Here is a 283,932-nt window from a genome sequence, read left to right as displayed (position 1 = left end):
TTCCCAACAACTTTCACGTTGTTCCCTTGGCTTGGGCCTCCCTCCTTCCCCACAAGAGACGGCACCCCAGTTCTCCCCACATTCAAATCCCTCTTCAAATCCCACATCCTCCCACAAGCCTTCCCAGAGCAACTTCCAGCGTGGCTCAGTGGAAAGCCCGGGTTTGGGAGTCAGAGGTCATGGGTTCGAATTCCAGCTCCCCTGCTTGCCAGCTGTGTGACTTTGTGCAAGTCACTTCACTTCTCTGGGCCTCAGTTCCCTCATCTGGAAAAAGGGGATTAAAATCTGTGAGCCCCATGTGGGACAACCTGATCACCTTGTATCCTCCCCAGTGCTTAGAACAGTGCTTTGCCCATAGTAAGCACTTAATAATAATAATTATAATGTTGGGGTTAAGCGCTTACTATGGGCAGAGCACTGTTCTAAAGCACTGGGGGAGATACAGGGTAATCAAGTTGCCCCACGTGAGGCTCACAGTCTTCATCCCCATTTTATAGATGAGGTGACTGAGGCACAGAGAAGTGAAATGACTTGCCCACAGTCATCCAGCTGACAAGTGGCGGAGCTGGGAATAGAACCCACGACCTCTGACTCCCAAGCCTGGGCTCTTTCCACTGAGCCACCCTGCTTCCCAACAAATACCACCATTATTATTATTATTATTAACTTCCCAATTACCGGAGAAGCAGGATGGCCTAGTGGAAAGAGCTCTGGCCTGGAAGTCGGAGGACCCATTTGTCTGCTGTGGGACTTTGGGTAAGTCGCTTCATTTCTCTGGGCCTCTGGTCCCTCATCTGTAAAATGGGGTTGAAGAATGTGACCCCTTTGTGGGATAGGGACCGTGTCCAACCCAATTAACTTGTACGGATCCGAAAGCTGGACGGTGAAAAAACAGGATAGACAGAACATCGAATCTTTGGAAATGTGGTGTTGGAGAAGGCTTTCGAGGATGCCATGGACTGCCTCAAAGACCAACAAATGGAAGCAGCGTGGCTCAGTGGAAAGAGCCCGGGCTTGGGAGTCAGAGGCCATGGGTTCGAATTTTGGCTCCGCCACTTGTCAGCTGTGTGACTGTGGGCAAATCACTTCACTTCTCTGTGCCTCAGTTCCCTCATCTGGAAAATGGGGTTGAAGACTGTGAGCCTCACGTGGGACAACCTGATGACCCTATATCTCCCCCAGCACTTAGAACAGTGCTCTGCACATAGTAAGAGCTTAACAAATACCAACATTATTATTATTATTATTTTAGAGCAAATGAAGCCAAAGTGGTCATTGGAAGGCCAGATGACTTGAATTAAATGAGCAGATTTTGGACACATCATCAAGAGGACTGCTTCTCTGGAGAAGACACTAATGCTAGGAAAAGGCCAGGGAAAAGACTGTAAGCCCGTCAAAGGGCAGGGACTGTCTCTGTTACCAATTTGTACATTCCAAGCGCTTAGTACAGTGCTCTGCACATAGTAAGCGCTCAATAAATACTATTGAATGAATGAATGAATGAAAATGTGGAAGAGGCAGACCACCAGCTAAATGGATGGAGACCATAACAACGATCACGGAAGAACCGTTAGAAAGTTTGCGGGTTATGGCAGAGGACGGGACGTTCTGGAGAAAGTCTATCCGTGGAGCCGCTGTGAATCGGAAACGACTTGACGGCACTTAATAGTAACCTACCCCTAGTGCTCAGTCCAGTGCCTGGAACATAAGTGCTTAACAAATACTATTATTAGTAGTATTATCATGATTACTATCTTCCCAGCACCTGAGCTGAATATTCCTCTCTGGCAATCCTAACATTTGAAAATGCATGTATATCCATCATTCGATAAATGCTAATTTTTTTATTTTTATGACATTCATTAAGTGCTTTCTGTGTGCCAGGCACCGTACTAAGCGCTGGGGTAGATACGAGTTAATCAGGCTGGACACGATCCATGTTCCAAATGGGACTCAGAGTCTGAATCCCCATTTTTCAGTTATGGAAACTGAAGCCCAGAGAAGTGAAGTGACTAGCCCAAGGTCACATGGCATAAAAGCGACAGAATTAGGATTGGAACCCAGGTTCTCTGACTCCCAGGCCTGGACTTTTTCTACTAGACCAACCTGCTTATTGACTGAGCGCTTACTGTGTGCAGAGAACGGTACTAAGCACTTGGGGGCACTCAGCACTCCTGGATATAGACTTATTCAATTATTTTGATCATTGTAGTTGAAAATATTTTTACATTTGCCCTTCCCCCACCCCCCACTAAAGTAGACAGGATCCAGCGTCTAATACAATGCAGTATTAGACCGTACCTCTGGACTATAAGCACATCCTTTAGACTATAAGCTCGCTGTGGGCAGAAAATGTGCCTGTTATATTGTAATAATAATAATAATGATGGTGTTTGTGAAGCTCTTACTATGAGCCAAGCACTGTTCTACGCGCCAGGGGAGGTACAAGAGGATCAGGTTGTCCCCGTGGGGCTCACAGTCTTAATCTCCATTTTACAGATGAGGGAATTGAGGCACAGAGAAGTTCAGTGACTGGCCCAAAGTCACACGGCTGATGTGGCGGAGCCGGGATTAGAACTCATGATCTTTTGACTCCCAAGCCCGGGCTCTTTCCACTAAGCCACGCTGCTACTCTCCCAAGCGTCCAGTACAGTGCTCTGCACGTGGTAAGCACTCAATAAATACAATTGATTGATTGATTGATAGAACTAAGTGTTCATTCTCAATCTCCTTCACAGGCCCCTCCTCTTCCTCCCACCCCCTAACTGTGGGGGTCCCTCAAGGCTCAGTTCTGGATCCCCTTCTCTTCTCCGTCTCCACCCACTCCCTTGGAGAACTCATACGTTCCCACGGCTTCAACTCCCACCTCTATGTGGATCATTCCCAGATGTCCATCTCCCAACCCTGACCTCTCTCCCTCTCTGCCTTCTCATATTTCCTCCTGCCTTTAAGACATCTCTCCCTGGATGTCCTCCCGTCACTTCAATCTTAACATGTCCAAAACCACGCTCCTCATCTTCCCACCCAAACCCTGTCCTCTCCCGGACTTTCCCGTCACTGTAGGCGGCTCCACCGTCCTTCCCGTCTCACAAGCCCGTCACCTTGGCGTCATCCTTGACTCGTCTCTCTCACTCAACCTACATATTCAACGCGTCACCAAATCATTCCGGTCCCACCTTCACAACATGGCTAAAATCCGCCCTTTCCTCTCCATCCAAACCACTACTACATTAATCCAAGCATTCATCCTCTCCCGCCTGGATTACTTCAGCATCAGCTTCCTTACTGACCTCCCAGCCTCCTGCCTCTCCGTACTCCAGCCTAAAATTATTTATTTATATTAAAGTCTGTCCCCCCCTCCTCTAGACTGTAAGCTCGTTGTGGGCAGGGAGTGTGTCCGCTTATTGTGGTACTGTCCTCTCCCAAGAACTTAGTACAGTGCTCTGCACACAATAAGTGCTCATTCAGTGCTTAGAACAGTGCTTGGCACATAGGAAGCGTGATTATGTTGTCTTATTTTTGTCCCTCCATCTGTCTCCCCCGATAAGACTGTGAGCCCGTCAATGGGCAGGGATTGTCTCCATCTTTCATTCACTCAATAGTATTTATTGAGCGCTTACTATGTGCAGAGCACTATACTAAGTGCTTGGAATGGACAAATCGGTAACAGATAGAGACAGTCGCTGCCCTTTGACGGGCTTACGGTCTAATCGCGGGAGACGGACAGCCAAGAACAATGGCAATAAATAGAATCAAGGGGAAGAACATCTCATTAAAACAATAGCAAATAAATAGAATCAGGGTGCTGTACATCTCATTAACAAAATAAATAGGGTAATGGTCTATCTGTTGCTGAATTGTACATTGCAAGTGCTTAGTACAGTGCTCTGCACCTAGTAAGTGCTCAATATATACTACTACTAATAATAATGTTGGTATTTGTTAAGCGCTTACTAGGTGCAGAGCACTGTTCTAAGCGCTGGGGTAGATACAGGGTAATCAGGTCATCCCACGTGAGGCTCACAGTTAATCCCCATTTTACAGATGAGGTAACTGAGGCACAGAGAAGTGAAGTGACTCGCCCACAGTCACACAGCTGACAAGTGGCAAAGCCGGGAGTCGGACTCATGACCTCTGACTCCGAAGCCCAGGCTCTTTCCACTGAGCCACGCTGCTTCCCTATTGAATGAATGAATGAAAGGAAGAGCTTAACAAATGCCATCATTATTATTATGATCGAATAAATAAGTGGACACTCAATAAGTGCTGTTACTATGCCCATAGCCACTGGGCAAATGAAACCAAATTTCCGGTGGTGTTAAACCAGACCCCTTATCTGGCTGTTTCTATTCTAAGGTTTCCACGAGCAGCAGGAAGGATGAGGGGTAGATTCCAGGAAGAACTTCCTGACAGGGAGGTCGGGGGTGGGGAGGGCAAAGAGGCTGCGGAGACTCTCCGCACCTGTCTGGGCTGTTGAGGGGTGAGTGTTGGCTAATCTGCCCGGAGGCAGTGGGCAAGGCAGTGGAGAAGCCAGGGGTGGGGTCCGAGGGGGAAAACCGAGCAGTGTGGCCTTATGGCTAGAGCCCGGGCCCGGGAGTGAGAAAAGACCTGGGTTCTAATCCCGGCTCCGCCGCTCGTCTGCCGCGTGACCCTGGGCGATCGCTTCACTTCTCTGGGCCTCAGTTCCCTCTTCTGTAAAATGGAGATTAAGACTGTGTGCACAGTAAGTGCTCAATAAATACGACCGAATGATGGAATGAGTGAATAACAGGGACTGTGTCTACCCCGATGATCGTGAATCTAACCCAGTGCTTAGTAGAGTGCCTGGCAGAGAGTAAGCGCCTGACAAATACCACAATTATTATTATTATTTTTAGCACAGTCGGGGTGTCTTCTCAGGCCTGCGAGGGGATCTCAGTCCCTCAGCGGTGTTATAGGAATGACACGACCAGGTTCCTTCTGGGGTCCAGTTTTTATTTCCCCAATTGTGAGGGATTAAGCCCAGGGGCTTCCGCCCTCCTCTTCGGCCCCCCACCTGGGGGGGGGAGATGGGAGAAATGAGGGGAGATGGAGAAGTGAAGCAGTTCCAGAGGGCGGGAAATGAGGCCGGTAGGTGGACCCCAAAAATGTGCACCCCCTAACTCAGACTCCACACGTTTTTCCAAGGAGAGGGTCCGGTCCGGATAGCCCCCTTTCCCTGCATTCCCCAGCCCCTCAGCCTCTAACCCTTCGCTTCTCGCCCCCAAGGCGGGTGAGGGGAAACTGAGGGAGCGGGAGGGGAGAACCAGGCCTCCGTCCCAGAGGCCGTGGAGGGTTTCGGGGGTCGGGAAAGGGAGGAGTGGTGGTCCCGGCTCTCCCCGCTCCCGTGGCACCGGAAGGTCACTTGCTCTTGAATTGATCCTTGAGTCGTCGCAGTTCCCGCAGCAGGTGGGCCCGGGGGTCTTCGCCCGCCGGCCCGGGGCCGAGGGTCTCCCGCAGCGCCGGGCAGTGGGTCCGCAGGAAAGGGTTATAAGCCTGCTCCTCCCCGAGGGTCGACGGACACTGGAGGAACAGGATGCGAGGGTGTCGGAGGGGAGGGGAAGGGGCACTGAGCCCCTTCCTCATCTACCGCTCCCTTCTGCGTCGCCCTGACACACTGCCATTCTTTTCATCTGTTTAGTCAGCATGGCCAAGGCTTGGGAGTCAGAGGTCATGGGTTCTAATCCTCCCTCCGCCACTTGTCAGCTGTGTGACTTTGGGCAAGTCACTTAACTTCTCGGTGCCTCAGTTACCTCATCTGTGAAATGGGGATGAAGACTGTGAGCCTCACATGGGACAACCCGATTGCCCTGTATCTACCCCAGCACTTAGAACAGTGCTCGGCACATAGTAAGCGCTTAACAATTACCAACATTATTATTATTGAGAGTTTACTGGGTGCGGAGCACTGTACTAAGCACTGGGGAGAGGACAATAGAACAATAAATAGACACATTCCCTGCCCACAACGAGCTTACGGTCTAGAGGGGGAGACGGACATTGATAGAAATAAAGTCAGTCAGTCAATCATATTTATTGAGTGCTGACGGGGTATGGAGCACTGTACTAAGCGCTGGGGAGAGGTCAATAGAACAGTAATAATGCTGGCATTTGTTAAGCACTTACTATGTGCAAAGCACCGTTCTAAGCACTGGGGAGGGTACAAGGTGATCAGGTTGTCCCATGTGAGGGTCACAGTCTTAATCCCCATTTTACAGATGAGGTAACTGAGGCACGGAGAAGTGAAGTGACATGCCCAAAGTCACACAGCTGATGAGTGGTGGAGCGGGGATTAGAACCCACAACCTCTGACTCCCAAGCCCGGGCTCTTTCCACTGAGCCACGCTGCTTCTCTGGGTTTCTTATGGCGCTTTTAATCCCAAAGCGCTCTGACATTAATCAGTTCATTTCAAACCCTCACAGACCCCTGTGAGGTAGGGGAAACAAGGCAGGGATTATTATCCCCGTTTTACAGATGGAGGAACTGAGGTACAGGGAAGTGAAGTGACTCGCCCACAGTCCCACGGCAGACTAGCGGGACGGGCAGGACTCGAACCTGGGTCCTCCGATCTGGAAACCGGCCTACCGCTTCTCCACGCCGTTCCCCCTAATAGACACAGTCCCTGCCCACAACAAGTTTACGGTCTAGAGGGGGAGACGGACACTAATAGAAATAAAGTCAGTCAGTCAATCGTATTTATTGAGCCCTTAGTGGATGCGGAGCACTGTACTAAGCGCTGGGCAGAGGACAACAGAACAATTAATAGACACATTCCCTGGCTACAACGAGCTTACAATCTCCCTTTATTCATCCCCACAGCACTTATGTCCAGATCTGTCATTTATTTATTTCTACTAATGTCTCTCTCCCCTTCTAAACTGTCAGCTCGTTGTAAGCAGGGAATGTGTCGGTTGTTATACTGTCCTCTCCCAAGCGCTTAGTACAGTGCTCTGCGTACAGTGAGTGCTCAATAAATACAAGTGACTGACTAATTTACTTATTTGTATTAATGTCTCTCTGTCCCCTCTAGACTGTAAGCTCAGTGAAGGCAGGGAATGTGCCTGTTTATTGTTATATTGGACTCTCCCAAGCGCTTAGTACAGTGCTCTGCACACAGTAAGTGCTCAATAATAATAATGATGATAATAATGATGGTATTTGTTAAGCGCTTACTATGTGCAAAACAGTCTTCTAAGCGCTGGGGGGGGATATAAGGTGATCAGGTTGTCCCACGTGGGGCTCACAGTCTTCATCCCCATTTTCCAGATGAGGGAACTGAGGCCCAGAGAAGTGAAATGACTTGCCCAAAGTCACACAGCTGACAAGCGGCAGAGCCGGGATTAGAACCCACGACCTCTGACTCCCAATAAATACCACTGACTGACTGACTCCTTCCCCGGGGCTGTCCGATCCTCTGCAGTTCTGGTATTATTTTGTTTTGGTATTTGTTAAGGGATCACTCTGTGCCAAGCACTGTACTAAGCACTGGGGTAGATACAAGCTCCACAAGGGGGAGGAGGGAGTAGGATTTGATTTCCCTTTTACAGATGAGGAAACTGAGGCCCAGAGAGTTCTAGGGCCATGTCCAACATCACCCAGGAGGCGGAGGGGGATTGGAACCCAGGCCCCCTGCCTCCCTCACCGTGCTCCTCCGCTCCAGCCGCTGCTGCCGCACCCACTGCAGCTTCCTCTCCCGCTCCGAGTTCTCCGGATCCACCTCCGTGGCAAAATCCAGGTTCTCCTCTGCGTACTCGTGGCCTGGCAATCACGGGAAGTCACAGGAAGACACACGAAATAAGTCACAGGCGGTCACGAGCAGTCATGGGAAGTCACAGGAGGTCCCGGGTGGTCACAAGGGGTCACGGGAAGTCACAGGAAACCACGAGCGGTCATGGGCGGTCCCAGGAAGTCATGGGCTGTCACGGACACACAGGCACGGTCACAGGTGGTCACGGACAGTCACGGGCAGTCATGGGAAGGCACAGGAAGTCATGAGCAGTCATGGGTGGGTTCTGGTCAGGGGCAGTCACAGACACACATGGCAGTCACAGGTGGTCACGGGTGGTCATGGGCAGTCATGGGAAGGCACGGGAAGTCGTGGATGGTCACAGACGGTCACGGGTAAACACGGGCTCTCATGGGCGGTCATAGGAAGTCACAGGAGGTCATGGATGGTCATAGGTGGACATGGGCAGTCGCAGACACACACGGCAGTCACAGGTAGTCATGGGTGGTCATGGGCAGTCATGGGAAGTCACAGAAAGTCAGGGGCAGTCACAAGTGGTCATGGGCAAACACAGGCAGTCATGGGTGGTCACGGTCAGGGTGAGGCACAGACACACATGCGCAGTCACAGGTGGTCATGGGCAGTCACGGGAAGTCACAGGTGGTCATGGGCAGTCACAGGCTGTCACAGTGGTCCCAGGCGGTCACAGGCAAGGGAAAGTGTCCGTTTATTGTCGTATCGGACTCTCCCAAGTGCTTAGAACAGTGGTCTGCACACAGAAAGCACTCAGTAAATACAATCGAATGAATGAATGGTCGTGGGCGGTCACAGACACGCGTGGGCAGTCAGAGGCAGTGATGGGAGGTCATGGATAGTCACGAGTAGTCATGTAGAGTCATAGGAAGTCATGGGCGGACACGGGCAGTCACAGGCAGCCACAGGCTGTTGCAGTCAGTCACGGGCGGTGACGGGGAGGGCATCCGTCCCCCCTCGCCACAGGCCTCACAGACTGGGGGCCGGCTCGGATCCAGGCCCCCACCCGCCCCTCTCGGCTCCGTCGGAAGTTGGGGCTCAGCTCAGGTCTGTCCCCGGGGCTGTCCGGTTACCGAATTCTTCCAGAGCCGGGGCTCTGGGTGGACCGACTCCAACGGGATAACGGTGGGACATCCCCCCGCCTCAGGATGGTGACCCAGCTCGTACCCTCCCTGATGGTGGTGGTGGTGGGGAAGGGGCCGGGCGGGGGGAGGGGGAGGGAGGCCAGTGGGCCCCTCACCCGGCCATAGCAGCGTGTCACCGCCCAGGGCCAGCACGGTGTCCAAGGAGCTCAGCATGGTCTCCGCCGACCCTTCGAACATCCGGCCTGGGGGAGGAGAGCGACGGGACGGAGTCAGAGGTGTTTCCCACCCTCGCTTTCTCCTGGGGTCCGGACGTCACGACTGCTGGGCCCTAGTCCTCCCTCCCTCCGGCTCCGGGGCCCTGGGCCTCCGTACCACGGGCGAGATGGGTCCTCTCCACCCCCGTGTTACATTCTGGGACCCGGGGTCACCTGGGCCTTAGCGTCTCTTGCTCCCCCAGTGCATTCTGGGCTTTGTGACCCCCTGGCCCGGATTCTCTGGGGCTCCCTCCCTCCATCCCAGCCGCCCCTCCCTGTGGGGCACAGGGCTCACCGCAGCCTGAGAGGAAGAGCAGGTCCCCCGAGAAGAGGCAGGGGGGCCCTCCGTACGGCGCTCCGTCCAGCACGTACACCAGGTGGCCCCGGGTGTGGCCCGGGGTGGCCAGAGCCCGGATCTGCAGCCGCCCCACACTCACCACGTCCTGGTGGCACAGGGGGCTGCGGGGAGGGGCGGTGAGGGCAGGCCGGGCTACCGGACCCCAGGCAGGGAGAGCCCACTGGCGTGGACGTGGGCCGGGCCGGGAGGGACCCGGCTGCGCCAACCTGACATGGGACAAGCTGGGCTCTCTTCTACCGGCCCCTCCTTCTCCCCCCTTCCTGCTCCTCCCCCTCAGTCTCCCCACTTACTGTTCCTCTTCCTCCCAGTCCTCATTCTCCCCACTTCCTGCCCTTCTTCCTCCCCTTCAGTCCTCACTATTCTCACTTCCTGCCCTTCTTCCTCCCCCTCAGTCCTCATTCTCCCCAATTCCTGTCCTTCCTGCCTTTCTTCCTCCCCCTCAGGCCTCACTCTTCCCACTTCCTGTCCTTCTTCCTTCCCCTCAGTCCTCACTCTTCCCACTTCCTTCCCTTCTTCCTCCCCCTCAGTCCTCATTCTTCCCATTTCCTGCCATTCCCCCTCCCCTTCTTTCTCCTCACTTCCTTTCTCTCTTCCTCCCCCTCAGTCCTCATTCTCCCCAATTCCTGTCCTTCTTCCTCCCCCTCAGTCCTCATTCTCCCCACTTCCTTCCCCTCAGTCCTCATTCTTCCCACTTCCTCCTCCTCCTCCTCCTCCTCCCTCTTAGTCCTCATTCTCCCCACTTCCTTCCCCTTCTTCTCCCGCTCCCAGTCCTCATTCTCCCTACTTCCCACCCCACTCGGGCCTTACTCTCCCTACTTCCTGAACCATCCTTGGATGAGATGGGGGGGGGGGGGGGGAGATTGGGAGCCCTCCAAGGAATGCCCACTGTGGGGGTGGGGAGGGGGAGATGTGGGGGTCTGAGGGGCTCTTACTGGGTGAGGTGGGGGATGTCGTCCAGAGGACTCCCGTACACCCGACAGGCTCCGAATCTCTGCCTCAGTTCCTTGTTCCCCCCGCTGTGGTCCCTGGGGAGAGAGGTGGAGGAGGACGATGAGGAAGTCCATAGCATGGGGCAGTCTGTGACTGGGTGTGTGTCTGTGATGGTGGGGTGGGGGGCACCAGAGGCCTGGGACTGACTACCCTTCCTCCCCCCAACCCATCCACGCTACTGCAGCTTCTGGAGTCTCGGATATGGATCCTGGGGTAGACAGGGAAAGGGGCAGGAAGACAGGGATGTCCACGGGTTGCGATTTAAGGGTAGAACTTTGGCTCTTGTCTTGCCCACCCCAGCTTGGTTAATGGCTTTCCGGTGTCCCTTCTCCTCCCCAGGTCCCTATCAGCCAGTCTGTCAACCAGCCAGCCAGCCAGCCAACCAGTCGGCCAGACCGCCAGGCTGTTCAACAATCAGGCAGCCAGTTAGTCAACCAGTCAACCAGTCACTGAGTCAGTCTGCCAGTCGACCAGCCTGTCAAACAATCAGCCTGTCAACCGGTCAGGCGGACAGCCAGCCAGCCAAACAGATAGCAAGGTCAGGGGGTGGGCCGAACAGCCATCCAGTCGGCCAGCCTGTCAACCAGTCAGGTAGACAGTCGGCAGGTCAGCGGGCCAGCAGACCAGTCAGTCAGTGAGTCAGACAACCAGCCAGAGAGTCAATAAAACAGTTAGCCAACAAGCCAGTCAGGTAGCCGGCCAGTCAGAAAGCCTGTCAACCGGTCAAGCAGGCAGTCAGTCAGCCAGTCATGGGGTCAGCCAAACAGTCAGCCTATCAGGCAGTCAGTTGTATTTATTGAGCACTTACTGGGTGCAGACCACTGTACTAAGTGCTAGGGAGAGTATAATATAACATTAAATAAGCAGATTCCCTGCCCACAACGAGCTTACAGTCTAGAGGAGGAGAGAGACAGCTGTCAAGAAGCAGAGCCGGGATTCGAACCCATGACCTCTGACTCCCAAGCCCGTACTCTTTTGGGAGAAGGTTGGCATTAGAGGAGCGAAGCGTGAGGACTGGGTTCTAGTAGGAGTGTAGTGAGGTGAGGTAGGAGGGAGCAAGATGATTGTGGGATATAAAGCCCACGGGGAGGGGTTAGTTTGATGCGGAGGTGGATGGGCAACCACTGGAGTTTCTTGAGGAGTGGGGAAGCACAACCTGAACGTTTCTGTAGAAAAATAATCCAGAATGACAGCAGAATGAAGGACTGGAGTGGGGAGAGACAAAAGACAGGGAGGAGGCTGATACAGTAATCAAGGCAGGATAGGATGAGTGATGGGATTAACGTGATAGCAGTTTGGATGGAGAGGAAAAGGCAGATTTTAACAGTGTTTAGGCCGGATTTTAGCCAGACAGTCGGTGTGTCAGCCGGTCAGATGATCAGCCATTCAGTCAGTCAGGCTGTCAACGAATCGGGCAGCTGGTCAGCCAGCTTGTCAACCAGTCAGCCAGACAGTTAGTCAGCCCGTCAACCAGCTAATCAATCAACCAGCAAGTCAGCCAACCCGCCAGCCAGTCAGTCAGCCAGCCATCTTGTCCATCAGGCAGGCAGTAAAGTCAGCCAGTCAGCCAGCTAATAATAATAATAATAATGCTATTTGTTAGGCATTTACTATGTGCCGAGCACTGTTCTAAGCGCTGGGGTAATAATAATAACAATGTTGGTATTTGTTATATTTTGTTAATGAGGTGTCCATCCCCTTGATTCGATTTATCGTGATTATGTTGTCTTGTTTTTGCCCGTCTGTCTGCCCCGATTAGACTGCGAGCCCGTCATTGGGCAGGGATTTTCTCTATCTGTTGCCGAATTGTACATTCCAAGCGCTTAGTACATTGCTCTGCACATAGTAAGCACTCAGTAAATACTACTGAATGAATGAATGAAGCACTTATTATGTGCCGAGCACTGTTCAAAGCGCTGGGGTAGATACAGGATAATCAGATTGTCCGAAGTGAGGCTCACAGTCTTAATCCCTATTTTACAGATAAGGTCACTGAGGCACCGAGAAGTTAAGTGATTTGCCCAAAGTCACACAGCTGGCAGGTGGCGGAGCCGGGATCTGAACCCATGACCTCTGACTCCTAAACCCATGCTCTTTCCACTGAGACACGCTGCTCCTCGTGGGGTAGATACAGGGTAATGAGGCTGTCCCACGTGGGGCTCACAGTCTTCAATCCTAATTGGCAGATGAGGGAACTGAGGCCCGGAGAAGCGAAGTGACTTGCCCAAGGTCACACAGCGGACAAGCGGCGGAGGCGGGATTAGAACCCACGTCCTCTGACTCCCAAGACCGTGCTCTTCCCACTAGGCCCTGAGCTAATCGGTCAGGCAATCAGCCAGCCGGTCAGCCACCAGGCTGGCCAGCCGGAAGAAGGGCGAGCAGAGGCATGTGGTTGCTTTTTTAATTTTGGTTGGTTTGTTGTTTTTGTAATGGTACTTGGTAAGCGCTTACTATATGCCAGGCACTGTTCTAAGCGTTGGGGTAGATACAAACTAATCAGGTTGGACACAGTCCCTGTCCAGCATGGGGTTCACAGTCTAGACCCCCTTTTACAGATGAGGGAACCGAGGCCCGGAGAAACGAGGTGACTTGGCCGGGCTCTCCCAGCGGAGCCAGGATTAGAACCCAGATACTCCTGACTCCCAGGCCCGGTGTCTATCCACTAGGCCGCATTGCTTCCCCACCCACCCCGTCCCATCTTTCCCAACCCCGCCGCAGGGGAACGGAGGTGTATCAGGAAGACCTCGCCGGGGGTGGTCACCCCGACTCTGCCACGGGGTCCCCACACAGGGAGGCAGCTGGGAACCGACAGATCGCCCTCTTCCCTCCCGGCTGTTGGGCAACCTGGGCACATACCAGTGTTTGTGGGTGCAGAGGATGGCCACCAGGGAGACCCCCTCCTGTTCTATGGCGGCCTGAAGGGGACGGGGAGAAAATAATAATAATTATGGCATTTGTTAAGGGCTTACTATGTGCCAAGCACTCTTCTAAGCACTGGGGTTCAAGGTAATCAGGTTGGACACAGTCCCTGGTCCCCCTGGGGCTCACACTCTTAAACCCCATTTTATAGAGGCCCAGAGAAGTGAAGTGACTTGCCCAAGGTCACCCAGCAGACGAATGGCAGATCAGGATTAGAACCCATGACCTTCTGAATCCCAGGCCCGGGTTCTAGCCACTAGGCCGTGCTGCTTCCCAGAAAGAGTAAGATGGACAGATGCAGACAGAGAGATGGAGGAATGCCCAGGGTGGCAGTCGGGCCCCTCCTGTTCCCTATTTCCTCCTGTCTTCCCTTTCATTTATTCATTCAGTTGCATTTATTGAGCGCTTACTGGGTGCAGAACACTGTACTAAGCGCTTGGGAGAGGACAATACAACAATAAACAGACACATTCCCTGCCCACTTTCCTTAATAATAATTATGGTATTTGTTAAGCACTTACTATGTGCCAGGCACTGTACTAAGCGCTGGGGTGGATACGAGATAATCGGGTTGGACAGTCCTTGTCCAACCTGGAGCTCACAGTCTTAACCCCATTTTACAGATGAGGGAACCGTGGCCTAGGGAAGTGAAGTGACTTGCCCAAGGTCACATAGTGGACAAGCAGCGGAGTCCAGCTTCCTGCCCTCCCCTTTTCAGTCCCACAGCAGACACCTGATTAAACCGGGAGAGGGGAAGGCCAGAATTTTTTTTTTTACTGCATTTGTTAAGTGCTTACTATGTTCCAGGCGCTGTTCTAAGCACTGGGGTAGGCACAAAGTAATTAGGATGAAGTGACAGCATGGATGAAGCCCAGGCCTGGAGGTCAGGAGGATCTGAGTTCTAATCCCGGCCCCGCCACTTATCTGCTGCGTGGCCTTGGGTAAGTCCCTTAACTTCTCTGTGCCTCAGTTACCTCATCAGTTAAATGGGGATTAAGACCGTGACCCCCAGGTGGTACAGGGACTGTGTATAACCTGATTATCTTGTATTTACCTCAGCGCTTAGAACAGTGCTTGATATATAGTAAGCGCTTAACAAACACCATTATTATTATTATGTTGGACACAGACTGTAAACTGGTTGTGGGCAGGGAATGGGCCTGTTATCTTGTCCTCTCCCAAGCTCTTACTACAGTGCTCTGCACACAGTAAGAGCTCAATAAATATGATGGACTTACACATTCCTTGTCCCGGGGCTCCCAATCTTAATCCCCATTTTTCAGATGAGGGAGCTGAGGCCCAGAGAAGTGAAGCAACTTGCCTAAGGTCACCCAGCAGACAAGTGGCGGAGCCAGGATGAGAACCCAGGTCCTTCTGACGTCCAGGCCCGGGCTCTACCCACTAGGCCACGCTGTTTCTCCAGGAACCCAGGCACTCTGGCATCCAGTGCCCTCCCCAGGAGGCTGGGGAGGAGGAAACTGGTCGCCCACGGCCCCCCGCCCCCTGTCCCGCAGACCCCCACCCGGCTCACCTGCACGGCTCGGGGGTCTGCGGGGTCCACGGCCACGGCCAGCCGCGCCTCGGTGTCCACGATGAGGTAGCTGTAGTTGTCAGACAGGATGGGGACGGGCAGCACCTTCACCCCTGAGAGGGCACAGGGGGTGGGAGTGGGGCAGGGGAGACGGGGTCAGGAGGAGGAGGAGGAGAAAGAGGAGGAGAAAGAGGAGGAGAAAGAGGAGGAGGAGAAAGAGGAGGAGAAGGAGGAGGAGGTCTTCCCCAACTAAGCCCCCCCCCCGCCCCTTCTCCCTCTCCCTTCTGCCTCCCCCTAACTGGCTCCCTTCATCCCTTGGAGAAGCAGCCTGGCGTAGTGGCTAGAGCCGGGCCTGAGAGTCAAAAGGTCACGGATTCTAATCCCGGCTCCGCCGCTTGTCTGCTGTGCGATCTTGGAAGAGTCACTTCACTTCTCTGGGCCTCAGTTCCCTCATCTGGAAAATGGGGATGTAGACTGGGAGCCTCACGTGGGACAGGGACTGTGTCCAACGTGATTTTTAAGTATCCACTCCAGCGCTTAGTATAGTGCCCAGCACATAGTAAGTGCTTAACAAATACCATAATACCATTATTATTATTATTATTATTATTATTCATCCCCCGCTCAGCCCCACACCACTTATGTCCATCTCTGTCATTTATTGATTTCTATCCCCATTTAACTGATGAGGTAACCGAGGCTCAGAGAAGTTAAGTGACTTACCCAAGGTCGCACAGTAGATACGTGGCGGGCCTGGGATTAGAACTCTGGTCCTACCCTACCCCCAGGATGCCCCTTCAATCATTCATTTATTCAACTGTCTTTATTAATAATAATAATAATAATGGTGGTATTTGTTAAGCGCTTACTATGTGCAAAGCACTGCTCTAAGTGCTGTGGGGATACAAGGTGATGAGGTTGTCCCCCTTGGGGCTCCCAGTCTTCATCCCCATTTGACAAAGGAGGGAACTGAGGCCCAGAGAAGTGAAGTCCAATGTCACCCAGCTGATAAGCGGCAGAGGCGGGATTAGAACGCAGGACCTCTGTCTCCCAAGCCCAGGCTCTCTCCACTGAGCCACGCTGCTTCTCTTACTGAGCGCTTCCTGTGTGCAGAGCACTGTATTGAGCACTTGAGAGAGTCCAAAAGAACAATAAAGAGACACAGTCCCTGCCCACAGTGAGCTTCCAGTCCCGAAGGAGGGGGGAGACGGACACAGGGAATGTGTCTGTTTATTGTTCTATTGGACTCTCCCAAGTGCTCAGTACAGTGCTCTGCACACAGGAAGCGTTCAATAAAGACGGTTGAATAAATGAATGAGTGACGGGGGCTCCTGGGGGTAGGGTGGGAAGGAGGATCCCCGGAGGAAAGGGCTAGGGGTGGGGAGGAGGAGGAGGAATGGGATGGCGGCTAGGACCAGGGTCATGGCGGCGTTGGGGCTAAGGTCAGGGTGAGCGGGGCTTACCCTTGAAGAGGTGGGGCTGGGCAGTGGAGTGGCCATTGGGGAAACGCCTCCGTGCCCGATGCAGCTGCTGCCGGTAGAAGACGTAGCCCAGCCACGTGCGGGTATACAGGTGGTACCTGCCGGGGAGGGGAGACCGGAAGACCTTATTAATGATAATGATAACAATGATAATGATGATGAACTTTGTTAAGCGCTTACTACGTGCCAGGCCCTGGGGTGAATCCAAGCAAATCAGGTTGGACACGGTCCCTGTCTCACAGGGGGCTCACAATCTCAATCCCCATTTTACAGATGAGGCCCAGAGAAGTGAAGTGACCAAGGTCGTACAGCAGGGAAGTGGTGGAGTCAGAAATAGAACCCATGACCTTCTGACTCCCAAGCCTGGGCTCTAGCCACTAGGCCATACTGCTTCTCATGAGACCGTGAGACAGGGTTGGGGGACAGGTGTTTCTCTATCTTGCTCCTGGCCCCGGGGAACACCTTCATTCATTCATTCAATAGTATTTATTGAGCGCTTACGATGTGCAGAACACTGGACTAAGCTCTTGGAATGGACAATCGCACAACAGATAGAGACCATCCCTGCCCAATGACGGGCTCACAGTCTAATCTCCTCCTCCCCCTCTCCCGCCCCACCCCCTCAGCACCGTACTCGTCCGCTCAACTGTATATATCTTCATCACCCTATTTATTTTGTTTAATGAGATGTACATCACCCTGATTCTGTTTATTTGCCACTGTTTTTATGAGATGCTCTTCCCCTCCACTCTATTTATTGCCATTGTTCTCGTCTGCCCGTCTCCCCCGATTAGACCGTAAGCCCGTCAAAGGGCAGGGACTGTTTCTATCTGTTGTCGATTTGTCCATTCCAAGCGCTTAGTCCAGTGCTCTGCACATAGTAAGCACTCAATAAATACTATTAAATGAATGAATGAATAATCGGGGGAGATGGAAGGACAAAAACAAGACAACATAATCACCATAAATAGAATCAAGGAGATGGACACTTCATTAACCAAATAAACAGGGTAATAAAAATCAATCCAAATGAGCAGAGTGCTGAGGGGAGGGGAAGGGAAGGAGGAGGAGCAGAGGGAAAGGGGGCTTAGCTGAGGGGAGGAGAAGGGGGGCAGAGAGGCAGCAGAGGGAGCAGAGGGAAAAGGGGAAGCTCAGTCTGGGCAGGCCTCTTGGAGGAGGGGAGCTCTCAGTAGGGCTTTGAAGAGGGGAATTAGTTTGGCGGAGGTGAGGAGGGAGGGCGTTCCAGGCCAGAGGGAGGACGTGGCCCAGGGGTCGACAGCGGGATGGGCGAGAACGGGGGACGGTGAGGAGGTGGGCGGCAGAGGAGCGGAGCGTGCGGGGTGGGCGGTGGAAAGAGAGAAGGGAGGGGAGGTAGGAGGGGGCATCTTCATCTCGAGGGGCACGAGGCCGGGGTTGGGTCAGGCCTGGGGCTCTCTGGAAGCTGCTGAGGGTCAGTCGGTCAGTCAGTCAGATTTATTGAGCGCTTACTGTGTGCAGAGCATTGGACTAAGCGCTTGGGAGAGCACAAGACAATAAACAGACACATTCCCTGACCGCAATGCGCTGACAGACTAGACGGGGAGACAGACATGAATAGAAAGAAATAAATGAGGGAGATGGACAGAAGTGGTGTAAGCACTTACTACAGTGCTCTGCAACCTAGTAAGCACTCAATAAATACTACTGAATGAAGTGGTGTGGGGCTGGGAGGGGGCGATGAATGAAGGGAGCCGGTCAGGGTGACGCAGAAGGGAGTGGGAGAAGAGGAAAGAAGGGCTTGGAGGAGATGGGCTTTCAATATGGCCTTGAAGAGGGGGAGAGTCATTGTCAGAGTGGGACAAAGGTGGGATTCTAGGCTTAGTGGAAACAGCCCGGGCCTGGGAGTCAGAGGTCGTGGGTTCTAATCCCGACTCCACCACTTGTCTGCTGTGTGACCTTGGGCAAGTCACTTCACTTCTCTGGGCCTCAATTCCCTCATCTGTAAAATGGGGATGAAGACTGTGAGTCCCACGTGGGACAACCTGATGACCTTGTATCCCCCCCAGCGCTTAAAACAGTGCTTGGCCCATAGAAAGCACTTAACAAAAACCATCATCATTATTATTATTATTACCCTGGGCGCCCCCACCCCGATCCAAACCACCTGCCTGGCTGGACCAGGATACCTGGGTCCCATCCCTGCCAGATTAATCATAACAATAATATTTAAGCAATCACTATGTATCAAACACTGTTCTAAGCACTGGAAAAGGATAATCATGGTGGTCAGAGTCCCTGTCCCACACAGGGCTCACAATTGAAGTAGGGGGGAATCTCCACTTTACAAATCAGGTAACTAAGGCACAGAGAAGTTAAGTGACTTGCCTGTGGTCACACAGAGTAAGAACATAGCAGAGGTGGGATTAATAATAATACTACTACTAATAATAGTAATAATAACGGTATTTGTTAAGCACTTACTATGTGCCAGGTGCTGTAATAATAATAATAATGGTATCTGTTAAATGCTTACTATGTGCTGAGCACTGTTCTAAGCAATGGGGTAGATACAGGATCATCAGGTTGTCCCCCATGGGGCTCACAGTCTTCATCCCCATTTTACAGATGAGGTCACTGAGGCACAGAGACATTAAGTGACTTGCCCAAGGCCACCCAGCAAACAAGTGGTGGAATCGGGATTAGAACTCACATCCTCTGACCCCCAAGACCAGGCTCTTCCCATTAAGCCACGCTGTTTCTCAGCACGGGGGTGAATCCAAGCAAATCGAGTTGGACCCAGTCCCCATCCCATGTGGGGCTCAGTCTCCAACCCCATTTTAAAGATGAGGGAGCTGAGGCCCAGAGAAGTGAAGTGGCTTGCCCAAGGTCGGACAAACGGCGGAGCAGGGATTAGAACCCACGACCTCTGACTCCCAAGCCCAGGCTCTTTCCACTAAGCCACGCTGCTTCTCTACCGGCTCCTCCTGGGATTCACCTGGCAGACAGAGGGTGACTTCCTCCCTTTATTGGCAAGCAGTGTGGCTCAGTGGAAAAAGCCCAGGCTTGGGAGTCAGAGGTCATGGGTTCTAATCTGACTCCGCCACTTGTCAGCTAGGTGACTTGGGCAAGTCACAACTTCTGTGGGCCTCAGTTACCTCATTTGTAAAATGGGGATGAAGACTGTGAGCCCCACATGGGACAACCTGATCACCTTGTATCCCCCCAGCACTTAGAACAGTGCTTGGCACATAGTAAGCGCTTAATAAATGCCATTATTATTATTTATTCATCCCCCTGCTCCCAGCCCGCCATTATTATTATTTATTCATCCCCCTGCTCCCAGCCCCACAGCACTTATGTCCAGATCTGTGATTTATTTCTTTCTATTTATGTGTGTCTCCCCATCTAGACTGTAAGTTCGTTGTGGTCAGAGAATGGTTCTGTTCTCCCAAGTGCTCAGCAGCGTGGCTCAGTGGTAAGAGCCCGGGCTTGGGAGTCAGAGGTCGTGGGTTCTAATCCTGGCTCCACCACTGGTCAGCTGTGTGACTTTGGGCAAGTCACTTCACTTCTCTTGGCCTCAGGTCCCTCATCTGTAAAATGGGGATAAAGACTGTGAGCCCCATGTGGGACAACCTGATGACCTTGTATCTACCCCAGGGCTTAGAACAATGGTTGGCACATAGTAAGCGCTTAACCGATACCATAATTATGGTATAATAAGTTTGAATCCCAGCTCTGCCACTTGTCAGCTGTGTGACTGTGGGCAAGTCACTTCACTTCTCTGTTCCTCAGTTCCCTCATCTGTAAAATGGGGATTAAGACTGTGAGCCTCATGTGGGACAGCCTGATGACCCTGTATCTACCCCAGCGCTTAGAACAGTGCTCTGCACATAGTAAGCGCTTAACAAATACCGACATTATTATTATTATTATTACAGTGCTCTGCCCCCTCCTACCTCACCTTGCCCCTCTCCTTCTACAATCCAGTCGGCACACTTCGTTACTCCGGTGCCACTAACCTTCTCCCTGGGCCTCCAGCTTGTCTGTCTTGCCTCTGACCCCTGGCCCACATCCTGCCTCTGGCCCGGAAGTCCCTCCCTCCTTTAATCCCGCAGACAATGACTCTCCCCACCTTCAAAGCCTTACTGAAGGCCCACCTCCTCCAAGAAGCCTTCCCAGACTAAGCCCCCCTTTCCTCATCTCCCACTCCCTTCTACGTCGCCCTGACCTGCTCCCTTTGCTCTTCCCCCCAACCCCAGCCCTCCCAGCACTGATGTCCAGATCTGTCATTGTATTTATTTGTATTGATGTCTGTCTCCCGGCCACCCTTTATTCATTCATTCATTCATTCAGTGGTATTTTTGGAGAGCTTACTGTGTGCACAGCCCTGCACTAAGCGCTTGGAATGGACAATTAGGGAACAGATAGAGACCATCCCTGTCCAACAAGGGGCTCACAGTCTATAAGGGGGAGACAGACAACAAAACAAAACAAGTAGTCAGGCATCAATAACCATCAAGAGAAATAGAATCAGAGCTATATACATATCATTAATAAAATAAATCGAGTAAAAAATAATATATATAAATATGCACAAGAGCTTGGGGAGGGGGATGGGGAGGGGCAGAGGGAGGGAGTAGGGGGAATGGTGAGGGGAGGAGGAGCAGAGGGAAAGGGAGGGCTCAGTCTGGGGAGGCCTCCTGGAGGAGGTGAGCTCTCAGGAGGGCTTTGAAGAGGGGAAGAGAACGAGTTTGGCAGAGGTGAGGAGGGAGGGCGTTCCAGGACAGCGGGAGGATGTGGACCAGGGGTCGACGGCGGGACGGGCAAAAGGAGGCCCAGTGAGGAGGTGAGCGCGGCAGAGGAGCGGAGTGTGCGGACTGCGATGGAGAAGGAGAGAAGGGAGGTGAGGGAGGAGCGGGCAAGCGGATGGACCAGCTTTGAGGCCAGGAGTGAGTTTTTGTTTAGACTGTGAGCTCGTCGTGGGCAGGGAACGTCACTGTTTATTGTTGCATTGTCCTCTCCCAGGAGCTCAGTCCAGTGCTGTGCACGTAGTAAGTGCTTAATAAATACCATTGTATAAATACTATTGACTGCGTGACCGATCTCTGGCCCTTTAAGGACCAAGCCTCCAGGCTCAGACCTCGCCTTCTGCCCTGGAGAAAACTGCAAAGAGGCTTAATGAGAGAGAGAAGACCTGAGGGAGCAAAGATGAGGGCCTTGGGGGGCTTCGGCTGCCCCAGCTCAGGGACACCCCCGGACTGGGGGAACAGGCGTCCACACCCCCGGGGGACTGGGGGAAGCTGGGGATTTCACTCCTCTGGGCCTCAGTTCCCTCATCTGTAGAACGGGGATTAAGCCCCAAGTGGGACAGGGACTGTGTCCAACCTGATAAGCTTGGATCTACTCCAGCGCTTAATAGTACTAATAATGTTGGTATTTGTTAAGCGCTTACTATTCATTCAATAGTATTTATAGAGCGCTTACTATGTGCAGAGCACTGTACTCAGCGCCTGGAATGGACAATTCGACAACAGATAGAGACAATCCCTGCCCAATGACGGCTCACAGTATAATCGGGGGTGACAGGCGGGCAAAAACAAGACAACATAATCACGATAAATAGAATCAAGGGGATGGACACCTCATTAACAAAATAAATAGGGGAATAAAAATATATACAAATGAGCACAGTGCTGAGGGGAGGGGAAGGGAGAAGGGAACAGTGCTCTGCATACTATGTGCACAGCACTGTTCTAAGCACTGGGGTAGACACAGGGTAATCAGGTTGTCCCACGTGAGGCTCAGAGTCTTCATCCCCATTTGACAGATGAAGGAACTAAGGCACAGAGAAGTTAATAATAATAATAATAATAATAATAATGGTGGTATTTGTTAAGTGCTTACTAAGTGCAGAGCACTGTTCTGAGCGCTGGGGTAGGTACAGGGTCATCAGGTTGTCCCATGTGAGGCTCACAGTCTTCATCCCCATTTTACAGATGAGGGAACTGAGGCACAGAGAAGTGAAGTGACTTGCCCACAGTCACACAGCTGACAAATGGCAGAGCTGGGATTTGAACCCATGACCTCTGATTCCCAAACCCGGGCTCTTTCCACTGAGCCACGCTGCTTCTACACACCCTGTTTATTAAGTATTTACTCGGCCTTTACTATGTGCCAGGCCCTGTCCCGAGCACTGGGGTAGATACAAGCTAATCATGATGATAATGATGGCAATTATTAAGCGCTTACTATGTGCAATGCACTGTTCTAAGCGCTGGGGGGATACAAGGCTATCAGGTTGATCCACATGGGGCTCACAGTTTTAATCCCCATTTTACAGAGGAGGTCACTGAGGCCCAGAGAAGTGAAGTGACTTGCCCGAAGTCACACAGCAGACCAGCGGTGGGGCTGGGATTCAAACCCACGACCTCTGACTCCGAAGCCCGGGCTCTTTCCACTGAGCCACGCTGCTTAGAACAGTGCGTAGCACACAGTAAGCACCTAACAAATTTTATTATTATCACTAAGTGCCGTGGAGTCGTTTCCGATTCATAGTGACTCCACGGATAGACTTTCTCCAGAACGTGCTGTCCTCTGCCCTACCCCGCAACCTTTCTAACGGTTCTTCCGTGAACGTCGTTAGGGTCTCTGTCCATCTAGCTGCCGGTCTGCCTCTTCCACGTCTTCCCTGGCCTTTTCCTAACATTAGTGTCTGCTTCAGAGGCTCAGTCCTCCTGATGATGTGTCCAAAATATGTTCATCTTTTTGCCTACCACCACCTAAAAAAAAAAAAGGGAGGTAGGGCAGAGGGGACGGGGACGGGGGTAGGGCCTGTTCGCTTTTGGCTGACTGCCCTCCTTTTATCAGCCCTATCTCGGCTCCTACCCTTTTACCTAGTGTATGTCAACATCTGCAGAAAGGCTCCATTCTCTTCCTCTCCAAATATTAAATAATCATTCATTCCTTCATTCCATCGTATTTACCGAGCGCTTACTGTGTGCGGACTAAGTGCTGGGAAAGTACAATTTGGCAACAGATAGAGACAATCCCTACCCGACAACGGGCTCAGTCTAGAAGGGGGGAGACAGGCAACAAAACAAAACAAGGAAACAGGCCTCAATAGCATCAATATAAATAAATAGAATTCTAGATTTAAACTTCATTAATAAAATAAATAGAATAATTAATATGTCCATAGATACCCAAGTGCTGTGGGGCGGGGAGGGAGGTAGAGCAGAGGGAGGGAGTCGGGGCGATGGGGAGGGGAGGAGGAGCAGAAGGAAAGGGGGGCTCAGCGTGGGAAGGCCTCCTGGAGGAGGTGAGCTCTCAGGAGGGCTTTGAAGAGGGGAAGAGAGCTAGTTTGGTGGATGTGAATCAGTCAATCGATCATATTTATTGCTCACATCCTAGACCACCAGCCGAAGCACTTGGGAGTCAGAGGTCATGGGTTCAAATCCCAGCTCCACCACTTGACAACTGTGTGACTGTGGGCAAGTCACTTCACTTCTCTGTGCCTCAGTTACCTCATCTGTAAAATGGGGATTAAGACTGTGAGCCTCATGTGGGACAACCTGATGGCCCTGTATCTCCCCCAGCACTTAGAACAGTGCTCTGCACATAGTAAGCACTTAACAAATACCAACGTTATTATTATTATTACTGGGGGAGTCCAATACAACAGAGTTGGTAGACAAGTCCCCTGCCCTCGTGGAACTGACACGTTGCATTTGCTGAGTGCTGATTATGTGCCCAGCGGGGTAATAACTAATTAATTAATAATAATAATAATTTAAGTGCTGGCTGTGTGCCGGGCACTGTACTGAGCCCAGGGAGGGATGCATGCAAATTGAGTTGAACACAGTCCCTGTCCCACATGGGGCTCACAGTCTCCATCCCCATTTTCCAGCTGAGGGAACTGAGGCCCAGAGAAGTGAAGTGACTTGCCCAAAGTCACACAGGTACAACTACTACTACTACTACTAATAAAGGCATTTGTTAAGCACTTACTATGTGCAAAGCACTGTTCTAAGCGCTCGGAAGGATACAAGATGATCAAGCTGTCCCACATGAGGCTCACAGTCTTAAGTGACTTGCCCAAAATCACACAGCTGACAAGCGGCGGAGACGAGACTTGAACCCATGACCTCTGACTCCCAGGCCCGGGCTCTTTCCACTGAGCCACGCTGCTTTACTAGGCCATGGGGGAGGTAAGAGATCATCAGATGGCAGGTAGGAGACTGGGGAGGGATTGCATAAGAGACACTTAGTTGTTTTCTCTTTTTTAACAATAATAATAATAATATAATTATGGTACTTCACCCATTCAATCTTATTTACTGAGCACTTTTGTGGGCAAAGCACTGTTCTAAGCACTTGGAAGAGTACAATAGGATGATAAACAGACACATTCCCTGCCCACCAGAGAGCTTAGAGTCTAGAGTGGGGGGAGACAGACATTAACAGAAATAAATAAATTACAGATTTGTACATAAATGCCTTGTTAAACGCTTACTATGTGTCAACAACTGTTCTAAGCGCTGGGGTAGATACAAGTTGATCAGGTTGGACACTGTCTCTGTCCCACGTGGGGCTTACAGTCTTCATCCCCATTTTGCAGATTAGGAAACTGAGGCACAGAGAAGTGAAGTGACTTGTCCAAGGTCACACAGCAGACAAGTGGCAGAGGCAGTATTAGAACCCAGGTCCTTCTGACTTCGGGCCCGGGTTCTACCCACTAAGCCATGCTGCTTCTCTTGATATTTTATAGTATTTATTAGGCGCTTACTCTTTGTCAAGCATTGTTCTGAGCGCTGGGGTAATAATAATTATAATAATTAATAATTGTGGTATTTGTTAAGCGCTTACTATGTGCCATGCACTGTTCTAAGCACTGATTATGGTATTTGTTAAGCATTTACTCTGTGCCAAGCACTGTTCTAAGTGCTGGGGGAGATTCAAGGTCATCAGGTTGTCCCATGTGGGGGTCCCAATCCTCATCTCCATTTGACAGATGAGGAAACTGAGGCCCAGAGAAGTGAAATGAGTTGCCCAAGATCACACAGCAGATAAGCGGCGGGTAGAAACGCGCCAATCAGATGGGACACAGTCCCAATCTCACATGGGGATCACAGTCCAATTAGTAAGGAGAACAGGGATGCAATCTCCATCTTGCAGTTGAGGAAACCGAGGCACAGAGAAGTAAGCTTTGGACATCTGATATTCTCCCCACTCCCAACCCCACAGCACTTATGTACATCTCTTTAAATTACATTAATCCGTACGAATGTCTGTCTCCCCTTCCGGACTGTAAGCTTCTTGTGGGCAGGGAACCCGTCTGCTAATTCTGTTGTCTTGTGCTCTCCCGAGCCCTTAGTCAGTGCTCTGCACATAGTAAATGCTCAATAAATGTGACTGATTGATTGATTGAAGTGAGTTGCCCAACGTCACACAGCAGGCAGTGTAGCCTAGTGGAAAAAAGCCCAGGCCTGGGATTCAGAAGTCCTGGGTTTTCATCCCGGCTCCACCACATACCTTCTGTGTGACCTTAGCTGAGTCACTTCACTTCTCGGTGCCTCAGTTCCCTCAATTGCAAAATGGGGATTCCATCCCTGTGTTTTTCTTTTTTTTAATGGTATTTGCTGAGCACTTACTGAGTGCCAGGCACTGTTCCTAAGTTTAGTCCCACGTGGGGCTCACGGTCTTAAACCCCATTTTACAGATGAGATAACTGAAGCCCACAAGTGAAGTGACTTGTCTAAGGTCTCACAGCAGCCGGGATCCGGGATTAGAACCCAGGTCCTTCTGACTTCCGGGCCCGAACTCTACCCACTAAGCCACCGTGCTTCTCTCTTCTCCCTCCTACTTAGACTGTGAGCCCTGAAAGGAACATGATTATGAGAAGCAACGTGGCTCGGTGGAAAAAGCCTGGGCTTGGGAGTCAGAGGTCATGGGTTGTTCTAATGCCAGCTCTGCCGCTTGTTAGATGTGTGACTTTGGGCAAGTCACTTCACTTCTCTGGGCCTCAGTTACCTCATCTGGGAAATGGGGATGAAGACCGTGAGCCCCACGTGGGACAACCTGATCCCCTTGTATACCCCCCAGTGCTTAGAAAAGTGTTTGGCACATAGTAAGCACTTAATAAATGCCATCATTATCATCATGATTAGTTTGTATCTACCCCAGTGCTCAGGACAGGGCCTGGCACATAGTAAAGGCTGAGTAAATACTTAATTAACAGGGTGTGTAGAAGCAGCGTGGCTCAGTGGAAAGAGCCCGGGCTTGGGAGTCAGAGGTCATGGGTTCAAATCGCAGCTCTGCCACGTGTCAGCTGTGTGACTGTGGGCAAGTCACGTCACTTCTCTGGGCCTCAGTTCCCTCATCTGTAAAATGGGGATGAAGACTGTGAGCCTCACATGGGACAACCTGATGACCCTGTATCTACCCCAGCGTTTAGAACAGTGCTCTGCCCTTAGTAAGCACTTAACAAATACCAACATTATTATTATCCGTGCAGAATATCCAAGTGTCTAATTGGTGCAGAAGTGTTAAGATGGTAGTTGGGGATATAATCTAGGAAGGAGAGAAATTAATTAGGGAAAGCCTTCTGGAGGAGATGTGATTTTCTAATCCCGGCTCCTCCACTTGTCTGCTGTGTGACCTTGGGCAGGCCATTTCACTTCTCTGGGCCTCAGTGACCTCATCTGTACAATGGGGATTAAGACGGTGAGCCCCACGTGGGACAACCTCATCACCTTGCATCTACGCTCAGAACAGTGCTCGGCATCTAGTAAGCGCTTTACAAATACCATCATTATTATTATTAACAGATAACACAGTTATCATCATTATAATTATCACTATATTCTAATGCTATATAAATATGAATTATATAAACATTATAAATATAATAATACTATAATTATTACTACGCCATGCCACTTCTCAACTGTCCTCTCCCAAACGCTTAGTACAGTGTTCTGCACACTGTAAACGCGCCATAAATATGAGTGAGTGAGTGAGTGGGAGAACCCGGACGAAGGGGAACTCAGGTTTTTCTTTCTTGTCCGATCCTGCTTCCCCGCCTCCTCTCCGGGATGCCTTCCTCCCCAAGGCCCCCTCCCTCCCAGGGCCTCAGTTTCCCCCCATCCTCCTTCTTCCCCTACTGGGACCTCACTCACGGCTCTCCTTCCTTCCTTTCTGCCCCTTCCTGCCGGATCCCAATCCCCTTGGGGTCTTTTGTATTCCCTTCCCAGCCTTCCGGCCCCTGGGGCCCTCTTCCCCTTCCCGGCACCTGCCCTGACTCCATATAATAATAATAATAATGATAATGATGATGGTATTTGTTAAGTGCTTACTATGTGCCAGGCACTGTACTAAGCACTGGGGTGGATACAAGCAAATCGGGTTGGACACGGTCCCTGTCTCGCATGGAGCTCACAGTCTTCATCCCCCTTTTACAGAGGAGGGAACCGAAGCCCAGAGAAGTGAAGTGACTTGCCCAAGGTCACCCGGCAGACAAGTGGCAGAGCTGGGATTAGAACCTGTGACCTTCTGACTCCCAGGCCCCGGCTCTTGCCACTGAGCCACGCTGCTTCTCTAGAATAAATGCCGCTTCATTAACTTAACAAGAAACCATCATCATTATTATTATTATTATCATCATTAGTTGGTGGCAGTCAAAAGGACCTGGGTTCTCATCCCAGCTCCACCACCTGTCTGCTGTGTGACCTTGGGCCAGTCACTTCACTTCTCCGCACCTCGGTTCCCTCCTCTGTAAATTGGGGATTAAGGGTGAGAGCCCCAGTGGGGGACAGGGGCTGTGTCCATCCAGCCTGATTAATTTGTATTTACCCCAGCATTTAGAACAGTGCTTGGCACATTCATTCATTCAACATATTTATTAAGCGCTTACTGCACGTAAGCATTACCTATGTAAGCACTGTACTAAGCGCTTGGGAAAGTACAATATAACAGTAAACATTGACAATCCCTGCCCACAGTGAACTCACAGTCTAAAGGGAAGTGCTTTGTGGGCAGGGATTGTCCCTATTTGTTGCTGAATTGTATTTTCCAAGTGCTTAACTCAGTGCTCTGCACACAGTAAGCACTCAATAAATACGATTGAATGAATGAATGAAAACATTCCACTGCTTTCTTTTTTTTTCCAATTGTATTTGTTAAGCGCTTGCGATGTGCCGGCCCTGTAATGATAACGATTGTGGTATTTGTTAAGCGCTTACTGTGTGCCAGGCACAGTACTAGGCGCTGGGGTGGATATAAGCAAATTGGGGTGGAATCAGTCCTTGTCCCACTTGGGGCTCACGGTCTCTATCCCCATTTTACAGATGAGGTAACTGAGGCCCAGAGAAGTGAAGTGACTTGCCCAAGGTCACGCAGCAGAAAATAATAATAATAATGTTGGTATTTGTTAAGCGCTTACTGTGTGCCGAGCACTGTTCTAAGCGCTGGGATAGATACGGGGTAATCAGGTTGTCCCACGTGAGGCTCACAGTCTGTATCCCCATTTTACAGATGAGGTAACTGAGGCCCAGAGAAGTGAAGTGACTTGCCCACAGTCACACAGCTGAGAAGTGGCAGAGCCGGGATTAGAACCCACGACCTTCTGACTCCCAGGCCCGGGTCCTGTCCATTCTCCCTACTAAGCGCTGGGGTAGATCAATCGATCAATAGTATTTATTTAGCACTTCCTGAGTGCAGAGCCATGTATTAAATGCTGGGGAGAGTTGTCAAGCTAATCAGATTGGACCCAGTCCCTGTCCCACATGGGGCTCACAGTCCTAATCCCCATTTTACAGATGAGGGAACTGAGGCCCAGAGAAGTGAAGTGACTCACCCAAGGTCACAAAGCAGACAAGCGGCAGAACCGGGATGAGAACCCAGGTCCTTCTAGGCCGTGAGCCCATTATTGGGCAGGGATGGTCTCTCTCTGTTGCCGAATTGTACTTTCCAAGCGCTTAGTCCAGTGCTCTGCACACAGTAAGCACTCAATAAATACGATTGAATGAATGACTCCCAGGCCTGGGCTCTAATAATGTTGGTATTTGTTAAGCGCTTACTATGTGCAGTGCACTGTTCTAAGCGCTGGGGTAGACACAGGGGAATCAGGTTGTCCCACGTGGGGCTCACAGTCTTAATCCCCATTTTACAGATGAGGTCACTGAGGCACAGAGAAGTTAAGTGACTTGCCCACAGTCTCACAGCTGACAAGTGGCAGAGCTGGGATTCGAACTTGTGACCTCTGACTCCAAAGCCTGTGCTCTTTCCACTGAGCCACGCTGCTTCTCTGCCATACTGCTTCTCAAGCTGCTTTTAACTATAAATTACTTAATTATTCGTATTAATAGACTGTAATCTCGTTTCGGGCAGGGAATATGTCCACTAATTTGTTATATTGTGCTCTCCCAAGTGCTTAGTACAGTGCTCTGCACATAGTAAGCAATCAAGAAACATGACTGATTGATTGATTGATTCTCAAGACTAAAAAATAAATAAACAAATGGTGGTATTTGTTAAGTGCTTAGTCTGTGCAAAGCACCATTCTAAGCGCTGGGGGATACAAAGTGATCAGGTTGCCCCACGTGGGACTCACAGTTTTAATCTCCATTTCACAGATGAGGGAACTGAGGCACAGAGAAGTAAAGTGACTTGCCCAAAGTCACACAGCTGGCAAGCGGCGGAGTCGGGATTAGAACCCATGACCTCTAACTCCCAAGCCCGGGCTCTTTCCACTGAGCCACACTACTTGTCTGCTCTGTGACTGTGGGCAAGTCCCTTATTTACCTGAGCCTCACTGACCTCATCTGTCAAATGGGGATGGAGACGTTGAGCCCCACGTGGGAAAGGAGCTGCGTCCGACTGGATTAGCTTGGATCCACCCCAGTGCTTACCACAGTGCCTGGCACATAGTAAGCGCTTAAAAATACCACAGTTATTATTCTCTGTGCCTCAGTTCCCTCATCTGTAAAACAGGGATTAAAACTGTGAGCCCCACGTGGGACACGGACTGCATCCAACCAGAACAGCTTGAATCCACCCCAGTGCTTAGAACAGTGCCTGGCACAAAGTAAGCGCTTAACAAATACCACCATTATTATTATTATTCTCTATGCCTTAGTTTCCTCATCCATGAAACAGGGATTATAATCGTGAGCTCCACATGGGACATGGACTGTGTCCAACCAGAATAGCTTGAATCCACCCCAGTGCTTAGTACAGTGCCTGGCACATAGTAAGCGCTTAACAAATGCCACAATTATTATTATTATTCCCTGTGCCTCAGTTCCCTCATCCGTAAAACACGGATTAAAACCGTGAGCTCCACACGAGACATGCACTGCGTCCAACCAGAATAGTTCGAATCCACCCCAGTGCTTAGTGCAGTGCCTGGCACATAGTAAGCACTTAAAAATACCACAGTTATTATTATTCTCTATGCCTCAGTTCCCTCATCTGTAAATCGGGGATTAGGACTGTGAGCCCCATGTGGGCCAGGAACTGCAGCTGATCACAGATTAGCTTGAATAATGTTGGTATTTGTTGGTATTTGTTAAGCGCTTACTATGTGCAGAGCACTGTTCTAAGCGCTGGGGTAGACACGGGAATCAGGTTGTCCCACGTGGGGCTCACAGTCTTCATCCCCATTTTTTACAGATGAGGGAACTGAGGCACAGAGAAGTAAAGTGACTTGCCCACAGTCCCACAGCTGACAAGTGGCAGAGCTGGGATTCGAACTCATGAGCCCTGACTCCAAAGCCCGTGCTCTTTCCACCGCGCCACGCTTGAATCCATCCCAGCGCTTAGTACAGTGCCTGGCACATAGAAAGTGCTTAACAAATACCCTAATTATTATTATTATTCCCTGTGCCTCAGTTCCCTCATCTGTAAAATGGGGATTAGGACTGTGAGCCCCATGTGGGACAGCGACTGCAGCTGATCACAGATTAGCTTGAATCCATCCCGGCGCTTAGTACAGTGCCTGGCACATACTAAGTGCTTAACAAATACCCTAATTATTATTCTTCTTCTGGACCTCAGTTCCCTCATCCGTCAAACGGGGATTAGGACTGTGAGCCCCACGTGGGCCAGGGACTGCAGCCGATCAGATTAGCTTGAATCCTCCCCGGCGCTTAGAGGAGCGCCTGGCATGTAGTAAGCGCTGAACAGAGGACTAGAAATAAAAGGAGCACGGAGAGGAGCGCCTGGCATGTAGTAAGCGCTGAACAGAGGACTAGAAATAAAAGAAGCAGCACGGAGACTCTGGAAAGCCCCGGGGCCGGAGGCGAATGTGGGGGACGGAAGTAGCCCCAGGAGAGCGGGACCGAGGCCATCCTGTTTTGCAACTCCTCAGAGTCTGGGCCTGGAGGAGCTGGGTCAACTCGGGACGGTCAGAGCGGAGGGGGACACTGCCCTCTCGCAACCCAAGGAGCCCCCGACAAGAGGGTGGAATGATCACAATAATCATGATAATCATAATAACTGGAGAAGCAGCGTGGCTCAGTGGAAAGAGCACGGGCTTTGGAGTCAGGGCTCATGAGTTCGAATCCCAGATCTGCCACTTGTCGGCTGTGTGACTGTGGGCAAGTCACTTAACTTCTCTGCTCCTCAGTTCCCTCATCTGTCAAATGGGGATGAAAACTGTGAGCCCCATGTGGGACAACCTGATTCCCCTATGTCTACCCCAGCGCTTAGAACAGTGCTCGGCACATAGTAAGCGCTTAACAAATACCAATTAATCACGGCGGGAGCATTTGGGAAGACTTATGACGTGCCACCAGGCACCGCACGGGGTAATAATAATAATCATTATTATGGTACTCCTCGTCATGGGTTCTCAACCCGGCCCTGCCACTTTTCTGCCGGGTGACCTCGGGCAAATAATGTTGGTATTTGTTAAGCGCCTACTATGTGCGGAGCACTGTTCTAAGCGCTGGGGGAGAGACAGGGTCATCAGGCTGTCCACGTGAGGCTCGCAGTCTTCACCCCCATTTTACAGATGAGGGAACTGAGGCCCAGAGAAGTGAAGTGACTTGCCCACGGTCACACAGCTGACAAGTGGCAGAGCCAGGATCACTTTACTTCTCGGGGCCACAGTTCCCTCATCTGTAAATAATGAGAATGATGGTATTTGTTAAGCGCTTACTATGTGCCGGGCACCGTTCTAAGCGTTGGGGTAGATACAGGGTCATCAGGTTGTCCCACGTGGGGCTCACAGTCTTCATCCCCATTTGACAGATGAGGGAACTGAGGCACCGAGAAGTGAAGTGATTTGCCCAAAGTCACACAGCTGACAGGTGGCGGAGCCACGACCCAGGGAGCCCGGGCTTGGGAGTCAGAGGTCATGGGTTCGAATCCCGGCTCTGCCACTTGGCAGCTGGGTGACTGTGGGCAAGTCACTTCACTTCTCTGGGCCTCAGTTCCCTCATCTGTAAAATGGGGATTAACCGTGAGCCTCACGTGGGACAACCTGATGACCCTGTATCTACCCCAGCGCTTAGAACAGTGCTCCGCACATAGTCAGCGCTTAACAAAGACCAACATCATTATTATTATTATTAGAAAAAAGAGACATTCCCTGCCCACAGCGAGCTGACAGTCTAGAGGGGGAGACGGAGAGGAATAGAAATCGATAAATGAGGGATGTGGACCTAAGTGGTGCGGGGGCTGGGACGGGGGGATGAAGAAAGGGAGCGAGTCAGGGCGACGCAGAAGGGAGGGGGAGATGAGGAAAAGCGGGGCTTAGTCTGGGAAGGCCTCCGGGAGGAGGCAGGCCTTCCTCACCTGCAAAATAGGGATTCGATACCTGGTGGGTTTTTTGTCTGTTTTGTTTTTAATGGTATTTGTTAAGCACTTATTAAGGGCCAGGCACCGTTCATTCACTCTTTCCATCGTATTTATTGAGCACTTACTGTGTGCAGAGCACTGGACTCGGCGCTTGGAAAGTAGACTACAGCAATAAAGAGAGAGAATCCCTGCCCACAACGGGCTCCCGGTCTAGAGGAGGGGAGACGGACAGCAAAACAAGCAAACGGGCATCGGGGTAAATAAATAGAATGATAATTATGTACGTATATACATAAGCATAGAGAAGCAGCGTGGCTCAGTGGAAAGAGCCCGGGCTGGGGAGTCAGAGGCCCTGGGTTCCAATCCCGGCACCGCTGCTTGTCAGCTGGGTGACCATGGGCAAGCCACTTCTCTGGGCCTCAGTGACCTCATCTGCAAAACGGGGATGAAGACCGTGAGCCTCACGTGGGACAAGCTGATGACCTTGTATCCCCCCCAGTGCTTAGAACAGTGCTTGGCACTCATTCGTTCAATAGTATTTATTGAGCGCTTACTATGTGCAGAGCACTGGACTAAGTGCTTGGAATGGACAATTCAGCAACAGACAGAGACCATCCCTGCCCAGCGTCGGGCTCACGGTATAGAAGGGGGAGACAGACGGACAACGTAGTAAGCGCTTAACAAATACCAACATTATTATTATACATGAGTGCTGTGGGGTGGGGATGGGGGGGAAGAGCAAAGGGAGCGAGTCGAAGTGACGCGGAAGGGAGGAGGAGCAGAGGGAAAGGGGGAGCTCAGTGTGGGAAGGCCTCTCGGAGGAGGTGAGCTTTAAGTAGGGTTTTGAAGAGGGGAAGAGAATCGGTTTGGCGGAGGTGAGGAGGGAGGGCATTCCGGGACCGCGGGAGGACGTGGGCCGGGGGTCGACGGCGGGATAGGGGAGACCGGGGGACGGCGAGGAGGTGGGCGGCGGAGGAGCGGAGCGTGCGGGGTGGGCGGTGGAAAGAGAGAAGGGAGGACAGGTAGGAGGGGGCGAGGGGATGGACGGCCTCGAAGCCCAGAGTGAGAAGTTTTTGTTTCGTGCGGAGGTTGATAGGCAACCACTGTTTTAAACACTGTGGGGTAGATTAAAAAGTAATGAGGTTGACCTTCCCTAATTAAGTCCTCCCTCCCCCCGCTCACTTTCCCTTCTGCGTCATCTCTGCGCTCGGATCTGTGACCTTCGGACATTTGATATTTCTCTACCCCAACCCTACGGCACTTGCGTACAAATCTTTAAATTCTTCATTATAAATTACTTATTCATCCGGAGTAACGTCTGGCTCCACCTCTAATCTGTAAAGTCATTATAGGCAGGGAACGTTCCTGCTAAATCTGTTGGATTGTCCTCTCCCAGGCGCTTAGATCAGTGCTCTGCGCTGGCTAAATACCACGGCTTGATTTATTGACACCGTCCCTGTCCCCCATGAGGCTCACAGTCTCGATCCCCATTTTACAGACCAGGTAACTGAGGCACAGAGAAGTTAAGTGACTCGCCCACTTGGATTGTGAGGTCCAGGGGAGATGGGGACTGTGTCTTATTCATTCAATAGTATTTATTGAGCGCTTACTTTGCGCAGAGCACTGTATTAAGCGCTTGGAATGTACAAATCGGTAACAGATAGAGACAGTCCCTGCCCTTTGACGGGCTTACAGTATCTACCACAGTGCTTGGCACATAGTAGAGCCCGGGCCTGGGCGTCGGCAGGACCCGGGTTCTAATCCCAGCTCCGTCACGTGCCTGCTGTGTGACCATGGGCCAGGCACTTCGAGAAGCAGCGTGGCTCGGTGGAAAGAGCCCGGGCTTGGGAGTCAGAGGTCGTGGGTTCTAATCCTGACTCCGCCACTTGTCCGCTGGGTGACCTTGGGCAAGTCACTTAGCTTCTCTAGGCCTCAGTTACCTCATCTGTAAAATGGGGATGGAGCCTGCGAGCCCCATATGGGACAATCTGATGACCTTGTATCTACCCCAGCGCTTAGAACAGTGTCATTATTATTAGTATTACTTCATTTCTCTGGGCCTCAGTTCCCTTTTCTGTAAAATGGGAATTAAGAGCACGAGTCCTCCGTAGGACAGGGACTGGGTCCAATCTGATTAACTGGTATCTACCCCAGTGCTTAGAACAGTGCTTGGCTCATAATAAAAGCTTAACAAGTACCATAATTATTATTATTATTATAGTAAGTGCTTAACACATACCACCATTATTATTCTTTTTATTAATTCTGATGGCTAGAAGGGAGACTTCTTACTTCGGATAAGGGGGAGACGCAAGAGTGGGGAGGGCCTGCTGGATGGAACACGGGGCTGGGAGTCAGCGGGCCCTGGGTTCTAATCCCGGCTCCACCGTTTGCTGCGGGAGCTTGGGCACGTCGCTTCGCTTCCCTGCGCCTCAGTTCCCTCATCTGTAAATGGGGATGAAGACTGTGAGTTCCCACAGGAGCTACCCCAGCACTTAGAACGGTGCTTGACACATAGTAAGCGCTTAATAAACACCATCATTATTAGTAGCATTATTGATAAACGACTGGTAGGTGGAAGAGGGGCTGAGACCAGGAAGGAGATGAGGAGCCCAGAAGCTCCAGCGGGCCTCTCCGGGCCCTCCCCGGCCCCCGCTCACTGCAGATGTTGTCGGTCAGTCAGTCGATCGTATTTATTGAGCGCTTACTGTGCGCGGAGCACTGGACTAAGCGCTTGGGAGAGGACAGTACAGCAATAAACGGACACATCCCCTGCCCACGACCAGCTTGGCATCGGAAGGCCTGGACTGAGGAGAGCAGGAGGATGCGGGGAAGGAGGGGTTAACCACAGAGGTCAGAGAGGAAGGGGAAGCGGGTTGGGGGGCTGACTGGGGGTGGGGGGAAGGGGACAGGGAGGGGATCCCCAGGACACTTTCCTTTCTCCACCCGGGGGCCTGGGCACCGATCTGCGAGAGCGGGTGCGGGGGATGCCCCGCCAGGGAAGGGCACCGGGGGCTCAGAGCGGGTAGGGCCGGGAAGGGAAGGGGGCAAACCCTCGTCCGAGCGGCATCGGCTTCCCCATACCGGCCGCCCCCCGCCACGCCATCTGCGGATGCCCATCTCCCCTTCCCCATCTCCCCATCCCCCCCATGATAATAATAACTGTGGTATTTGTCGAGCGTTTACCCTGTGCCAGACACTGCAGATGTCCACTTCCCCACCCCCCCATCCCATCTCCAGATGGCCACCTCCCCACCCCCCAACCCTTCTCCAGATGTCCATTTCCCCATCCCTCATCCCAGCTGCAGACGCCCTCCCCTCACTCCCCCATCCCCCCCATTTCCCCAGCCCCAGATATCCATCTCCCCGAGCCATCTGCGGATGCCCACTCCCCCCATTTCCTCATCCCCCCCCATCTCCCCCTCCCCAGATGTCCATCTCCCCGTGTGTCCTCTGCAGATGCCCCACCCCCCCCCATTTCCCCCTCCCCAGATAGCCATCTCCCCGTGCCATCTGCGGATGCCCACTCCCCCCATTTCTCCCTCCCCAGATGTCCATCTCCCCGTGCCCCCTGCAGATGCCCCTCGCCCCCCCCCGGCCGTCCATCCCCCCCGCGCCCTCTGCAGATGCCCCCTCCCCCGCCCCGTCCCGGGGAAGCCCGAGCGCCGGCGGCACCGACCCGATCCGAAAGAGCAGGCTGTGGGGTGGCGCCATGGGCGGGGTGGTGCCCGGGGGCTCCGGGCGGCGGCGGTGGGCGGCGGCGACGGCGGCGGCCGGGGGCAGGACGGGCAGCAGCAGGAGGAGGAGGAAGAGGAGGAGGAGGCCCAAGAGGAAGAGGAGCAGCAGGAGCGGCGGCAGCAGCGGGGCCATGCCGCCCACCGGAGCCCAGAAGCCGGGGGGCGGGGCGGACGGGGGCGGGGCCTCGGGGGAGGGGGCGGGGATGCCATGGGCGGGGATGCCGTGGGCATGGTGACGGTGGGCATGGTGACCGTAGGCATGGTGACGGTGGGCATGGTGACCGGGGAGCCAATGAGAGGTGGGACCCGGATCCAAGACCTCCCCCTCCCCACCTCCCCGCCCCCGGGACCAGAGGGGCGGGGCCACGGGGCGGAGGGCGGGGCTCCGGGGAACCAATCAGGGACAGGGGGCTGGGGGCGGGGCCACGGGCCGGAGGGCGGGGCTCCGGGGAACCAATGAGGGGCGGGGCTCGGACCCAAGGGGACCACGTGATCTGAGGGGGGGGCCAGGAACTAAAGGGGCGGGGTCAAGGTGTGAGGGGCGGGGCCAGGAGCCGGAGGGCGGGGCTCTGGGGAACCAATGAGAGGCAGGGACAGGGTGCGAGGGGCGGGGCCACGGGCCGGAGGGCGGGGCTCCGGGGAACCAATGAGGGGCGGGGCTCGGACCCAAGGGGACCACGTGATCTGAGGGGGGGCCCAGGAACTAAAGGGGCGGGGTCAAGGTGTGAGGGGCGGGGCCAGGAGCCGGAGGGCGGGGCTCTGGGGAACCAATGAGAGGCAGGGACAGGGTGCGAGGGGCGGGGCCACGGACCGGAGGGCGGGGCTCCGGGGAACCAATGAGGGGCGGGGCTCGGATCCAAGGGCACCACGTGGCCTGAGGGGGCGGGGGACGGGAACTAAAGGGGCGTGGTCAGTGTGTGAGGGGCGGGGCCCGGAGCCGGAGGGCGGGGCTCCGGGGAATAATAATAATCACGTTAGTATTTGTTAAGCGCCTACTCAGTGCCAAGCACTGTTCTAAGCGCTGGGGAGATACCAGGTGATGAGGTGGTCCCCCTTGGGGCTCCCAGACTTCATCCCCATTTGACAGATGAGGGAACTGAGGCCCAGAGAAGTGAAATGACTTGCCCAAAGTCACTCAGCTGTCAGGTGGAGGAGGCGGGATTCGAACCCACCACCTCTGACTCCCAGGCCCGGCCTCTTGCCACTCAACCACGCCGCTTCTCTACTACTAGGGGGGCGGGACCAGGATCTGAGGGGGCGGGGCCTGGACCTGAGAATGATGGCATTTGTTAAGCACTTACTATGTGCCGAGCACTGTTCTAAGCGCTGGGGTAGATACAGGGACATCAGGTTGTCCCACTTGAGGCTCACAGTCTTCATCCCCATTTTACAGACGAGGGAAGTGAGGCCCAGAGAAGTGAAGCGACTTGTCCAAAGTCACACAGCTGACAGGTGTCGGGGCCGGGATTAGAACCCATGACCTCTGATTCCCGAGGCCGGGCTCTTGCCACTGAGCCATCCTGGTTCACTAAGGAGACCTTGGATTCTAATCCCGGCTCTGCCAAGTGCCTGCAGTGTGACCTTGGGCAAGCCACTTAACTGTTCTGTGCCTCAGTCGCCTCATCTGTAGAATGGGGACTCAATATCCATTCTCCCTCCCCCTTAGGCTGTGAGCCCCGCATTTGACAGGGACTAGATTAGACTGGAAACCCGTCGATGGGCAGGGACTGTCTCTATCTGTTCCTGAATTGTCCATTCCATGTGCTTAGTCCAGTGCTCTGCACATAGTAAGCGCTCAATAAATACTAATGAATGAACTATGACAGCATCATCATCTTCATCATCCCCCCCTCTCAGCCCTACAGCACTAATTCATTCATTCATTCATTCATTCATTCATTCATTCATTATATTTATTGGGCTCCCACTGCATGCAGAGCACTGTATTGAGAGCTTGGGAGAGGACCATATGACAATAAACATATTCCCTGCTCACAGTGAGCTTACAGTCTAGAGGTGGGGGAGACAGAAATGAATAGAAATAAAAAATGACAGCTAGGCACATAAGTGGTGGGGGGGGGGGGTGGATAGCACAGGGAGCAAAGTCAGGGTGATGCAGGAAGGAGTGGAAGACGAGGGAAAGTGGGGCTTAGTCTGGGAAGGCTTCTTGGAGGAGGTGGGCCTTCGAAAAGGTTTTCATTCATTCAATAGTATTTTTGAGCGCTTACTATTTGCAGAGCACTGTACTAAGCGCTTGGAATGGACAAATAGGTAACAGATACAGTCCCTGCCCTTTGACGGGCTTACGGTCTAATCAGGGGAGACGGGCAGACGAGAACAATGGCAATAAATAGAGTCAAGGGGAAGAACATCTCATAAAAACAATGACAGATAAATAGAATCAGGGTGATGTACATCTCATTAAACAAAATAAATAGGGTGATGAAGATACATACAGTCGAGCGGACGAGTACGGTGCTGAGGGGGTGGGACGGGAGAGGGGGAGGAGCGGAGGGAAAGGGGGGAGAAGAGGGTTTAGCTGCGGAGAGGTGAAGGGGGGGTAGAGGGAGCAGAGGGAAAAAGGGGGGAGCTCAGTCTGGGCAGGCCTCTCGGAGGAGGTGAGCTTTAAGTAGGGTTTTGAAGAGGGGAAGAGAATTAGATTGTCGGAGGTGAGGAGGGAGGGCGTTCCGGGACCGCGGGAGAACGTGGGCCAGGAGTCGACGGCGGGACAGGCGAGACCGGGGGACGGCGAGGAGGTGGGCGGCAGAGGAGCGGAGCGTGCCGGATAGGCAGGAGAATGAGAGAAGGGAGGTGAGGTAGGAGAAGGCAAGGGGATGGACAGCCTCGAAGCCCAGAGTGAGGAGTTTTGAAGGGGGGACGAGTCATCGTCTGTGGGATTAGAGGAGGGAGGGCGATCCAGGCCAGAGGCAAGACGTGGGTCAGGGGTCGGTGGCGAGACAGGTGAGATGGAGGCCCAGGGAGGAGGTGGGAGGCACCAGAGGAGCGGAGTGTGCGGGCTGGGACGGAGAAGCGAGGTGAGGGAGGAGGGGGTCATGTGATGGACGACTTTAAAGCCGACGGCGACGAGTTTTTGTTTGATATGGAGGTGGATGGGCAGCCACTGAAGGGTTTTGAGGAAGAGCGGGTGATGTGCCCAGAACGTTTTTGTAGACAAATGATCCGGGCAGCGGTGTGAAGTATGGGGACTGGTGGAGGGAGAGACAGGAGGCCGGGCGGTCAGCGAGGAGGCTGATGCAGTCATCCAGGCGGGAGAGGATGACTGACTGGATTGACGTGGTAGCACTTTGGATGGAGCCGGGCGGGAGGATTGTAGCCACGTCGTGAAGGTGGCACCGACAGGATTTAGTGAGGGATTGAAAATGTGGATTGCATGAGAGAGAGCACTCAGGGAAAACACTCAATAAATAAGATTGACTGACTGACTGACTTACTATTGATTGAGCCTGACAGTGTGCAGAGCACTGTACTAGGCCCTTGGGAGAGGACAAACCAATCCCGCCCCCAAGGAGTTCACAGTCTAGAGAAACTAATTATCTTGTCCCTACCCCAGTGCTTGGACGTTGACCCCGGTCCACATCCTACCGCTGTCCTGGAAAGCCCTCCCTCCTCACATCCGCCAAACTAACTCTCTTCCCCTCTTCCAAGCCCTACTGAGAGCTCGCCTCCTCCAGGAGGCCTTCCCACACTGAGCCCTCCCTTTCCCTCCGCCCCTCCTCCCCTCCCCATTCCCCCCTCCCTCCCTCTGCTCTCCCCCTTCCCTTCCCCACAGCCCTTGTGCATATTTGTATATATGATTTATTACTCCATTTTATTAATGATGTCTATATCTATGATTCTATTGATCTTGATGGAATTGACACTTGACTACTTGCTTTGTTTTGCTGTCCGCCTCCCCCGTTTAGACCCTGAGCCCGTCGTTGGGCAGGGATGGTCTCTATCTGTTGCCGAATTGTGCTTTCCAAGAGCTTAGTACAGTGCTCCGCACACAGTAAGCGCTCAATAAATACCACTGAATGAATGAAAGTAAGGGCTTTACAGATGCCAATATTATTATTATTAATTACTGGCTAGGATGGTGACAAGAGCAGAGAAACTGTGGTCCCAGGGAAAAGGAGCACTTAGTACAGTGCTCTGCACATAGTATGCGTTCAATAATAATAATGTTGGTATTTGTTAAGCGCTTACCATGTGCAGAGCACTGTTCTAAACGCTGGGGTAGATACAGGGTAATCAGGTCATCCCACATAAGGCTCACAGTTAATCCCCATTTTACAGATGAGGTCACTGAGGCACAGAGAAGTGAAGTGACTTGCCCACAGTCACACGGCCGACAAGTGGCAGAGCTGGGAGTCGAACTCATGACCTCTGACTCCGAAGCCCAGGCTCTTTTCCACTGAGCCACGCTGCTTCCCTGATAAATACCACTGAATGAATGAAAGTAAGGACTTTACGGATACCGATATTATTATTATTAATTACTGGTTAGGATGGTGACAAGAGCAGAGAAACTGTGGCCCCAGGGAAAAGGAGTACTTAGTACAGTGCTCCGCACACAGTAAGGCTCAATAAATACCACTGAATGAATGAAAGTGAAAATTCCAATATTATTAGTATTATTAATTACTGGCTAGGATGGTGACAAGAGCGGAGAAACTGTGGTCCTAGGGAAAAGGAAGAGGAGAAGGAGGAGGGAAAGAGGTGGCGGAAAGGGTTGTCCTCCCCCTTTTTGGCCGAAGCAGCAGTGGCTGCTGACATTCAATAGCAGTGAGACAGTGACAGTGACACCGAGGTCACAGCAGAGCTGGTCCTCCTCCCCCACCCTGTTTCCGGCCCTTTGGAGGGCAGAGACCTCATCATAACTCCTAGCTCCTAGACCTCATCCCCTTTTAAGGTAAAAAACCTGGGGTCAGCGAGGGGACGGGACTCTCGTTTTATTATTAATAATAATAATAACGGCATTTGTTAAGTGCTTCCTATGTGCCAAGCACTGTTCTACTGTGAGCCCGTCAGTGGGCAGGGATTGTCTCTATCTGTTGCCAAATTGTCCATTCCAAGCGCTTAGTCCAGTGCTTTGCACAGAGGAAGTGCTCAATAAATACTACTGAATGAATGGGGTAGATACGAGGTCATCAGGTTGTCCCCCGTTCATTCATTCATTCAGTAGTATTTATTGAGCGCCTACTGGGTGCAGAGCACTGGACTAAGCACTTGGAATGGGCAATTCGACCCCAGATAGAGACAATCCCTGTCCAGTGACGGGCTCACGGTCTAGAAGGGGGCGACAGAAAGCAGAGCAAAGCAGAACAAAACAAAACAAGACAACATCATCAAGATAAATAATAATGTTGGTATTTGTTAAGCGCTTGCTATGTGCCGAGCACTGTTCTAAGCGCTGGGTTAGATACAGGGTAATCAGGTTGTCCCACGTGAGGCTCACAGTTAATCCCCATTTTACAGACGAGGTAACTGAGGCACAGAGAAGTGAAGTGACTTGCCCACAGTCACACAGCTGACAAGGGGCAGAGCCGGGATTCGAACTCATGACCCCTAACTCCCAAGCCCATGCTCTTTCCACTGAGCCACGCTGCTTCTCTACATAAATGGAATCAAAGGGATGTACACCTCATTAACAAAATAAACCAGGTAATAAATAATGTATGCAAATGAGCACAGGGCTGAGGAGAAGGGGGAAGAGCAGAGAGGGGGAGGGGAGGGAGAGCAGAGGGAAAGGGGGGGCTCAGTCTGGGAAGGCCTCCTGGAGGAGGTGAGCTCTCAGTAGGGCAATAATAATGATGCTTACTATGTGCCAAGCACTGTTCTAAGCACTGGGGGAGATACAAGGTTTTCAGGTTGTCCCACCAGGGGTTCACAGTCTTCATCCTCATTTTCCAGATGAGGTAACTGAGGCCCAGAGAAGTGAAGTGACTCGCCCAAAGTCACACAGCCGTCAAGTGGCGGAGCCGGGATTAGAACTCAAACCCCTCTGACTTGCAGGCCTGAGTTCTTTCCACTAGGCCTCCCCGCTTCTCCTGTGCCCGGAAGCCCCCGGGAGGAGACGGGAGGCTAGCAGCATGGCATAGTAGAGGAGCAGCTTTGCCTAGTGGGTAGACTCCGGGCCTGGAAGTCAGAAGGTCATGAGTTCTAATCCCGGCGCTGCCACTTGTCGGCTATGTGGCCTTGTTTAGGTCACTTCACTTCGTGGCTCAATGGAGAGTCCGGGCTTGGGAGTCAGAGTTCATGGGTTCAAATCCCGACTCTGCCACTTGTCAGCTGTGTGACTGTGGGCAAGTCACTTCACTTCTCTGTGCCTCAGTTCCCTCATCTGTAAAATGGGGATTAACTGTGAGTCTCATGTGGGATGACCTGATGACCCTGTATCTACCGCAGCGCTTAGAACAGTGCTCTGCACATAGTAAGCGCTTAACAAATACCAACATTATTATTATTATTCTCTGCGCCTCGATTCCCTCATCTGTAAAATGAGGATGAAGACTGTGCGCCCCATGTGGGACAGGGACTGTGTCCTATCCCGCTTGCTTGTATCGACCCCATCGCTTAGTACAGTGCCTGGCACACAGAGTAAATGCTTTGCAAATACCAGAATTGTTATTATTATTATCATTATTATTTCTTCACACTCACCCCCACCGCTGCCGGGGGGCTTGGAGAAACTCAGGGATGAAGTGGCCTGTCGCAGGCTTGGTCCCCCGTGATCGTCCTTGGTGGCCCTGACTGTCCCGCCTCTGTTCCGCCTCCCCTCCGGACTCCAACGCGAGGAGGGCACCCGCACAGATGCCAACCCTGCCCCCTCACCCCCATCCCAGCCACCCCTGGGCACAGTCTAGAGACAGAATTGCTCAGTAGAAAGAGCCCGGGCTTGGGAGTCAAGAGGTCATGGGTTCTAATCCTGACTCCGCCGCTTGTCAGCTGTGTGACTTTGGGCAAGTTGCTTTACTTCTCTGGGCCTCAGTGACCTCATCTGTAAAATGGGGATGGAGGCTGTGAGTCCCACGTGGGACAGGGACAATGTCCAACCGATTTGCTTGGATCGACCCCAGCGCTTAGTACAGTCCCTGGCACATAGTAAGCACTTAACAAATACTCCAATTATTATTATTATGAGACTGTGAGCCCCATTTGGGACAGGGAGTGCGTCCAACGGGATTAACTTGATTCGACCCTAAGACAAGTCTCTTCACTTCTCTGGGCCTCAGTTTCCTCATCTGTAAAATGAGGATAGAGACTGTGAGCCCCACGTGGGACAACCTGATCACCTTGTATCCCCCCCCCCAGTGCTTAGAACAGTGCTTGGCACACAGTAAGCACTTAACAGATACCATTATTGGAGAAGCAGCATAGTTCATTGGAAAGAGCCCAGGCTTGGGAGTCAGGGGTCATGGGTTCGAATCCCAGCTCCGCTACTTGTCAGCTGTGTGACTTTGAGCAAGTCACTTCACTTCTCGGTGCCTCAGCGACCTCATCTGGAAAATGGGGTTGAAGACTGTGAGCCCCACATGGGACAACCTGATCACCTTGTATCTCCCCCAGCGCTTAGAACAGTGCTTTGCACATAGTAACCGCTTAACAAATGCCATCATCATCATCATCATCAGAAGTGGAGGCAGGAGAATGCTATCCTTGGACAACTCCACCCCCCCTCCAGCCCCGATACCTTAGATCCCCTCCGCACATGGGAATCCCTGCCAGAGGAAGCAACGTGGCCTAATGGCTAGAGGGCAGACCGGGAGTCAGAGGACCTGGGTTCTAATCCCGACTCTGCCGCATGTCCGCTCTGTGACCTTGGGCCTTTTAAAGCACTTCACTGTGCTTGGCACATAGTAAGTGCTTAACAAGTAATAATAATGTTGGTATTTGTTAAGCGCTTACTATGTGCAGAGCACTGTTCTAAGCGCTGGGGTAGATACAGGGTGATCAAGTTGTCCCACGTGGGGTTCACAGTTTTAATCCCTAGAGAAGTTAGAGAAGTTAAGTGACTTGCCCACAGTCACACAGCTGACAAGGGGCAGAGCCGGGATTCGAACCCATGACCTCTGACTCCCAAGCCCGGGCTCTTTCCACTGAGCCACGCTGCTTCTCTAAGTACCATCATTATTATTATTCTCTGGGCCTCAGTTCCCTCATCTCTATAATGGGGATGGAGACCGGGAGCCCCACGTGGGACAGGGACTGTGTCCAACCCGATTTGCTTGGATCCACCTCAGCGCTTAGTACAGTCCCTGGCACATAGTAAGCACTTAACAAATACCCCAATTATTATTATTATTATAAGACTGCGAGCCCCATTTGGGACAGGGAGTACGTCCAACGGGATTAACTTGATTCGATCTCAGATTTTAGAACAGTGCTTGGCCTATTATAAGCTTTTAAGAAGTATGATAATAATTATTTTATTGTTTTGAAGTTCCCTAGAGTCGACTGAATGAATGCACAGTCTAGGAGAGAGAGAAGAGTTAATCCCTCCTGCTCTGCCTGACTCTGAGGCCTTGTTTATCTCACCCACCCCCCACATCAGCACTTTCACACCGCCTAAGCATTTAAACATTCACAGACTCTCCCCATCCCCCTCCACCCCAGCCCAGCGCTTATGTAATAAGTCATAATTTTAATAAAATAATAATTTGCTAGGTGGGTTTTGGGTTGGGGGGGCTTTTTTTGGGGGGTGCTATTCATTGAGTACTTCCTATGTGCCAGGCACTGTGCTAAACATTGGGGTAGATACAAGCAAATCGGGTTGGACACGGTCCATGTCCCACATGGGGCTCACAGGCTGTAAGATCCCTGTGGGCAGGGAATGGGTCTGTTTATTGTTTTATTGTCCTCTCTCAAGCGCTTAGTACAGTGCTCTGCATACAGTAAGCACTCAATAAATATGATTGATGAATCCCCATTTTACAGATGAGGTAACTGAGGCACAGAGAATAATAATAATGATAATAATAATAATAATGTTGGTATTTGTTAAGCACTTACTATGTGCTGAGTACTCTTCTAAGTGCTGGGCTAGATACAGGGTAATCAGATTGTCCCACATGGGGCTCACGTTTTTTAATCCCCATTTTACAGATGAGGTCACTGAGGCACAGTGAAGTAAAATGACTTGCCCAAAGTCACACAACTGACAGGTGGTGGAGCAGGAATTAGAACCCATGACCTCTGACTCCTAAGCACGGGCTCTTTCCACTGAGAAAGGAGGAAGGGGGAAAAAGTGGGGAGAAGCAAGGAGGGAGGGGAAGAGAGGGATCAGAGAGTGGAAGAGGAAAGAGAAGGAGGAAAGAGGAGGAAGAGAGGGAAGAAAGAGGAGGGAGGAAAGAGGAGGGAGAGGGAGGGAGAGAGGAGGGAGAGTAAAAAGAGGAGGGAGAGAGGGAGGGAGAGAGGGAGGCAAGAAGAGAGAAAGGGAGGGAAAGAGGGAGGAAAGAGGAAGGAAAGAGGAGGGAGAGAGGGAGGAAAGAAGAGAAAGAGGGAGGAAAGAGGAAGGAAAGAGAAGGGAGAGAGGGAGGAAAGCGGGAGGAAAGAGGAGGGAGAGAGGGAAGAAAGAAGAGAAAGAGGGAGGAAAGAGGAAGGAAAGAGAAGGGAGAGAGGAAGGAATGAGGGAGGAAAGAGGAGGGAGAGAGGGAGGAAAGAAGAGAAAGAGGGAGGAAAGAGGAAGGAAAGAGAAGGGAGAGAGGGAGGAAAGAGGGAGGAACAAGGAGGGAGAGAGGGAGGAAAGAGGGAGGAAAGAGGAGGGAGAGAGGGAGGAAAGAGGAAGGAAAGAGGAGGGAGAGAGGGAGGAAAGAAGAGAAAGAGGGAGGAAAGGAGGAAAGAGGAAGGAAAGAGAAGGGAAAGAGTATCTCCCCTAGCGCTTAGAACAGTGCTTGGCACATAGTAAACACTTAACAAATACCATTATTATTATTATTAGCGGGTGGGAGTCAGAAGGACCTGGGTTCTAATTCCAGCTCCACTGCTTGCCTGCTGTGTGACCTTAGGCAAGTCACTTCACTTCTCTGGGCCTCAGTTCTCTCATCTGTAAAATGTGGATTAAGACTGTGAGTCCTACGTGGGACAGGGATTGTGTCCAATCTGATTAGCTTGTATCTCCCCCAGCGCTTAGAACAGTGCCTGGCATATAGTAAGCAGCGTGGCTCAGTGGAAAGAACACGGGCTTGGGAATCAAGAGATCATGGGTTCGAATCCCAGCTCTGCCCTTGTCAGCTGTGTGACTGTGGGCAAGTCACTTCACTTCTCTGGGCCTCAGTTCCCTCATCTATCAAATGGGGATAATAATAATAATGTTGGTATTTGTTAAGCGCTTACTATGTGCCAAGCGCTGTTCTAAGCGCTGGGGTAGATCCAGGGTAATCAGGTTGTCCCACATGAGGCTCACAGTCTTCATCCCCATTTTACAGATGAGGTAACTGAGGCACTGAGAAGTCAAGTGACTTACCCAAAGTCACATAGCTGACAGGTGGCGGAGCTGGGATTAGAACCCATGACCTCTGACTCCTAAGCCCGGGCTCTTTCCACTGAGCCAAGACTGTGAGCCTCACGTGGAACAACCTGATTACCCTGTATCTTCCCCAGCGCTTAGAACAGTGCTCTGCGCATAGTAAGCGCTTAACAAATAATAATGTTGGTATTTGTTAAGCGCTTACTATGTGCAGAACACTGTTCTAAGCGCTGGGGTAGATACAGGGTAATACCAACATTATTATTAGGAGAAGCAGCATGGACCAGTGGAAAGAGCCTGGGCTTGGGAGTCAGAGGTCATGGGTTCAAATCTCGGCTCTGCCACTTCTCAGCTATTGTGACTGTGGGCAAGTCACTTCACTTCTCTGGGCCTCAGTTACCTCATCTATTAAATGGGGATTAACTGTGAGCCTCGTGGGACAACCTGATTACCCTGTACCTACCCCAGAGCTTAGAACAGTGCTCTGCACATATAAGTGCTTAACAAATACGAACATTATTATTATTGTTATTGTTATTATTAAGTGCTTTTTTAAAATAAGCCGGAAAAGAAACTTGAGACAATGTCGGTCCTCTGGTGGTCGTAACCATGAATTGCCGACCCTCGGGGCCCTAATAATAATTCTCGTATTTGATAAGCTCCTCATCTTCCCTCCCAAACCCGGTCCTCTCCCAGACTTCTCTATCACCGTGGATGGCACGACCGTCCTTCCCGTCTCTCGGGCCCGCGATCTCGGTGTCATCCTTGACTCGTCTCTCTCGTTCACCCCACGCATCCTATCCGTTACCGAGACCTGCCGGTTTCACCTCTACGATATCGCCAAGATCCGCCCTTTCCTCTCCACCCGAACGGCTACCTTACTGTTACGGGCTCTCATTATATCCCGGCTAGACTACCGTGTCGGCCTTCTCTCCGACCTCCCTTCCTCCTCTCTCGCCCCGCTCCGGTCTATTCTTCACTCCGCCGCCCGGCTCATCTTCCCGCAGAAACGATCTGGGCCTGTCACTCCCCTTCTTAAACAACTCCGGCGGTTGCCTATCGACCTCCGCTCCGAACAAAAACTCCTCACTCTAGGCTTCGAGGCTGTCCATCACCTTGCCGCCCCTTCCTACCTCTCCTCCCTTCTCTCTTTCTACCGCCCACCCCGCACGCTCCGCTCCTCCGCCGCCCACCTCCTCACCGTCCCTCGGTCTCGCCCGTCCCGCCGTCGACCCCCGGGTCGCGTCCTCCCGCGGTCCCGGAACGCCCTCCCTCCTCACCTCCGCCAAACTGATTCTCTTTCCCTCTTCAAAACCCTACTTAAAAATCACCTCCTCCGAGAGGTGTTCCCAGACTGAGCTCCTCTTCCCCCTCTACTCCCTCTGCCATCCCCACTTCACCTCTCCGCAGCTAAAGCCTCATTTTCCCCTTTTCCCTCTGCTCCTCCACCTCTCCCTTCCCATCCCCACAGCACCGTACTCGTCCGCTCGACTGTATATATTTTCGTTACCCTATTTATTTTGTTGTTGAATTGTACATCGCCTTGATTCTATTCAGTCGCCATCAGTTTTTACGAGATGTTCTTCCCCTCGACGCTGTTTATCGCCATCGTTCTCGTCTGTCCGTCTCCCCCGATCAGACCGTAAGCCCGTCAAACGGCAGGGACTGTCTCTATCTGTTGCCGACTTGTTCATCCCAAGCGCTTAGTACAGTGCTCTGCACATAGTAAGCGCTCAATAAATACTATTGAATGAATAAGCGCTTACTATGTGCCAAGCACTGTTCTAAGTGCTAGGAGAGATACAGGGTCATCAGGTTGTCCCACGTCGGGCTCACGGTCTTCATCTCCATTTGACAGATGAGGTCACTGAGGCACAGAGAAGTGAAGTGACGTCTAAAGTCACACAGCCGATGTGGCGGAACTGGGATTAGAACCGACAACCTCTGATTCCCAAGGCCGGGCTCTTGCCACTGAGCCACGCTGCTTCCCACTCAGCCCCACTGCTTCAGAAATGTCTTTCCTCTTTAGTCACTAGATCCAGAAATTTCTACCCATCACTGTTATCTGCTACACTGTCCACCCCTGAGCATTCATTCAATCTTATTGATTGAGCGTTTACTGTGGGCAGAGCACTGTACTAAGTGCTTGGAAGGTACAATTTGGCAACAAATAGAGACAATCCCTACCCAACAACGGGCTCACAATCTAGAAGGGGGAAGGCAGACAACAAAACAAAACAAGTAGACGGGCATCAGAACAAAACAAAACAAGTAGACTCCCGCCCAGGGGAATCGATCCCACAAGCAGCTTGACCTAGTGGATAGAGCTCATTGTAGGCAGGAAACGTGTCTGATGTTATATTGTGCTCTCCCAAGCACTTAGTATAGTGCTTTGCACACAGTAATCACTCGATAAGCACAATTGAATAAATAGAGCACGGACCTGGGAGTCGGAAGGACCTGGATTCTAATCTTGGCTCTGCCACTTGATTCATTCATTCATTCTACCGTTTTTATTGAGCCATAATCCCCATTTTACAGGTGAGGTATCTGAGGCACAGAGAAGTTAAGTGACTTGCCCAAGGTGACACAGCAGACAATGGTGGAGCCAGGTCCTCCTGACAGGCTCATGCTGTATCCCTCCTTCCCCTTCTTCACCTCTTCCATCTTTGGGCAGGGATTGTCTCTATCTGTTGCCGAACTGTACATTCCAAGAGCTTAGTACGGTGCTCTGCACATAGTAAGCACTCAATAAATACTATTGAATGAATGAATGAATGAGCCCTTACTGTGTGCAGAGCACTGTACTAAGCACTTGAGAGAGGACAATAAAACATTAAACAGACACAGTCCCTGCCCACCACAAGTTAACAGTCTTGAAGAATGGACACAGACATCAATACAAATAAGTAATATGACAGATGTGGACATTAGAGCTCTGGGGCTGGGGTTTGGGGGGGAGAGAAAAGGGAGCAAGTCAGGGTGATGCGGAAGGGAGTGGGATCTGAGGAATGGTGGGGGTTAATCTGGGAAGGCCTCTGGGAGGAGGTGAGCTCTCAGTAGGGCTTTGAAGGGGGAAAGAGTGATTATTTGGCGGTTTGAGGAGGGAGGGCATTCCAGATCAGACGTAGGACTTGGGTCAAGGGTTATCAGTGAGACAGGTGAGCTGGAGGTCCAGGTGGAGGGTGAGCGGCAGCAGAGGAGCGGAGTGCGTGGGCTGCAATGGAGAAGGAGAGAAGGGAGGTGAGGGAGGAGGGGTTGAAGGGATGGACAGCTTTAATAATAATAATGTCGGTATTTGTTAAGCGCTTACTATGTGCAGAGCTCTGTTCTAAGCGCTGGGATAGATACAGGGTCATCAGGTTGTCCCTTGTGAGGCTCACAGTCTTAATCCCCATTTTACGGATGAGGTAATGGAGGCACAGAGTAGTTAAGTGACTTGCCCACAGTCACACAGCCAATGGTGAGTTCTCCCCAGTCTTGATGTCCCTCAGTCCTCAGCCCCAGTCTTGCTACCCCTAGGCCTTCAGCCCTGGTCTCACTAGCCCTCAATTCCAGTCTCCCCAGTTTCCATAGCCCTCGGGCTCAATCTCCCTGGTCTCTATAGACCTTGGACCCCATCTCCCTGGTCTCGCTAACCCTTGGCCCCGGTCTCCCCATCTTGCTAGCCCTCTGCCCTTGGCCCCAGGCTTGCTAGCCCTTGGGCCTCCACCTAGGTCTCCCCAGTTTTGATGGCCCTCAGCCCTTGGCCCTGGTCTCGCTAGCCCTTGACCCTGATCTACCTGGTCTCGCTAGCCCTCAGCCCTCTGCCCTGGTCTCCACAGTTTCTCTCTCTGTGGTATTTTCTCCAAGCGTTACTATGTGCCAAGCACAGCTCTAAGCACTGCGGTAGAAACAAGGTAATCAGGTTGGACACAGTCCCTGTCCCACATGGGACTCTCACTCTTAATCCCCATTTTCCAAATGAGGGAACTGAGGCCCAGAGAAGTTAAGTGACTTGCCCAGAGTCACACAATAACAAAAGGTGGAGCCGACATTAAAACCCAGAACCTTCCCTCAGCCATGGTCTCGATAACCCTCAGCCCTAGCCTCCCTGGACTTAATAGTCGCTTGCCCCGGGCTCGCTCGCCATCTGCCCTCTGCCCGGTCTCACTAGCCCTCGGCCCCGATCTTGCCAGCTCAGTTTATTTCGGCCGGGGCTGAGCTGGCCTTTGGACAGTGGTGTCCCTGCAGTGCTGTCTAAGGGACAGTAACTGTCTGGCTCTCACTGGGTCCACTCCGTTGGACAAACCCAGCCGTGGTTTGGGGGGCTCGGGGTGGAGGTGAGAGGGGGACGGCCAGAGCCAAGCCCCGGCACCTCAGGCCTCCTCCCCTTCCCTTGAGGAAAATCCCAGGGTCTTCCCAATAATCCACCCTCCCCCTTGGCCCTGGCCAGGGCCCAGCCCCCACCAAACCTGCAGGGAGAAACCTCCCAGCACCTGGCCAGCACCCAACCCCCAAGTAGGCAGAGTGTAATGCAGTTGGAGAATTAAGGAATTGAAGGAGTGTGGTGACCCAACCCGTGCCCTGGGGAGAAGGCGGAGGGAAGCAGGGCAAGAGGAGCAGAATGGCATTGTGGCTAGAGCCGGGGCCTGGGAGCCAGAAGGTCATGGATTCTAATCCCGGCTCTGCCGCTTGTCTGCCGTGTGACCTTGGGCGAGTGACTTCACTTCTCTGGGCCTCCGTTACCTCATCTGGAAAATGGGCATTGAGACGGTGAGCCTCACGTGGGACAGGGACTGTGTCCAACCTGATTAACTTGTATCTACCCCAGTGCTTAGAACAGTGCTTGGCACATAATAAGCACATAACAAGTACCATTATTATTATAATTATGAGCCCCCATCCAAGCCTGTCCAAGAGGCTTTCGCAGACTAGGCTCCCTTTTCTCAGCTCCCCCTCCCTTCTGCGTTCCCTCGACTCGCTCCCTTTGCTCTTCTCCCCCATCCCCACAGCACTTATATATATATAAGTACCAGTAAGATAGCCACCCAAACGGCTATCTTACTGGTACAGGCTCTCATAATCTCCCGGCTGGATTACTGTGTCAGCCTTCTCTCTGATCTCCCTTCCTCCTGTCTCTCCCCGCTCCAGGCTATTCTTCATTCCGCTGCCCGGCTCATCTTCCCGCAGAAACGTTCGGGGCCGGTCACTCCCCTCCTTAAAAACCTCCAGTGGTTGCCCATCGACCTCCGCACGAAACAAAAACTTCTCACTCTGGGCTTCGAGGCTCCCCATCCCCTTGCCCCCTCCTACCTCTCCTCCCTTCTCTCTTTCCACCGCCCACCCCGCAGGCTCCGCTCCTCTGCCGCCCACCTCCTCACCGTCCCCGTTCTCGCCTATCCCGCCGTCAACCCCTGGGCTACGTCCTCCCGCGGTCCTGGAACGCCCTCCCTCCTCACCTCCGTCAAACTCATTCTCTTCCCCTCTTCAAAGCCCTACTTAGAGCTCACCTCCTCCGAGAGGCCTTCCCGGATTGTTTCCCCTTTTCCCTCTGCTCCCTCTGCTTCCCCTCTACCCCTCCTTCACCTCCCCTCAGCTAAGCCCTCTTTTCCCCGCTTTTCCTCTGCTCCTCCCCTTCTCCCTTCCCCTCCCCTCAGCACTGTGTTTGTCTGCTCAACTGTATATATTTTTATTACCCTATTAATTTTATTAATGAGATGTATATCACCTTGATTCTATTTATTGTTATTGTTTTAATGTGATATACATCCCCTTGATTCTATTTATAGCTATTGTTTTTGTCTGCCAGTCTCCCCCGATTAGACCGTAAGCCCGTCAATGGGCAGGGACTGTCTCTATCTGTTGCCGATTTGTACATTCCAAGCACTTAGTCCAGTGCTCTGCACCTAGTAAGCGCTCAACAAATACTATTGAATGAATGAATATGTCTATAATTCTATTTATTTATATTTTTGCCTGTTTACTTGTATTGATGTCTGTCTCCCCCCCTCAGACTGTAAGCCCGCTGTGGGCAGGGATCAACTCTCTTCATTGCAGACTTTCCAGGCTCTTAGTCCAGTGCTTTGCATACTGTCAGTGCTCATTAAATACGATAGAATGAATGAATGGGAGTCTTCCACCCCCCCCCCAAACCAACACCTGGCCAGCCTCCACCCCCAACCCTACATCCTCGGAGGTCCCTGGCCCCCAGGCCTTGGCAACAGAGGCATCCTCGATGATGCAGAACAGAGAGAGGTGAGAGGTCGGCTCCCAGCAGTCTGGAGCCCCCGCTGACTTAGAGGTCATCCCCACCGCCCACGCAGCCCGGCCGGAGGCATCCGTGGCCTTCGCAGTCCGTGGCCTTCGCGAGCCATTACTTGAAAGGATCCGTCTAACGCTTCCCGAGCCATTCTGAAAGCTTTCGGGATTCTCTCCAACTGCAGTCAAATCCCTTCCTGCCTCCCCAGGAGCTCCGGGGACCTTGGAACCAGCGGAGCCAATGTTCCAGTTCCTAATGTAAAGCGTTCAACAAGCCGACAATCCAGTTCCTAATGTAAAGTGCTCAGTGAACCCCGCCCGCCCCAAAGCACTTGTGGGTAATAATAATGTTGGTATTTGTTAAGCGCTTACTATGTGCAGAGCACTGTTCTAAGCACTGGGGTAGACATAGGGGAATCAGGTTGTCCCACGTGGGGCTCACAGTTAATCCCCATTTTACAGATGAGGTAACTGAGGCACAGAGAAGTGAAATGACTTGCCCACAGTCACACAGCTGACAAGTGGCAGAGCCGGGAGTCGAACTCATGACCTCTGACTCCGAAGCCCAGGCTCTTTTCCACTGAGCTATATGTATATATCTATAATTCTATTTATTTATATTAATGCCTGTTTCCTTGTTTCGATGTGTATATATGATGATGATGATGGTATTTGTTAAGGGCTTACTATGTACCAATCACTGTTCTAAGCACTGAGGTGGATACCAGGCAATCAGGTTGTCCCATGTGGGGCTCACAGACTTCATCCCCATTTTACAGATGAGGGAACTGAGACACACAGAAGTTGTGACTTGCCCAAAGTCACACAACTGATAAATGGCGCAGCCAGGATTAGAACCCTTGACCTCTGATTCCCAAGCCCAGGCTCTTTCCACTAAGCCACATTGCTTCTCTAATTCTATTTATTTCTATTGATGCTATTGATGCCTGTCAACTTGTTTTGCTGTCTGTCTCCCCCTTTCTAGACTGTAAGCCCGCTGCGGGCAAGGATTGTCTCTATTGCTGAATTGGACTCTCCCAATTGCAGAGCACCCAGTCAGTGCTCAATAAATACGATTGAATGAATGAATGCACCATCAATCCAGTGCCTGTACGATCAATCCAGTGCCTGATGCGAAGTGCTCCATGAGCCATTGCTCCAGTTCCTAATGTAAAGTGCTCAATGGGGCAATAATCCACTTCATCCATTCATTCATTCGATCATATTTACTGGGTGCTTACTATGTGCAGAGCAATGGACAAAGCGCTTGGAAAGTACAGGTCAGCAATAAAGAGAGAAGATCCCTGCCCATGACGGGCTCACTGTCTAGAAGCGGGGAGACAGGCATTGAGACAAGGAAACAGGCATCAGTAGCATCGTTATAAATAAATAGAATTTCATATATTTATATTTATATATATGAAATTCTATTTATTTATAACGATGCTACTGATATATGCGCATATATGCTACTGATATATGCGCATCGAAACAAGTGTTAGGGAAATTTGGGGGGAAGTTTCATCTTGCATCTCTGGACCACCTGTCTCAAGACAGGGTTCTTGGCCCCCGTGGGAGGTAGTCTTACTTGGCACAATGGACAAAGAAAAGTTACACAGGCACAGAATAGATAGGCATGGCCAGTTTCTAGGTTTACCCAAAAAGGGCTCACCAGGAGAAAAGCCCAAATATGACCAGTCTCGAGTCTAATTGGCACAACAGACAAAGAAAAGTTACACAGACACAGAATACACCGGCATGGCCATTTTCTAGGTTCACCCTAAAGGGGTCTCGAGGAGAAAGGCCCTCTTTATTGTTAGCGTTTACTTTTTAAAGGATTAGAGCTTTTGGGTGATACTCGGTCATTCTCTGGGATTAGTGACTGGCAGGTTGCCTTGGAGCCAATGGAGATTTCAGGAAGTCCCAGCTGCAGGTTCTCACTGTCCTAAAAGAAGGTGGAATTTCTCACTTACATCTAATTATCGACGCCCCCTCGACTGCAAAGTTCGAGTTTCGTTCAAGGTAACTTGTTCTACGCATGAGCTGGGAGATAAACTGAGGCTCACTCAGATACTTCTGGGTTGAGCTAATCTTTACCGAATCCCAGTTCAGCATCTCATCGTGCTGCATGCAAGTTTTAAATTTCTAACACAAGTAAAGAGACATTATTATAAACAGAATAATAAATATGTACATATATACTTGAGTGCTGAGGAGAGGGGAAGGGGGAAGAGCAGAGGGAGGGAGTAGGGGGAATGGAGAGGGGAGGAAGAGTGGAGGGAAAAGGAGGGCTCAGTCTGGGAAGGCCTCCTGGAGGAGGTGAGCTTTCAGGAGGGCTTTGAAGAAGGGAAGAGAGTGAGTTTGACAGATGTGAGGAGGGAGGACATTCCAGCTCAGAGTTAGGACGTGGGCCAGGGGTCGACGGTGGGACAGGCAAGAAGGAGGCCCAGTAAGAAGGTGAGCGGCGGTAGAGGAGTGGAATGTGTGGGCTGGGAGGGAGAAGGAGAGAAGGGAGGTGAAGTAGGAGGGGGCGAGGGGATGGGGGGCTTTAGAAAGCCAACCGTGAGGAGTTTTTGCTTGATATGGATGTGGACGGGCAACCACTGGAGATTTTTGAGGAGAGGGGGTAACATACCCTGAACGTTTCTGTAGAAAGATGATCCGGGCAGCGGAGTGAAATTTAGACTGAAGCGGGGAGAGATAGGAGGATGGGAGATCAGAGAGGAGGCTAATGATGATGATGATGATGGTATTTGTTCAGCACTTACTATGTGCCAAGCACTGTTCTAAGTGCAGGGGTAGATACAAGGTAATCAGGTTGTCCCAGATGGGGCTCACAGTCTTCATCCCCATTTTCCAGATGAGGTAACTGAGGAACAGAGAAATGAAGTGGCTTGCCCAAGGTCACACAGCTGATAAGTGGAGGAGCCGAGATTAGAACCCATGACCTCTGACTCCCAAGCCCGGGCTCTTTCCACTAAACCACACTGCTTTTCAGCATGATGCAGTAATCTAGGTGGGAGCTTGTAACAGCACGATAGCCGTTTGGATGTAGAGGAAAGGGCGGATCTTGGCGATATTGTAAGGGTGAGACAGGCAGGTGTTGGTGACGGATTGGATGTGTGGGATGAAAGAGACAGTTGAGTCAAGGACGACACCGAGGTTGCGGGCCTGTGAGACGGGAAGGACGGTGGTGCCGTCCACAGTGACGGGGAAGTCAGGCAGAGGACAGGGTTTGGGAGGGAAGATAAGGAGGTCTGTCTTGGACATGTTGAGTTTTAGGTGGCGGGCTGACATCCAGGTGGAGACGTCCTGGAGGCAGGAGGAGAGACGAGCCTGGAGGGATGGGGAGAGGACGGGGAGGAGATGGAGATTTGGGTGTCATCGGCATAGAGATGATAGTTGAAGCCGTGGGAGCGAATGAGTTCACCAAGGGAGTGAGTCTAGATGGAGAACAGAAGACGGCCAAGAACTGACCTTAGGGGAACCCTACAGTTAGCGGATGGGAGGAGGAGGAGGAGGAGACCGCAACGGCCAGAAAGAGAAGAGGAGAACCGGGAGAGGACGGAGTCCGTGAAGCCAAGGTGAGATAAGGTGTGGAGGAGAAGCGGATGGTCGACAGTGTCAAAGGCAGCTGAGAGGTCGAGGAGGATCAGGATAGAGTAGGAGGTCATTGGATTTGTCAAGAAGGAGGTCACGGGTGACCTTCGAGAGGGCGGTTTCGGTGGAGTGGAGGGGACGGAAGCTAGATTGGAGGGGGTCCAGGAGAGAGTTGGAGGAGAGGAATTCAAGGCAGCGAGTGTAGACGACTCGTTCTAGGAATTTGGAAAGGAAGGGCAGGAGGGAGATGGGGCGATAACTGGAAGGGGAAGTGGGTTCACGAGAGGACCGTGAGCCCGCCGTGGGCAGGGAATGTGTCTCTTTATTGCTGAATCGGACTCTCCCAAGCGCTTAGTCCAGTGCTCTGCACACAGTCAGCGCTCAATAAATACGATTGAACCGAATTGAATTGAATAGGATGAATGAATGAATGAAGCAGGCTGTGGCTTTGCCCCCCCGCCTCCCCCGAGTGTGGCTCCTCCCCGAGCGGATCTGCGGGGCCGCTGTCTAATGATAATAATTAATTATAATTATGGTATTTCCTGAGCGCTTACTACGTGCCAGGCACCGTACTAAGGACTGGGTTGGACACAGCAGTCCCCGTCCCACGTGGAGCTCCCAGTCTCAGTCCCCATTTTGCAGAAGAGGGAACTGAGGCCCAGGGAAGTGTGGGGTTTGCCCAAGGTTCCGCGGTAGACCAGGGTCGGGAGGCCGGGTCGTGCCTCTTCCCCCACTCCGTGACTTTCGGAGGCTCCGCCCGTGGGTTCTCATCCCGGCTCTGTCACTTGTCAGCTGGGTGTCCTTGGGCAAGCCACTTCACTTCGTTGTGCCTCAGTGACCTCATCTGGAAAATGGGGATTGACAATAACAACAACAACAATGTTGGTATTCGTTAGGCGATTACTATGTGCAGACTCCTGTTCTAAACGCTGGGGGAGATCCAGGGTCATCAAGTTGGCCCACGTGAGGCTCACAGTCTTCATCCCCATTTTAGAGAAACAGCGTGGCTCAGTGGAAAGAGGCCGGGCTTGGGAGTCGGAGGTCATGGGTTCGAATGCAGGCGCTTCCACTTGTCAGCAGTGGGACTGTGGGCAAGTCACTTCACTTCTCTGGGCCTCAGTTCCCTCATCTGTAAAATGTATCTGTATCACCAAGATCCGCCTTTTCCTCTCCACCCAAACGGCTACTTTACTGGCTCTCGTGATATCCCGCCTGGATTATCGTGTCAACCTTCTCTCCGATCTCCCTTCCTCCTCTCTGGCCCCGCTCCAGTCTATTCTTCACTCCGCTGCCCGGCTCATCTTCCCGCAGAAACGCTCTGGGCCTGTCACTCCCCTTCTTAAAAACCTCCGGCGGTTGCCTATCGACCTCCGCACAAAACAAAAACTCCTCACTCTAGGCTTCAAGGCTCTCCATCCCCTCGCCCCCTCCTACCTCACCTCCCTTCTCTCTTTCTCCCGCCCATCCCGCACGCTCCGCTCCTCCGCCGCCCACCTCCTCGCCGTCCCCCGGTCTCTCCCGTCCCGCCGTCGACCCCCGGGTCGCGTCCTCCCGCGGTCCCGGGACGCCCTCCCTCCTCACCTCCGCCAAACTGATTCTCTTTCCCTCTTCAAAACCCTACTTAAAAATCACCTCCTCCGAGAGGCCTTCCCAGACCGAGCTCCTCTTCTCCCTCTACTCCCTCTGCCATCCCCCCTTTACCTCTCCGCAGCTAAAGCCTCATTTTCCCCTTTTCCCTCCGCTCCTCCACCTCTCCCTTCCCATCCCCACAGCACCGTACTCGTCCGCTCGACTGTATATATTTCCGTTACCCTATTTATTTTGTTAATGAATTGTACATCGCCTCGATTCTATTTAGTTGCCATTGTTTTTACGAGACGTTCTTCCCCTCGACTCTATTTATTGCCATCGTTCTCGTCCGTCCGTCTCCCCCGATTAGACCGTAAGCCCGTCAAACGGCAGGGACCGTCTCTATCTGTTGCCGATTTGTCCATTCCAAGCGCTTAGTGCAGTGCTCTGCACATAGTGAGCGCTCAATAAATACTAATGAATGAATGAATGAATGAGAATGAATGGCTCCGCTCTCGGTCGTTACCTCCGCCCCCTAGCGGTGGCTCCTCCTCCTCCTCCCCGTTGTGTGAGCCCGCCCCCTGGCGGGGGCGGCGGCGGCTCCTCCCCGGTCAGCGCTTGGTCTCCCGATGCGGTGCTCCGCCCCCTGGCGGTGGCTCCTCTTTCCCGGTCGGTGGCTCCGCCCCCTTTGGGGGATTCCGCCCCCTAGCGGTGGCTCCCGCTCTCGGCCTGTAGCTCCGCCCCCTAGCGATGGCTCCTCCCCCTCCTCCCCGTGTGTGAGCCCGCCCCCTGGCGGGGGCGGCGGTGACTGCTCCACTGTCAGCGCTTGGTCTCCCGGTGCGGTGCTCCGCCCCCTGGCGGTGGCTCCTCTTTCCCGGTCGGTGGCTCCGCCCCCTTTGGGGGATTCCGCCCCCTAGCGGTGGCTCCCGCTCTCGGCCTGTAGCTCCGCCCCCTAGCGGTGGCTCCTCCTCCGCCACCGCCCCCCGGTGTGTGAGCTCGCCCCCTGGCGGTGGCTGCGGCTCCTCCTCCCGCTGCTCCTCCGGGCCCGGGCGTCTCCGCGGACGGGAAAGCGACAGCGCAGAACGCAGAGCGCAGAGTGCAGAGCCCAGCCCCACCCCACCCCACCGGACCGGACCGGACCGTCGGTAGCCCGGAGCAGCCAGGCCAGGTACCAGCCGGGGGACGTCGGGGAATCCTCCCACCCGCCCCCCAAGCCTTCCCTTTGCTCACCTCGCTCTCTTGATAAGGCAACTACTTGCTAAGCGCTCACTAAGGACCGAGCGCCGGACTGAGCGCTGGGGGAGATGCAGAATAAGAGTAACAGTAGTCATAATCATCATCGTTCTGCTACTCGTTAAGCGCCCACTTCGGGCCGAGCGTCGTTCTAAACGCCGGGGGAGATAATAATAATTCTGCTACTTGATAAGCGCTTACTAGGGGTCAAGGACCGGTCTGAGCGCGGGGGGAGATAATAAGAATAATAATGATAATTCCGGGACTTCTTAAGCGCTTACTACAGGCCGAGCCCTGGTCCGAACGCGGGGGGAGATGAGAATAACAGTAATTCTGGGGCTTCTTTGAGCGCTTACTACGTGCCAAGAGCTGGTCCGAACGCTGGGGGAGAGAATAACAATAATAATTCCGGGACTTCTTAAGCGCTTACTACGGGCCGGGCGCTGCGCTAAGCGCTGGGGTGGTTAATTAGTAGTAATAATTGTAATTCTGGTACTTGTTGAGCTCTTACCGTCATCATGATTCCGGTGCTCGTTTAGCGCTGACTACGGGCCGAATGCTGTTCTAAACGCTGGGGGAGATGATGATAATGCTGGTACTTTTCATTCATTCAATAGTATTTATTGAGCGCTTACTATGTGCAGAGCACTGTACTAAGCGCTTGGGATGAACAAGTCGGCAACAGATAGAGACGGTCCCTGCCGTTTGACGGGTTTACGGTCTAATCGGGGGAGACGGACAGACAAGAACACTTAAGTGTTCTTAAGTACTTAAGTACTTCTTGGTACTTCTTAAGTGCTGACTTTGTGCCAGACACTGTTCTAAGCGCCGGGGGTAGAGTATTATGATTAATAATAATAATAATAATAATTCTTGTTAAGCGCTAGCTACGTTCCAAGCGCTGTTCTAAGCACTGGGATCGATAATGATTCTGGTATTTGTTTAGCGCTTACAACGTGCCAGGCGCTGTTCTAAGCGCTGGAGTGGATAATAATAACGAGGGTATTTGTTTAGCGTCTGCAACGTGTCAGGCACTGTTCTAAACGCCCAGGGTAGATGCCGGATAATCGGGTCAGACCCGGTCCCTTGTCCCCCGTGGGGCTCCCGGTCTCCATCGCCATCTGACAGAGGAGGGAACTGAGGCCCAGAGAAGTGAAGTGACTTGCCCAAGGTGCCACAGCAGAACGGTGGCGGAGTCGGGATTAGAACCCAGGCCCTTCTGAGTCAGAGGCCCGGGCTGGAGCCACTGAGCCCCGCTGCTTATCTTTGCGTAACTCACGGCCACCGCCCGCACCAGCTCCCGCCCCTTCTCCCTTTTTAAGGGTGTTGGGTGTTTTTGTGGTATTTGGTCATTCATTCATTCGTTGAGTCGTATTTATCGAGCGCTTACTGTGTGCGGGGCACTGGACTAAGCGCTTCGAAAGTACAGTTCAGCAAGAAAGAGAATCTGCGCAAATCGGGGAGGAAAAGGGGGGCTGAGTGTGGGCAGGCCTCCCGGAGGAGGTGAGCTCTTTGAAAGGGGGAAGAGAGGGAGTTGGGCGGAGGTGAGGAGGGAGGGCGTTCCGGGCCAGAGGGAGGACGTGGGCCGGGCACCTGGAGCGCTTACTCTGTGCCAGGCACTGTACTAAGCGCTGGGGTTGACACCAGCTAATCAAGTTGGACATCATCCCTGTTCCCCCACGAGGCTCACAGCCTTCATCCCCATTTTCCAGATGAGGGAACCGCGGTTCAGAGAAGTGAAGTGACTTGGCCAAGGTCACCCAGCAGACAAGTGGCAGAAGAGGGACTAGAACCCAGGTCCTCCTGAGTCCCAGGCCCGGGCTCTACCTACTAAGCCCCACTGCCTCTTTTAGACCGTGAGCCCGTTGTTGGGCAGGGATGGTCTCTATCTGTTGCCGAACTGTACCTTCCGAGTGCTTGGTACAGTGCTCTGCACGCAGTAAGCGCTCAATGCATACGATTGAATGAATGAAATGCTTCTCCCTGGAACTTCTCCCTATCTCTGGGCCTCTCTCTGTATCTAATAACAATAATAATAATAATAATGTTGGTATTTGTTAAGCGCTTACCATGTGCAGAGCACTGTTCTAAGCGCTGGGGGAGATACAGGGTGTCCCACGTGAGGCTCACAGTTAATCCCCATTTTCCAGATGAGGGAACTGAGGCCCAGAGAAGTGAAGTGACTTGCCCACAGTCACACAGCTGACAATGGCAGCGCGGGATTTGAACGCGTGACCTCTGACTCCCAATCCCGGGCTCTTTCCACTGAGCCACGCTGTATCTCTAGGTCTCTGACTCTCAGAGTATCTCTGACTCTATTGGTCCCATCGCTGTGTCTCTCTTGGTTTCTGCTCACTTAATAATAGCAGTGTCGGTATCTGTTAAGTGCTTACTATGTGCCAAGCACTGTTTCAAGCACTGGGATAGATACCACCTAATCAGGTTGTCCCATGTAGGGCTCACAGTCTTCATCCCCCATTTTACAGATGAGGAAACTGAGGCACAGAGAAGTTGAAGTGACATGCCCAAGGTCACACAGCTGACAAGCGGCGGAGCCGGGACTTCACTCCTCCCCTCTCTCCTGGCCCCCAGGGCCAGGCCCCAAACTTGAAACTTTGCTTGGGAGAAAGGCGGGGTTGGGAAGGCCTGGAGAAGTGAGAGTTCAATCAATCGATTGTGTTTATTGAGCGCTGACCCTGTGCAAAGCACTGTGCTGAGCACTTGGGAGAGTCCAGTAGAACAATAAACAGACACGTTCCCCATCCATAACAAGCCGACAGTCTAGAGGAAGTTGGAAAGGAGGGACTCGCCCAAGAAAGGTTGTGGGACTGCCAGTGGGCGGGAGTGGGAAGGTCAGAGAACTGGGTTCAATTCCCAGCCCTTTAATACTAATAACAATGATAATAATAATTAATAGTAATAATTATAGTATTTGTTAAGCACTTACTATGTGATAAGCACTGGGGTAGATAGAAGATGATCAGGCGACTCGTGCCTCAGTTACCTCATCTGTCAAATGGGGATGAAGACTGGGAGCCTCACATGGGACAACCTGATGACCCTGTATCTACCCCGGTGCTTAGAACAGTGCTCGGCACATAGTAAGCGCTTAACCGATACTGACATTATTATTATTAGCCACTGGCCAAGCTAGGAATGGACTGGACAGGCCTCGGCTTGACCCTCCCTCCCATAGCCGGCACTGGTAGAGGACTGGAAACTCTCTAGTTGTGACCCTGAGAGGGGAGCTTTTCCTCTAGGGACTAATAGGAAGCAGCATGGCTCAGTGGAAAGAGCCCGGGCTTGGGAGTCAGAGGTCATGGGTTCGAATCCCGCCTCTGCCACTTGTCAGCTGTGGGACTGTGGGCAAGTCACTTCACTTCTCTTTGCCTCAGTGACCTCATCTGTAAAATGGGGTTGAAGACTGTGAGCCTCACGTGGGACAACCTGATGACCCTGTATCTACCCCAGCACTTAGAACAATGCTCTGCACATAGTAAGCGCTTAACAAATATCAACATTAAGAATAATAATAATATTAATAATCTGTGTGCCAAGAACTGGATTAGGTATGTGAAATAATGAGGTCGGACACAGTGCCCGTCCCCCAGTGGGGCTCGCTGCCTGCTCTGTGACCTCGGGCAAATCACTTCACTTCCCTGTGCCTCAGTGACCTCATCTGTCAAAATGGGGATTAAGACTATGAGTCCCATGTGGGACGGGGACTGCGTCCAACCTGATGAGCTGGTATCTACCCCAAGCAGCGTGGCTCAGTGGCGAGAGGCTGGGCTGGGGAGTCAGAGGTCGTGGGTGCTAATCCCGACTCCGCCACATGTCTGCTGTGTCATCTTGGGCTAGTCACTTCACTTCTCTGGGCCTCGGTGACCTCATCTGTAAAATGGGGATTCAGACTGTGAGCCCCATGTGGACGACTGATTACCCTGTATCTGCTCCAGCACTTAGAACAGTGTTCTGCACATAGTAAGCGCTTAACAAATACCAACATCATTATTATTATTATTAAGTGCTTAACAAATACCATTATTATATTATTATGAAGCAGGAGAGAGAGTTCCCGTCTCAGAGCTCAAAGGTCTAAGCAGGAGGGAGGACAGGGACTGAATCCCCATTTTTGCAGTGAGGAAACTGAGGCCTAGAGAACAGCAGACGAGTTGCAGCACGGCCTAGTGGATAAAGCCCGGGCCTGGGCATCAGAAGGTCATGGGTTCTAATCCCACCTGGGCCACTTCTGTGCTGTGTGACCTTGGGCAAGGCACTTCACGGCTCTGGGCCTCCGTAGCTTCATCTTCAAAATGGGGATGAAGACTGCGAGCCCCACGTGGGACATCCTGATGTCCCTGTATCTCCCCCCAGCTCAGAACAGTGGTCGGCACATAGTAAGCGCTTAACAGATGCCATCATTATTATGAAGTGGCAGAGCTGGGACCCCAGGTCCTGTGACTCCCAGGCCCGGGCTGTTTTCCACAAGGTCCGGTGGCATTTGAGAGAGGGGCAGGGGCCGGGCGGTGGGTGGAAAGAGGCACCCTTGCAATGCGATTCTTGAGGACACTGAAATATTTATCCGGGCCGCGGCAAGCTTCGGTTTCGGGATTGGGGAGGGAGGGGAGCTCCTGCAGCCTCTAGCCGGGCCAGCCGGGGAGGGGACCCATCCCCGGAGGCTTCTCATTCATCTAGTAGCATTTATTGAGCTTTTACTGCGTGCTGAGCACTGTACTAAGCGCTTGGGAGAGTACGAGAAGCAGCGTGGCTCAGTGGAAAGAGCCCGGGTTTGGGGGTCAGAAGTTCTAATCCTCGCCACTTGTCGGCTGTGTGACTTTGGGCAAGTCACTTGGGCCTCACTTCTCTCGGCCTCAGTTCTCTCGTCGGGAAAATGGGGATGAAGAACTGTGAGCCCCATGTGGGACAACCTGATGGCCCTGTATTCACCCCAACACTTAGAACAGTGCTTCACACATAGTAAGCGCTTAACAAAATGCCATCATTATGGGCAAGAATGTATCTGTCTGTTGTTTTATGTTACTCTCCGTAGCGTCCCGTTGGGAAGCAGCTTGGTTTAGTGGCAAGAGCCCAGGCTGGGGAGTCAGAGGTCATGGGTTCGAATCCCAGTTCTGCCCCTTGTCAGCCGTGTGACCCTGGGCAAGTCATTTCACTTCTCTGGGCCTCAGTATCCTCATCTCTAAAATGGGGATACATTCATTCAGTAGTATTTATTGAGTGCTTACTCTGTGCAGAGCACTGTACTGAGCACTTGGCGTGTCTGTGAGCCCCACGTGGGACAACCTGATGACCTTGGATCTACCCCAGCGCTTAGAACAGCGCTTGGCTCACAGTAAGCACTAAACAAATTCCAACGTGACAACTTGCAGAAATGACAACTTGTGGGCAGGAATGTGTCTGTTGTTCTCTGGTGCTCTCCCTAACGCTTAGTACAGTGCTGTGCATGCGGAGTAAACGCTCACTAAATACGATCGAATGACTAACAGACACATCCCCTGCCCACTACGAGCTTACCGTCTAGAGAACCGTCCCCACAGGAGGCTGCAGCCCCCCCCCCCCCGCCATAGACCTGGAATTGGGGGGCCGTCAGGGCCGGAGGTGGGGACGAGTTGGGGCGCGTCCTCAGAGTCTCACGGAGAGGCCCCGGGGCATCCGCGGATAATGATGGGGTTTGGTGCTTGGAGATCCTCAGATGTGGGGGCCCGGGACTCCCTCCTTCATCATTTCCACGCCAGGTGGGGCATCCCCCGTGGCCCCAGGGGTCACAAGAGTCGGGGGTCACAAGATTGGGTCACAAGGGTTGGGGCCCGGGAAGGGCAGACTCTCATTCATTAATTGATAATGATGGTATTTGTTAAGCGCTTGCTATGTGCCAAGCAGTCGTATTTATTGAACGCTCGCTGTGTGCAGAGCACTGTGCTAAACTCTGGGGAGAGGACGCTACAACAGAGTCGGTAGACCCGAGCCCTACCCACGAGTAGCTTAGTCGACGAGGAGACGCAGACGTTACTGTAAATGCATAAATTACGGATATGGACATAAGTGCCGTGCGGCTCAGGGAGTGGGGGATAAAGAGAGCAAATCCCGGTGCAAGAGGGACACGGAAGGGAGTGGGAGAAGAGAAAAGGAGACTTAATTATAGTAATGATAATAATGATGGTGTTCGTGAAGCGCTTACTCTGTGCCGAGCGCCGTTCTGAGCTCTGGGGTAGGTACTAGGTCATCAGCTTGTCCCACGGGGGGCTCACAGTCTTCATCCCCATTTTCCAGATGAGGTCACTGAGGCCCAGAGAAGTGAAGTGACTTGCCCAAGGTCGCCCAGCTGATAAGTGGCGGAGCCGGGATTAGAACCCACGACCTATGACGCTCGGGCCTCGGGCGCTTTCCACTAAGCCACGGTGTTTCTCCCTGGTCAGGGAAGGTCTCCCGGAGGAGATGGGGCTTCAGTAAGGCTTTGAGGCGGGGGAGAGTCATTTTCTGGCGGATGTGACCGACTCCCCCTGCACCCCTTCCCTCTCCCCAATCCCTTGTCAACCCAAAGTCTTGGGGTCCATTTACAATGTTTGGGGGGCTTCGAGCCTGAAGCTCACCGTGGGCAGGGGATAGGTCTGTTTATTGTCGTATCGCGCTTTCCCAAGTGCTTAGTCCGGGGCTGTGCACTCAGTAAGCGCTCAATAAATAGCACTGACTACAGTGACGGGAAAACCCCTCAGGGAGGGGTCTGCGCTGGCAGGGAAGCCCCATGGAGGGTGGAGGAGGCCCAGTGTGGCGGCAGTGAAGGCCTGGCCCAACCGTCCAGGAGGGTGTCTGGGTGTGTCGGGGTCTGGGTGTGGGTCTGGGAACCGCTGACCTTTCCTGTTGAGACGCTCCCTTGGTCTATGAAGCCGGAAAGGGGATTCTCAGATGCCCTGTCATCTGTGTCCAGGAACACGAGCTCCTTTCCCTGCCCGGACTGGGGAGTGACTCTCTGGCTCTCCTTTCTCCTTCTCTCTCTCTTCCCCGTTTTTCCTCACTTCCTCTTTCTTCCTCTTTCTCCTTTCTCCCCTTATTTTTCTTCCCCTCTTTCTCTCCCTTTCTTTCTCTTCCCCTATTCCTTTCTCCCTCTTTCTCTCCCTCTTTTTCTCCCCCTAATTTTCCCCTCCTCTTTCTTGCTCCATCTTTTTCTTCCCCTTCACCCCCCTTTCTTCCTCTTTTTCTCCCCCCTCCCCCTTTTTCTCCCCCTCTTTCCCGCTCCCTCTTTTTCTCCCCCTCTTTGTCTCCTCCATTTCTCCCCCTCTTTTTCTCTGCCCCTTTTTCTCCCCCTTTCCCCCTCCCTCCTTTTCTCCCCCTTTTTCTCCCCCTCTTTTTCCTCCTTTTTCTCCCCCTCTTTTTCTCTGCCCCTTTTCTCCCCCTCTTTCCTGCTTCCTCTTTCTCTCTCCATCTTTTTTCTCGCCCTCTTTTTTCTCCTCTTTTCCTCCCCCCCTTTTTCTCTCCTTCTTCCTCTTCCTCTCTCTTTCTCCTCTTTTGCTTTCTTTCTCTCCCTCCCACTTTTTCTCACCGCCCTACCCCGTCACTCCTTTCGTATTTCAGAGGCCCGGCCGCCCCCCGCTCCCCTGCCCGGAGCTAATAACTGAATTAATTATGGTATTTGTTAAGCGCTTACTATGTGCTGAGCACTGTTCTAAGCGCTGGGGTCTATACAGGGTAATCAGATTGTCCCGCGTGGGGCTCACATTTTTTAATCCCCATTTGTACAGATGAGGTTACTGAGGCACAGAGAAGTAAAGTGACTTGCCTATGGTCACACAGCAGACAAGTGGTGGAGCCGGGATTAGAACCCATGACCTCTGACTCCCAAGCCCAGGATCTTTCCACTAGGCCACACTGCTTCTGGGTCTCTGGGCTGCAGGCACATTCTCTGGGGGATATTTGTTAGCGACCGAGCTGTGGGGGGAAGGGGACTTGGGTTTCCACCAGTGGTGCTTGACCCTGCAGGGTAGGGTAGCTCAAGCCTGGCTCTGTCCAGGGGATGCCTCATTTTAGCTTCCCCATGAGTCCAGCCAAAGGTCTTCGGTCAGTCTTTCCGCCCCTCAGTCCACCTGTCCGCCCTCGGTCTGCCTGCCCTCCTCTCGGTCCGCTGGCAACCCCTCGGTCCGTCCGTCCGCCCCTCTGTCTGTCCTTCCCTCGGTCTGTCCTCCCTCTGTCCGTCTTTCCACCATGTGGTCTGCCCCTCCACCCCTCGTTCCGTCCGTCCACCCCTCGGTCCGTCTGTCCTCCCCTCGGTCCATCCGTCTGCCCCGGGTCTGTCCATCCGCCCCTTGGCCTGTCTGTCCGCCCCTCATTCCGACCGTCCATCCGCCCGCCCTGAAGGAAGGGGAGAGGCTGAAGTCGAGGGACGGAGCGGTCAGGGCCGGAGTAGTCGCTCTCGACCCGGCTTCCTCCTTTGCCACTCGCTTTATCACAGCCTCCCAGCCACAGGCCCGCCCTGCCCCTGGCCCGTCCTGCCCCTCGCCCGCCCTGCCACATCCTGGGGCCTAGGCCCCGAGCGGGCCCTGCGTTCATTTGGACTGTGGACCTGGGGGCTGGGAGGCCCCTTGGCCCTCGGCACCGGCTTCCGCCCCGGACGCTCTTATCGGCAGGACTTTCTGTCCTCTGAGCTCACCCCGGCCCTCATCTCTCCGAACCCGCCCCTTCCTGTCCCCCTTCTCCCCCCACCCCGCTTCCCAGGATGAGGCTGGGAGCCGGGAAGGGACTGGAGATCCTGTCCCACCCAATTATTATCATTGTTGTTATTGTTGTGGCATTTCTCAAGTGCTTAGTAGGTTCCAGGCGCTGTACTAAGCGCTGGGGTGGATCCAAGCAAATAGGGTTGGACACAGTCCCTGTCCCACGTGGGGCTCCCAGGTTCAATCCCCATTTTACAGCCGAGGGAACTGAGGCCCAGCGAAGTGAAGCGACTTGCCCAAGGTCACGCAGTGGACAAGTGGCGGAGGCAGGATTAGAACCCATGACCTTCAGATTCCCAGCACCTCCCTCCACACTCCCCAGGCCCCCGGGACCCCTTAGGTCTTCCTTGACCCCTCTCCCTTCCCCCCTCCCTTCTTGTCTCTCACACACAGGGTAGAGAATTTGTCTGTTTATTGTTATATTGGACTCTCCCAAGCACTTAGTACAGGACTCTGCGTACAGTGAGTGCTCAATAAATACGATTGAATAAATAAATATGATTGAATGAACAAACACCCACACCCACCACCACCAGCATTGTGGTCTTCCCCGAGTCCTCCCCACTTGCCCCTTCCCTTTCTGTGGGTCCCACAAACACACACACCACAAACAGCCCCCCCCACACACACACATACGCTCCATGCACTTGTCCAAGGACAGCTGCCGTTGGGATTCAGGTGTCCTGAGCTCTGCTCCCCAATACGGCCAGGGTCCTCAGTTTCCCCTGAGAATCAGAGAAGATGGGGCTGGCTACAGCAGGAGGGATGGAGGTTAGACCACAGCAGAAGGAAAAGCAGCGTGACCTAGTGGATAGAGCACGGGCCTGGGAGTCAAAAAGCTCTGGGTTCTATTCCTGACTCTGTGAGTAGCCTGGGTGACCTTGGACAAGTCACATCACTTCTCAGGGCCTCAGTTCCCTTATCTGTAAATTGGGACTGGGAGTCCCATAAAGGACATGGACTCTGTCCAACCAGAGTAACTTGTATCTACCCGGGCGCTTCGTACAGGGTCTGGCACATAGTAAGCACCTAACAAATGCCATTTAAAACAAAAAGAGGACTTCCTCTCAGTGATATTTTTCATGGTGTTTGTTAAGCATTTACTACATCTCAAACACTGTTGTAAATGCTGGGGTAAGTACTAGTTAATCAGGTTAGACGACCTCCGACCTGCATAGGGCTCACAGGCAGTATTTATTGAGTGCTTACTGTGTGTAGAGCACTAAGCGGTGGGTGGGAGACCCCTGGCAGAGAGATCTCTCAGATGGGAGAGACCTTCTTCAGCTTGGGAGGGGACCATCGTGCTGTGATGGCTGGAATCACCTCGGGAATCCTACTCAGATATGTTCCAGGCACTGTACTAAGCCCTGGGATTAGAGAAGCAGCGTGATTTAGTGGAAAGAGCCCGGGCTTGGGAGTCAGAGGTCATGGGTTCTAATCCCGGCTCTGCCACCTGTCAGCTGTGTGACCTTGGGCAAGTCACGTAACTTCTCTGTGCCTCAGTGACCTCATCTCTAAAATGGGGAGGAAGACTATGAGCCCTACGTGGGACAATCCCTGATTACCTTTTATCTGCCCCAGCGCTTAGAACAGTGCTTGGCACATAGTAAGCGCTTAACAAATACCAACATTATTATTATTATTACGAGATAATTAGGTTGGATGAAGTCTCTTTCCCACATGGAGCTCACAGACTTAATCCTCGTTTTCTGAGTGAGGGAATTTAGGCCCAGTGAAGTGACTTGCCCAAGATCACACAGCAGACAGGGGGCGGAGCGGGAATTAGAACCCATGACCTTCTGACGCCCGGGCTCTAGCCATTAGGCCACGCTGCTTCTCTAAGGGTGCTTGTGTGTGAGCTTGGGGTGGCAGTAAGTTTGGGAGCGTGATGATGTGTGTGATCTTGGGGCGTGTGGGGAAGGACCCATTATTCTGATTCTTATTAAAATTATTATTATTATTATTGTATTTGCTAAGCCTTTACTCTGTCATGCCCTGTTCTACGCACTGGGGTAGACCTAAGTTAATCAGGTCAGACACCGTCTCTGTCCAACATGAGCCTCAAAGTCTAAGGAGGAGGGAGAACAGGTATTTAATCCCCATTTTACAGATGAGGAAACTGAGGCACGGAGACCTGAATAATAATAATAATTGTGGTATTTGTTAAGCGCTTACTGTGTGCCGAAGATTGTTCTAAGCGCTGGGTTGGATACAAGATAATGAGTCAGACACAGTCCCTGTCTCCCGTGGGGCTCAGTCTCACAGTCTTACTTCTCTGGGCCTCAATTCCCATACCTGTAAAATGGGAATGAAAACTGTGAGCCTCACGGGGGACAGGGATTGGGTCCAACCTGATTAGCTTGTATCTACCCCAGCGCTTAGAGCAGCGTTTGACACCTAGGCAACACTGAACAAGCACCATCATCATCATTTTCCAGATGAGATCACTGAGGCCCAGAGAAGGGAAGTGATGTATACAAGATGACACAGCAGATGAGCAGCAGAGCCGGGATTCGATCCCATGACCTTCTGACTCCCAGGCCCGGGCCCTACCCACTAGGCCACCCTGCTTCTCAGAAGCAGAGAGAGAGCAGCCTCGTAGCCAGAGCCCGGGCCTGGGAGGCAGAAGGACCTGGGTTCTAGTCCGGGCTCTGCCACTCGTCTGCTTTGTGAACCTTGGGCAAGTCGTTTCACTTCTCTGGGCCTCAGTCACCTCATCTGTCAAATGGGAATCGAGACTGTGAGCCCCACCGGGGACAGGGACTCTGTCCAACTTGGTTTGCTTGTATCCACCCCAGCGCCTGGCACATAGTAAACACTTAACAAATATCATTACTGTTATTATTCTGACTGTTCTGTCCCCACCCATCCGGGCCTCTCCCCCCTCTCTCTCTCTCCCTCTCTCCCCCCCGACTCTGGGATGCGCCCAGACCTGAACTCAGGGCCTGCCCTGGGCAGGGCCTGGCAGAGGAGGGTGAGGCCTTACCCTCCCTGCCCGCCGGGCTTCTCTGGCTTCACCGCCCGGGCCCTGGGGTGGGGAGGGATGGGGGGTGGCAGGGTCGTGGCCGTTCTGGGGTCCCCGGCCCGGAGGGAAGGAAAGACCAGAGAGGTGGTTGTGGAATGAGCCACTCTTTCCATATCCCTTTAGGTCCCCCGCCCTGCCGTGCCCCCCCCCCCCCCCCCCGCCCAAGGGCATCATTTCCTGCCAATGGGTGGGGGGCGGGGAGAGGCAGACTCTTCTGCTTCCTCTCCCTTATTCTTTCTGTTTTTCTTCTCTCTCCCTTCCTCCTTCCCTCCCTTCATCATCCTTTCCCCTCCTTTCCCTTCCTCCTTCTTCCCTCTCTCCATCTCTCTCCTTTAGAACAGTGCCTGGCACATAGTACATGCTTAATAAATACCATCATCATTATTATTACCTTTCTCTCCCTTTTGCCTCCCCTCCCTCTCCTGTCCCCACCCTCACCCATCTGGACATCTTTTCTTTTTCCTTTCTTTTCCTTTCTTTTCTTTCTTTCTCTCCCTCTTCTCTGCTCCCTGTTTTGTGGCCTCTGGCCCTCTCTGCTTCTGAGTCTCTCTCCCTGCCTTCCTCTCCCGATCTTCCCCTCCTCCCCCCAATCTGGACATCTCTCTGTCTCTCTCTGTCTCTCTCTTTCTCCCTCTTTCCTTTCTTTTTCTCTCCCTGCTCCCTGTTCTCTGGCCCCTGGCCCTCTCGACCTCAGAGTCTCTCTCTCTCTCTCCCTTCCCTCCCTCTCCTTCTCCCCAACCCCCCACCATCTGAATATCTCCCTCCCTTTCCTTCCTTCTTCCTTTCTTTCCTTTCCTCCTTCCTTTCTTTCTTCCTCTCCCTTTCTCTGTTTCTTTCTCTCTCTTTCTCCCTCTTTCCTTTCTTTTTCTCTCCCTCTTCCCTGCTCTCTGTTCTCTGGCTCCTGGCCCTCTCTGCCTCTGCATCTCTCTCTCCCTTCCTTCCCTCCCCTCCCTCTCCTCTCCTCTCCCCCCACACCCATTTGGACATCATCTCTCTCCCCCCCCCCTTTCCTTCTTTCTCTTTCTCTCCCTGCTCCCTGTTCTCTGGCTCCTGGCCCTCTCTGCCTCTGCATCTCTCTCTCTCTCCCTTCCCTCCCCTCCCTCTCCTCTCCCCCCACACCCATTTGGACATCTCTCTCTCTCCCTCTTCCCTCCCTTTCCTTCTTTCTCTTTCTCTCCCTGCTCCGTGTTCCCTGGCCCCTGGCCCTCTCGGCCTCTGAGTCTCTCTCTGTTTCCCTTCCCTCCCCTCCCACTCCTCTCCCCCCGACACCCATCTGGACATCTCTCTCTCTCTCTCTCTCTTTCTGTCCCTGCTCCCTGTTCTCTGGCCCTCTCGGCCTCTCTCTGTCTCTCTCTCCCTTTTCTCTGCCCCCACACCCATCTGGACATCTGTCTGTCTGTGTGTCTCTCTCTGCCCTCCCGCTGTGCCTGTGAACACCAGGGCCTCTGTGCCTGCTCAGCTGATGCCAGAACTTCCATCACCACCCAGGCCCTCCCTCTCCCTCCATCCCTCCCTTCCTCCTCCCATCCCCTTGCCCCAGACCGGACCCAGGATTCCGAAACTCCCCAGCCTCGGCTTCCTTTTTTCCACGTCGCGGTCTCTCGGGGTCCTCTGAGGAAGTGCTTTTTCGGTGTCTAGCCGGCCAGGTTGCTCCGTTAACACCGGAGTGGCTCCCCCAGCCTCCCACACTTCCACCTCTCCCTCTTCCTGGGTCTCCCCCTCCCTGCAAAACCTTCCACTCCTCCTCCTCCTCCTGGGTCTCTTGAAGCAACATGGTTTAGTAGAAAGAACCCGGGCCTGGGAGTCCGAGGACTTGAGTTCTCATCCCAGCTCTGGAGCTTGCCTGCTGTGTGACCCTGGGCAAGTCATTTCCCTGTTTTGTTGAGTCCCAGTTTCCTCCTCTGTAAAATGGGGTTTCAGTCCTGAGAATGTGAATCCTGGTTGGGACAGGGACTTGTGTCTGACCTGCGTATCTCGCCTCCACCCCGGCGGTCGGTACAGTGCTCGGCACACAGTGAGAGCTTAACAAATAGCACAGTTATTCTCTCTCCCCGTCTCTTTCCCTCCCCCACATACTACGTCTCTGGCCCCTTCGGATTTTATTCTTGGCAGCGACACCCGGAACCCTGCCCAGGAAGTCTGAATTGGGTTCAGATTTTACTACTGAGTTGATGAGTAACTGGCCTTTGCAAACAGGCGGGTTTATCACTGTAGGGGCTCTTTCAGTCAGTCGGTCGTATTTATTGAGCGGCCTCCTGTGGGCTGAGCACTGTACTAAGCGCTTGGGCGAGTAAAACGTTAAATAGACACATTCCCTTTGAGTGAGATGGTCTGTTACTGTAGGGTCTTTGAGAGGGAGGATTTGTTATCGGAGGGTCTCCGGGGAGAGGGAAGGTTTGTTATGGTGGGGTCTCCGGGAAGGGTGGGGGGGTTGTTATTATGGGGTCTCTGGGTTGGGGGAGGATTTATTATTATGAAGTCTGTGGTCAGTGAGAGGGTTGGTGGTTTTTGGGGTGTTACTGGTCAGCGGAGGGGTTTGCTATTATGGGGCCTCGGGGCTGGAGGAGGGTTTATTTGGGGGGTCTTTGGGTTGCGGGGGGTTGTTATTTTAGGGTCTCTGGGTCGGGAGAGGGTTTGTTTTGGGGTCTCTGGGGAGGGGGAGGGTTTGTTAGTATAGGGTCTCTGGGTTGGGGGAGGGTTTGTTATTGTAGGGTTTCTGGATTGGGGGAGGGTTTGTTTTGGGGGTCTCTGGGGAGGGGGAGGGTTTTTTTGTAGGGTCTCTGTGAGGGGGAGGGTTTGTTATTGTGGGTCTCTGGGGTAAGGAGGGACGTTATGACTGTAGGGTCTCTGGGGAGGGGGGAAGGTTTGTTTTTATGGGGTCTCTGGATTGTGGGAATGTTTGTTTTGGGGGTCTCTGGGTTGGGGGAAGGTTTGTTTTGGGGGGGTGGTCTCCGGGTGAGGGGGTTGTTAACTGTAGGGTCTCTGGGTTGGGGACGGTTTGTTTTTGTGGATCTCTGGGTTTAGAGTTTCTTATCCGAGAGTCTCTGTGTTGGGGGAGGATTTGATAGTAATAATAATAATGATATTTGTTAAGCACTTGCCATGTGCCAGGCACTGTTCTAAGCGCTGGGGAGGGATACAGAGCCAATTGGGTTGGACACGGTCCGAGGCTTGCAGTCTTCATTTTCCAGATGAGAAAACCGAGGCCCAGAGACGTGAAGTGACTCGCCCAAAGTCACCCAGCAGGACAGGTGGCGGAGCCGGGATGAGAACCGCCGCCTCGGACTCCCAGGCCCGGGGCCTGTCCACTAGGACTCCGGGAAGGAGGGGTGGTTGGGCAACTCAGCGCGTGGGCGAGAGTGACTGTTGTGTCGGTGCGGCCTCGTGACCGCCCCGGCCCAGGCTATCCGGGCCGAACGAGAGCCGGTCACTTTCCCAAACCGGAAAAGTGAGAGGGAGGGGCCGGGCCGGGCCCCGTCACCCGGGAGTCACTCACACAGCGACGGCCGCCACGCCGCCCGGCGGGACCGGACCCGGGAGTCCTGACGCTGGGCCCGGCCCAACCCAACCCTCCTCCCTGCCCCACCCCGCCCCACAGCGCTTGGGTGTAATAATGTTGGTATTTTGTTAAGCGCTTACTAGATGCAGAGCACTGTTCAAAGCGCTGGGGAGATACAGGGTCATCAGCTTGTCCCACGTGAGGCTCATAGTCTTCATCCCCACTGTACAGATGAGTTCACTGAGGCCCAGAGAAGTGAAGTGATTTGCCCACAGTCACCCAGCTGACAAGTGGCGGAGCCGGGATTCGAACCCATGACCTCTGACTCCCAAGCCCGGGCTCTTTCCACTGTATGCAGCATTCTATTTATTTATATTAATGGTGTGTATTTAGAGCTATAATTCTCTTTATTTCTACTGATGCTATTGATGCCTGTTGTCTGGCTCCCCCCTTCTAGACCGTGAGCCCGTTGTTGGGCAGGGATTGTCTCTATCTGGTTGCCGAATTGCACTTTCCAAGCGCTATAGGACAGTGCTGTGCACACAGTGAGCGCTCAATAAATACGATTTGAATTGAAATTGAGTTGCTGCTGACCTCTGGGTCCCGCCTCTGGGCTGGAACGCCCTCCCTCCTCAAATCCACCAGACCATCACTTTTCCCCCACTTCAAAGCCTTATTGAAGGCACATTCATTCACTCGTTCAATCATATTTTTTGAGCGCTTAGTGTGTGCAGAGCACTGTACGCTTGGGAAACATAATACAAGAATAAACAGACACATTCCCTTCCCACAATGAGCTTGTAGTAATAATGTTGGTATTTGTTAAGCGCTTACTATGTGCCAAGCACTGTTCTAAGCGCTGGGATAGACACAGGGGAATCAGGTTGTCCCAAGTGGGGCTCACAGTCTTAATCCCCATTTTACAAATGAGGTAACTGAGGCACCGAGAAGTTAAGTGACTTGCCCAAAGTCACACAGCTGACGATTCGAACCCATGACCTCTGACTCCAAAGCCCCTGCTCTTCCACTGAGCCACGCTGCTTCTCTGTAGTCTAGAGCCAGGGAGGACAGATATCAGGTGGAAGCAGCAAGGCCTCGTGGAAAGATCCCGGGCCTGGGAGTCGAAGGTCATGGGTTCTAATCCCGCCTCTGCCACTTGTCTGCTGTGTTGACCTTGGGCTAGCCACTTGACTTCTCTGGGCCTCAGTTTCCTCATCTGTAAATGGGGATGGGAGACTGTGAGCCCCACATGGGACAGGACAGTGTGTCCAACCTGATTTGCTTGTATCACCCCAGTGCTTAGTACAGTGCCTGGCATGCAAGTAAGCGCTTAACAAATACCATTATCTATTATTATTATTGTTAACAATCAAATAAATAAAACGACAGGTATGCATCTACTCCAAGAGGCCTTCCTGACTAAGCAACGTGGTCTAGTGGCTAGAATCTGAGCCTGGGAGTCAGAAAGGTCTGAGTTCTAATTCTGGCCTTGCCACTTGTTTGCTGTGGGAACTTGGGCAAGTCACTTCACTTCTCTGGGCCTCAGTGTCCTCATCTGGAAAATGGGGATTCATTCATTCATTCAATGGTATTTATTGAGCGCTTACTATGTGCAGAGCACTGTACTAAGCGCTTGGAATGTACAATTCGGCAACAGAAAGCGACAATCCCTGCCCATTGACGGGCTCACGGTCTAATCGGGGGAGACAGACAGACAAAAACAAGAGCAATAAATAGAATCAAGGGGATGGACATCTCATTAACAAAATAAATAGCGGTAATTGAAAATATATACAAATGAGCAGATGAGCACAGTGCTGAGGGGACTGTGAGCCCCATGTGGGACACCCTGATGACCTTGTATCTACCCCCAGCGCTTAGAACAGTGTTTGGCACATAGTAAGTGCTTAACAAATACCATAATTACCCGCTCAGTACAGCGCAAGTGCTTAGTTCAGCGCTCTGCACACAGTAAGCACTCAATAAGTATGATTGAATTTATTGAACACTGTACTAAGCTCTTGGGATCCATCAATCATTCATATTTGCTGAGCGCTGTACTAAGCGCTTGGGAGAGTCCAATATAACAATAAACACACACGTTCCCCGCCCGCAACGAGCTTCCAGTCTAACGGGGGAGATGGAGATTAATAGAAATCAATAAGTGAGGGATTGGGACATCAGATTCCTACATTTCCTTCTTTCTATATCCGTCAGGAGGAATCTCTTTTCCGGGAAAATTTCCTCTTTTGATGATGTACTCAGTTTCTGATTCCTCCGCCTTTTGTTGAGGATGTGTGGAACATTTTCCTTGAGAATCTTTGTTTGATACTTAGTCAGAAGGAAACTGCTTCAATCCGTCAATCAATTGGTATTTAATGAAGACTTACCCGCATGCCGAGCCCTGACTAAGCCTTGGGGAGAGTTCAGTACAGCAGATTTGATTAGACACGTTCCCTGCCCACAACGAGCTTCCAGTTAGAGGGGGAGTTGAGAGACATACTAGAAATCAGTAAGCCTTCCCTTCTGGCCATTCACTCAGTCAGTCGTATTTATTGAGCGCTTACCGGTGCCGGAACACTGTAGTGAGCGCTTGGGAGGGTCCGACAGAAACAGTATAAACAGACCCCCCACAACGAGCTTCCAGTCTAGAGGGGAGATGGACATTAATAGAAATAAATGACAGATTCATCATTACAGATTAATTCTCTGTAAACAGCATGGCCTAGTGGACAGAACCCGGACTAGGTTGGTCATGGGTTCTAATCCCGTTTCCGCTCTTGTCTTCCGTGTGACCTTGGGGCAAATCATTCACTTCTCTGGGCCTCTGTTTCCCTCATCCGGGAAAATGGGGAGGAAGACGATGAGCCCCACGTGGGGACAGGGGACGGCGTCCAACCGGATTACCTTAAGTCTACCTCAGTGTTTTGAATAGTGCCTGGGCGCAGAGTAAGCGCCTAACAAATACAATTATTATTATGAATTAATATCATTTATTATTTATGTATTATTACAAGATTATTATTACATAAGCGCTATGGGCTGAGGACGGGAGAAAGGGCAGCTGGTGTAGCAGAGCGAAGCCGGGCCGAGTGTCATTAGGTTCATACATTCTTCGATTGTATTTATTGATCGCTTACACTGTACAGAACACTGTGTAAGCCGCTTGGGAGAGGGCAATAGAACAATAAACGATCCTGGCTCTGCCACTTGCCTGCTGTGTGACCGTGGCCCAGTGAGTAGAGCCCAGGCCCGGGAGTCAGAAAGAGCTGGGTTCTAATCCCGGCTCCCCCACTTGACTGCTGGGGTGACCTTGGGGCAAGCCCCTTCACTCCTCTGCGGCTCAGTTCCCTCATCTGTCAAATGGGAATTAAGACTGTGAGCCCCCTTGCGGGACAGGGACTGCGTCCAACCTGATTTAGCTTTTTAAAAAAATTTTTTATGGTATTTGCTAAGGGTTTACTACTGGCCAAGCACTGTCCTAAGCGCCGGGGTAGCTACAGAGTCATCGGGTTGGACACGGTCCCCGTCCCCCCTGGGGCTCCCAGTCTTCATCCCCATTTTCCAGATGAGGGAACTGAGGCCCAGAGAAGTGAAATGACTTGCCCGAGTTCACACAGCGGACAAGTGGCGAGCTGGAATTAGAACCAGGGGCCTTTCCGACAAGCCGGGCCCGGGCTCTACCCATTGGGCCTGCACTGCTTCCTGATGGGAGGAGAAAGAGGCCAGAAAAAGGAGGCTAAAGAGCTCAGTAGCAAAACCTGCCATTCCATGTGGATGAATCAATCAGGTGATCAATGTGGTTTTTGTTTTTTTCACAAATGGTATCTATTAAGCACTTACTGTGTGCCGGGTACTGTACTAAGCATTGGGGATACATACAAGCTGATCAGATTGGACACATTCCCTGTCCCCACGTGGAGCTCACAGTCTCCATCCCCATTTTACACATGAGGGAACCGAGGCCCAGAGAGCAAAAGGACTTGCCTAAGGTCACAAAGCAAACAAGTGGCGGAGCCGGGATTAGAACCCAGCCACTACCGAGTTGCTTCTTGTGTTCCGGAACCTGTACTGAGCCTCTGGCCGAAAGGGGGACTCAACCCTGGAGTGGGGTCCTGAGGGAGGAGTGGGGTGAGTCTCAAATTGTAGAGAAGAAGACACCTCGCCTCTCCGGGGGTTTGGGGTGAAAGCCTGCCGGGAGGCAGCAGGGGATTGGAGTAGATGAATTCTGGAAAGACCTTCCAGCCTAGGAATCTGTGTGTGGGAACTCTCTGTCTCTCTCTGTGTCTCTCTGTCTTTCTCTGTTCTCTCTGTGTCTCTCTGTCTTTCTCTGTCTTTCTCTGTCTCTCTGTGGTCTTTCTGTGTCTCGGTCTCGGTCTCTCTGTGAGTCTCTCTGTCTGCCCCTCCGTGTCTTTCTGGTCTCGGTCTCGGTCCTCTCTGTGAGTCTCTCTGTCTGTCCCTCCGTGTCTTTCTGTGTCTCCGTCTCGGTCTCTCTCTGTCTGTCTCGGTCTCTCTCTGTGTGTCTCTCTGTCTCTCTGTGTTCTTTCTGTGTGTCTCTCTCTGTCTCGGTCTCTCTGTGTCTCTCTGTCCTCTCTCCACACAACCATACTAAAGTCTTCTTTCTGTGTCTCTCTTTCTCTGTCTCTGTCGCACACCCACACTAAATCTCTTTCTGTCTCTCTGTCTCTGTGTCTCTGCCTTTGTCACACAGCCATACTAAAGTCTCTTTCTCTCAGTGTCTCTGTCTCTGTGTCTCTGTCACACACCCACACTAAAGTCTCTGCGTCTCTGTCTCATTCTGTCTCTGTCTCCATTTCTCTGTCTCTGCCTCTGTCGCACAGCTACACTAAAGTGGCTCAATGGAAAGAGCCCGGGCCTGGGAGTCAGAGGTCATGGGTTCGACTCCCGGCTCTGCCACTTGGTAGCCGTGTGACTGTGGGCGAGTCACTTCCCTTCTCCGTGCCTCAGTTCCCTCATCTGTAAAATGGGGATGAAGACTGTGAGCCTCACGTGGGACAGCCTGATGACCCTGAATCACCCCCAGCGCTTAGAACAGTGCTCGGCACATAGTAAGCGCTTAACAAATACCAACGTTATTAAAGTCTCTTTCTCTCTGCGTTTCTGTCTCTGTGTCTCTCTTTCTGTCTCTGTCACACACCCACATTAAAGTCTCTGTGTCTCTGTCTCTCTCGGTGTCTCTTTTTCTCTGTCTCTGCCACCCCCCCACACTAAAGTCTCTTTCTCTCCATGTGTCTCTCCGTTTGTCTCCGTGTGCGTCTCTCTTTCTGTCCCCTGTCATTCCCCACACTAAGGCCTCTTTCTCTGATTGTGTCTCTGTCCTTCCTGCGTCTCCGTCTCTGCCCGTCCTGTCACCTACACCCACACTAAGAGCTTTCTTACGTCCAGGCCGGCACAGGCCTTGGCCTGGTCATCGTTGTTATTAAAAGGAACAAGCAAATCCAAGCCGCGCCCTGACCTCCTTTACTGCCCTGAAAAGTCGACCCCCCTCCTCGCCCCTCCATGCCCCTGCCCACCCCCGGCGGGCTTCTCCTGGCAGGGGCCCGGACCCCCGCCTCGCCGCCCCGGCCCCCTGCCCCCCTGGTCCCCAGCTGTCCCCCCCTTCCCCCGCCTGACATTTGGCACGTCTCAGCCTCACTGCCGTTGGCGGCTGCCTCAGCCCGGAGCCTGGGCCCATCTTGCCCGCTGTGCCCGTCTGCCCACCTGCCCGTCCCCTGCTCCTTCGGCTCTTTCTCGCCCCCCGGGCCTTGCCCCCTGAGCCCGGTTTCCTCTTGCCCCATCCTGCCCATCCCTGCTCCTTCGGCTCCTGCTTGCCCTCCGGGCCTTGCCCACCCTGCCCATCCCTGCTCCTTCGGCTCTTGCTTGCCCCCGGGCCTTGCCCACCTGAGCCCCGGTTTCCTCTTGCCCATCCCCGCTCCTCGGCTCCTTCTTGCCCACCTGAGCCCCGGTTTCCTCTTGCCCATCCTGCCCATCGCTGCTCCTTCGGCTCCTGCTTGCCCCCCGGGCCTTGCCACCTGAGCCCCGGTTTCCTCTTGCCATCCCCGCTCCTTCGCTCCTTCTTGCCCCCTGAGCCCCGGTTTCCTCTTGCCCATCCTGCCCATCGCTGCCTCCTTCGGCTCCTGCTTGCCCCCCGGGCCTTGCCCACCTGAGCCCCGGTTTCTCTTGCCCATCCCCGCTCCTTCTTGCCCCCCGACCTTGCCCACCTGAGCCCCGGGTTTCCTTCTTGCCCATCCTGCCCATCTGCTCCCTCGGCTCCTGCTTGCCCCCCAGCCTTGCCCACCTGAGCCCCGGTTTCCGACCAGCTGCTGTGGAACCCCGGCAGGTCCTCCCCCGCCCCCTCCCCTGCCCTTCCGGGTCATAAGAGGGTCATCTCCTCAACCCCCCGCCTCTGGGCGGTTGTTCGGAAAGGCCACCCACCTGTTCCTAGAAGTCTGGCGGGCGGCGGGCGGCGGGCGGCGTGCCAGGCTCCGCCGTCTGCCCTTCTCAGCAGCTCACAAATGGTCCCCTGGGCCTGCCGGGCCGCCGCCGGACAAGGGAGACCCCAGAACGGGGAGGTGCCCCAGGGGTAGGGCACCAGGGGAGCACTGTGGGGAGAAGCGTGGGCCGGGGAGCATTGTGGAGGGAGAGATGCGATGGGAGCACCGTGGGAGAAGGAGGGGGTGGGGAGCACTGTGGAGAGAAGTGTGGGACTGGGAGCACTGTGGGGGGGAGGAGTAAGGGCTGGGAGTACTGTGGGGAGAGGGGGCTGGGAGCACTGAGGAGAGGGGTGGGGCAGGGAGCACTGTGGGGAGCACGTGAGGAGGAGTGGGGCTGGAGCATTGGTGGGGGGAGGAGTGGGGCCAGGAGCACTGTGGGGGAGACAGGGGGCCGAGAGCACTGTGGGGAGAAGTGTGGGTCTGGGAGCATTGTGGGGGGAGAGGTGGGGCTGGGAGCACTGGGGAGGAGGGTGGGGCAGGGAGCACTGTGGGGAGAGGGGTGGGATGGAGAACACTGTGGGGAGAGGAGCTGGGAGCCTTCATTCATTCATTCAATCAGTCATATTTATTGGGCGCTTACCATGTGCAGAGCCCTGGACTGAGCGCTTGGAAAGTACAGTTCATTTATTCATCTCATTCATTCATCATTCATTCATTCATTTCGTATTTATTGAGCGTTTACTATGTGCAGAGCCCTGTACTAAGCGCTCGGAATGGACAATTGGGCAACAGATAGACACCGTCCCTGCCCATTGACAGACTCACAGTCTAATCGGCACACACACACACTCACAGACACACACACACTCACAGACACACATTCATTCGTTCAATAGTATTTATTGAGTGCTTACTATGTGCAGGAGCACTGTACCAAGTGCTTGGAATGGACAATTCAGCCCCAGATAGAGACCGTCCCTGCCCTTTGACGGGCTCACGGTCTAATCGGGGGATTCAGCAGCAGAGACGAGCCCTACCCCACAATGAGCTTGCAGTCTAGAAGAGGGGAGCACTGTGGGAGAGGGATAAGGGGGAGAACAGCGTGGGGAGAAGATGGGGCGGGGAGCACCGTGGGATAGAGGATGGGGCGGGGAGCACCGTGGGAGAGGATGGGCCGGGAGCACCGTGGGGGAGAGGATGGGACCGGGAGGACCGTGGGGAGAGATGGGCCGGGAGCACCAGTGGGAGAGGATGGGGCAGGGAGCACCGTGGGATAGATGATGGGGTCGGGAGCCACCGTGGGGAGGAGGGTGGGTCGGGGAGGCACCGGGTGGGGGGAGGGATGGGGCGGGGAGCACCGTGGGGTAGGAGGGATGGGGGCGGGGGAGGCACCGTGGGATAGAGGATGGGGCGGGGAGCACCGAAGGGTGGGGGTCGGGGAGCAGCGGGCGGTGCCGACCCGTGGGGCGGGCCGAGGGGAGCCACCTCCACCCCCTTGACCATCTTGTCTCCCTCTTTCAGGCCGGGGCCGCCATGTCCCACCCCAGCGCCCCTCCTCCCTACGACGACCGCAACCCCCTGTACCCGCCCGGGGGCTACCCCCAGCCCGGGGGCTACCCCCAGCCCGGGGGCTACCCCCAGCCCGGGGGCTACGGGCCCCCGGCCGGATACCCGCAGCCCATGCCCTCCATGCCCAGGATGCCCATGGATTTTGGTGAGTCCTAAGGGTCGGGCCGCAATTGGGGGGCAGGGTGGGGGGAGAGGCTGGGACGCCCCTCCGGCCTGGTGGCTCGAGCCCGCGCCCGTCGGGCAGGGATCCTCTCTACCTGTTGCCCAACTGGGCAGTCCAAGCGCCCGGCACGGCGCCGTGCCCACGGCGAGCGCTCCATAAATACCACCGAATGAATGAATGGGAGTCAGAGGGACCTGGGTTCCGATCCCGGCCCCGCCGCTCGTCTGCGCGGGCGAGGCGCTTCGCTTCTCTGGGCCTCAGTGACCTCATCTGTAAAATGGGGGGATGGAGACCGGGAGCCCCACGTGGGACGGGGATCGCGTCCAACCCCGTCTGCTCGCATCCATCCCCGGTGGTTGGGACGGTCCCCGGCGCATAGTAAGCGCTTAGCGGATGACCTCGGGCGAGTCGCTTCACTTCTCTGGGCCTCAGTTCCCTCATCTGTAAAATGGGGGTGAAGACGGTGAGCCCCAGAGACTGCGTCCAACTCAGTTTGCTTGTATCCACCCGGATTGTACTTCCCAAGCGCTTAGTACAGTGCTCTGCACACGGTAGGCGCTCAATAAGTACGATCGAGTGAACGAAGGAATCCACCCCAGCGCTTAGAACAGCGCCAGGCACATAGTAAGCGCTTAACAATTACCACAGTTAATATCATTATTGAAGCGACTCGCCCTCAGTCGCCCGGCAGACAAGTGGCGGACCGGGGATTCATTCAATAGTATTTAATGGAGCGCTTCCTGCGTGCAGAGCACTGTACTAAGCGCTTGGAAAGTACAGTTCGGCAACGGAGAGAGACAATCCCTGCCCGACGACGGGCTCGCGGTCTAAAAGAGGGAGAGACAGACGACAAAAGAAGGAAACGGGCATCAATAGCGTGATTCTGACTCCCAGGCCCAGGCGCTATCGTTCACTCAATGGTATCTATTGAGCGCTTACTGTGTGCAGAGCACTGGACTAAGCGCCAGGGAAAGTACAATACAGCAATAAAGAGAGACGACCCCCGGCCCACTAGGCCACGCGGCTCCGAGCCTCAGTTCCCTCATCTGTCGGATGGGGATTTCCCGCCCGGTGGTACTGGTGAAGCTCTTCCTTCGTGCCGAGATGGATGGTATTTATTGAGCGCTTACTCTGTGTACTGAGCGCTGGGAACGTACAACCGGGCAACGGACGGGGCGGTCCCGGGCTGGCGGGGAGGGAGCGGGCCGGCCCGGCCGCTGAGGCCGCCCCGTGCCCGGCAGGCCGCGGCGAGAGCTACGGGGGCGAGGGCGCCAGCAGGAGCGACAACTTTGCCGCCGGAGAATGGGACGACCGCACGGTCCGCCACGCCTTCATCCGCAAGGTCAGTTCCGGCCCCTCCCCGTCCTGTCCGTCCGCCGCACCCCAACGCCCCGCCAAGCGGCGCGGCCTGGGAGCCGGAGGTCGCGGGTTCCAGTCCCGCCTCCGCCGCTTGTCGGCTGCGTGGCCCGGGGACGGTCACTTCGCTTCTCTGGGCCTCGTCGACCTCGTCTGGGAAATGGGGATGGAGACTGGGAGCCCCACGGGGGACAACCTCATCACCTTGGATCCACTCCAGCGCTTAGAACAGTGTTCGGCACGTAGTAAGCACTTAACAAATACCAACGTCATTATTGTTATCTCCCCAGTGCTTAGAACGGTGCTCGGCACACAGTAAGCGCTTAACGAATACCGACCTCATTATTACTATTACCCCAGCGCTAAGGACGGTGCTCGGCACATAGTGAGCGCTTAACGGCTACCGACCTCCTCATTATTACCCCAGTGCTTAGAACGGTGCTCGGCACATAGTAAGCGCTTAACAGATACCATCATTAGTATTATTATTACCTCTGAATAACTTTGCCTCTCCTTTGCCTGTTGTTAGTTTGTATGATGGTGATTGCTATTATGGCATCTGTTAATGCTTACTATGTGCCGAGCACCGTTCTAAGCGCTGGGGTGGATACAAGGTGATCAGGTTGTCCCCCGTGGGGCTCACGGTCTTCATCCCCGTTTTAGAAGTGAGGGAACTGAGGCAGAGAGAAGTGAAGTGGCCTGCCCAAAGTCACTCAGCAGACGAGCGACGGAGCCGGGATTAGAACCCACGACCTCTGACTCCCAAGCCCGGCCCGAGGCCTCGCCCCCTGCCCCTCTTCTCAGTTTCCCTGACCTGGGCTCCCAGGCTCTGTCCACTCAGTCAGTTGGTTAGTAGTATTTAGTGAGCGCTTACTATGTGCAGAGCACTGTACTAAGCGCTTGGGAGAAAACAATAATCAGACATTGGTATTTACTGAGCACCGACTGGGTGCAGAGTACTGTACTAAGCGCCTGGAAGAAAACGATAGTCGGTCATTGGTATTTATCGCGTGCTGACCGTGTGCAGAGCACTGTACTAAGCATTTGGGAGAGGACGGTAGTCAGTCGATGGTATTTATCGAGTGCTGACCGTGTGCAGAGCACTGTACTAAGCATTTGGGAGAGGACGGTAGTCAGTCAATGTCATTTATCGAGTGCTGACTGTGCTGAGCGCTTGTACTAAGCGCTTGGGAGAAAACAATAATCAGACATTGGTATTTATTGCGTGCTGACCGTGTGCAGAGCACTGTACAAGCATTTGGGAGAGGACGGTAGTCAGTCAATGGTATTTATTGAGTGCCGACTGTGTGCAGAGCACTGTACTAAGCGCTTGGGAGAAAACAATGATCAGACATTGGTATTTATTGAGCGCTGACGGTGGGCAGAACACCGTACCAAACGCTCGGCAGAGGACAATAGTCAGTCATTGGTATTTATTGAGCGCTGACGGTGTGCAGAGCACTGTACTAAGCGCTTGGCAGAGGACAGTAGTCAGTCATTGGTATTTATTGAGCGCTGACTGTGTGCAGAGCACCGAACTAAACGCTTGGCAGAGGACAACGGGGCAATAAACGGGCACATTCCCCGCCCACGGCGAGCTGACAGTCTAGAGGGGGGAGACGGACGTGAATAGAAAGAAAGAAATGAGGGATGCGGGCGTAAGCGGGTGCGGGGCTGGGAGGGGGGATGGAGACAGGGCAGACCCCGCTGGCATTTCGGACGAGGCTCCCGTTCCCGGCCAGGCCAGGGAACACACTGGGACGGGAGCGGGCGGGGTGCCCCCGGCCTGGCTCCAGGTTGGTGCCATCGTCTCGGGCTGCCCGGCGGGTCGGACCGCCCGGGCACGTTGGGGTGCAGGGGACGGTGCCCTGGGGACGCCGTGGCCCTGGCCTCCCGGGCCGGCGCCAGGTTCAGGGCCACCGCCTCGGGCTGCCCCGCGGCGGGGCATCTCCGCCCCCCCGGAGGGACACCCTGGGGATGGACCGGGCGGGAGCGACCCGTGCCCCTGGCTCCGTGTTCCAGGTTTATGCCATCATCTCGGCCCAGCTGTTTGTCACCGTGGGCATCATCGCCATCTTCACCTTTGTGTGAGTGCCTGGGCACCTGTGGGGGCGACGGGGGCGAGGGTGGGCCGGGGCTGGAGGCGGCGTCCAGGGGGCACCAGGAAGCGGGGTCTGGGAGCGCAGGGGTGGGTGGTTTGGGGGAGGAACGGGGGCAGAGCCTGGGGTAGGGGGGTTTGGGGGGGAAAAGGGGAGGCTCTGGGGCAGGACGGGGGCAGAATCGGAGGGGAAGAGGGCTTCTGGGCAGGGATCGGGGAGAGGGGCAGGACTCGGACGCCGTCTTCTCCTTCCACCCGCTCTCCGCAGGGAACCCGTCAACACCTTTGTGAAGAAGAATCGGGCCGTCTACTACGCGTCCTAGTGAGTGTCCGCCCCGTCCTCCCTCCCGCGCGCGGGGTGCCGGTTTGCGTCGTGTCTTCCGGCCTCAAATCCCTGCATCCCTCTAATAAAAATAATTCATAATAATAATGTTGGTATTCGTTAAGCGCTTACTATGTGCAGAGCACTGTTCTAAGCGCTTGGGGTAGATAGAGGGTCATCAGGTTGCCCCACATGAGGGTCGCAGTCTTAATCCCCATTTTACAGATGAGGGAACTGAGGCACAGAGAAGTGAAGTGACTTGCCCACAGTCACACGGCTGACAAGTGGCAGAGCCGGGAATCGAACCCATGACCTCTGACTCCTAAGCCCGGGCTCTTTCCACTGAGCCACGCTGCGTAATTAGGGTATTTGTTAAGCACTCATTATGTGCCGAGCACTGTTCTAAGCGCTGGGGGAAATATCAGGTCATCAGGTTGTCCCGTGTGGGGCTCACAGTCTTCATCCCCATTCTACAGATGAGGCCACTGAGGCACAGAGAAGTGAATTATAATAATAATGATGGTATTTGTGAAGCGCTTACTATGTGCCGAGCACCGTTCTAAGCGCTGGGATGGATCCGGGGTCATCAGGTTGTCCCACGTAGGGCTCCCAGTCTTCATCCCCATTTTCCAGATGAGGGAACTGAGGCCCAGAGAAGTGAAGTGACTTGCCTGAGGTCGCACGGCGGACAAGGGGCAGAGCCAGGATTAGAACCCATGGCCTTCTGACTCCCAGGCCCGGGCTCTAGCCATTACACCGTACTGTTTCCCTTGCCGCTCTAGACTGTGAGCTCGTCGTGGGCAGGGAATGAGTCTGTTTTCTGTTGTGCCGGACGCTTAGTACGGTGCTCTGCACGCAGTAAGCGCTCGATAAATACGATGGAATGAATGAATGTGCCGGACTGGCGGTTTCCATTCCTCCCCCGCCTTTCTTCGGCTTTAGCGGTTTTGAGTCCGTCCCCCCCCCCGCCCCTCCGGAGGCCTGCGCGTCCCCAGATCCTGGGGTCGACCGGAAGCGAATCCCGGGGTGGCGGGCCCCTCTCCGGCCCGGCATCTGGCCGGATTCCCCCTCTTTTCCCGGAGGCGGGAGGCGGGATTTGGGAGCCCGCGTGACTCTGTGCGGGCGTGTGACCCCCGAGCGTGTGCAGATGTGTACGGGTGACCCCGGGACGTGCTGCTGCTCTCAGCGTGTTGCCCGTGAGCGGCTCTGAGCGGGCTTGGCCACGCGAGCGGCTCTGAGCGTGTGCGGCCCTGAGCGTGTTCTCAAGCATGTTTGGCCCTGAGCGTGTGCGGCCCTGAGCGTGTTCTCAAGCGTGTGCGGCCCTGAACGCATGTTTAGCCCTGAGCATGTGCAGCCTCAAATGTGTGCATCCCTGAGCGTGTTCTCAAGCATGTACGGCCCTGAGCGTGTGCAGTCTCAAGCGTGTGCGGCCCTGAGCGTGTTCTCCAGCATGTACGGCCCTGAGCGTGTGCAGTCTCAAGCGTGTGCATCCCTGAGCGTGTTCTCCAGCGTGTGCGGCCCTGAGCGTGTGCAGCCTCGAGCGTGTGCGGCCGTGAGCGTGTTCTCAAGCACGTTCTGCCCCGAGCGTGTGCAGTCTCAACCATGTGCGGCTCTGAGCGTTCCTTCATTCCATTGTACTTATTGAGCGCTTACTGTGTGCAGAGCCCTGGACTAAGCGCTTGGGCCAGTACACTACAGCGTGGCTCAGTGGAAAGAGCCCGGACTGGGGAGTCAGAGGTGGTGGGTTCTAATCCCGCCTCCACCGCCTGTCAGCTGGGTGACTTTGGGCAAGTCACTTCACTTCTCTGGGCCTTGATTCCCTCACCTGTAGAACTGGGATGAAGACTGTGAGCCCCACGGGGGACAACCTGATCACCTTCTATCCCCCCCCCAGCGCTTAGAACAGTGCTTCGCACATAGTAAGCACTTAACAAACCCCATCGTTATTATTTATTTATAATAATAATAAATAAGGTGGTATTTGTTAAGCGCTTACTGTGCGCCAGGCACTGTGCTAAATGCCGGGGGTGGATACGAGCAAATCTGGTCGGTCACAGTCCCCGTCCCACGTGGGGCTCACCGTCTTAATCCTCATTTCCCGGATGAGGGAACCGGGGCACGGAGAAGTGAAGTGACTTGCCCGAGGTCACACGACGGACAAGTGGCGGAGCCGGGATTCGAACCCATAACCTTCTAACTTCGAGGCCCGGGCTCTACCCACTAGGCCATGCCCACAGCGAGCTGACAGTCTAGAGGGGGAGGCTCAGTGTGGGCAGGCCTCCCGGAGGAGGCGAGCTCTCAGGAGGGCTTGGAAGAGGGGAAGGGAGCCGGTCTGGCGGCGGTGAGGAGGGAGGGCCTGGTCGGGCAGGGGGCTTTGTCCGGGTTGGGGGTGGGCTAGGTTTGGGGGAGACCCCTCACCCCCAAATCCGTTTCTCCCCACAGTGCCGTGTTCTTCGGGACGTACATGACTCTGGTTTGCTGCCAGGGGCCTCGGTGAGCCCCGGGCGAGGGGCCGGAGGGCAGGGGCAGGGGCGGCGGGGGTCTCGGGGGGCGGCCGCAGGGTCTCCGGCCGGGGGCGGGGGTCCTCGGGGACCTGTGGGGAGGGGGCAGCCGGGGACCTCCGGCCTCCGCCCCACCCGCCCCCGCGACTGGGACCCGGAACCGTTTAGCCTTTCCCCCAGCTGGGCCCGGGGACCACCCTCCCCCTCGCTGGAGCCGGGCACCACTCACCCTCCCCCGGCTGGGCCCCGGCACCACCTCCCCTCCCCCTCCACTGGAGCCGGGCACCACCTCCCCTCTTCCACCTGAAGCCAGGGACCACCTACCCTCCCCAGCTGGAGCCGGGCACCACTCACCCTCCCCCGGCTGGGCCCCGGCACCACCTGCCCTCCCGCTCTACTGGAGCCGGGCACCACTCGGCCTCCCCCAGCTGGGCCCTGGCACCACCTCCCCTCCCCCTCCACTGGAACCGGGCACCACCTCCCCTCCCCCTCCACTGGAACCGGGCAGCACTTACCCTCTCCCAGCTGGACCTGGGCACCACCTCCTCTCCCCCTCTACTGGAGCCAGGCACCACTTAGCCTTTCCCAGCTGGGGCCTGGCACCTCCTACCTTCCCCCTCAGCTGGTGCGGGGCACCACCTCCCCTCCCCCAGCTGGAGCTGGGAACCATCGAAGCCTCCTAACCGGAACCAAGCGCCACCTCCCCTCCCCCTCGACTGGAGCCGGGCACCGCTTACCCTCTCCCAGCCGGGGCCGGGCACCACCTAACCTCCCCCTCGGCTGGAGCCGGGCACCGCCTCCCCTCCCCCAGCTGGAGCCGGGCACCACCTGCCCCCCTGCAGGGTCCGGGTCCGGGCTGAGGGGAGCGAAGCCCAGCGATGGCCGCCCCCTCCCCGCAACCTGGCCCCTTGACCTCTCCCCGGGCTCTTTTCTCCCGTCTCCAGGCGCCGCTTCCCCTGGAACATCATCCTCCTGTCCATCTTCGTGAGTCCGGCCCTGCCCCGTCCGTGCCCCGTCCGCTCCGCCGCCCCCGCTGGACCCCCTCCACCCTGCCCGGGGCGGGACGCGGGGGAGCGGGAGCTTCTGGGGAGATGCTCGGGGAGGACAGCTTGGGGCTCATCACCCTAAGGATAACGCTGGTATTTGTTAAGCGCCCGCTGGGTGCCGAGCACTGTTCTAAGCGCTGGGGTAGCTCCCGGGCCATCAGGTTGTCCCCCGTGGGACTCGCAGTCTTCATCCCCATTTTGCAGGTGAGGGAACTGAGGCCCAGAGAAGCGAAGCGGCTTGCCCGAGGTCACCCAGCGGACAAGTGGCGGAGCCGGGATTAGAACCCGCACCCTCTGACTCCCGAGCCCGGGCTCTAGCCACTAAGCCGCGCTACGGCGCTCGTTCAGCGCTTCCTACGTGCCGGGCACTGAACTGAGCGCTCGGGTGGATCCGAGCTAATGGGGTCGGGCACGGTTCCCGTCCCACGTGCGGCTCACGGTCTCGGGAGGAATGAGGGGGGCGTCGGATCCCCATTTTCCACATGCGGGAACTACCCGAATTCCTGCCGTCGGGTTTTCCCACCCGTCAATCGGGATTCCATCCATTCCCCGGCCCCAGCCCGTTTTTCCCCTCCCCTACCATAAGGCGCTCCTTCCCCTTTCATTCCTTCATTCCTTCCTTCATTCAGTCGTATTTATTGAGCGCTTACTATGTGCGGAGCGCTTTCCCCCTTTTCATCTTCTCCCTTTCTCTCTCTCCCTTCTCATCCCCACTCCAGACTCTGGCCATGGGCTTTATGACGGGTACTATAGCCAGGTAAGTAAGAGTAATAGTACTTAGTAATCGCTTACCGGGTGAAGAGGACTGTACTAAGCGCTGGGAGAGAATACACAGGAATTAGACAGTCGTACTTAGCGCTTACCGTGTGCAGAGGAATGTACTTCCTATCTACTTGTTTTGTTTCATTCATTCATTCATTCAATAGTATTTATTGAGCTCTTACTCTGTGCTAGAGCACTGTACTAAGCGCTTGGAATGGACAAATCGGTAACAGATAGAGACGGTCCCTGCCCTTTGACGGGTTTACGGTCTAATCGGGGGAGACGGACGGACGAAAACAATAGCAGTAAATAGGATCGAGGGGATGTACGTCTCATTAAAAGAGTAGCAAATAAATAGAATCAAGGTGATGTACATCTCATTAACAAAATAAATAGGGTAATGAAAATATATACAATTGTCTCCCCCCCTCCTAATAACAATAATAATAATGTTGGTATTTGTTAAGCGCTTACTATGTGCCAAGCGCTGTTCTAAGGGCTTGGGTAGATACAAGAGAAGCAGCGTAGCGCAGTGGAAAGAGCACGGGCTTTGGAGTCAGGGCTCATGAGTTCGAATCCCAGCTCTGCCACTTGTCAGCTGTGTGACTGTGGGCAAGTCACTTAACTTCTCTGGGCCTCAGTTCCCTCATCTGTAAAATGAGGATTAAGACTGTGAGCCCCACGTGGGACGACCTGATTCCCCTGTGTTTACCCCAGCGCTTAGAACAGTGCTCTGCACATAGTAAGCACTTAACAAATACCCACATTATTATTATTATTATTATTACAAGGTCATCAGGTTGTGCCACATGGGGCTCGCCGTCTTCATCCCCATTTTCCGGATGAGGTCACTGAGGCCCAGAGAAGTGACCTGTCCAAAGTCACCCGGCTGATACGAGGCAGAGGCGGGATTAGAACCCACGACCTCTGACTCCCAAGCCCGGGCTCTTGGCACCGAGCCACGCCCCGCGTCCCTGGTCCTCGGGCAGAATCCCCGTCCCGCGGGTGGGGGAGAACGGGTATTGGCTCCCCATTTTGCAGATGAGGAAACCGAGGCCCAGAGAAGTGATGGGACTCAGGCGACCCAGCGGAGGCGGGATGAGAACCCGGGTCCCTTGACTCTGCGGGCTCCCTCGGGACGGGGGAGGGCGGTGGGGCTGGGGTGCTGACCCCCCGCCCCCCGCCGCCCTCAGCATGTACAGCACCAAGGCCGTCCTCCTGTCCATGCTCATCACTGCCATCGTCGCCGTGATCGTCACCATCTTCTGCTTCCAGACCAAGGTGAGGGGGAGCGGGAGGCGGAGCGGGACCCCGCCGGCCCCCCGGGGGGAGGGGACGGAGCCCTGAACGCCTCCTCCTGCAGGTTGACTTCACCTCGTGCGCCGGGCTCTTCTGCGTGCTGGGCATCGTCGTCATGGTGACGGGCATCATCACGGCCATCGTGCTTTCCTTCAAATACGTGAGTGGCGACCCCCGCCCCCAACCCCCACCACCCCCCGCGCAGCCGCGGGATTGTCCTTCAAATACAGAATCATCACGGCAGGTGTTAAGCGCTTACGAGGTGCCAGGCTCGTAGGAAACTAACTCTCTTCCCCCCTTCCAAGCCCTCCTGAGTGCTCACCTCCTCCAGGAGGCCTTCCCACACTGAGCCCTCCCTTTCCCTCTGTTCCCCCCCGCCCGCTGCTCTTCCCCCTTCCCCTCAGCACTGTGCATATCTGTATATATTATTTCATTCATTCAATAGTATTTATTCATTCATTCATTCATTCAATAGTATTTATTGAGTGCTTACTATGTGCAGAGCACTGTACTAAGCGCTTGGAGTGAACAAGTCGGCAACAGATACAGTCCCTGCCGTTTGATGGGCTTACAGTCTAATCGGGGGAGACGGACAGATGAGAACGATAGCGATAAATAGAGTCGAGGGGAAGAACATCTCGTAAAAACAGTGGCAACTAAATAGAATCGAGGCGATGTACAATTCATTAACAAAATAAATAGGGTAACGAAAATATATACAGTTGAGCGGACGAGTACGGTGCTGTGGGGATGGGAAGGGAGAGGTGGAGGAGCAGAGGGAAAGGGGGAAAAGAGCGTTTAGCAGCGGAGAGGTGAAGGGGGGGTGGTAGAGGGAGTAGAGGGAGAAGGGAGCTCGGTCTGGGAAGGCCTCTCGGAGGAGGTGAGTTTTAAGTAGGGTTTTAAAGAGGGGAAGAGAATCAGTTTGGCGGAGGTGAGGAGGGAGGGCGTTCCGGGACCGCGGGAGGACGTGGCCCCGGGGATGACGGCGGGACGGGCGAGACCGAGGGACGGCGAGGAGGTGGGCGGCGGAGGAGCGGAGCGTGCGGGGTGGGCGGTAGAAAGAGAGAAGGGAGGAGAGGTAGGAAGGGGCGAGGTGATGTGGAGCCTTGAAGCCTAGAGTGAGGAGTTTTTGTTCGGAGCGGAGGTCGATAGGCAACCGCCGGAGTTGTTTAAGAAGGGGAGTGACACGCCCAGATCGTTTCTGCGGGAAGATGAGCCGGGCAGCGGAGTGAAGAATAGACCGGAGCGGGGCGAGAGAGGAGGAAGGGAGGTCAGAGAGAAGGCTGACACGGTAGTCTAGCCGGGATATCACGAGAGCCCGTAGCAGTAAGGTAGCCGTTTGGGTGGAGAGGAGAGGGCGGATCTTGGCGATATTGTAGAGGTGAAACCGGCGGGTCTCGGTAACGGATAGGACGCGTGGGGTGAACGAGAGAGACGAGTCAAGGATGACACCGAGATCGCGGGCCCGAGAGACGGGAAGGATGGTCGTGCCATCCACGGTGATAGAGAAGTCTGGGAGAGGACCGGGTTCGGGAGGGAAGATGAGGAGCTCAGTCTCGCTCGTGTTGAGTTTTAGGTGGCGGGCCGACATCCAGGTGGAGACGTCCCGGAGGCGGGAGGAGATGCGAGCCCGAAGGGAGGGGGAGAGGACAGGGGCGGAGATGTAGATCTGCGTGTCATCTGCGTAGAGATGGTTGTCGAAGCCGTGAGAGCGAATGAGTTCACCGAGGGAGTGAGTGTAAATGGAGAACAGAAGAGGGCCGAGAACTGACCCTTGAGGAACTCCAACGGTTAAAGGATGGGAGGGGGAGGAGGCGCCAGCGAAGGAGACCGAGAAGGACCTGCCAGAGAGGTGAGAGGAGAACCGGGAGAGGACGGAGTCCGTGAAGCCGAGGTGAGATAAGGTGTGGAGGAGGAGGGGACGGTCGACGGTGTCAAAGGCAGCAGAGAGGTCAAGGAGGATCAGAATGGAGTAGGAGCCATCGGATTTGGCAAGAAGGAGGTCACGGGTGACCTCAGAGAGAGCAGTCTCGGTAGAGCGGAGGGGACGGAAGCCAGATCGGAGGGGGTCCGGGAGAGAATGGGAGTTAAGGAATTCTAAGCATCGATCGTAGACGACTCGTTCTAGGATCTTGGAAAGGAAGGGTAGTAGGGAGATAGGGCGATAACTGGAGGGGGAAGTGGGGTCGAGAGCGGGTTTTTTTAGGACGGGGGAGACGTGGGCATGTTTGAAGGCAGCGGGGAAGGAGCCATTGGAGATCGAGTGGTTAAAAATAGAAGTTAAGGAAGGTAGGAGGGCAGGTGCAGAGCACTGGACTAAGCGCTTGGAAAGGACAATTCGGCAACAGATAGAGACCGTCCCTGCCCGTCGTCGGGCTTACATTTATTACCCTATTTATTTTGTTAATGAGGTGTCTATCTCTATGATTCTATTTATCTTGATGACGTGGTCTTCTTTTGTTCTGCTCTGCCGTCTGTCTCCCCCGTTTAGACCGGGAGCCCGACGTTGGGCAGGGATTGTCCGTTGCGGAACTGTCCGTTCCAAGCGCTTAGTCCACTGCTCTGCACATAGTAAGCGCTCAATAAATACTATCGAATGAATGAATACTGAGGGCCGGGGTGGATCCAAGCAAATGGGGTTGGACCCAGTCCCTGCCCAATACTTGAGCCATTCCCCCGCCCCTTCCCTGCCCCTCTCCCGTCTCCGCCGTGGGCACTCGGCGGCCGCTCCTTCCCGGGGCCCGGCGTCACCCACCCCCAGCCCCGCCGAAGGCCCGGCCCTGGCCGGGTCGTCATGATGACGAGAGTATTTGTTAAGCGCTGACTATGTGCCAAGCGCTGGGGTAGGTCCGGGGTCATCGGGTTGTCCCATGAGGGGCTCACGGTCTTAATCTCCATTTGACAGATGAGGTCACCGAGGCACAGAGAAGTGAATTATAATTATAATCGTAACGATGGTATTTGTGAAGTGGTAACTGTGTACCAAGCACTGTTCTAAGCACTGGGATAGATACAGGGTCAGCAGGTTGTCCCACGTGGGGCTCACGGTCTTAATCCCCATTTTACTGATAAGGTCACTGAGGCACAGAGAAGTGACCTCCTTCTTGCCAAATCCAATGGCTCCTACTTTCTCCTAATCCTCCTCGACCTCTCAACTGCCTTTGACCCTGTCGACCGTGCCCTTCTCCTCCACACCTTATCTCACCTCGCCTTCTCGGACTCAGTCCTCTCCCGGTTCTCCTCTTATCTCTCCGGCCGGTGGTTCTCGGTCTCCTTGGCGGGCTCCTCCTCCCCCTCCCATCCCCAACTGTCGGAGTACCTCAAGGGTTCAGTTCTCGGCCCTCTTCTGTTCTCCATCTACACTCACTCCCTCGGCGAACTCATTCCCTCTCACGGCTGCAACTCTCATCTCTACGCAGATGACACCCAGATCTACATCTCGGCCCCTGTCCTCTCCCCCTCCCTTCGGGCTCGCATCTCCTCCCGCCTCCGGGACGTCTCCACCTGGATGTCTGCCCGCCACCTAAAACTCAACACGACCAAAACTGAGCTCCTCATCTTCCCTCCCGAGCCCTGTCCTCTCCCTGACTTCCCCGTCACCGTGGACGGTACGACCGTCCTTCCCGTCCCTCGGGCCCGCGACCTCGGTGTCATCTTCGACTCGGCTCTCTCGTTCACCCCACACGTCCGATCCGTCACCGACACCTGCCCGTCTCACCTTTATAATATCGCCAAGTTCCGCCCTTTCCTCTCCACCCAAACGGCTACTTTACTGGCTCTCGTGATATCCCGCCTGGATTATCGTGTCAGCCTTCTCTCCGATCTCCCTTCCTCCTCTCTGGCCCCGCTCCAGTCTATTCTTCACTCCGCTGCCCGGCTCATCTTCCCGCAGAAACGCTCTGGGCCTGTCACTCCCCTTCTTAAAAACCTCCAGTGGTTGCCTATCGACCTCTGCACGAAACAAAAACTTCTCACTCTAGGCTTCGAGGCTCCCCATCCCCTCGCCCCCTCCTACCTCTCCTCCTTTATCTTTTTCTCCCGCCCACCCCGCAGGCTCCGCTCCTCTGCCGCCCACCTCCTCGCCGTCCCCCGTTCTCGCCTGTCCCGCCGTCGACTCCTGGCCCACGTCCTCCCGCGGTCCCGGAACGCCCTCCCTCCTCACCTCCGCCAAACTCATTCTCGTCCCTTCTTCAAAGCCCTACTGAGAGGTCACCTCCTCCGAGAGGCCTGCCCACACTGAGCTTCCCCTTTTCCCTCTGCTCCCTCTCTACCCCCCCTTCCCCTCCCCTCAGCTAAGCCCTCTTTCCCCCCCTTTCCCCCTGCTCCTCCCCCTCTCCCTTCCCCTCCCCTCCGCATTGGGCTCATTTGTCTATATTTTTATTCCCCTATTTATTTTGTTAATGAGGTGTCCATCCCCTTCATTCTATTTATCGTGATTATGTTGTCTTGTTTTTGTCTGTGTACCCCGATTAGACCGTGAGCCTGTCGTTGGGCAGGGACGGTCTCTAGTTGTTGCCGAATTGTATATGCCAAGCGCTTAGTACAGTGCTCTGCACATAGTAAGCGCTCAGTAAATACTATTGAATGAATGAATGAATGAAGTGACTTGCCCAAGGTCACACAGCAGACAAGTGGCAAAGTTGGGATTAGAACCCACGACCTCTGATTTCCAAGCCCGGGCTTTTGCCGCTAAGCCACTGGGAGCCCACTGGGGGGCGGAGATTATCTCTACTGCTGTACTGTACTTTTCCCCAAGCGCTTAGTACAGTGCACTGCACATAGGAAAAGCTCCATAAATAAGATTGAATGAATGAATGAATGAGACAGAGACAGGGAGAATGGGCCAGGTTTGTGGGCAGGGAACGTGTCTGTCTACTGTTGTTGTCCTCCCTCAAGCGCTTAGGCCAGTGCTCTGCGCACAGTCAGCGCTCAATAAATACGATTGAATGAATGACCGAAGAGGTGTGGACCGTGTAGTTGTGAAGCATCCTGCCCTAGTGGACAGATCCCGGGCCTGGGAGTCAGAAGGACCTGGGTTCTAATCCCGGCTCCGCCACTTCCCTGCTGTGTGACCTTGGGCAAGTCACCTCACTTCTCTGGGCCTCAGTTTCCTCATCTGTGAGCCCCACCATGGACAAGGGACTGGGTCCAACCCCATTGGCTTGGATCCACCTCAGTGCTTAGTACAGCGCCAGGCACACACTAAGCAGTTCACACGTGCCACAGTTATTAGGATAGAGCCCGGGCCTGGTTGTCAGAGGGTCATGGGTTCTAATCCTGCCTCCGCCACTTGTCTGCTGAGTGACTCTGGGCCAGCCACTTCACTTCTCCGGGCCTCGGTTCCCTCATCCGTCAAATGGGGATGAAGACTGGGAGCCCCACGTGGGACAATCTGATCGCTTTGTATCCACCGCAGCGCTGAGAACGGGGCTTGGCACGTAATCAGCGCTTAACGACGACCATCATTATTATTATTATCATTATGATCATTCTTTTTCTGGGTCTCAGTTGACCGCCTCTGTAAAATGGGGAGGGAGACTGTGAGCCCCACGTGGTTTGGATTGGCTTGGATGCCCCCCCCCCCAGCGCCTGGCACATAGTAAGCGCTAAACAAATACCATTATTATTATTATTATTATTATTAATAATAATACTAAGCTGTGTGACTCTCCGTCCTCCCCCGCAGGTGTACTGGCTGCACATGCTATACGCAGCAATAGGCGCCATTGCCTTCACCCTGGTAAGTGCGCGACTACCCAACCCCCGACCCCTGACCCCCCGAGGCCCTGAGACCCTCCCCCTCCCCCTCCGCCAGGCTCGGGGGGCGGGGCCCGGCCGGCGGCCGCCGCCCTGATTGGACAGGTGGGGAGGGGCGGGGCCCTGCCTGCGGCAGCCGCCCTAATTGGTCAGGAAGGGAGTGAAGGGGCGGGGCCCTGATGGCGGTAGCCGCCCTGATTGGACGGGTGGGGAAGGGCGGGGCCAGGCCGGCGGCCACCGCCCTCGTTGCCCGGGAGGGGCGGGGCCCTGATGGCGGGCCGCCGCCCTGATTGGTCAGGAAGGGAGTGAAGGGGGCGGGGCCCTGATGGCGGCCGTCGCCCTGATTGGTCAAGAGGGGCGCCCTGCTTGGTCAGGAGGGAAGGGGCGGGGCCCGCCCGGCGGCCGCAGCCCTGATTGGACGGGTAGGGAGGAGCGGGGCCCTGCCGGCGGCGGCCGCCGCCCTGATTGGTCAGGAAGGGAGTGAAGGGGCGGGGCCCTGCCGGCGGCCGCCACCCTGATTGGAAAGGAGGGGATGGGGGGCGCTCTGATTGGAGGGAAGGGGCAGAACCCTGCGGAGGGGGCGGGGCTTACAGAGGCCTGCGGCCAGAGAAGGGGCGGGAGCCGTGGGAGGGGGGGAGATCTGGGGAAGCCCCTCCCCATGGGGGCGGGGCTTACATGGTCCTGAGGAGGGGCGGGGCTTAGAGAGCCCCTCCTTCATTCAGTCGTTATTTATTGAGCGCTGGCTACGTGCTGAGCACTGTCCTAAGCGCTTGGAATGGACAGTTCAGCCCCACATAGAGACCGTCCCTGCCCAACGACGGGCTCACGGTCTAATCCGGGGAGACAGATGGCAGAGCAAAACAGAACAAAACAAAAACGAGACAACATTCAATAATAATAATAATAATAGCGTTGGTATTCGTTAAGCGCTTACTATGTGCAGAGCACTGTTCTGAGCCCCGGGGGAGCTCCAGGGTCATCAGGTGGTCCCACGTGAGGCTCCCAGTCTTCATCCCCATTTGACAGATGAGGTCACTGAGGCCCAGAGAAGTCAAATGACTCGCCCACGGTCCCCCGGCTGACAAGTGGCGGAGCCGGGGATTCAAACCCGTGACCTCTGACTCCCAAGCCCGGGCTCTTTCCACTGAGCCACGCTGCTTCCCATAATAATAATGGTATTTATTGAGCGCTCGCTCTGTGCAGGGCACTGTACTAAGCGCTTGGAATGGACCGTTCGGCAACAGTTAGAGACCGTCCCTGCCCAATGAGGGGCTCACGGTCTAGCCGGGGGGAGACAGACGGCAGAGCGAAAGAGAACCAAACAAAAACCAGACAACATCATCAAGATCAACGGAATGAAGGGGACGGACGCCTCATTCACAAAATAAATAGGGGAATAAATAATATAGACAAATGAGCACAGTGCTGAGGGGGAAGGGGAGCAGAGGAAAAGAGGAGGCTCAGGTGAGCTCTCAGGAGGGCTTGGAAGAGGGGAAGATGACTCGCCCGGTGCACGGGGCTCTCTGAGTTTTTGGCGCAGGCAGGGTCTCGTCGCGTGTCTGGTCTGGTCCGGTTCTGTCCGGTCCTGTCCGGTCCGGTCCAGTCCGGCCCCACGTGGTCCCCGGTTGTCGTGTGTCCCCCCCCCCACCCCCCACCCCTGCGCCCCGCAGTTCCTGGCCTACGACACGCAGCTGATCCTGGGCAACCGTAAGCACACCATCAGCCCCGAGGACTACATCACCGGCGCCATCCAGATCTACACCGACATCGTCTACATCTTCACCTTCCTCCTGCAGATCGTGGGGCGGGACTGAGGCCCGCGGCCCCCGCCCCCCGACCCCCCGACCCCCCGACCCCCGTGCAGGGCCGGGGTCACCGGGCCTGGTCGGGTGGCGGGGGGGGGGGGAGCCCCCCTCTGGCATCTCCCCCAGCCCCCCTCCGCTCCTCCTTTCCCCAGACAGAAGCCCCCGCCCCACAGGACCGAGGGAAAGGGAAAACCATCACCCCGCCTTACTTCCTGTCCTCAGTTTCCCCCCCTCCCCAGAGGGCCCTATCGGCCGGAATCGCGTCCATCCCCCGGGCCGGGGCCGGGGGTCTCGCCGCGGTCCCTAAGGGGGGGATTGGGGGAGAGGAAGCCGCCACCAGAGGGAAACACCTCATCCCGGCCTAACGCAACCGACTGTCCTCCGGCCCCCGTCCGTCCCGGCCCCGACCCCTTGCCGGCCACCCCCGGGGTGCCTAACGCCCGGCCGTGGGCGCCGGTGGCTGTATGGATATTATCGAGTGCCTTAAATTGGGGGTCGGGAGAGGGGGGCCGGGCCGGGACCCGTCCCTCGGCTGCGGAAGCGGAAGATTCCGCGCAGACCCCTGCGCCGCCGACCAGGCCGGACGGCAAAATCGACAAAGGGCCTCGGCCCGGGCACGATGAAAACTCTGTAACGGATGCTACGTCCACCCTCCTCTTCGTCTACCCTCCGGGCTCTGGCTTTTTCTCTCGGCCTCGGGGCGAGGACGCTGGAGATGGGCCTGGGGGAGGATTTCCGCTTCTTCAAACGGGGGGGCCGGGCGGGAGGGTGATAACAATAATAATAACGATAATAACGACGGTGTTTGTTAAGCGCTTACTATGGGCCAAGCGCTGTTCTAAGCGCTGGGGGGAGATCCGAGGTCATCTGGTTGTCCCCCGTGGGGGTCCCCGTCTTCTTCATCCCCCTTTGACAGATGAGGGAACTGGGGCGCAGAGAAGTGAAGCGGCTTGCCCAGGGTCACACAGCGGACAGGTGGCGGAGCCGGGATCGGAACCCACGTCCTCTGACTCCCAAGCCTGGGCTCTTTCTGAGGGTGCCCTCTTTGGAGAAGCAGGGTGGCTCAGTGGATAGAGCCCGGGCCCGGGAGTCGGAAGGACCTGGGTTCTAATCCCGGCTCCGCCGCGTGTCTGCTGTGTGAGCCTGGACAGGTCACTTAATTTCTCTGCGCCTCAGTGCCCTCATCTGTCAACTAGGGAGTAAAAGTAATGACGCTATTTGTTAAGCGCTTACTACGTGCCGGATACTGTACTAAGCGCTGGATTAAGACTCTGAATCGTATGTCAGACAAGGGACGGTGTCCAATCCGATCAGCTAATAATAATAATAATAATGTTGGTATTTGTTAAGCGCTTACTATGTGCCAAGCACCGTTTTAAGCGCTGGATGTATCTACCCCAGCGCTTAAAAGAGTGCTTGACGCATAGTAAGAGCAAAACCGTTATTATTCTTATCACTATTACTACTAGAGAAGCAGTGGATAGAGCTCAGGCTTGGGAGTCAGAGGTCGTGGGTTCTAATCCCGGCTCAGCCGCTTGTCGGCTGCGTGACTTCGGGCCGGTCACTTCACTTCTCTGGGTCTCAGTTCCCTCATCTGTCAAATGGGGATGAAGACTTGGGAGCCCCGCGGGGGACAACCTGATCCTCCCCAGCGCTTAGAACAGTGCTTTGCACACAGTGAGCGCCTAACAAATGCCATCCCTATTATTATAGTTAATATTATCCCTGAATTGCACCTGCATTTCACATTGATACGGGCAGTTTCCAGCATGGGAATGAACCCCCCGCCTCCCTCTCTCCTCCATTTTCCACCAGCAGGTCGTGGACCTTGGGGTCTCTTAATTAAGAGATTAATTACGTGAAATTAAGCCCCGGGTGCCTGCGTCCCTCCTGCGCCGTCCAAACTCTCGGACAGAGCGGTGCGGCCCAGTGGGAGGAACCCGGGCCCGAATTCCGATCTCCCCTCTGCCTCTTGTCTGCTGCGCGACCTTGGGCAGGTCACTTCCCTTCTCCGGGCCTCAGTCGCCTCCTCCGTAAAATGGGGACCGAGGCCGTGTCCGGCCCGATTAACTTGTATCGATCCCGGCGCTTAGTACGGTGCCTGGCGCAGACTAAACCCTTAACAAATACCGTAAATGTCACTTCACTTCCCTGTGCCTCAATTATTTTATCTGTAAAATCGGAATTAGGACTACGAGTTCTAGGTGGGAGGGGGACTGGGTCCAACCTGATTATACCTTGTGTCAATCCCCGCACCTGGCATAGAGTAAACCCTTCCCAAATATCATAAAAGAGTCGCTAGATTTCTCCGTGTCTCACCTTACCTGTAAAATAAGGATTAAGACTATGAGTCGGATGTGGGACAGGGACCGCGTCCGACCTGATTCATCTGTATCAGTCCCAGCGCTTAGTACAGTGCCTGGCACGTAGTAAACCCTTAACAAATAACCATAAAAGAGTCACTTCTCTGGGCCTCAATTACTTAAGCAGGGCTTGGGAGTCAGAAGTCGTGGGTTCTAATTCCGCCCCCGCCACTGGTCTACTGTGTGGCCTTGGGCAAGTCACTTCACTTTTCTGTGCCTCAGTTCCCTCATCTGTAAAAAGGGGATAAAGACGGTGAGCCCTACATGGGACAACCTGATGACCTTGTATCTCCCCCCAGCGCTTAGAACAGTGCTCGGCACATAGTAAGCGCTTAACAAATACCATCATTATTATCATTATTATCTGTAAAATAGGGACTAAGACTTCGGTGTGTAGGACAGGGACTGTGTCCATCCCTGATTAGCTTGAATCCACCCCGGCGCTTAGTAGAGTGTCTGGCGCTGTACCGCGAAGAGGCTAATAAAGACCAGAACTAACATAAAGCGCTTAGTGCAGTGCTCTCACACAGTAAGCGCTCAGTAAATACGACCGAATGAATGAATGACTAGCGTAGAGGGCGGCGCAGGCTTTATTTCCCAGCCGGGCGCCCCCTGGTGGAGGCGGCGAGAACGGCGAGGGGGGGAAGCTGCTCGCGCGCGGCCGCGTGACCTGGTCACGCGAGGCGAAGGGGGGGGGGAACGGCACACCCGCCCCCCCCGCCTGTCCGTCACCCTGCCACAGGCCCCGCCCCTTCCGGTCCCACCTGTCAGTCACCCCACCCGCTCTAGCCCCACCTGTCGGTCATCCCGCCACCGGCCCCGCCCCTTCCGGTCCCACCTATCAGTCACCCTACCTGTCAGTCACCCCGCCCGCTCCATCCCCACCTGTCGGTCACCCCGCCACCGGCCCCTCCCCTTCCGGTCCCAGCTGTCAGTCACCCCGCCGCAGGCCTCGCCCCTCCCGGCCTGAAGTTGGGCCTTGGCTGGGCTGGGGGGCAGGGGGGCTGGGGGGCAGGGGGGCTGGGGGGCAGGGGGCTGGGGCCAGGGCTGGGCTTGGGCAAGGAGAGCTGGGGCGGGGCTGGGCTGGGCTGGGCTAGGGGGCAGGGGTCGTGCCCGAGTCCCGGGCCATGTATCGCTGGCGCTCGTAGGCGCCCGTGTTTGACGCCCGCATGTTCTGCCGCGCCCGGAGCTGCTTGGCCCGGTTCCGGTCCACTTGGCGCTTGGTGAAGACGAAGAGGAGGATGCCGCACGGAAAGCCGATGGCCCTGGGGGGATCCGATCGGAATCGTAACCGCGATGGAAAGAGCCCGGGCTTGGGAGTCGCAGGTCGCGGGGTCTGATCCCCGCTCCGCCACGCGTCAGCTCTGGGACTCTGGGCAAGTCACTTGACTTCTCTGGGCCTCAGTGACCTCATCTGTAAAGTGGGGATGAAGACCGGGAGCCCCACGTGGGACACCCTGATGACCACCTATCTCTCCCTGTGCTTAGAACAGTGCTTGGCACATAGTGAGCACTTAACAATACCATCATCATTATTATTATTACCTCATCTGTAAATGGGGATGAAGACCGGGAGCCCACGTGGGACAACCTGATGCCCTTGTATCGCCCCCAGCTCTTAGAACAGTGCTTGGCACATAGTAAGGGCTTGACAAATACCATCATTATTATCATTAATGGTATTTGTTAAGCCCCTGCTATCTGTCAGGCACTGTTCTAAGCACTGGGGTAGGTACTGTAAGCCCATCGATGGGCAGGGACTGTCTCTATCTGTTGCCTAATTGTACATTCCAAGTGCTCAGTACAGAGCTCTGCGCATAGTAAGCGCTCAATAAATACTATTGATGAATAAATGATACAAGACGATTGGGCTAGACCCAGTCCCTGTCCCACATGGGGCTCCCAGTCTTCATCCTCACTTGACAGATGAGGTCCCTGAGGCCCAGAGAAGCGAAGTGACTCGCTTAAGTTCGCACAGCAGAAGAGTGGCAGAGCCGCGTTTAGAACCCAGGTCCTTCTGTCTCCCTAGGCCGTGCCGATGGGACAGACGGACACGCATACAGGCGTGCTGTGCCACCGTGGGAGGCGGGGCACGGTGGTCCCCCCGCAAGCAGACCCCTGTTCCTCAGTCGCCCGTCCACCCCGGCACGGTCCACCCCCGGCACGGCCCACCCGGGGGCCGGTGGTCCCCAGGATGCCGCTCGGGGCCCGGACACCCCGTGGGGCCGGCGGCGGAGCGGGACTCACCAGGCCAGACCCACGGGCCTCATGGGGTTCTTGGCCGTCTTCTGGGGGATGTACTCCAGCCCGGGGGGCAGCCGTCCGGGCTCCGCTTGACCCCGCGGGGCTCCGGCGCGGCCGTGGACGGGGCGCGGTCCGGGGCGGGCGGTCCGGCGGGCTGCGGCCCCCGAGAGGATCCCTACAGAGATCAACGGGGGACCCGGGTTCTGATCCAGCTCCGAGAAGCGGCACGGCGTGGTGGATAGAGCACGGGCCTGGGAGTCAGAAGGTCATGGGTTCTAATCCTGGCTCCAGCCCTTAATAATAACGATGGTCTCCGTTAAGCGCTTACTATGTGCCGGGCACCGGGGGAGATACGAGGTCATCGGGTTGTCCCTCGTGAAACGCACATTCTTTATCCCCATTTTCCAGATGAGGTCACTGAGCCACAGAGAAGTGAAGTGGCTTGCCCAAGGTCACAAGGCAGACGAGCGGCGGAGCCGGGATTAGAACCCACGCCCTCTGACTCCCAAGCCTTGATTCTATTTAGTTGCCATTGTTTTTACGAGATGTTCTTCCCCTTAACTCTATTTATTGCCATCGTTCTCGTCTGTCCATCTCCCCCGATTAGACCGTAAGCCCCTCAAACGGCAGGGACCGTCTCTATCTGTTGCCGACTTGTTCACCCCAAGCGCTTAGTACAGTGCTCTGCACATAGTAAGCGCTCAATAAATACTATTGAATGAATGAATGAATGAAAGCCTGGGCTCTTCTCTGCTTCACTTGTCTGCTGTGTGACCTTGGGCAAGTCACTTCACTTCCCTGGGTCTCAGTTACCTCGATCATTCAGTCGTATTTATTGAGCCCTTACTGTGTGCAAAGCACTGTTCTAAGCGCTTGGCCCTGTCTGTAAAATGGGAATTGAGACTGTGAGCCCCACATGGAACAGGGACTGTGTCCAACCCGATTTGCTTGTGGCCACCTCAGCGCTTAGTACACTGGCCCACAGAAAGCGCTAAACAAATACCATAATTATATTTGTTTATTCATTCAATCATATTTATTGAGCGCCGACTGTGTGCAAAGCACTGCACTCAGCTCTTGGGAGAGTACCATACAACAATAAACAGATAAGCGCTATGTGTCGAGCACTGTTCTAAGCACTGGGGTAGATACAAGATACAAGTTAATCAGGTTGGACACAGTCCCTGTCCCCCCATGGGGCTCCCACTCTTCAATCCCATTTTCCAGATGAGGGAACTGAGGCCCAGGGAAGTGAAAAGCGACTTGCCCAAGGTCACCCAATGAAGCAGCGTGGCTCAGTGGAAAGAGCCCAGATTGGAGAGTCAGAGGTGGTGGGTTCTAATCCCGCCTCCGCCACTTATCAGTGGGTGACTTGGGTCAAGTCACTTTACTTCTCTGTGCCTCAGTTCCCCCATCTGTAAAACGGGGATGAAGACGGTGAGCCCCACGTGGGACAACCCGATGACCTTGTGTCTCCCCTAGCGCTTAGAACAGTGCTCGGCACATAGTAAGTGCTTAACAAATACCAGCATTATTATAATTATAATTCACTTCTCTGGGCCTCAGTTCCCTCATCTGTAAAATGGGGGTGAAGACTGGGAGCCCCACGTGGGACGACCCGATGACCCTGTATCCCCCCCTCCAGCGCTTAGAACAGCGTTCTGCACATAGTAAGCTCTTAACAAATACCATCATGATTCTTATAATTCACTTCTCGGGGCCTCAGTGGCCTCATCTGTAGAATCTGGAGAAGCAGCGTGGCGCAGTGGAAAGAGCACGGGCTTCGGAGTCAGGGCTCATGAGTTCGAATCCCAGCTCTGCCACTTGTCGGCTGTGTGACTGGGGGCGAGTCACTTCACTTCTCTGTGCCTCAGTTCCCTCATCTGTCAAATGGGGATGAAGACTGTGAGCCCCACGTGGGACAACCTGATTCCCCTGTGTTTACCCCAGCGCTTAGAACAGTGCTCTGCACATAGTAAGCGCTTAACAAATACCAACATATAGAATAGGTTTGAAGCCTGTGAGCCCCACGTGGGACAACCTGATGACCTCGTATCCCCCCCCCCCCAGCGCTTAGAACAGTGTTTCAGCGCTTAGAAGGGGGCCCTGCACACAGTCCGGCGCTCAGTAAATGGGACCGAATGAAGAGGCGGCGACGGGATTGGAAGCCAGGGCCGGGGCCCGGCCGGAGGCAGGGGGATGGACGGATTGACCCCGTCTAGGTGGCGCAGCCGACAGCCAGGCGGGGGCTCTGTCCTCAGACAAGCGCTTAGGGCAGTGCTCAGCACACACTCAGCGCTCAATAAATACGACTGAATAAATGTCTGACTGACTGACTGACTGAGCGAGTGAGCGAGTGAGTGAGTGATCAAGAGGGGCCCCGGGCCAAGGCGGCCTCTTACCCCTCAGGGCGGCCAGAGAACGCTGGGCCGCCGCCGCCGCCATGTTTCCGGAAGTGGCCGCCGCGCCGCCTGCCGGGAGTTGTAGTTCCCGCCCAGCCCAGGCGCCTCCTCCCGGCCTGCCCCGCGGCACGCTCCTCCTCCCCCACGCTAACCAACCCTCGCGCTGTCTGTCTGTCATTCATTCAGTCATTCATTCAGTCAGTCATTCGTTCATTCAGTCAGTCAGTCAGTCAGTCAGTCATTCTTTCAGTCAGCCAGTCACTCATTCATTCAGTCATTCAGTCATTCGTTCATTCCTTCAGTCTGTCAGTCAGTCATTCAGTCAGCCACTCATTCATTCAGTCAGTCAGTCATTCGTCAGTCAGTCAGTCATTCGTTCATTCGTTCATTCGTTCAGCCAGTCAGTCAGTCAGTCATTCGTATTGACAGAGCGCTTACTAGGTGCAGAGCACTGGACTAAGCGCTTGGAAGGGACAATTGGGCAACTGAAAGAGGTTGTCCCTGCCCAATGCCGGGCTCGCGGTCTAATCGGGGGAGACGGATGGCAGAGGGAAAGAGGACACAACAAAACAATGAGGCAGGCGCTGTACTAAGCGCCGGCATGGATTCATTTATTTATTCAATTAATCGTATTTATTGAGCACTTACTGTGTGCGGAGCACTGAACTGTACTACTACTACTAATCGCCAAGATCCGCCCTTTCCTCTCCACCCAAACGGCTACCTTACCGTTACAGGCTCTCGTTATATCCCGGCTAGACTACCGTGTCAGCCTTCTCTCTGACCTCCCTTCCTCCTCTCTCGCCCCGCTCCGGTCTATTCTTCACTCCGCTGCCCGGCTCATCTTCCTGCAGAAACGATCTGGGCATGTCACTCCCCTTCTTAAACAACTCCGGTGGTTGCCTATCGACCTCCGCTCCAAACAAAAACTCCTCACTCTAGGCTTCGAGGCTCTCCGTCACCTCGCCCCTTCCTACCTCTCCTCCCTTCTCTCTTTCCACCGCCCAGCCCGCACGCTCCGCTCCTCCGCCGCCCACCTCCTCGCCGTCCCTCGGTCTCGCCCGTCCCGCCGTCGACCCCCGGGTCACGTCCTCCCACGGTCCCGGAACGCCCTCCCTCCTCACCTCCGCCAAACTGATTCTCTTTCCCTCTTCAAAACCTTACTTAAAAATCACCTCCTCCGAGAGGCCTTCCCAGACCGAGCTCCTCTTCTCCCTCTACTCCCTCTGCCACCCTCCTTTACCTCTCTGCAGCTAAAGCCTCATTTTCCCCTTTTCCCTCTGCTCCTCCACCTCTCCCTTCCCATCCCCACAGCACTGTACTCGTCCGCTCGACTGTATATATTTTCATTACCCTATTTATTTTGTTAATGAATTGTACATCGCCTCGATTCTATTTAGTCGCCATTGTTTTTAACGAGATGTTCTTCCCCTTGACTCTATTTATTGCCATCGTTCTCGTCTGTCCGTCTCCCCCGATCAGACCGTAAGCCCGTCAAACGGCAGGGACCGTCTCTATCTGTTGCCGACTTGTTCATCCCAAGCGCTTAGTACAGTGCTCTGCACATACTAAGCGCTCAATAAATACTATTGAATGAATGAATGAATACTAATAATAATAATGTCGGTATTTGTTAAGCACTTGCGGAGCACTGGACTGGACTGGACTACTACTACTACTAATAATGTTGGTGTTTGTTAAGCGCTTACTATGTGCCAAGCACTGTTCTAAGCGCTGGGGTAGATGCAAGGTAACCAGGTTGTCCCATACGGGGCTCACACTTTTAATCCCCATTTTCCAGATGAGGTCACTGAGGCCCAGACAAGTGAAATGACCTGCCCAAAGTCACCCAGCAGACAAGTGGCAGGGCCGGGGTTAGAACCCATGCATCTGACTCCCAAGCCCAGGCTCTTTCCACACCAGAAAGTCAGGGGTTGTGGGTTCTAATCCCGGCCCCGCCGCTTGCCAGCTGTATGACTTTGGAGGTCATTTCACTTCTCTGTGTGACCTCATCTGGAAAATAGGGATTAAAATCTGATGACCTCGTAACCCCCAGCGCTTAGAACAGTGCTTTGCACATAGTAAGCACTTAACAAATACAAAAAAAAAGGCAGGGGGGCTTAGTGGAAAGAGCCCGGGCTTGGGAGTCAGAGAGCATGGGTTCTAATCCTGCCTCCACCGCTTGTATGCTGGGTGACTTTGAGCAAGTCACTTCACTTCTTTCGGCCTCAGTTCCCTCATCTGGGAAATAGGGATTCATTCATTCATTCATTCAATAGTATTTATTGAGCGCTTACTATGTGCAGAGCACTGTACTAAGCGCTTGGTATGAACAAGTCGGCAACAGATAGAGACAGTCCCTGCCGTTTGACGGGCTTACAGTCTAATCGGGGGAGACGGACAGACAAGAACAATGGCACTAAACAGCGTCAAGGGGAAGAACATCTCGTGGCAACTAAATAGAATCAAGGCGATGTACAATTCATTAACAAAATAAATAGGGTAACGAAAATATATACAGTTGAGCGGACGGGTACAGTGCTGTGGGGATGGGAAGGGAGAGGTGGAGGAGCAGAGGGAAAAGGGGAAAATGAGGCTTTAGCTGCGGAGAGGTAAAGGGGGGATGGCAGAGGGAGTAGAGGGGGAAGAGGAGCTCAGTCTGGGAAGGCCTCTTGGAGGAGGTGATTTTTAAGTAAGGTTTTGAAGAGGGAAAGAGAATCAGTTTGGCGGAGGTGAGGAGGGAGGGCGTTCCAGGACCGCGGGAGGACGTGACCCAGGGGTCGACGGCGGGATAGGCGAGACCGAGGGACGGCGAGGAGGTGGGCGGCAGAGGAGCGGAGCGTGCGGGGTGGGCGGTAGAAAGAGAGAAGGGAGGAGAGGTAGGAGGGGGCAAGGGGATGGACAGCCTTGAAACCTAGAGTGAGGAGTTTTTGTTTGGAGCGGAGGTCGATAGGCAACCACTGGAGTTGTTTAAGAAGGGGAGTGACATGCCCAGATCGTTTCTGCAGGAAGATGAGCCGGGCAGCGGAGTGAAGAATAGACCGGAGCGGGGCGAGAGAGGAGGAAGGGAGGTCAGAGAGAAGGCTGACACAGTAGTCTAGCCGGGATATAACGAGAGCCCGTAATAGTAAGGTAGCCGTTTGGGTGGAGAGGAAAGGGCGGATCTTGGCGATATTGTAGAGGTGAAACCGGCAGGTCTTGGTAACGGATAGGATGTGTGGGGTGAACGAGAGGGACGAGTCAAGGATGACACCGAGATTGCGGGCCTGCGGGACGGGAAGGATGGTCGTGCCATCCACGGTGATGGAGAAGTCTGGGAGCGGACCGGGCTTGGGAGGGAAGATGAGGAGCTCAGTCTTGCTCATGTTGAGTTTTAGGTGGCGGGCAGACATCCAGGTGGAGACGTCCCGGAGGCAGGAGGAGATGCGAGCCTGAAGGGAGGGGGAGAGGACAGGGATGAAGACTGTGAGCCCCACGTGGGACAACCTGATTCCCCTGTGTCTACCCCAGCGCTTAGAACAGTGCTCGGCACATAGTAAGCGCTTAACAAATACCAACATTATTATTATTATTATTATACTAAACGCTTAACAAATACCATCATTATTATTATTCCCCCTTTCTAGACTGTGAGCCCACTGTGGGTAGGGATTGTCTTTATTTGTTGCTAAATTGTACTTCCCAAGTCCTTAGTCCAGTGTTATGCACACAGTAAGCGCTTAATACATATGACTGAATTAATATTATTAATAATAATAAATACCATAATCATAATAAAAACAAGTAAGCAGACATCAATATAAATAGAATTATAGAGATATATATGTACATAATAATAATAATAATGGCATTTGTTAGGTGCTTACTATGTGCCAAGCACTGTTCTAAGTGCTGGGGGGTGATGCAAGGCCATCAGGTTGTCCCATGTGGGGCTCACAGTCTTCATCCCCATTTGACAGATGAGGTCACTGAGGCACAGAGAAGTGAAGTGACTTGCCCACAGTCACACAGCTGACAAGTGGCAGAGTCATTAGAACCCATGACCTCTGACTCCCAAGTCTGGGCTCTTTCCACTGAGCCATTGTATCTTAATATATTAAAATCGCGGTTTAGTGGAAAGATCCCAGGCTTGGGAGTCAGGGGTCATGGGTTCAAATTCTGCTCTGCCACTTGTCAGCTGTGGAACTTAAGGAAAGGCACTTCACTTCTTTGAGACTCAGTTTCTTCACCTGCCAAATGGGGATGAAAACTGTGAGCCCCACATGGGACAACCTGATGACCTTGTATCTACCCCAGCGCTTAGAACAGTGCCTGGCACATAGTAAGCGCTTAACAAATACCATCTTCCTCCTCCTCCTCCTCCTCCTCATTCATTCATTCATTCAATCGCATTTATTGAGCGCTTACTGTGTGCCGAGCACTGGACTAAGTGCTTGGAATGGACAATTCAGCAACAGATAAATAATAATGTATGTGCTGCTGGAGAAGTAGCATGGCTCAGTGGAAAGAGCCCAGACTTGAGAGTCAGATGTCATGGGTTCGAATCCCAGCTCTACCACTTGTCAGCTGTGTGAATGTGGCAAGTCACTTCACTTCTCTGTGCCTGTTACCTCATCTGAAAAATGGGGATTAACTGTGAGCCTCATGCGGGACAACCTGATGACACTGTACCCCAGCGCTTAGAACAATGCTCTGCACATAGTAAGTGCTTCACAAATACCAATATTATTATTGTTATTAATAAATAGATGTAATATCTAAATGAAATGTATATTAATAAAAAAGCAGTGTGGCTCAGTGGAAAGAGCCCGGGCTTGGGAGTCAGAGGTCATGGGTTCGAATCCAGCCTCCGCCACTTGTTAGCTGGGTGACTGTGGGCAAGTCCCTTCACTTCTCAGTTCCCCCATCTGTAAAATGGGGGTGAAGACTGGGAGCCTCACGCGGGACAACCTGATGACCCTGGATCTCCCCCAGCGCTTAGAACAGTGCTCAGCACATAGTAAGCGCTGGACAAATACCAACATTATTATTATCAATAAATGGACGTAGAAATAAATATATGAATGAAATGTCTAGGCCTGCCTGCCTGACTACCCACTAGCCCCCGCGCCTTCTCGGCCTTCTGAGAAGAACTACTCTTCCCAGCAGCCCCCTCCCTCCCAACCCCGCCCCCATCTTCGCGATTGGCCGGGCGTCGCCGGGGCGTCCCGGCGATTGGCGGAGGCGGCCGTCGCTCCGGACCGGCCGGGCCCCGCCTCCGCGCCGCCGCGATTGGCCGGGAGGGGCCGTGGCGGCCCGGCGATTGGCGGAGGCGGCCGTCGCTCCGGACCGGCCGGGCCCCGCCCTCGCTTCTCCGCGATTGGCCGGGAGGGGCCGTGGCGGCCCGGCGATTGGCGGAGGCGGCCGTCGCTCCGGACCGGCCGGGCCCCGCCCTCGCTTCTCCGCGATTGGCCGGGCGTCGCCGGGGCGTCCTGGCGATTGGCGGGGGCGGCCGTCGCTCCGGACCGGCCGGGCCCCGCCTCCGCGCCTCCGCGATTGGCCGGGAGGGGCCGTGGCGGCCCGGCGATTGGCGGAGGCGGCCGTCGCTCCGGACCGGCCGGGCCCCGCCCTCGCTTCTCCGCGATTGGCCGGGCGTCGCCGGGGCGGCCCGGCGATTGGCGGAGGCGGCCGTCGCTCCGGGCCCCCTCCCCCCCCCCCTCCGGAGCGTCGTCGCTTGGCGCCGCCTGGGTGAGGCCGCAGGGCCGCGCCACCCCTGGCCCCCATGGAGCCCCCGCCGCAGGACGGGCCGGGCCCGGCGGCCCCCGGGGACGAGGAGCTCATCGAGGTGGTGGAGCTGGGGCCCGGGCCTCCGCACCCGGGTAACCGCCTCCCTCGTCCGCTCCGGTCCTGGCCCTGCCCAAACCCGGACCCGTGACCTTTGACCCCGGGCCTCCTCGGGGGTCCCGCCTGGGGGGGAGGGGGCGACCCCCGCTGACCTCCCGCTGACCCCCTCCTGACCCCCTCCTGCAGACGAGCTGGCCCAGGAGATGGAGGACGTGGACTTCGAGGAGGAGGAGGAGGAAGACGAGGAGGAGGAAGAGGAGGAGGAGGAGGAGGCCTGGGGGGACGAGGACGGCGCCGGGGAGACCCCCGATGACAGCGAGCTCACCTTCGCTAGACACTCCGGTGAGGACCCCCCCGCCCCTCCCCCCCACCAGGACCTGCCGGGGCCAGTGACGCCTGGGGGAAGGCCTTCACTCATTCATTCATTCACTAGTATTTATTGAGCGCTTACTCTGTGCAGAGCACTGGACTAAGCGCTTGGAATGAATAATCCGATAACGGATAGAGACAGGCCCTGCGGGCTGACGGTCTAATCGGGGGTGGGTTATTAATAATAATAATAATAATAATAATGTTGGTATTTGTGAAGCGCTTACCATGTGCAGAGCGCTGCTCTAAGCGCTGGGGGAGATACAGGGTCATCAGGTTGTCCCACGTGAGGCTCACAGTTAATCCCCATTTTCCAGATGAGGTCACTGAGGCCCAGAGAAGTGAAGTGACTCGCCCACGGTCACCCAGCTGACAAGTGGCAGAGCCGGGATTCGAACCCGCGACCTCTGACTCCCAAACTCGGGCTCTTGCCACTGAGCCACACTGCTTCTGGAGATGAAGCCTGGGAGGCCCATGGGGGATGGGGATTGGGTCCAACCTCATTAGCTTGGATCTGCCCCCACTGCCTAAACCACGCTTGGCACATAGTAACCACCCGACTACCATAATTATAATAATAATGATGATGATAGCATTTATTAAGCGCTTACTATGTGCCGAGCACCGTTCTAAGCGCTGGGGTAGATACAAGGTCATCAGGTTGTCCCACGTAGGGCTCACAGTCTTCATCCCCATTTTACAGATGAGGGAACTGGGACCCAGAGAAGTGAAGTGACTGGCCCGAAGTCATCACACAGCTGACAGGTGATGGCGCCGGGATTAGAACCCACGACCTCTGACTCCCAAGCCCGGGCTCTCTCCACTGAGCCACGCTGCTTATTATGATAACTTCTGAGCGTCTCCCGTCCCTCACCTGTCAAATGGAGGTGAAGCCCGGGAGCCCTGTGGGGGACAGGGATTGGGCCCAACCTCATTAGCTTGGATCTACCCCGAGCGTCTAGAACAGCGCTTGGTGCCTAATAACCGCCCGACTACCGCAATTATTATGATCACTTCTGAGTGCCTTCCATCCCTCGTCTGTAAATTGGGTATTCGAACCCCCGTCTTCTCTCCTTAGACCGTGAGCCCCATGTGGGACGGGGACTGTGTCCAACCTCATTAGCTTGGATCTACCCCCAACGTTTAGAACAGTGCTTGGTGCATCATAACCACCCACTACTGTAATTATTATTGTTGCCTCCCTTGCCTCATCTGTAAAATGGGTATTCAGACCCTGTTTTCATTCCTTAGACTGTGAGCCCCGTGTGGACTCGTCTACTTCAGTGTTTAGAACTGTGCTTGGCACATAGTAAGCGCTTGACTACCGTAATTATGATTAATGTTACTATTATTACTTCTCTCTGCCTCTGTTCCCTCATCTGTAGAATCAGGATTCGATCCCGGTCCTCAGACTGTAAGCCCGTTGTGGGGCCTGATGATCTTGTATGTACCCCAGTGCTTAGTACACTGTTTCGCACAGAGGAAGCGTTTAACCAATGCCACAATTCTTATTGCCCTGGTCCGCGGCCTCTGCTCGGTACAGTGCTTTGCACAGAGGAAGCACTTAACCAATTCCACGGTTATTATTGTTAGAAGCGGCAAGGCATAATGGCTAGAGCCCGGGCCTGGAGTCAGAAGGTCATGGGTTCTAATTCCGGCTGCGCCACTTGCCTGCCTAGGCAAGTCACTTCACTTCTCTGGGCTTCAGTTCCCTCTTCTGTTAAATGGGGATTGGGACCGTGACTCCCCCGTGGGTCAGGGACTCCGTCCATCCGGATTTGCCTGTATTCATTGTCGTATTTATGGAGCGCTTACTGTGTGCAGAGCACTGGACTAAGCGCTTGTAATGGACAGGTCAGCAACAGATAGAGACAATCCCCGCCCGATGACGGGCTCACAGTCTGAAAGGGCTCACAGTCTTCCATCCCAGCGCTTAACACAGTGCCTGGCGCATAGTGTGCGCTTAACAAATGCCATCATGCTCACCACCCTGCGCGTGGCCTCGTTCCCCGTGGACAGCATCCGTGTTCTGCGTGAGCCTCGACCCCAAGACCAACGCGCTGGCGGTGACCGGCGGGGAGGACGACAAGGCCTTCGTGTGGCGGCTGAGCGACGGCGAGCTGCTCTTCGAGTGCACGGGTGAGGCCGGGCGAGGGTCCGCCGCCGCCGGACCCTCCGAGAGAGAGAGGGGGACCCTCCCCCCGCACCCAGCTCCCACGCCCGCGTCCCCCCGACTCGCTCCCTTCCTTCCACCCCGTCCCCCAGCCCCTCACCACTTAGGTCCCTCTCCCTCATTTATTGATGTCTGCTAAAGACCATCTCTTCCTCTAGACCGTCAGCTCGCCGTGGGCAGGGAACGTGTCTCCCAAGCGCTCAGTACAGTGCCGCGCACACAGCAAGCGCTCAATAAATTCGACCGACTGACAGCCGCCGGCCGCGAGGCCTTTGGGCCGCCCTCTTCGGTGGCCGCGGAAGTCCGGCGGGGGCCGTAACTCTTCATCCGATCGTATTTATTGAGCGCTTACAGTGTGCAGAGGACTGTACTGAGGGCTTGGGAGAGGACAGTAGAACGCTAAGCAGACACGTTCCCTGCCCACAACGAGCTGACGGTCCAAAGGGTGACAGACATTAATGTCGGGGGCTCCTGACCATCCCGCCTCGGTTTGGGGGGGACGGTTTGAGCTCCCCGAACGGAAGCCGCCCTCTCCGGGGGCCAGGGGCGGGGTACCACGATCCCGGGCCGGTCCCTTCCCCGGGCCTCAGTTTCCCCGGGCACGCGGTGGCGGAGGAAGGACTCCTCGGCCCCCGGGTGGCCGCCGGGCCGGTGGGCGGGAGCCGACGGCCGGCGGTGCCCGCCCCCTCCCCCGCTCACCCCGCAGGGCACAAGGACTCGGTGACCTGTGCCGGCTTCAGCCACGATTCGACGCTGGTGGCCACGGGCGACATGAGCGGCCTGCTCAAGGTGTGGAGGGTGGAGACCAAGGAGGAGGTCTGGTCCTTTGAGGTCGGGGACCTGGAGGTGAGAGGCTGGGGGTCCCGGGGGGCGATGGGGGGATCCGGAGGGGAGAGGCCGGAGGGTGGAGAGAAGCAGCGTGGCTCAGCGGAAAGAGCCCGGGCTGGGGAGTCGGGGGTCGGGGGTTCTAATCCCGGCTCCGCCGTCGGTCAGCTGCGTGACTGTCGCTTCGCTTCTCTGGGCCTCCGTGGCCTCATCTGTAAAATGGGGATGAAGACCGTGAGCCCCGTGGGGGACAACCTGACGACCTAGTATCTCCCCCGGCGCTTAGAACGGTGCACGTAGTAAGCGCCTAACAGATAGCGTAATTACTGTCATCGTTATTATTACGACTGTCCCGGGGTCCCGAGGAGCAGCCAGTTCATCCCGTAGGCTGGTCCCCGCAGCCCGCGGGGCCCCGAGGTGGGCAAGGAGCCGGGCCGGGTCCCCTGGCTGGGACGGCCCGTCCTCGGGGACCGGCTGACCCTCCTGTCTGTCTCCCCGTGTCCCCCGTGCCGACCCCGCTGTCCGCCCCCCTCCCGGCCCCGCTCAGTGGATGGAGTGGCACCCGCGGGCCCCGATCCTGCTGGCGGGCACGGCCGACGGAAACACCTGGATGTGGAAGGTGCCGAGCGGCGACTGCAGGACTTTCCCGGGGCCCAGCTGCCCGGCCACTTGTGGCCACGTCCTCCCTGACGGTGACGATGGCTTTCGACCAGCCCCCTCCCCGCGTCTGCCCCCACCGAGGGCGGTGGTGGTGCCCGGCCCCCTTTTCCCCCCTTCCCTCATCTGGGCCCCTCTTCCCCCTCCCCCCTCCACGACAGGGTCATCGGGGGGCCGGGGGGGAGCCGGTCGCCTCTCCCACCGCACTGCACCGTTCGCCCCGCCCCGGTGGTGAGGATGAGGATGATCGCCCCCTCCACCCCTCACAGTGAGCGTAGGGGCGACCGGCTCTCCTCCAACCCCCTCCACTCGCCCTCCTCCCTCCCTGACCTAAGCGCTTAATAGGGTGCTCTGCACACAGTGAGCGCCGGATAAATTAATTCAGTCATTGCATCGGATTTATCGTGTGCAGAGCACTGTACTAAGCGCCCGGGTAAGAACAGTCCGACAGTAAACGGGGACGTTCCCCCGCCCGCACCGAGCTCCCGGTCCGGAGGGGGTGGATCCGATCGAAAGACGAGCCCGGCGATTCCCTCTGGCCTGAGTGCCGTCCCCCACCCCGTCCCCCCGTCGTCCGCCGCCCGGGCCGGGGAGGGGGTCCTGATGTCCGGCGCCCGCAGGGAAGAAGGCCGTGGTGGGCTACGAAGACGGCTCCGTCCGCCTGTGGGACCTCAAGCAAGGCAGCCCGCTGCACGTGCTCAAAGGTGGTCCCGGCGTGGAGGGCGAGGGGCTCCGCGGGGCGGGGGGGGGGGTCGCCCGGCCCCGCCCGGCCTCCCCCTGACTCCCCTCCCGCGACCAGGGGCCGAGGGTCACCAGGGCCCCCTGACGTGCGTGGCCGCCAACCAGGACGGCAGCCTCGTCCTCACGGGCTCCGTGGACTGCCAGGCCAAGCTGGTCAGCGCCGCCACGGGCAAGGTGAGTGGCGCCCCACCCCCCCGCCGCCGCCCCCCTCCCCAAGGCCGCTCCCGGGGCTCGACGGACCCTCCCCTCCCCCTTCCAGGTGGTGGGCGCGTTCCGGCCGGAGCCCGCGGCCCCCGCGCCCGGCCTGGGGGATGAAGAGGAGGAGAGCGAGTCCAACTCGGTGGAGTCCTTGGGCTTCTGCAGCGTGTGAGTGGGGCGGGGGGCGCGGAGCCCGGGGAGCCCCCCGGGTGATGATGGTGATAATGACGGTGGCTGTCGAGCGCTCACTATGTGCAGAGCGCCGTTCGAAGCCCCGGGGGGGTGATACGAGGTGATCAGGTCGTCCCCCGTGGGGCTGACGGGGTGAGGACGGGGGTGACGATGCGGGTGCCCGGCCCCCTCCTCCCCCCCCCCCCCCATCCGCCCCTCCTCGGTGGCGCCAGCTGAGCGGGGAGGGGTCGGGGGCGCGAGGCGGGGCCCGGAGGACGGACGGCCCCTCCCGCCCCCCTCCACCAGGCTGCCCCTGGCCGCGGTGGGCTACCTGGACGGGACGCTGGCCATCTACGACCTGTCCACCCAGAGCCTGCGGCACCGGTGCCGGCATGAGGTAAGGGCGGGGAGCCCCGGGGGGGCGAGGGTGGGCCGGACGGGTCAGCGGCCGAGCTCGGAGCTGGAGCCGGGGGGGGCCTCCCCCTCCCTCCCTCTCTCTCCCTCCTCCGTCTCCTCCTCCGCGCCGCGGCCGGCGGGCCCCCAGTCGGGCATCGTGCAGCTGCTGTGGGAGGAGGGGGCCGCGGTGGTCTACACGTGCAGCCTGGACGGGGCCGTCCGGCTGTGGGACGCCCGCGCGGGCCGCCTGCTCAACGACTACCGCGGCCACACCGCGGAGATCCTGGACTTCGCCCTCAGCAAGTGAGCGCCCGCGGGACCGCCCCCTCGGCGGCGGGGGGCTGGGCCGAGACCCCCGGGCCGGCGGGGTCTCTTCCCCCCTCCGCCGGCTCAGCCCGCTCCCCCGGTCTCCCCTCAGGGACGCCTCCCTGGTGGTGACCACGTCCGGAGACCACAAGGCCAAAGTGTTCTGCGTCCAGAGGCCCGACCGCTAGCCGCCGAGGCCCGTGACCCCGTCCCCCGCTTGCCGGCCGGGGGGGCGGGAGGGGGGCGTCCCACGCCGGTCCCCGGCTTCCCCGGGCCTCCGCCCCGGCCTCCCCCGGGGGGCCTTGAGCCCGTCGGTGGGGGCCGGGGCGGGAGGGTCGCTCTCTCCCACTCCCCCGGGGGGAGGGGGTAGCGGGAGGCGGGCGGGGGGTCGGCAGATGTTTTAAAGAAAATGTAAATAAAAATATCCTTCCCAGATGGGGCGTGCTGGGGACGCCGTGGCTTCGGGGGGCGTCCGTGGGCCCGGGGGTCGGTGGCTCCGGGCCTCGGGGGGCCGAGGGAGAGGGGCCGGGGCTTCGGCGACCCCGGTGCAGAAGCCCCGATGTCGCCCTCGGCCTCGCGAAGGAGCGTGGCCGAGCGGATGGAGCCCGGCCCTGGGGGGCGGAATGACTTCCGATTCATTCGGTCCTCTTTATGAAGCGATCGCCGTGTGCGGAGCACTGTACTAAGCGCGTGGGCGAGTACCGGCTCCGCCCCTCTGCTGTGCGCGAATCATCTCACCTCACTTCTCGTCTGTAAAATAACAGTAATTACGGTATTCGGCAACCGCTCACCGTGTGCCAAGCACTGTTCTAAACACAGGTGTAGATAAGAGGTCATCAGGTGGTCCCCGTCCCCTTTCTGCGGATGAGGGAACCGAGGCCCAGAGAAGGGGAGGGACTAGAGAAGCGGCGTGGCTCGGTGGAAAGAGCCCGGGCTGGGGAGTCAGAGGTCATGGGTTCGAATCCCGGCTCCGCCACTTGTCAGCTGGGTGACTGTGGGCAAGTCACTTCTCTTCTCCGTGCCTCAGTGACCTCATCTGGAAAAGGGGGATGAAGACTGTGAGCCTCACGTGGGACAACCTGATGACCCTGCATCTCCCCCAGGGTTTAGAACGGCGCTCTGCACATAGTAAGCGCTTAACAGATACCAACAGTATCATTATTATCGACTGAGGTCCCACAGCAGACAAGCAGCGCAGCTGAGATGAGAACCCAGGTCCTCTGACTCGCCTCCAGGCCGTGCTGCGCGCCGGGAGCAGCCGCGTGGCTCCGTGGCAACGGCCCGGGCTGGGGAGTCGGTGGTTGTGGGTTCCGATCCCGGCCCCGCCACTTGTCTGCTGTGTGACTCTGGGCGAGTCACTTCACTTCTCTGGGCCTCAGTGACCTCATCATTAAAAGGGGGATGAAGCCTGGGAGCCCCACATGGGACAACCTGATGACCTCGTATCTCCCCCAGTGCTTAAAACGGTGCTTGGCACAGAGTAAGCACTTTACAAATACCATCATTATTATTAAGAAGACAGTAAGCCCCATGTGAGATAGGGACTGTGTCCAACCTGATACTCTTTTATAATAATAATGATGGTACAGTGCTTGGCACAGAGTAAGGGCTTAACAAACACCATCATCATTAAAAAGGGGATTAACAGTGCGAGCCCCATGTGGGACGACCTGATGACCTTGGATCTCCCCCAGAGTTTAGAAGACTTGCTTGGCACAGAGTAAGCGCTTAACAAATACCACCGTTATTACTGTTATTATTATTACGAAGACTGTAAGCCCCATGCGAGATAGGGACTCTGTCCAACCCCATACACTTTTATAAGAATAATGGCGGTACTCCCAAGTCCGTGCTCTTTCCACTAAGCCGTGCCGCTTCTCTATTACTTCTGTCTTCCCCCACACTTATCACAGTGCCTGGCACAGAGCACTTAAAGAGGGTCATGGGTTCTAATTCCAACTCCACCACGTGGCTGCTGCGTGACCTTGGGCCAGTCCCTTCACTTCTCTGGGCCTCAGTGACCTCATCTGTCAAATGAGGATGGAGACTTGAGCCCCACTGGGGACAGGGACTGTGTCCAACCCGATTCGCCTTGGATCCACCCCAGCCCTTAGTACAGGGCTCGGCCCACAGTAAGCGCTTCACAAACACCGGGAATGTTAATACTGTTATTAATGATGATTATTACGCACCCGTGGTCCCACAGGCCAGAAGAAGACTCACCCGATGAGGGGTGGGGGGAAGAGGGACAGACGGGGTGCCGGGCGCAGCCCCTTCCCCACGGGGTCGAGGACGGTCACCTGGCCGGGTCGGGGAAAGGAGGAGCCGGGGGTCGCGCCCCCCGCCCCGCTGGCCCTGTGGCCCTCGCGATGGGCATCCTGCTCCCCGACCTGCCCCTGGCGACGGGCGGCCCTCCAGGGCGGCGCGGGGCGCCCGGCCCCACGGCCACGGGCACCGGGGCCGCCCCGGCAATGCCCAGGCAGTCGAGGGAAGCCGTCCTCCGGGGGAGGTCAGAGGTCGGGACGGAGTGCAGCGGGGCGGCCACGTAGGGGCCCCAGCACGGGGCGGACTAGGACTCGGACGGAGAAGAGGCCGGCGGCCACCAGGCCGGGCAGCAACGGAACGAAGACTTCCAGCCGCGGGTAGGGCGGCGGGAAGACGGCCGCCGGGCTGCAGCGGGACCCCGGCGCCCGGCGGTCCCGGCCCAGCGCCGGCGGGCTGGCGAAGGTCAGGGGGGCGGCCCGAAGGGCCCGGCCCACCGCCAGGTAGCGGGCCCCGGGGACCGGGACCAGGTGGGCCAGGAGGGCGAGGAAGGGGGTGTCGGGGGCCAGGTAGAGCGGCGGGCGGGGCCGCTAGCCGTGCCGGCCGGGCCCCCGCAGGGCGGGCGGCGTCAGGCCGCTCGGCAGGCCCGCGGCCGGGCGGCCTCCGCGGGCGGAGGTCCGGGGTGATGCCCGTCGCCGGGGGCAGGTCGGAGAGCGGGATGCCCATCGCCAGGGCCACGGGGCCAGCGGGGCGGGGGGCGCGACCCCCGGCTCCTCCTGCTCCGTCCTGTGAAACGCCATCGCCGCTGGGTGGGGCGCCGCTCCTCCCGCGAAGCGGCGGGGTTCGGTGGCAAGAGGCCGGGCTGGCGAGTCAGAGGTCGTGGGTTCGAATCCCGACTCCACCGCTTGTCAGCTGTGTGACCTTGGGCAAGTCATTCATTCGATCGTATTTATTGAGCGCTTACTATGTGCAGAGCACTGGACTGAGCGCTTGGAATGGACAGTTGGGCGACAGATGGAGACCGTCCCCGCCCAGTGACGGGCTCGCGGTCTGATCGGGGGAGACGGACGGACAAAACAAGACAACTTAATCGCGATAAATAGAACGAAGGGGATGGACACCTCATTACCAACATAAATAGGGGAATAAAAATATAGATGAGCAGAGCGCCGAGGGGAGGGGAAGGGAGAGGGGGAGGAGCAGAGGGAAAGGGGGGGGAAAGAGGGCTTAGCTGAGGGGAGGGGAAAGGGGAGCAGAGGGAAAAGGGAAAGTTCAGCGTGGGCAGGCCTCCCGGAGGAGGTGAGCTCTCCGTAGGGCTTTGAAGAGGGGAAGAGAGTCAGTTTGGCGGAGGTGAGGAGGGAGGGCGTTCCGGGACAGTGGGAGGACTAGTACTTATTGAGCGTTTACTAGATGCACAGCACTGTACTAAGCGCTTGCAATGTATAATTGGGCAACAGATAGAGACCCTCCCTACCCACTGCCGGGCTCACGGTCTAACCGGGGGAGACAGCCGGCAAAGCAGAACGGAACAAAACAAAAGCCAGACAACATTATCGAGACAAAACAATATCTCTGCTTGCCCAACCGCTTAGTACTCCTGTCGTATTTATTGAGTAATTACTCTGTGCGGAGCACTGGACTGAGAGCTGACGTGGAAGGAGGTCGTGGGTTCTAATTCCGCTGTGCCACGCGTCGGCTGGGTGACCGTGGGCAAGTCACTTTACTTCTCTGGGCCTCAATTCCCAGGAAAATGGCGATGGAGACTGATGATAAGACTTACGCTCTTACTATGTTCATTCAATTCATTCAATAGTATTTATTGAGCGCTTACTATGTGCAGAGCACTGTACTAAGCGCTTGGGATGAACAAGTCGGCAACAGATAGAGACGGTCCCTGCCGTTTGACGGGCTTACGGTCTAATCGGGGGAGACGGACAGACGAGAACGATGGCACTAAACAGCGTCAAGGGGAAGAACATCTCGTAAAAACCGATGGCAACTAAATAGAATCGAGGCGATGTACGATTCATTAACAAAATAAATAGGGTAACGAAAATATATACAGTTGAGCGGACGAGTACGGTGCTGTGGGGATGGGAAGGGAGAGGTGGAGGAGCAGAGGGAAAAGGGGAAAATGAGGCTTTAGCTGCGGAGAGGTAAAGGGGGGATGGCAGAGGGAGTAGAGGGGGAAGAGGAGCTCAGTCTGGGAACGCCTCTATGTGCCAGACATCATTCATTCATTCAATAATACTTATCGAGCGCTTAGTGTGTTCAGAGCACTGTGCTGAGCGCTTGGAAAGTACAACGCAGCAGTAAAGAGAGACAATCCCCTCCCACACAGGGCTAAGCGCTGGCGTAATAATAATGATAGTATTTATTAAGGGCTTACTATGTGCCAGGCACTGTTCTGAGCGCTGGGATAATAATAATAATGATGGTATTTATTAAGCACTGATTTGAAGCAGCGTGGCTCAGTGGAAAGAGCCCGGGCTTGGGAGTCAGAGGTTATGGGTTCGAATCCCAGCTCTGCTGCTTGTCAGCTGTGTGACTCTGGGCCAGTCACTTCACTTCTCTGGGCCTCTGATACCTCATCTGTAAAATGGGGATGAAGACTGTGAGCCCCACGGGGGACAACCTGATCACCCTGTATCTCCCTAAGCGCTTAGAACGGTGCTCTGCACATAGTAAGCGCTTAACCAATACCAACATTATTATTATTATTATTATGTGCCAGGCCCTGTTGTAAGTGCTGGAGTTGGGGTAATAATAATAGCGATGGTATTTATTAAGTGCTTACCATGTGCCAGGCGCCTGTTCTAAGCACTGGAGTTGGAGTAATTATAATCGCGATGGTATTTATTAAGCTCTGACTGTGTGCCAGGGCCTGTTCTAAGTGCTGGGGTAATAATAATTATGGTATTTATTAAGCACTTAGTATGTGCCAGGAGCTGTTCTAATCGCTGGGCACTGTTCTGGGGTGCTTGCAAGGAAATCAGGTTGGACACAGTTGTCCTGCACCCTCCCAAGCACTCAGTCCAGTGCTCAGCACCCGGTAAGCGCTCAATAAATGCGATGGGCTGTGACTAAGCGCCGCGTGGCAGGGGTGGGAGAGAGGGGCAGTGGGGAGGACGCCCCTCCTCCTCCCGGACCCCCAAAAGGAGGAGCCCCAGGATCTGTCTGCTGCAGCCCCACTGGCCCCCCGCATCCCCGGCGTCCCGCTCCCACGCTCCCGGTCTAACCTCCATCCCGCCCGCTGCAGAGGAGGCCGGAGCGGATGCCACCCGCAGGAGCTGGCGGAGGAGAGGGATTTGCCCAAGGTCACACAGCAGACGTGGCGGAGCATGGATTAGAACCCATGAATCGATGAAGGAAGAACCATATTTTGCACATTCCAAGTGCTTAGTACAGGGCTGTGCACATTGTTAGCACTCAATAAATATTAATGAATCAATATTACTCATCTAAAGAGAAGCAGCGGGGCTCAGTGGAAAGAGGCCGGGCTTGGGAGTCAGAGGTCGTGGGTTCGAATTCCGGCTCCGCCACTTGTCTGCTGGGTAATAATAATAACGTTGGTATTTGTTAAGCGCTTACTATGTGCCGAGCACTGTTCTAAGCGCTGGGGTAGGTACAAGGAATTCAGGTTGTCGCACCTGAGGCTCACAGTCTTCATCCCCATTTTACAGATGAGGGAACTGAGGCACAGAGAAGTGAAGTGACTTGCCCACAGTCACTCAGCTGACAGGTGGCAGAGCGGGATTCTGACTCCCAAGCCCGGGCTCTTTCCACTGACTTTGGGCAAGTCATTTCACTTCTCTGGGCCTCAGTGACCTCATCTGTAAAATGGGGATGAAGACCTTGAGAACCACGTGGGACAACCTGAGTATCTTGTATCTCCCCCAGCACTTAGAACAGTGCTTTGCACAGAGTAAGCGTTTAACAAATGCCAACATTATTATTATTATTAATAGCAACAATGATGGCATTGGTTAAGCGCTTACTATGTGCCAGTCTCTCTTCTAAGGGCTGGGGTAATAATAATAATGATGGTATTTATTAAGCGCTTACTATGTGCCAGGCCCTGTTCATTCATTCAATCCGTCGTATTTATTGAGCGCTTACTGTGTGCAGAGCACTGTCCTAAGCGCTTGGGAAGTACAATTCAGCAAAAAGGAGCGACAATCCTTGCTGATAATAATAATAATAATGTTGGTATTTGTTAAGCACTTACTATGTGCCAAGCACTGTTCTAAGTGCTGGGGTAGATGCAGGGTCATCAGGTTGTGCCATGTGAGGCTCACAGGCTTTAATCCCCTTTTTGCAGATGAGGGAACTGAGGCACAGAGAAGTGAAGTGACTTGCCCAAGGTCACACAGCGGACAAGTGGCGGAGGCGGGATTAGAACTCACGGCCGTTGGCTCGGCTCCCCCCGCTCCCCCAGCCCAACCTCCACTCTTCTTCTTCCTCCTCCTGCTCCTCCCCCGCCGCCCCCACAGGGACCCCAGCCCCCGCTCCCTCCTCCCCCACGCTCAACGTCTCTTAGCCCTGCCCATCTCCGGACCCTCATTCTGGGGAACCCCGAGGTGCTGAGTTCAAATGTACCCGGATCCGGGATCTCTCCCTGCCTTAGCTGGGCCTGAGCTAGCCTTTCTCAATGATTGAGGTGAGGGTGGGGGTGGGGGTGGGGGGAGGTGTTGGGAGGTCTCTGTCCACCTGTCCACCCTCCCCCAGACCCCCAACCTCCCCCGCCTCCCATCTTACCCTCCCCTGGAGAGCTTCGAGGTCGGGGAGGGGTCAAGAGCTCGGAGATTCACAGGAGAGAGGAGTGGGAGACGACCCCCGGACTGCGGCAGCAGGAGGGGAGGAGAACTTCTTTGTCCGAGGGATGGGCAGGGACCGAGGAATTGGCAGGGGGGGGAGAAAGAGAGAGAGAGATTGGGCGGAGGGGGGGGAGAGAAGGAGGGAGTACCAACATTATCATTATTAAAGAGAGAAAGAATAAGAAAAAAGAGAAAGAAAGAGGAGGGAGAGAGAGAAAAAGAGAAAGAGTAAAGAGAAGAGAGAAAAAGAGAGGAGGGAGAGAGATAAAGATATAAAGAGAGAGTAAAGTCATAAAGAGAGAAAGGAGGGACAGAGATAGAGAAAAGGAGGAAGAGAAAGAGATGAAGAGAGAGAGAAGGAGGGAGAGAGAAAGAGACGGAAAGAAAGAGATAAGGAGGGAAAGAGATGAAGAGAGAAGGAGGGAGAGATAGAAAGAAAGAGATAAAGAGGGAGAGACAGATAAAGAGAGAAGGAGGGAGAGAGAGGGAGAGATAGAGAGGAAGAGATAAGGAGGGAGAGAAAGAGATGAAGAGGTAGAGAGAGGGAGAGATAAAGAGAGATAGAGAAAGAGTAGGGAGAGAGAGGGATAAAGATAAAGGGAGATAGAGAAAGAGGGAGAGAGAGAGAGGGATGGAGGGAGGGAGGATGGGAAGGATGGGGGGGCGTACCCCACCACCCTTGCGTGGGAGCTAGGGGAGGATGGTCCTGCCCGGAGGCAGGGGGCAGGACAAGATGACCTCTGGGGTTGGGGGTGGGTGGGAAGGACTCACAGGTCAGCAGAGTTGCAGGTCCAGCTGGTTCCAAGAGCTCCTCTGTCCGGGAATCCGGGGGTCGCCGGATGGGTGGGGGCCTCTCTCTCTGAGACCGCCCGGGGCCGTCTCTGCTCCCACCTGCCGGAGGAGGGGGAGGGGGGACGGAGGAGGAGGGGAGAGGAGAGGGAAGAGGAGGGAGGAAAAGGGACCAGGCAGGGAGGCAGGGAGAGGGAGGAGGAGGACAGGGAGAGGAGGGAGAAGAGAGGGAAGAGGAGGGACGAAAGGGGAGGAGCCGGGAAGGAGAGGGAAGAGGAACAGGGAGGAGAGGAGCAGGGAAGAAGAGGGATGAGGAATGGAGAGGAGCAGGGAAAAGGGGGGAAGAGGGAGGAGGAGAGGAGAGGGAAGCCGGGCCTTGGAACAACAGGAGAGAAGAGATCGGGGCGGACGGGAGAAGACAAAGGAGACGGACCGAACTACCGTCGGACGGGCCGGACGGGCCGGAGGCAGGCAGATGGACAAATGGACCCACGGAAAAGGCAGAGTGGAAGGCAGGCAGAGACAGGCAGGGAGACGGCCCGAGAGACGCTTTGGGACACCCGGTCCCGCTGAGGGAGAGGGGAGAGAAGGGATGGGGAGAGAAACGGGAACCCAGTTTCCCCAGAAACCGGCCGCTCTTGTGTCTCTGCAGCCGGAGGGAAGGTGGTTAGACGGCGGGCACCACTTCTTGACCCTCCCCAAGCACCCAGGGCCCCAGTGGCCCTGGTTCTCCGTCCTCTCACCCTCCGCCCTCCGCCTGGGTTCTCCGGCCCCTGCTGCCCCCCAGTCGTGTTTCACAGTCCAGCCCTCCAGCTGCCCCCTGCCTCGGGGTCAGAGGTCGTTTCTGGCCTCCTGGACTCGGTCCCTGCCTTGGGCCAGAATAGGGGAGGGGGCGGGAACCTGGGGGGGGAAGGGGTCATGGTGGAAGCTGACCACCAGCCTCAGGCCAACTGGAAGACCCCCGCCGCCCCGGGCTGGGGGGTTGGGAGACCCGGAGCCGGGCCTAGGGGTCGGTCAGACGCCCCCCCGGGAGAGGCTCCAGCAGGCAGACAGACGGACTGGGCCGTCCGCCCCTTCCCCATCCCTGCTCCACCCGGCCGGGCCCGTGATGCCCGTGTTTCTTCTCCGCTTTGTCTACACACCGCACCGGGGGGACACGGAAGAGTGTCGGGGCCGGGAGCCACGACGCCTGAGTTCCTTCCCCCGGGGACCCTCGACCCAACCCCTCCTCGCTCCCTCCCGGAATAATAATAATAATGGTATTTTATTAAGCGCTTACTCCGTGTCGGACACCCTTCTAAGCGCCGGGGAGGCCGGGGAGAAACTTCCCTCTTGCGAGAAGGAAAGAGCGAAGTGCTTTGGGATCCTCAGTGCTTGGCACAGAGTGAGCGCTGGATAAATACGACCGAATGAATGAATGGTCAGAAGGGGGAGGCCGGCCTCCCTCCTCAGGGTTGTCGGGGTGATGGTTCCCAGGACCCTTCCCGCACCCCCCGATCCCACCCCGGCCCACCCTCCAGTTGTCGGGTGATCATCCTTTTCCCTTTCCCTAAATATTTAAATTCCTCCCTGCCAGCTGTTGGGATCCCGGATCCCGAGTGACCGACAGGCCGACCAATGCCTTGGGCCCGACCCCCACCCCTTTTCCCGGGGTGACCCCACGAGGGCAGGGGGCGAGCGGGGTTGGGGCGAGGGGCTTCTGAGAGGAAAGCCACTGGAGCCTGGACACATTGGAGCCCCCCGGGATTCATTCATTTATTCAATCATATTTTTTGAATGCTTACTAATAATCGTGGTATTCGTTAAGCGCTCACTATGCGGCAGGCACTGTGCTGAGCGCCGGGGTGAATACGAGGAGAGCGGGTTGGCCGCAGTCCCTGTCCCGGGGGCGCTGACGGTCTCCATCCCCGTTTTCCAGATGAGGGGACTGACGCCCAGAGAAGTGAAGGGATTTGCCCAAGGTCACACAGCAGACGTGGCGGAGCATGGATTAGAACCCATGACTCAGTGGAAAGAGCCTGGGCTTCGGAGTCAGAGGTCATGGGTTCGACTCCCGGCTCTGCCACCTGTCAGCTGTGGGACTGTGGGCGAGTCACTTCGCTTCTCTTTGCCTCAGTTCCCTCATCTGTAAAATGGGGATTAAGACTGTGAGCCTCAGGTGGGACAACCTGATGACCCTGTATCTACCCCAGCGCTTAGAACAGTGCTCTGCACATAGTAAGCGCTTAACAAATACCAACATTTTTATTATTAAGCACTTGGTGTATGCCAAGCACCGTTCAGACACATTCCCTGCCCACAGTGAGCTGAGAATCTAGTAGGGGAGATGGACACGATGTAGCGTGGCTTAGTGGAGAGAGTCCGAGCTTGGGAGTCGGAGGTCATGGGTTCTAATCCCGGTTCCGCCACTTGTCAGCTGTGTGACCTTGGACAAGTCACTTTTCTGTGTCTCAGTTACCTCATCTGTAAAATAGGGTTAAGACTGTGAGCCCCACGTGGGACAACCCGCTCACTGTATTTATCCCAGCGGTTAGAACAGTGCTTGGAACACGGGAAGTGCTTAACCGATACTATCGTCATTATCAGGGAAAGAAAAAAAGAGGGAGCGGGACATAAGTGTTGTGGGGCTGGGACGGGGGAGAGATGAATGAAGGAAGCAAATTAGGGGGACGTAGAAGGAAGTGGGAGAAGAGGAAAGGAGGGCTTAGTCAGGGAAGGCCTCTGGGAGGAGGTGGGCCTTCAGTACAAAAAAAAAGATGGTATTTGTTAAGCGCTTACTAGATGCCAAGCACTGTTCTCAGAGCTGGGGGAAATACAAGGTAATCAGGTTGTCCCACGTGGGGCTCAGGGTCACCATGTTACAGATGAGGTCACTGAGGCACAGAGAATGATAATAATAATGTTGGTATTTGTTAAGCGCTTACTATGTGCAGAGCACTGTTCTTAGCGCTGGGGTAGATACAGGGTCATCAGATTGTTCCACGTGGGGCTCACAGTAAATCCCCATTTTACCGAGGCCAAAAGAAGTGAAGTGACTTGCCCACAGTCACCCAGCTGACAAGCGGCGGAGCTGGGATTCGAACCCATGACCCCTGACTCCCAAGCCCGGGCTCTTTCCACTGAGCCACGCCGCTTCTCTACAAGCCTTCTCAATAGGGCTTTGAATGGGGGGAGAGTCAGTGTCTGTGGGATTTGAGGAGGGAGGGCGTCCCGGGCCAGAGGCAGGACGGGGGTGGGGGGGTCGGCAGTGAGATGGACGAGATGGAGGCCCGGCGAGAAGGTTGGCATTAGAGGAGCGACGGGTGCTAATGTTAATGTTGGTATTTGTTAAGCGCTTACTATCCGGACCTTTAACTCTCTCCTTAGGCCCCCTGTTCCTCCCCCTCCCCCATCTCTCACCCCCAATGATCTGGCCACCCATTTCCTCACAAAAATCAACACGATCAGGTCTGAGCTCCCCAAAGTCACCCCTCCGCCTCTCCCCTCCCCCCCACCGACCCTCTCCCCTACTTTCCCATCCTTCCCCGCGGTATCCTCAGAGGAGATCTCCTCCCTCCTCGCAAGTGCCACCCCCTCCACCTGCGCCTCGGACCCCATTCCCTCTCACCTTATTAAAACCGTCGCCCCTGCCCTCCTCCCTTCCTTAACTTCTATTTTTAACCACTCGATCTCCAAGGGCTCCTTCCCCGCTGCCTTCGAACATGCCCACGTCTCCCCCGTCCTAAAAAAACCCGCTCTCGACCCCACTTCCCCCTCCAGTTATCGCCCTATCTCCCTACTACCCTTCCTTTCCAAGATCCTAGAACGAGTCGTCTACGATCGCCGCTTAGAATTCCTTAACTCCCATTCTCTCCCGGACCCCCTCCGATCTGGCTTCCGTCCCCTCCGCTCTACCGAGACTGCTCTCTCTGAGGTCGCCCGTGACCTCCTTGCCAAATCCGATGGCTCCTACTCCATTCTGATCCTCCTTGACCTCTCTGCTGCCTTTGACACCGTCGACCGTCCCCTCCTCCACACCTTATCTCACCTCGGCTTCACGGACTCCGTCCTCTCCCGGTTCTCCTCTCACCTCTCTGGCCGGTCTTCTCGGTCTCCTTCGCTGGCGCCTCCTCCGCCTCCCATCCTTTAACCGTTGAAGTTCCTCAAGGGTCAGTTCTCGGCCCTCTTCTGTTCTCCATTTACACTCACTCCCTCGGTGAACTCATTCGCTCTCACGGCTTTGACTACCATCTCTACATCTTCCCGCAGAAACGATCTGGGCCTGTCACTCCCTTTCTTAAACAACTCCAGTGGTTGCCTATCGACCTCCGCTCCAAACAAAAACTCCTCACTCTAGGTTTCGAGGCTCTCCATCCCCTCGCCCCCTCCTACCTCTCCTCCCTTCTCTCTTTCTACCGCCCACCCCGCACGCTCCGCTCCTCCGCCGCCCACCTCCTCGCCGTCCCTCGGTCTCGCCCGTCCCGCCGTCGACCCCTGGGCCACGTCCTCCCGCGGTCCCGGAACGCCCTCCCTCCTCACCTCCGTCAAACTCATTCTCTTCCCCTCTTCAAAACCCTACTTAAAACTCACCTCCTCCGAGAGGCCTTCCCAGACTGAGCTCCCCTTCTCCCTCTACTCCCTCTACCACCGCCCCCTTCACCTCTCCGCAGCTTAATCCTCTTTTCCCCCCATCTCCCTCCACTCCTCCCCCTCTCCCTTCCCATCCCCTCGGCACCGTACTCGTCCGCTCAACTGTATATATTTTCGTCACCCTATTTATTTTGTTAATGAAATGTACATCGCCTCGATTCTATTTAGTCACCATCGTTTTTACGAGACGTCCTTCCCCTCGACTCTATTTATTGCCATCTCCCTTCAGGCTTGCATCTCCTCCTGCCTCCAGGACGTCTCCACCTGGATGTCGGCCCGCCACCTAAAACTCAACATGAGCGAGACTGAGCTCCTCATCTTCCCTCCTGAACCCGGTCCTCTCCCAGACTTCTCTATCACCGTGGATGGCACGACCATCCTTCCCGTCTCTCGGGCCCGCGATCTCGGTGTCATCCTTGACTCGTCCCTCTCGTTCACCCCACGCGTCCTATCCGTTACCGAGACCTGCCGGTTTCACCTCTACGATATCGCCAAGATCCACCCTTTCCTCTCCACCCAAACGGCTACCTTACTGTTACGGGCTCTCGTTATATCCCGGCTAGACTACCGTGTCAGCCTTCTCTCTGACCTCCCTTCCTCCTCTCTCGCCCCGCTCCGGTCTATTCTTCACTCCGCTGCCCGGCTCATCTTCCTGCAGAAACGATCTGGGCGTGTCACTCCCCTTCTTAAACAACTCCAGTGGTTGCCTATCGACCTCCGCTCCAAACAAAAACTCCTCACTCTAGGCTTCGAGGCTCTCCATCACCTTGCCGCCCCTTCCTACCTCTCCTCCCTTCTCTCTTTCCACCGCCCACCCCGCACGCTCCGCTCCTCCGCCGCCCACCTCCTCGCCGTCCCTCGGTCTCGCCTGTCCCACCGTCGACCCCCGGGTCACGTCCTCCCGCGGTCCTGGACAGCCCTCCCTTGTCACCTCCGCCAAACCGATTCTCTTTCCCTCTTCAAAACCCTACTTAAAAATCACCTCCTCCAAGAGGCCTTCCCAGACTGAGCTCCTCTTCCCCCTCTACTCCCTCTGCCATCCCCCCTTTACCTCTCCGCAGCTAAAGCCTCATTTTCCCCTTTTCCCTCCGCTCCTCCACCTCTCCCCTCCCATCCCCACAGCACCGTACTCGTCCGCTCGACTATATATATTTTCGTTACCCTATTTATTTTGTTAATGAATTGTACATCGCCTCGATTCTATTTAGTCGCCATCGGTTTTTACGAGATGTTCTTCCCCTTGACGCTGTTTAGTGCCATTGTTCTCGTCTGTCCGTCTCCCCCGATCAGACCGTAAGCCCGTCAAACGGCAGGGACCGTCTCTATCTGTTGCCGACTTGTTCATCCCAAGCGCTTAGTCCAGTGCTCTGCACATACTAAGCGCTCAATAAATACTATTGAATGAATGAATGAACGTTCTCGTCCGTCCGTCTCCCCCGATCAGACCGTGAGCCCGTCAAACGGCGGGGACCGTCTCTATCTGTTGCCGACTTGTTCATTCCAAGCGTTTAGTACAGTGCTCTGCACCTAGTAAGCGCTCAATAAATACTATTGAATGAATGAATGAATGTGCCGAGCACTGTTCTCAGCGCTGGGGTAGACACAGAGGAATCAGGTTGTCCCACGTGGGGCTCACAATCTTAATCCCCATTTTACAGATGAGGTAATTGAGGCACAGAGAAGTGAAGTGACTTGCCCACAGTCACACAGCTAAGTGGCAGAGCTGGGAATCGAACCCATGACCTCCGACTCCAAAGCCCACGCTCTTTCCACAGGGTGCGGGCCGGGGTGGAGGAGGAGGGCAGCCAGGTGAGGGAGGAGGGGTGAGGGGATTGAGGCCTTTGAAGGCGATGGTGAGGAGTTTCTGTTTGAGGCGGAGGTGGATGGGCAACCATGGGAATTTCCTGAGGAGCGGGGAAACACGGGCTGAATGTTTTTGAAGGAAAAACGATCTGGGCGGCAGAGTGGAGTGTGAACTGGAGTGGGGAGAGACAGGAGGCAGGGAGGTCAGCCAGGAGGCTGACACAATAATCAAGGAGGGATACGCTAAGTGCTGGTATTAACGGAGCAGTTTGGATGGAGAGGAAAGGGCGGAGTTCAGCGATGGCGTGAAGGTGGAACCGACGGGATTTAGTGTCGCATTGAATATAATAATAATAATAATAATGTTGGTATTTGTTAAGTACTCACTATGTGAAAAGCCCCGTTCTAAGCGCTGGGGTAGATCCAAGGTAGATAATAATAATAATAATAATGTTGGTATTAGTTAAGCGCTTACTATGTGCCGAGCACTGTTCTAAGCGCTGGGGTAGACATAGTCTCCCCCGATTAGACTGTAAGCCCGTCAAACGGCAGGGACTGTCTCTATCTGTTGCCGACTTGTTCATCCCAAGCGCTTAGTACAGTGCTCTGCACATAGTAAGCGCTCAATAAATACTATTGAATGAATGAATGAAAGGTTGTCCCACGTGGGGCTCACCGTCTTAATCCCCATTTTACAGATGAGGGAACTGAGGCACAGAGAAGTTAAGTGACTTGCCCACAGCCACACAGCCGACAAGTGGCAGAGCTGGGATTCGAACTCATGAGCCCTGACTCCAAAGCCCGTGCTCTTTCCACTGAGCCACGCTGCTTCTCGATCAGAACCCACATCCTCTGAAGCCCAAGCCCGGCCTCTTGCCACTAGGGCAGGCTGGGTACATGAGAAATATCATGATTATTGTTATCATAGTTATCACTATTATTGTTCCCGGCAGGCACCGCAGTCCTTTCAGCTGCCAGGACCGGGCTCGTATCCCATGGAATTCCACGAGGTCTTGTGGGAAGAGGTCCGGTCTGAGTCCCGGAGGACCTGGATCCCCTGTTCGTCTCCGATGAAATGGGAAGGGGACGGGTCTGCTGAGTGTTGCATTGTCCTCTCCCAACGGCTTAACCCAGTGCCCCGCACACGGTAAGACGCTCGATAAATGCAATCGATTGCCACCTTGGGCAAGTCTCTTCAATTCTCTGTCCCTCCATTTCCTCAAATGGGAAATGGCTATCCGCTCTTTCTTCCCCTTGGACAGAGCCCCAAAAACAATACTGCATTGTCCTCGCCCAAGTGCTTAGCACAGGGCTCGGCACAGCACGCGCACTCAACAGATGCCACCGATTGCATCCCCGGGCAAGTCTCTTCACTTCTTCGTCCATTTCGTCATCTGTAGAATGGGAATTCAAGATCCTCCCTTCTCTCTACCTCTCCTCCCTTCTCTCTCCCGCCCACCCCGCACGCTCCGCTCCTCCGCCGCCCGCCTCCTCGCCGTCCCCCGGTCTCGCCCGTCCCGCCGTCGACCCCCGGGCCGCGTCCTCCCGCGGTCCCGGAACGCCCTCCCTCCTCACCTCCGCCAAACTCATTCTCTTCCCCTCTTCAAAGCCCTACTTAGAGCTCACCTCCTCCGAGAGGCCTTCTCGGACTGAGCTTCCCCTTTTCCCTCTGCTCCTTCTACCCCCCCCCACCTCTCCTCAGCTAAGCCCTCTTTCCCCCCTTTCCCTCTGCTCCTCCCCCTCTCCCTTCCCATCCCCTCGGCACCGTGCTCGTCCGCTCAACTGTCTATATTTTCATTACCCTATTAATTTTGTTAATGAGATGTACATCGCCTCGATTCTATTTATTTGCTATTGTTTTAATGAGAGGTTCATCTCCTCGATTCTATTTATCGCCATCGTTCTCGTCCGTCCGTCTCCCCCGATTAGACCGTGAGCCCGTCGGAGGGCAGGGACTGTCTCTGTTACCGATTTGTCCATTCCGAGCGCTTAGTCCAGTGCTCTGCACATAGTAAGCGTTCAATAAATACTATTGAATGAATGAATGAATGAAGATCCGCTCTTTCTTCCCCTTGGACTGAGCCCCACGAACTCTGCTGCATTGTCCACGCCTAAGTGCTTAGCACAGGGCTCGGCACAGCACGCGCGCTCAACAGATGCCACCGATTGCATCCCCGGGCGAGTCTCTTCACTTCTATGTCTGTCCATTTCGTCACCCGTGGAATGGGAATTCAAGATCCGCTCTCTCTTCCCCTTGGACCGAGCCCCACGTGGGACGGGGATTCGGGTCCGATCTGCCTCTACTGTTATCGACCCCAGCGCTCGGTACAGTGCTAGGTTCATAATAAGCGCTTAAGAAACGCCATTCACTCAATCCCTACCCAACAACGGTCTCAGTCTAGAAGGGGGGAAACAGACAACAAAACAAAACAAGTAGACAGGCCTCAATAGCATTATGATTATCGTTATTAATAATAAGAAGAAGAATAATATTTGTTAAGCACTTACTATGTGCCAGACACTGCACTATGCACTGGGGTGAATACAATCGAGAAGCAGCGTGGCTCAGTAGAAAGAACCCGGGTTTAGGAGTCAGAGGTCGCGAGTTCTAATCCCACTCTGCCACTTGTCAGCTGGGTGACTTTGGGCAAGTCGCTTCATTTCTCGGTGCCTCAGTGACCTCAGCCGGCAAATGGGGATGAAGACTGGGAGCCCCACGTGGGACGACCCGATGACCTTGTATCTCCCCCAGCGCTTAGAACAGTGCTTCGCACATAGTAAGCGCTTAACAAATGCCATCGTTACTATCATTACAAGCAAATCAAGTTGGAGGCTCACGGACTCAATCCCCATTTTCCAGATGAGGGAAACGAAGCACAGAGAAGTGAAGTGACCTGCCCAGGGTCACACGGCAGACAAGGGGCAGAGCCGGGATTAGAACCCATGACCTCTTGACTCCCAGAGCTGCGCTCTCGCCACTGAGCCACGCTGCTCCTGTTGTCAGTCTTGGGTGTCGTAGGCGTTCCTAGACCGTGAGCCCGTCGTCGGGCGGGGACCGTCTCTATCCGTTGCCGAATCGTCCGTTCCGGGCGCTCAGTCCGACGCTCTGCCCACAGTGAGCGCTCGATAAAGACGACAGAATGAATGAATGAATGAATGAATGGGGGCCGTGGCTTTGGCTCCATCCGTCCTCCAGGCCGGCCGTCTCGGGAGGCCCGCAGCAGTGTCCCCCAGCAGACGGGAACCCGTCACCAAGGGTTTCAAAGCCGTCCACGCGCCGGCCCGCTCCTCCCTCCCCCGGCCGCCCTCCTCCTCCTCCAGCCCGGCCCTCACGCTCCCCTCCTCCGACGCCCACCTTCTCCCTGCCCCTCCATCTCGTCTAGCTCACCACCGGACTCCGGTCCGCATCCTGCCTCCGGTCTGAACGCCCTCCCTTCCCAAATACGACTCTCCTCCTCCCCGCTTCAAAGTCTTACCGCGGACCCGCCTCCTCCAAGAAGCCCTCCCTGACTAAGCCCCCTTTTCCTCTTCTCCGCCTCCCTTCTGCGTCGCCCCGACTGGCTCCCTCTCTTCATCCCCCCCGACCCAGCTCCACACACCGCTTGCAAGGACGGTGTCTGACCTGATGATCTTGCAGCCTCAAAGATAATCATATTTATTGAGCGCTTCCTGGGTGCAGGGCGCTGGACTGAACGTCGGGTACGACAATACACAGAGACGCGTTCCCTGCCCCGAGCGAGCTCACCCCAGTGTTTACAATGGAAGCGGCGGGGCTCAGTGGCAAGAGCCCAGGCTTGGGAGTCAGAGGTCGTGGGTTCTAAACCCAGTTCCGCCACCTGTCAGCTGTGTGCCCTGGGGCCAGTCGCTTTACTTCTCTGGGCCTCAGTGAGCTCATCTGCAAAATGGGGATGAAGACTGTGAGCCCCACGTGGGACAACCCGATCGCCTTGGATCTACCCAGCACTTAGAACAGTGCGTGGCATATAGTAAGTGCTTAACAAATACCAAAATGTAATAATAATATCATGCATTATTATTACATAATAATTATAACAACAATATAATAATATTATAATAATAGAGTATTTGTTAAGCTCTTATGATGTGCTAAGTGCTGGGTTGATACATTTATTTCTCTTAACGGTCCGTCTCCCATCTCTAGACTCCCTCAGGCCTGGGAGTCAGAAGGTCATGGGTTCTAATCCCAGCCCCATCACCCGCCTGCAGGATGACCTTGGGCAGAGTCACTTCACTTCTCTGGACCTCAGTTCCCTCATCTGTGAAATGGCGATGGAGACCGTGAGCCCCACGTGGGACGGGGACCGCGTCCAACCCCCTTTGCTTGGATCCACCCCGGGGCTTAATACGGTGCCCGGCACATAATGAGAGCTTTACAGATACCATAATCATTATTATGATTATTGGCTCGCGTTGGACAGGGAGGGTGTCGGTTTACCGTCCTCTCTCAATCGCTTAGAATCAGTGCTCTGCACACGGTGAGCGCTCAATAAATAGGACCGACCGGTTAAGCATCCCACGGAGGAGGCCCCATAGGCGAGACGGAGGGAGCGGGAGGCGGGCTCCGGGCCGACCCCCTCCCTCGGACCGGGCTCGTCCATCAGGGCGGCTGGTGCTCCCGGAGCGCTCGCTCACCCCCACCCGACAGTGCTCCCGAGCGGGGGTCACCCCGCTTCTTCCCACCCCCAACCCTGGAAACACCATTAGCTCACTTGGGTGACCCCGGGGGGGCAGAGCCCCGCCCCGAACCCCTAGGAGAAATACCGATGCCCAGGGCTCCATTTCCGGCCCACGAAGGCTCCGCCTGCCACCCGCACCGCTCCCAACCCCTGACCCGCTTGGCGGTGAAACGCTTAGTACAGTGTCCGGCACACAGTGAGCGCTCAATAAATACGATCGAACGACCCCCCCCCCCCCCGGCCTGCCCGTGGGGACGTGGGCCAGGGGCCCATCTGGCTTCTCTCCTCCAGCCTGGCTCGGGCCCCCCAAAAATAAGGATGATGGTATGCGTTTAGCACTTACTATGTGCCAAGCACCGTCCTATACGCTGGGGTATGATACAAGTAAATCCGGTTGGACACGGCCGTGTCCCACACGGGGCTCCCACTCTTAATCCCCATTTTCCAGATGAGGGAACGGAGGCCCGGAGGAGTCAAGTGACTTCTCCAAGGTCACACAGCTGACAGGTGGCGGGGCCGGGATGAGAACCCAGGTTTATTTGTACTGATGTCCGTCTCCCCTCCTTTAGACCGTAAGTTCGTGGTGGGCAGGGACGGTGCCGGTTATAGTGTCCCCTCAAGCGCTCAGTACAATGCTCTGCACGCAGTAAACACTCGATGAAAATGACCAGAGGCTCCACACGGGATAAGGCAGCAGCACGGCGCGGTGGGGAGACACCGGGCCTGGGCCTGAGGTCGTGGGTTCGAATCCCGGCTCCACCATTTGTTTGCCGTACGGGCAAGTCGCTTCGCTTCTCCGGGCCTCAGTGACCTCATCCGTCGAACGGGGATGGAGACTGGGAGCCCCACACGGGACAGGGACCGCGTCCGACCCGATTAACCCGTATCCACCCCAGTGCCCGGCACGTCGTAGGCGCCTGACCCATATCACAATCATTACCATCACCAGAGAGGCAGAGCCACGCGCCCTCGCCTCCCTGGCACAGGCTCCCCATCCGCGCCCCTCCTCTCCGCGTCCCGCCACTCCCAACCCCCCCACCGAACCAAGGAACCAGCCGCCACCTCCGGTAAGAAACAAACATGTCCTTTATTAATGACCCAACCGCAGTCCTTCAGACACAGGAGTGTGGAACTCGAAATATTTAAAGGAAACACAAGTCGACGCATATTTTCCTGCAACTCGTCACCAGTAACGTACTGCGAAAGCGAAACAGCTCGGAAAGAGGGAGCGGCGGGGGGGGGAGGGGAGATCGAGAAAAGGAATCGATTCGAAGTGAAATCATTTCCCCCACCTGCGGGTTTTTTTTTTTTTTTTTTTTAATTCTTGAGAATTCTGAAGTCCTTGCAAGCACAGCTCGATTCTGCAGATTATTTTCCCGACGTGTACGAAAGGGGACCGGGTTGGGGGGGGAGGGACGGGCTGGGGGGGGGGCGGACGGGGTGTCTTCCGTGAGGATCGGGAGGGACGCCGCTTCCCGAACGGTCGCTCCGGCCTCCGTCCGTCACCGCCTCCTGCTCGCGCTTCCCCGCTCCTCCTCCTGCTCCCGACCTTAGCGGGACGAAAAGGTCTTCCCCCTTGGAGAGGATAGGGCGGGAAATCAACCAACGAGGCTCACCGGGTGTCCACCGGGTAGGGAGCGCTCTACTAGACGCTTGGGAGAGTCCAGCAGAGTTAGCGGGCACGTTCCCCGCCCCTAGGAGCCGGCCACTCTACTGTGTGCAGGGCGCCGGTCTGAGCGCTCGGGTCTCCCCCCTGCTAAACTGTCAGCTCGTTGCGGGCCGGGAATGTGTCTGTTGTTGTACTGTCCTCTCCCAAGCGCTCAGGGCGGCGCTCTGCACACAGTTAGCGCTCAATACATACGACTGAATGAATGACGGGGTCAGGAGACACGAGGCCTGTCCGCAAGGGAGACCCCCAGACTCAGCCCCCCTCTTCCTCAGCTCCCCGTTCCTTCCGCGTCAGCCCGACTGGCTCCCTTCGCTCGTCCCCCTCTCCTCGCTCCACATCACGTATGAGCGTATATAGCCATAATTCTATTCATTTACATCGATGCCCCTTTACTTGTTTTGATGGGTACAGATCTATAATTCTGTTTATTTCTAGCGATGCCCGTTTCCTTGTTTTGATGTCCGTCTTCCCCCTTCTAGCCTGTGAGCCCGGGGTGGGCGCGGATTGTCCCTCTCTGTTGGCGCACTGTACTTTCCAAGCGCTTAGGACAGCGCTCTGCACACGGTGAGCGCACGGTAAATGCGACCGAATGAAGGAACGAGACTGCCGGGCAGGGAGAAACTGGTTTCGACGGGCCCTTCCGGGTCCCGCCCTGACTTGGATCGAGGGCTTCCCCCCCTCCCGGACCCTCCTCGACGGACCGGTGCGGGGGCATCGGAATCGGCCTCCCTCCCCGACGGATCCCGACCCCCCCCGACCTTCCTCCCCGGCCTTGGCCCTTCCCCATTCATTCATTCCTTCGATCGTATTTATTGGGCGCTTACGGCGTGCGGAGCACTGCACTAAGCGTTTGCAAAGTATAATTTGGCAACAGATAGAGACGGTCCCTACCCAACGGGCTCACGGATCGGACCACGGCAGGACACCCAGTCAGTGAGACCCCGGGAACCGTGGGTGCCCCCCGCCCAGTCGGGAAGGTGCCCGAGGGGGTCGGGGGTGTGGGAGACACTTGGGGCAGACCCTGCCCTCCAGTATATACTTTTATTATAATAAATATAATTTATAAAGAAGCAGCGTGGCTCAGTGGAAGGAGCCCGGGCTTGGGAGTCAGAGGTCACGGCTGCTAATCCCGGCTCCGCCGCTCGTCAGCTGTGTGACCTCGGGCAAGTCACTTCACTTCTCTGTGCCCCAGTTCCCTCATCTGTCGAGGGGGATGAAGACTGTGAGCCCCACGTGGGACGACCTCATCACCTTGTATCCCCCCAGCGCTTAGAACGGTGCTTTGCACATAGTAAGCGCTTAACAAATGCGATTATTATTATGATTATTACCCTATTTATTTTGTTAATGAGGTGTCCATCCCCTCCATTCTATTTATCATGATTAAGTCGTCTCGTTTTGTCCGTCCGTCTCCCCGAATCAGACCGCGAGCTCGCCGTTGGGCAGGGATCGTCTCTATCTGTTGCCGCACTGTACGTTCCGAGCGCTCCGTACAGTGCTCTGCACATAGTGAGCGCTCAATAGATGAAGGAATGAATGAATCCGCGCTCCCGGCCCCTCCCGGGGCGCGGGGCTGGGCCTTTCCCGGGCAAGCAAGGGGGTGACCTGGGCCTCCCCCCGGCTTCTCCCGCCCCTTCCCGGCTGGGCCGACGGCGGGCAAGCCCACCGCCCCGACTTGGCCCCCGTCTGCCGGGCAGGAGGAGGGTTTCCTCTGCCTTGTCCGGGCCCGGCGGGCAGCTCCCCGCCTCCGCCCGTTTCCCGAAGCGGCCCTGACCCCCCCGAGGCCACCCCCTCGGAGGCCGGCGGGCCGCAGGGGATTTCCGGGTCAGGGGGCCGTCCGCCTGCCGCCGCTGGAGGCACGGGAGCTGTAGGGCGACGGGGGAATTGGGCGGTAATCCTGTCTCCGTGGGCTTCCGCTGTCTGAGCGCTTCCTGGCCGGAGCCCGGGAAGGCTGACCAGTGGGACGGCTGGACCTGGGCTTCCCGCCCTGGGCACCGGCGCCGGCCCGATGCCAATGGGGCGCAGCCCGGTGAGGAGGAGGAGGAGGAGGAGGGCGGGAGCTGCCCCGCGCCTCCAACTGGTTCCTATACTCCCCCACGGTCCCCTCCCAAGAGCTCAGTACAGTGCTCTGCGCACAGTAAGACCTCAGTACTTCTCTTCTTCAATAATCCTATTTTTTATTTTGATGCTATTTACGCCTGTCTACTCGTTTTGTCTTCTTGTCTCTCTCCCCCTTCTAAACTGGGAGCCCGTTGTTCGAGAAGCAGCGTGGCTCAGTGGAGAGAGCCCGGGCTGGGGAGTCGGAGGTCATGGGTTCGAATCGCGGCTCCGCCACTTGTCAGCTGTGGGACCGTGGGCGAGTCGCTTCACTTCTCTGGGCCTCGGTGACCTCGACTGTCAAATGGGGCTGAAGACTGTGAGCCCCACGGGGGACAAGCCGATCGCCTCGTATCCCCCCGGCGCTTAGAAGAGTGCTTGGCACATAGTAAGCGCCTAACAAATAGCATTTTCATCATTGTCTCTATCTGTTGCCGAATTGTCCTTTCCAAGCACTTAATTCAGTGCTCTGCACACAGTAAGTGCTCAATAAACACAACTGACTAAATGAATAGATACCACTGCCCTTCCAACCACGTGGCTTCGTGGCTAAAGCCCGGGCCTGGGAGTCAGTCAGTTGGACCTGGGTTCTCGTCCCACCTCTGTGTGACCTTGGGCAAGTCACTTCACTTCTCTGGGCCTCAGTTTCCCTCCTCTGGAAAATGGCGACGGAGACCGGGAGCCCCGTGTGGGACAGGGGCTGTGCCCAACCCGATGAACTTCTATCTACCCCAGTACTCAGAACAGTGCTGGACACACAGTGAGCGCTTAAACGGAGTGGCTTAGTGGCAAGATCACAGGCTCGGGAGTCGGAGGAGCGGGTTCTAATCCCCACTCTGCCACTTATCTGCTGCGTGGCCCTGGGCAAGTCACTTCTCTGGGCCTCAGTTCCCTCATCTGTAAAAATGGGGATTAAAAAATGTGAACCCCACGTGGGACAATCTGCTAACCCTGCATCTACCCCGGCGCTTAGAACAGTGCTCGGCACATAGTAAGCGCTTAAATACCATAATTATTATTAATTATTCTTCTCGGAGCATCTGGCGGGTGGGTGGGCGGGCTTTCCCAGAAGGCCTTGGCTCCGGGGGACAGCGGCGAGGAGGAACGCCGCCCGGTTCTCCCTTTCCCTCCCACGGTCCCCGCCTCCACTTCGCTCCGGGGGTCTCCGACTCACGTGATCGTTTTCATTTCTTTTTTCTCAGCATCTGGGCGCGCACGGTTCAGCACCTTGAGGAAGTCGGACGTTTTCGCCCGCATGCGCGTGTGGATGTAGGCCTGCGGGGCGGGAGGGGGAGGAGGAGGAGGAGAGAGAGATACAGAGCGCGGGAGGGAGGGAGGTCAGCTCGGGGGCAAGGCCGGGCGGCCGGTGCGCCGGCCGGGCGGCCCTTCGGGCCGGGGAGCTCCTGCCGGGGATTCGGAGGCGGGGGGACGTCCCTACATCCCTGTCGTCCCGCCCTCTGCCCTGGATGCTCCCCAGAGGGGAAGGGGAGGCCTCCTCCTCTCTCCCGCCCGTCCAAAGGCATCGTAAGGGGGCATCCCCCTCCAACCCCCAAAAGAAGCAGCGTGGCTCAGTGGCAAGAGCCCGGGCTCGGCCGTCAGAGGTCATGGGTTGTTATCCCGGCTCTGCCACTGGTCTGTTGTGTGACCTTGTGCGGGTCACTTCACTTCTCTGAGCCTCAGTTAAATCATCTGTAAAATGGGGACAGAGACTCTGAGCCCCACGTGGGACAACCTGATGACCCTGTAACCACCCCAGTGCTTAGAACAGTGCTCGGCACATAGTAAGCGCTTCACAAATACCACCATTATTATATCATCATCATCATCATCATTATTCTTATTAAGAGCTTCCGGCCCCACGCTCCCCTCACCCCATCGATCGCCAGGAAGGGACCAAATCCGATTGAGCGACTGACTCCTCGAGTCCTCCAGGCCCGGCGAACGGCTCTCAACCGTCTGCTGCCTGCGGGTCTCTCCCTCCGTCGCCGCCCCCGTCTCCCTCGGGACGGGCCGAAGCCCCTCGTGGGCCGGGGTCCGCCCGGTCCGACGCGGCCCCCTCCCCTCACCACGCGGTCTCCCTTCCAGGGCGCCACGAACGCGCTCAACGGAGGCCGAGGCAAGCGCCCGGTCGTCGCGGACGGGACGGGACGGGACGGGACGGGACGGCCCCTCTCCTCACCTTGGAGCATTTGATGTGATAGTGCAGGTAGTCTCGGAACGTGTGGATCAGGTTGATGGTGTTGTCTCTGGCGTTGGCGTTGGTGTGGCGGGGAAACAGCACTGGGTAGCGAGGGAGCGGATGGACAGAGACAGAGAGAGAGAAAGCCGTCAGGGGGGAACGGGCCGGAGGCCGAGGCGCCCCAGGTGTCCCCCGAACCCGGGACCTCGAGGCGTCGGCGGGGACGCCGGAGGTGAAAGGTCTGGCCGGGAGGGTCGTGCGTCTCACCCCGATCGCTGACCCCGCCGTCCCCCGGGAACCTCGGGACAATGGGAGGCTCACGGGGCAAACGGGAGAAATCGACTGCCCCCGCTGGGCTGGCGCCCACAAAACCACGGCCTCCTCTCTGGGGCCGAGGGAGCCCGGGTAATAAAACTAATAATAGTAATAATGATCGTGGTATCTGTTAAACGTTTACTAGGTGTCAGGTACCCTTCTAAGCTCCGGGGTAGATACGAGATAATCGGGTTGGACACGGTCCCCGTGGCTCAATGGAAAGAGCCCGGGCGTGGGAGGCAGAGGTCGGGGGTTCTCAGCCCGGCTCCGCCACTTGTCCGCTGGGTGACCTCGGGCAATGGCCCAGTGGAAAGAGCCCGGGCTTGGGAGTCAGAGGTCGTGAGTTCGAATCCCGCCTCTGCCACTTGTCAGCTCTGGGACTGTGGGCGAGTCGCTTCACTTCTCTGGGCCTCAGTTCCCTCACCTGTAAAATGGGGATTCACTGTGAGCCTCACGTGGGACGACCTGATCACCCTGTATCTCTCCCAGCCCTCAGAACAGTGCTCTGCACATAGTAAGCGCTTAACAAATACCAACATCATTATTCTCTGTGCCTCAGTTCCCTCCCCTGTAAAATGGGGATTAAGACCGTGAGCCCCACACGGAACAACCTGATCACCTTATATCCGCCCCCCAGCGCTTAGAACAGTGCTGGCGCATAATAAGCACTTAACAAATACCATTATTATTATCCCCATTGTACAGATGAGGTAACTGAGGCTCAGAGAAGTGAAGTGACTTGCCCCATTCATTCATTCATCCATTCAATAGTATTTACTGAGCGCTTACTAGGTGCAGAGCACTGTACTAAGCGCTTGGAATGAACAAGTCGGCAACAGAGAGAGACGGTCCCCGCCGTCTGACGGGCTCACGGTCTGATCGGGGGGAGACGGACGGACGAGAACGACGGCGATAGACAGAGTCGAGGGGAAGGACGTCTCGTGAGAACAGTGGCGACTAAACAGAATCAAGGTGAACCCAGTCCCTTCTGACTCCCGGACCTGGGTTCTAACCGCTGGGCCACACTGTGGGAAGGGAAGAGGAGGGGGAATGGAGAGAATCTCTCCTCAGGCTGCCCTAAAGCCCCCTAGGCGGCCCGGCCCATCTCGGGCTCCGCGGGGCTCCTGGGCCCCCCGGAGCGGGGGGTCCTCGGGGCGGTCTATCCGCCGGGCCGTCCACCGCGTCCCGCTGCCCCCGCCCCGGCCCCCTCATCATCCCCACACTCTCTCTACCCTCTGATTCGGGGCCCGGCACGCCCGGTTCGACGATAATGTCGGCATCCGTTAAGCGCTTACTATGTGCAGAGCACTGTTCTAAGCGCTGGGGTAGATCCAGGGTGATCAGGTCGTCCCACGTGAGGCTCACGGTTAATCCCCATTTTACAGAGGAGGGAACTGAGGCACCGAGAGCGAAGTGACTCGCCCACGGTCGCACAGCTGACAGGCGGCAGAGCCGGGAATCGAACCCGTGACCTCTGACGCCCAAGCCCGGGCTCTCTCCACCGAGCCACGCTGCTTCCCCATAACGACGTCTGATGAGGGCCACCGTCCCGCAGAAGCCGCCCCCGCGGCCCCGGAGGGGGATTTTCCCGGGCCGGGCCCAAGGACGTCCCCGCTGACCCCCGGGGCCCGGGGGGGCGTCCCCACCGGCCCTGGCGGCGGGTGGGCCCGCTCCCACTCCACGTGGGGGCTCCCGGTCCCCTCCCCCGCGGCCCCCAGCCCGGCTCACCGAAGGTGATGTAGCCGATGTTGTCCCCGACGGCGGCGTCCGTGTCCTTGAGCTCCAGCGGCGGCTCCCGGTGGCTGAACAGGACCTGGGGCGCCGTGTGGCTGGCACGGCGCCCTTCCTTGAATTCCTGGGGGGCGGCGGCGGGCAGAGGGAGGGAGGAAGGAGGGAGAGGTCGCCGTCAGCACGGACCCCGGCAGCCACGTCGCGGCCGGCTCCCGGGAGCCAGGGAGCCTGACCTCTGACCCTGGCGCCGCCAACTCCTCCGCCCGGTGTCTCCGGGCGAGTCGCGTCACCGACAGCCGCGCCCGATTTCTACATCGGTCCCCCCCTCTAATAATGACGACGGCGTCTGTTGAGCGCTCGCTACGTGCCAGGCGCTGTGCTACGCGCTGAGGTGGATACGGGCAGATCGAGCTGGACACGGTCCCTGTCCCACGAGGGGCTCGCAGTCTCCGGTCCCGTTTCGCAGATGAGGGAACTGAGGCACGGAGAAGTGAAGCGACTTGCCTAAGGTCGCACGGCACACCGTGAGCTCGTCGTGGGCAGGGGATGGGTCCACATATGACTGCATTATCATGCTATGTATTTTATATTTTATATAATACACGAATACATTATATACAGATATATAACATTAATACATGACATTATATATATTTTATATCCTTCCAAGCATTTATTCCAGTGCTCTGCAGACAGCAAGCACTATCGCTATTGTTTTTGTCCATCCGTCTCCCCCGATTAGACCGTAAGCCCGTCAATGGGCAGGGATCGTCTCCACCTGTTGCCGAATTGTACATTTCAAGCGCTTAGCACAGTGCTCTGCCCACAGGTAAGAGCTCGATAAATGCTATTGAATGAATACCGTCTACGGACCGACTGATATCCCTCGAGATTGGAAGCTCCTTAATAATGAATAACTGGTTATTTGTAAAGCACTGGGGTAGACACGGAGTAATCGAGGAGAACACGGGCCCTGTTGCACGTGGGGCTCACGGTCTCACTCCCCATTTTACAGACGACGTAACTGATGTCAGGAGAAGTGAAGTGACTTGCCCAAGTTCCCACAACATACAGGTTGCGCAGCCAGGATGTGAACCCAGGTTCCTCTGTCTTCCAGGCCCGGGCTCTAGCCACTAGGCCATGCTGCTTCTCCTTGTGGGCAGGAAACATGCCTGCTAACTCTGCCGGACTGGTCTCCCGAGTGCTCAGTACAGGGCTCCGCACACAGTAAGCGCGCGATAAAGGCTATCGATTGCATGGTGTGGTGGGTGGTGCGCGGGCCTGGGAGTCAGAAGGCTGTGGGTTCTAATCCCGCCTCCGCCACTCGTCTGCTTTGTCACCTGGGCGAGTCACTTCACTTCTCTGTGCCTCAGTTTCCTCATCTGTAAAACAACGTCGGTATCTGTTAAGCGCTTACTATGTGCCGAGCGCTGTTCTAAGCGCTGGGGTAGACACAAGGGAATCAGGTTGTCCCACGCGGGGCTCACAGTCTTCATCCCCGTTTTACAGATGAGGGAACTGAGGCACCGAGAAGTGAAGTGACTTGCCCGAAGTCACACAGCTGACAAATGGCCGAGCCGGGATCTGAACCCATGACCTCTGACTCCAAAGCCCCTGCTCGACTCCCGGCTCGGCCACTCGTCAGCTGTGTGACCGTGGGCGAGTCACTTCACTTCTCTGGGCCTCAGTTCCCTCATCTGTAAAACGGGGATTAACCGGGAGCCTCACGTGGGACGACCGGATGACCCTGCATCTCCCCCGGCGCTTAGAACGGCGCTCTGCCCATAGCGAGCGCTTAACAGATACCAACATTATTATTATTGTTGCTGAACTGCACTTTTCCAGCGCTAGTCCAGTGCTCTGCGCACAGTAACTGCTCGATAAATATGACTCAACGAACGAATCTCAGCGACCTCATCTGCGAGAGGGGGATGAAGACCGTGAGGTCCCAGCGGCGGGGAAGCGGACCCCGGACGCGGGGTCCGCTCGGGGCCGAGCTCGTCTTCCCAACGCGTCCCCCCGAAGCCCCTCCCCGACCCAGGGTGGCTTCGCCCCCTCCGCCCGCCCCGAGCCCGTGGTACCTGCATGAACACCTTCCCGATGACCACGTCGTCGTCGTCCTTAAATACCGTGCTGAACACCGCCGTGACCCGGTCCTTCTTGGACTCCACGTACCTGATCGTAATCACAAATCGCAATCGTCGTATCTGTTAATAATGTTGGTATTTGGTAAGCGCTCACTATGTGCACAGCCCTGTTCTAAGCGCTGGGGTAGACACAGGGGAATCGGGTTGTCCCACGTGGGGCTCGCGGTCTTAATCCCCATTTTGCAGATGAGGTAGCCGAGGCACAGAGAAGTGAAGTGATTTGCCCACAGTCGCACGGCTGACGAGTGGCAGGGCCGGGATTCGAACCCACGCCTCTGACTCCGAAGCCCGGGCTCTTTCCGTTGAGCCACGCTGCTAAGCGCTTACTATGGGCCAGGCACTGAACTAAGCGCCGGGGTGGAGGCAAGCCCCCGTGGCCGTGTCCAACCCGATTTGCTTGCGATAATAATAATGATTACGGTACTCGTTAAGCGCTTCCTGTGGGCCAAGCACTGTTCTAAACGTTGGGGTAGATACAGGTTAATCAGGTTGGACACGGTCCCCGTCCCAGGTGGCGTTCGCAGACTCAAGCCCCATTTTACAGACGAGGGAACTGAGGCCCAGAGAAGTAAAGTGACAAGCAGTGTGGCTTGGTGGCTGGAGCCCGGGCCTGGGAGTCAGAAGGTCGTGGGTTCTAATCCCGGCTCCGCCACACGTCTGCTGGGTGACCTCGGGCAAGTGGCTTCTCCGGACCTCAGTTCCCAGTTCCTCTCTTATATACTGTTGTATTACTCTCCCAAGCGTTCAGAACAGTGCTCTGCACGCAACAGGGGCTCGACAAATACGATTAACCGACGGATTGAGATTTTTTTTTTTGACTCCCAGGGCTGTGCTTTAACCACCAGGCCACGCCGTTGCTCCCCTGAAACTGCGATTCTTCCAAGCTCTTAATTCCAGGGCTCATATTCAGGAAGGGTTTGATAAATACCACTGATCACTTGATTGAATGGGCAAAGCTGGGAAATCAGACCGATGAGTCGGCTGCGGTCCTCTCCCACACAGAGTCCCTGGGAGTGGGGGGTCGGGGGGTCGGGGGATTATGGTCTTAAAAATCCCCTTAAAGAGGACGGTTTTTTCAAGCAGCGTTTTTTCTTTCGAGAACCGGCGTGGCCTAACGGAAAGAACGGGGGCCCGGGAGTCGGGGGATCTGAGTTCCGATCCCGGCTCTGCTAAGCGCTCGCTGGGTCACCTCGGGCAGATCATCCGGCTTCTATATCCCTCGATTCGAACTGTACGACGGGGATTCGATATCTAGTCTTCCTCCTACTTAGACCGTGAGCCCCACGTGGGACCTAAATACCACATTATTAGGACCTGGGTTCTAATCCCGGCTCCGCCACTCGCCTGCCGTGTGACTCTGGGCAAGTCGCTTCACTCCTCTGGGCCTCAGTGACCTCATTTGTAAAATGGGGATGAAGACGGTGAGCCCCACGTCCGACAGGGACCGCGTCCAACCTGATTAGCTGGTACCTCCCCCAGCGCTCAGAACAGTTCCTGGCACAAAGTAAGCACTTAACAAATACCATCATCCTCATTATTACTATAGGGACCGTATCCAACCTGATTAGCCGACTCTACCACAACGCTCAGAACAGTGCTTGGCCCACGGAAGGCGCTTGACGAGTATGATTATTATTGCCATTATTAATATTATTATTGCAGGGACTGTATCCAACCTGATTAATCAATTGCTTGCTTTGTTCCGTTTTGTTTTGCTGCCCGTCTCCCCCGTTCAGACTGTGAGCCCGTCGTTGGGCAGGGACTGTCTCTATCCGTTGCCGAATTTTCATTCCAAGCGCTTAGTACGGTGCTCTGCACATAGTAAGTGCTCAATAAATATGAATGAATGAGCTCGTCTCTACCGCAGCGCTCAGTGCAGTGCCTGGCCCATAGCAAACACTTAACAAGTACTCTAATTATTATTTTATTATTATTACGGGGACTGTTTCCCACCTGATTAGTGTGTCTTTACCGCAGCGCTTAGAGCAGTGCTTGGCCCATAGTAAGTGCTTAACAGGTTTGATTATTATTATTATAACTACTACTACTAATAATGCTGGTATTTGTTAAGCGCTTACTATGTGCCGAGCGCTGTTCTAAGTGCTGGGGGAGACACAGGGTCATCAGGATGTCCCACGTGAGGCTCACAGTCTTCATCCCCTTTTTCCAGATGAGGGAACTGAGGCCCAGAGAAGTGAAGTGACTTGCCCACAGTCCCACAGCTGACAAGCGGCGGAGCCGGGATCCGAACCCATGACCTCCGAATCCCAAGCCCGGGCCCTTTCCACTGAGCCTCGCTGCTTCACGCTACTACAGGGACCGTATCCGACCCGACTGGTTTGTCTCTACCGCAATGCTTAGTACAGTGCCTGCCACATAGCAAGCGCTTAACGAAGACCATTTAAAAACAAAAACGGAAAACAAAACAAAAAGACCCCCAAACCCTCCAGGTTTGAGGATACAGTGAGTCTGGAAGATGCCCGACGTGGCTCAGTGGCAAGAGCCCGGGCTTGGGAGTCAGAGGCCCTGAGTTCTAATCCCCGTCCACCACTTGTCAGCTGGGTGACTTTGGGCGAGTCACTTCACTTCTCCGGGCCTCAGGGACCTCAAGCGTAAAAGGGAGATTAAGAGTGTGAGCCTCACGTGGGCCAACCTGATGACCCTGTATCTCCCCCAGCGCCTAGAACAGTGCTCGGCACATAGTGAGCGCTTAACAAATACCAACAGTTTTATTATCATGCCCACCTTTACCCAGCCAGTGTGGGGGAGGGTGTCTCCCAGGGCCCAACCTCCCCCTCTGAGGAGCGGCTGGTAGCCGGGCCCGCCCGGGGGAGCGTGAGGGGGTGCGGGGAGGCCCCCGGGGTGGGGGTGGGGGTCCGACTCACATGGTCTCGTCGTCCCTGTAGTGGACGACGGCCCTGTTCTCCCCCTCCTTGCCCTCCTCCTGGAACTTGAAGTACTTCTCGAAGACGGAGGCGAAGCAGTTCCGTTTCAACATGCCGGCCTGGTGGACGATGGACTCCTTGGAGGAGGGCAGGTTCTCCAGGTCGTACAGCAAGGACACGTTGTAGCCTGGGAAAGGAACCCTGCCCGTCAACACGCCCCCACCCCACGCGGAGGATCACCCAGCCACCGAGCCTGGCCGGGGGCAGAAGGGAGAGGAGGAGAGAGGAGAGAGGAGAGAGGAGGAGGAAGACGTGAGAGGAGCAGAGAGGAGGGGGAACGGGACGAGGAGGAGGGAGGAGAAAGAAGAGAGGGGAAGAGGGGAAGAAGAAGAAGGAGACAGGAAGAGGGGAGGAGGACGGAGGAAGAGGAGGAAGGAGGAGAACAGAGGTGAGAGGAGCAGAGAGGAGGGGGAATGGGAGGAAGAGGAGAGAGGAGGAGGAGCAGAAGAAGAGGAGAGAGGAGAAAGAAGAGGAGAGAAGGAGGAAGAAGAGGGGGAAGATGGGAAGAAGAGGAGACAGGAAGAGAGGAGGAGGAAGAGGAGGAAGAAGGAGGACAGAAGTGAGAGGAGCAGAGGGGAGGAGGAATGGGAGGAGAAGGGGGGGAGGAGGAGGAGGAGGAGCAGGAGGAGGAGAGGAGGAGAGAGAAGAAAGAAGAGGAGAGAAGAGAGGGGAAGAAGAGGAGGAGAGACGAAGAGGGGAGGAGAACGGAGGAGGAAGAGGAGGTAGGAGGACAGAAGGAGAGACAGGAGGAGAAGAGAGGAGGAAGAGGAGCGAGGAAGGGGGAGGAGGAAGAGGAGAAGAGGAAAGGAAAAGAGGAAGAGGAGGAGAAAGGAGGAGACAGAAAGGGGAGGGGGGAGGAAGAGGAAAAGAGGAAGAAAGAGAGAAGGGGGGAGAAGAGGAGAGAAGGAAGGAGGAGAGAGGAAGAGGATGATTCCTATGCTCTGGTGGGATGGGTGATGTGCCTGGTCTTAGAGACTCCGGGGGAGGGAGGAACCAGAGCATTCACATCCGCACCCACAATTTCTTTTTCTTTCTTTCTTTCTCTCTTTCTCTCTCTCTCTCTCTCTCTCTCTCTCTCTCTGTCTCTCTTTCTTTCTCTTTCTTTCTTCCTTCCTTCCTTTCCTTCCTTTCCTTTCTCTCTCTTTCTCTCTCTCTCTCTTTCTTTCTATTAATGTCTGCCTCCCCCTCTAGACTTTAAGCTCTTGAGGGCAGGGAATGGGTCTGTTCTGTTGTTGTGCTGTACTCACAAGTGCTCAGTACAGTGCTCTGTACACAGTAAGTGTTCAATTAATAACAAAAATAACAGTGGTGGCATTTGGTAAGTGCTCACTATCTGCCGGGCCCTGTTCTAAGCGCCGGGGTGGATCCGAGCGAATCGGGCCGGACCCAGTCCCTGTCCCACACGGGCCTCGCCGTCTTCATCCCCGTTTTACAGATGGGGGACCTGAGGGGCGGAGAAGCGAAGCGACTCGCCCACGGTCACCCGGCAGACAAGGGGAGGAGCCAGAATCAGAACCCGGCTCCTCCCGACTCCGGGGCCCGCGCTCGGTCCGCTAGGCCGCACCGGTCCTCCCGTCTGCCCGCTGTTGCTATCGCCGGAGACGGCCGCATTTCGGAGAGGGGCTCGCCGCCTGGGTTCCGCGACGGCCCGGTCCCGACGTGACGAGCCAACTAGCCTGCGTCCCCCCGCCTGGCTGGGGCGGCCCCGTCCCTCACGAGCCCGAGGCCCCCCGCGCTACCCGCCAATCCCACCCACCGCCGGCGCGAACACAGGCCCCGGATCATCTCCGGAGGAGCAGTGTGGCCTCGCGGATAGCGCACGGGCCTGGCAGCCGGGAGGCCGTGCGTTCTCATCCCGGCTCTGCCGCTCGTCCGCTGTGTGACCTTGGGCAAGTCACTTCTCTGGGCCTCAGTTGGCACATCCGCAGAATGGGGATCGAGACCGTGAGCCCCACGTGGGACAGGGACTGTGTCCAACCTGATTGGCTTGTATCCACCCCAGCGCTCAGTAATGACAATAACGATGGCATTTGTTAAGCGCTTACTATGTGCAAAGCACTGCCCTAAGCGCTGGGGGGATAGAAGGTGGTCAGGTTGTCCCACGTGGGGCTCACGGTCTTCATCGCCGTTTTACGGATGAGGGAACTGAGGCTCAGAGAAGCGAAGTGACTTGCCCAAAGTCACACAGCTGACAAGTGGTGGAGCCGGGATTCGAACCCGTGACCTCTGACTCCCAAGCCCGGGCTCTTTCCACTGAGTCACGGTGCCTGGAACATAGTAAGCGTTTAACAAATGCCATAACTATTATCATCATAATCTCGCCGCCCCCCGCCGGCATGGGAAAATCCACAAAGACTTGATCACCACCTCATCCCAGTGAGCCCCTGGAAGCCGAAGGGGGGGGGGGGGGGGGGGGTTGAAAGGCAACCCAGGGTGGCCTCGGGCAGATCGCTTCACCCCTTCCTCAGTTTCTTCATCTGAAAAGCGGGGAGTGATACCTTTCCTCCCTCCCCCTTTATAATAATAATAGAACGATGGGTATTTGTTAAGCTCGTACCGCGTGTTAAGCACCGTTCTGAGCTCTGGGGAAGATACAAGCTGATCAGGTTGAACACGGCCCTTGCCCCAAGTGGGGCTCACAGTCCTCATCCCCAGTTTACCGACGAGTTAACCGAGGCCCAGAGAAGTGAAGCGAGTTGCCCGAGGTCACCCGGCAGACAGGCGGCGGAGCCGGGATTAGAAGGCAGGTCCTTCGGACCCCAGGCCCGGGCTCTGACCACCGGGCCATGTTGCTCTTCTAGCCTGGGAGCCTCACGGGGGCCAGGGGGCGGGTCCAAAACGATCAGCCCGTATCAACCCCGGGAGCTTAATTCAGAGCCGGCAGCTGGTCGGCGCTTAAATACCACGATGACTCTCCCGTGGGCCGTAAGCTCCTTGCGGGCACGGATCGTGTCCGTCAACTCCACTGTACTCTTCCAAATGCTCAGGACGGAACTCTGCGCACAGCAAGCGCTCAGTGAATACCACGGACCGATTAGGGCGGTGGTGGTGTGAGGAGGGAGCTGGGGGCAGAGCGGGCTGGTGGCCAGAGCCCAGGCCCGGGAGGCAGAAGGGCCGGGGTTCTAATCCCGGCTCCGCCGCACGGCCGCTGTGAGACCTCGGGCGAGTCCCTTCGCTTCTCCGGGCCGCGGTTCCCTCGTCTGTAAAAACGGGGACCTGACTGTGAGCCCTATGGGGGACGGGGACGGTGTCCAATCTAATTAGCTTGTATCTACCCCAGCGCTCAGTACAGTGCTTGGCACAGAGGAAGGCCTTAACAAACACCATTTAAAATCTGGTTCCCTAGGCTGCCCGCTCGGGGCCTCGACAGTCCCTGCCTGGACTAACAAGCCCATGCAGGGCAGAAAGCCTCGGGGAAGGAGGCCGAGAGGCCTTGGTCTAGAGGTGCTGGGCAGTGGGCAGGTGGAGGAGGAGGAGGGAGAGGAGGAAGGGAGGGGGGGAGGAAGAGGAGGGAGAGGAGAAGCAGGAAGAGGGAGAGGAGGGAGCGGAGGAGAAGCAGAAGGATGAAGAGGAGGGACAGAAGGAACAGGAAATGGAGGAGGAGGAGAAAGAGGAGGAGGAGCAGGAGGAGGAGAAAGAGGAGGAGGAGCAGGAGGAGGGAGAGAAGGGAGAAGAGGAAGAGTGGGAGGAGGGAGAGGAGGGAGAAGAGGGAGAGAAGGAAGGGAGGGAGAGGAGGAGAAGCAGAAGGATGAAGAGGAGGGACAGAAGGAACAGGAAATGGAGGAGGAGGAGGAGGAGAAGGAAGAGGAGCAGGAGGAGGGAGAGGAGGGAGGGAGAGGAGGAGAAGCAGAAGGATGAAGAGGAGGAGGGACAGAAGGAGCAGGAAACGGAGGAGGAGGAGAAGGAAGAGAAGCAGGAGGAGGGAGAGGACGGAGAAGAGCGAGAGGAGGGAGGGAGAGGAGGAGAAGCAGAAGGATGAAGAGGAGGAGGGAGAGAAGGAGCAGGAAGTGGAGGAGGAAAAGGAGGAGGAGGAGGAGGAGGAGGAAGAAGAGGAGGAGGAGGCAGCAGCAGGGGCTGAGAGAGGCTGGGTCTGGGCCCTTCCCTCCCTCCCCACCCGCACCGCCCCGGCCAGGCGGAGGGAGGCCCGGCTAGGGAAGGGGAGAAGCTGCGCCCGGAAAAATCAATGTTTGCTCAGTTGACTCGGAAGACCAGCTGGACGGTGGCGGGCCGGGGCCCGGGGCCAGCCTTTGGACCGGGAGCCTAGGCGACCAAAGTTAGCCACCGTGGCCAACGTGGAGCCCCGGGTCCTTCTCGGGCACGCACGCGCACTCACTCCCACACTCACACACACAATGGGCTCACCTGATTCTGGATTGACCAAGAAGCTCCCGTACACCCTCTTCAGCAACTGGAAACACAAAAGCAGAAAGGCCCGTCGGTCACCGAGAATTTCCCCCTCAGTCCCTCCGGGGCTCCGGCTGCCCCCGCCCTCGCTGCCCACAGGCGCCATGATAATAACGGTATCTGTTAAGCGCTTACTATGTGCGAGGCACCGTACTAAGCGCTGGGGTGGATAGACGCAGATCCCGTTGGGCACAATATCTGTCCCACGTGGGGCTCGCGGCCTCGAACCCCGTTTTACAGATGAGAGAACTGAAGGACAGAAGTGAGGTGACGGGCCCGAGGTCACGCGGCAAACAAGCCGGGATTAGAACCCATGACCTTCTGACTCCCAAGCCCGGGCTCTAGTCACGCTGCAAGGGGGCGAGAAGAAAGAGCCTGGGGGCTTGGGATCAGGAGGACTAGAGCCTCCTGGGCTCTACCCCAGCCGCCCGTGTGACCTTGGGCAAGTCACTTCACTGCTCTGTTTCCTCATCTTGAAAACAGGGATAATAATAATAACGATAATAATAATGTCGGTATTTGTTAAGCGCTTACTATGTGCAGAGCACTGCTCTAAGCGCTGGGGTACCGGGTAATCAGGTTGTCCCACATGAGGCTCAGTCTTAATCCCCATTTGGCAGATGAGGTGACAGGCACAGAGAAGTGAAGTGCCTTGCCCACAGTCACACAGTTGACGAGTGGCAGATCCGGGATTTGAACCCACGACCTCGGACTCCCAGGCTCGGGCTCTTTCCGCTGAGCCACGCTGCTTCTCTAAGATCCCTGCTCTCTCTCCCTCTTGGATCACGAGCCCGGTGGGGGACAGGGACTGCCTCCAATTGGAATATCTTGTATCAATCCGGGCGTTTATTGAGCGTGGGCAGGGCACCGTAATAATAATAATAATTATGGCATTTAAGCGCTCACTACGTGCCAGGTACTGTACTAAGCACCGCGGTGGACACAAGCCAATCGGGTTGGACACAGTCCCTGTCCCAAACTGGGCTCATGGTCCCCACACCCATTTTTCAGATGAGGGAACTGAGGCCCAGAGAAGTGAAGTGACTTGCCCAATGTTCATTCAATAGTATTTCAATAGTATTTACTGAGCGCTTACTAGGCGCGGAGCGCTGTACTAAGCGCTTGGAATGGACAATTCGGCAACAGATAGAGACAATCCCTGCCCAGTGACGGGCTCACGGTCTAATCGGGGGAGACGGGCAGACAAAAACAATAGCAATAAATAGAATCAAGGGGATGGACATCCCATTAACAAAATAAATAGGGGAATAAAAATACAGACAAATGAGCCGACGAGCACAGTGCTGAGGGGAGGGGAAGGGAGGGGGGAGGAGCAGAGGGAAAGGGGGGGGGAAAAGGGGGCTTAGCTGAGGGGAGGTGAAGGGGGGGTAGAAGGGGGAGCAGAGGGAGCAGAGGGAAAAGGGGAAGCTCAGTCTGGGCAGGCCTCCTGGAGGAGGTGAGCTTTAAGTAGGTATTTGAAGAGGGGAAGAGAGTCAGTCTGGCGCAGGCGAGGAGGGAGGGCGTTCCGGGACCGCGGGAGGACGCGGCCCGGGGGTCGACGGCGGGACGGGCCAGACCGGGGGACGGCGAGGAGGCGGGCGGCGGAGGAGCGGAGCGGGCGGGACAAAGAGATAAGGGAGGAGAGGTAGGAGGGGGCGAGGGGATGGACGGCCTCGAAGCCCAGAGTGAGAAGTTTTCGTTTCGTGCGGAGGTCGAAAGGCAACCACTGGAGGATTTGGAGGAGGGGAGTGACAGGCCCGGAGCGTTTCTGCAGGAAGCTGAGCCGGGCAGCGGAATGAAGAATAGACCGGAGCGGGGAGAGACGGGAGGAAGGGAGATGGGAGAGGAGGCTGACACGAGAATCCAGCCGGGAGATTATGAGAGCCTGTACCGGTAAGACAGCCTTCTTACTGGTCACACAGCAGATAGGTGGAGGAGCTGGGATTAGAACCCACCACCTTCTGACTCCCAGGCCTGGGCTCTAGCCACTACGCCACGCTGCTTCTCTGTACTAAGCGCTCGGGAGAGTACGGGACAACAGAATCGGTACACCCTTTCCCTGTCCACATAAGCTTTTATTTATCCCTGAGCTTCTCTACAGCCGTCCTTCGCGTTGTGAGAAACGGCCGCTAGTTGTGATGCTCACCTGTGGGCATGTGTGCACCTGAAAAAGTCAGTCAACTGTATTTACTGAGCGCTTACTGTGTGCAGAACACTGTACTGAGCCCTAGGGGGAGTATAATAATAATAATGTTGGTATTTTCTAAGCGCTTACTACGTGCCAAGCACTGTTCTAAGCGCTGGGGTAGATCCAGGGTCATCGGGTTGTCCCACGTGGGGCTCACGGTCTTCATCCCCATTTTACAGATGAGGGAACTGAGGCCCAGAGAAGTGAAATGACTCGCCCGAAGTCACACGGCTGACAAGCGGCTGAGCCGGGACTGCAACCCGCGACCTCCGACTCCCAAGCCCGGGCTTTTCCCACTGAGCCACGCTGCTTCTGTTCTTGTCTACTTGACCTGTTTTGCCGTCTGTCTCCTGCTTCTAGACCGTGAGCCCATCGTTGAGTAGGCACCGTATCTGTTCTCGAACTGTACCTTCCAAGCGCTTAGTACAGTGCGCTGCGCACAGTGAGCGCTCAATAAATACGACCGAATGAATGAAGCCCATCTGGAACCCTCGGCCCCTGCCACGTTGGACACAAAAACGTCGTCTCTTGTCATATCGTCGTGCTGAATGACGGCAGGGCCTGGTGCCGTCTTTTCCTCTTCGCCCCCTCGTCTCTCTTTCCGCATGAAGTTTCCGGTTATAGGGAGTGGTAATGATCAGGATCATCACGGCACTTGTTTAGTGCCCACTCTGGGCCAAGCACTGTCCTAGGCGCTGGGGGAGCTACAGGCTAATCAGGTGGGACAAGGGGGAATCCCTTGTCCCCCATGTGGCTCCCAGTCTTCATCCCCATTTTCCAGATGAGGGAACTGAGGCCCAGAGAAGTGAAGTGACTGGCCCAGCGTCACACAGCAGACGAGCGGCAGAGTCGGGATTAGAACCCAGGTCCCTCTGACCCCCAGGCCACTAGACCGAGCTGCCTCTCCTTAGGAGGTCCCCCTGAGAGGGGCGGAGCGCGGAGCCGGTCCGTCCTCCGCCGCGGTCTCCGGCCACCGGGCGGGAGGCAGCCCTGCCCGACCCTGGTTTTACCTCCTCCCGGCTTCTTCCGGGAAGGCTGCCCCGACTGATCTTTCGGCACCCGGGGCTTCCCTCCCCATATCAGACGGACCGCAGCTCTCCTCAAGGCCCACCTCCTCCAAGGAGCCTTCCCTGACCGATCCCCCAGCACCCAGAGGGTCCCCGCTGAAGTCGGACGGCCGCTCTCCCCACCTTCAAACACCCCTCAAGGCCCACCTCCTCCGGGAAGCCTTCCCCGGTTAACCTCCCAGCACCCAGTGCATCCCGCCCGAGGTCAGACAGCAGCTCTCCCCACCTTCCGGCCCTCCTCCTCCGGGAAGCCTTCCCTCGCTAATCTCCCAGCACCCAGAGCAATCCCATCCCAGGTCAGGCCGCGGCTCTCCCCACCTTCCGGCCCTCCCCGAAGCCCACCTCCTCCGGGGAGCATCCCTGATCGAGCTCCCGGTACCCAGAGCGTCCCACCCCCCGTCAGACGGACTGCTGCTCTCCCCACCTTCCGGCCCTCCTCCTCCGGGAAGCGTTCCCCGGTTAATCTCTCAGCACCCAGGGCGCCCCGGCCCCCGGCGGACCGCAGCTCGCCCCACCTTCCGGCCCTCCTCAAAGCCCACCTCCTCCAGGAAGCCTTCCCCGACGAACCTCCCAGCCCCCGTCAGACTGAGCGCAGCCCTCCTCGAAGCCCGCCCCCCGCCAGGAGGCCTTCCCTCGTCGACCTCCCGGCACCCAGAGCGTCCCGCCGCACGTCAGGCAGACCGCGGCTCTCCCCTCCTCCCAGTCCTCGAGTTCCCCCCTCCTCCGGGAAGGCTTCCCTAGAGGCTGCTGGGGTCTCCCTCCCTCATCCGCTTTCCCCCCGGCCCCCCGGGGGGCCCGGCCGGCGGAGCCATGTCGAGGTGAGGAGCCGGGAGAGCGACTTCCTTCCGGCACCCGGCCGATCGCCATCTGGACCCCGGCACTCACCAGGGTGCTAGGCGTGTAGTAATAGATCTTAACGCCACCAACGGCTAACGCTAACCACGGTTGAGCAAGGGCTCGGCATTTCGACTCCAAAGGGAAGGGCCCGTGGCGGGACCCCCCCCCCCGGGGAACTAGCACTCCGGTGTCACGGTTCGGTCACGACGCAAACCCGACCCTCCCTCCCGAGACCCCTCGGCATCGGGAAGGTTTAGACCCCGTCCTTCAACTGGCGATCATTTACTGAGCCTCGGAGTCAGAGGACCTGGATTCCAATCCCGGCTCCGCTGCTTGTCTACCGTGTGGCCTTGGGGAAGTCAGTTCACTTCTCTGGGCCTCAGTTGGCTCACTTGGAAAATGGGGATGCAATGCCGGTTCTCCCTCCTACTTTCATTCATTCATTCGATTGTACTTATGGAGCGCTTACTGTGTGCAGAGCACTGTTCTAAGTGCTTGGGAGGGTTCAGTACAGCAATAAACAGACACATTCCCAGCCCACATCGAGCTTAGTCTGCTTGACTGTGAGCCCACGTGGGACTGGGACTGTGTCCAACCTGATTAGCTTGTATCCACCCCAGTGCTCAGAACAGTGCTTGAACACAGTACGGGCTGAACGGGTACTGTGTATTTTTTTAAATGGTATTTCCTAAGCGCGAATTATGTGTCGCGCACTGTACTGAGCACTGGGGTAGACCCAAGGTCAGCCACAGTCCCTACTCCCCATGGAGCACACCGCCTATGTAGTGAATGCCCATTTTACAGCCGAGGAAATCGAGGCCCAGAGAAGTGCAGTGACTTGCTACGGTCACACAGCAGGCAAGTGGCAGGGCTGGGATTAGAACCCGGGTCCACTGACTCCTAGGCCTGTGCGCTTTCCACTAGGCCACGCTGCTCCTCATAATTATTAATATTCTTATTCTTCAGGATCCACGTTAAATCGTTCAGCAGCCATTTCCCTTTCACTGGAAGAGAAGGACCTGGGTTCTGATCCCAGCTCTGCCACTTGTGAGCTGGGTGACCTTGGGCAAGTCACTTCACAGGGTCTCTGTTCCCTCATCTGTAAAATGGGGAACAACACTGTGAGCTCCAGATGGATAGGGACTGTGTCTAACTTGATTACTTGGTATCTATCCCAATGCTTAGGACAGTGCCTGGCACATAGTAAACACTTGATAAAAGCGAAGGAAGGGAGGGAAGAGAGAGGGAGAGACAGAGAGAAAGAAAGAGACAGAGATAGAGAGAAATAGAAAGAGATAGAGGGAGAGGGAGACAGAAGAGACAGGGAGAGGGAGAAAGAGAAGGATAGAAGAGACAGAGGAAAGGGAGAGAAAGAGAGGACGGGGAGAGACGGAGAAGGAGAGGCAAAGAGAGGAGACAGAGAGACAGACTGAGGGAGAGAGGAGAGAGAGAGAAAGGGAGAAAGAGAGGGGAAGAAAGACAGTGGGAGAGAAAAGGTAGAGGCAGAGAGAGGAGACAGAGAAATGGAGAGGAAGAGAGACAGAGAGGGAGAGAAGAGACAGGCAGAGAGAGGAGTCAGAAAGAGACAGAGGGACAGAGAAGAGAGACAGAGAGAGAGGGAGAAACAGGGGAAGAACGACAGAGTGGGAGAGAAAAGGCAGAGGCAGAGAGAGGAGACAAAGAGAGAGAAAGACAGACAGGGAGAGAAGAGACAGAGAGGAGTCAGAAAGAGAAAGAGGGAGGGAGAAGAGAGACAGAGAGGAGAGAGAACACAGAGAGACAGAGAGAGGAGAGGGAGAGGGAAAGAGAGAAGACAGAGAGGGAGGACAGAGAGAGACAGAGAGAAAGCGAGGGAGAAAGAAGAGAAACAGAGGAGAGAAGAGACAGAGAAAGAGAAAGCGAGGGAGAAAGGAGAGAAACAGAGAAGAGACACAGAGAGAGAAAGCAAGGGAGAAAGAAGAGAAACTGAGAAGGAGAGGAGAGAAAGAGAGAAAGGGAGAGAGACGGAAGGGGGAGAAGGAAGAAGGAGGCAAGGGGCTTGATGTGCCGTGCACAGTGGCGGGCCCGGCCCGCCGCGGTCGGTCGGTCAGGCCGAGCTATTTGAAAAGCGATTGAGGAAGTGAGTCAGGCTTCCTGGTCCGGGGCCATCTCAAGCCCGGCCCCCAGCCCGGCCGTTCCCGGAAAGGCCTTTGCTTTCTTCCATAAATGGCCCTCCTCGGTGTTAGATGCGCTTCCCCGGGACGTGACCTGCGGCTTCCTCCCCCCGTGGCGGGAGGCGGGGTGATGGGGGGGAGGGAGGTGACAAGAGGTGGAAGGGGGGAGGGAAGGGGGACAACGCTCACCCTGGGGGGCGGGGGGAGGAGCAAAAGGGAGCCCGACATGCAAATTCTAAAACATTAAAAAAAAACAACCGCAAAAAACAAATTTCAGAAGCAGTGTGGACCGGTGGAGAGACTCCTGGCCTGGGAGTCGGAAGGACCTGGGTTCTGATCCCGGCAACCACCGCTTCTCTGTTTGTTGCGTGACCGGGGGCCAGACACTTCACTTCTCTGGGCTTCAGTTCCCTCATCCAGAAAACGGGGATGAGGACTGGGAGCTCCACATAGGACAGGGACCGGGCCCAAACTGATTAGCGTTCTATCCAGCGCTTAGTACAGCGCCTGGCACATAGTAAGTGCTTAATAAATACCATAATTATTATTATCTACCCCAGGGCTTAAAAAAGTGCCTGGCACACAGTAACCGCTTAACAAATACCACTATAATTACTATTAAATGAAGTGGCTAACACTACCGTTATTATAAGTGCTTAACAAAGACCACTATAATTACTATTAAATTAAGCGGCTAACACCACACTCAACCCCATCCTTTCTACTGAACACAACTTATTTGCTCCCTTATCCCTTCTGCCACCTCAGACGACTAACACACATCCCTGGCTCACCTTCAGTCTGCCTCCTTCGCTCTGACGCTCGAACCGCAGAGTGCGGTTGGTGGCAATCTCCCTATCGGGTCGATTTCATCCACCTGAAGTTTACCCTTGCCTGCCTTAACTCTGCCCTCTCCTCTGCCCGGCAAAACCATTTCTCCACCCTTATTGACAGCCATGCCCATCGCCCTCGCCAGTCGTTCCAGATATTTAACTCCCTCCTCGGGCCCCCTGCCCCCCGCCGGCCACCTCTCTCATTCCTTTCCCCCAGTGACCTGGCCACCTACTTGATTAAGAAAACTGACACCAAAAGGTGTGATCTAAAATCTCCTCTGCCCCCTCGTCCGCTCTCCCACCTTTCCCCGCACCATCCCCTTCTCCTGGAAACTTTATCCAACCTTGGCTTCACTGACACTGTCCTCTCCCGGTTCTCCTCTTCCCTCTCTGGCCGTCCGTTCTCAGTCTCCTTCGTGGGCTCCTCCTCTGCCTCCCACCCCTTAACGGTGTAGGGTCCCTCAGGGTTCAGGTCTGGGTCCCCTTCTATTCTCCATCTCCACCCACTCCCGTGGAGACCCCATTCGCTCCCACGGCTTCAACTTCCACCTCCGGGCCGATGACACCCGAATCTCCATCTCCGGCCCCGATCTCTCTCCCTCTCTTCGGTCTCGCATTTCCTCCTGCCTTCAAGACGTCTCTGCTTGGATGTCCTCCCATCACAAGCTCTACACATCCCAAACAGAATGAGCCCATCGTCGGGCAGGGATTGTCTCTATCTGTTGCCGAACTGCCCATTCCAAGCGCTTAGTACAGTGCTCTGCACATAGTAAGCGCTCAATACTATTGAATGAATCGTCCCTCCCAAGCCCTGCCCTCCAACTGACTTTCCCATCACTGTAGACGGCACCACCATCCTTCCTGTCTCACAAGCCAATAACTTTGGCATTATCCTTGACTCCTCTCTCTCTCTCTCTCTCACTCAACCCATATATTCATTCCCAGCACTAAATCCCGTCGGTTCCACCTTCACACCATCGCTAAACTCCGCCCTTTCCTCTCCATCCCAGACCGCTACCGGGTCAATCCAATCACTTATCCTCTCCTGCCTGGGTCAGCCTCCTTGTTGACCTCCCAGCCTCCTGTCTCTCCCCCATCCAGTCCAGACTTCACTCTTTGGCCCGGAACATTTTTCTTCAAAAACTCTCAGGCCGTGTTTCTCCACTCCTCAAGAACCTCCAGTGGTCGTCCATCCACCTCCGCACCAAACAGAAACTCAACACCATTGGCTTTAAAGCTCTCCACCCCCCCCATCTCACTTCTCCTACTTCAGCCCAGCCCGCACACTTCGCTCCTCTAACACCAACCTTCTCACTGTGGTTCGATCTCGCTTATCTCGCTGCCGACCTCTCGCCTACATCCTGCCTCTGGCCTGGAAAGCTCTCCTTCCTCAAATCCGACAATGACTCTCCCCCGCTTCAAAGCCTTACTGAAGGCCCACCTCCTCCAAGAGGCCTTCCCTGACTGAGCCCCCTTTTCCTCTTCTCCCCCTCCCTTCTGTGTCACCCTGACTTGCTCCCTTTCTTCATCCCTCCCAAGCCCCACACCATTTACGTCCCTATCTGTCACTTATTTATATACGTTAATGTCTCTCTCCCCTTCTATACTGTAAGCTTGTTGTGGGCAGGGAATGTGTCTGTTTACTGTTCTTTTGTCCTCTCCCAAAAGCTTAGTACAGTGCTCTGTACATAGTAAACACACAATAAATACGATGAATTGATACACCATTATTATAGTAAGTGCTGAAAAATACCACTGTTATTATTATAGTAAGTGCTTAACAAATACCCCTGTTTAAGTGTCATCCTGACTTACTCCCTTTATTCATTCCCCCAGCACTTATGTACATATTTGCACTCTACTTTTGTAAAATTAATAGCTGTCTCCCCCTCTATACTGCAGGCTCCTTGTGGGCAGAGAATGTGTTTAATGATAATAATAATAATACTAATGGCATCTGTTAAACGCTTACTATGTGCAAAGCACTGTTTTAAGCGCTGGGGGGGGGGGGGAATACAAAGTCATCAGGTTGTCCCACGTGGGGCTCACAGTTTTAACCCCCATTTTGGCACAGAGAAGTGAAGTGACTTGCCCAAAGTCACACAGCTGACAAGCGGCGGAGCCGGGGTTAGAACCCATGCCCTCTGACTCCCAAGCCCGGGCTCTTGCCACTGAGCCACGCTGCTTCCCTATATTGTACTCTCTCAAGTGCTTAGTACAGTGCTCTGCAGACAGTAAGTGCTCAATAAATACAACTGATTAATATACCGTTATTATTAAGGTGCTTAAAAAAATACCACTATTACTATTATAGCATATGCTTAACGAATACTATGGCTATCATTATTATCATTATTATTATTTCGGTAAATGCTTAACCACCACTCTTATTAAAGTAACTGCTTAACAAATGCAACTATTATTATTATTTTAAGTGTTAAATGAGTACCACTATTATTAAGTGCTTAATAGACATTAAAAAAAAAAGGGGGTATGGTTTACGAGAAGGAGACAAGCTCAGAGCTGACATCTTTCACTTTCAGAACCCCTCCGGGGGCATCCTGACCGATGTTTTGTTTTATCGTCTGTTCGGTTTCGTTGTCTGTCTCCCCTCTTCGAGACTGTGAGCCCGTTGCCGGGTAAGGACTGTCTCTACCTGTTGCCGAATTATCCTTTCCAAGCGCTCAGTCCAGTGCTCTGCACACAGAAAGCGCTCAGTAAATACGACTGCCCGACTCGGGGAGGTCACCGGACTCCAGATCGGCCTCCGCGGCCGGCCGTTCCTGGCCGGAGCGGCCCGGGGCCAGCTGGAGGGGGAAAGGCCGCGGGCCCGGATGCCCTCGGGAGACCTGGCGTCCGCTCGCTCACCTCATCGGCGCCGTGGGCCTGCAGCTCCTTGTAGAACTTCAACGAGATGCTCACCATCACTTTCGTCTTGTCCCCGTTGGGGTTGGAGATGTGATAAAGGACGCCATCGAAGTCTGCGGGCAAAGCACAGGGGAGGGGACGCTTAACTGGGGAGAGGCGATTATCGTCTAGCTTGCCGCCGACCCCTCACTCGTGACCGGCCTCTGGGCTGGAACCTCTCCCCACTTCATACCCAAAAGACGCTCCATCTCTTCCAAGAAGCCTTCCCCAACTTAGCCCTCATTTCCTCTTCTCCCTCTCCCTCTTGAACTTAGATCTACAGATTTATTTATTCAACCCACCCTCCTAAATAAACCCAATCTCTGCAACCTTTTAGTCATTCATTCAGTAGTATTTATTGAGCGCTCACTACGTGCAGAGCACTGGACTAAGCGTTTGGGATGGACAATTCCGCAACAGATAGAGACCATCCCTGCCCAATGACGGGCTCACGGTCTAATTGGGGGAGACTGACGGACAAAAACGAGACAACATAATCACGATAAATAGAATCAAGGGGATGGACCCCTCAGTAACAAAATAAATAGGGAAATAAAAATCTGTCCAAATGAGCAGAGTGCTGAGGGGAGGGGAAGGGAGAGGGGGAGGAGCAGAGGGAAAGGGGGCTTAGCCGAGGGGAAGGGAAGATGAGGGAGGGAGCAGAGGGGGAGCAGAGAGGGAGGAGAGGGAGCAGAGGGAAAAGGGGAAGCTCAGTCTGGGAAGGCCTCTTGGAGGAGGTGAGCTCTCAGTAGGGCTCTGACGAGGGGAAGAGAGTTAGTTTGGCAGACGTGAAGAGGGAGGGCATTCCAGGACAGCGGCCCAGGGGTCGACGGCGGGTCAGGCGAGAACGGGGGACGGCGAGGAGGTGGGCGGCGGAGGAGCGGAGCGTGCGGGGTGGGCGGTGGAAAGAGAGAAGGGAGGAGAGGTAGGAAGGGGCGAGGTGATGGAGAGCCTCGAAGCCTGGAGTGAGAAGTTTTTGTTTCGTGTGGAGGTCGACGGGCAACCTCTGAAGGTTTTTGAGGAGGAGAGTGACAGGCCCAGAGCGTTTCTGCAGAAAGATGATCCAGAGCAGCGGAATGAAGAATAGACTGGAGCGGGGAGAGACGGGAGGAAGGGAGATCGGAGAGGAGGCTGATGCAATAATCCAGCCGGGATATTACCAGAGCCCGCAGCAGTAAGAGAGCCGTCTGGACGGAGAGGAAAGGGCGGATCTCGGCGATACTGTAAAGGTGAGACCGGCAGGCACTGGTGACGGACTGGATGCGTGGGGTGAATGAGCCCTCAGCCCCGCGGCACTCTAAGTCCTTACCCGTAATTTGTTTTACCGTCTGCCCTTCCCTCTAGACCTTAAGGTCCTTCTGGATAATTAATCGATCAATCGTAATCACGGGAGTGCTTACAATACGCAGAGGACCGCGCTAAGCTCTTGGGAAAGTACAAGAGAGTTAGCGGCACATTCCCCGCCCATAATGGGCTTAGAGTCAAGAGGGGGACCAAGGCGTTAATATTCATTCACTCAATAGTATTTATTGAGCGCTTACTTCGGGCAGAGCACTGGACTAAGCGCTTGGAATGGACAGTTGGGCAACAGATAGAGACCATCCCTGCCCGACGACAGGCTCACAGTCTAATCGGGGAATAGATCAGTCGCAGTCTAATATGAATAATATATAAAATTGAAAGATACGTATATAATTCCTGCGGGGTTGAGGGTGGGGGGGGGGGGTTCAATGTCAAATGTACAAGATCGAACTGCACGGAAGGGAGAAAGAGCTGGGGAAAAGAAGGCTTAATGGGGGAAGACCTCATGGAGACGTGACCTTGACTGCGCTTTGAAGGTGGAGAGAGCGGTGGTCTTAAGCCCGTCACTGGGCAGGGATCGTCTCGATCTGTTGCCGAACTGTACACTCCGAAGGCTTAGTACAGTGCTCTGCACATGGTAAGCGCTCAATTAATACTATTGAATGAATGAACGAACGGTCTGGTGGATACGGAGGGGGAGGAAGTTCCAGGACAGAGGGAGGACGTGGGAAAGGGGGCGGCGGCCGGGTAGACGAGATCGGGGCACAGTGAGTAAGCTGGCGTTGGAAGAGCGGAGTGTGCGGGAATAGGAGATGATCGGGATGTGGTAGGACGGGGTGAGCCGGTGGAGGGCTTTAAAGCCGACGGCGAGAAGCCTCCGTTTGATGCGGAGGTGGACGGGTAGCCAGTAGAGGTTCTTGGGGAGTGGGGTGACGTGAACTGAACGTTGCTGTCGATAAAGGATTCTTGCAGCAGAGTGAAGAATGGTCCGGAGTGGGGAGAGGCAGGAAGCCGGGAGATCTGCGACGGGGCACGTGCAGTAGTCAAGGCGGGACAGGATACGTGCTCGGGTCGGCGTGGAAGTGGTTTGGAGCGAGAGGAAAGGGTGGATTTTGGCAACGTTGCCAGACCGACAGGGTTTGGCGACGAACTGAATCCGTGGGTGGAAGGAGAGAGAGGAGTGGAAGATAACGGCAAGGTTATGGGCTGGTGAGGCAGGCAGGAGAGTGGTGTTGTCTACAGTGATGGGAAAGTGACGGGCAGCAGTGTGGCTCTGGGGAAAGAGCAGGGGCTCGGGAGTCAGAGGTCACGGGTTCTAATCCCGGGCCCCGCCACTTATCAGCTACGTGACTTTGGGCAAGTCGCTTCACTTCTCTGTGCCTCGGTGACCTCGCCTGGAAAACGGGGATGAAGAGGGCGAGCCCCACGGGGGACAACCCGACGACCCCGTACCAACCGCACCGCTCAGAACGGTGCTCGGCACTTAGTAAGCGCTTAACAGATACCATCATTATTAATGATTATTAAAGCCAGGCGGAGGTCAGGGTCTGGATGGGAAAATCAGGAGTTCGGTTTGGGACACGTTCAATTCGAGGTGGTGGCGGGACCCCCAAGTATTCATTCATTCATTCAACAGTATTTATTGAGCGCTTACTATGCGCAGAGCACTGTATTAAGCGCTTGGAATGTACAAATCGGTAACAGATAGAGACAATCCCTGCCCTTCGACGGGCTTACGGTCTAATCGGGGGAGACGGACGGACAAAAACAATAGCAATAAATAGAATCGACGGGATGAACATCTCATTAAAACAATAGCAATAGGCTCACCGTGGGCAGGGACTGTGTCTGTTTATGGTGCTATTGTACTTCCTCAAGCGCTCAGTCCAGCGCTCTGCACAAAGTAAGCGCTCAATACATACAACCGAATGAATGAATCTGCCCAGAGGTGGCAGTTGAAGCCGTGGGAGCGAGTGAGTTCTCAAGGGACGGGAAATCCACTCTCCCCTCATCTTCTGCTAACCCTACTGTACTCCCCCAAGTGCTCAGCACAGTGCTCGGCGCAGAGTAACCGCTCAATACGATTGCTTTCGTCACCAGTGGTGTTTACTGAGCAATTACTCCGGAGTCATTCATTCAACGGTACTTACTGAGCGCTTACCGTGTGCAAAGCACCGCGCTAAGCGTTCGAGCGGGTAAAATACAACCGAGTTAAGAGGCACGTTCCCTGCCCGCGATGATCTTTCGGTCTACTGAGCGCTGCCTTCATTCACTCAGTGGCATTTCATTCGATAGTATTTACTGTGCGCTTACTGTGCGCAGAGCACTGTACTAAGCGCTTGGAATGGACAGATCGGTAACAGATAGAGAGAAAGTCCCTGCCCTTTGACGGTGGCATTTATTAAGTGCTTACTATGCGCAAAGCACTGTTCTAAGCGCTGGGGGGGTATACAAGGGCCAGATTTCGAACCCATGACCTCTGACTCCCAAGCCCGGGCCCTTGCCACTGAGCCACACATTTCATTCATTCATTTAATCATATTTACCGAGTGCTTACTTTCATTCAATCGTATTTATTGAGCGCTTACCGTGTGCAGAGCACTGTACTAAGCCCCCGGAAAGTACAATTCGGCAACAAAGAGAGACGATCCCCGCCCACGACGGGCTCCCAGCCTAGTGGCTAGAGCCCGGGCTTGGGAGTCAGAAGTCATGGGTTCTAATTCCAGCTCTGCCACTTGTCTGCTGTGTGACCTTGGGCAAGTCACTTCACTTCTCTGGGCCTCAGTGACCTCATCTGTAAAATGGGGAGGAAGACTGTGAGCCCCGTGTGGGACGACCTGATTACCTTGTATCTACCCCAGCGCTTACAACAGTGCTTGGCACATAGTAAGTGCTTAACAAATACCAACGTTATTATTACAGAAGGGGGGTATTTGAGCGCTTACTATGTGCAGAGCACTGTACTAATTGCTTGGGAGGGTACTATACAACAGAGGAGGGAGATAGGTTTCCTGCCCGCAACGACCTTACAGTCTGGAGGGGGAGAGGGACGTTAATATAGACTCATAACGTATACTTTATAGCTATGTACTTAAGTGCTGTGGGGCCGAGGGTGGGGCAAATATCAAATGCCCAAAGGTCACAGATCCAAGTACGCAGAGCACGGCATTAAAGCGCTTGGGGAAGTACAATGCAGTCAGCACACCCGTTTCCTACCGGGAGAAGCAGTGTGACCTGGCGTATAATAATAATAATTAATAACGTTGGCATTTGTTAAGCGCTTACTATGTGCCGGGCACCGTTCTAAGCGCTGGGGGAGATGCGGGGTCATCGGGTTGTCCCACGTGAGGCTCCCGGTCTTCATCCCCATTTTCCAGATCAGGTCAACGAGGCCCAGAGAAGTGAAGTGACTCGCCCACAGTCACCCAGCTTCCAAGGGGCAGAGCCGGGATTCAATCCCATGACCTCTGCCTCCCAAACCCGGGCTCTTTCCGCCGAGCCGCGCTGCTTCGTATAAAGCGCGGGCCCGGGGACCAGAGGATCCGGGTTCTCTTTCCGGCTCTGCCGCTCGCCCGCTGGGTGACCTTGGGCAAGTCGCTTCGCTTCTCCGGGCCACAGTTTCCTCAAATGCAAAATGGGGATTCGATCCCTGTTCCCTTTCCCACTGTGAGCCCCGTGTGGGACAGAGACTGCGTCCGGCCTGATTAACTTGCATCGAACCCAGCGCACAGGGCAGTGCTTGACCCTTAGCGAGACCTTCAACTGGTTTTTTTTTTTTTTTAAGAAAAGGACTTAAAAAAAAAGCAGCTTAAAAACCAGAGGGGGAGACACACAGTAATATATATATATATATAAATAAATGACGGATATGTACACAACTGATATGTACGGATGTAAGTACACACAGAAGCAGCGCGGCTTAGCGGAAAGAACCCGGGCTTGGGAGTCAGAGGTCGTGGGTTCTAATTCCACCTCCGCCACTTGTCAGCTGTGTGACTTTGGGCAAGTCACTTCACCTCCCTGTGCCTCCGTTACCTCATCTGGAAAAGGGGGATGAGCCCCACGTGGGACGAACTGTTCACCGTATATCTACCCGAGCACTTAGACCAGTGCTTGGCACATAGTCAGCACTTAAATACCATCATTATATACACATGTGCTGTGGGGATGAAGCTACAGAAGGGAAACAGTGCGGCCCCGTGGAAAGGGTCCAGGCCCGGGAGTCCAAGGACCTGGGTTCTAATCCTGGCTCCGCCTGCTGTGTGTCCTTGGGTGAGTCACTTCACTTGCCTGGGCCTCAGTTTCGTCATCTGTACAATGGGGATTCGATACCCGCTCTCCCTCCTTCTTTGACCGCGAGCCCAGTGTGGGACAGGGACCGTGTTGGCCCCGATTAGCTTCTATCTACCCCAACGCTTTGAACGGTGCTTGACACACAGTCAGCGCTTACTGCATATCATAGTTACGATTCTTTGTAAGCACAGATCACACGCAAATATACGGTGAAAGAGAAACCTGTTGCCAGTGAAGTCAGCCAGCCGGGCTGGGATGAGAACCCCTACTGCTTCTCTTTTCCTTCACTCACTCACTCAATAGTAATAATAATAATAATATTTGTTAAGTACTTACTACGTGGCAAGCACTGTTCTAAACGCGGGGGAACGGACAAGGACACAGTCCCTGTCCCATATGGGGCTCACATTCTTAATCCCCACTCTGCAGATGAGGTAAGTGAGGCCCAGAGAAGTGAAGTGACCTGCCCACAGTCACCCAGCTGACAAGTGGCAGAGCCGGGATTAGAACCCAGGTCCTTCTGACTCGTCGTACTGGGGGTAAGCCCCAGAATAAGCCCCCCTTTCCCTCCGCTCCTCCTCCCCATCGCCCCGACTTGCTCCCTTTGCTCCACTCCCCTCCACCCCGTACAGCGCCTGTGTATTTATGTAATACTTATAATTGTATTAATCTATATTACCGATGTGTATAGATCTATAATTCCATTTATTTATATTGTTGCCATTGATGCCCGTCTGTTCGTTTCGATGCCCGTCTCCCCCCTTCTAGACTGTGAGCCTGCTGGGGGCAGGGACTGTCTCTACTTGTTGCGGAACTGTATTTTCCAAGCGCTCAGCACAGTGCTCTGCACAGAGTAAGCGCTCAACAAATACGATCGAATGAACGAACGAATGAGCAGGAATCATTTGGGTTGCTTTGCATTCCTTCCCCGCTCCCAGACAAGAAAAGGGAGCACCCGGACACTCACCTGCAAAAGTCACTTCGACCGCCTCCGGCTTGTTTCTGAAAGACACAAGAGGTGGCCAGAGTCAGTCAATATATAGCAGTTGATTATTCAATAGTATTTCATTCAATGGGATCTATTGAGTGCTTACTATGTGCAGAGCACTGTACTAAGCGCTTGGAATATACAATTTGGCAAGAGATAGAGACCATTCCTGCCCAATGACGGGCTCACAGTCTAATTGGGGGACACAGACGGACAAAATCAAGACAACATAATCACGATAAATAGAATCCAGGGGTTGGACACCTCATTAATAAAATTAATAGGGTAATAAAAATATCTACAAATGAGCACAGTGCTGGGGGGGGGGGGGAAGAGGAGCAGAGGGAAAAGGGGGCTTAGCTGAGGGGAAGGGGGGAGAGGAGAGGGAAAAGGGGAAGCTCAGTGTGGGAAGGCCTCCTGGAGGAGGTGAGCTCTCAGTAGGGCTTTGAAGAGGGGAAGAGAGGTTTCAGCTGTAATTTATTTTTCTACTTATTCAATAGTATTTATTGAGCGCTTACTCTGTGCAGAGCACTGTACTAAGGCTTGGAATGAACAAGAACGTACTTATATTCGTGACTATCTCCCCCTCTGCACTGTAGCTCACTGTGGGCACGGAATGTGTCTGTTCAGTGTTCACCTGGCCTCCCCCGAGCGCTCAGCGCAGCGCTAGGTGCACGGGGAGCGCTCAATAAGTACGACTGAAGCAGGCGGCGGTCGGTCCTGAACTTTCCAGCTCCCTGGAGGGGGAAAGCTGACCAGACTGGAGAGGGGGTTGGTTTCTTCCAATGCTCCGCTTCTCCCAGCCTCAGTCTCCCCTGGAATCCCCGGGCACCCCTTACCCCGTCTCCCCGGGCCAACCCAAGCCCCTCCATCCGATACCCTGTGGGCCCACCGGGAAAGATGGAGGGAAAAAAAAAAATCCTCTTCCCACTCACGAGCGAATCCCACTCGGATTCATTACTGAGCGCTTACTGTGCGCACGGCACTGTACTGAGCGCTTGGGAGAGGACAATACGACAATAAACAGACACATCCCCCGGCCCCAGCGAGCCGCCAGCTGCCACCGACCAGCTTTAGTCGTCTCGAGATCGAACGGCACCATGATCCCGAAGCAAAATACCACCCAATTTTTTTTAAATAAAAAAACAAATGCATTCATGCATATTTATTGAGCGCCTACTGCGTGCAGAGGACTGTACCAAGCGCTTGGGAGAGAACAACATAACGATAAACAGACACATCCCCCGCCCACAACGAGCTGCTAGTTACCAGCAACGAGCTTTAATCTTCTGGAGGTCGAACGGCTTCATTGTCATAAAGCGAAACATCCCCCGATTCTTTAAAAATAACCTGTTAGGTGCATTCGTTCATATTTACTGAACGCTTACTGCCCGCAGAGGACTGTACTAAGGACCTGGGAGAGGACTACGGAACAATAAACGGATAGATTTCCTGCCCACAACGAGCTGCTGGTTAACTGCGACTAGCTTCCGTCTTCTCGAGATCCAACGGCGTCACGGTCACGAGGTGAAATAATGTTAAATAATAATAATGATGACGATGGCATTTGTTGAGCGCTTACTATGTGCCAAGCACTGTTCTAAGCGCTGGGGGAGACACAGGATCATCAGGTTGTCCCACGTGGGGCTCCCGGTCTTCATCCCCATTTTACAGCTGAGGTGACGGAGGCACAGAGAAGCGAAGGGACTTGCTCAAAGGCACCCGACTGACGAGTGACGGAGCCGGGATTAGAACCCGCGACCTCTGACTCCCAGGCCCGTGGCTCCTAAGCCCATTACTGACAGATAATGGTATCTGTTAATTCATTTCTAATAATAATAATGTTGGTATTTCTTAAGCGCTTACTATGTGCAGAGCACTGTTCTAAGCGCTGGGGTGGATATAAGGTAATCAGATTGTCCCACGTGAGGCTCCCAGTCTTCATCCTCATTTTCCAGATGAGGTAACTGAGGCCCAGAGAAGTGAAGTGACTTACCCACGGTCACACAGCTGACAGGTGGCAGAGCTGGGATTCGAACCCATGATCCCTGACTCCCAAGCCCGGGCTCTTTGAACTGAGCACTTACTGAGCGCGGAGCACTGTACTAAGTGCTTGGGAGAGGACAATATAACAACAGACCGGTACAATCCCTGTCCACGACGAGCAGACATACACGGTCTGGCCCTGCTAGTTACCGGCAAGGAGTTTAGTCGTGGTGAGATCAGCTGTCAGCGATGTCACGAGGCGAAAGAATACTCGATTTTTAAAAATAATGCCATCTTTTAAGCACTTCCTATATAATAATAATAATAATGTTGGTATTTGTTAAGCGCTTACTATGTGCCGAGCACCGTGCTAAGCGCTTGGGTAGACACAGGGGAATCGGGTTGTCCCACGTGGGGCTCACAGTCTTAATCCCCATTTTACAGATGAGGTAACTGAGGCACAGAGAGGTTAAGTGACTTGCCCAGTCACACAGCTGACAAGTGGCAGAGCCGGGATTCGAACCCATGACCTCTGACTCCAAAGCCCATGCTCTATATCAAATATCGTCCTAAGCGCTGGGGTAGGTACGAGGGAATTGGGTCGCAGCCAGTCCCACATGGGGCTCACGGTTTAAGCAGGAGGAGGGAGAGCAGGTATCGAGCGTGGCTCAGTGGAAAGAGCCCGGGCTTGGGAGCCAGAGGTCATGGGTTCGAATCCCGGCTCTGCCCCTTGTCAGCTGGGTGACTGTGGGCAAGTCATTTCACTTCTCTGGGCCTCAGTGACCTCACCTGGAAAATGGGGATGAAGACTGTGAGCCCCACGTGGGACAACCAGATGACCGTAAGGTGAAAGGCGAAAAAATGCAAAAAAAAAAAAAATGCAAAAAAGCTCGAGAAAAAACGAAAAACGACAGGAAAAAACGAAAAAATTGAAGTTTCCCAAAAAACGAAAATTTTTTTTCCAAAAAATAATATTTTTTCAAAAAATAATATTTTTTTCAAAAAAACGCGAAAAAACCCTTTTTTTGCATCTCCCCCAGCGCTTAGAACAGTGCTCGGCACATGGTAAGCGCTTAAATACCAACATTATTGAGAAGCAGCGGGGCTCAGGGGAAGAGCCCGGGCTTGGGAGTCGGAGGTCACGGGTTCGAATCCCACTCCTGCCACCCGTCAGCTGTACGACTGTGGGCAGGTCACTTCACTTCTCCGGGCCTCAGTTCCCTCATCTGGAAAATGGGGATGAAGACTGTCAGGTGGGACGACCGATGACCCCGTATCTCCCCCGGCGCTTAGAACAGTGCTCTGCACGGAGTATGCGCTTACAAAATACCAACGTCATCATTATTATTATTATTATTGTTAACCCGGCCACTACAGCGTCACACCCGCACACCAGATCCGCCCCGGGCCACCGCGGCGTCACGCCGCAGGCCAGGCCCCTCGCCCCGACCGCATCCCAACCCAATCCGCCTCAAACGGCCAGTCCTCGCCGCCGGCTTTAAAGCCGCCCATCCCCCGGCCCCCTCCTCCCCGACCCGGACCCGCGCACTCCGCTCCTCTGACGCCGACCTCCTCGCCGTCCCTCCGCCTCGTCCGTCTCGCCGCCGACCTCTCGCCCGCATCCCGCCTCCGGCCTGGCACGCCCCCCTTCCTCACGCCCGCCGGACGAGGACTCTCCCCCACTTCGAAACCTTACCGAAAGCCCACCTCCTCCCAGTCGATAATCAAGGTATCCGCTAAGCGCTCACTCTGGGCCAGGCACCGTACCGAGCGCTGGGGTAGATACGAGCTAGTCGGACTGGACACGGTCCCCGTCGCACGCGGGGCTCACCGTCTTCCTCCCCATTTGACAGACGAGGGAACTGAGGCCCAGGGAAGGGACTTTTCTCCCCCCCGCGCTGCCCCGCCCCGCCCCGCCCCGCCGCACTTATGTCTATATGTCCATATCTCTAATTCTCTTTATTTCTATTGATCCCTGTTTATTTGTATCGATGTCTGCCCCACCCCCGTCTACACCGCGAGCCCACCGTGGGCAGGGATCAGCTCCCTCTATCGCCGAATTGTACCTTCCAAGCGCTCGATAAATACGACGGAATGAATGACTTGCCCAAGGTCACCGCGGCGGAGCCGGGATTAGAACCCAGCTCCCGCGACTCCCAGGCGTGTGCTCCGACCAGCAGACCGCACCGCTTCTCCGGAAAAGAGGCGTCCCCGCCCCTTCCTCTGCGGGGAGACTCTTCCCGCTCCCCAATCTGTCCTCCTCCTCCTCCTCCTCCTCCGGCCCCCCGCTTCTTTCCCTCATCTGTAAAATGCCATTTATCGAGAGGCCGCGCTGTGCTAAGCACTGCGCGGGGGAGGGTGGGACGAGCCCGGGCCCGGGAGTCACGGGACGCGGGGGCTCATCCCGGCTCCGCCCCGTGTCTGCCGGGTGACCTGGGGCGAGTCGCTTCACTTCTCGGCGCCTCGGTTCCCTCACCTGTAAAATGGGGACGGAGACCGTGAGCCTCACGTGGGACGACCTGATTCCCCTGGATCTACCCCAGCGGCGCTCTGCACAGAGTAAGCGCTTAACCAACCTGCCTCGGTTCCCTCATCTGTAAAATGGGGATTGAGGCCGTGAACCGCGCGAGGACCGCGGTATCTCTTAAGCGCTCACGACGTGCCCGGCACCGTGCTAAGCTCCGCCTCCGGGCCCAGGGCACTTTCGTCCACAGCTGTCGTTCATTTACTTGTATTATGTCTGTCTCCCCCCTCTAGACCGTCAGCTCGACGGGGGCAGGAAATGCGTCTGTCAAATTGTTGTACTGTCTGTCGTCTCCCAAGCGCTCAGCACGGCGCTCTGCACACAGCAGGCGCTCGATAAACCCGACCGGATGAATGAAAACAAGCAGATCGGGCTGGACACAGCCCCTGTCCCACGTGGGGCTCACAGTCTCCGTCCCTATTTCACGAGAAGCTGCGTGGCTCGGTGGGGAGAGCCCGGGCTTGGGAGTCGGAGGTCATGGGCTCGAATCCCGGCTCCGCCACGCGTCAGCCGTGTGACCGTGGGCAAGTCACGTCACTTCTCTGGGCCTCAGTTCCCTCATCTGGAAAACGGGGATTCACCGTGAGCCTCGTGTGGGACAACCTGAGCACTCTGCATACCCCAGCGCTTAGAACAGTGCTCTGCACCTAGTAAGCGCCTAACAAATACCAACATGATGATGAGGACACCGAGGCCCAGAAGCGCACAGGTGCCCAAAGTCACACTGCGGACGAGTGGTGGGGCCGGGATTCGAACCCTTGACCTCCCGCCTCCCAGGCCCGGGCTCCATCTGCCACACCGCCCTGCTTCTCCGGCCTCCGAGTTAATCAGTTGAGTGAATCGAAACCCGATTAACCTGTAGGGACCGCAGTGTTTAGTCGAGTGCTGGGAACACAGTGTGCGCTTAACAAATACCCTGAAAGAGGAGGAGGAGGAGAAGAGGGAGAGGGTGAGAGAGATGGGCCCAACCTGATTAGTCTGTACCTACCCGAGCTCTTTGCACGGTGCCGGGTACAAATACTATTATCAGATCAGATTATTAAAAACTATAATAACAAAATACTATTATCTTAACTATTACCACTATTTATGATCACAAATACCATTATTAGATTAGATTACTAAATACTGTAATAACAAAATACTACTGTCTTAACTATCATCACTATTTAACCAATATCACAAATACTATTATTCGATTAGATCATTAAATACTATAATAACAAAACTCTATTATCTTAACTATCATCACTATTGAACTATTATCACAAATACTATTACTAGATTAGATTATTAAATACTATAATAACAAAATACTATTATCTTAACTATCATCACTATTGAACTATTATCACAAATACTATTATTAGATTAGATCATTAAATACTATAATAAAATACTATTATCTTAACTATCATCACTAACTATTATCACAAATACTATTATTAGATTAGATCATTAAATACTATAACAACAAAATACTATTATCTTAACTATCATCACTATTTAACTATGGCTCAGTGGAAAGAGCCTGGGCTTTGGAGTCAGAGCTCATGAGTTCGAATCCCAGCTCTGCCGCCTGTCAGCTGTGTGACCGTGGGCGAGTCACTTCACTTCTCTGTGCCTCAGTGACCTCATCTGTAAAATGAGGATGAAGACTGTGAGCCCCCACGTGGGACGGCCTGATTCCCCTGTGTCTACCCCGGCGCTTAGAACGGTGCTCTGCACATAGTAAGCGCTTAACAAATACCAACATTGTTATTAACTATTATCACAAATATTATTATTCGATTAGATCATTAAATACTATAATAACAAAATACTATTATCACTATTTAACTATTATCACAAATACTACGATTAGATCATTAAATACTATAATAACAAAATACTATTATCTTAACTATTATCACCATTTAACTATTACCACAAATACTATTATTAGATTAGATTATTAAAGACTATAATAGCAAAACACTATTATTTTGACTATTATCACTAAGCCCCAACTGGCCCCCGTGGGGGAGCCGCCGGGGGGCCGGGCCCGGGTCGGGCCGGGACCACCCGTGCGGCGTCCGGCCCCCGCTGTCCCTTCTTCCCCACACCTGGCAGTCGGTCAGTCGTCTATCTTTATTCGGCGCTAACTGTGTGCAGAGTACTAAGCGCTCGGGGAGTCCGATATAACGGACGCGTTCCCCGCCCACAAGGCAGGGAACAGTCTAGAAGGAACTTATTCCTTCATTCAGTCGCGTTTATTGAGTGTTTACAGTGTGCAGAGCGCTGTAATAATAACAACGTTGGTATTTGTTAAGCGCTCACTACGTGCGGAGCACCGTTCTAAGCGCCGGCGGGGGGGGGGGGGAGATACGGGGTCATCGGGTCGTCCCGCGTGAGGCTCACAGTTAATCCCCATTTTCCAGATGAGGTCACTGAGGCACAGAGCAGTGAAGCGACTCGCCCACGGTCACACGGCTGACGAGTGGCAGAGGCGGGAGTCGAACCCATGACCTCTGACTCGGAGGCCCGGGCTCTTTCCACTGAGCCACGCTGCTTCCCCACTGTACTAAGCACTAGGGAGGATCCAGCAGAAGAGGATAACAGACGCTCTCTCAAGCGCTTAGTATAAGAATAACAACGCTGGCATTTAATAATAATCACAATAATGTTGGTATTTGTTACGAGCTTACTGCGTGCCAAGCACTCTTCCAAGCACTGGGGGAGATACAAGGTATTCGGGTTGTCCCATGTAGGGCTCACGGTCTTCATCCCCATTTTTCAGATGAGGTCGCTGAGGCACTGAGAAGTGAAGTGACTTGCTCCGAGTCCCACAGCTGACCTCTGACCTCTGACTCCTAAGTCTGTACTCCCTCCACGGAGCCATGCTGAGAGTCAACTGCACGCAGGAAGCGCTCAATAAATGCGACTGAGTGACTGACGCAGCGTATCGGAGTCTCCCAAGTGCTTAGTACAGCGCTCTGCACACAGTAAGCGCTCAATAAATACGACGGACCGACTGACTCTAGCTCTGGCCGACAGCCCGGGCCCGGCTCCGGCTCGGAACCAGGGACGGGGTCAACGGGGGGGGGGGGGGGGTAGGGAGAGCAGCCTCCCCGCTCGGCGCGGGTCCAGGCTTCCGGAGGCAGGGGAACGTCCACCCCGAGTCCCCGGGACCCTGCAATTTCGGGACCCCGGCCCCTTCCGTCCCGGAGCCCGGCTTTAATTCATTAATTTTTGGTGTTTGTTAAGCGCTTACTGTGTGCCGGGCACCGTTCTAAGCGCTGGTACCAGATCACCAGGTCGTCCCACGGGGGGCTCCCAGTCTTCCTCCCCACTTTCCAGATGAGGTCACCGAGGCACCGAGAGGTTAAGTGACTTGCCCGAAGTCACCCAGCTGACAAGTGGCGGAGCCGGGATTAGAACCCAAGACCTCCGCCGCCCAGGCTCGGGCTCCTTCCACTGAGCCACTTTCCCGCCGCCCCGTCTCCTCTGCTTGCGGGCATCGGCCGGGAGAGCGGGCGACGCGGCTCTGAGGCAGCACGGCCCGGTGGGTGGAGCCCGGGCCCGGGCGTCCGAGGTCGTGGGTTCGAATCCCAGATCGGCCACCCGTCAGCCGGGTGACTGGGGGCAAGTCGCTTCACTTCTCCGGGCCTCAGTGACCTCATCTGTCAAACGGGGATGAGAACTGTGAGCCCCACGGGGGACGACCCGATGACCCCGTATCTCCCCCGGCGCTTAGAACGGCGCTCGGCACAGAGTTAAACGCTTAACGAATCCCGACATTATTATTATCAGAGCCTCGGCTGTCATCCTGACTCCGCCGCGTGACCCTGGGGGAGTCACTTCCCTTCTCGGGGGCCTCCGGTCCCTCGTCCGCAAAATGGGGATGGAGACTCGGAGTCCCACGTGGGACGGGGACCGGGTCCGACCCCATTTGCCTGGATCCGCCCCGGCGTCGGGCTCGGTGGCCGGCACGGGGTAAGCCCGCAAGAAATGGCATCGTTATTATCATTTTCAGCCGGCCCGGGGGGTGGCCAACCAAAAAGGCGGGAGGGAGAAGGGGTCGGGGGCCGGGCCAGGCCCCGGGGAGGGGGTCGGGGGGGCGCCCGAGTACCCAAGGAAGCCGGTGACAGGTGCCACCCTGCCGGAGCCCGTCCGGAGCAGCGGCCTCTGCCCACCCCGGGTGACGGCACCTTCCCCGGGGGTGACAGCTTTTGGGGGGGGTGTGAGGAGGAAGGGAAGGGGCACACAGGGGTCTCCATTTCCCTGTGGGACCATGGAGTATTCATTCATACGTTCAATGGTATTTAGTGAGCGCTTCCTATGTGCAGAGCACCGCACCAAGCACCGCGCTTGGAATGGCCAGATCGGTAACCGACAGAGACGGTCCCCGCCCTCCGACGGGCTCACGGCCCGATCGGGGGAGACGGACGGACGAGGACGACGGCGACGAATAGGATCGAGGGGAAGAACGTCTCATTAAAACGGCAGCAAATAAATTGAATCAGGGCAGCGTGGCTCGGTGGAAAGAGCCCGGGCTTGGGAGTCAGAGGTCATGGGTTCGAATCCCGGCTCTGCCACTTGTCGGCTGTGTGACTTTGGGCAAGTCACTTCGCTTCTCTGGGCCTCAGTTCCCTCATCTGTAAAATGGGGATTAACTGTGAGCCTCACGTGGGACAACCTGATTCCCTTGTCTACCCCAGCGCTCAGAGGAGTGCTCTGCACATAGTAAGCGCTTAACAAATACCAACATTATCATCATCTCATTAAGCAAAATCAATAGGGTGATGAAGAGATATACGGTTGAGCGGACGAGTACGGTGCTGAGCCTGGGCGTTAGAAGGCCATGGGTTCTAATCCCGACTTTTCTGCGACCTCAGGCAAGTCACTTCGCTGGGCCTCAGTTCCCTCATCTGTCAAATGGGGACGGAGACTGGGAGCCCCGCGTGGGACTCTGTCCAACCCCATTTGCTTGGATCCAACCCAGCGCTTAGTACGGCACCTGGCACGTAGTAAGCGCTTAACAAATAGCATCATCGTAAGAAAAAAATAACTGCGGTACCGGTTAAGAATTTACTACGCGCCACGTACACAGAGGGGTGGACATAAGCAAATCGAGTTGGACGCAGTCCCTGTCCCCCATGGGGTTCACGGTCTTAATCCCCATTTTACAGAGGAGGGAACTGGGGCCCCGAGAATAATAATACTAACGATGGCATCTGTTAGGCGCTTACTATGTGCCGAGCACTGTACTGAGCACTGGGGCGGATACAAGCAAATCGGGTCAAACAGAGCCCCTGTTCCACATGGGGCTCACAGTCTTAATCCCCATTTTACAGATGAGGGAACTGGGGCCCCGAGAAGAATAATACAGCAATGATGGCATCTGTTAGGCGCTTACTATGTGCCGAGCACTGTACTGAGCACTGGGGTGGACGCAAGCAAAGCGAGTCAGACACAGCCCCGTCCCACGTGGGGTTCACAGTCTTCATCCCCATTTTCCAGATGAGGTCACTGAGGTGCAGAGAAGTAAAGTGACTCGCCCCGGGTCACAAGCAGACCAGTGGAGGAGCCGGGATTAGAACCCAGGTCCTTCTGACGCCCAGGCCTGCGCTCTGACCACTAGGCCGTGTTGTTCCTGAGTGTCTTAGTACAGCACCCTGCACATGGTAAGGGCTCCATAAACACCACTAATGGAACACAATCACCCAGGATCAGAATGTGTCTGTCGTTGGACTGCCCTCTCCCAAGTGCTTAGTCCAGTGCTCCGCACACAGTAAGCGCTCAGTAAATACGACCGACTCCCGGTACGGATCCCCCACCTCCTCGCCCATCCGTTCCTTGGGGGAAGGGGGCCGGGAGCTGAGCACGCAGCTGGAGCTCTATTTTCCTCCTCTAGACTGTAAACTCATAATAATAATAATTACGGTATTTGTTAAAGCGCTCACTATGTGCCAGGCACCGTGCTAAACGCTGGGGTGGACAGAAGCAGATTGGGTTGGACGCAGTCCCTGACCCGCCTGGGGCTCACGGTCCCAATCCCCGTTGTACAGACGAGGGAACCGAGGCCCAGAGAGACGAAGCGACCCGCCCGAGGTCACAAGGCAGACAAGTGGCGGAGCCGGGATTAGAACCCACGACCTTCTGACTCCCAGGCCCGGCTTCTTCTCAGTGTCTGTTCTATTCTTCTGCTTTCATTCATTCAGTCGTATTTATTGAGCGCTTACTACGTGCACAGCACTGGACTAAGCACTTGGAATTTGGCAACAGAGAGACCGTCCCTGCCCAACGACAGGCTCACTGTCTAAATGGGGGCGACGGGCAACAAGACGACACGAGTTTTCCTCTCCCGAGCGTTTAGGCCGGTGCTCTGCACACGGGAAGCGCTCAATAAATACCACTGACTGACTATCGGTGCTGACGGGAAATCCCATTCATCCATTCATTCACTCAATGGGATTTCCCGAGCGCTTACTAGGTGCAGAGCACGGTACCAAGCGCTCGGAATGGGCAATTCGGCAACAGACAGAGACCGTCCCCGCCCAACGACGGGCTCACGGCCTGATCGGGGGAGACGGACGGACAGAAACGAGACGACGTCGTCACGATAAATAGAATCGAGGGGATGGACACCTCGTTACCAAAATAAATAGGAGAATAAATAATAATAATGACGGTATTTGTTAAGCGCTTACTATGTGCAGAGCACCGTTCTAAGCGCCGGGGGAGATTCGGGGTCATCGGGTCGCCCCACGTGAGGCTCCAGGTTGATCCCCGTTTTCCAGACGAGGTCCCTGAGGACAGAGAAGCGAGAAGTTACTCGCCCACGGTCACCCGGCTGCCAAGGGGCCGAGCCGGCATTCGAACCCATGACCCCCGACTCCCAAGCCCGGGCTCCTTCCACTGAGCCACGCTGCATATACACAAAATACCTATCTCGGGACGACTTACTCTCCCCCTCAGCCGGGCAGCACCCGGGTGGGTTTTCTGGGGAGCGGGAGGGCCCCTACCCTGGTCTCGGGCTCCCCGGAGAACGGCCATCGGGGGGTAGCGAGACCGGCGAGACGTCTCTCACGTCTCCGCCGTCTCTCACGTCTCCGCCAGCGGCCGGGGGGGCCGCCTCCTCCTCCTCCGCCCCCCCCCCCCCCCGCCCCGACGAGCCGACCGGTCGAGGTCCCGTCCGCCCCCAGCCCCCCGCAACCGTCCGCAAGGGCCCGACCCTCCCGGGGTGCGGCCGGGAAGACTCCGCACCCGGCACCGGGCCTCGGCTTTCCGGGAGGGGGCGGGTCGGCGCAACGGGGGCCCGTCTCGAAACCCCGGGTGAACGGAAGCCCGGCGGATGCAAATCCCCTCCCGCGCGGCCGTCACGGCAGCCGGGGCGCAGAGGAGGCCTCCCCGACCTCCCCCCTCCCGCCGGCGACCGCACGGGAAAGAGAATGCAGAAGTCGCGGCCCGACTTCCTCCCGGGACCCGGCGGTGGGCCGGAACGAGCCCCGGGTTCGAATGCGCTCCGACCCGAATCCGCCGGCCCGCCGGGCGACCTCGGGCGACTCGCTCGGCTTCTCCCGTCCTCCCTCCTCCTCCGGGCCGCGAGCCGTACGCGGGACGGGGCCCTGGGGCGCACCCGACGGGAGCTCAGAACGGCGTGCGACGCGGGGATCGCTTCCCGACTACCGCGGGAACAAAGCGGGCAAAGGGACGCGGGACGATCCGTGTCCATCGGCGAAATGGGAGGGGCCGGGGGCGCGTTAGGGCGGACGCGAGGTCACCGGGTCGGACACGGTCCCCGTCCCCGGTTTCCGGAGGAGGGAACCGAGGCCCAGAGAAGCCAAGCGAGCGGCCCGGGAGAGAGGCTCGCGGATAAGGATGTGGGCTTCTCCCACGGTCACCGTGCACGGTGTTTTTGGAGGACCGAAGCCGCGTCCTCAAAATACCCGACGTGCTGCTCACCGGCGTCACCGGCCGCCTTCCGTCTTGCCAGAAAACCCCCGGGGGGGGGGGGGGGGATCTCGAAGCACGCTGCCGTGGCTCGTTCTCGGAACTCACAGCGCTCTGCCCAAAGTAAGAGCTTCGCGAGAAGCAGCGCGGCCCGGTGGCGAGAGACCGGGCTTGGGAGTCGGAGGTCTCGGGTTCTAATCCCCTGCTCTGCCGCTCGTCAGCCGGGTGACTCTGGGCAAGTCACTTCGCCTCTCTGGGCCTCGGTGACCTCGTCTGGAAAACGGGGACGGAAGACCGTGAGCCCCACCCGGGACAACCCGGCACACGGGAAGCGCCTAACAAATACTAATAACGGCACCTGTTAGGCGCTTACTACGTGCCGAGCACCGTTTTAAGCACCGGGGAGGCTACGAAGCGATCGGGCTGTCCCACGTGGGGCTCCCGGTCTTCATCCCCATTTTACAGACGAGGGAACCGAGGCACCGAGGGGTGAAGCGACCCGCCCAGAGTCGCGCGGCTGACGAGCGGCCGAGGCGGGATCCGAACCCGGGACCTCTGACTCCCAAGCCCGGGCTCTTGCGATCAGAGAAGCCGCGTGGCCAGAACCCGGGGCCTCTGCTGGGAGACCTCGGGCAGGTCGCTCCGCTCCCTCAGCTCCGTCATCTGGAAAACGGGGAGAACGTGAGCCCCGGGTGGGGCAGGGGCTGGGGCCGTTCTCATTAGCTGGGATCTACCCCAGCGCTCAGTACAGTCCCTGGTACACGGTAAGCGCTTCACGAATAACATAAAAAGCCAAACGAAACAACAAAGTAAATACCGGTGGAGCGACTGATGTACGTACAGTGAGGGGGAGGGGAGGCGGGCTGTTTCCCACATCCATTTCCTCATCGGTGCGAGGTCCTCGGCTCGGAGCAGGAGGAGGAGGAGGAGGAGGAGGAGGAGGAGGAGGTGCTCACAGCATCTTCACAGACGCCCCGCACGGTTGGAAATTGGTCTTTTTGGTTTCCGAAATGCGTTAAGCGCTTCCTATGGGCCGGGCGCTGTACTAGGCGCTGGGGTAGACCCAAGCCATTCAAGTCTCCATCTCCATTTTACAGAGGAGGTGACTGAGGCCCAGAGAATAATAATAACGTTGGCATTAGTTAAGCGCTTACTACGTGCAGAGCACCGTTCCAAGCTCTGAGGTGGATACGGGGTCATCAGGTCGTCCCACGTGAGGCTCACAGTTAATCCCCATTTTCCAGATGAGGTCACTGAGGCACAGAGAGAAGTGAAGCGGCTCGCCCACAGTCACACAGCTGACAAGTGGCAGAGCCGGGAGTCGAACCCAGGACCTGTGACTCCTGAAGGGACTTGCCCCACGTCACACCGCAGAACAGGTGGGGGAGCTGGGATTCGAACCCAGGTCCTCCTGACTCCCGGGCCTGGGCTCTAGCCACTAGGCCGGGCTGGTCTTCAATGCCCCGGTCACTCCATTCGATCGTATTTCCCGAGCGCTTACTGCGTGCAGAGCACTAAGCGCTTGGAACGGACAATTCGGCAACCGACAGAGACAGTCCCTGCCCAACAACGGGCTCACGGTCTAAAAGGGGGAGACGGGCAGCAGAATTTGCCTGGGAGATGACCTAATAATAATAATAATAATAATCACCGTGGGATTTGTTAGGCGCTGGCTATATGCTAGGCACCGTAATAACCGCGGGGATGGATACATGAGGTGTACACGGCCACTCAGGCCACGAAAAAGCAGGCCATCAGTCTCGATTCCCGTTCCCTCGATGGGAACGCGACACCCGGGGACTCCGACTCCGGATCCAGGAACTCCCAGCTGTCGGGGAAGCGGCGGGTCCCCAAAACCCCCAATCGACCGATCGAGCGGGGGTATTTACCGAGCGCGTACCACGCGCGCGACACAGGACCGAGCCCCGGGCCGAGTCCGATACGGCGGAGTCGGCGGACACGTTCATTCGTTCGATCGTATCCGTTGGGTCCTTCCTCTGTGCCAAGCACCGTACTGAGCGCCTGGGGGGGGGGACAATACGTGACAACAGAGGTATTCGCCGCCCACGACGAGTTCGCGGTCTAGGGGGAGGCCAGAAGCCGGATCCGCCCCAGCGTGCGGCACAGCACACGGCGGGCGTTTAACAAATACCGCCGTTATTGGGAGTGGGTGCCTGGAGCTGTTGGAGGGGAGTCATTGATCGACAGTGACGTTATCGACGCCCGTTCACTTCTTTCGATGCCTGTCTCCCCCCCCCCCTTCTTGACCGGGAGCCTGCTGTGGGCAGGGGATATCCCTGTTACGGTCGTACTGTACTCTCCCGAACGCTTAGTACAGTGCTCTGCACACTGTAAGGGCTCAACGAACACGACTGAATGAGCGGTGGGGGGCGAATAAAGGGGGAAAAGCCAGGGGGACGGGGGAGAGACCGGCCCTTGCTGGAGGAAACGCACCCTGAGCCGGCCAGGGGCTCTCCCGCTTGGAAAAAGCGGGGGAGTTAGGACGTGTCTCCCAACTCCCGTCCTCTCCCAAGCGCCCAGCACAGTGTCCCGCCCCTAGTAAGCACTCAATAAACAGGTCCGATTGAGGAGGGAGAGGGGTCTGGCTCTCCGGCCCTCTCTGGGTGGAGGGTCCGGGTCGGGTGGGGGGAAGCGGGATGGATGGAGGGCAGGGGAGCAGGATGGACAGGAGGGAGGGCAGGAGGGCGGCCGGGATGGAGGGCGGGCAGGAGGACAGGAGGGAGGGCAGGGGAGCAGGATGGACGGGATGGAGGACAGGAGGGCGGGATGGACAGGAGGCAGGGCAGGAGGGTGGCCAGGATGTGCAGGATAGAGAGTAAGAGAGCAGGAGAGACGGGAGGGCGAACAAGAGGACAGGATGGAGGGCAGGATGGACAGGATGGGCAGGAGGGAGGGCAGGGGAGCAGGATGGACGGCAGGAGGGCAGGATGGACAGGAGGGAGGGCAGGGGAACAGGACGGACAGCAGGAGGGTGGGCAGGAAGCCAGGAGGGGGGAGGCCAGGACGGACAGGGTACACAGGATGGAGGGCAGGGGAGTAGGATGGACGGGAGGGAGGGCAGGAGGGTGGACAGAACGAAGGGCAGGATGCACAGGATGGAAGGCGGGAGGGTAGGAGGGACAGGAGGGCCAGAACGGGGGGCGGGAGGGACGAAGTGACAGGTCAGTATTTTTCGAGTGTGTCCCGGCCGGGGGCGGCCTGGGCAGGGACAGGGGCAGGGGCAGGGGCAGGGGCAGGGGCAGGGACAGGGGCAGGGCAGGTCCCCAACCTCCTCCCCTCCCTTCCCTCCCCTCCCCTCCCCCCCTCCCCCCGGCCCCGGAGCCCGGCCTGACCCGGCGGCGGCGTGTTCGAACTTGAGGGCGAGGGTCTCCTCGATGATGCGGTTGTTGACCTCCAGCAGGATCATGGCGGCGGCGGCGACGGAGGAGGCCCGAGGAGGAAGAGGAGGCCCGAGGTGCTGGAGGAGGCCGAGGAGGAGGCCGAGGAGGAGGCCGAGGCAGCCGGCGGGGGCGGGGCGGGGGCGCGCACGGCCGGGCACGCCCAGGCAGCGGCGCGCACGCAGAGCCACGCAGGGCCACGCAGAGCCACGCAGGGCCACGCGAGGCCAGGCAGGGCCAAGGGAAGGCCAGGCAGGCCGAGGACGCCCTCGTTCCCTCCTCGTTCCCTCCTCGTTCCCTCCTCGTTCCCTCCTCGCTCGTTCCCCCAGCGGGGCAGAGACTCTCAGCGCGCGGGGCGGAGTGAGGCGGGGCGGGCCCGCACTTCCGCCCCCCCCCCCCCCCCCCCCCCCCCGCCCCACGCGCACGCGCCCCGCCCTCTCGGCTTCTTCCGCCCGCCCCGTCCAGAGCGCGCGCGCGCGCGCGCCAGCCCCGCCCCTCCCCCGCCCCGCGGCCGCTTCCGGTCCGCGCGCGCCCCGGCCCCGCCCCCCAGGCGCCTCCCCCGCCCAGCGGTGACGTCATGAGCCAGCCGTGCATTCATTCGTTCGTTCGGATTTCCTGAGCGCCGACGGGGTGCGGAGCATTCATTCATTCATTCATTCATTCATTCATTCATTCATTCATTCATTCATTCATTCATTCGATCGTATCGAATGAGAACGACGATGTTGGGGGGTTCTGAGCGCTGGGGGAGATCCGGGGTCATGGGGTGGGCCCACGGGAGCCTCCCAGGCTTCAGCCCCATTTTCCAGATGAGGGAACTGAGGCCCAGAGAAGTGAATTGTAACCCTAATAATCATGTTGGTATTTGTTAAGCGCTTACTAGGTGCGGAGCACTGTTCTAAGCGCTGGGGGAGATACAGGGATATCGGGCTTTGGAGTCAGGGCTCACGAGTTCGAATCCCAGCTCTGCCACTCGTCGGCTGTGTGACTGTGGGCGAGTCGCTTCACTTCTCTGGGCCTCAGTTCCCTCATCTGGAAAATGGGGAGTAAGCCTGTGAGCCCCACGTGGGACAACCTGATTATCCTGTATCTCCCCCAGCGCTTAGAACAGTGCTCGGCACGTAGTAAGCACTTAACAAATACCAACATTATCATCGGGTGGGCCCACGGGAGGCTCACAGTCTTCATCCCCATCTTACAGATGAGGCAACTGAGGCCCAGAGAGGTGAAGTGACTCGCCCACAGTCCCACAGCTGACAAGTGGCAGAGCCGGGATTCGAAACCATGGCCTCTGACTCCCAAGCCCGGGCTCTTTCCACTGAGCTACGCTGCTTCAAGTCACATGAAGTGACTTGCCCACGGTCACGCGCTGACTATGGGCAGAGCACTGGTCTAAGCGCTTGGAATGGACAATTGGGTAAAAGAGGGAGACCGTCCCTGCCCAACGACGGGCTCGCGGTCTAATCGGGGGAGACGGCCGGCCGGGCGAAAGAGAACAAAACAGAAACGAGACAACATCGTCACGACGAATAGAATCAAGGGGATGGACACCTCATTAACAAAATAAATAAGGGAATAAAAATACATAGACAAATGAGCCCAGTGCTGAAGGCACTGGGCGAAGCGCTTGGAAAGTCCAATTCGGCAACAGAGAGAGACCATCCCTGCCCGACAACGGCTTCACAGTCTAAAAGGGGGGACACAGCAAAACAAAACAGCTTAGAACAGTGCTCGGCACATAGTAAGCGCTTAACAAATACCGACATTAAAACAAGTAGACGGCCCTCCATGGCACCGATAGACATAGAATGATATACACACATCGTAATAATATTAATGCTGGTATTTGTTAAGCGCTTACTCTGTGCCAAGCACTGTTCTAAGCGCTGGGGGAGATACAGGGTCATCAGGTTGTCCCAGGTGGGGCTCACCGTCTTCATCCCCCATTTTACAGATGAGGGAACTGAGGCACAGAGAAGTGAAGTGGCTTGCCCAAGGTCACACTGCTAAGTGGCAGAGTGGGATTAGAACCCACGACCTCTGACTCCCAAGCCCAGGCTCTTGCCATTGAGCCATGCATGAATAGAGCAATAAATATGTACCGATATACACAAGTAGTGTGGGGAGAAGGGGGTAGAGCAGAGGGAGGGAGTCGGGGTGATGGGGAGGGGAGGAGAAGCAGAGGGAAAGGAGGGCTCAGTCTGGGAAGGCCTCTTGGAGGAGGTGACTCTCAGTAGGGCTTGGAAGAGGGGAAGAGAGTGCCTTTGGCGGGGGTGAGGAGGGAGGGCGTTCCGGGACCGCGGGAGGACGTGGCCCCGGGGACGACGGCGGGATGGGCGAGACCGAGGGACGGTGAGGAGGTGGGCGGCGGAGGAGCGGAGCGTGCGGGGTGGGCGGTAGAAAGAGAGAAGGGAGGAGAGGTAGGAAGGCGAGGAGAGGCGAGGTGACGTAGAGCCTCGAAGCCTAGAGTGAGGAGTTTTTGTTTGATACGGAGGTGGGTGGGCAACCACTGTTGATTTTTTGAGCGTGGGGGTGACATGCCCAAAGCGTTTCTGTAGGAAAATAATCCAAGCAGCAGAGTGAAGTATGGACTGGAGTGGGGAGAGACAGGAGGCTGGGAGGTCAGCCAGGAGGCTGACATTGATCCAGGCGGGAGAGGATGAGTGATTGGATTAACGTGGGAGCAGTTAGGATGGAGAAGAAAGGGAGGATTGTAGCGATGTTGAGAAAGTGGGGCCGGCAGGATTTGGTGACAGAATAGAAATAATAATGTTGGTATCTGTTAAGCGCTTACTACGTGCAGAGCACTGTTCTGAGCGCTGGGGGAGATACAGGGTCATCGGGTCGTCCCACGTGAGGCTCACAGTTAATCCCCATTTTCCAGATGAGGTAACTGAGGCACAGAGAAGTGAAGTGACTCGCCCACAGTCACACAGCTGACAAGTGGCAGAGCCGGGTTTCGAACCCATGACCTCTGACTCCCAAGCCCGAGCTCTTTCCACTGAGCCACGCTGCTTCTCTTAGCCACGGGAATATGCGGGTCGAATGACAGAGACGAGTCAAGGATGACACCAAGCTTACGGGCTTGTGAGATGGGAAGGATGGTGGTGCCGTCTACGGTGATGGGAAAGTTTGGGAGAGGACGGGGTTTGGGTGGGAAGATGAGGAGTTCCGTTTTGGACATGTTACGTTTGAGATGAGAGAAGGCTATCCAAGTAGAGATGTCTTGAAGGCAGGAGGAGATGCGAGACTGCAGAGAGGGAGAGAGATCAGGGGAGGAGATGGAGATTTGGGTGTCAACTACGTAGAGGTGGGAGTTGAAGCCGTGGGAGCGAATAAGTTCTCCAAGGGAGTGAATGTAGATGGAGAATAGAAGGGGACCCAGAAGTGTCCCTTGAGGGATCCCCACGGTTAGGGGTTGAAAAGGAGAGGGGGAGCCCGCGAAGGAGACCGAGAATGAGCAGCCAGAGAGATAAGAGGAGAATCGGGAGAGGACAGAGTCAGTGAAGCCAAGGTTGGATAATGTGTTGTGGAGAAGGGGGTGGTCCACAGCGTCAAAGGCAGCTGACCGGTGGAGGAGGATCAGGACGGAGTAGAGGCTGTTGGATTTGACAAGAAAGAGATCACTGGTGACCTCTGAGAGGACGATTTCAGTGCAGTGAAGGGGATGGAAGCCAGATTGGAGAGGAATTCGAGACAGTGGAATATAGCACCGGGCCTGGCACGTAGTAAGCGCTTAACAAATGCCGTAATAATGATAATTACTACATACGGTACTAAACACTTAATAGAGTGCTAGTCGCCTATTATAGTGCTTTACAGACAATAAGTGCTCAATAAATATGATGGAATATGAATTGAATACTATATACCAAACACCATATATGAAGTGCTGGGGGAGGAGCAAGAGAGTCAGTTTGGACAGGGTCCCCTGTCCCACACGGGGCTCACAGTTTAAGGAGGAGGGAACACAGGTATTGAATCCCCATTTCACAGGTGAGGAAACTAAGGTCCGGAGAAGTGAAGGGCCTCTAGACTGTAAGCTCACTGTGGGCAGGGAATGTCGTGGCGTAGCGGATCGAGCATGGGCCTGGGAGTCAGAGGTCATGGGTTCTAATCCCGGCTCTGCCGCTTGTCTGCCGTGTGACCTGGGGCAAGTCACTTCACTTCTCTGGGCCTCAGTTATCTCATCTGGAAAATGTGGATTAAGACCGTGAGCTCTACACAGGACAACCTGACTACCCCGTATCTACCCCAGTGCTTAGAACAGTACTTGGCACATAGTAAGTGCTTAACATGTCTAAAACTGAGCTCCTTATCCTCCCTCCCAAACCCTGTCCTCTCCCTGACTTTCCCATCAGTCTTGACGGCACCACCGTCCTTCCCATCTCACAGGCCCGCGACCTCGGTGTCATCCTTGACTCCGCTCTCTCATTCACCCCACAGGTCCAATCCGTCACCAGTGCCTGCCGGTCTCACCTTTACAGTATCGCCAAGATCCGCCCTTCCCTCTCCATCCCGACAGCTACTGTGCTGGTACAGGCTATCCCGGCCGGATTATCGTGTCAGCCTCCTCTCCGATCTCCCTTCCTCCTCTCTCTCCCCGCTCCAGTCTATTCTTCACTCCGCCGCCCGGCTCATCTTCCTGCAGAAGCGCTCTGGGCCTGTCACTCCCCTCCTCAAAGACCTCCAGGGGTTGCCTATCGACCTCCGTGCGAAACAAAAACTCCTCACTCTTGACTTCAAGGCTGTCCATCCCCTTGCCCCCTCCTACCTCTCCTCCCTTCTCTCTTTCTCCTGCCCACCCCTTAGACTCCACTCCTCTGCCGCTCACCTCCTCACTGTCCCCCGTTCGTGTCTGTCCCACCATCGATCCCTGGCCCACGTCCTCCCGCCGTCCCGGAACGCCCTCCCTCCTCACCTCCGCCACACTCACTCTCTTCTCATCTTCAAAGCCCTACTGAGAGCTCACCACCTCTAAGAGGCCTGCCCCGACTGAGCCCCCTTTCCCTCTGTTCCCCTTCCCCCACTCCCCCCACCCTCTGTTCCTCTCCCTTCCCCTCCCCTCAGCACTGTGCTCACTTGTATATATTATTTATTACCCTATTTATTTTATTAATGAGGTATACATCCCCTTGATTCTATTTATCTTGATGATATTGTCTTATTTTTCTTTTGTTCTGTTTTGCTCTGCTGTCTGTCTCCCCCCTTCTAGACCGTGAGCCCGTCATTGGGCAGGAATTGTCTCTATCTGTTGCCGAATCGTACATTCCAAGCGTTTGTTTCAGTGCTCTGCACATAGTAAGCGCTCAATAAATACTATTGAATGAATGAATGAACATATACCATAGTAATTATTATTGTTGTACTGTACTCTCCCAAACACCAAGTACAGTGCTCTGCACACAGTAAACACTCAATAAATTTTATTCCCCTATTTATTTTGTTAATGAGGTGTCCATCCCCTTGATTCTATTTATCGTGATCATGTTGTCTTGTCTTTGTCCGTCCGTCTCCCCCGATTAGACTGTGAGCCCGTCGCTGGACAGGGATTGTCTCTATCTGTTGCCGAATTGTATATTCTAAGCGCTTAGTACAGTGCTCTGCACATAGTAAGCGCTCAATAAATACTATTGAATGAATGAATGAATAAATACGATTGAATGAATGAATGAATGACCCAAGGTCAATGGGGATTTAAGACTGTGAGCCCCATGTGGGACAGGGACTCTGTCCATCCTGATTTGCTTGCATCCACCCCAGTGCTTAGTACAGTGTCTGGTACATAGTAGGTGCTTAACAAGTACCACAGTTATGATTATTATTGCTGTTATTATTAATAATAAGATCATACAGCAAACAAGCGGAGGAGTCGGGTTTAGAACCCAGGTCCTCTGACTCTCTGGCCCAGACTCTTTTCCACTAAGCTGCACCGCTCCCTCTGGCTCTCGAATGTTGCAGGACCAGAATAAATCAATTAACAATGAAAAACAGAGTGGCCTAGTGGAAAGAGCCCTGGGCTGGGAATCAGAGGACCTGAGTTCTAATTCCAACTCCGCCTCATGTCTGCCTACTCAGCTGTCTCTCCGCTACTTGGAGAAGCAGCATGGCCTGGTGGTTAGAGCCCGGGCCTGGGAATCAGAAGGTGATGGGTTCTAATCCCGGCTCTGCCACGTGACCTAGGGCAAGCCATTTAACTTACCTGTGCCTCAGTTAAGTCATCTGTAAAATGGGGATTAAGACTGTGAGCTCCACCTGGGACAGGGCCTGTGTCCAACCTGACTAGCATCTATCTACCCCAGCACTTAGTACAGTGCCTGGTACATAGTAAGCACCTAATAAATACCATTTTGAGAAAAGATATTCCATTAGCTCTCTCGCGCTCTCTCTCCTGCTTATCCCTCTCTTCTCTTAATAATAATGACCACTATATAATAAGAAACAATATTATATAATCTGTAATTATACCATACACAATAATATAATTGTATTAATTGTAATTAATAATCAATACAGAAACAATATTTTATAATGATAATAACCATTATTATTAACTATTGTGGTATTTGTTAAGTGCTTACTATTTGCCAGGCACTGTTCTGAGCGCTAAGGTAGATGCAAGGTCATCTGATTGGACCCAATCCCTGTCCCACATAGGACTTACGGACTTAATTCCCATTTTCCAGACGAGGTAACTGAGGCACAGAGAAGTGAAGTGACTTGCCCAAGGCCAAGACAATAGACAAGTGTCAGATTCGGGATTAGAACCCATGACCTTCTGCCTCCCAGACTTGTGCCCTAGCCCCTTGGCCATACCTACACCACCCGGTCATTGGGCAGGGATTGTCTCTATCTGTTGCCGATTTGTCCATTCCAAGCACTTAGTACAGTGCTCTGCACTTAGTAAGTGCTCAATAAATAGTATCAAATGAATAAATGAATGCTGCTTCCCAAATAATAGTGGTATTCCGTGCCAGGCACCGAACTAAGCGTGGGGGTGGAAAAAAATAAACCGGGTTGGATCCAGTCCCCGTCCCACGTGGGGCTCACGGTCTCAATCCCCATTTTCCAGATGAGGGAACTGAGGCCCAGAGAAGTAAAGCGACTCGTCCAAGGCCACACAGCAGGCAAGTGGCGGAGCCGGGATTAGAATCCATGACCTTCTGACTCGCGGGCCTGTGCTCTAGCCACTTTGCCAAGCTGCCTCTCCTCCAGGGAAATTTCTCTCATTAAAATTTCTTCTCCCCCAGTTCACAATCTTCCTGTGATTACCTCAGCATTTGGGCTACTTCTCCTTGCCCTTTAGCACATCTCATTTTACAGACTCTGCTATTTGAACACTTCCCCCTCTTTGTCAATCAAGTGATGGATTTCCCCTGTAGATTGTAAATTCCCTGTTTGTAGTCATCGAGTTCTTCTTCTAACGTACTCTCCCAGGCGAAGAGCTCGGCCCGATAGAGGCTGTTGATTGATCGAACGTATCAGTAATCATATCGATGTACATATCTGTAATTTATTTATTTAGGTGTAGTGGATAGAACCCCGGCCTGGGAGTCAGAAGGTCATGGGTTCTCATCGCAAGTCCTCCACTTGTCTGCTGTGTGGCCCTGGGCAAGTCACTTCACTTCTCTGGGCCTCCGTTCCCTCTTCTGGAAAATGGGGATGAAGATTGAGCACTTACTATGTGCAGAGCACTGGACTGAGTGCTTGGAATGTACAATTCGGCAACAGATAGAGACCATCCCTGACCAACGACGGGGCTCACAGTCTAGGATGGGGACCGTGTCCCACCCGATTTGCTTGTATTCGTTCAATCATATTTATTGAGTGCTTACTGTGTGCAGAGCACTGTACTAAGCGCTTGGAACGTCCAATTCGGCAAGAGATCGAGACAACCCCTGCCCAGTGGCGGGGCTCAGAGTCTTGGACGGGGACCGTGTCCAACCCGATTTGCTTGTATTCATTCGATCGTATTTATTGAGCGATTACTGAGTGGAGAACACTGTACTAAGCGCTTGGAATGGACAATCTGGCAACAGATCGAGACAATCCCTGCCCAGTGACTAGCCTGTACCCACCTCTGCGCTTAGTACGGTGCCTAGCAGCGTGGCTCAGTGGAAAGAGCACGGGCTTTGGAGTCAGGGCTCATGAGTTCGAATCCCAGCTCTGCCACTTGTCGGCTGTGTGACCGTGGGCAAGTCACTTAACTTCTCCGTGCCTCAGTTCCCTCATCTGTAAAATGGGGATTAAGACTGTGAGCCCCACGTGGGACAACCTGACTCCCCTATGTCTATCCCAGCGCTTAGAACAGTGCTCGGCACATAGTAAGCGCTTAACAAATACCAACATTATTATTATTATTAGCACATAGTAAGCGGTTAACAAATACCATAATTATAGTGTCTGTCTCCCTCTCTAGACTGCTCTGTACACAGTAAGTGCTCAATAAATACGATTGAATGAATGTAAGCTCGTTGTGGACCAGGAATGTGTCTGTTTAGTGTTCTGTTGTCCTCTCCAAGTGCTTAGTACAGTGCTCTGCACACAGTAAGCTCTCAGTAAATGCGATTGACTGGCTGGCTGATTAAAAGATAGATTGATGTCCAAATTGAGCTTTTGATTTTCCCACCGTCTCCTCCACCTACCTTTCCCCTGTCAGTTGACAAAACCACACCTGCTCCTTGTCTTGGAAGCCACGCGACTATAAAACCCCTCGTGCAGTCTGTCACCAAACTCTTGTCGCTTTTTCTGTCACAGTATTTCCAAGAACAGCTTCTTTCTTACCAGCGTGGCTCAGTGGCAAGAGCCCGGGCTTGGGAGTCCGAGGGCGTGGGTTCTAATCCCGGCTCTGCCGCTTGTCAGCTGTGTGACTTTGGGCGAGTCACTTCATTTCTCCGTGCCTCAGTGACCTCATCTGTAAAATGGGGATGAAGACTGTGAGCCCCACGGGGAACAACCTGATCACCTTGTATCCCCCCAGTGCTTAGAACAGTGCTTTGCCCATAGAAAGCGCTTAATAAATGCTATCATCATTATTATTATTAAATAGCCACCATTCATTCATTCAATAGTATTTATTGAGCGCTTACTACGTGCAGAGCACTGGACTAAGCGCTTGGAATGTACAAGTCGGCAACAGATAGAGACAGTCCCTGCCCTTTGACGGGCTTACGGTCTAATCGGGGGAGACGGGCAGACAAGATGCTCATCCAATCCTGGTCATACTCTGATTTAATTTCCACTTTCATTCATTCATTCATTCATTCATTCATTCATTCATTCATTCATTCAATCGTATTTACCGAGCGCTTACTGTGTGCAGAGCACTGTACTAAGGGCTTGGAAAGTACAATTCGGCAATAGAGACCATCCCTACCCAACAACCGGCTCACAGTCTAGAAGGGGGGAGACAGATAACAAAACAAAGCAAAACAAAAGTCAACAGGTATCAATAGCATCAGTGGAAATAAATAGAATTATAGATATATACACATCATTAATAAAATAAATAGAATAATAAATTTGTACATATATACCAAAGTGTTGTGGGGCAGGGAGGGGGTAGAGCAGTGTGACCTTGGGCAAGTCACTTAACTTTTCTGTGCCTCACTTACCTCATCGGCAAAATGGGGATGAAAAACTGTGAGCCCCATGTGGGACAACTTTCATTCAGTCATTCAATAGCATTTATTGAGAGCTTACTATGTGCAGAGCACTGTACTAAGCGCTTGGAATGGACAAATCGGTAACAGATAGAGACAGTCCCTGCCCTTTGACGGGCTCGCGGTCTAATCGGGGGTGACGGACAGACAAGAACGATAGCGATAAATAGAGAACTCGGTGACCTTGTATCCCCTCCAGAGCTTAGAACAGTGCTTGGCACATAGTAAGCTCTTAACAAACACCATCATTATGACATACCTAAGTGCTGTGGGGAGGGGAGGGGGGGAAAGCACCAACTTCCTCACTGGTCTCCCTGCCTCCCGCCTCTCCCCCGTCCAGTTCGTATTTCCCTCTGCTGTCCCACATTCCCACATCCCCCAGATCCCCCACTTTGAAAAAAAAATGCTATTGGTTAAGCACTTCCTGTGTGCTTACCGTACCAAGCATACTGTACTAAGCGCTGGGGAAGATGATCAGGCTGGGCACAGTCCGGGTCCCAGCTCGGGCTCTCAGTCTTAATCTCCATTTTACCGGTGAGTTGGCGGAGACAGAGAGGAGTGACGTGACCTACTCAAGGTGACACAGCAGACACGTGGTGGAGCTGGGATTAGAACCCAGGTCCTCTGACTCCCAGGCCCGGGCTTTTCTCACCAGCCCACGCCGGTTACTCATTTCTCTCCGCATCAGGGAGAAACTCCTGACGGCCGGCTTTATGGAACTCCGTCAGCTATTTCCCTCCTCACCTCCTCTCTTCTCTCGCCGCGCTCCAGCTCTCACTCTTCGTTTCTATCAAGGCGGCATGGCAGCAGGAGAAACAGCATGGCCTGGTGGATGAAGTCCAGACCTGGGAGTCAGAAGGACCTGGGTTCTGATCCCGGCTCCACCCCTCATCCGCTGTGGGACCTCAGGCAAGTCATTTCTCTTCTCTGGGCCTCAGTTAGCTCATCTGTAAAATGGGGATCGAGACTGGGAGCCCCATGTGGGACAGGGACTGGGTCCAACCTGATGAATTTGTATCTGCTCCAGCACTTAATACAATGCCTAGTACATAGTAAGCGCTTAATGAATGCCATAATTATTATTATTCTTGTGTGGGGCACGGGATTGTGTCCACCTCGATTTGCCTGTATCCACCCCAGCGCTTAGTACAGCGTCTGGCACGTAGTAAATGCTTAACAAATGCCGCAATTATTACCACTATTATTATTACCCTCTTACCTCTTACTAGTTCAACAGCATAATTTCTTCTTCTCACTCCTATTTGTAATTTCTTTTAGGGTTTGTCTTCCCGGCTAGACCCTAAGTTCCTGACGGCAGGAATTGTGTCTACTAACTCTACTGTACTCTCTGAAATGCTTAGCACAGTGTACTGCACATAGGAGACCGTAAGCTCCTTAGGGCCAGGGATCATGGCTACTCTTTTGTGCTCTCCCAATGCAGACCACACTCTGAGTGCTTAATAAATAATCTTGATTTCGACCTGGGCGTGGCGTAGCGGTTAGAGCCCGGGCCTGGGAGTCAGAAGGTCATGTGTCCTAATCCCGCTTCCGCCCCTCGTCTGCTGTGTGACCTTGGGCAAGGCACTTCACTTCTCGGTGCCTCAGTGACCTCATCTGTCAGATGGGGATCGAGACTGGGAGCCCCACGGGGGACAGGGCCCGTGTCCAAATTGATTTGCTTGTATCCACCACAGCGCTTAATGTAGTGTCTGGCACATAGTAAGTGCTTACTAAATACCACAGTTATTATTATGAACAGCTGAAGAGAACTGCTAGTCAGAGTGTAAGCTCATCGTGGGCAGGAAACGTGTCTGCTATTTCTGCTGTATGGTACTTTCCCAAGCACTTACTAGAGTGCTCTGAACATGGAGAAGCAGCTTGGCTCCGTGGAAAGACCACGGGCTTAGGAATCAGAGGTCATGGGTTCTAATTCCGGCTCCGCCACCTGTCAGCTGTGTGACTTTGGGCAAGTCACTTCACTTCTCGGTGCCTCAGTTACCTCATCTGTAAAATGGGGATTAAGACTGTGAGCCTCACGTGGGACCACCTGATTCCCCTGAATCCACCCCAGTGTGCTTAGAACAGTGCTCGGCACATAGTAAGCGCTGACAAGTGGCAGAGCCGGGATTCGAACTCATAACCTCTGACTCCAAAGCCCCTGCTCTTTCCACTGAGCCTCGCTGCTTCTCGATAGTAGGGTAGTGTAGGGTAGAGGTTTCTGAGGAGAGGCGAGATGAAGCCAGAATGAAGCTTCAGGACAATGATCCGGGCTGGACGGATGAGAGCTGTTTATAGGGAAGCAGTGTGGCCTGGTGGATAGAGCAAGGGCCTGGGAGTCAGAAGGACCTGGCTTCTAGTCCCAGCTCTGCCATCTGTCTGCTGTGTGACCCTGGACAAGTTACTTCACTTCTCTGAGCCTCAGTTACCTCATCTGTAAAATGGAGATTAAAACTTCCTCCTTCTGATTTAGCCTGTGAGCCCCTCGTGGGACATGGACTGAATCCTACCTGATTACCTAGTATCTACCCCAGGGTTTAGTACAGTGTCTGGTACATAATAAGTGCTTAAATACCATTCTCTACCAGGTAGAGAAGCAGCGTGGCTCAGTGGAAAGAGCACGGGCTTGGGAGTCAGAGGTCACGGGTTCCAATCCCGGCTCTGCCGCTAGTCAGCTGTGTGACCTTGGGCAAGTCACTTAACTTCTCTGTGCCTCAGTTACCTCATCTGTCAAATGGGGTTTAAAAAAACTGTGAGCCCACGTGGGACAACCTGATCACCTTGTATCCCCCAGCGCTTAGAACAGTGCTTTGCACATAGTGAGCGCTTAACAAATACCACAATTTTTTTTTTTAAATGACCCAGTGAAAGTTTCCTAACCTTAAGTGTGATTAGACAGTGGAACAGGCTGTTGACAGAGGTTTAGAATTCTTAAAATTAGAATTTTTAAAAAAGGAAAGAGAACATTCTGCTCCTGACAGGACATGGATTGTGTTCAACCTGATTAACCCATATTTAGCCCAGTACGGTGCCTGGAACAGTGCTCTAGCCTGGAACGCCCTCCCTCTTCATATCTCACCGGCAATGACTCTCCCTGCCTTTAAAGCCTTACTGAAGGCCCGTCTCCTCCAAGAGGCTTTCCCTGACTAAGCTCCTCCTTTCCTCTTCTCCCACTCCCTTCTGTGTCACCCTGACTCACTCCCTTAATTCCCCCCTCCCGTTTCCAGACCCACAGCACGTAGGTCCATCTCTGTCATTTAGTCATTTCTATTAATGCCTGTATCCACCTCTAATAATAATAATAATGGTATACGTTAAGCACTTACTATGTGCTAAGCACTGTACTAAGCGCTGGGGTGGATACATGCAAATCGGGTTGGTTGGACACAGTCCCTGTCCCATGTGGGGCTCACGGTGTCAATCCCCATTTCACAGAAGAGGGAACTGAGGCCCAGAGAAGTGAAGCGACTTGCCCAAGGTCACACAGACAAGTGGTGGAGCTGGGATTAGAACCCATGACCTTCCGACTCCAAGGCCCGTGCTCTATCGACTATGCCACGCTGCTCCGGATGGGACACTGAGCTCCCCCGGCAGCAGCGGTGCCTGTGGCCATCTAGAAAGGAGCGGTCGCAGCAGTGGGGCTCCCACAGTCCGCTTCGGGGCCCCGGGGACCTTCTCCCGGCCCGGGCGCCGTCCCGCATCCGCGACCGACACCGGGAGGCCGGCCTGACGTGGACTCTAGCCCCAGGCCTGGGGAGGCTGGGCGTCCCTCCGAGGTCTCTGAGTCCAGGACCACCTCCCAGGTCTTCAGCAGCTCCTCCTCCACATGGGGCTTGACCTCCCGGATGGTCTCCTGGACGCTGCGCTGGTCCCACCGCGTCCTCGGGAGAGCATCGTCCACGTTGAAGGCCCCGTCTCGGGTGCGGCGCACCTGGGTGCACACGGCCGTCGACTTCAGCTCCAGCCCGATCTCATGAACCACCCGGCGGAGCCGCTGTTGGGTCTCATTCATGCACTGGATCTTAGGAAGTGAAAACTCGAGACATCGGATCCCCAGGATGGGCATCGGCGTCTTTTCCATGGGCCGGATCAATCCCTTCACGGCCAACTCGTAGGCCCCTTGGGTCTTCAGATCCAGTCTGGAGCGCATCACCACCGCTTTCTGATGAGAGCCCTGGATGACTGCCGAGATGCGGTCCAGCTTCTCCTGGGTCACGTGATCATAGATTGTCTTCTCCACCAGCCTACCCAGGTCAGAAAAGTCATCTGTCGCCTTCCCCAGAAGGCCACGCGTTGTGTAATCCTTGGTCAAGTGGGCGCGATGCAAGTCCATGAACAGTTTCTAGACTGTAGGCTTGTGGTGGGCAGGGAATGTGTGTGTTTACTGTTGCATTGTCCTCTCCCAGGCTCAATAAATACCATTCACTGACTGATTAACAAATGCCATTACAAATGAAATGTATCAGGGCAGTTGCCCAAACCACAGACCTTTGGACCGCTACTAAAATAAAATCAAAATCAGCATTATCAAAATTAAAAATTGAATAACCTATACAAAAGGTCTGAGGATAATAATCATCATGTTAGCATTTGTTAAGTGCTTACTATGTGGCGAGCACTGTTCTAAGCGCTGGGGGAGGTACAGGGTCATCAGGTTGTCCCACGTGAGGCTCACAGTCTTTATCCCCATCTTACAGATGAGTTAACTGAGGGACCGGGAAGTGAAGTGACCTGCCCAAAGTCACACAGCTGACAGGTGGCGGACCCAGGATTAGAACCCAAGACCTCTGACTCCTAAGCCTGGGGTCTTTCCACTGAGCCATGCTGCTTCTCTAATGGTATGGCATCATGGTATAATGGCTAGAGCGTGGGCCTGAGAGTCAATAGTTCATGGGTTCTAATCCTAGCTTGCCCTTTGTCTGCTCTGTGACCTTGGGCAAGTCACTTCACTTCTCTGTCCCTCAGTTCCCTCATCTGTAAAATGCGGATTAAGCCTGTGAGCCCAGGCTAAGACAGGGACTGTTTTCAACCCCATTTGCTAGTATCCACCCCAGCGCTTAGTACAGTTCCTGCAACATAGTAAGTGCTTAACAAATACCACAATTATTATTATTCTTGGGAATTATTTCTTATATTTTCTTCCACTCTTTCTCCATCCCTAAACAGATGGAGCTTCAACTCCCATGTGGATGTACCCCACGGCCTTTCCACTTCCGGTTTCCTTTCATTCCTCAACTCCATCACCTTCCCGCTCCACCCCATCTCACAGCCTCTCTAACTCAAACACACTCGATCTCGTCATCTCTTCTTAAAGTGCGAGTTCTACTAATCGATCAGTCCATCATTCGTATTTATTGAATGCTTACCCCGTGCAGAACACTATACTAAGCGGTTGGGGGAGTACAAGAGAACAGAGTTGGTAGACACACTTCCTGCCCAGAGTGAGCTTACAGTCTAGAGGGGGAGAGGGACATGAATAATACAAATAATTCAATTACAGATAGGGCGGAGAAAGGGGTGAGTAAAGGGGTACAAATTCAAGGGCAAGAGGGAAGAGGGAAGAGAGAGTGGGAGAAGAGGAAATGAGGGCTTAGAAGGGGAGGCTTCTTGGAGGAGGTGGGCTTTCAAGAAGGTTTTGATGGAGGGGAGAGTCATCGTCTGTCGGCTATGAGGAGGGAGGGCATTCCAGGCCGGGGCGGAACGCGGGCGAGAGGTCAGCGGTGAGATTGACGAGATGGAGGTACGTTGAGTGGGTTGGTGTTAGAGGATTGAACTGTGTCATCTGGTTTGGGGGAGGAATTGAGGGAAGTATGGTAAGAGGGCCAAGGTACCTTCTCCAGCTCTGAAATTCCACCCTCCAACCACAGCCTCCTCACCCGATTTCCTCTTCCATACAACCCCTTCCCACAAAACTGTCCTCTTCCCCATAGAGACCTCTGATCTTTTGTCTTTTGAAGCAGCATGGCTCAGTGGAAAGAGCACGGGCTCTGGAGTCAGGGGTCATGAGTTCAAATCCCAGCTCTGCCACTTGTCAGCTGTGTGACTGTGGGCAAGTCACTTAACTTCTCTGGGCCTCAGTTCCCTCATCTGTAAAATGGGGATTGACTGTGAGCCCCACGTGGGACAACCTGATTCCCCTGTGTCTACCCCAGTGCTTAGAACAGTGCTCTGCACATAGTAAGCGCTTAACAAATACCAACATTACTATTATTATTATTGTCCCCCTCCAAATCTCTCAAGCCACCATGCCCCATCAGGCCTCCGTCCCCAAACGACCTCCTCGATATACAAATCGCCGCCCCCAACCCCGGCCTCTCCACTGAACTCAGCTCTCTCCCTCCCCTGTCCCTCCGTCGATCTCATACCGCCTCGATTACTGCATCGGCCTCCTTGCTGACCTCCCGGCCTCCTGTCTCTCCCCATTTCAGTTCATACTTCTCTCTACTGCCCGAGTTGTTTTTCTACAAAAAGGTTCAGGCCAGCTTTCCTCCTCAAGAACCTCCAGTGATGACCCTTCCACCTCCACATCAAACAAAAACTCCTCTCTATTAGCTTTAAAGTCATCCACCACCTTGCCCCCTCCGACCTCACCTCCTTACTCTCCTACTCCAACACAGCCCGCATAAAATGCTCCTCAATGCCAACCTTCACATTTTACCTCAATCTCTCCTGTCTCGCCACTGACCTCTCGCCCATGTCCCGCCTGTGGCCTGGAACGCCCTCCCTCTTCATATCCGACAATTCCTCTCACCCCCTTCAAAGCCTTATTGAAGGCCCATCTCCTCCAAAAGGCCTTCCCTGACTAAGCCCTCCTGTCCTCATCTCCCACTCCTTTCTGCATCTCCCTGGCTTGCTCCTTTGATTCATCCCAGCTCCCAGTCCCAAAGCCCTTACATCCAGATCTGTCATTTTATGTATTTATATTAGTGTCTGTCTCCCCCTCTAGACTGTCAGCTCACTTTGGGCAGGGAATGTGTCTGTTATATCATTCTAGCTTCCTCTCCCAAGCTCTTAGTACAGGGCTCTGCACACAGTAAGCGCTCAATAAATACGATGGAACGACTGACTGACATCAACTCACAGTCCTGAATCCTCTTCACAGTCCGCTTCCTCTGCTCCGATGCCCTAGCTGTGGAGCACTGATCGTGGAAATCCAGTGCCTGGGGCCAAACTCAGCCATCTCAACTTTTTCCTCACCTGATTTCACTCTGTCTTCTCCTCTGCCTGGCGACATTACTTCTCCCTCCTTACTGACTCCCATGCCCATTGCCCTTGCTAGCTGTTTCAGGTGTTTAACTCCCTCCTCAAACCCCCTGTCCCCGGGCTCTGTGTCCTCTTATTCCTAATGACCTGCCCATCTATTTCATCCATAAAATTGAAACCTTCAGGGGTGATCTCCCGGAAATCTCCCCTGCTCCTCCTCAGTCCCTCCCTCATCCTGCCCCTTCTTTGACTTTCCCATCTTTCCCCACTGTATCTCAAGAGGAGATCTCCCACCTTCTCTCAAAATCCACCCCCTCCACCTGCGTCTCTGCCACCATCCCTCTGCACCTTATCGGAACACTTACCCCCTCCCACCGATGTACCCGGTGACCCCTCTGCTGCCCACCTTCTACCACTCCTCAACTCCGCCAACCTCCCGCTCCACCCACCTCTCCCACCCACCAACCTGGACACACACTCTATTTCATCAGCTCTAACCGCTGCACAATCTCTACCCTCGCCAACTCTGAAATCCCTCTCTCTGACCACAAACTTCTCACTTACCTCCTCTCTCACACTCCTCCTGCTCATAAATCTGTACTATTCCCTCACACGGACATTGGCTCCCTTGACCCCATCCGTCTCTCTCAGCGCATCACACCCCAGCTAGCCTTCCTACCCACTCTGGTTGACCAAATAGATGCTCTCAACACTACCCTCTCTACTCAACTCAACTCACTGGCACCTCTATCCCTCTGTCGTTCTCGTACCACTAACCCACAGCCCTGGACCACCAGCACTGCCCTCCTCCTTCGCTCTCGTGCTCGAGCCGCCGAACGCTGCTGGTGGAAATCTAAACATCAGGCCGACCTTGTCCACTTCAAGTTTGTCCTTTCTTGCCTTAATTCTCCCCTCTCCTCTGCCCCGCAAAACTATTTCTCTTCTCGTATTGATACCCATGCCCATCACCCTCACCAGTTGTTCCAGACATTCAACTCCTTCAGACCCCTGTTCCCCCTCCCCCCAATCCCTCGCCCCCAACGATCTGGCCATCCTTCCCAGGAGTATCTTCAGAGGATTAAGAGACTCCTGCCTCCACTCAAGTGCCACCCCTTCCGTATAGGTATTCGGCCCCATTCCTTTGCGCCTTATAAAAATTCTCGCCCTTTCTCTCCTTCCTTCCTTAACTACCATCTTCAACCACTCATTCTCCAGTGGCTTCTTCCCCTCTGCCTTTAAACATGCCCACATCTCCCCCATCCTAAAAAACCCCTCCCTTGACCCCATAGCCCCCTCCAGTTATCGCCCCATCTCCTCCCTACCTTTCCTCTCCAAAGTCCTTGAGCGAGGCATTTACACTGGCCGCCTTGAATTCCTCTCCTCCAACTCTCTCCTGCCCCCACCCCCAAAACTGGCTTCCTCCCCCCTCACTCCACTGTAGCCGCCCTCTCACAGGTCCCCAGTGACCTCCTCCTTGCCAAATCCAACGGCTCCTACTCCGTTCTGATCCTCCTCGACCTCTCAGCTGCCTTTGACTCTGTCGACCATCCCCTTCTCCTCAACACATTATCCAACCTTGGCTTCTCAGACTCCGTCCTTTCCTGGTTCTCTTCTTATCTCTTTGGCCGCTCATTCTCAGTCTTCTCTGTGGGCTCCTCCTCTGCCTCCTCCCACCCCCTCACTGTGGAAGTCCCTGAAGGGTCAGTTCTGGGTCCCCTTCTATTCTCCATCCACACTCTCTCCCTTGGAGAACTCCTTCGCTCCCACAGCTTCAACTCCCACCTCTATGCGGATGACACCCAAATGTCCATCTCCTCCCCCGATCTCTCTCCCTCTCTCCAGGCTCACATCTTCTCCTGCCTTCAGGCCACCTCTACTTGGATGTCCTCCTGCCACCTCAAACTCAACCTGTCCAAGACAGAGCTCCTAATCTTCCTGCCCAAACCCTGTCCTCTCTTGAACTTTCCTGACACTGTAGATGGCACAACCAACCTTCCCATTCATTCATTCATTCATTCATTCATTCAATCATATTTATTGAGTGTTTACTGTGTGCAGAGCACTGTACTAAGTGTTTGGAAAGTACAGTTCAGCAACAAATAGAGACAATCCCTGCTCACAATGGACTTACAGTCTAGAAGAGGGGAGGCAGACATCAAAACAAGTAAACAGGCACCAAAAGCATCAATATAAATAGAATTATAGATATTTACATATAATGATAATAATAATAATGTTGGTATTTGTTAAGCGCTTACTATGTGCAGAGCACTGTTCTAAGTGCTGGGGTAGACACAGGGGAATCAGGTTGTCCCACGTGGGGCTCACAGTTAATCCCCATTTTCCAGATGAGGGAACTGAGGCCCAGAGAAGAGAAGTGAGTAGCCCACAGTCACCCAGCTGCCCAGTGGCAGAGCTGGGATTCGAACCCATGACCTTCACATTTTCCTCCACATCAAACCGAAACTCCTCACCGTCGGCTTTAAAGCCGTCCATCCCCTGGCCCCCTCCTAACTTCGCCGCCCTCCTCCTCCTCCCCGGCCCGCACACTCCGCTCCTCTAATGCCAACCTCCTCCCCCGGCCTCCATCTCGTCTGTCTCACCGCAGACCTCTTGCCCACATCCTGCCTCTGGCCCGGAACGCCCTCCCTCCTCTCATCCGACAGACAGTGACTCTCTCCCCTTCAAAGCCTTATTGAAAGCCCACCTCCTCCAAGAGACCTTCCATTCATTCATTTAATCGTATTTATTGAGCACTTACTGAGTGCAAAGCATGGTACTAAGCACTTGGGAGAGTATGATATGACAACAGACACACTCCTGCCCACACAAGCTAACAGATTGAGTGCTTACTGTGCACAAAGCCCTGTACTAAGCGCTTGGGAGAGAATAATACAACAATAAATGGACAATAAATCCCCTTCCCACAACGCGTTGACTAAGCCCCCCTTTCCTCTTCTCCCACTCCCTTCTGCGTCGCCCTGACTTGCTCCTTTTATTCATCCCCCACTCCAGTCCCACGCCACTTATGTCCAGTTCTGTCATTTCTTTCATTCTATGAAAGTCTGTCTCTCCCTCTAGACTGTAAGCTCGTTGTGGGCATGGAATGTGCCTATTTATTGCTATATTGTCCTCTCCCGAGCACTTAGTACAGTGCTCTGCACACAGTAAGTAAGGGCTCCATAAATACGATCTGCTCACTGACCTGGGTTCTAATCCTGACTCTACCACTTGTCTGCTTGGTGACCTTGGGCAGGTCACTTAACTTCTCCCTGCCTCAATTTCCTCATCTGTAAAATGGAGATTGAGACCGGGAGCCCTATGTGGGACAGGGACCGTATCCATCCTGATTATCTTGTATCTATCCCATTGCTCAGTACATTCATTCAGTAGAATTTCAATAGTATTTATTGAGAGCTTACTATGTGCAGAGCACTGTACTAAGCACTGGGAATGTACAGATCGGCAACAGATACAGTCCCTGCCCATTGACGGGCTTACGGTCTAATCGGTAATCAGTAATTAGTACAGCACATAGTAAGTGTTTAGCGCATAGTAAGCACTTATAAAATATGACAATTATTATTATGTGGGAAAGGAACCGTGTCCAACCTTTTTAGTTTGTTTCTCACCCAGCACTTAATACGGTGCCTGGCACATAGGAAGTGCTTGGGAAGCAACATGGCATAGTGGAAAGACCCCAGGCCTGGGAGTCGGAAGGTCGTGGGTTAATTGATTAATTAATTAAGGTATTTATTAAGTGCTTACTATGTGCTGAGCACTGTTCTAAGCACTGGGGTGGATACAAGGTGATCAGGCTGTCCCACGTAGGGCTCACAGTTTGAATCCCCATTTTACAGATGAGGTCACTGAAGCACAGAAAAGTTAAGCGACTTGCCCAAGGTCACACAGCGGACAAGTAGCAGAGCTAGGATTAAAACCCGTGCCCTCTGACTCTCAAGCCTGTGCTCTTTCCACTAGGCCACGGGTTTTAATCCCAGCTCCATCACCTATCTGCTGTGTGACATTGGGCAAGTCACTTCACTTCCCTGAGCCTCAGGGACCTCAACTGTAAAATGGGGATTGAGACTGTGGGCCCCACGAGAGACAGGGGACTGTGTCCAACCAGACTTGCTTGTATCCACCCCAGCACTTAGCAGCGTGGTTTAGTGGAAACAGCCCGGGTTTGGGAGTCAGAGGTCATAGGTTCTAATCCCGGCTCCGCCACTTAGCTGTGTGACTTTGGGCAAGTCACTAAAGCTCTCTGTGCCTCAGTGACCTCATCTGTAAAATGGGGATGAAGACCATGAGCCCCACGTGGAACAACCTGATTACCTTGTATTAACCTCAGGGCTTAGAATGGTGCTTTGCACATAGTAAGCGCTTAATAAATTCCATAATTATTATTTTATTACAGTGCCCGATACATAGGAAGTGCTTAACAAATACCATTATTTTATTACTATTAGTAATAATAAATACCATTAAAAAAATGAAGAGACTATGGGAGAGAGATGCACTATGAGCAAGCAGCGTGGCTCAGTGGAAAGAGCCCGGGCTTGGGAGTCAGAGGTCGTGGGTTCTAATTCCCCCTCTGCCACTTATCAGCTGGGTGACTTTGGGCCGGTCACTTCACTTCTCTGGGCCTCAGTGACCTCATATGGAAAATGGGGATGAAGACTGGGAGCCCCACGAGGGACAACCTGATCACCTTGGATCTACCCCAGCACTTAGAACAGTGCCTGGCACATAGGAAGCGCTTAACAAATATTATTATTATTTATTATTATTATTATTAACGCTGGGGTCCCCTGCAGGAGAGCTAGAGTCACTGCAGACCTGAGGTCAGTGTGACGAGTAGGAGAGCAAGGTTATTGCAGAACCATCATCGGTGCCCCCTACTGGAGAGCTGCTGCCACTGCACACCCGGGACTGCTGCCCCCTGCTGGAGACCTTCTGCCACTGCAGACCCAGGATCGGTGCCCCCTGCTGGAGAGCTGCTGCCACTGCAGACCCAGGATCAGTGCCCCCCGTAGGAGACCCCAAAATAATAATAATAATGGTATTTGTTAAGCGTTTACTCTGTGCCAAGCACTGTCCATAATGATGGTATTAGTTAAGCCCTTACTATGTACCCAGCACTGTTCTCAGCACTTAGCAGTGTGGCTCAGTGGAAAGAGCACGGGCTTTGGAGTCAGAGATCATGGGTTCGAATGCCGGCTCTGCCACTTGTCAGCTGTGTGACTGTGGGCAAGTCACTTCACTTCTCTGGGCCTCAGTTACCTCATATGTAAAATGGGGATTAAGACTGTGAGTCTTACGTGGGTCAACCTGATTCCCCTGTGTCTACCCCAGCGCTTAGAACAGTGCTCTGCACATAGTAAGTGCTTAACAAATACCAATATTATTATTATTATTATTATTATTAATAAGTGCCATCGAATCATTTCCGATTCATCGCGACTCCATGGACCCTTTTCCTCCAGAACGTGCTGTCCTCTGCCATAACCCGCAACCTTGCTGACGGTTCTTCCATTATCGTTGTTAGGGTCTCTATCCATCTAGCTGCCGGTCTGCCTCTTTCTCCTTTTCCCTGGATTTTTCCTAGTATATTAGTGTCTTCTCCAGAGAATTAGCCCTCCTGAGGATGTGTCCAAAATCTGCTCATCAAAGTCGAGTCATTTGGCCTTCCAAAGACCACTTTGGTTTAATTTGCTCTAAAATACATTTGTTGGTCTTTTGGGCAGTCCATGGTATTTGCAAAAGCCTTCTCCAACACCACAGTTCAAAAGAATCGAGATTATTTCTATCCTGTTTTTCCACTGGGGTAGGTACAAGGAAGCAGCGTGGTTCAGTGGAAAGAGCATGGGCTTTGGAGTCAGGGCTCATGAGTTCGAATCCCAGCTCTACCACTTGGTGGCTGTGTGACTGTGGGCAAGTCACTTAACTTCTCTGTGCCTCAGTTCCCTCATCTGTAAAATGGGGATTAAGACTGTGAGCCCCACGTGGGACAACGTGATTCCCCTATGTCTACCCCAGCGCTTAGAACAGTGCTCGGCACATAGTAAGCGCTTAACAAATACCAACATTATTATTAATCAGTTTGTCCCATGTGGGACTCACAGTCTTAATCCTCATTTTACAGATGAGGTAACTGAGGCACAGATAAATTAAATGACTCGCCCAAGGTCACACAGCTGGCAAGTGGCAGAGCCTGGATGAGAACCCGTGACCTCTGACTCCCAAGCCCGGGCTCTTTCCACTAAGCCAATATCAGTGTAGGCCAGAGGTAATAATAATAATAATAATGTTGGTATTTGTTAAGTGCTTACTATGTGCAGAGCACTGTTGTAAGCTCTTGGGGACATACAGGGTAATCAGGTTGTCCCACATGAGGCTCACAGTTAATCCCCATTTTACAGATGAGGTAACTGAGGCACAGAGAAGTTAAGTGACTTGCCCACAGTCACACAGCTGACAGGTGGCAGAGCCGGGAGTCGAACCCATGACCTCTGACTCATTAGCCCAGGCTCTTTCCACTACGTGGGCCAGAGGTCAGCAGGGAAACAGAATGGCCTAGTGGATAGAACACAGGCCCTGGGAGTCAGAAGAATCTAATAATAATAATTAATTAATTCAGTCATATATACTGAGTGCTTACTGTGTGCAAAACACTGTTCTAAGCACTTGAGCATTGTACCAAGCGCTTAGATTATGGTACTTTTTAAGCTTTTACTAGGTGCCAGGCACTGTACTAGACATTAAACCCGATAACAGCCCTAGCAATTTTCTTCATCACAATTACCGCTATGTCATTTCTTCTTTTTTTCCGCACGTGTAGAGAAGTAGATGATTTGCTCACTCGACTGGAAACGCTGGATAGCAGCTCATTTCACTTCACTTATTTGAAAGAGTGTAAGACAGGGATGTATCTTATCACCTTATCTGTTCATCCTTTATGCTGAATACATAATGAGAGAAGCCAGATTAGATGAAGACCAGCAGGGAGTCAAGATTGGAGCTCACACTCTTAGTTTCCATTTTGCAGATAAGGGAACTGAGGCCAAGAAAAGTGAAGTGACTTGCCTAAGGTCACACAGCAGACAAGCGGTGGAGCCAGGAGTGGAACCTATGACCTTTGGACTCCCAAGCCCGTGCTCTATCCACTACATCCAACCATTGGCAGCATTATTTGATGCGGAGGTGGATGGGCAACCTCTCGAAGTTCTTGAGTGGGGAAACACTGCCTCAAGGTTTTTGTAGAAAAATGATCCAGGCAGCAGAGTGAAGTATGGACTGGAGTAGGGAGAGACAGGAGGCAGGGAGGTCAACAAGGAGGCTGATGCAGGAATCCAGGTGGTAGAGGATGAGCGATTGTATTAACATCGTAGCAGTTTGGATGGAGAAGAAAGGGCAGATTTTAGCGATTTCGTGAAAATCGAACCGACAGGATTTAGCAGTGGGCTGAATGAGAGAGCGAAGTCAAGATAACACTACAGTTACGGGCCTGTGAGATGGGAAGGATGGTGGAGCCATCTACAGTGATGGGAAAGTCAGGGGGAGGACAGGGTTTGGGTGGGAAAATAAGGAGTTCTGTTTTGGACATGTTCAGTTTGCGTTGACAGCAGGACATCCAAGTAGAGATGTCTTGAAGGCAGACGGAGATGTGAGACTGAAGAGAGGGAGAGAAATCAGGGCTGGAGATGGAGATTTGGGAATCATCCGCATAGAGGTAATAATTGAAGCGAATGATTTCTCCAAGGGAGTGGGTTTAGATGGAGAATAGAAGGGGACCCAGAACTGAACCGTGAGGGACCCCCCACTGATGGGGGGGTAGGAGGCAGCGGAGGACCCTGTGAAAGAGACTGAGAATGAACGGTCAGAGAGGTAAGAGGAGAAACAGGAAAGGACAGTGTCAGGGAAGCCGAGGTTGGGTAATGTTTCCAGGAGAAGGGAGTGGTCGACAATGTCGAAGGCAGCTGAGGGGTCGGGGAGGATTAAGATGGAGTAGAGACAGTTAGATTTTGCAAGTAGGAGATCATTTATGACCCTTGAGTGGTCGGTTTCTGTGGAGTGAAGGGGATGGAAGCCAGACTGGAGGGGGTCAAGGAGAGAATTGGAGAAGAACTTGAGACAGCGGGCATAGGCAACTCACTCAAATGTTTTGGAGAAGAATGGCAGGAGGGAGACGGGGCAATAACTGGAGGGAGCCGTGGGGTCAAGGGAGGGTTTTTTTAGAATAGGGGAGACGAACATGTTTGAAAGCTGTGGAGAAGAAGTCATTGGAGAGTGAACTGTCGAAGATGGTGGTCAGGGAGGCATGAAGGGAGGAGACAAGTGTTTTGATAAGGCACAAAGGTGGATTTTAAGGGAAGGCTGGAGCTCTCCTCTAGAGATACTGCTGGGAAGAGTGAGAGAGTTGAAGAAGGCAAGAGGAAGGAAGGACCACAGGGGAGATTTTAGGGAGATCACACCGGATAGTTACAATTTTTCCAATAATGAAGGTGATCAGGTCATTAGGGGTGAGAGATGGAGGAGGAGGGGGTTTGAGGAGGGAGTTAAACATCTGGAACAACCAGTGAGGGCAATGGGCATATGTGTCAATAAGGAGGGAGAAATCATTTTGCCGGGCAGAGGAGAGGCCAGAGTTAAAACAGGCAAGGATGAACTTGAGTTGGACAGGGTCGGCCTGATATCTAGATTTCTGCCAGCAGTGCCCTGTGGCTCGTGCGCAGGATCGAAGGAAGCCGGCTGATTGATTCATCGATTCTCACTTCTCCCAGGCACATTTTCATCCTTTCAGGATCTGAACTTATCCTTGTCCCCTGAGCTGGATATTTCATGTTCTGTGCCTCCCTTCTCCTTTTCCACTTCCTTTTGTTGGGCGGTGGGGGGGAGGGAACCTACTTTTAAGAATGAGGAAAGTTCCAGAAACTGAGAGGAAGTTATGCGGGAAAGGGAAGAGACGAGACCAGCAAAACAAGCAGAGGAGCAGTGTGGCCTAGTGTGAAGAGTCCCGGCCTGGACGTCAGAGGACCTGACTTCTCATCCTGGCCTAACCACGTGTCTGCTGTGTGACCTTGAACAAGTCACTTCACTTTTCTGGCCTCAGTTCCCTTATCTGTAAAATGGGGCCTAAGAGTGTCAGCCCTTTGTGGAACAGGGACTATGCCTAACTTTCATTCATTCATTCAATCGTATTTATTGAGCGCTTACTATATGCAGAATTCTGTACTAAGCACTTGGAATGTACAATTCGGCCATAGATAGAGACAATTCCTGCCCAATGATGGGCTCACGGTCTAAACGGGGGAGACAGACAGCAGAGCAAAACAGAACAAAACAAAACAAGTACTCTGGCGTGATAAGCTTGTATCTACTCCAGCGATTAGTACAGTGCCTGGAACATAGTAAGTGCTCAACAAATACCATTGAAAAAAAGAAGAGAGAAAGAGGGGGGAGAGAGAAGAAGTGGAGGAAGAGACAGAGGGAGAGAGAAGAGGAGAAGAGAGAAATGTTTCCTCAGAAAGAGCCCAAACCTAAAGGGGAAAAAAGGTTATATCTCATTTAATAAAACTTGCAATGAAGGAAGGCTTGTTTCTCAGCAAGGGACCAAGAATGAATTGAATTTTAACTGCCTGATGGTTTAAGAAGGATTACTATATAAATACTGACTAGCTCAAATCAATTAGTGGTATTTATTGAGTGCTCACTCTGTTCATTGATTATATCTGTCATTTATTGATTTATATGAATGTCTGTCTCCCCCTCTAGCCTGTAAGCTCGCTGGGGGAAGAGAATGTGTCCGTTATTTGCTATATTGAATTTTCCCAAGTGCTTGGTACAGTTTTCTGCACATAGGATTGAATGACTGAATCAATCGGTGGTATTTACTGAGTGCCCATTGTATGCAGAAGAATGAACTAAGCGATTGGAAGAGTACAACACAATGGAGTTTTTAGACATTATCTCTACCCTCAAGGAGTTTACAGCTTAGTGGGGGAGAGAGATGTTAAAATGAATAAAACAGCATAGTGGAGTGCCTAGAGTCAGGGCCTGGGAGTTAGAAGGTCATGGGTTCTAATCTCATCACTCTGTATCCAACCTTAATTAAGATTTAAGTCTTACTCTATAATTTTGAAACTCTAACATATTCCTTGTTGAGAGGTAATCAATAAATCAATCACTAGTATTTACTGAACACTAACTCTATGCAGCATCTGGCTTAGAGTATGGGAGGGTTAGTAGATATGATCCCTGCCCTCAAGGTGTTTATAGTCTAGTGTGTGCAGCCCACTGTATTGAGCACCTGGGAGAGGACAGTAGAGTCAGTGGTCATGCTATTTGGTTGTAACCACCCCAGCATTTAGTACAGTGCCTGGTACATAGTAAGCACTTAAAATACTACAATTATTATTATTATTATCATTATTATTATCCCTTCCCTCAAGGAGTTTACAGTTCACTATGTGCAGAGCACTGTACTGAGTACACTGGATGAGCAGTGTGGCCTGGTGGATAGAGGCCAGGCCTGGGAATGAGAAGTACCTGGGTTCTAATCCCAGCTCTGCCACTTGTCTGCTGTGTGACCTTGGACAAGTCACTTCACTTCTTTGGGCCTCAATTCCCTCATCTGTCAAATGGGGATTAAGACTGTGAGCCCTATTGGAGCAGGGACTGTGTCCAACCCAATTACCTTGTATCTATTCAGGGCTTAGTACAGTGTCTGGCACACAGTAAGTGCTTAACAAATACCACAGTCATTATTATTCCTTCATTCATTCAAATGTATTTATTGAACGCTTATTATGGTTCAATAGTGCTAGTAATAATAATAATAATAGACATTATTATGCTCTCTGGCCTCCAAGAGCTTACAGTTTAGCCTGGGAGACAGACACTGTGTTAATAAAAGACTTTGATCATCACCAAAGTCTTAGAAATAGTCATCTGGGAACTGCTGAATGCAGATAACTGTGCCTTAGAGATATACACCCGGGAAGCTACGCAAATAGTCCTAAACTGCCTCGCTGAATCAGCTGGACACTTCGGGCTGACTAGGGCTAAAAAAAACGTGGTCATGTACTGGCCTTCACTGGAGAAACCACACACACACAAATCCATCTCGGCAACCCACAGCTAAATGTCGAGACAGAATTCTGCTACCTATGCAGCACCTTGACCGACGATGCCACGATAGACAAGGAAATAGAAATCAGAATGAAGAAGGTGGGCCTGTTCTGTGGAGACGGTCGGATGGAGTGTGGCGGGGGAAGTGGCAGGCAGCGCTGGGCCGGGCCCCAGGCCGGACTAAAGGCCTATAGAGCCGTGGCGTCAGTCATCCCACCTTCTCTCTGGCCACCAGAGCCGGACTCCACATGGATGACACATCCGGCTCCCCCATCGCTCCCGCCAGCCTTGCTGACGGACCAGACTCGACATCCTGTGGCAAAATCACATCATGGACGGTCAAGTTCTGGAACACATGGCCTAGTGGCTAGAGCCCAGGCCTGGGAGTCAGAAGGTCGTCAGTTCTAGTCTACTGTGGGACCTTGGGCAAGTCATTTCACTTCTCTGTGCCTCAGTTACTTACCTCATCTGTAAAATGGGGATTAAGATTGTGAGCCCCACGTACGACAACCTCATTTCCTCGTATCAAGGAAAGAGGTTGGCAGTGAGATCGATGAAATGGAGGGAGAGGAAGAAGCATGGCATTAGAGAGGCAAAGTGTGTGAGCAGCTGGCTTGTAGTAGGAGAGTAGTGAGGTGAGGTAGGAGGGGTCAAGGGAATGAAAGGCTTTAAACCCAATGGCAAGGAATTTCTGTTTGATGTGGTGGTGGATGGGCAACCACTGGAGGTTCTTGAGGAGTCGGAAAATATGGCCTGATCATTTCTGTAGAAAAATGATCTGGGCAGCAGTATGGACTGAAGTGGGGAGAAACAGAAGGCTGAGAGGTCAGCAAGGAGGCTGACACATTAATCAAGGCAGGATAAGTATTGGATTAACATGGTAGCGGTTGGGATGGAGAGGAGAAGGTGGATTTTATTGATGCTGTGAAGATTGAACTGACAGACTTCAGTGAAGGATTGAATATGTCGGTTGAATGAGAAAGAGGAGGCAAGGATAATGCCAAGATTATGGGCTTTTAATAATAATGTTGGTATTTGTTAAGCGCTTGCTATGTGCCGAGCACTGTTCTAAGCGCTGGGGTAGATACAGGGGAATCAGGATGTCCCACGTGGGGCTCACAGTTTTAATCCCCATTTTACAGATGAGGTAACTGAGGCCCAGAGAAGTTAAGTGACTTGCCCACAGTCACACAGCTGACAAGTGGCAGAGCTGGGATTCGAACTCATGACCTCTGACTCCAAAGCCCGTGCTCTTTCCACTGAGCGACGCTGCTTCTCTTTTGAGACACAAAGGATGGCAGTGCCGTCTACAGTGCTGGAAAGGTCAAGGGGAGGGCAAGGTTTGGATGGGAAGATAAAGAGTTCAGTTTTGGCCATGTGAATTTGAGGTGACAAGTAGAGATGTCTTGAAGGAAGGAGGAAATGATAGACTGAAGAGAGGGAGAGAGATGAGGGCTGGAGATGGAGATTTGGGTATCATCTGCATAGAAGTGGTAGTTGAAATCACAGGAGTGAATGAATTCTCCAAGGGAGTTGGTGTAGATGGAGGCTAGAATGGGTCCCAGAACTGACCCTTGAGGGACCCCCATAGTTAGGGGGTGGGAGGAAGAGGAGGAGCCCTTGAAGGAAACTGAGAATGAAGGGCCAGAGAGATAGGAGGAGAATCAGGAGAGGACAGGGTCAGCGAAACAGAGATTGGTTAATGTTTCCAGGAGAAGGGGGCAGTCGACAGTGTTGAAGGCCGCTCAGAGGAGGATCAGTATGGAGTAGAGGCCATTAAACCTGTCATGAAGGAGATCAATGGTGACCTTTGAGAGGGTGGTTTCTGTGAAATGAAGGAGATAGAAGGCAGATTGGAGCACGTCAAGGAGAGAATTGGAGGAGAGGAACTTGAGGACAATGGGTGTAGACTATTCGTTCTAGGGGTTTGGAGAGGAACGGTAGGAGGCGGTAACCGGAAGAAGCTGTGGGGTTTTTTTAGGACAGGGGAGCCATGGGCATATTTGCAAGCAGTGAGGAAAAAGCAACTGGAGAGCGAACAGTTGAAGATGGCGGTCAGGGAGGGAAAAAGGAAGGGGGCAAGTGTTTTGATAAAGTGTGAAGGGATGGGGTTGGATGTACAGGTGGAGGGGATGGATTTTTGAGAGGAGGCAGGAGATTTCCTCTAGAGATACTGCTGGGAAAGATGGGAGAGTCAAAAAAAGGGGCAGGGTGGGGAAGGCACTGGGAAGGAGCAGGGGAGATTTTAGGGAGATGTTAATGTTGGTATTTGTTAAGCGCTTACTATGTGCCGAGCACCGTTCTAAGCGCTGGGGTAGACATAGGGGAATCGGGTTGTCCCACGTGGGGCTCACAGTCTTAATCCCCATTTTACAGATGAGGGAACTGAGGCACAGAGAAATTAAGTGACTTGCCCACAGTCACATAGCCGACAAGTGGCAGAGCTGGGATTCGAACTCATGAGCCCTGACTCCAAAGCCCATGCTCTTTCCACTGAGCCACACTCAGGTTTGATGGTTTCAATTTTCTCAATGAAGTAGTTGATCAGTACACTGAGGGCAAGGGATGAGGGAGGCAGGGGGATGGGATTTGAGGAGTAAGTTAAACGTCTGGAACAACTTTCAAGGGCAGTGGGCATGGGTGACGATAAGGTTGGAGAAAACATTTTGCCGAGGAGAGAACAGTTAAAACCTGCAAGGGTGAACTTGAAGTGGATGAGGTCAGCCCGATATCTTGGATTTATGCCAGTAGTGCTCCACAGCTGGTGCGTAAGAGCAAAGGAGGTGGACTTCTAAGGGGAATGTTGTGGAAGAATAACGAGGAGGGTTCTTAATGGTACTTAACCAATCTAGCACCTGAGGCTCTCCCGGTGCCAACCTGAGAACTGCCCCTCTCCAGACCCTCCTTCCTCCTACCCTATCTTCAACTCACCCGTCCTTCCCATCAGTATCTCTAGAAGAGATTTCCTGCCTTCTCTCAAAATCCATTCCCTCCATCTGCGCATCCTACCCCATCCCTTCACACCTCATCAAAACACATGCCTTCTTCCTTCCTTGACTGTCACCTTCAACTGTTTGCTCTCCCGTGGCTTCTTCCCCTCTGCTTTCAAACACGTTCATGTCTCCCCTAGTCTAAAAAAGCCCTCCTTTGACCCCAGGGCTTCCTCCAGTTATCGCCCCTCTCCTTACCATTTCTCTCCAAATTCCTTGAGAGGGTTGTCTATATCCATTCTTTCAAGTTCCCCTCCCCGAATTCTCTCCTTGACCCCCTCCAATCTGGCTTCTGTTCCCTTTACTCCACAGAAACCGTCCTCTCAGAGGTCATCAGTGATCTCGTTCTTGCCAGATCCAATGGTCTCTACTCCATCTTAATCCTCCTCGACCTCTCAGCTGCCTTGGACGCTGTCGACTACCGCCTTCTCCTGGAAACATTATCCAAACTCGGCTTCACTGCCACTGTCCTCTCTTGGTTCTCCTCCTACCTTCTAGCTGCTCATTCTCAGGCTCTTTCATGGGCTCTTTCACTGCCTTTCACCCCCTAAATGTGGGGATCCCTGAAGGTTCAGCTCTTGGGCCCCTGCTATTCTCCATCTACACTCACTCTCTTGGAGAACTCATCCGCTTCTATGGCTTCAACTACCACCTGCATGTAGATGATACCCAAATCTACATCTCCACCCCTACCTCCCTCCTTCTCTCCAGGCTTGCATCCTGGAGAAGCAGCGTGGCTCAGTGGAAAGAGCATGGGCTTTGGAGTCAGAGGTCATGGGTTCGAATCCGGTCAGCTGTGTGACTGTGGGCAAGTCACTTAACTTCTCTGGGCCTCAGTTACCTCATCTGTAAAATGGGGATTAAGACTGTGAGCCCCACGTGGGACAACCTGATTCCCCTGTGTCTACCCCAGCGCTTAGAACAGTGCTCGGCACATAGTAAGCGCTTAACAAATACCAACATTATTATTATTAATATCTCTTCCTGCCTTCAAGACATCTCTTCTTGGATGTCCTCCTGTCAACTCAAATTCAACATGTCCTAAACAGAGCTCCTTATCATCCCACCCAAACCCTGCCCTCCCCTTGACTTTCCCATCACTGTAGATGGCACCACCATCCTTCCCGTCTCACAAGCCCGTAACCCTGGTGTTATCCTTGACTCTTCTCCCTCATTCAACCCACATATTCAATCCATCACCAAATCCTGTGGGCCCAACCTTCACAACATTGCTAAAATTCACCCTTTCCTCTCCATCCAAATTGCTACCAGGTTAATACAATCTCTCATCCTATCCCACCTGGATTCTGCACAGCTCCTTTATACAACCTGCCCTCGTCTGTACCTGTTGACTGTCTCCTGTATTCCCCTTGCTGACCTCCCAACGTCCTGTCTCTTCCCACTCCAGTCCATATTTCACTCTGCTGCCTGGCTCGTCTTTCTACAACAGCGTTCAGGACATGTCATCTCCCTCCTCAAAAATCTCCAGTGGTTGCCCGTCCACCTCCAAATCAAACAAAAGTTCCTCACCATTGGCCTCCATCACCTTGCCCCCTCCTATCTCACCTAGCTTCTCTCCTACAATGCAGTCCAAACACTTCACTCCTCTAGTGCTAACTCGATTGTTTCACCGCCGACCCCTGGCCCATGTCCTGCCTCTGGCCCGGACCGTCCTCCCTCCTCAAATCTGACAGACAATGACTCTCCCCTACTTCAAGGTCTTACTGAAGGCCCACCTCCTCCAAGAGGGCCCACTTTTCCTCATCTCCCACTCCCTTCTGTATCTCCTTGACTTGCTCCCTTTACTCTCCCCTGCCCCACCAGCCCCACAGCACGTGTGCATATATTTGTCATTTTATTCATCTCTATTGATGACTTTCTCCCCTTCTCTACAATGTTACTCTCTATTGTACTGTACTTTTCTAAGCGCTTAGTACAGTGCTCTGCACACAGTAAGCACCCAATAAATACCACCAATACCATTGAATGAATGAAAGCGGCAAAGCTGGGATTAGAGCTCTCTCATTCACCCCACACATCCAATCCGTCACCAACTCCTGCCGGTCTCACCTTTACAATATCTCCAAGATCCGCCCGTTCCTCTCCATCCAAATGGCTATCGTGCTGGTACAAGCTCTCATAATATCCCGGCTGGATTATTGTGTCAGCCTTCTCTCTGATCTCCCTTCCTCCTGTCTCTCTCCACTCTAGTCTATTCTTCACTCTGCTGTCTGGCTCATCTTCCTACAGAAACACTCTGGGCCTGTCACTCCCATCCTTAAAAACCTCCAGTGGTTGCCTATCGACCTCCACATGAAACAAAAACTTCTCACTCTGGGATTCAAGGCTCTCCAGCCCCCAGCCCCCTCCTACCTCACCTCCCTTCTCTCTTTCTACTGCCTACCCCATACGCTCTGCTCCTCTGCTGCTCACCTCCTGACTGTCCCCCGTTCCCTCCTATCCCGCCGTCGACACCCGGCCCACGTCCTACCGCTGTCCCGGAATGCCCTCCCTCTTCACCTCCGCCAAACTAACTCTCTTCCCCTCTTCAAAGCCCTACTGAGAGCTCACATCCCCCAGGAGGCCTCCCCACACTGAGTCCCCCTTTCCCTCTGCTCCACCTCCCCTCACATCCCCCCTGCCCTCTGCTCCTCCCCCTTCCCCCTTCACTTCCCCTCAACACTGTGCTCATTTGGATATATTTTTTATTACCTTATTTATTTTGTTAATGAGGTGTACATCCCCTTGATTCTATTTATTGCGATCTATATCTTGTTTTGTTTTTGTTTTGTTCTATTTTTCTCTGCTGTGTTTCTGCCCCGTTTAGACTGTGAGCCCGTCGTTGGGCAGGGATTGTCTCTATCTGTTGCCCAATTGTACATTCCAAGTGCTTAGTACGGTGCTCTGCACATAGTAAGCGCTCAATAAATACTATTGAATGAATGAATGAATGAACCTTCTGACTCCATTCCCCTAGGTGGGGTGCCAACTGGTTTGAACGAAATTGGAGCCATCCCACCATCTTGATAGATGAATTCACCTCCTGGGGCAAAGATGCCCAAGGGAAAAAGTAGAAGGGGAGCTAGAAGGTAGCCCTTCCCTCTCTTCCTCACAGACTCATTGCAGATGGCTTGAGGTACTGCAAGATGCAGAGGAAGAATGGTGAGATCAATGTGGGGCTAAGTGCATTCCTCCCAAGAAAGAAGTTCTGCACCGTGTAAGTTTAGTCCCCAGGAAAGGGAAGTTCTATCGCCGCAGGCGAAGAGCTAAAGAAGTATATTTATCCCAACAGGGAAGTTACTTTCATGAAGCATATATTCAAGTAGATATTAACAAAATTTAAGTTGCAGGTACCAAACCACTGTCTATTGAAAAATCAGTGTTTGTTGGAGACAGTTCATTATTCATTCATTCATTCATTCATTCATTCAATTGTATTTATTGAGCGCTTACAGGGTGCAGACCACTGTACTAAGCACTTGGGAGAGTACAATAGAACAATAAACAGACACATTCCCTGCCCACACGAGCTTACAGTCTAGATGGGAGGAGACAGACATCAACACAAGTAAATAAATGACAGATTTGGACACTAGGGCTGTGGGGCTGGGAGGTGGAGAAGAACCAAGGGAGCAAGTCAGGGTGATGCAGAAGGCAGGGGAAAAAGAGGAAAGGAGAGGTGTGAGTATTAAAATACTAATAATTATGGCATTTGTTAAGTGCTTAGAGAAGCAGTATGGCTCAATGGAAAGAGCACGGGCTTTGGAGTCAGAGATCATGGGTTTGAATCCCTGCTCTGCCACTTGTCAGCTGTGTGACTTTGGGCAAGTCACTTCACTTCTCTGTGCCTCAGTTACCTCATCTGTAAAATGGGGATTAAGACTGTGAGCCCCTCGTGGGACAACCTGATTCCTTTGTGTCTACCCCAGCGCTTAGAACAGTGCTCTGCACATAGTAAGCGCTTAACAAATACTAACATTATTATTATGTGTCAGGCACTGTACTAAGCATTGGGGTAGATATAAGCAAATCAGGTTGGATACAGTCCTTGTCCCAAGTGGGGCTCAGAGTCTCAATCCCCATTTTACAAAGGAGAAAACTGAGGAAAAGTAAAGTGACTGGGCCTCAGACTATGTGTCAAGCACTGTACTCAGTGCTGGGATGGATACCAGCAAATCAGGTTGGACACGCTCCCTGTCCCAGCTGGGGATTACAACCTCAAGCCCCATTTTACAGATGAGGTAACTGAGGTCCAGAGGAGTGAAGTGAGTTGCCCAAGGTGACACAGCAGACAAGTGGAGGAGCTGGAATTAGAACCCATAACCTTCTGACTCCCAAGTCAGTGCTCTATCAATGAGGGGAGGGAAGGGGCTGTATCGAGGTCTCCCGGCACCGTGAGTATTATTCCCTTTTAAATCTAATAAACGTAGCTTTTGAGTGCCTAACATCACTGGTATCCTTGCAAACCATATCTTAATAATAATAATAATTATTATTAGGGTACTTGTTAAGTGCTTACTATATGCCAAGCACTGTTCTAAGCATTGGGGTGGATAAAAGTAAATCGGGTTGGACACATTCCTGCCCCCCATGGGGCTCTCAATCTTAATCCCCATTTTCCTAATGAGGTTACTGAGGCCCAGATAAATTAAGGGATTTATCCAAGGTCACACAGCAGACACGTGGAGGAGCCGGGATTAGAACCCAGGTCCTTTAACTCCAGGCCCGGCCTCTAGCCACTAAGCCGTGCTGCTTCTTCTTCTTGTGAATTTACATCTGGGATAAATGTGAGCCGTGTCTTGTGCATTCACAGGATTGTGGAGGCCATCCAGACCTGAGGGTGAGTAGGATGAGATCGAAGAAAGGTTAGGGGAGTGAGTGAGTTGAGTTCAGTAGAGAGGGTGGTGATGAGAGCGTCAATTTGGTCATCAAGGGAAGGTAGTTTGGGTCTGGAGCTAAATAGGTCATGATGAGTTGAGAAAATTGGATGGGGTCAAAAGATCAGAAGTCTCTGTGGGGGAACAGCACAGATCTGTGGGGATGGGATGTGTGGGAGAGAAGGCAGATGAGGAGGTAATTCATTCAATCGTATTTATTAAGCACTTACTGTGTGCAGAGCACTCAACACATGGTCTAGTGGCAAGAACACAGGCTTGGGAGTCAGAGGACGTGGGTTCTAATCCCAGCTCTGCCACTTGTCTGCTGGGTGACCTTGGACAAGTCACTTCATTTTTCCGAGCCAGAGTTACCTCATCGTAAAATGGAGATTAAAACTGTGAGCCCCGCATAGGACAACCTGATTACCTTGTATCTACCCCAGTGCTTAGAACAGTGCTTGGCGCACAGTAAGTGCTTAACAAATGCCATCATTATCATTATGATTATTAAGCACTTGGGAAAGTACAATACAACAATAAAGAGTGACAATCCCACATATTCCGTCTGTCACCAAATCCTGTCGGTTCAACTTTCTCAACATCTCTAGAATCCACCTCTTTCTCTCCATCCAAACTGCCACCAAACTGATCCATGAACTTTTCCTATCCAGGCTTCCCTAATAAATAACAACTGGGGAATTTGTTAAGTGCTTACTTTGTGCTGAGCACTATTCTAAGCGCTGGAGAAGGGGCAAGATAATCAGAATGGACGCAGTTCCTGCCCCACGTGGGCCTCACAGTCTAAGTAGGAGGGAGAACAGGGATCGAATCCCCTCTTTGTAGATGAGGGAACTGAGGCACAGAGAAGTTAAGTGATTAGCCCAAAGTCACACAGCAGATACTTGGCAGAGCTAGGATTAGAACCCAGGCCCTTTGACTCCCAGGTTTGCGCTCCTTCAAATAGGCTACACTGCCTCTCTACTACAGTAACCTCCTCGTTTACCTCCCTGCCTCCTGTCTGTCCCCATTCTAGTCTATACTTCACTCTGCTGCCTGTGTCACTTTTCTAAAACATTATTCTTTTTTTCCTAATGGCATCTGTTAAGCACTTCTCATGGTCCAGGCACTGTATTAAGCGCTAGGGTAAATACAAGATATGTGGGTTGGACACAGTCCCTGTCCCATGTTGGGCTCACAGTCTTAATCCCCATTTTACAGATGAGGGAATAAAGATGGCATTTGGTATGCGCTTACTATGTGTCAAACGCTGTTCTGAGCACTGGTTAGATACAGGCTAATGAGGTTGTATACAGTCCCTGTCCCACAAGGGACTCGCAGTCTTAATCCCCATTTTACAGATGAGGTAACTGAGGCACAGAAAAGTGACTTGTCCAAGGTCACACAGAAGTGGTAGAACCGGGATTAGAATCCAGGTTCTTACTGACTCCCAGGCCGGGGCTCTATAATAATATGATGATGGTGTTTTCCTATCCACTATCCACTATCCTACCTATCACTAGATAACTGATGCACGGAGAAGTGAAGTGACCTGCCCAAGGTCACACAGCAAATGAGTCACTGACCAAGTCTACACACTCCTCACAGACCTCCAGTTGTTGTGCATTTCTTTCCTCATCCAAAGGAAACTCCTTCTCATCGGCTAGGAGTGTGACCTCAAAATGAAACTGTGCCCTCCTCAGCTACAGGACCCAATCACTTCCTCTCCTCTTGCCGGGCTTCCCGGCAGGGCTCTCAACAACAATATGAATCACGGAGGTGAGCAGCCTGGCCTAGTGGATACAGCCTGAGACAGTACATATCTAATTCATTTATTTATTTATCATTAATTCATTCATTCAATAGTATTTATTGAGTACTTACTATGTGCAGAGCACTGTACTAAACGCTTGGAATGTACAAATCGGCAACAGATAGAGACAGTCCCTGCCCACTGATGGGCTTACAATCTAATCGGGGGAGACAGACAGACAAAAACAATAGCAATAAATAGAATCGACGGGATGAACATCTCATTAAAACAATAGCAATAAATAGAATCAAGGTGATGCACCAGCTCATTAGCAAATAAATAGGTAATAAAAATATATACAATTGAGGGGACGAACACAGTGCTGAAGGGGAGGGAAGGGAGAGGGGGAGGAGCAGAGGGAAAGGGGGGAAAAGAGGGCTTAGCTGAGGGGAGGTGAAGGGGGGGTAGAGGGGGAGCAGAGGGAGCAGAGGGAAAAGGGGAAGCTCAGTCTGGGAAGGCCTCTTGGAGGAGGTGAGCTCTAAGTAGGGCTTTGAAGAGGGAAAGAGAATCAGTTTGGCGGAGGTGAGGAGGGAGGGCGTTCCGGGACCGTGGGAGGACGTGACCCGGGGGTCGACGGCGGGACAGGCGAGACCGAGGGACGGTGAGGAGGTGGGTGGCGGAGGAGCGGAGCGTGTGGGCTGGGCGGTAGAAAGAGAGAAGGGAGGAGAGGTAGGAGGGGGCAAGGGGACGGAGAGCCTCGAAGCCCAGAGTGAGAAGTTTTCGTTTCGTGCGGAGGTTTATAGGCAACCACTGGTTTTTAAGAAGGGGAGTGACAGGCCCAGAGCGTTTCTGCAGGAAGATGAGCCGGGCAGTGGAATGAAGAATAGACTGGAGCCGGGAGAGACAGGAGGAAGGGAGATCGGAGAGAAGGCTGGCACAATAATCCAGCTGGGATATCATGAGAGCCTGTAACAGTAAGATAGCCGTTTGGGTGGAGAGGAAAGGGCGGATCTTGGCGATATTATAAAGGTGAGACCGGCAGGTCTCGGTGACGTGACGGATGTGTGGGGTGAATGAGAGAGACGAGTCGAAGATGACACCAAGGTTGCGGGCTTGAGAGACGGGAAGGATGGTCGTACCATCCATGGTGATAGGGAAGTCAGGGAGAGGGCCTGGCTTGGGAGGGAAGATGAGGAGCTCAGTTTTGGTCATGTTGAATTTTAGGTGGCGGGCAGACATCCAGGTGGAGACGTCCCGGAGGCGGGAGGAGATACGAGCCCGAAGGGAGGGGGAGAGGAAAGGGGCGGAGATGTAGATCTGCGTGTCATCTGCGTAGAGATGATAGTCGAAGCCGTGAGAGCGAATGAGTTCGCCGAGGGAGTGAGTGTAGATGGAGAAAAGAGGGCCGAGAACTGACCCTTGAGGAACCCCAACAGTTAGAGGATGGGAGGGAGAGGAGGAGCCTGCGAAGGAGACGGGGAATGAACGGCCAGAGAGATAAGAGATTTATTCATACAACAATGTAACTGTTAAGTGCTTACTATGTGCCAAGCACTGTTCTAAGTGCTGCGGTAGCTACAACGTAATCAGGTTGTCATATGTGGGGCTCACAGTCTTAATCCTCAAAGCTGTCCATCCCCTTGCCCCCTCCTACCTCAACTCCCTTCTCTTTCTACTGCCCACCCTCTACGTTCCGCTCCTCTGCTGCTCACCTCCTCACCGTCCCCAGTTCGCACCCGTCCGGCTGTCGACCCCTGGCCCACGTCCTCCCGCTGTCCTGGAACGCCCTCCCTCCTCACCTCCGCAAACTCACTCTCTTCTCGTCTTCAAAGCCCTACTGAGAGCTCACCTCCTCCAGGAGGCCTTCCCAGACTGAGCCCCCTTTCCCTCTGCTCCCCCCCACTCTTCCCCCTCCCTTCAGCACTGTGCTCACTTGTATATATTATTTATTACCCTATTTATTTTGTTAATAAGGTGCTATCTCTTTGATTCTATTTACCTTGATGATGTTGTCTTGTTTTATTTTATTCTGTTTTGCTTTGCTGTCTGTCTCCCCCATTTAGACCGTGAGCCCGTTGTTGGGCAGGGATTGTCTTATCTGTTGCTGAATTGTACATTTCAAGCTCTTAGTACAGTGCTCTGCACATAGTAAGCGCTCAATAAATACGATTGAATGAATGAATCCCCATTTTACAGATGAGGTCACTGTGGCACAGAGAAGTGAAGTGACTTGCCCAAAGTCACACAGCTGATAAGTGGTGGAGCCAGGATTAGGACCCAGTACCTTTGACTCCCAAGCCCGGGCTCTTTCCACTAAGCCATGCTGCTTCTCTTAATTCTCTGTTAATGCCTGTCTCCCCTTCTAGGCTGTAAGGTTTTTGTGGGCAGGGAATGTGTCTGTTTATTGTTCTGTAGGACTCTCCCAAGTGCTTAGAACAGTGCTTGTCACACAGTAAGCGCTCAAGAAATACCACTGAATGAATGAACAAATGAATGAGTCAGAAGGACCTGGGTTCTAATCCACACTCTGTCACATGTCTGTTGTGTGACCTTGGGCAACTCACTTCACTTCTCGGGTCCTCAGTTCCCTTGCCTGTAAAATAATACTATTACTAATACTAATTAATAATAATGTTGGTATTTGTTAAGCGCTTACTATGTGACAAGCACTGTTCTAAGCGCTGGGGTAGATACAAAGTAATCGGGTTGTCCCACGTAGGGCTCACAGTCTTCACCCTCATTTTATAGATGAGGTAACGGAGGCCCAGAGAAGTGAAGCGACTTGCCTAAGGGCACACAGCAGACATGGGGCGGGGCCAGACCGTTAAGGTGAAATCGGCCTTCTCCTTGGACGGCCAGGTCCTTCTGACTCCCAGGCCCAGGGCTCCATCCACTATCCAGAGAAGCGATGTGGCTCAGTGGAAAGAGCCTGGGCTTGGGAGTCAGAGGTCATGGGTTCAAATCCTGGATCAGCCACTTGTCAGCTGTGTGACTTTGGGCAAGTCACTTAACTTCTCTGGGCCTCAGTTACCCCATCTGTAAAATGGGGATTAAGACTGTGAGCCCCACGTGGGACAACCTGATCACCTTGTATCCTCCCCAGTGCTTAGAGCAGTGTGTTGCACATAGTGCTTAACAAATGCCATTATTATTATTATTATTATTATCCCGTGGTGGGCTGCTGCCTGGGGGAGAGCTGTTTTCCTGGGCCCCAGGGGAGGGAGGAGGTGACTGGGAGGGAGGCCGTCAGTGGGGGCGAGGGGGAGTGACTAAACTGTTTCTGAAGTGTCAAGGGTTACTATATTGTTGGACAAGTTCCTTTTTGAAGCCTCAGTCACACTCTCTTCCTCCTTCCTGAGCACTCTACAAGCTCACCGTCCCAAGGAACAGCTTCCCCCCTCCGCGCCTCCTCCTCCAGGCAGCAGAGGTAAGGAACCGGATGCATCGCATCGCTGCTCACCCAGGGGAGGGATCGTGGGCTCGACTGGAAGCTCGTGGCGGGCAGGGAGCGGGTCTACCGACTCTGTTGGATTGGACTCTCCCAAGCTCTTTGTATTGTGTTCGGCTCACAGTGAGTCCTCGATAGATACCATCGGGAGAACGGTTGGTTGGGACGTTGGGTCCAGATTGGGCCTGGGAATTGAATCGATCCATCGGTCGTATTTGTTGGAGAGTACGACAGAACAGAGTTGGTAGACACCTTCCCTGCCAATGGGAGCTTACAGTCTAGAAGGGGAGACGGAGGTGAATATTAATAAATAATTGATGGATAAGGGTGTAAGAGCAGTGGGGCTGAGGGAAGGATGAATAAAGGGAGCAAATCCAAGTGGAAGGGCAACGCGGAAGGGAGAGGGAGAAGAAATAATCAGCCCATCATCAATAGTATTTATCGAGTGCTGACTCTGTGCAGAGCACTGTACTAAACCCTTGGGAGAGTACGAGAGAAGCAGCGTGGCTTAGTGGAAAGAGCCTGGGCTTGGGAGTCAGAGGTCATGGGTTCTAATCTCGGTTCCACCACTTACCAGCTGGGTGATGTTGGGCAAGACAATTCACTTCTCTTTCCCTCAGTGATCTCATCTGGAAAATGGGGATTAGGACTGTGAGCCCTACGTGGAACAACCTGATAACCTTATATCTAGCCCAGCACTTAGAACAGTACTTGGCACATAGTAAGTGCTTAACAAATACCATCCTTCTTCTTCTTATTATTACAAGGAAGTTAGTAGATACAATCCCTGACTTCTAGGACTTTATTGTCTACTGTGTGCAGAGCACTGTACTAAACACCTGGACAGTACGATAGGATGATTAGATACAATCCCTGCCTTCAAGGTGTAGCTTAGTGGAAAGAGCCCGGGCTTGGGAGTCAGAGGTTGTGGGTTCTAATCCCGGCTCTGCCACTTATCAGCTGTGTGACTTTGGGCAAGTCACTTCACTTCTCTGTGCTTCAGTTATCTCATCTGTCAAATGGGGATGAAGACTGTGAGCTCCACGTGGGGCAACCTGATCACCTTGTACTTATCCCAGTGCTTAGAACGGTGCTTGGCAAATAGTAAGAGCTTAGCAAATACCGTCATCATCATTATTATTACAGTCCGTGTGCAGAGCACTGTACTGAGCGCTTGGGAAAGTTCAGTAGAGTTTATAGATATGATTGCTCTGCTCCAGGAGCTTACTGTCTACTATGTGCAGAGCACTTTACTGAACACTTGGAAGAGTTCAATAGAGTTAATAGATATGATCTCTGTGCTCGAGGAGCTTACAGCCTACTATGTGCACAGCACTGTACTGAGCACCCGAGAGAGTTCAATAGAGCTAGTAGACACGATCCCAGCCTTCAGGGAGTTTACAGTCTACCATGTGCAGAGCACTTTAATGAATGCTTGGAAGAGTTCACTAGGGTTAATAAACCAGATCCCTGCCCTCAAGGACCTACAGTTTGGTGCATGACAGAAACTATAATAAATTTCTGATAGGGAAACCACAGACTTTAAAGATGTGTTTCGAAGTGTTACCTTGGGGAAATGGGGAAGGTGAATACCTAAGTGCTGAGGGAGTGAGGACACAAGAGTAATGACGATAATAATCCATCGATTAATCGCTGTCAGTTATCGAGTGATTCCTGTGTGAAGAACACCATACTAAACGCTTGGGAAAGTACAGTACTACAGAGCTGGTAGACACAATCCCTGTCTACAGGGACCTTAATAATAATAATAATAATAATAATGATGATGGTATTTGTTAAGTGCTTACCCAAGCACTGTTCTAAGCACTGTGGTAGATACAAGGTAATCAGGTTGTCCCACGCAGGGCTCACAGTCTTCATTCCCATTCTACTGAGGGAGTAACTGAAGCACAGAGAAGTTAAGTGATTTGCCCAAGGCCACACAGCAGACAAGTGGAGGAGCCGGAACTAGAACCCACAACCTCTGACTTCCAATGTGCTCTTGCCACTAAGCCTGGCTGCTTAGAGGGAGACAGATGTAAAAGAAATTAGATAGAGGAAATGGGAGAGTAGAGAGATATGAACTTAAATGCCGTGGTGAATAATAATAATTATAACAATTAGGGTACTTAAAAAGATTAAAGATAATGAGGTCTGGCACAGTCTCTTTCCCACATGGGCTCAATCTCTTATCCTCATTTTACAGATGAGGTCACTGAGGCCCAGAGAAGTGAAAAAACTTGCCCAAAGTTACACGGGAGATGTGGGTCGGAGCTGGTATTAGAACCCAGGTCCTTCTGACTCCCAGACCCGGGCTTTACCAATTAAGTAATGCTGCTTTGAATATTTAAGGAGTACATATCCAAGGGCCTAGGTGACAGAGAAGGGACAGTGAGTAGGGGAAATGAAAACTTACTTGGGGAAGGCCTCTTGGAAGAGATGTGATTTCAGGAGTTTTGAAGGTGAGGAGAGCGATCGTTTGTCCGATGCGAAGAGGGGTGGAGTTCCAGGTCAGAGGCAGGACGTGGGCGAGAGGTCGGCGACGAGACAGAGGAGATGGAGGCCCAGTGAGAAGGTTGGCATTAGAGGAGCAAAGTGTGCGGGCTGGGGTGGAGGAGGAGGGCAGAGAGGTGAGGGAGGAGGGGGTGAGGGGATGGACGGTTTTCCGTTTGATGCGGAGGTGGATGGGCAACCACTGGAGATTCTCGAGGAACGGGGAGGCAGGGACTCAGCATTTTCTTTAGAAAAATGATCTGGGAAGCAATGTGAAGTAGGGACCGGAGAGGGCAGAGTCAGGAGGCAGGGAGCTCAGCGAGGAGGCTGATGTCGTAGTCAAGACAGGACACGATAAATGCTCGGATTGATATGGTAGTAGTTTGTCTTGTCTTATGCCATAGCGACACCACGGACTCGTCTCTCCCAGAACGCCCCGCTCTCCATCTCCCATCGTTCTGGTGGTAGTAATTTAGGTGGAGAGGAAAAGGAGGATTCTAGAGATTGTTGAGCAGCATGGCTCAGTAGAAAGATTCCGGGCTTAGGAGTCAGAGGTCATGGGTTCTAACCCTGCCTCTGACACCTGTCAGCTGTGTGACTTTAGGCAAGTCACTTAACTTCTCGGTGTCTCAGTTACCTCATCTGTAAATTGGGGATTAAGATTGTGAACCTCACATGGGACAACCTGATTACCTTGCATCTACCCCAGCACTTAGAACAGTGTTTGGCACATAGTAAGCACTTAACAAATACCAACATTATCATTATTATTATTACTTATTATTATTGAGAAGGTTGAATCTACCCCATAGGATTTGGTGACAGACTATGTAGGATGAATGAGAGAGAGTAGAGGATATGTGCATATCTTTAAATTCTATATTAAGATAGAATTTATATATTAATGCATATCTTTAAATTCTGCATCAATATAGAATTTATATATTAGTTATATATATATATATCAAATTATATATTCTAAATGATTTATTCACATTAATGTCTATCTCCCCCTTGAGTCTGCATGCTTGGTATGGGCAGGGAACCTGTCTGCTAATTCTGTTGTATTGTACTCTCCAAATGCTTAGTACAGTGCTCTACATATAGTAAGCTCTCAATAAATACAATTGATTTATTAATTGATTGAGTGATTGAGGATAATGCCAAGGTTACGGGCTTGGGAGACAGGGAGGACAATGGTGCTATTTACAGTGATGGGGAAGTCAGGGGAAGGACAAGGTTTGAGTGGGAAGATAAGGAGCTCTGTTTTGAGTATGTTAAGTCTGAGGTGATGGGAGGACATCCAAGTAGAGATGTCTTGAAGCAGGAGGAGATGCAAGAGTGAAGAGAGGGAGAGAGATCAGGGCTGAAGATGTAGATTTAGGAATCATATATTCATTCATTCAATAGTATTTATTGAGTGCTTACTTTGTACAGTGCTCTGTACAAAGTGCTTGGAATGTACAATTCGGTAACAGACAGAGACAATCCCTGCCCAGTGACGGGCTTATCCGTATAGAGATGGTGATTGAAGCCTTGGAAGCAAATGAGTTCTCCAAGGGAGTGGGTGTAGATGGAGAATGGAAGGGGACCAAGAACTGAACCTTGAGGGACCCCCCCCTCCCCCCCACAGTTAGGGGGTGGGAGAGGAGGAACCCGTGAAGGAGACTGAGAATGAGAGGCCAGAGAGCTAGAAGGAGATCCAGGAGAGGACAGAGTCGGTGAAGTTAGATAACGGTTTCCAGGAGAAGGGGATCGCCCACAGTGTCCAAGGGAGCTGAGAGGCTTAGGAGGACTAGAGTATTGTTGTATTTATTGAGCATGTGTCCTTCTTCTTGCCAAATCCAATGGCCCCTACTCTATCCTAATCCTCCTCGACCTCTCAGCTGCCTTTGCCACTGTCGACCATCCCCTTCTCCTCCACATTTTATCTCACCTTGGCTTCATGGACTCCGTCCTCTCCCAGTCCTTCTCTTATCTTTCTGGCCGTTGGTTCTCAGTCTCTTTCGAGGGCTCCTCCTCTGCCTCCCATTTCGTTCTCGGTCTCCTTCGAGGGCTCCTCCTCCCCCTCCCATCCCCTAACTGTAGGGGTTCCTCAAGGGTCAGTTCTTGTCCCTCTTCTGTTCTCCATCTATACTCATTCCCTTGGTAAACTCATTCGCTCCCATGGCTTCAACTATCATCTCTATGCAAATGACATCCAAATCTACATCTCCTCCTCTGTTCTCTCCCCCTCCCTCCAGGCACATATCTCCCTCGCCTTAAGGACGTCTCCTCCTGGATGTCTGCCCGCCACCTAAAACTCAACATGTCCAAAACTGAGCTCCTTATCTTCCCTCCCAAACCCTGTCCTCTCCTGGACTTTCCCATCACTGTGGGCGGCACCACCATCCTTCCCGTCTCACAGGCCCACAACCTCAGTGTCATCCTTGACTCGGCTCTCTCATTCACCGCACACATCCAATCCGTCATCAAAACTTGCTGGTCTCACCTTCACAACATCACCAAGATCCGCCCTATCCTCTCCATGCAAACTGCTACCTTGTTGGTACAAGCTCTCATAATATCCTGGCTGGATTATTGCATCAGCCTCCTCTCTGATCTCCCATCGCCCTGTTTCTTCCCACTCCAATCTATTCTTCATTCCGCTGCCCGGATCATCTTCCTACAGCAACGCTCTGGGCATGTCACGCCCCTCCTCAAAACCTCCAGTGGTTGCCTATCAACCTTCGCCTGAAACAAAAACTTCTCACTCTTGGCTTCAAAGCTCTCCATCACCTTTCCCCTTCCTACCTCACCTCCCTTCTCTCTTTCTACTACCCACCCCGTACACTCCGCTCCTCTGCCGCTCACCTCTTCACGGTCCCCCATTCACGTCTGTCCCGCCGTCGACCCCTGGCCCGCAATCTATTGTCATCCTGGAATGCCCTCTCTTCTCACATCCGCCAAACTAACTCTCTTCTCCTCAAAGCCCTATTGAGAGCTCACCTCCGCCAGGAGGTCTTCCCAGACTGAGCCCCCTTTCCCTTTGCTCCCCACCTTCTGCTCTTCCCCCTTCCTCTCCCTTCATCACTGTGCAATTTGTATATATTATTTATTACCCTATTTATTTTGTTAATGAGATGTACATTCCCTTGATTCTATTTATCTTGATGATATTGTCTTGTTTTTGTTTTGTTGTTTTGCTTTGCTGTCTGTCTCCCCCATTTAGTCCATGAGCCTATTGTTGGGCAGGGATTGTCTCTATCTTTTGCTGAGTTGTCCATTCCAAGCGCTTAGTACAGTGATAATAATAATAATAATAGTAGTAATGTTGGTATTTGTTAAGCACTTACTATGTGCAGAGCACTGTTCTAAGCGCTGGGGTAGATACAGGGGAATCAGGTTGTCCCACGTGAGGCTCACAGTTAATCCCCATTTTACAGGTGAGGGAACTGAGGCCCAGAGAAGTGAAGTGACTTGCCCACAGTCACACAGCTGACAAGTGGCAGAGCCGGGAGTCAAACCCATGACCCCTGACTCCCAAGCCCAGGCTCTTTCCACTGAGCCACGCAGTGCTTTGCACATAGTAAGTGCTCAATAAATACTATTGAATGAATGAATAAATGAATCAAGTCAGACACTGTACTGGGGTTAATACAAAGATAATCAGGTGAAGCCCAGTCCCTGTCCCACACAGGACTCTGGGGGAGGGAGAATAGGTTTGGAAGTCCCATTCCTCAACTTCCCCTCCCCTCCACGTCATCCCGACTCACTCCCTTTGCTCTTCCCCCTATTCCCGCCCCACAGCATTTGTGTATATAATAATTATGGTAGTTGTTAAGCACTTACTATGTGCCAAGCAATCTTCTAAGCACTGGGGTTGGGGGGAATACAAGGTAATCAGGTTGTCCCAAATGGGGCTCACAGTCTTAATCCCTATTTTACAGATGAGGTAACCGAGGCCCGGAGAAGTGAAGTGAATTGCCCAAGGTCACACAGCAGACAAGTGACGGAGGCAGGATTAGAACCCACAACCTTGGACTCCCAAGCAGGGCTCTTGCCACTAGGCCTTGCTGCTCCTCTAAGGCCATGCTGCTTTATGTACACATTTATAATTCTTTTTATCTATATTGATTCCTGTTCACATGTTTAGATGTCTGTCTCCTCTCCTCTAGACTGTAAACCCGGTGTGGGCAGGGATTGTCTCTCTTTATTGCTGAAATGTACTTTCCAAGCTCTTAGTACAGTAAGTGCTTAAGAAATACAATTGAATGAATGAATGAAAGATGAGGAAACTGATGTCTAGAGAATTTAGGAGACTCGCCCAAGGACACACGACAGACAAGAACAGTGCTCAGCACATAGTAAGCACCTAACATATACCATAATTATTAATTATTATTAAAAGGCGGAACTGGGATTACACTTCCAGGCCTGTGCTCTTTCCACTAGGCCACAGTGTTTCCTGATGCTATGATGTGGTAGCGAGGGATAAAAAGGGTAGAGAGATTGGGGTGTGGGGAGGGAAGAGTAATCAGTCATATTTACTGAGTGCATTCTGTGTGCAGATCACTGTACTCAGCGCTTGGGAGAGGACCATATCACAGAGTCGGTCGAAATGTTCCCTGCCCTTATGAAGCTCTTAGCCTCCAGAGGGATTATTCCAAGATTCTCAGCTCTGAACTTTGAGCAGGATGTGGGAGCAGATGGATAGGCCAAGTGTAGGGCACTTTGTTTATTCATTCATTCAACCATGTTTATTGAGCACACGCTGTGTTCAGAACACTGTACTAAACGCTTGGGAGGGTACAGTGCAGCGATAAACAGACTCATTCCCTCCCCACAACGAGCTTACAGTATAGAGGGGAAGACAGACATGAATGGAAATAAATAAATGAGGGATGTGGACCTAAGTGGTGTGGGGCTGTAGGGGGATGGGGGATGAAGAAAGGGAGCGAGTCAGGGTGACAAAGAAGGGAGTGGGAGAAGAGGAAAGGAGGGGCTTAGTTAGGGAAGGCCTCTTGGAGGAGGTGGGCCTTCAATAGCATGCTCTGGACCTCTGCCGCTCATCTCTTCACAGTCCCCCGTTCACACCTATCCTGCCGTCGACCCCGGGCCACGTCCTCCCGCTGTCCCGGAATGCCCTCCCTCCTCACCTCCGCCAAACTGACACTCTTCCCCTCTTCAAAGCTCTACTGAGAGCTCACCTCCTCCAGGAGGCCTTCCCAGGCTGAGCTTCCCCTTTTCCCTCTGCTCCCTCTCTGCCTCCCTTCACCTCCCCTCAGCTAAGCCCCTTTTCCCCCCTTTCCGTCTGCTCCTCCCCCTCTCCCTTCCCCTCCCCTCAGCATTCTGCTCATTTGGATAGATTTTTATTCCCCTATTTCTTTTGTTAATAGGAATCCCCTTGATTCTATTTATCGTGATTATGTTGTCTTGTTTTTGTTCGTCTGTCTCCCCTGATTAGACTGTAAGCCCGTCAATGGGCAGGGATGGTTTCTATCTGTTGCCGAATTGTACATTCCAAGCACTTAGTACAGTGCTCTGAACATAGTAAGCGCTCAATAAATACTATTGAATGAATGAATAAAGCTTCAAAGGTGGGGAAGAATAATAGTCTGCTACTCTGCCGCCAATTCCCCTATCTTTAATCTATTTTTATGTCTGTCTCCCCGGCTAGACTGTAATCGCCTTTTGGGTAGGGATCGTGTGTCCCAACTTTATTATACCGTACTCTCCCAAGCGCTCAGTACAATGCTCTGCACACAGTAAACCGTCAGCTCCTTTAAGGCATCGATCATGTCTACCAACGCTATTGGATTCTTCCAAGAGTTCAGTACAGTGCCCTACTCACAGCAGATTGAAAGCTTCTTGAGGGCAGGTATCTTTTTTGTAATATGGTTTTTGCTAAGCGCTTACTATGTGCCAGTCACCATTAATCATAATAATAATAATGATAATAATGTTGGTATTTGTTAAATGCTTACTATATGCCAAGCACTGTTCTAAGTGCTGAGATAGATACAGGGTAATCAGATTCTCCCACGTGAGGCTCAGAGTCTGTGTCCCCATTTTACAGATGAGGTAAACGAGGCACCGAGAAATTAAGTAACTTGCCCAAAGTCACAAAGCTGACTGGTGGTGGAGTCGGGATTAGAACTGATGACCTCTGACTCCTATGCCCACGCTCTTTCCACTGAGCCACGCTGCTTCTCTGCATTCTAAGCACTGGGGGAGATCCAAGCTATTCGGGTTGGGCACAGTCCCTTTTCCACGTGGGGCTCAGAGGCTTAATCTCAGAGTCTTCAGAAGCAGCGTGACTCAGTGGAAAGAGTCTGGGCTTGGGAGTCAGAGGTCGTGGGTCCTAAATCCCGGCTCCGCCACTTATCAGCTGTGTGATTTTGGGCAAGTCACTTAACTTCTCTGTGCCTCAGTGACCTCATCTGTAAAATGAGGATGAAGACTGTGAGCTTCACGTGGGACAACTTGATTACCTTGTATCTATCCCAGCACTTAGAACAGTGCTTAGCATATAGTAAGTGCTTAACAAATGCCAACATTATTATTATTAAGCGCTTAACAAATACCATCATCAATCCCCATTATATAGGTGAGGAAACTGAGGCCCAGAGAAGTGAAGTGACTCTTCCAAGTTCGCACAGCAGACGAGTGGCAGACCCGGGATTAGAACCCAGGTCCTTCCAACTCCAAGGTCTGAGCTCTAACATGATTAGTTATACGAACTACACTACCCCAGTGCTTACTACATAAGTGCAGTGTGGCTTAGTGGATAGTGCATGGGCCTGGGAGTCAGAAAGACCTGATATCTCATCCTAGCTCCACCACTTGTCTGCTGTGTGAACTTGGGCAAGTCATTTCACTTCTCTGGACCTCAGTTACCTCATCTGTAAAATGGGGGTGAGCGTGAGCCCACTGAGGAACAGGGATTGAATCCGACCTGGTTAACTTGTATCTACCCCAGTGCTTAAAACTGTGCCTTGGCACACAGTAAGCGTGTGGCTTAGTGGAAAGAGCACACGTTTGGGAGTCAGAGATTGTGGGTTCTAATCCCAGCTCTACCACTTGTCAGCTGTGTGACTTTGGGCAAGTCACTTAACTTTTCTGTACCTCAGTGACCTCATTTGGAAAATGAGGATTAAGACTGTGAGCCCCGCGTGGGACAACTTGATTACCTTGTATCTACCCCAGCGCTTAGAACAGCACTTGGTACATAGTAACCGCTTAACAGATACCATTATTATACCATCATTAGCAAGTACCATCATTACTATTAACAAATACCACAACTCTTCTTCTTCTTCTTCTTCTTATTGGCGCTCAGTGAACACCATCTATAGTCGAATCTTCCGACCGATTGCCCTGCACACAGGAAGCGCTCAATGAATACCACGGCTTGACCGATCGATCGATTCCGATCCTCTCAGCTCGTCGAGAGCCGGACCTCGGGATGAACCACTTAGTGGACCTCGACGAACTCTTCTCCTATTCTAACGTGTCGGACTACAGCAGCTACTCCCCTAGCCTGGATGACTTCTTGTCCACGGTCGGGATGTCGGCCCCTTGCCGGCGCGAGCCTGGGGCTGTGATGCGGCCTGCCCTGGCAGCGCTCTACGGCCTGGTCTTCCTGTTCAACGTGGTGGGGAACTCACTGGTGGCGCTGGTGGTCCTCCACAACCGCCCGCACCGCACGGTGACCGACGTCTACCTGCTCAACCTGGCCGGGGCCGATCTGCTCTTCGCCCTGACCCTGCCCTTCTGGGCCGCCTACCAGGTGACCGGCTGGCTCTTCGGCACGGTCCTCTGCAAGCTGGTGTCCGTCCTGCAGGACCTCAACTTCTACAGCGGCGTCCTGCTGCTGGCCTGCATCAGCGTCGACCGCTACCTGGCCATCGTGCACGCCACCCGGTCTGCAGCCCACCAGCGCCGCTGGGTCGTCTTCGTCTGCCTGGGCCTCTGGATCCTGTCCTTCCTGCTGGCCCTGCCCGCCCTGGTCCTCCGGGATGTCTTCACCCCGCCCAACTCCACCCCCGTCTGCTACGAGAACATGGGCAAAGACACGGCCCGCTGGCGGGTGATCCTGCGCTTGTTGCAGCAGACCTTCGGCTTCCTCCTGCCCCTCCTGGTCATGCTCTTCTGCTACGGCCGCACCCTGGCCGTCCTGTTCCGTGCCCGCATGGGCCAGAAGCACCGGGCCATGCGTGTCGTCTTGGCGGTGGTGCTGGTCTTCCTGCTCTGCTGGCTGCCCTACAACGTGATCCTGGTGATCGACTCCCTCATGTGGGTCAAAGTGTTGACTGACAGCTGTGGCCTGCGGGACCACGTGGACCGTGCCCTGGTGGTCACCCCGGTGCTGGGCTACCTGCACAGCTGCCTCAACCCCATCGTCTACGCCTTCGTGGGCCAGAAGTTCCGGCACAGCCTGCTGAGGATCCTGGCCGCCCGCGGGCTGGTCAGTAAGGACTTCCTCGTCCGTCACCGGATCCCGTCCTCCCAGAGCTCTTCGGTGGCCAACATTACCACCGTGTGACCGCCCCGGATCTCGGCTTCCCTGGTCTTCCTGTCCCTTGGACCTCCTTCTGGCGTGGGAGGGAACTTAGGGTCCAATTAGGGGCTGAGCCCTCCCCCCGGAGACTGCTGCTGCCTCTCTCCCCTCTGTGGCCATCCCCGGCCCCACATACATCTGCTGGACCCCAGAGTCTCCCTGGAGCAGGGGGTTGGTGATGGTGGGCGGAGGATGAGTAGAAGCCCCTTCTACTCTGTCAGCTCACTGTGGGCAAGGAACAATTCTGCCAGTTCTGTTGGGTTGTACTCTCCTCGGCACTCGGTACAGTGCTCGGCACATAGTAAGCGCTCAATAAATATCTTTGATGTTGATAACGTTGATGCGGGGTGGGAAATCATTTTGTGGACATCCTTTCTTTGAGGGCCGAGGCGGAGGTCATTCCGGACAGCTGGCCTCCGCCCCCTCGCAGGTCTCCTCATGCCGGAAACAAGACCCCCAAGAGCCCCCAGTGTTGAACCATGATACTCTCTGGGGTCAAAGGTCAGCCCCACGGGTCCAACCCACATCCCAAATCTCATCACGCTCCACGCCCACCCCGCCTTCTCCATTTCCGAGCCACTGAGCGTGCTATGTCCTCGACACCGTGCCCATCTCTCGGGTGTAGTAATATTAATGAACAATTAATAATCGTGGCATTTCTTACATGCTCACTATGTGCCAGGCACTGTACAAAGCACTGGGGTGGATACAAGCAAATTGGGTTGGACACAGCTCCTGCCCCACATAAGGCTCCCAGTCATAATCCCCATTTTCCAGATGAGGCAACTGAGGCTCACAGAAGTGAAACGATTTGTCTGTCCACGGTCACACAGCAGACAAGTGGCGGAGCTGATATTAGAACCCGCGACCTTTTGACTCCCAGACTCCGGCTCTAGCTACTCTGCCATATAATGCAAGGAGCTGGCAGCACTGGGCAAGATGGGCGAGGGGAGCTCTGCCTTCCAGACTGGGGAGACCGGACCCCTGCTTTGGGGGAGCAGCAGGGGTAATAATAATACTAATAATTATGGTATTTTTTGAGCACTTACTACGTGCCAGGCACTGTTCTAAGCGCTGGGTTGGATTTAAGCAAATCAGGTTGGACACAGTCTCTGTCCCACGTGGGGCTCACAATCTCAAACACCATTTTACAGATGAGATAACTGAGACCCAGAGAAGTGAAGTGATTTACCCAAGGATACACCGCAGACAAGTGGTGGAGCCAAGATTAGAGCCCATGGCTTTCTGACTCCCAGGCCGTTGCTCCATTCACTAGGCCATGCTGCTTCTCGGATGTCACGGGGGTTTCTGTGAGAAGGGCGTCATGGACTCTCCTGGAAGCGTCTCAGAGGTGACATCGAGGCTGACCGACCAGTCCAGCCCAGGGCCTCCGGCCCGTCCAGCTCCCTGCTTTCCCGGGGTCCCCGGAGGAGTTGGTGGGATCGGTTCAGGAGGGCGAGCAGCCATAAACTCCCCAAGACACGGGACAAAGTCACGGACGAGTGACCTCTCGCCCACATCCTAACTCTAGCCTGGAACACCCTCCCTCCTCAAATCTACCAGACAATTCCTCTCTCCCCCTTCAAAGCTTTACTGAAGGCACATCTCCGAGAGGACTTTCCAGATTAAGTTCTGATTTTCCTCATTTCCCACTCCATTCTGTGTCACCCTGACTCACTCCCTTTGCTCTTCCCCCCTCTCCCCACTTCACAGCACTTATGCATATTAACTGTCATTTTATATATTTATATTGATGTCTGTTTACGTATATTGATGTCTGTCTCCCCCCTCTAGATTGTGGGCTCGTTGTGGGCAGGCATCTTCTCTCTTTATTGCTGTATTGTACTTTCCCAAGTGTTGAGTACAGTGCTCTGCACACAGTAAGTGTTCAATAAGTACGACTGAATGAATTAATTCTAGTCTCTTTCACGGGCTCCTCTAATAAGAATAATAATAATTGTTATATTTGTTAAACGCTTACTATGTGCCAAGCACTGTACCAAGCGCTGGGTGGATACAAGCAAGTCGAGTTGGACCCAGTTCTAGTCTCCCATGGGGCTTTCAGTCTCAATCTCCATTTTACACATGAGGTAACTGGGGCACAGAGAAATAAAGTGACTTGCCTGGGGTCACACAGCAGACAAGTGGCAGAATTAGAACCCAGGTCCTCCTGACTACCAGACCCATGCTCTGTCCACTGCTTCTCCATCTACTCCCACTCCCTTGGAGAACATGAGAAGCAGCGTGTCTCAGTGGAAAGAGCCCGGGCTTGGGAGTCAGAGGCCCTGGGTTTGAATCCCGGCTCTTCCCCTCATCAGCTGTGTGACTGTGGGCAAGTCACTTCACTTCTCTGTGCCTCAGTTACCTCATCTGTAAAATGGGGATTAACTGTGAGCCTCACGTGGGACAACCTGATGACCCTGTATCTCGCCCAGCGCTTAGAACAGTACTCAGCATGGCTCAGTGGAAAGAGCACAGGCTTAGGAGTCAGAGGTCATGGGTTCGAATTACGGCTCAGCCACCTGTCAGCTGTGTGACTTTGGGCAAGACACTTAACTTCTTGGTGCCTCAGTTACCTCATCTGTAAAATGGGGATTAAGACTGTGAGTCCCACGTGGGACAACCTGATTATCCTGTATCTACCCCAGCGCGTAGAACAGTGCTTGGCACATAGTAAGCGCTTAACAAATACCAACATTATTACTCTGCACAAAGTAAGCGCTTAACAAATACCAACATTATTATTGTTATTAACTCCATTCATTCATTCATTCAATTATATTTATTGAGCATTTATTATGAGCAGAGCACTGTATTAATTTCCTCCCATGGCTTCAACTTCCACCTCCATGCGGCTGATTCCCAAATCTCCCTCTTCAGCCCTGATCTCTCTCCCTCTCTGCAGTTTTACAGCTCCTCCTGCCTTCCAGATACATCTTCTTTGATGTCCCACAGGCATCTCAATCTCATCGTACAAACTTAACTTGTTCCAAACAGTATTTTTCATCTCCAGTCAATCAATCACATAACTGGGCACTGTACTAAGAGCTTGGGAGAGTACAATACAACATAGTTGGTAGACGTATTCCCTGCTCACAGTGAATTTACAAGCTAGAAGGGGAAATGGACATTAAAAATAAATAAATGAATTTCAGATAGGAGCATAAGTGCTGTGGGACTGAGGGAAGGGTGAATAAAGGGTGCAAATTCACAGGGAAGGGAGACACAGAACAGCATGGGAGAAGAGAAAATGTTTACTCAATACAATAAATACAATTGATTGACTGAAGACCTCTTGGAGGAGACGTGCGGTGAATAAGGCTTTGAAGGTGGGCTCGTTGTGGGCGGGGAATGTGTCGGTTATAGTACAGTGTTCTACACACAGTAGGCGCTCAATAAATATGATTGAATGAATGAATGAATGAAAGGAGGGAAGAGTGATCGTCTGCTAAGTATGAGAAGAGAGGGCGTTCCAGGCCAGAGGCAGAATGTGGGTGAGGGGTCGGCGATGAGATAGACGAGATTGAGGTACAGTGAGTAGGCTGGCATTAGAGGAGCGAAGTGCGCCGGCTGGGTTGGAGTTGGAAATCAGGGAGGTAAAGTAGGAGGGGGCAATGGTAAGGAATTTCCGTTTGATGCAGTGGTGGATGGGCGATAACTGGAGTTTCTTGAGGAGGGGAGAAACATGGACTGAGCATTTTTGTGGAAAAGTGATCCAGGCAGCAGAGTGAAGTCTGGACTGGAGTGGGGAGAGACAGGAGGCTGGGAGGTCAGCGAGGAGGCTGATGCACTAATCAAGGTGCGTTGGGATAAGTGCTTGGATTAATGTGGTGGCTGTTTGGATGGAGAGGAAAGGGCGGATTTTAGCGATGTCGTGAAAGTCGAACCGACAGGATGTAGTGATCAGTGAATATGTTGGTAGAATGAGAGAGATGAGTTAAGGATAATACCGAGGTTATGAGCTTGTGAGACAGGAAGGATGGTGATCCTGTCTACAGTGATGGGAACGTAAAGGGGAGGACAGGGTTTGGGTGGGAAGATAGGAGTTCCGTTTTGGATGTGTTACATTTGAGGTGTCAGCAGGACATACATTCCTTCATTCAATCGTATTTATTGAGCACTTACTTGTTTTGATATCTCCCTCCGGCCCGTCTAGATTGTGTGCCCTTTGTGGGCTGGGATTGTCTCTCTTTGTTGCTGAATTGTACTTTCCAAGTGCTCAGTATAGAACTCTGCACACAGTAAACACTCAATAAATCCGATTGATTGAATGAATGAATGAATACTGTGTGCAGAACACTGTAATAAGCGCTTGGGAGAGTACAGTAGAATAACAGACACATTCCCTGCTCACAATTAGCTCACCAAGTAGAAATGCCCTGAAGGCAGGAGGAAATGTGACTTTCTTCCCAAATCCTCTCCTTCACCTAGTTTTCTCATCCGAGTGGACAAGGCTCCCATCATCACTGTCCTGAAGCCCAACATCTTGACATTTTCCTCGATTCCTTCCTCAACATCAGTTTCCATATTTAGTCTATCGCCAAACCCTTTCTTTCATTCATTCATTCCACTGTATTTATTGAGCACTCACTGTGTGCAGAACACTGTACTAAGTGCTTGAAAAGTACATTAGAGCAATAAAGAGAGACAATCCCTGCTCACAACGAGCTCACAATGCCACAGTGAGGCAGAGATCAATACAAATAGACATCAATATTAATAAATAAAATGACAGATATACACATAAGTGGTGTGGGGTGGAGAGAGCAGGGAAGAGCAAAGGGAGCGAGTCAGGGCAACACAGAAGGGAGTGGAAGGTGAGGAAAAGAGGGGCTTAGTATACTGATCGAACCATTTACCTAAAACATCATTCTATGCATGTCTCTCCTCTCCTACAAGACCTCAGATGTTAATTCAACCCTCTCTGCATCAGGAAGAAACTCCCGAATACTGGTTTTAAGGTCTTCCTCCTACTTACCTGCTCTCTTTTCCCACTCCACTCCAGCTCATACTCTTTGTTCCTCTCAAGTTAACGTCACTGTGCCTTACTGTGGTCTCAGATGGCTGATCTCTTGCTCCGTCTCTCCCACCTGCTTGGAACTCCCTCCGCCTTCACATCTGCCATAGAGAAGCAGAGTGGCCTAGTGGATAGAGCACGGGCCTGGGTTCTAATCCCCACTCTGCCACTTGTCGGTTGGGTGACCTGGGGCGAGTCACTTCACTTCTTTGTGCATCATTTCCCACACCCTTAAATGGGGATTAAGTCTGTGAGCCCCATGTGGGACATTGACTGTGTCCAATTCATTCATTCAATAGTATTTACTGAGTGCTTACTATGTGCAGAGCACTGTACTAAGCGCTCAGAATGGACAATTCGGCAACAGATAGAGACAATCCCTGCCCACTGACCGGTTTACAGTCTATTCGGAGGAGAAAGACAAAAACAATAGCAATAAATAGAATCAAGGGGATGTACATCTCATTAACAAAATAAATAGGGTAATAAAAATATATACAAATGAGCGGACGAGCACAGTGCTGAAGGGAGGGGAAGGAAGAGGAGGAGGAGCAGAGGGAAAGGGGGGGAAGGGGGCTTAGCTGTGGGGTGGTGAAGGGGGGGCAGAGAGGCAGCAGAGGGAGCAGAGGGAAAAGGGGAAGCTCAGTCTGGGAAGGTCTCTTGGAGGAGGTGAGCTCTCAATAGGAATAATAATAATGTTGGTATTTGTAAAGAGCTTAATATGTGCAGAGCACTGTTCTAAGCACTGGGGTAGATACAGGGTAATCGGGTTGTCCCACGTGAGGCTCACAGTTAATCCCCATTTTACAGATGAGGTAACTGAGGCACAGAGAAGTTAAGTGACTTGCCCACAGTCACACAGCTGACAAGTGGCAGAGCTGGGATTCAAACTCATGACCTCGGACTCACAAGCCCAGGCTCTTTCCACTGAGCCACACTGCTTCTCTCCAATCTGGAGAAGCAGTGGGGCTTAATGGAAAGAGACCGGGTTTGGTAGTCAGAGGACATGGGTTCTAATCCTGGCATCGCCACTTTGCTGTGTGACCTTGGGCAAATCATTTCACTGCTCTCTACCTCAGTTACCTCATCTGTAAAATGGGGATTAAAACTGTGAGTCCCATGTGGAATGACCTGATCACCTCGTTTCTACCCCGGCACATAGTAAGTGCTTAACAAATACCACAATTATTATTATTATTATTATTATTCAAAGCCCTCAATCCCCTTGGCCTCTCCTTCTTTACTTTCATGATTTTCTACTACAATCCAGTCTACACACTTTCTTCCTCTAATTCCAACCTAACTTACTTTGCCTGGATCTCGCCTAGCTCATTGTCGACCTCTCCCCCACATCCTGCCTATCTTTAATTCTATTTATTTATATTGATGCTACTGATGCCTGTCTACTTGTCTATTTTTGCCTAGGGAACAGTGCCCTGTGGGTTGATTTATTTCTCTTCGGGCAGAGCACTTCCCTGAACGGGGCTGCTGTAGCTCCTCTGTTTTCTTCAGGTTTCTCCGAAATTGGAAGTGGTCGGAGGGGGAAGCTGGTTTGCATCCTCATTTGCATTTTTTCTTGGGGGGTCAACGCCTTCGGCTTAGGAATATGCGTGGGACCGGAGGCCCCACGTGGGACAGGGACTGTGGCCAACCGGACTTGCTTGCTTCCAGCCCAGCGCTTAGTACAGTGCCTGACCGAGACCTCACCTCCTCCAAGAGGCCTTCCCAGACTGAGCTTCCCCTTTTCCCTCTGCTCCCTCTGCTGCCTTTCTGCCCCTCCTTCACCTCCCCTCAGCTAAGCCCCCTTTTCCCCCCTTTCCCTCTGCTCCTCCCTCTCTCCCTTCCCCTCCCCTCAGCACTGTACTCGTCCACTCAACTGTATATATTTTTCTTATCCTATTTATTTTGTTAATGAGGTATACATCCCCTTGATTCTATTTATTGCTATTGTTTTTGTCTGTCTTCCCCGATTGGACTGTAAGCCCATCAATGGGCAGGGGTTGTCTCTATATGTTGCCAAATTGCACATTCCAAGTGCTTAGTACAGTGCTCTGCACATAGTAAGTGCTCAATAAATACTATTGAATGAATGAATAAGCGCTTAACAAATTCTGTTATTATGAATGACCAGGGGATGGAGTTTGTGGCCTGTTCCGTTCAGGTGGAGGCTCCTCAATAATGATAATAATGATAATAACAATAATAATGGCATTTGTTAAGTGCTTACTAGGTACCAAGCACTGTTCTAAGCACTGGTAATAATGGTATTTGCTTAGCACTTATTATTATTATTACTACTAATAATAGTTTTTGTTAGGTGCTTACTATGTGCAGTAGTAAGCGCTGTTCTAAGCGCTGGGTTGGATACAAGCTAATCGAGTTGGATATCGGTCATGTCCCACTCGGGGCTCACGGTCTCAATCCTCACTTTATAGATGAGGTAACTAAGGCTTGGAGAAGTGAAGTGACTTGGCCAAGGACACACAGCAGAAAAGTGGCAGAGTCGGGATTAGAATCCAGGACTTTCTGACTCCTAGACCCTTGCTCTAACCGCTCCTCCAGACCTTTGGTTTTATTATTACAACTCTTGAATGACCACTGGATGGAGTCTGTGGCCTGTTCCGTTCAGGTGGAGGCTCCTTAATAATAATAATAATAATAATAATGATAATGATAATGGTATTTGTTAAGCGCTTACTACATGCCAAGCACTTGTCTAAGCACTAGTAATAATAATAATAATTGTTTTTGTTAAGTGCTTACTACATGCCAAACACTATTCTTAGCACTGGTAATAATAATAGTAATTATGGTATTTGTTAAGCACTTACCTGATTATCAATCAACCAACTGTATTTATTGAGTGCTTACTATGTGCAGAGCACTTTACTAAGCGTGTGGGAGAGTAAAAAAACAAACATGTTCCCTGTCCATAACGAGCTTGCTGTCCAATAATAATAATGCTGGCATTTGTTAAGTACTTACTATGTGCAGAGCACTGTTCTAAGCCCTGGGGTAGATTTACAGGGTAATCAGGTTGTCCCACGTGAGGCTCACAGTCTTAATCCCCATTTTACAGATGAGAGAACTGAGGCACAGAGAAGTTAAGTGACTTGTCCACAGTCACACAGCTGACAAGTGGCAGAGTCTAAAGGATAATAATAATAATATTGTTTGGGCACTTAATATGTGTCAAGCACTGGAATGAGCGCTGGGGCAGAGTCTGGTAATCAGGTAATCAAGGTAATCAGGTTGTCCCACGAGGGGCTCACAGTCTTAATCCCCATTCGAGAAGCAGCGTGGCTCAGTGGAAAGAGCACGGGCTTTGGAGTCAGGGCTCATGAGTTCGAATCCCAGCTCTGCCACTTGTCGGCTGTGTGACTGTGGGCAAGTCACTTCACTTCTCTGTGCCTCAGTTCCCTCATCTGTAAAATGGGGATTAAGACTGTGAACCCCACGTGGGACAACCTGATTCCCCTATGTCTACCCCAGCGCTTAGAACAGTGCTCGGCACATAGTAAGCGCTTAACAAATACCAACATTATTATTATTATTATTATTTACAGATGAGGTAACTGAGGCACAGAGAATTTAAGTGACTTGCCCAAGGTCACACAGCAGACAAGTGGCAGAGCCGGGATTAAAATCCACGTCCTTGACTCCCTAGCATGGGCTCTTTCCACTGAGCTGCACTGCTTCTCATAATAATAATAATGGTAATAGAAATAAAATAATAATAATCAATCAACTGTATTTATTGAGTGCTTACTATGTGCAGAACACTTTACTAAGTGTGTGGGAGAGAACAATGCAGAAATAGCAGAAATATTCCCTGTCCATAACAAGCTTGCAGTCTAGTCTGGATGATAATAATAATAATAATGGTTGGGCACTTGCTGTGTCAAGCACCGTAATGAGTACTGGGGTAAACGCAAGATTATCAGGTGGGCAGGGAATGAGTCTGTTTATTGTTATATAGTACTCTCCCAAGAGCTTAGAACAGTGCCCTGCACACAGTAAGTGCTCAGTAAATACGATTGAATGAATGAATCTGGTCCTGCGTGAGGCTTACAGTCTAAGTAGGAGGAAGAACAGGTATTGAATCCCCATTGGGGAAGCAGCATGGCTCAGTGGAAAGAGGCCGGGCTTGGGAGTCGGAGGTCACGAGTTCGAATCCCGGCCCTGCCACTTGTCAGCTGTGTGACTCTGGGCGAGTCACTTCACTTCTCTGGGCCTCAGTTACCTCATCTGTAAAATGGGGATGAAGACTGCGAGACCCACATGGGACAACCTGATTACCCTCTATCTACCCAGCGCTTAGAACAGTGCTCTGCACATAGTTAGCGCTTAACAAATACCAACATTATTATTATTATTATTATTTTGCAGATGAGGGAACTGAGGCCCAGAGAGGTTGGGTGACTTGCCGAAAGTCACACAGCAGAGGAGTGGCAGAGCTGGGATTAGAACTCAGATCCTCTGATTCCCAGGCCTGGGCTCTTCCCAGTAGGCCACACTGCTTCTCAATAAATAGTGTTCAATAAATCCTGGAAGAGCTTTCTGGAGAAGTGGAACCGTAGTCTAAGGCCTGCTTTTAGGTCCCTGTTGAGTCAGTCCATCAATCAATCTATCACTGGCATTTAATCAGTCAGTTGTATTTATCGAGCTCATACTGTGGGCAGAGCATTTACTAAGCACTTGGGAGAGTACAATATAACAATAATCAGGCTCATTCTCTGCCCACAGTGAGCACTAGTATTTATTGGAAACATTGTGTCCTAGTAGAAAGAGCTCAGGCCTGGGATACAGAGGACCTGGGTTCTAATTCTGGTTCTGCCACCTGACTGCTATGTGACCTTGGGGAAGTTACTTCACTTCTCTCTGTCTCAGTTTCCTCATCTGCAAAATGGGGTTTAAGATCGTGAGCTTCACGTGGGACAGGGACTGCATCCACCTTGATTAGCTTGTATGTATCCCAGCGCTTAGTACAGGGCCTGGCACATTCATTCATTCAGTGGTATCCATGGAGTACTTACTGTGTGTGCAGAGGACTGTACTAAGTCCTTGGTAGACTACAATGTGACGAACAGCAAGACTTAATGGAAGGAGCCCAGGCTTGGGAGTCAGAGGACGTGGGTTCTAATCCAGGCTCCATCACTTATCAGCTGTGTGACTTTGGGCAAGTCAATTCACTTCTCTGTGCCTCAGTTACCTTATCTGTAAAATGGGGATTTACAGATCTGTAAATTTACATCTGTAAAATGGGGTTTGAGACTGTGAGCCCCACGTGGGACAACCTCATGAGTTTGTATCCACCCCAGTGCTTAGAACAGCGCTTGGCACATAGTAAGCACTTACAAATACCATCAATATTATTATTATTATTAATAATAAACAGACACATTCCATGACCATAAGGAGCTTACAGTCTGGAGGGTGTTGGAAGAGTTTAACAACTACCATAAAAAAAAAAAGAGAATAATGATGGTATTTGTAAAGTGCTTTCTATCTGCTAAACACTGAGCTAAGAGCTGGAGCAGACACGAGATGATCAGGTTGAACACTGTCCCTGTCCCACATGAGGCTCACAGTCTAAGGAGGAGGGAGAACAGGTATTTCATCCCCATTTTTATTGAGCTCTTACTGCGTGCAAAGCATTGTTATAAGCCCTTGTGTCAAGGGGCAACTCAGATCAGTTATTTTCGGGGGGCAAAAACCCCCTTTCAAGGACCCTTAAAGAGAAACAGGGTTTGGTGCAAGGAGAGAATAATAATAATGATGATGATATTGTAAAGCGCTTATTATATTCCAAGTACTCTACTAAACGCTGAGGTGGATTCAAGCGAATCAGATCGGACACAGTCCTTTGTCCCCCGTGGGGCTCAGTCTCAAACCCCATTTTACAGATGAGTAAACTGAGGCCCAGAGAAGTGAAGTGACTTGTCCAAGGTCACAAAGCAGACAGGTGGAAGAGTTGGGATTAGAACCCCTGACCTTCTGACTCCCAGGCCTGGGCTCTAGCCATAAATAACAGAAGCTAAGCCCAGATGGAAAAATCAGTCCTCTGTCCCCCTTCCCCTCCAAGCCCCACTTTCTGCCATCTCTGCAGGGTCAGATGACCCAGAATGTTCTGGGGAAGATTAAGAGATTTTCTTTGAAACCCTCAATCTGTTTTGGTTCCGATAAGATATTGCTCAAACCCCTGACCTGGTGTTGGTGGGAAGAAGAGAGGAGGGAGGCTGGGAAGGAGGAAGGGGTGGGGGTGGGGGGCAGGGGAGAGGAAGTATGACAGCATTTTCAAAGGAAGAAACTGAGTCACTGAGAGTGTGAAGTGATGGGATCATGGACTGACCAAAAGGCCTGGTGTCCAGTCTGCTCACCACCCCCGCCCTGCCTCCCTCTGGACATCCCCCACCTCCGAGTCACTTTCGGCCCTTCGCCAGGCCTCAGGAAGACCCCGAAGGTCTCTCACCCCTCCACCGGTTTCATCCGAGCCCGGAGTTGACGGAAGAGTCCGGACCCCCTGACATTTCCTCTTGCGGTTTCCTGTTTCCCAATGAGCCACCAATCCTGAGCAGAGGGCCTTTAAGAAATACGTGAACTTGAAAGGTTAACTCTTGTCGGTGGGTCAGCCTGTCAGCCAGTTGTATTTATTCAGTCCCCGCCTCCTTAATGAGTGCAGAGCACTGTACTAAGCGCTTGGGATAGGACAGTAGAACAATAAAACAGACACATTCCCTGCCCACAGTGAGCTTACAGTCTAGAGGGGGAGACAGACATTAATATAAAGAAACAGAATGATGGATATGGACATAAGCGGTGTGGGGCTGGGCCGGAGGATGAATAAAAGGAGCGAGTCAAGGCAATGCAGAGGGGAGTGGGAGAAGAGGAAAGGAGGGGCTTAATCAGGGAAGACCTCTTGGAGGAAATGGGTTTTCAATAAGGCTATGAAGGGAGGGGAGATGAATTGTCTGTTGGATATGAGGAGGGAAGACAGAGGGAGGATATGAGCGAGACATCTGTGGTGAGATAAACGAGATGGAGGGGCAGTGAGAAGGTTGGCATTAGAGGAGTGAAGTGTGTGGCCTGGGTTGGAGTAGGAGAGTAGCGAGGTGAGGAAGGAAGGGGCGAGGGGATTGAGGGCTTTCTGTGTGGGTGAGGGAGGAGAGAATCCAGAGGCTTGTAGGAAGGCTGATGTCCCCAAGAGCTCTTTGCAGGGATCAGGGAGATCTATGAGGGAGGGAGGGCGGAAGGGAGGGAGAGTCAAGCAGAGGCCTGTCCATGCTATCCCTAGCTTGGGCAGTGGCTAGCGAGTGGCAGGCCATAGGCTACAAGTCAAAACTCACCTGTGCTGGGCAGCGGCAGCATGGAAGAGAGTTGGGGGTGGAGGCTCAAGTTGTCTGCGTGGAAAGAGGCGATGGTCAACCACTTCTGGATTTTTTCCAAGAAAACTCTGTGGATCCACTACCAGAACAATGGCAGATGGAGAGCGGAGCGTTTTGGGAGATATGTGTCTGTGGTGTCGCTATGGGTCGGAGACGACTCAACGGCATAAGACAAGACTAGGAGAGGACTGACAATTTCTCGCCCCTCTGGACTGTAAGCTCGTCCCATCTCTTTCAGGAAGGTTTCCCCAATTAACCTCTCATCTTCTCCAACATATTTCCCTTCCAACTGCTGCTTTAGCACTTCTGAGTCTCCTAGTAGTCAGTTAGTTGAATTTATTGAGTGCTTACTGTGTGCAAAGCATGGACACTTGGGAGAGGACAATACAACAATAGCCAGGTACATTCTTTGCCCACAACAAGCTTACAGTCAAGAGAGGAGACATCCATTAATGTAAACAAAAGAAATTACAGATATAGGACTGGGATGGGGGATGAATGAAGGGAGCAAAGCAGGGTGACAGAGAAGGGAGTGGGAGAAGAGGAAACAAGGGTTTGGTCAGGGAAGGTCTCTTGGAAGAGAAGGGTCTTCAATAAGGATTTGAAGGAGGGGAGAATCGTTGTCGGTTGGATATGAAGAGGGAGATTGTTCCAGGCCTGAAGCAGGAGGCGGGTGAGAGTTTGGCAACGAGATAGATGAGATCAAAGTACAGTGAGAAGGTTGGCATTAGAGGAGCGAAGTGAGTGGGCTGGGTTGGATTAGGAGAGCAGCGAGGTGAGGAGTGAAGTGATTGAGTCAATGGTAAGGAGTTTCTGTTTGATTCAGAGGTGGATGGGCAACCACTGGAGGTTCTTTAGTGGGGAAACATGGCAACATGGCCTGAACATTTCTGTAGAAAAATGATCCAGGTCGCAGAGTGAAATATGGACTTGAGTGGGAAGAGATAGGAGGCTGGGAGATCTGCAGGGAGGCTGATACAGTCATCAAAGCGGGATAGAATAAGTACATGTATTAACATGATAGCAATATGGATGGAAAAGACAGGGCAGATTTTAGTGATGTTGTGAAGGTGGAACTGACAGGATTTAGGAATCGACTGAATATGTAGTTTGAATGAGAGAGAGGAGTCAAGGATAGCACCAAGGTTACGGGCTTGTGAGACAGGAAGGATGGTGGTGCCGTCTACAGTGATGGGAAAGTCGGGGAGGACAGGGTTTGAGTGGCAAGATAAAGAGTTAAGTTTTGGACATGTAAATTTTGAGGTGATTGTGGGAAAACCAAGTAGAGATGTCTTGAAGACAGGAGGAAATGCGAGACTGCAGAGAGGGAGAGAAGAAAGGGCTGAAGATGTAGATTTGGAAATCACCCACAGAGGTGGGAGTTTAATCCATGGGAGTGAATGAATTCTCCAAGGGAGTGGGTGTAGATGGAGAAGAGAAGAGAAGGGGACCCAGAACTTGCGGGACCCCCACATTAGGGGGTGAGGGGGAAAGAGGAGGAGCCCATAAAAGAGACTGAGAATGAGTGACTAGAGAGATAGGAGAAGAACCAGGAGAGGACAGTGTCAGTGAAGCCGAGGTTGGATAATGTTTCCAGGAGTAGGGGGTGGTCAACAGTATTGAAGGCAGCTGAGAGATCGAGGAGGATTAGAATGGAGTAGAGACTGTTGGATTTGATAAGAAGGAGAACATTGGTGACTTTTGAGAGAGAGGTTTCTGTGGAGCCAAGGGGAGGGGAGCCAGACTGGAGGGGGTGCAGGAGAGAATTGGAGGAGAGGAACTTGAAACAGTGGGTGTAGTCAACTCGCTTAAGGGGTTTGGAGAGGAATGGTAGGAGGGAGATGAGGCGATAACTGGAGAGAGCCACGAAGTGAAGGGAGGGTTCTTTTTTTAGGGTAGGGGAGACATGGGCATGTTTGAAAGCAGTGGGGAAGAAGCCATTGGAGAGTGAACAGCTGAAGATGACCATCAGTGAGGGGAGATGGAAAGGGGCAAATGTTTTGATAAGGTGCAGAGGGATAACATCAGACGCCCATCAATGGGCAGGGATTGTCTCTATCTGTTGCCGAATTGTACATTCCAAGCGCTTAGTACAGCGCTCTGCACATAGTAAGCGCTCAATAAATACTATTGAATGAATGAATGAATGTGCAGGTGGAGGGGGTGTATTTTGAGAGAAGGTAGGAGATCTCCTCTGGAGCTACTACTGGGAAAGATGGGAGAGTTGAAGAAGGGGCAGGAGGAAGGAAGGATTGTAGAGGAGCAGGGGAGATTTTAGGGAGATCCCGCCTGATGGTATCCATTTTCTCAATAAAGTAGGTGGCCAGGTCATTAGGGACAAGGGAAAGGGGAGGCGGGAGACAGGGGGTTTGAAGAGGAAGTTAAATGTCTGGAGCAGTTGCGAGGGTGATGATCATGTGTTGTCAATAAGGATGGAGAAACATTGCTGCACTTTACACTGCTTAGAGTGATTTTCACTCTCCTCCTTGCTTCACAACCTCTGGAAACTTCTGCTCATACAGAGCTGCTCCTAAAATAATGATGATAATGATAAAATTACTCCTTAAACACTTCCTATGTGCCTACTGCTGTCCTAGATACAAGATCATCAAATCAGACACAGTTCCTGTGCCATATGGGGCTCACAGCCCAAGTAGGAGGGAGAACAGGTATTTCACCCCCAACTTAGAGGTGAGGATATTAAGGCCCAGAAAAGTCAAGCGACTTGTCCAAGGCCAGAGAGCAGGCAAGTGGCAGAGCTGGGATTAATACTTTGGTATTTGTTAAGTGATTACTGCAGACATTGTAATAAGCACTGGGGGGGATACAAGAAAATCAGGTTGGACACAGTCTCTCACCCACATGGGGCTCACAATCTTAATGCCCTTTTAATAGATGAGGTACCTGAAGTCCAGAGGAATGAAGTGACTTGCCCAAGGTCACACAGCAGTCAAGTGGCAGAGCCAGGATCAAAACCCATGATCTTCTGACTCCCAGGCCCATGCTGTATCTACTATGCTAGCCTTCTGGCTGCCAGGCCCGGGCTCTTTCATTCATTCATTCATTCATTCATTCATTTGATTGTATTTATTGAGAGCTTACTACGTGCAGAGCACTGTACTAAGTGCTTGGGTCGTGCAATTTGGCAACAGATAAATAGACAGGCCACAATGGCACTGAAGTTGAATGGATGCAGTTGCTCTTCTATGGCAAAGTACAGGGAGCAAGCAAGAGAGTTAGTGGGCCTGCTCATTCAAGAAAGAGGTAACTCATAACATTTCATCCAAAAAATATATTAAATGTCCTAGTTTCCAAGGATGAGAGTCAGATATTGCTCATTGAGGTTTGTGGTATGTCTTCTGCTTGAAAATAAAAGTTGGCTGCTTTTATTGTTACATTGCCTCTCAATGTTTAATCTTCATTTGCTGCAGAAGTGAAATGAAGCTACTAAAAATGGAGGTTTTTGGTTTTTTCTTACTGATAGTCTACTTTACCAGTGTTTAGACATGTGATTTGAATTCTAAATTACATTTATTGCGTGCTTACTTTGTGCGAAGCACAATTCTATCTGCTAGACTACACTACTTCCTTTTCCAGATGGCATTGCGCCATGCTGGTCTGTTAGCCTGAATGGGTTTCCATTCAGTTTCCAGCTGGGAGGCAGGATTGTCTGAAGTCACATTTTATTGCATCCTTGAAGTGTCTCCCAGGTTCCACGGCTTTGGTTTCCTGAGATCAGCTCATCATTCAACAGCTGCTTTGGTATCCTGCCATTTTGCTTGCCCCAGTTGAGGACATCACACAGTAGTTGCTTGGTTATCCTGCCATTTTAGTTGCTCAAGTTTGGATTATTGTTCATAGCTGCCATTCTGTTTGTCTGAGTTCACGTCATTGTAGTAGTTACTTGGTTATTCTGCCTTTTTGATTGTCTGAGTTCAGGTCATCATAAAGGAGTTGCTTGGGTTCCCTGCCACTTTGTTTGCCCGAGTTCAGTTCATCATACAGTAGTTGCTGGTTATCCTGACATTTTGATTGACGGAGTTCAGGTCTTCATACAGTACCTGCTCAGTTATCCTGTCATTTTGTTTATCTGAGTGTCATTGTACAATAGCTGCTTGTTTATGGTTACATTTTTGATTGTCTGAATTCAGGTCAGAAATCTGCTCAAGTCTCTTGCCATTTTGTTTACTTGAGGTAAGATCATCATACAGTACACTTGGTTATCTTGGCATTTTGATTGCCCAAGTTCAGGTCACTGTACAGTACTTACTTGGCAATCTGCAGGTTTGTTGCATGAGTTCAGGTCATCGTACAGTGGTTGTGTTCTTGGTTATCCTGAAGTTTTGATTACCCCAGTCTGGGTCATCATACATTAGCTGCTTGGGATCCTGCCATTTTGTCTTTCTGAGTTCAGGTTTTAAATTTAATCTTATTTATTAAGCACCTACTCTGTGCAAAGCCCTGTAATAAGCACTTGAGAGAGTACAATATAACAACAACAAACATACACATTCCTGCCTACAGTGAGCTCACAGTCTAAAGAGGGAATCCACCTCTACGTCACACCATGACTGTTCCCAGTGGTACTTCCTCTAGAATATTACCAAGCACAGTTTTAAGTGAACAAAAACTCTGGATCAATATCCCTTCCCTTGAGAAACAACAGCAGAATGCAGCAAAAATACACTTTTCTTGTCTTTCCTCAATTTCATCTTATTGAACCTTGACCTGTTCCCACCAATCTTCACAATATCCCTTTGAGTTACAAAGACGACAAAAGGGTTTCACTAACAAGTCAATGGCGGAAACCTTATAATAGACCCAGCTATGACCTATTGTCAAGAAAAAGAAGTCTGGCAAATAAGTCTGCCAGTGCAAAACACGCACTATGTCCAAAACCCTGCACACTCACACAAACCATTTCTTCTCCATAATTCCCTAACAACATTCTAGCCAAATCGTGCAGTGAAAACACTCATTATGCCAGAAAGGAGTGAATTCAGAAAGACCTTGCAAAAATTTAGCAACTAGGAAGAGGAGAAAAGGGGATGCCCTGGAGATTGCTCATAGATCTCTAGCTAAATAGGTTTTTCACCTTGGGGGGCCTGGTCATGAAAAAAAAAGGGTCATCTTTCAATAGTTTCTTGGGTATTCTGACATTTTGATTGCCTGAGTTCAGGTCACCATAGAATAGCTGCTTGGGTGTCCTGCCAATTTGTTTGTCCAAGTTCAGGTCATTGTACAGTAGTTGCTTGGCTATCCTGACGTTTTCATTGCCCGAGTCCCAGTAATCGTACGATAGCTGCTTGGGTACCCTGTCATTTTGTTTGTCTGAGTTCAGGTCATCAAACAGTACCTGCTTGGGTGACCTGTGGTTTTGTTTGTCCAGGTTCAGGTAATCACACAATAGCTGCCAGGGTATCCTGCTATTTTGTTTGCACACACCCCTTCCTGAGCAGCTATACTGAGGGTGTAAAGCTGCAGCATCAGGGGTCATGGCTTTACCTATTACTGAATGTTGAATCCGGTCCGGGTGCTGACGAGAGACCAGCCCAAGGAGCCAGGGAGGAGGCGGGGACTGAGGGAGGCTGGGACTCCTAACAAGGAGAAGGTTGGATAACTGGAAAATGGCCTGATGGACACTTGCTGTGGGCCGGGAATGTGTCCGTTTATTGTTGTATCGTACTCTCCCAAGCAATCAGTACAGTGCTCTGCACATGGTAAGTGCTCAATAAGTATGATTGAATGAACAATATGGTTTGGAGCTGGACGTTACACTTCCCCCACCCTCTGATAGCTGTCAATCAAACAGTCAATCAATAGCATTGACTGAGGGATACGGTGTTCAGAGCATTGTACTGAGTGATTGAGAAAGTGCTCAATAAGTATGATTGAATGAACAATATGGTTTGGAGCTGGACGTTACACTTCCCCCACCCTCTGATAGCTGTCAATCAAACAGTCAATCAATAGCATTGACTGAGGGATACGGTGTTCAGAGCATTGTACTGAGTGATTGAGAAAGTGCTCAATAAGTATGATTGAATGAACAATATGGTTTGGAGCTGGACGTTACACTTCCCCCACCCTCTGATAGCTGTCAATCAAACAGTCAATCAATAGCATTGACTGAGGGATACGGTGTTCAGAGCATTGTACTGAGTGATTGAGAAAGTACAATAGAGTTAGTAGTCATGGCCGCTGATCTCAAGAGCTGCCAGTCTACTGTGTGAGCAGCACTGTACTAAGCATTAGGAAGAGGACAATAGACTTGGTAGACACAATCCCTGTCCTCAAGGAGCTGAGAGTCTCCTATGTGCAGAACACTAGACTGAGCACTTGAGAGAATCAGATAGAGTTAGTAGACCGGATCCCTGGCCTCAAGAACTTAGAGTCTGCTGTATGCAGAGCCCTGTACTAAGCACTTGGGAGGAGGCAATTGACTTGATGGACACAATCCCTGCCCTCAAGGAGCTAATAACAGTCTGCTGTGTGTAGAGCACTGTAGTGAGTGCTTGGGAGAGCACAAGGGAGTTAGAAGGTATGAACCCTGTTCTCAGGGAGTTTAAAGTGAAGCGGAATGGCGTAGTGGAAAGAGCAAGGGCCTGGGAGTCAGAGCACCGGGATTTTAATCACGGCTCTGCCACTTGTCTGCCTTGTGAGTTTGGGCGAGTCATTTGACTTCTCTGTGTCTTAGTTCCCTCTTCTGCAAAATAGAAATTCAAAAGCCTTTTCTCTTCTACTTAGACTGTAAGCTCCATGTGGGACCTGATTCTCTTGCATTTTGCCCAGTGCTTAGTATAAAGTACTTTGCACATAGTAAGCACTTAACTAATTCCACAATTATTATTATTATTGCAGACTCCTGTGTGCAGAGCACTGTACTAAGCATTTGGGAGAGGACAAAAGAGTTAGTAGACATGATCCCTGCCCTTCCAGTGCTTAGAACAGAACTTGGCACGTAGTAAGTATTTAACAAATGCCCTCATTATTATTATTAAGGATCTGACAGACTTCTGTGTACTAAGAAGGCTGTCTCCCATGTGCAGAGCACTGTCCTAAGCACTTGGGAGAGTACAATACATTAGAATTGGTAGACACGATCCCTACCTTCAAAGAGTTTAAAATGAATGAATGAATAATAAAGATGGTATTTGTTAAGCTCTTACTATGTGCTTCTAAGCACTGTTTCTAAGCACTATGCAGAACTTGCAATGAGCACTGGAGAGTACAATAGAGTTATTCATTCATTCAATTCAATCATATTTATTGAGAGCTTACTGTGTGCCAAGCACTGTACTAAGCACTTTATAGACATGACTACTGCCCCCAAGGAGCTTTCAATCTACTGTGCGCGGAGCACTGTACTGAGCACTAGGGAGAGTCTAATAGAGTTAGTAGACAAGATCCCTTCCCTCAAGGAGCTGACAGTCTACTGTGTGGAGAGCGCTGTCCTGAGCACTCGGGAGAGCACAATATTCATTCTTTCAATTTATTCATTCAATCAAATTTATTGAGTGCTTACTGTGCGCAGAGCACTGTACTAAATGTTTGGGAGAGGACAATCTAACAATAAACAGGCACGTTCCCTGCCCACAACGAGCTTCCAGACTAGAGGAGAACAATAGAGTTAGTAGACTTCTAATCCTGGCTTTGCCACTTTACTGCTGTGTGACCTTGGGCAAGCCACCTAACTTCTCTGTGCCTCAGTTACCTCCTCTGTAAAATGGGGATTGAGACTGTGAGCTCCACGTGGGACAGGGGCTCCGTCCAACCCGATTTGCTTGTATCCACCCCAGTACTTCGTACAGTGCCTGGCACATAGTAAGTGCTTAACAAATACCACAGTGATGATGATGATTATTATTAGAGGGGGACAATAGAGTTAGTAGACATGATCCTCTCCTTAAGGAGCTGGGTGTCCCCTACTGTGTGCCGAGCACTGTACTAAGGATGTGGGTGAGCACAGGAGCATTCTGCATTACTCCCTTGACAACTGAGGGCAAGAAGACACCCCCAGGTGTGGAGCAATCGGCCATGCTGCAATGGAGCAATCTCAAGATCTTGGTCGGGTACCGGGAGGTGCGAGAGCGAGAAGGCTGTCGTCAGGACCCAGCCTGGCGATGGTGTAAGAGCTGGGAAGACTCGGGCTGCTTCCTTCACTTCCGCCGAAGCCTCTGTGCTCAGTAACGGTCCAGTGCACTGTGTCATCACGCTGCGGTCTGCAGCCGCGCCACGGAGCTGGGACGGGGCAGTCGGCCGCAGGCCACTGACGGTCCGCTCCGCTGTGTCATCATGTTTCCCCACTCCTCAAGGAACTCCAGTGGTTGCCCATCCACCTCCGCCTCAAACAGGAACTCCTCACCATTGACGTCAAAGCAGTTCACCTTCTCGCCCCTTCCTACCTCACCTCCCTGATGTTCTACTCCAACCCAGCCGGCACACTTCTCTCCTCTAACTCCAACCTTCTCAATTTGCTTCTATCTGCTCGCCTTCTACCACTCCTCAACTGCGCCTATCTTTCGCTCCACCCCACTTTCCCCACACACCAACTTGGACACACGCTCGATCTCATCAGTTCTGACTGCACAGTCTCTACCCTCGCCAACTCGGAAATCCCTCTCTCTGACCACAGCCTTCTCACTTGCCTCCTCTCTCACACTCCTCCTGCCCATAAATCTGTGCTATTCCCTCACACAGACCCGACCCCCGCTCTCTCGACCCCATCCAACTCTCTCAGCGCATCATCACACCCCACCTAGCCTCTATGCCCAATATACCCACTCTCGATGACCAAATAGACTTTCTCAACATCACCCTCTCTACTCCACTCCACTCGTTCACTCCCTTATCCCTTCGTTGCTCTCGTACCATTAACCCACAGCCCTGGATCACCTGCACTGCCCTCCTCCTTCGCTTTTATGCTTGAGCCGCCGAACCCTGCTGGTGGAAATCTAAACATCAGGCTGATCTTGTCCACTTCAAGTTTATCCTTTCTTGCCTTAACTCCACCCTCTCCTCTGCCCGGCAAACAATCTCTCTTCCCTTATTGACAGCCATGCCCATCACCCTCATCAGTTGTTCCAGACATTTAACTCCCTCCTCAGTCCCCCTGCCCGCCCCGCCCCCATCCCTTACACCCAATAATCTGGCCATCTATTTTTTTAAGAAAATTTACACCATCAGATGTGACCTCCCCAAAATCACCCCTCCCGCTCCACAATCCTCCCTCCTCCTGGCCCCCTCTTCAACTTTCCCATCCTTCCCAGCAGTATCTCCAGAGCAGATCTCCTGTCTCCTCTCAAATGCCACCCCCTCCTCATGCACATCAGACCTCATTCCCTCCCCTTATTGAAACTCTTGTCCCTTCCCTCAACTGCCATCTTCAACCACTCACTCTCCAATGACTTCTTCCCCTCTGTCTTCAAACATGCCCACATCTCCCCCATCCTAAAAAAAAAACCCCTCCCTTGACCCCACAGCTCCCTCCTAACTTTCATTCATTCATTCATTCATTCAATAGTATTTATTGAGCGCTTACTATGTGCAGAGCACTGTACTAAGCGCTTGGGATGAACAAGTCGGCAACAGATAGAGACAGTCCCTGCCGTTTGACGGGCTTACAGTCTAATCGGGGGAGACGGACAGACAAGAACAATGGCAATAAACAGAGTCGAGGGGAAGAACATCTCGTAAAAACAATGGCAACTAAATAGAATCAAGGCGATGTACAATTCATTAACAAAATAAATAGGGTAACGAAAATATATACAGTTGAGCGGACGAGTACAGTGCTGTGCTGTGGGGATGGGAAGGGAGAGGTGGAGGAGCAGAGGGAAAAGGGGAAAATGAGGGTTTAGCTGCGGAGAGGTAAAGGGGGGATGGCAGAGGGAGTAGAGGGAGAAGAGGAGCTCAGTCTGGGAACGCCTCTTGGAGGAGGTGAGTTTTAAGTAGGGTTTTGAAGAGGGAAAGAGAATCAGTTTGGCGGAGGTGAGGAGGGAGGGAGTTCCAGGACCGCGGGAGGACGTGACCCGGGGGTTGACGGCGGGATGGGCGAGACCGAGGGACGGTGAGGAGGTGGGCGGAGGAGGAGCGGAGCGTGCGGGGTGGGCGGTAGAAAGAGAGAAAGGAGGAGAGGTAGGAAGGGGCAAAGTGATGGAGAGCCTTGAAGCCTAGAGTGAGGAGTTTTTGTTTGGAGCGGAGGTCGATAGGCAACCACTGGAGTTGTTTAAGAAGGGGAGTGACAGGCCCAGATCGTTTCTGCAGGAAGATGAGCTGGGCAGCGGAGTGAAGAATAGACTGGAGCAGGGCAAGAGAGGAGGAAGGGAGGTCAGAGAGAAACTTTCCTCTCTAAAGTCCTGGAGTCATTTGCCTGCACCCACTATCCTCAAATTCCTCTCCTCCAACTCTCTCCTGGACCCCCTCCAATCTGGCTTCCGCCACCTTCACTCCACTGAAACCACCCTCTCAAAGGTAACGAATGATCTCCTTCTTGTCAAATCCAAAGGTGCCTACTCCATCCTAATCCTCTTTGACCACTCAGCTGCCTTTGACACTGTCGACCATCCCTTTCTCCTCAACACCTTGGCTTCACGGACTCCGTCCTCTCCTGGTTCTCCTCATCTCTCTGGCTGGTCATTCTCGGTCTCCTTCTTGGGCTCCTCCTCCCCCTCCTATCCCCTACTGTGGGGTTCCCTCAAGGTTCAGTTCAGATTCCCCTCTTATTCTCCATCCTCACTCTCTCCCTTGGAGAACGCATCTGCTCCCACGGCTTCAACTACCATCTCTATGAAGATGATCCCCAAATCTCCATCTCCTCCCCTGAGCTCTCTCCCTCTCTCCAGGCTCACATCTCCTCCTGCCTTCAAGACATCTCTACTTAGTTGTCCTCCTGTCACCTCAAACTTAAAATGTCCAAAACAGAGCTCCTGATCGCCTCTCCCAAACCCTGTCCTCTCCTGGAATTTCCCATCACTATAGACGGCACCACCATCCTTGCTGTCTCATAAACCCGAAATCTTGGTGTCATCCTTGACTCCAATCTCTCATTCAACCCACATATCCAATCTGTCACCAAATCATGTCATTCTCACCTTCTCAACATCACTAAAATCTACCCTTTCCTTTCCATCCAAACGGCTACCACGTTAGTAGAATCCGTGGCTCAGTGGAAAGAGCACGGGCTTTGGAGTCAGGGCTCATGAGTTCGAATCCCAGCTCTGCCACTTGTCGTCTGTGTGACTGTGGGCAAGTCACTTAACTTCTCTGTGCCTCAGTTCCCTCATCTGTAAAATGGGGATTAAGACTGTGAGCCCCACGTGGGACAACCTGATTCCCCTATGTCTACCCCAGCGCTTAGAACAGTGCTCGGCACATAGTAAGCGCTTAACAAATACCAACATTATTATTATCATCCTATCCCGCCTGGATTACTACATCAGCCTCCTTCCTGACCTCTCAACCTCCTGCCTCTCCCCACTTCAGTCCATATTTCACTCCGCTGCTCAGATTATCTTTCTACAGAAACACTCTGGGCATGTCACCCCCCTCCTCAAAAATCTCCAGTGGTTGCCTATCCACCGCCGCATCAAACAAAAACTCCTCATATTGGCTTTAAAGCTTCACATCACCTTGCCCCCTCCTACCTCACTTCCCTTCTCTCCTACAGCCCAGCCTGCATGCTTTTCTCCTCTCGTGCTGCTAATTTTCTCCCTGGGCCTCCATCTCGCTTGTCTCGCTGCCGACCTCTGGCCCCCGTCCTGCCTCTGACCTGGGTTGCCCTCCCTCCTCAAATCCCACAGACAGTGACTCTCCCCCCCTTCAAAGCCTTACTGAAGACCCATCTCCTCTAAAAGGCCTTCTCAGATGTAAGTCCCACTTTTTCTCATTTCCCACTCCCTTCTGCATCACCCTCACTTGCTCCCTTTGCTCTTCCCCCTCCTCCCAGCCCCACAGCACCTGTGTGTATATCTGTCATTTCATTTATTTATATTGATGTCTGCTTACTTGTACTGATGTCTGTCTCCCTCGCTCTAGACTGTGAGCTCGTTGTGGGTAGGGATTGTCTCTCTTTATTCAGTACATTCAGTATTTTCCCAAGTGCTTAGTACAGTGCTCTGCCCACAGTAAGTGCTCAATAAATACAATTGAATAGATGAATGACTCTCCTCCTCTTCAAAGTCCTATTGAAGGCCCATCTCCTCCAAGAGGCCTTCCCTGACTAAGCCCCCCTTTCCGCTTCTCCCACTCCCTTCTGTGTCACCCTGACTTGCCCCCTTCATTCATCCCCATTCCCATTCCCACAGCACTTATATCCATATCTGTCATAATAATTATAATAATTATGGTATTTGTTAAGCACTTACTATGTGCCAGGCACTGTACTAAGCACTGGGATGGATGCGGGTTAATCAGGGTGGATACAGGCAAATCGGGTTGGACACAGTCCCTCATCCCACATGGGGTTCACAGTCTCAATCCCCATTTTACAGATGAGGGAACTGAGGCACAGGGAAGTTAAGTAATTTGCCCAAGGTCACACAGCAGACAAATGCTGCTGAACCAGGATTAGAACCCATGACCTTCTGACTCTCAGGCCCAGGTTCTAGCTACTATGCCATGCTGCTTCTCTTGTACTTTTCCAAGTGCTTAGTACAGTGCTCTGCACACAGTAAGCGCTTGATAAATACGATTGAATAGACTGAATCAGTCTGCAGCTGCACTGTGGAGCCAAGACCGGGCAGTGAGGCAAGGGGTGGGGATGGTCCGCTTCTCTGGCAGTATGGTCTAATGGGTAGAGCCCAGGCCTGGGCGTCAGAAAGACTTGGATTCTAATCCCTGCTCCATCACTTGTCTGCTGGGTGACCTTAGGCAAGTCACTTCACTTCTCTGGGCCCCTGTTACCTCATCTGTAAAATGGGAATTCAATGCCTGTACTCCCTCCTTAGACTGTGAACCTCCTGTGGAACAGAGACTGTTTCTGACCTGATTATCTTTTCTGCACTCCAGTGCTCAGTACAGTGTTTGCTACATAGTACATACTTAACAAATGCCTCAATTATTAGCATTATTGTTGCTATTATTACTATTAGTGTTAAGAGAGGGTGTTAATTAGTAAAAATAATAATTGTGGTAATTGTTATTTACTGTGTAGCAAATGCTGTACTGAACACCGGGTTGGACACAATATATGTCCCACAAAGAGCTCACAGTCTTCATCCCCATTTTCCAGATGAGGTAACTGAGGCCCAGAGAAGTGAAGTGACTTGCCCAGCGTCACCCAGCAAACGTGGTGGAACTGGAATTAGAATCCAGGTCTTCTTGACTCTCAGGCCTGGGTTGTAGCCACTAGGCAATGCTGCTTCTCAGAGGAGCGAGGTGACTTGCTCAGCGTCACACAGCAGAGCAAGGATTTGAGCCCAGGTCCTTCCGACTCTCAGGCCCAGGCTCTACTCACTAGACCACACTGTTTCTCATGTTGGGTTGATGTGAGTGGGGTTTTACAGATTGATTGGGGAAGGTTTCCCAGGGAAAGTGGGATTTTTGGAGATGGGGAGTTGTGAAGGGAGTTCCAGACTGAGGGAGCAGTCTCAGGCTTCTCTTTCCCAAGCTGTTAGCACAATGTACTGCATCCCATGGATAATAATAATAATGATATTTGTTAAGCACTTACTATGTGCCAGGCACTGTTCTAAACGCTGAGGTGGTACAAGAGAAGCAGCATGGTTTGGTGGATAAAGCCTGGACCTGGGAGTCAGAAGGTCATTGCTTCTAATCCTGGCTCGGCCACATATCCTGGGTGACCTTGGGCAAGTCATTTCACTTCTCTGGGCCTCAGTTCCTTCATCTGTAAAGTGGGGATTGAGACTGTGAGCCCCCCATGGGACAGGGACTGTGTCCAGCTCAATTTACTTGTTTCCACCCCAGCCCTTAGTACAGTGCCTGGCACATAGTAAATGCCTAGCAAATACCAGCATTATTATTATTATTACTATTAATAAATGCTTATACTTAATAACTTAAGTGCTTACTATTAATAATAGTAATATTACAAGATAATTGGCTTGGATACAGTGTCTGTCCTAAGTAGGGCACACAGTCTAAGTAGGAGGGAGTGTAGATATTTGTTAGCTCGTCACTGGGCAGGGATTGTCTCTATCTGTTGCCAAATTGTACATTCCAAGTGCTTAGTACAGTGCTCTGCACAGAGTAAATGCTCAATAAATGCTACTGAATGAATACTGAATCCCCATTTTCCATTCATTCATTCATTCAATAGTATTTATTGAGCGCTTACTCTGTGCAGAGCACTGAACTAAGCACTTGGAATGAACAATTTCCAGATGAGGGAACTGAGGCCCAGAGAACTGAAGCGACTTGCTCAAGGTCACACAGCAGATATGTGGCAAATTCTGGATTAGAACCCAGGTCCTTCTAACTCCCGGGCCTGGGGTCTAGCCACTAAGCCTTACCGCTTCTCAAATGCTCCTTGAATACCTTGACTTCTACTACTAATACTAGAATCTCCTCCACCCTCCCTCTATTACTGATCAATCAGTGTTACTTATTGAACACTTACTACTGCGTAAAGAGCACTGTACTGAGAGCTTGAGAGAGCACGATCCAACAGAGTTGGACAAACTCCCTCCCAAAATGAACTCTTTTTTTGTTGTTGTTGGTAATTGTTAAGAGTTTACTGTGTGCCAGGCACTGTACTAAGCATTGGGGTAGATAGAAGCTAATCGGGGTAGATACAGTCCCTGTCCCACATGGGGCTCACAGTCTTCACCCCCATTTTACAGATGAGGGAACTGAGGCCCAGAGAAGTGAAGTGACTTTCCCAGGGCGACACTAGTCTAGAGGGACTGTAAGCTCGCTGTGGGCAGGGAATGTGCCTGGTCTCAGTTGAAGCCCTGCAAAGCAGGCAGAATAACAATAATAATAATAATTGTTCTTGTTAAATGCTTACTATGTGCCAAGCACTGTTCTAAGCGCTGGGGTAGATACAAAGTAATCAGGTTGGACTCAGTCCCTGTTCCACGTGGGACCCCCAGTCTTAATCCCCATTTTCCAGATGAGGTAACTGAGGCCCACAGAAGTTAAGTTAGAAAAGTAGTGTGGTTTAATGGAAAGAGCCTGGGCTTGGGAGTCAGAGGTCGTGGGTTCTAATTCCGCGTCCGCCACTTATTAGTTGTGTGACTTTTGGGCAGGTCAGTTAACTTCTCTGTGCCTCATCTGTAAAATGGGGATTAAGACTGTGAGCCCAATTTAGGACAACCTGATTATCTACCCCAGCGCTTAGAAAGTGCTTGGCACATAGTAAACTCTTAAGAAATATTATCATTATTATTATTAAGTGACTTGCCTGAGATCACTCAGCTGATAAGTGGTGAGCCAGGATTAGAACCCACATCCTCTGACTCCCAAACCTGGGCTCTTGCTAAATCATGCTGCTTCCCCAGCAGCACCTCCAGACGTGTGAAGACATCACCGGAGACATCACCGCGATAGTCAGAGCCGGGGACAAATGGCAAACCCCCAAGGCCTCTTGGCCCTTACCTGTACAGCTCTCCAAACCCAGGAGTGATATTGTTCTATCAGACTCTCCCTAACGCTTAGTACGTTGCTCTGCACACAGTAAGTGCTCAATAAATTAGTTCATTCATTCAGTCGTATTTATAGAGCGCTTTCAGTGTGCAGGACACTGGACTAAGTGCTTGGGACAGGACAGTAGAACAATAAACAGACACATTTCCTGCCCACAATGAGCTGAGAGGCTAGATTCCGTTTACGATTGACCCACTGACTGATTGATGTCCCTCCCTTCAAAGCCCTACTTGGAGGGTCACCTCCTCCAGGAGGCCTTCCCAGACCTACTCTAGAGGAACTGTAAGCTGGGGAGGGGAGGAGGAGCAGAGGGAAAGGGGGGCTCAGTCTGGGAAGGTCTCCTGGAAGAGGTGAGCTCTCAGTGGGGCTTTGAAGAGGGGAAGAGAGTGAGTTTGGCGGAGGTGAGGAGGGAGGGCGTTCTGGGACAGAGGGAGGACGTGGCCCGGGGGTCGACGGCGGGATAGGCGAGAACGGGGGATGGTGAGGAGGTGGGCGGCAGAGGAGCGGAGCGTGCGGGATGGGCGGGAGAAAGAGAGAAGGGAGGTGAGGTAGGAAGGGGAAGGGGATGGGGGGCTTTGAAGCCTAGAGTGAGGAGTTTTAGTTTCGTGTGAAGTTTGATAGGCAACCACTGGAGGTTTTTGAAGAGGGGAGTGACACGCCCAGAGCGTTTCTGTAGAAAGATAATCTGGGCAGAAGAGTGAAGAATAGACTGAAGCGGGGAGAGGCAGGAGGTTGGGAGGTCAGCAAGGAGGCTGATGCAGTCATCCAGTGGGGATAGGATGAGTGATTCTACTAACGTGTTAGCTGTTTGGATGGAGAGGACAGGGCGGATCTTGGCGATGTTGTGAAGGTGAGACCGGCCGATTTTGGTGACGGATTGGATGTGTGGGGTGAATGAGAGAGCCGTGTCAAAGATGACACCAAAGTTGTGGGCCTGTGAGACGGGAAGGATGGTGGTGTCGTTCACAGTGACGGGGAAGTCCGGGAGAGGACACGGTTTGGGAGGGAAGATAAGGAGCTCAGTCTTGGACATGTTGAGTTTTAGAGAAGCAGCGAGGCTCAGTGGAAAGAGCCCGGGCTTGGGAGTCAGAAGTTATGGGTTAGAATACCGGCTCTGCCACTTGTCAGATGTGTGACTGTGGGCAAGTCACTTCACTTCTCTGTGCCTCAGTGACCTCATCTGTAAAATGGGGATTAACTGTGAGCCTCACATGGGACAACCCGATTACCCTGTTTCTACCCCAGCGCTTAGAACAGTGCTCTGCACATAGTAAATGCTTGACAAATACCAACATTATGAGAAGCAGCATGCTCAGTGGAAAGAGTCCGGGCTTGGGAGTCAGAGGTCGTGGGTTCTAATCCCAGCTCTGCCGCTTGCCCGCTGTGTGACTTTGGGCAAGTCACTTAACTTTTCTGTGCCTCAGTTACCTCATCTGGAAAATGGGGATGAAAAGTGTGAGCCCCACGTGGGACTACCTGATCACCTTGTATCCCCTAGCACTTAGAACAGTGCTTTGCACATAATAAGCGCTTAACAAATACCACCATTTTATTTATTTATTTATTTATTTATTTATTTTTAGGTGGTGGGCAGACATCCAGGTGGAGATGTTCATAAGGCAGGAGAAGATGTGAGCCTGGAGGGAGGAGGAGAGAACAGGGGAGGAGATGGAGATTTGGATGTCATCTGCGTAGAGATGATAGTTGAAGCCGTGGGAGCGAATGAGTTCACCAAGGGAGTGAGTAAAATAAATAAATAAATGTTGGTATTTGTTAAGCGCTTACTATGTGCCGAGCACTGTTCTGAGCGCTGGGGTAGACACAGGGGAATCAGGTTGTCCCACTTGGGGCTCACAATCTTAATCCCCATTTTACAGATGAGGTAACTGAGGCACCGAGAAGTTAAGTGACTTGCCCAAATTTACACAGCTGACAAGTGGGCGAGCCGGGATTCGAACCCATGACCTCTGACTCCAAAGCCCGTGCTCTTTCCACTGAGCCACGCACTGCTTCTCCATCAGTATAGCTGGAGAACAGAAGGGGACCAAGAACTGACCCTTGAGGGACCCCCACAGTTAGAGGATGGGAGGGGGCGGAGGAGCCCGCGAAGGAGACTGAGAAGGAGCGGCCAGAGAGGTGAGAGGAGAACCGGGAGAGGACGGAGTCCGTGAAGCCAAGGTTGGATAATGTATTGAGAAGGAGGGGATGGTCGACTGTGTCAAAGGCATTCAGGGTGAGACTAGCATTCTTTCTTCTTCTTTTTTGGAATTTGTTAAGCACTTACTATGCACTAAGCGCTGCAGTAGTTACAGTTAATTGCGTTGAACACAGTCCCTGTCTTACGTGGGGCTCACAGTCTTCATCCCCATTTTACAGATGAGGGAATTGAGGCCCTGAGAAGTGAAGTGACTTCCCCAAGGACATCCAGCAGGCAAATGGCAGAGCTAGGATTAGAAGTGCCTGGCACACAGTAAACGCTTGCGAGTCGGAAGACCTGGGTTCTAATCCTGGCTCTGCCACTTGTCTGCGGTGTGACTTTGGGCAAGTCACCCCCCTTCTCTGTACCTCAGTTCCCTCATCTGTAAAATAGGGATGAAGCCTGTGAGCCCCACGTGGGACAACCTGATGACCTTCCATCTTCCTCAGCGCTTAGAAAAGGGCTCTGCACATAGTAAGCGCTTAGCAAATACGTACATTATTATTATTATTACCAGCTGCCCAGGTTCATTCACTCAATCGTACTTACTGAGCGCTTACTGTGTGCCAAGCACCGTACTAAGTGCTTGGAAGAGGACAATAGAACAATAATAAGCAGACATATTCCCCGGTCACAGTGAGTGTCTGACCCTGGGTCCCCCTCCTCCTGGCCCAGAACCATCCCCAGCCTGGGTCCTCATCCACTCTCAGACCCACCCCCTTCCCCCTGCAGTTATTACAGCGCCTGGCACGTAGTAAGTGCTTAACGAATACCATCGTGATTATCCATCTCTTTTTTACAGAGGAGGGAACTGAGGCCCAGAGAAATGAAGTGACTTGCACAAGATCACACAACAGACAAATGGCAGAGCCGGGATTAGAACCCATGACCTTCTGACTCCCAGGCTCGGGCTCTATACACTACACCATGCTGCTTCCCACTACAGTATCACAGATGGCCCGGGGCCCAGTGGGCGGGTGGCAGAGATTTCTCTGAGGCAGGTGAGGAGACCAGTCAATCAGTCGGTCAGTCGTATTTATTGAGTGCTTACTATATGCAGAACACTGTACTGAGCGCTGGTGGAGGCAGACTGTTCCCACGGGAAGGATTAGTATAAGGGGTAGGGGGGGCTGGGAGGAACCAAGGGGATGGGGGAGCCAGAAGACTGGTTAAATCGAGCTTCCAGGAATAAGAACAACAATAATAATTATGGTATTTGTTAACTGCTTATTATGTGCCAGGCACTGAGCTGAGCACTGGGGTGGATCCAAGCAAATCAGGTTGGACACAGTCCCTGTGCCACATGGGGCTCACCGTCTCAACCCCCATTTTCCTGATGAGGGAGCTGAGGCCCAGAGAAGTGAAGTGACTTGCCCAAGATCACACAGCGGACAAGTGGCGAAGTCAGAATTAGAACCCATGACCTTCAGACTCCCAGGCCCGGGCTCTAGCCACTACGCCATGCCAGTGGGCACCATTCCCATGGAGCAGACACTTTCCCCTGCCCCTCAACTCTCCTTGGTTAATCGGAAGCCGGCCTGAGGCGGAGGGCTCCCCCTAGTCCCGCACCCCATCCCGCAGACAAGGCCGAGCCGCGTTCTCCTCCATTTCCTCTTCCTCCTCCCAGGATGAGGAACCAGAACGAGAACAAGTGGAAGTAAAGCCCGTGTCCAGCTCATCTCCCTCCTCCCAGGAGCAGCTTTTCGCTAATGAATCAATCGATCGATCAACCAGTGGTATTTATTGAGCTCTTCCTGTGTGCGGAGCGTTGTACTAAGCGCTTGGGAGAGTACAATTCGATAGAGTCGGTAGATGCATTCCCCATCCTCTGGGAGCAGGCAGTCAAACCGTGTGAAGAACACTGTACTGAGTGCTTGGGGTGCCCAGTATGCAGGATCGATGTTCTTGAGGAGATTACAGTCCATTGTATGCAGAGCACTGCACTGAGCACTTGGGAGAATAAAAAGGTTAGTCTACTCGATCCCTGCCCTCAAGGAGCTGACAGTCTACTGTGTGCAGAGCACTATACTAAACACTCAGGGGGGATAACAGAATTGGTAGACCGATCCCTGCCCTCAAGAAACTGACAGTCTACTGTGTGCAGAGCACTGTACTAAGCACTTGGGAGAGGACAATAGAGTTGGTAGATGGGATCCCTGCCCTTGAGGAACTTTCAGCCTGCTGGACCTTGTTCACAACCCTGTGAACCTGGGGCAGGGAGCCCCTCCACATCCCTCCCCCACCTCCACCATCCCCTTCCCCAGGGCTTACCACCATTCCCCTATTGCAGCCCTCCTCCCACTCCCTGCCCCCAGCCAATGTTACCCCACTCTCCCCAGACCCCCGGAGCAGTAATGGAACCCCCTGGCCCCCAAGGTCACCCCTGCCTGTGGGGGCTGCACTGGGGCATTCCGAGGGCTGGACCTGGGGCCATAGACATGGGGTTGGGGGGGGAGAGGCTTCAGCCCCCTGCCCGGCCCCTCAAGATTCCCCCACCTGTGGGGGGTCCAGGGCCACAGACCTGCGAGAAGGCTCAGACATAAGAGGGGGGAAGGAAAAATCCTGAGCCCCCTGCCTAGCCGTTTCTGTTTGACCTGGGCCCATTCCGATGGGCCGTGCCATGGTTTCCAGACTACATTCCCAGGCCCACGGTGGCCCGCGGCTGTGGTCAATCAGGATGGATCAGGGTGGTCCAGAGTCCTCAGGCCACACCTGGCCAGGCCGGCCATGGGCCTACAGCCCGCACACCCCCTACTCCGTCGTCACCCAGGACTACCCAGCGACCTCTCACCGCCCCAGCCGCCCGCCACCGGCAAGAGAGATGGGCACAGGGCCGGGGACAGGGCACGGTCAATGGCTTGGACACAGAGAAAGAAGCACGGGCATGGACAGAGAGAAGGTTTTGGGGGTCAGGCATCCCCCGACCCTTGGGGCTGGCCCTTGACCCAGGGGAGCATCAGGAGTCGACCTATTGCGGGGTCTGGGCAGGTGGGGTGTCTTGTGTCCCGTGGGAGGGTTCCAGGGTGGGGGAGGGGACCAGCCATCCGGATGGTCCTCCCCGTCGGCCCTCAGAGAAAGGATTTCCAGAAAACGATCCCCACCGGCCCATTATCCCTATCTCTCTTTTACCTCTCCCTCCCTCTCCAGGCCCCTTTGCAGAGAAAATCTGAGGTCCAGCAGATACAGTTTGGGGCCGGGGACAAAAGGAGTGGTGAGTGGAGAGGGGGTGGCTGACCGCCTGCTTGGGCCCCGGATCGGATCTTCAGGGTCCAGGTGGGAGCTCTCAGTCCCCTCCCACGCCAGAGGAGAGAAGAGGGGACAGATCCCAGAAGGAAGGGTCCCTCGGGGAAGGCCAGGGAAGCCGGAAACGGGAAGGCCAGGGGGACGGGTGACCTGAAGGCCTAGGGCAGTCGGGTCCAGGGGCGGTCACATGGTGGTCGTGTTGGCCGACGATGAACTGTGGGAGGACGGGACCCGGTGGCGGACGAGGAAGTCCTTACTGACCAACCCGCGGGCGGCCAGGATCCTCAGCAGGCTGTGCCGGAACTTCTGGCCCACGAAGGCGTAGACGATGGGGTTGAGGCAGCTGTGCAGGTAGCCCAGCACCGGGGTGACCACCAGGGCACGGTCCACGTGGTCCCGCAGGCCGCAGCTGTCAGCCAACACTTGGATCCACATGAGGGAGTCGATCACCAGGATCACGTTGTAGGGCAGCCAGCAGAGCAGGAAGACCAGCACCACCGCCAAGACGACGCGCATGGCCCGGTGCTTCTGGCCCATGCGGGCGCGGAACAGGACGGCCAGGGTGCGGCCGTAGCAGAAGAGCATGACCAGGAGGGGCAGCAGGAAGCCGAAGGTCTGCTGCAACAAGCGCAGGATCACCCGCCAGCGGGCCGTGTCTTTGCCCATGTTCTCGTAGCAGACGGGGGTGGAGTTGTGCGGGGTGAAGACATCCCGGAGGACCAGGGCGGGCAGGGCCAGCAGGAAGGACAGGATCCAGAGGCCCAGGCAGACGAAGACGACCCAGCGGCGCTGGTGGGCTGCAGACCGGGTGGCGTGCACGATGGCCAGGTAGCGGTCGACGCTGATGCAGGCCAGCAGCAGGACGCCGCTGTAGAAGTTGAGGTCCTGCAGGACGGACACCAGCTTGCAGAGGACCGTGCCGAAGAGCCAGCCGGTCACCTGGTAGGCGGCCCAGAAGGGCAGGGTCAGGGCGAAGAGCAGGTCGGCCCCGGCCAGGTTGAGCAGGTAGACGTCGGTCACCGTGCGGTGCGGGCGGTTGTGGAGGACCACCAGCGCCACCAGTGAGTTCCCCACCACGTTGAACAGGAAGACCAGGCCGTAGAGCGCTGCCAGGGCAGGCCGCATCACCGCCCCGGTCTCCCGGGGACAGGTGAACGTTTCCGCGGGGGACGGGTATTCCGTGCTGTACTCGTAGCCGTCTTCCAGGAACAGGTCCCGGAGCTCCGACTCGTTGGAGACGACCCCCATCCCGCTGGCCTGGAGTCCTCCTGCAGGGAGACCCCCTGCCCCGCCACTGGGCAAATGCCCAGAGGATTCGTAATTATAAATGTGGTGTTCGTTAAGCGCCAGGCACCGGACTAAGAGCGGGGGTGGATTCAATCAAATCGGGGTGAGCAGAGTCTCTGTCCCTCGTGGGGTTCTCAGTCTCGATCCCCATTTTACAGAGGAGGTAACTGAGGCCCAGAGACTTGCCCAAGGTCACACGGCAGACAGTGGTTTGTGGTTTTCCGGGGAAACTGGGGGCTCCCCGACCGCCACAGCCAAAATCGACTTGCCCTCTGGAGACTCCGTATCTGCCTCCAAAAGTGTGTCACGAATCTCCTCCAAGAAGCTTTCCCTGACTAAGCCCTCCTCTCCTCTTCTCCTGCTCCCTTCCACAACGCCCTGACTCGCTCCCTCTATTCATCCCCCCTCCCAGCCCCATCGCACTTGTGTATATATCTTAAATTTATCGATTTATTCATTTGCTTGTTTATATTAATGTCTGTCCACTCCTTGTGGGCAGGGAATGTGTCTGCACTGTATTATCCTCTCCCAAGAACTTAGTACAGAGTTCAATAAGCAATGTGACTCAGTGGAAAGAGCCCGGGCTTGGGAGTCAGCGGTCGTGAGTTCTAATCCCGAATCTGCCACTTGTCTGCTGTGTGACCTTGGGCAAATCACTTCACTTCTCTGGGCCTCAGTTACCTCATCTGGAAAATGGGGATTTGAGCCCCACGTGGGACAACCTGATGACCTTGTATCTACCCCAGTGTGTAGAAGAGTGCTTGGCACATAGTAAGCATTTGACAAATACCATCATTATTGTTATTAATAATAATAATGTTGGTATTTGTTAAGCGCTTACTATGTGCAGATATTATCATTACTAATATATGCCATTCAATGAATGAATGCATGAAGGTCTACCACGGTGTAAGGAATGAGAGAGGAGAGGCAAAAGGTGAAACCAGCTGCTGCGAATACCAAACAGGCACAACAACACAACATTTTCATCTGGAAAATGGGGATTGAGAGTGTGAGCCCCATGTGGGACAGGGACTGGGTCCAATCCAATAATAATAATAATGTTGGTATTTGTTAAGCGCTTACTATGTGCAGAGCACTGTTCTAAGCGCTGGGGTAAACACAGGGGAATCAGGTTGTCCCACGTGGGGCTCACAGTCTTAATCCCCATTTTCCAGATGAGGGAACTGAGGCACAGAGAAGTTAAGTGACTTGCCCAGAGTCACACAGCTGACAAGTGGCAGAGCTGGGATTTGAACTCATGAGCCCTGACTCCAAAGCCCGTGCTCTTTCCACTGCGCCACGCTGCTCCTCTAATCCAATTTGCTTGTATCCACCCTAGTGCTAAGTACAGTGCCTGGCACATAGTAAGTGCTTAGCAAATACCACCGTTATTTATTATCAATACTGACTGTGAGCCTGTCATTGGGCAGGGATTGTCTCTATCTGTTGCTGGACTGTACATTCCAAGCGCTTAGTCCAGTGCTCCGCACACAGTAAGCGCTCAACAAATACAGTTGACCAACAGACTGAAGAGCCTGGTCCTGCCCCTCCCCCAGACCCCCAGGGAGCATCAAGCGCGGAGTGTGTGGCATAGAGTGTGCAGCACAGAGCATGGCAGAGAGAACGCTAACCCACCAACCGACCCAACCATGGCCTAGTGGGTAGAGCCCAGGCCTGTGAATCAGAAAGACCTAGGTTCTCATTTCGGCTCTACCGCTTGTCTGCTGTGTGACCTTGGGCAAGTCACTTCACTTCTCCAGCCCTCAGTTCCCTCATCTGGAAAATGGGGATGAAGACGGTGAGGCCCATGTGAGACAGGGACTGTGTCCAACCCGTTGATCTTGCATCTACCTCAGTGCTTAGAACAGTGCCTGACACATAGTAAGTGCTTAACAAAGACCACAATAATTAATAATAATAATTAACCCTTGAGTTGGGGAAGTTTGGCCGCGACAGAGAGGAAATGAACGGGCTCCTTATCGAGCCAGGACCGATGGCCACGTGAACTGGAGCCTTAGGAGGAGCAAAGATGCCTGTTCTCCCTCTCCCCAGTGGGGGATAAACTGAGGCACACTCCAGAGAAGAATTCCTCAATGTGTGGGGGGCTTTTTAAACATCCTGCAGGGATGGACAGGGTCTATTGTAAGCTCGTGTGGGCAGGGAATGTGTCTGTTTATTGTTGTATTGTACTCTCCTGAGTTCTTAATACAGTGGTATTTGTTATTTGTTAAGCGCTTACTATGTGCAAAGCACTGTTCTAAGCTCTGGGGGGGGGGGGGCATACAAGGTGATCACGTTATCCCACATAGGGCTCACAGTCTTAATCTCCATTTTCCAGATGAGGGAACTGGGGCACAGAGAAGTGCGTGGCTCAGTGGAAGGAGCCCAGGCTTAGGAGTCAGAGGTCAAGGGTTCTACTCCTGGCTCCGCCACTTGTCAGCTGTGTGACCTTGGGCAAGTCACTTAACTTCTCTGTGCCTCAGTTACCTCATCTGTAAAATGGGGATTAAGACTGTGAGCCTCATGTGGGACAACCTGATTACCCTGTATCTACCCCAGCGCTTAGAACAGTGCTCTGCACATAGTAAGCGCTTAACAAATACCAACATTATTATTATTATTTGGTCATTCATTCATATTTATTGAGCACTTACTGTGTGCAGAGCACTGTAATAAGCACTTGGGAGAGGACAATGCAACAAATAAACAGACACATTACCTGCCCACAACAAGCTTACAGCCCACGGGGGTGGGGAGGGAGACAGACATTAATAGAAAAATAAATGACAGATCTGGCCATAAGTGGTGTAGGGCTGGGAGGGGAGAAGAACAGAGGATGCAAGTCAGGGCAATACAGAAGGGAGTGGGAGAAGAGGAAAGGGGAGGGGGCTTAGTCAGGGAAGGCTTCCTGGAGGAGATGGACCTTCGATAAGGTTTTATTCCCCTATTTATTTTGTTAATGAGGTGTACATCCCCTTGATTCTATTTATCATGATAAAGTTATCTTGTTTTTGTTTTGTTCTGTTTGCTCTGCTGTCTGTCTCCCCCATTAGACCGTGAGCCTGTCACTGAGCAGGATTGTCTCTATCTGTTGCCGAATTGTACATTCCAAGCGCTTAGTACAGTGCTCTGCACATAGTAAGCGCTCAATAAATACTATTGAATGAATGAAGCAGAGGAGACTCATCGTCGGGAGGATTTGAGGAGGAGGCATTTGCAGGCCAGAGGCAATTAAATCGATCCTTGGGGCTTTGAGTCAAATCTCCGCTTGGTCTCTGGGGAATTGTCTGGAGCCCTGAAACACCCCCCCCCCCCACCGCTGGCCTCAGGAGAGAGGAAGCCCCTTGGACGCCCCACCCCCCCAACCCCTGCCCCCTCACAAGCCCCCATCCCCCCCGTTCTTCTCCTTCTGGCTGTGGGTTTTCCCCTTCCCCTGTGCAGCAGGGGCTATTTTAAGCCCAACGAAATCCAGTGGAGGTTGGTGAAACAAAGCAAAGAGAAATGCCCATCCACCCTGAACACCCCCTCCCCCAACATTCATACATTCAATCAATCGTATTTACTGAGCGCTCACTCTGTGCAGAGCACTGCAGCGTGGCTCAATGGAAAGAGCACGGGCTTGGGAGTCACTGGTCATGGGTTCTAATCCTGGCTCTGCTGCTTGTCAGCTGTGTGACTTTGTGCTTCTGATGGGTTGGTTGTCGGCTGAGTTGGAAAGTGCCCCCAGCCTTCGCTCCGGTCTCCCCACTTTCCCAGCCCCGGCCGGGGGGTGAAGATACCCAGAGGTGGGTCCCGCCTGCAGCGGGTCCCGGGGAGACCCTCTAGATGGAGAAACTGCCGGATAACGACTCGGGTGAAGACTCGGGGATCATTCCTTCCTTCATTCATTCAATCGCATTTATTGAACATCTACTGTGTGCAGAGCACTGTACTAAGTGCTTGGGGGACTATAATAAAGGATAAACAGACACATTCCCTTCCCACAATCTAGAAGAGGGGAGACAGACAGGAATAGAAATAAATAAATGACAGCTATGGACATAAGTGGTGTGGGGCTGGCAAAGGGGAAAAACAAAGGGAGCAAGTCGGCAAGTCCAGACCCTCAGTCCCGGAATCAGGACCCTCTCCCTGTGGGGCGTGGAGGGGGTCCGAGATGCTGGGGCCGCGGGCAGAGAGGGGTCCTCGGCTGGCTGTCGGCTCAACCTGCCTAGTGTCCTGACCTCGTGGCTGCGGAGGGGTTAGGGGGCGGGGGGCAAAGAAGGCGAAGGGGCTGCAGTGACACAATCAAGACAGGTGCTTCTCTGTGGTCTCCAGGGTCTCCCCCACCCCACTCCTGCCCTTCCCCCTCTACCCCTTGGGCTGCCGTGAGGCCTAGCCAGGTACTCACCTGTCCCAGCTGCCCCTCTGCCCCTCTGGTCGCCGCGGACCGCCTCCTGCCTCTGAGCCAGCTGACCTCTTAAGAGGGAAGGGGCAGGGGATATTGCACAATCATTTTCAATAGCATTTAGTAAGCGCTTACGTACCGGCCACACATAAAATGGTATATTTACAAGATAAGCTCCGAGGTATTTAATAATAACAATAATAATAATGTTGGTATTTATTAAGCGCTTACTATGTGTACTGGGGTAGATAGAGGGTAATCACGTTGTCCCACGTGAGGCTCACAGTTAATCCCCATTTGCCAGATGAGGGAACTGAGACACAGAGAAGTGAAGTGACTTGCCCACAGTCACACAGCTGACAAGTGGCAGAGCTAGGTTTCAAACCTATTACCTCTGACTCCCGAGCCCATGCTCTTTCCACGGAGCCACGCTGCTTCCCAAGATACAAGATAGCTATGTAGGTCACAGTCCCTGTCTCACATGGGGCTCACAGTCTTCATTCCATTTTACAGATGAGGGAATTGAGACCCAGAAAATAGAAGTGACGGGACCAAGGTCACACAGCAGACAAGTGGAGGAGCCGGGAATAGAAAGCAGGGCCTCTGATGCCCAGGCCTGACTCCCAGGCCTGGGTCTCTATCCATTAGGCGATACTGCTTTTGTCTGGGCCCGGGACCAGGGCCGGGGGCGAGGGTGCGAAGAGCCCAGGTCCACACGGGCGTCCGACCCTGAACTAGAGGCAGATGGTGCTGGACCCCGGATAATGATAATCATTCTGGTATTTGTTGAGCAGTGTGGCTCAGTGAAAAGAGCAGGGGCTTGGGAGTCAGAGGTCATGTGTTCAAATCTCAGCTTTGCCACTTGTCAGCTGTGTGACTGTGGGCAAGTCACTTCACTTCTTTGTGACTCAGTTACCTCATCTGTAAAATGGGGATTAAGACTGTGAGTCTCATGTGGGACAACCTGATTACCTTGTATCCATCCCAGTGCTTAGAACAGTGCTCTGCATATAGTAAGTGCTTAACAAATACCAACATTATTATTAAGCGCTTACTGTGTGCCAGGCACTGTACTAAGTGCTGGGGTGGATACAAGCCAACCGAGTTGGACACAGTCCCTGTCCCACATTCACAATCTTAATCCCCATTTCACAAATGAGGTAAGGGAGGACCAGAGAAGTCATGTGACTTGGGGCAAGTCACTTAACTTCTCGGTGCCTCAGTTACCTCATCTGTAAAGTGGGGATTAGGACTGTGAGCCCCACGTGGGACAACCTGATTCCCCTGTGTCTACCCCAGTGCTTAGAACAGTGATCGGCACATAGTAAGCGCTTAACAAATACCAACATTATTATTATGTGACTTGCCCAAGGCTACACAGTAGATAAGGGGTGGAGGTGGGAAGCAGCATGGCCTAGTGGACAGAGCCCGGATCTCAGAGTCAGAAGGTCATGGGTTCTAATCCCAGCTCCACCACTTGTCTGCTGGATGACCCTGGGCAAATCACTTTACTTCTCTGTGCCTTTGTTACCTCATCTGTAAAATGGGGATTAAGACTGTGAGCCTCATGTGGAACAGGAACTGGGTCCAAACCCACTTGCTGGTATTCACCCCAGCACTTAGTACAGTGCCTGGTATATAGTAGTAAGCACTTAACAAATACCACATTTACTATTATTATACCCACTTTCTCTGACTCCCAGGCCTGGGCTCTTTCTACTAGGCCATGTGGCCATGTGCTATAGTTTGCATTCTACTTGCTTGCTTTTATTAATAATAGTAATAATAATAATTACATGCCTCCTTTATCAATTTAGCAAAATCTAATGCAGTAGTATTTCAGAAATAGTGAGTAAATTGCCACCCCTACAGACATTTCTAGCCTGGGAGAGCAATTGCAAATTCTCTCCTAAATCCGGCCTTCGCAGTTTCACACTTTATTTGATGGAGGGAGGTGTCTTTTGATTGAGAAAGGCAACCATTTGCTTGAGGGAGGCAATCCTTTGCTTGAAGAAGTTGCCTTTTCTCAAAATAATTCCTTTTGGATCTTTTAAACTGACAGCTCTAGCCCCTCTCGGTTTTCTTATTCCCACTAAGGCCCTAAAAGAAAGTTGGTTAGATTTCCTACTCCCATGCCATAGTTGTAGATTTCCTACAACTAACTGGGTGATTTCAAGAAGCTGAGAAGGGAAAAAGATTAAAAACACCAGACCAATAAGATGATTCCCAACCTGTGGAGCTACCCAAATTCAGTTAGAAATTTCTCTTCACAGTGCGCAATACACGTTTACACAACCATGGCCAGTTCATTCAAAAATAACTCATTTGGAGGGGAAGTAATTTCTGTTGGATAATTGTCTGTCAATTTCCACCCCCTCAAGACAAATGCCTAAATATTTCTTCAACATTCTCATTCTTTCCTGAGACATAGGGATTCCCTCTCATCTATATTCACTCCCCCACTATCTCCTTAGAGATAACCCCAAGTTCTCTCTTAGTTATCTCTAAGTTATCTCTTAGAGTGGTCTTTCACTCTCTTCCTTCAATCCTTTCACTCTTTCCCATCTTTACAACCTTTCCTCGCTCCTGCTCCACCTACATCCTCATACATAATCTCTCTATAGGACCCTGGATATAGCCAATCCCCCATCAAATGAGGTGTCCTTCATTCATTCATTCAATCACACTTATTGAGCGCTTACTGTGTGTAAAGCACTGTACTCAAGTATTTGGGAGAGTACAATACAACAATAAACAGACATTCCCTGCCCACAATGAACTTACAGTCAACAGGTAGAGAGACAGACATTAATGCAAAAAAAAAAAAAAATTGCAGAACTGGACAAAAATGCTTAGAGGCTGGTATGGGCTACTTTACTTGTTTTGTTGTCTGTCTCCTCTATTCTAGACTGTGAGCCCACTGTTGGGCAGGGAATGTCTCTATTGCGGAATTGTATTTTCCAAGCACTTAGCACAGTGCTCCGCACACAGTAAGTGCTCAATAAATATGTTTGAATTGAATAAATGAATGAATGATAAGAGCATGGGCCTTGGAGTCAGAAGAATCTGGGTTCTAATACCAGCTCCTCCACATGTCTACCTTGTTACCTTGGGCAAATCACTTCACTTCTCTGTGCCTCAGTTGCCTCATCTGGAAAATGGGGTTGAAGACTGTGATCCCTGTGTGGGATAGGGACTGTGTCTGACCGATTTTCTCGCTTAGAACAGTGCCTGGCACATAGTAAGTGCTTCACAAATGCCGCAGTTATTATTATTATAATGAGGAAAGCTAGACAACGTGGGGAATAAGGGAAGCTGGGGCCTAAGAAAAGGGAAGAGAGGGTCTGATTGGGGGAGCACTGTGCAGGGATGGGAGAAAGTATCGGTCAGGGGAGCACTGTACAGGTATGGAATAGCTAGGAAGCCTCAGGGACAACTGAGTAGTGGTCTGTAAGCTAACTGAGGTAGGTGATGGGTCTAAGAACTCTGGTATGTTGTACTCTCCCAAGCACTTAGTGTAGTAAGCACTTAGTAAATACGATTGACTGACTGACTGACTGATTGGTCTGACAATCCCAGAAGGGTCATCACCTGAAGACTAGCATCCTCTTCCCTTGCTCAACCCAGAGCAGAACTTGAAGGAATGAGTGGAACCTCCAACATGACAGAAAGAGGGTAGACTGAAGAAAGAACTTCCCGGCAATAGGTCAAGGGGAACTAGGGAGCGGGAGAGCAAGAGAGGTGGAGGTGGGGAGGGTGTCCTGCTTCCTAGGACACCACCGGAGAGGACTGCCTGTGAAATTCACCTACCTCTGGCCTGAATTGTACTTTCCAAGCACTTAGTACAGTGCTCTGCATGCAGTAAGTGCTCAATAAATACGACCGAATGAATGGAACGCCCTCCCTTTTGCCAGCTGTGTGACTTTGGGCAAGTCATTTAACTTCTCTGTGCCTCAGTTACATCATCAGTAAAATGGGGATTAAGATTGTGAGCCCCATGTGGGACAACCTGATCACTTTGTACCCCCCCAGGGCTTAGAACAGTGCTTTGCACATAGTAAGCGCTTAACAAATACCACCATTATTATTTATTATTCCCGTATCCAACAGACTATGAATCTCCCCACCTCCAGAGCCTTATTGAAGGCCCATCTCCTCCAAGAAGTCTTCGCTGACTAAGCCCTCCTTTCCTCTTCTCCCACTCCTTTCTCCGTCACCCTGACTGGCAATCTTTATTCATCCCCTCCTCCCAACCCCCATGCCACTTATGTTCTTCTCTGTCATTTATTTATTTATATTACCATCTCTCTCCCTTTCTAGACTGTAAGCTTGCTGTGGTCAGGGAATGAGTTCATTTATTGTTGTATTGTCCTCTCCCAAGTGCTTAGTTCATTCATTCACTCAATCGTATTTATTGAGCTCTTACTATGTGCAGAGCACTGTACTAAGCACTTGGAATGTACAGTTTGGCAACAGAGAGAAACAGTCCCTGTCCAACAACGGGCTCACAGTCTAAACAGGGGAGGCAGCAAAATAAAAATAGAACAAAACAAGTAGTCTGGCGTAAATATCATCAAGATAAATAGAATCATAGATACATACACATCGTTTAGAAAATAGAGTAATAAATATATACAAATATGAGTGCTCTGCACACAGTAAGCACTCAATAAATACAATTGACAGACAATAAGCATACACATTCTCTGCTCCCAGTGAGTGTGCAGAGCACTGGACTAAGCATTTGGGAGAGGACAATATAACAATGAACAGA

The 283,932-nt window shown here is 53.3% G+C and overlaps 8 protein-coding genes across 9 annotated transcripts; 3 read left to right on the top strand and 5 right to left on the bottom strand.

The window, feature by feature from the left end:
* Positions 1–4,953: 4,953 nt before the first annotated feature.
* LOC100086475 (probable hydrolase PNKD) lies at positions 4,954–36,952 on the bottom strand. The gene is made up of 9 exons (XM_029068141.1): positions 36,855–36,952; positions 16,379–16,494; positions 14,916–15,028; positions 13,322–13,380; positions 10,408–10,500; positions 9,413–9,576; positions 9,019–9,105; positions 7,662–7,777; positions 4,954–5,541 (listed from the first exon to the last, which is right to left on the bottom strand). The coding sequence occupies exons 1-9, from the start codon at positions 36,887–36,889 to the stop codon at positions 5,380–5,382; spliced, it is 945 nt and encodes a 314-aa protein (XP_028923974.1). The 5' UTR covers positions 36,890–36,952; the 3' UTR covers positions 4,954–5,379.
* Positions 36,953–59,791: 22,839 nt separating this feature from the next.
* TMBIM1 (transmembrane BAX inhibitor motif containing 1) lies at positions 59,792–100,639 on the top strand. The gene is made up of 12 exons (XM_029068143.2): positions 59,792–59,957; positions 83,225–83,417; positions 84,677–84,777; positions 86,814–86,878; positions 87,158–87,211; positions 89,654–89,704; positions 90,657–90,696; positions 91,478–91,515; positions 92,714–92,801; positions 92,884–92,979; positions 98,506–98,559; positions 100,247–100,639. The coding sequence occupies exons 2-12, from the start codon at positions 83,237–83,239 to the stop codon at positions 100,388–100,390; spliced, it is 912 nt and encodes a 303-aa protein (XP_028923976.1). The 5' UTR covers positions 59,792–59,957; positions 83,225–83,236; the 3' UTR covers positions 100,391–100,639.
* Positions 100,640–103,805: 3,166 nt separating this feature from the next.
* On the bottom strand, positions 103,806–107,433 carry LOC100086140 (probable hydrolase PNKD). Its single transcript, XM_029063071.2, has 3 exons — positions 107,391–107,433; positions 104,992–105,163; positions 103,806–104,009 (listed from the first exon to the last, which is right to left on the bottom strand). Exons 1-3 carry the CDS (start codon positions 107,431–107,433, stop codon positions 103,838–103,840), a joined length of 387 nt encoding a protein of 128 aa, XP_028918904.1. The 3' UTR covers positions 103,806–103,837.
* Positions 107,434–113,086: 5,653 nt separating this feature from the next.
* Positions 113,087–119,315, top strand: LOC103165144 (angio associated migratory cell protein). The gene is made up of 11 exons (XM_029053559.2): positions 113,087–113,248; positions 113,400–113,555; positions 115,602–115,721; positions 116,462–116,601; positions 117,128–117,272; positions 117,858–117,941; positions 118,037–118,152; positions 118,238–118,344; positions 118,654–118,744; positions 118,892–119,046; positions 119,162–119,315. The coding sequence occupies exons 1-11, from the start codon at positions 113,152–113,154 to the stop codon at positions 119,235–119,237; spliced, it is 1,287 nt and encodes a 428-aa protein (XP_028909392.1). The 5' UTR covers positions 113,087–113,151; the 3' UTR covers positions 119,238–119,315.
* Positions 119,316–139,114: 19,799 nt separating this feature from the next.
* Positions 139,115–188,073, bottom strand: ARPC2 (actin related protein 2/3 complex subunit 2). The gene is made up of 10 exons (XM_029073133.2): positions 187,900–188,073; positions 172,081–172,115; positions 165,480–165,592; positions 155,492–155,537; positions 151,070–151,256; positions 148,119–148,212; positions 146,035–146,161; positions 143,992–144,092; positions 142,987–143,087; positions 139,115–139,621 (listed from the first exon to the last, which is right to left on the bottom strand). Exons 1-10 carry the CDS (start codon positions 187,971–187,973, stop codon positions 139,597–139,599), a joined length of 903 nt encoding a protein of 300 aa, XP_028928966.1. The 5' UTR covers positions 187,974–188,073; the 3' UTR covers positions 139,115–139,596.
* Positions 188,074–201,216: 13,143 nt separating this feature from the next.
* On the bottom strand, positions 201,217–201,968 carry LOC100090650 (mitochondrial mRNA pseudouridine synthase TRUB2-like). The gene has a single exon (XM_039914742.1). The coding sequence runs from the start codon at positions 201,934–201,936 to the stop codon at positions 201,217–201,219; it is 720 nt and encodes a 239-aa protein (XP_039770676.1). The 5' UTR covers positions 201,937–201,968.
* Positions 201,782–240,313, top strand: LOC100083635 (C-X-C chemokine receptor type 1-like). Of its 2 annotated transcripts, none has more exons than XM_029052664.1 (2): positions 201,782–201,855; positions 238,816–240,313. In XM_029052664.1, the coding sequence occupies exon 2, from the start codon at positions 238,942–238,944 to the stop codon at positions 240,019–240,021; it is 1,080 nt and encodes a 359-aa protein (XP_028908497.1). In that variant the 5' UTR covers positions 201,782–201,855; positions 238,816–238,941; the 3' UTR covers positions 240,022–240,313. The 2 variants fall into 2 exon arrangements, with proteins under 2 accessions (XP_028908497.1, XP_028908570.1); XM_029052737.1 differs by lacking the exon at positions 201,782–201,855 and adding an exon at positions 228,895–228,980.
* A 32,265-nt stretch (positions 240,314–272,578) lies between these two features.
* Positions 272,579–274,792, bottom strand: LOC100091990 (C-X-C chemokine receptor type 1-like). Its single transcript, XM_001520667.4, has one exon. It carries the CDS (start codon positions 274,730–274,732, stop codon positions 273,668–273,670), a length of 1,065 nt encoding a protein of 354 aa, XP_001520717.2. The 5' UTR covers positions 274,733–274,792; the 3' UTR covers positions 272,579–273,667.
* Positions 274,793–283,932: the final 9,140 nt, after the last annotated feature.

Source organism: Ornithorhynchus anatinus, chromosome 1, assembly GCF_004115215.2.
Source record: "Ornithorhynchus anatinus isolate Pmale09 chromosome 1, mOrnAna1.pri.v4, whole genome shotgun sequence".
NCBI lineage: Eukaryota > Metazoa > Chordata > Mammalia > Monotremata > Ornithorhynchidae > Ornithorhynchus > Ornithorhynchus anatinus.
Note: the sequence above shows the minus strand (reverse complement) of the source record. Positions and strands in the feature narration are given on the sequence as shown.

What these genes read in the sequence shown, in the direction of transcription:
- LOC100086475 (XM_029068141.1), bottom strand. Translation starts at nt 36,889, where the DNA reads ATGGCGCCACCCCACAGCCTGCTCTTTCGGATCGG. An exon ending in CTCTGCACCCACAAACACTG is followed by an intron (nt 10,501 to 13,321) that starts GTATGTGCCCAG and finishes CTCTCTCCCCAG; the next exon opens with GGACCACAGCGGGGGGAACA. An exon ending in GACATCCCCCACCTCACCCA is followed by an intron (nt 9,577 to 10,407) that starts GTAAGAGCCCCT and finishes CCCTCCCCGCAG; the next exon opens with CCCCCTGTGCCACCAGGACG.
- TMBIM1 (XM_029068143.2), top strand. Translation starts at nt 83,237, where the DNA reads ATGTCCCACCCCAGCGCCCCTCCTCCCTACGACGACCGCAACCCCCTG. An exon ending in TCATCCTCCTGTCCATCTTC is followed by an intron (nt 90,697 to 91,477) that starts GTGAGTCCGGCC and finishes TCCCCACTCCAG; the next exon opens with ACTCTGGCCATGGGCTTTAT. An exon ending in TCTTCTGCTTCCAGACCAAG is followed by an intron (nt 92,802 to 92,883) that starts GTGAGGGGGAGC and finishes CTCCTCCTGCAG; the next exon opens with GTTGACTTCACCTCGTGCGC.
- LOC100086140 (XM_029063071.2), bottom strand. Translation starts at nt 107,433, where the DNA reads ATGGCGGCGGCGGCGGCCCAGCGTTCTCTGGCCGCCCTGAGGG. An exon ending in TTCTCTGGCCGCCCTGAGGG is followed by an intron (nt 105,164 to 107,390) that starts GTAAGAGGCCGC and finishes TGATCTCTGTAG; the next exon opens with GGATCCTCTCGGGGGCCGCA. An exon ending in AGGCCCGTGGGTCTGGCCTG is followed by an intron (nt 104,010 to 104,991) that starts GTGAGTCCCGCT and finishes GGATCCCCCCAG; the next exon opens with GGCCATCGGCTTTCCGTGCG.
- LOC103165144 (XM_029053559.2), top strand. Translation starts at nt 113,152, where the DNA reads ATGGAGCCCCCGCCGCAGGACGGGCCGGGCCCGGCGGCCCCCGGGGAC. An exon ending in TGGCCACGTCCTCCCTGACG is followed by an intron (nt 117,273 to 117,857) that starts GTGACGATGGCT and finishes CGGCGCCCGCAG; the next exon opens with GGAAGAAGGCCGTGGTGGGC. An exon ending in TCCTTGGGCTTCTGCAGCGT is followed by an intron (nt 118,345 to 118,653) that starts GTGAGTGGGGCG and finishes CCCCTCCACCAG; the next exon opens with GCTGCCCCTGGCCGCGGTGG.
- ARPC2 (XM_029073133.2), bottom strand. Translation starts at nt 187,973, where the DNA reads ATGATCCTGCTGGAGGTCAACAACCGCATCATCGAGGAGACCCTCGCC. An exon ending in TTCGAACACGCCGCCGCCGG is followed by an intron (nt 172,116 to 187,899) that starts GTCAGGCCGGGC and finishes TGTGTCTTTCAG; the next exon opens with AAACAAGCCGGAGGCGGTCG. An exon ending in AGGCCCACGGCGCCGATGAG is followed by an intron (nt 155,538 to 165,479) that starts GTGAGCGAGCGG and finishes TTGTGTTTCCAG; the next exon opens with TTGCTGAAGAGGGTGTACGG.
- LOC100090650 (XM_039914742.1), bottom strand. Translation starts at nt 201,936, where the DNA reads ATGGACTTGCATCGCGCCCACTTGACCAAGGATTACACAACGCGTGGC.
- LOC100083635 (XM_029052664.1), top strand. Translation starts at nt 238,942, where the DNA reads ATGAACCACTTAGTGGACCTCGACGAACTCTTCTCCTATTCTAACGTG.
- LOC100091990 (XM_001520667.4), bottom strand. Translation starts at nt 274,732, where the DNA reads ATGGGGGTCGTCTCCAACGAGTCGGAGCTCCGGGACCTGTTCCTGGAA.